The sequence below is a fragment of the Pelophylax lessonae genome (assembly GCF_965119305.1).
Source record: "Pelophylax lessonae genome assembly, chromosome: 8".
NCBI classification, from domain to species: Eukaryota; Metazoa; Chordata; class Amphibia; order Anura; family Ranidae; genus Pelophylax; species Pelophylax lessonae.
Window position 1 is genome coordinate 241,404,334 of NC_138775.1, and position 287,141 is coordinate 241,691,474.

Sequence of the window (287,141 nt, forward strand, 5' to 3'; positions counted from 1 at the left end):
TCGCATGGTGCAAAAGCAGGATGGATTTCAAGGCCACTGAATTTTAAAAAAATGCTGCATGCACCTTTTTTCTGCGGAAAATGAGGGCATAGCAGCCCCTTCAAATCAATGGGCTGCTATGCCTGTGCAAATGTGGGCCGCCAACCCGCATACATGTGAACCGCCAACCCGCATACATGTGAACCGCCAACCCGCATACATGTGAACCACCAACCAGCATACATGTGAACCAGGCCTAAAGCAATAGTAAAGTAATTTATAAACAACACCTCCTTCAGGTTTAACCACTTCTTGACCACAAGGATTTGCCCTCTTAATGACCAGGCCATCGGATCGGAGCCGAGCGCCAGGACCAGTTATCACCAGTTAGGCCAGACACTGCTTGATGACCTATTTTAGGCCTGGTTCACAGAGTCTGTACTGACTGACTATATAATAATGTGCATAAGTGAACCAAAGCCCCTAAATTCAGCAATGAAATTCAAGTGAGGTAGAAATTTAATAATTTAAATTTAATAATAGAATACCGTGATAATACCGTATACCGTGGCAAAACCTTAATCAATTAATCGCAGCATGAAAATCTGATACCGTCACAAGCCTACTTGCGGCCCATGGCAGTTAATGAAAAGCTTGAACCGCCTGTAAACCTATTGTTCCTATGGAGAAGGAACACAGTGTCATTTTGCTACTTCTAAACCTTGTGGGAGTTTTCAGTGTGAATTTGTCCGAACTTCCCCCTTAGGCTCCATGTACACGGGACGCTGGAAATGGCCGTTTAGGAGCAGTTGGGTGTTTTTTTTAGAAGCCCCTGAACCCATCTACATTTTATCTTATCTGTCCATGTACACCAGGTCGTTTGCGGGCAGTTGCGTTCAGGGACTTTTTTTAGAACGCAATTATTTGCGTTCGAACGTGTGTTTCCCGGCGTTTCAAACGCAAAAAGGTGTCCGAACGCGATGACCCGCGTTTGGCGTTCGCGTTTTTCCATTTTAAAGGGGAATAATTTTTTTGACCTCTAGGAACGGTTCTAAATGCAAACGCCCGCTAAACGTGGGTACAAACGCAACCGAACGGACGTTTCAAACGTCCTAAAAATTCCAGCATTCAAAGGGACTTTTAACAACGTCCCGTGTACATGGAGCCTTAGGCAATCTGGAGCTATAATCTTTGTTGTAATTTATTCCCAGTTCCACCTTTTGCTTGAAACAGCTGGGAGCCTCACAAAAAAAAACTGTACTGCCACAGCTAGTAGTAGGAATTCACATTCAACTGAATGTTCTTTAATAATGTTTCTAGACTATAATTGAGAAGTGGCTCTATGCCCACATGCACATGGTTTTCAAACCTGCAAAATTCCTGGAGATCGGTGTGACGTCGGGTTAAGTTTTGCTATCTTTATCTTTGGTTGCACACTTTTTATCCCTTTAAAGTGGTACATATATCCAGACAAGCAACTGACCTCAGGTGATACAGAGATTAAACAAATCCTCCTACATAAGTTCTATCTCCTTCATCTACAGCCCTCTGCAAGCCTTCTGAAGCACACATTTTACATATCTTGTCTGAGCTTCTAGAGTGGGGGGGGGTCCGATGTACAGCTCAGAGAGGAGGGCAGAGAATAATCTGAGACCAGAGTGGAGGGAATAGACACGCCCCCTTTCACACAATCTGATAGAGAAACATACACAGCTAAAATTAGCAATCACAGGCTGTGTGCTGGAGCTCCCTTTTTCCTGTCCCCCTTGATTGCTTGGAGTTGGTACAACCTGTCAAAAATGACTTGTTCAGCAGAAAGCATGGTAACAGACAAATGAGTCTTGCTTTGGATTGAGGAAAATGCACGCTATAGAAAGATATGCTTTGTTGATTTTTCAAGGCAGAGGTTTACAACCACTTTAAACCCAGTGGGAGTTGTAATAAACGAACTTAATCTTATCAGGCCATCTCTGCATGTCATCTGCTCCTGAACATGTTACACCTATAAAACATAAACACCAGTATGACCTGTTCATGCTATCTGCATTTGTTTACAATATTTCTCTAGATTTCGGCAGTAAATGCCAGTTTTTCTATTGCACAAGCTGCCTGCTGAAGCTTCTGCTTTTCCTTCCCTGGTGCAGGAAATGTTTTGGTTGGTAGATGGCAAGGAGTATGTGCAATGCTTATGATGACAAAGAGTCGCTTGATTAAACTGCAAATGCAAACTTTTTTTTTTTTTTAGTTGTAAAAAATTACAGTTAAACCCAAGCACATAAAATTGCCCCTCCCTCCAAAAAAGAAAAACCTTGAGCCCCCCCCCACCACATGTAAACAAACACATTGGTGGGCCTACGCATTTAAACCTTGATGGCGATACATTTTACATATACTGGAATGAGGGCAATAATTCTAGCACTAGTCCTCCTCTGTAACGCTAAATGGATGACCTATAGCGGCGCCTATAGAAAATATAGGGTACTAAAGTTTGTTGCCATCACAGGCACACGCACCTTTAAGGCTTGGGTAAATAATTGTGTTTTTATGCCCTCTAAAGCTTAGTTTAGTATGTGTGTTTTTTGTTTTTCTTTTACTAAAACTTTGCATTTCCTAGACCAGTGATGGTGAACCTTGGCACCTCCGATGTTTTAGAACTACATTTCCCATGATGCTTATGCACTCTGCAGTGAAGTTGAGCATCTTGGGAAATGTAGTTCCAAAACTGGGGTGCCAAGGTTCACCATCACTGTCCTAGACCTTTGCCGTAATATCATGTGCCATAAAAATTGGAACTACCACTATTTTATTATAATGTATAATGTTTTGGGGGTTTTGTGTAATCTTCAGACTTAAAATGCAAAAAATGGCACTGGCAGCAAAAGGGTTAAAGGATAAGTTCACCTTTGGGAACATGTTTCTTGTTCCACCCGTTTTTAGGAGCATGTTCCTGCTCCTGCAGCAGCTCTGCGGTTCGAGCCCTCTGTGTGACAGCAGTACAGGCAGAAGTTCCATCGTACCAGCTGTCACTTTTTGAAAAAGAGCGTGGCTCTGCGGGGCTCCGCCCACACGGCCGTGTCCATTCATTCTTTCATTCATTGAGTTCTGTAAATTAATCGACTACAAGTACCGGCATTCTTTAGGGCTGCCGGCTATTCGTTTTCAATGAACTACCACAACGTTGTTGCTCTTGGTATAAAAGATATTTTTTCTTTTTTAATCAGGATAAGTAGGTTGTCCTGAGGAACAAATAGATTGGGACCCCAGTTTTAGTCCCTTGGACAAGTAGTTTAAACAAAAAATTCCACGCAAAAGTGGAACTTCCGCTTTAAGGCCTCCTGACCCCCTGACGTGCCACATTTGGCATTTCATTTTTTGGGGGTTGAGCAGGTACCTAGATTTAACAGGTAGCCTAGGTGGATGGAGCGGAAGTTCTCTTCTCCCCCTCCCTTCCTGCAATCTTCTGGGACATGTCCGAGGACCCAGAAGATTGCCCGTCCACTCAAGCTGCAGGCTGCCACAGAGGGGTGCCCACACGAGAGATGCCGTCGCCTCTGAGAAAACAAAGGCTCCTGCCGGCTGACGAGGGGGGCCGGTGCAGGCGCATTGAATCCTGGGATGGATGACGTTCAGCTCCCAGGAGTCAATGCAAGCAGGAAGAGACGGTGCGGGCCGCGGCCGCAGAGGGAGGAAGTGGAAGGAAGGTAAGTATATTTTCTTCAAAAACAAGGTAAGTAAAGAAAAAAAAAATCAAAATCATCCAATTCTTTTTTAGGTGATTTTTAGCAAGCGGATGGGCCAAAGTTGTTTTTGAGGCCGGAACTCCGCTTTAACACTGACTGTGCTGATGGAGGAATCGAGTGATTTTCTTTCCTCCAACCCATGGTTGTAGGGAGTAAAATCACATAATCTATGGCCTGCGGAATGCCTGGTAAGACTATGCACCCAAACTAAAAATCAGTATTGGGTGTATTTGCATTTTTTGTTGGATTTCATGCACTAGGAGCCGAAGGCTCGGTTATTTTGGGTACGGTGACAGGACTGGAACTGGCTGCTCAGAATAAGGGAAGATTTCCCAAGCATATAATGTTCTACATCTGCTCCATGTGCACTAGCCTACATTTGCAGCTGCTGCGGGAAAGCGCAGCAAAACTGCAGCAGCAGCGTTTTTTTTTTTTTTTCGGCAGTTTTGCCGCGTTTCGCGATTTCCGGTGGCTGGTGGTCAAAAAGTTTCCTATCCTGAACATGATTCTTCCTCGTTCAGGAGAGGGAGGTTAAAGCTCCCCTAAACACGGCAGCTACAAAAGTATGCTAAAAGCCTCTGTGTACATTGTGTACATTGACATGTTGGCTTTTAGTCTCCATGCACACGGGCTTAAAAATCGCTGCTTCTACAGGAGTTTTGTGTTCTTCCTGTAGAAGCAGGTCAGCGTTAAGCTGGATACACACTATACAATTTCCCTTAGATTTTTTCCTTTAGATTTACCAAAACCATATAATATGGTCAAACCTAAACACATTCAATTTGTATGCAATCAGGCAGGCCCTTGCACTACATAGTTAAAGGTAAATCTAAGACCCCGTTCACACTGGGGCGACGCTACTTGCCGGGGTGACCTCACACGTCGTGGTGCACAGTTCGCACCGTGACCTCGGAGCGGCCGGCACGGACTTCATATCATTGAAGTCAATGCAGGTCGCTCCAGGTCGCCCCAAAGAAGCTCCGGACCCTTTTTCTAAGTCGGAGCGACTTGTGTCGCTCCTCTTAGAACGGGTCCACAGCTACTCTATGGCAGGTGACCAGGTTGCCGGACAGGTCGCCCCAGTGTGAACGGAGTCTTAGGGAAATCAAACAACAAAATTTGTATAGTGTGTCCGATGTCTGCCGGTCACTCGGCGACCGTCGCTGCAGAGGGAGAAAGGCAGGCGGCTGATGTAAACAAGCCGCCTGTCATTCTCCCCTGTGTAGAAACAATGATCATACGGTTTTACTATGTAGGACCATTGATCACTGTTCCTACAGCTCAAGCCACAGCCAATCACAGTTAGAATCACACCCCTAGGGACACACATAACCCCTCCCTCTCAAAAAAAGTTAACCCCTTCTCTGCCAGTGTAATTTTACAGTAACAGTGCATATGTATAGCACTGATTACTGTAGAAATGTCACTGGTAAACCCAAAAGTGTCAAAAATGTCAGTCAAGGGTCCGATCTGTCCGCCGCAATGTCGCAGTACCGCAAAAAAAATCGCAGATCGCCGCCATTACGCATTGAAAAAAAAACAACAAAAATTACAAAAAACTTTACCTTTGTTAGTAAACGCGATAACTTTTGCGCAAACCAATCAAAATACACTTTTTTTACGATTTTTTTTTTTTTTTTTTACAAAACATATGTAGCATAAAACAAATTGGCCGAAAATGTTAAATTTTTATTTTTACATTTTTTTTTTTTGGGGGAATTTTATATAAATGTGAAAAATATTGTCATTTTTGAAAAATTGACACTATTTTTTTGTTTATAGCGCATTATCAAAAAATCGCACAGGTGATCAAATACCACCAAAAGAAAGCTCTGTTTATGGGGAAAAAAAGGAAGTCAAATTCGTTTAGGTACAGCGTCGCACGACCGCACAATTGTCCGTTAAAGTTACGCAGTGCCGAATTGCAAAATAGGCCCTGGTCAGGAAGGGGGTAAAATCTTCCGGGGCTTAAGTGGTTAAGTGTCCTGTGTTTAGCCTGTCACATACAATAGGCTGAGTTTTTGTAGATGTTGTACCCTCTTCTGTTGCTTGATGAGCTGTTGGATAATTTTATATTGGTAAAGTGGTGTTATGTATTTGTCCACAGGCTGCCCAGCAAAGCGGACACGCTGGTGTGTCTAGGGTTACATGTGAGCGGAATGGCTATTGCCGATTCAGCTAATGATGTTTCCAAAGATAACCTGCATTCCAAAGAGTGGAAGGACAAGAATTTCCCTCTATTATGTAGTTTGCTGTGCTGTCAGCCCCCTTTACCACAATGACCTACAAGTTACATGACCTTTCTTCCTTCTATACAGTTCATATTTAATATGGTGTATTTTATACAGGACCTGGCTAAGAGGGTGTTGGGGGATCTTTGACTTTTTAAAAAAAATATGTAATGCCCAATAGGTTTTGGCTTTTTTTCCCATTTTTTTTTTTGGGTAACACCAATAGTTTTATTTGCATTATTGTTTTTGGTTTGTTCTGAAGTGTACCTGTCCACTAGGCACAGAAGACATTTTCATTTTTTTTGTGGGCTGAGAGCTGTTTAAACTGGAACTAACCTGAATAGGAAAGATTTTGCTGTGTTAGTGCCGGTTCACACTACTCCTACTTGTCAGGCGACTTGGTCGCCTGACGAGTCGTGATCCATTCTGTGCTATGGGAACCGTTTTAATAGGAGCGACTCAAGTTTCTCTGACTTAAAAAAAGGTTCCTGCACTACTTTTGTCCGAAGTTGGAGCGACTTGCATTGACTTCCATTATGTGAAGTCGTGGTGCACCGCGACTTGTTCAAGTCGCCCCGAAGTCGTGTCGCCATAGTGTGAACCGACTCTTATAGGCAAGATTCAGAAATGTTTATTGTTCTAAACAGCTCCCTAAACCATGTTCCTCCTAAGATGTGAATGTGCCTAGGCCAGGGGTATTGAATTAAATTCTAGGAGGTCTGGTAATATTTACTATTTCATCAGGTGTCTACATCAATGTTCCCCTTTCCATTATATTTCCCCATCAGAGTGCTCCTTAACATAATAGGTACCCATCAGAGTGCCCCTTAACATATGTGCTCCTCAGAGTGCCCCTTAATGTAAAATGAGCCCCTTAAAGGAGAAGTATAGCCAAAGCTCATTTGGCTGTACTTCTATGGATCACAAGAGTGCAGTTCATTTTGCAATCCTGTGACCTGTTTTCAGCAGAGAGCTGACTGAAGTCCGCTCTCTGCTGACGTCACAGAAGTCGTTCCTGGCACCGCGTCCTCGTGACAATTGAGTCTGGATCCGCCAGGTGCCTGGACCGACACCCGGCTCTGCGAGCCGCTAAGAGGCTGAGCCGGACGATCCCCGCCCCTCAACAGCCAAGCGTGCCAATGAGCGAGGTGGGGGCAGAGCAGAGAACTGTTTACTGACAATCAGCAGCTCTCTGCTGGGGGACTTGTCAGAATTGGCGGTGTTCGATCACTCGGTTCTCAGTGTAGAGGCGCCGAGGGAAAAATGCAGCATCGGACTGATGCTGCATACACCTAGGTAAGTATTAATCTAAAGAAAAGCATAAACATATACTTCTCTTTTAACATATGTGCCCATCAGTGTGCCACCAGGACAGCTGCTGCAACAATCGGTTTGCATAACCAAAGAATTTCTGTACAAACTGTCAGAAACCGTCTCAGGGAAGCTCATCCCTATGCTTGTCGTCCTCTTAGGGGTCTCAACCTGAATGCAGTTTGTCTTCATTACCGACTTGAGTGGGCAAATGCTCACATTCAATGGCATCTGGCACATTGGAGAGGTGTTCTCATTACAGATGTATCCCTGTTTTCACTGTACAGGGCAGATGGCAGACAGCGTGTATGGTGTCGTGTGGGTGAGCGGTTTGGTGATGTCAACATTGTGGATCAAGTTGCCCATGGTGGCAGTGGGGTTATGGTATGGGCAGGCGTGTGGTATGGACAACGAACACAGGTGCATTTTATTGATGGCATTTTGAATGCACAGAGATACCGTGACGAGATCCTGAGGCCCATTGTTGTGCCATTCATCCACGACCATCACCTCATGTTGCAGCATGATAATGCACAGCCCCATGTTGCAAGGATCTGTACACAATTCCTGGAAGCTGAAAACATCCCAGTTCTTGCATGGCCAGCATACTCACTGGACATGTCACCCATTGAGCATGTTTGGGATGCTCTGGATCGGGGTATACGACAGCGTGTTCCAGGTCCTGACCATATCCAGCAACTTCGCACAGCCATTGAAGAGGAGTGGACCAACATTCCACAGACCACAATCAACAACCTGATCAACTCTATGAGAAGGAGATATGTTGCACTGCGTGAGGCAAATGGTGGTCACACCAGATACTGACTGGATTTCTGACCCCCGCAATGCAGTAAAACTGCACATTTTAGAGTGGCTTTTATTGTGGCCAGCCTAAGGCACACCTGTGCAATAATCATACTGTCTAATCAGCATCTTGATATGCCACACCTGTGAGGTGGATGGATTATCTCGGCAAAGGAGAAGTGATCACTAACACAGATTTAGACAGATTTTTTGAACAATATTTGAGAGAAATAGGCTTTTTGTGTACAAAGAAAAAGTCTTAGATCTTTGAATTCAGCTCCTGAAAAATGGGGGCAAAAACAAGTGTTGTGTTTTTTATAATTTTGTTCAGTGTAATATCAATAAACTGTTGAAATTGTCATACAAATATATATTTAAAACGAAATCTTTAATATTTTGTGGTAATAACATGGTGTGGGCCCTTCCAGCTTTTGTCTTAGAATAAGGGGGGGGGGGGTGAAGCCTTCATTAATCTACATGTAATACCCCGCCCCCATAGTGTTTAGCTGGTTGGTTGGCATGGAAGAGGAGGGGGGGGGCGGAGTGGGTTGACATTTACCACTGTGTATACGCTCACATGTGTGACTCTTTATAGTCAGATGGGCTGCTCAGATGTGATAGGGAGGAAATGCTCCGCATAGAAACTCACTTAAACGGAGCATGTGCAGAGTTGCCACCACAGCTGCAAAATGTCTAGCTGAATTGGGAATATGAACAGAAGGTGGAGATGGAGAGCAGCAGGATAAACCAGGTTTTTAAACCAGACACTGTGCCTTCTGATCCATGCAGCCTCTTCTGCCCGTCAGATTTTTGCATTCAACTGTGTCCATGCAGCTGTCCTGTCCGCGTCCATTTTTTGTGATATGTTAGACCAATTTCTAGAACAAGAGTCTTGGGAATTGCTTCAGTGCAGAGCTGTAACCTATACATAGTTCACCATATTTCCCTAATATGCTCCTTTCACACAGGCGTCATCATTTGCTGATGTTCATTTGTGACGCTCGTGTTCAAGGGGCCAAAAACTGACCTGAGTGATGTTGAATGTAGGCGAGTAAAAGTGTGTAAGCGTTGCGATGAATAAAATTATTCTTCATTGTCAGAATTGTAATATAGTCACATTTACCCGCATAAACAAGAAAACAGGCGAGTAAATTACTGCACTCAAATTAAAAAATGTTCTATTTTTGTTTTGCTGCTCTGTACTCAGCGCTGTATTAGCCCCGGTTCACACTAGGGCGACCTGTGAGGCGACCTGGTCGCCTCACAGGTCGCCTCCCATAGGGAAGCTACGGACCCATTCTAATAGGAGCGACACAAGTCGCTCCGACCTAGAAAAAGGGTCCGGAGCTTCTTTGGGGCGACCAGGAGGCGACCGCCATAGACTTCAATGTTATGAAGTCTGTGGCGGCCGCTCCGAGGTCGCGGCGCGCTGCTCGCACCGCGATCTCGGAGGTCGCCCCTGAAAGTAGCGTCGCGCCAGTGTGAACCGGCGCTTAGGCCTCTTGCACACGGTACTGAAGTGTGAGCATCAGCATTTTTGGACGCAATTTCAAATGCTTGTTTTGCGCGTATTTATGTGTTCGCACATTAGCGCACACAATTTATTCCTAGGCAAAATTCATGATTTATGCTCCTATGTGTGTATTTGAACGTACTGGTGCAAAATACTGACCGGGAAGGGGGTGTTTTTTTAAGAATATGTAGAGCTTGCAAACAATGGGCTGCATTTTAGATTAGTAAAAAAATGTTATACTGAGCTTTTTCAAGCTGCGGTGTGCAGCCTAAGGGTCCTTTCACATGGAAGGGAGTCCACTCTGCTCAGCGGGGGATCCATCCGCCGATCCCTGCTGAGCAGGCGGATGACAGCTCCCTCTCTGCTCTGTGTGCGGAGACGGAGCTGTCAGATCTCCGCTGTCCTCTATGGGGAGATCAGATGAAAAAGGACCTCCTGTCCATTCTCATACGATCCCATCCGCCAGACGGATGGAAAATAGGGTTTCCATCAGTCCGGACTTCACGGACAGGATCAGAATCGGATAGCAGCTAGTGTCAGTGGAGATGTCTCCGCTGACATACACAGCCCCATAGGAATGCATGGAGCATCCGATCCGGTCCGCCTGAAAAACTGACAGGTGGATCGGATCTCCCGTGTGAAAGGGGCCTAACTATCTTTACTCACCTGTTTGCAATGTCCCATAGACAATCATGCATCTCATTTCTAATAAGTAAAAAACTCAGCATTTTTCACTCCCATGTGCAGCAGGTCTTAGTCATCCAGGACAGCCCTTGAGAGAATGACTTCATGCACGTGGGTGTAGAGTGTTTATACAGGATCCTTCTGATAACATGATCCTGCGTAAAATGTGGTGTATCTCCATTCATATGGACAGACACACCTAGATCTGTATAGAGTAAAGCCTCGTACACATGCACCGATTGTTGGCCGTAAATTTTCGGGCCAACGTCCGATCAGCCGATTGTCGGCTTGTTAGTATGATGCTTCCGACAACCGACTGCGACTTTTCAGCTGAACAAAATCTGGTGTGCAGGCTATAAAATTTTTGTTGGCCGTCAACACAACGGCCGATTTTCCGTCAGTCAGTACAGATTTCGGCAGACAAAAATCTGATGAGCAAGACTGGGCATGCTCAGAGAAGAAAAAACACACGGAAAGTAAACCATCACATGACATCACTTCTGAAGTTGGTTTTTGTTGGCCGAGAAAATTCGTGTGCAGTCTAGAGCACATTTCAACCAACACAACAACACTGGACAAAAGACGGCCGATCGGTCGGCCGATAATCTTTGCGCGTATACGAGGCTTTAGGATTGTTTACGTCTTCCTCTGGCTGTGAATTCACAAGCTGGCAGTGCCAGCACCTATGCCATGGCCAAGTCCATACTGTATAAGTGTTGTACATTTAAACACTTGCACACACTACATAAATGTGATCAAAATTGTACCTTTAGACGCCAATTTCTCTTGTCTTGGTCTATTCCGCTCAATGCTGTGGGGGAATACTGACCCCCCAAAGCAGGTGTTTGGAGGCCCATAGCATACATTACTGTTGCAGATCCTTGAGAAGCTGCACACAGTACAGATCTGAACACAGACTGTGGCCTGCTTACCTTCAGGACGGGACCATATTTCTTGATCCTATAACTTTCGTCATCTCTCTAACCTTGTAAAGCACAGCCTAGATATTTCCTGTTTTTCCTGAACTGATCAATAGCACAATAACATTCATGTCTGTACAAGAGACGGTTTGACTTGTTAAATACTCACAGCCCTATTTGTGAGACTTTCTTTAGATAACCCCTCACCCTTATCTGCTGGTTGCAGTTGTCTTCATTCTACGCCCATCCCATACCTTTCATAGATGGACTCCATTGAGTTTCTAGGTGGCATATGCTTTCCTTACTTACACTGTAAACCTTAATAAACTCATTTAGTAAGTGCAATGTTTTGTAAACCAAGCAACCTGTCAGATTTCAGTTGATTTTTATAATCTAGTAGAACATATTACTTATTGGTTGCTGTGGGATATTTCACTGTGGACGTAATAAATGCACTTTGTACTACTTTGGATAAGAAGAAGTACAAGTCTGTACTGCAGATTAAGTTCTTGAGTTTCCCTGTTATCTGCAGCTGTCTTTTTGATACATGGTGTAATATTTCTCCCACATGGCTCTTACCGCTAGAGAGAGATGAATATGTAGTGATCGTAACCTCTTACTTGGGCTACATGCACACTGGGCTTAGGGTCCCTTTCACACTTGTGTGACCTAAAAGTTGTGCGATTTTTGTCGCTATTTTGACTGGACTTGAAGCAATGCCTGTCTCATCTTGAGGTCTCTGGAGCTCAAAACTCATCAGTCGCACCAAAGTAGTGCAGGGACTACTTTGAAGTCGTTGTGACTTGAAGTAGCACAGTTTTGAAAGGTACTCATTGGAAAGCACGGGGTATGACTTGTCATACGTCTTTGCAGTCCAAAGTCCCAGTACAAGTCGCACAAGTGTGAAAGGGGCCTAAAAAAAAAAAAAAGCCATTTCCCATGGCAGAAAAAAAAACACTCAGAGTTTAGGAGAGTTTTTTGCATTGCTTTCTGCCAGTCAACTCCAATCAGAAACTCAAACCAGAAGGCTTTTTTTTTTTTTTTTTCTTGCCTCTAAACATTGATCTTAAAATATGCCTGTAATCTTCCGAATGTGTATGGACACATAGGATAACATTGAGCTGCTTATACAGACAAAACTTGACCATTTAGTGCCGGTTCACATTTCTGCGATCACAGAGATGACATGTAATTTGGAGCTCACTGCTCCTAAAATTACATGCGATCTCTGTGTGGTGCAAATTCAGTCTTACAGTTTGTATGGCTGAATTCGCACCGCAATCACACTAAAAGACGCACAGGCCCTTTTTTTGGTCCGCAGCAGAATCGGATCCCATGGTGGTTCACACTAGTGCGATCCGATTCTGTGCGAACTTTCAGATCGCACTGCGATATGCGATCTGATCTGGGGGTGTCGTTAACTTTTAATTGACACCCCCAGCGTATCGCATATGGCAGTGTGAACTGCCAGGGGTGCGGATGCAATGCGGGAACACGCTGTATATTCGCAGCGTTCCCGCATCGCAGAAATGTGAACCGGCACTTAGAAAACTAAAAAATTACTACTGCTTTGTTTTTTATTAAGCGTTCTGTGCTGCTAGCCTTAGTAAGCAGTTAGGAATGTATGTAATTTTTACTTGTTAAACTCAGTTACAGGTTGTGGTTCTTAGATGCTGTTGGGTTCTGCTTTAACCGTTGGTTGAGCATTGCCATTTTTTTTTTAGCATGTCTTAGATGTACTTAGTGTTTTAACCCTTTAAAGCTTGTTAAAAAGCACAGTGCTTGTGCTGTGTAATTTGGCCTTTTCTATCACCTAATTTACCTGGCTGATCCGGCCTGGTTCTGCCCTCCTCTTTGTAAACTGACCACGGTTTATCATGGCTGCTGAGCCCTGACACCGTGGTCAGTTTACGTGTCTCTGTCATCTGCTGTCTCTCCTGTTCTCTTCCCTCTCCCTCCCTGTCTGTCAACTAGTGACAGTGCCCGCCCCTCCCCATCTGCTGCTAAAATTACTGTGTAATGTACATGCAATCTATGCTCTATTGTATTTTCTTTGTAAAAAAATAAATAAATGCTGATTTGTAGCTTATTTCATATCGCTGCTTGACACTCACGCGATTGCCCGCTACTCTCCTCCTCTTGTCCCCACCACCCAACTGATGTCAGCGGGGGTTTCTCAGCCCCTCCCACTGTAGCTGTCACATCGGGAGAAGGAGCAGCGGGCAATCACGTGAGTGCCGAGCAGCGCTATGAAATAAGGTACAAATTGTCATTAACTCTCAATTCTACAAACAATACCCCATATTGACAACCTGAAAGAAGTTTGTTTTGAAATCTTTGCAAATTTATTAAAAATAAAAAACAAATCCTATGTACAAAAGTATTCACAGCCTTTGCCCTGACACTCAAAATTGAGCTCAGGTGCATCCTGTTTCCACTGATAATCCTTGAGAAGTTTCTACAACTTGATTGGAGTCCACCTGTGGTAAATTCCATTGATTGGACATGATTTGGAAAGGCAAACATCTGTTTATAATAGGTCTCACAGTTAAGTGTATGTCAGAGCACAAACCAAGCCATGAAGTCCAAGGTTTTGTCTATAGACCTCCTAGACAGGATTGTTTTGAGGCACAGATCTGGGGAAGGGTACAGAAAAATGTCTGCAGCATTGAAGGTCCCAATGAGCACAGTGGCCTCCATTATCCGTAAATGGAAGAAGTTTGGAACCACCAGGACTCTTCCTAGAGCGGGCCACCCGGCAAAACTGAATGATCGGGGGAGAAGGGTCTTAGTCAGGGAGGTGACGAAGAACCCGATAGTCACTCTATAGAGCTCCAGCATTTCTCTGTGGAGAGAGGAGAACCTTCCAGAAGAACAACCATCTCTGCAACACCCCACCAATTAGGCTTGTATGGTAGAGTAACCAGGCGGAAGCCACTCCCTTGTAAATGGCACATGACAGCCCGCCTGGAGTTTGCCAAAAGGCCCCTAAAGGACTCTCATGAGAAACCAAATTCTCTGATCTGATGAAACAAAGATCCAACTCTTTGGCCTGAATGTCAAGCGTCATGTCTGGAGGAAGCCAGGCACAGCTGGCCAATACCATCCCTACAGTGAAGCATGTTGGTGGCAGTATCATGCTGTGGGGATGTTTATCAGTGGCAGAAACTGGGGGACTAGTCAAGATCGAGGGAAAGATTGAATGCAGCAATGTACAGAGACATCCTTGATGAAAACTTGCTCCACAGCGCTCTGGAACTTTTAGACTGGGGCGAAGGATCATCTTCTAACAGGACAATCGCCCTAAGGACACAGCCACGATAACAAAGTGGTTGCTAAGGGACGACTCTGTCCGCCACAGTGTACTCCCCTTACATCCCTACAGTGTTGCAGATGAACCATCACCATTTGCTGATCAACTATTTCCTCTATGTGAGTTACTACATTGTTTTTATGTAATAAATCACCTTTTAATCTACACTGAGGTGGCGCTGCTTTTCTTCTCCTACCCCTTTTTGTCTGTTCCTCCTAGCTCTGTATGAAGCCTGCAGCCACCTCCACCATCCATCTTCACTAACTCCAGGGATTGAACTATCCTGCATACCTCCTAAAAAGACTACCTACAGCCACAGTTGAAACTTAGTTTTTTCATAAGATCGAATGTAGTTTACTTTTTCACTGGCGCAGGTTGAATGTTGTGTATATGTAAGGGACAACTCTGTGAATGACCTTGAGTGGCCCAGACTTGAACCCGATTGAACATCTCTGAAGATATCCGAAAATGTTGTGCACCGACCCTCCTCATCCAACCTGGTGGAGCTTGAGAGGTCCTGCATAGAAGAATGGGAGAAACTGCCCACAAATAGATTTGCCAAGCTTGTAGTATCATACTCCAAAAGACTTGAGGCTGTAATTGGTGCCAAAGGTGCTTCAACAAAGTATTGAGAATGTGAATATTTATGTCAGAATATAAGAAAAAATAATCAGCGCAAACCAAAATCAAACAAAAAGACAATCTCGTGCACAAGGCTGCAAACAATCAGTGCCAAACACAAAAACACCTGTGAAACCTGAAAATAATAATATTGCTGCGCCAAGTGAACATCAATCAATGAAGATAAATCGGTGTTTAAATATCAAGTGAAAATGAATGTTTATGAATATTTATGTACATGGGATTTTTCTTTTCTTTTCAATTTTAATAAATTTGCAAAGATTTCAAACAAACTTCTTTCACGTTATCATTATGGGGTATTGTTTGTAGAATTTTGAGGAAAATAATGAATTTAATCCATTTTGGAACAAGGCTGTAACATAACAAAATGTGGAAAAAGGGAAGTGTTCTGAATACTTTCCGGATGCACTGTATGTACGTTATCATTTGTGTATTCTTGCTATCTATTAATCTTTTCTCCATTTTCGAGTCCTGGCTTAGAAAACACGCCTGCACTGCATTTGGTTCCCTTTTACTTGTCTTACATGTGTGTTCTGCGGATCCCTGGACTAACATGCATCTGTAGGCCTCACAGCTCTCAGCTTCTTGTACTCTAAATACATGAAATGCCAATGCAAATGACTGCGCATTCCATCCTTGTAATGGCGAGGTCTTTGGTGCTTAGTAACAGTACTTGTTGCACAAGGAGTGTAGATGTAGCATGTGCGTGTATATAGGTGAATCAGATTTTCAGTTCCATCATTGTGTAATCTAGAAAACGTGGCCAAAAGTTTAAGACAATCACAATACCGTTTTCATGCATTACCTATTATTGCTTTGGTTGCTGTATTTATATAGACCCAATGTATATTATGCCCAGGATACACATCATTAATAAGAATACCTATGTCCCAGAAAAGGTAACGGTCTAGCAGAAATTTTATATGTTAAAGTGAAACATTTTAGTAAAGGGTAACTTTACTTTTGTGCAGGGGCGGATCCAGAGTCTAATCTCGGGAGGGGCACTGTCATTTTTATTTTTTATACTAGTAATGGCGGCGATCAGCGATTTTTAGCGGGACTGCGACATTGCAGCAGACAGATCGGACCCTTAACTGACATTTTTGACACTTTTGGGGGAACCAGTAACATTACTACAGCAATCAGTGCTAAAAATATGCACTGTTACTGTAATAATGACACTGGCAGGGAAGGCGTTAACCCAGGGGCGATCAAAGGGTTAAGTGTGAGCCTGGGGGGTGCTTTCTAACTGGGGGGGGGGTGGGCTTGTAATATCAACACAGAGACCTGTGTTCCTAAATAGGAGGAACACAGGAGCTCTGCAGTGATTCCTGAGACAACAACGGTCTGCTGCGTTTCCAACTGCAGACCGTCGTTCTCTCTTCACAGGGAGCGATTGCAGGTGCCTGGCGCCAATTGCGGCTGCTGGCCCTGCGCCTCAGCTTCCCCGCTGGCAAGTGGGCGGGCGCGCCCCCAGGATCGCTCCCGCACACCACCGTACAGGTACGACGATTTGCAAGAACCTGCCGCCATATAACTGTGGCGGCTGGTCGGCAAGTGGTTAAAACAGTGACATTGTTTTAAAGTGTTTCATGCATCCCCATGCCCGCATGCCATTTATTTGTATTCTGACACATGGCTGCACTGTCCTAAAATGACATGCTGGTGCAGGTCCATGAAAGCACCCTGCATGCACACCTGGAAGCATGACCTATTGGGACACAATGGCTGTGTGTCTCAGTAGAAATAAATGGATCCGCCACTGCTTTTGTGGGGGGGGGGGGGGGGGGGGGAGAATTACAAAAGTTTTCGGGTCCTTTACACGGGCTTTCCACCCAGGCGGACTCCGTTTTGCTCAGCGGGGATCGATCCGCTAGGTGGATGACAGGTATGTCCCTGCTTACTTTGCAGAGACGGAGCTATCAGATCCCCACTCTCCTCTATGGGGGAATCAGATGAAAACGTACTGTCTGTTTTCATCCGTTCCGATCCTCCAGACGGATGGAAATTAGGGTTTCCATCCGTCTGGATCAGACAGGATCGGATCAGATAGCAGTGGGTGTCAGCGGACATGTCACCGCTGTCATCTGGTGCTCCATAGGGGTGAATGGAGCATCCGATAAGGTCCGCCTGAAAATACTGAGAGGCGGACCTGATCGGATACCCGTGTAAAAGGGGCCTTATATAGCGTATACAATTGCTTACACAAGTCAAATTGAATACTAAAATTACCTTTCCCTTTCAATCTGCAGCGATTTAATTTTCTGTAAAATGTAATATGGCTGCCTAGCATTTTGTACACAGATGGTGTACAGAACGCCCCCGCCCAGATATGTCATTTCATGCTTGTGTGATTGGGTTACTGGTTTTCCCATAAGTCTACACTAAGATGCAGTTAAGATTTTTGGCATTTCTGCAAGAAAATGTCTTTTTTTGGTGTAAAACTCTCAAAGAGAAATCACGTCTGAAGGGATGCAGACCCTGCAGCTTTCCTCATTAGAGCCCTGTAGGTGCAGCAGCTTTTAAGGCTACATTCGCATGGGCGTTTTTCTGCTCTAGGATCAGCTCAAAAAACGTCCAACAAGACAAATCCTATTCATTTCATTGGCCCCTGTTCACATCTGAGCGTTTTGACGTTTTAAGCAAAACGCCCAACGTTTAAAAAAGTACATGAGCTTCTTTTTCGGCAGATTACAGGCATTTTTATTTTTTTCCATTGGTCACTTGTCAACCTAAAAACGACTGTACAACGCCTGAAAAAACACACATAAAAACGCCTAAAAAAAAGCCTGTAAATAGCAACGCCAAGATGTGAACGTAACCTTAATAATTCTAAAACCACTCTCGTACACATTCACTTGGGACATGGACACAGACAAACGGCTATTCCTTCACAAGCGCCCGCCTCCATTAGGAAGCTGGGAAGCCGATCCATGTTGAGAGAGAACTACGGTCTGCTATAAACACAGCAGACTGTTGTTCTCTCTGGAATGAGCACAGAGAGCCTGTGATCCTTCTATTTAGGATCACAGGTCTCTTTGTTGATTCCAGAAGTACCTCCCCCATACAGTTAGAAAACACACCTATGTTCACACTTAACCCTTTGATCACCCCTTCCCTGCCAGTGTCATTATTACAGTAACAGGGCAAGCACTGATTACTGTAGTAATGTCACTGGTACCCCCTAAAGTGTAAAAAATGTCAGTTAGGGGTCCGATCTGTCCGCCGCAATGTTGCAGTCCCGCTAAAAATCGCAGATCGCGCCATTACTAGTATAAAAAAAAAAAAAAAGAAATGACATAAATCTTTCCCCTAGTTTGTACGCGCTATAACTTTTGCACAAACCAAAATACCCTTTTTTTTTTTTTTACCAAAAAAACTATGTAGCAGAATACAAATTGGCCTAAAAGGATGAAAAAATATTGATTTTTAAAATTTTTATTTTTTGGGAATGTTATATATCAGAAAGTGAAAAATGTTTATAGCGCAAAAAATTAAAATTTGCAGAGGTGATCAAATACCACCAAAAGAAAGCTCTATTTGTGGGAAAAAAAGGACATCAATTTTATTAGGGTACAGGGTCGCACGAGCGCTCATTTGTCAAAGTAACTCGGTGCCAAATTGCAAAAAATAGCCTGGTCATTAAGGGGGCAAAACCTTCCGGTCCAGAAGTGCTAAAGGAGTTGTAAAGTCTCAAGGCTTTTCACCTTAATGCATAGAATGCATAGGTGCTGCAGCTGTTCCCCAGACCCCTCTTATTCTTACCTGAACCTGATCGCTCCAGCAATGCTCATGAGCCCAGCGGCTCCTGCTGCGGTCTTGGGTCCTCATTGGATAGATTGATAGCAGCTGGACCCATTGGATGCCGCTGCTGCCAATCAAATCCAGTGAAATGGGAGCAGGGGGGGGGGGGGCAAGTCCCGCTGTCTGTCAATTTTAGCTGGACTCGTGAACGCGCTTGCACGGTGCTCCCATGGAAAGTGTCTCTCCGTGGGGGCACCCGATAAAGAGGAGGAGCCAGGAGTGCCGTGGGAACACCCCAGAAAAGGAGGATTGGGACTGCTCTGTGCAAAACCCTTGCAGATAAGTATAACATGTTTGTTATTTTGAAAAAAAAAAAGAACTTTTACAATCACTTTTAAGGCGGTTCTGAAGGTAAAAGAAAAGTCCAACCTGGTACTAGATGGTGTACCTAATAAAGTGGCTAGTGAGTGTATAATAAAGTTATGAGTGATGATAAAAATTGTAACCTATCTAGCAATGAAGAAAATGTATGTAATATATTCATTTGTATCACACCTAAAAAATGACCACATGTTTTTTGGAATGTTGGGGGAATCCAGGGCAGTCGGAGGAGAGCCAATCAAACGTAGAGAGAATGTACAGATCTCATGCAAACAATGTCCCTGGAGACGGGAGAATCTGAGACCCCAGCTATGCGAGCATGATTTATGATTTAACCACTGTGAAGGATATCTCTTGCTCCGGGAAATACAGTATATAGTAAATCTCGTCACTGTGCAAGTATGTGTGGTTACAGTATCTCATGAAAGTGAGTACACCCCTCACGGTTTTTGTAAATATTTTATTATCTTTTCATGTGACAACAATGAAGAAATTACACTTTGCTACAATGTAAAGCAGTGAGTGTACAGCTTGTATAACAGTGTGAATTTGCTGTCCCCTCAAAATAACTCAACACACAGCCATTAATGTCTAAATCACTGGCAACGAAAGTGAGTACACCCCTAAGTGAAAATGTCCTAATTGGGCCCAAAGTGTCAATATTTTGTGTGGCCACCATTATTTTCTAGCTCTGCTCTAACCCTCTTGGGCGTGGAGTTCACCAGAGCTTTACAGGTTGCGACTGGAGTCCTCTTCTACTTCTCCATGACGACATCACGGTGCTGGTGGATGTTAGAGACCTTGCGCTTCTCCATCTTCGTTTGAGGATGCCCCACAGATGCTCAATAGGGTTTAGGTCTGGAGACATGCTTGGCCAGTCCATCACCTTTACCCTCAGCTTTTTTAGCAAGGCAGTGTTCCAATACTGCGGCCCAGTCTCCGAAGGGAGGGAGGGGATCATGCTCTGCTTCAGAATGTCACAGTACATGTTGGCATTCATGGTTCCCTCAATGAACTGTAGCTCCCCACTGCCGGCAGCACTCATGCAGCCCCAGACCATGACACTCCCACCACCGTACTTGACTGTAGGTAAGACACACTTGTCTTTGTACTCCTCACCTGGTTGCCGCCAAACGCTTGACACCATCTGAACCAAATAAGTTTATCTTGGTCTCATCAGACCACAGGACATGGTTCCAGTAATCCATGTCCTTAGTCTGCTTGTCTTCAGCAAACTGTTTGCTGACTTTCTTGTGCATCATCTCTAGAAGAGGCTTCCTTCTGGGATGACAGCCATGCTGACCAATTTGTGCGTTTGTTCTTTTTTTTCTTCTTCTAAGTGTGTTAGGCAACTACTCTCCTTTTCCAAGCTCTAGTGCTGTCCTCTGCATCATCCTCGTATGGCTGCCTCTCGTCTTCTGCACTAAATGTCTTCCAGGGTCTGTCAGTCTTCTTCCTGGGCTGTCTTGGACACACCCCAATGTGAACACTGTTCTTTGCAGTGTTGAGGACTGGCCACCAGTGATGCTGGAGAACGGGAAGTCATGTGACTGGCCAGCAGAATCCTCAAATGTAGGTATGCATGCTGAAAATCTTCATATTGGTTGAGAGTAGAGGAGTAAAGCCCTAAGGCCCTGTTCACACTTGAGCATTTTTCAGCTCGTAAAATGCTCATCTCTGAAGTCTCAAAACGCAAAATCCCATTAATTTCTATGGACCCTGTTCACATATGAGCGTTTTGTTGCCTGAACCAAAACGCCTGAAGCTCAAAAAAGTACATGAGCTTCTTTTTTGGCAGATTACAAGCATTTTTTTAGATTTCAATGCCTGCCTCTAAACACCTGCAGAAAACGCCTGAAAAGCGCCCCAAAAATTGCCTGAAAATTATACTCTCAGGTATGAATGGAGCCTTAACCTCAGTTGGGCTTTTTCGGGAGAGCACATCTTCAACAAAAATGCCAGTCCCCTAAAGCTATCTGAGGTCACAGGGATTTGCCCTTCACTTTGTGTGTCTATCGAAATTGTATCCTGAAGATACTTCCTAAAAGTAGTGCTGTGTGGAGCTTAGAGACTTGGCCAATGTTGGCTCATCTGATGTACATGTAGACGAAGCTGTGAAACCAGCTTTGGTGTGTTTTGTATCCTTCTGTTTATTATAAACTCAAACAATGGAAACTCTGTGACAGTCCCTATGGGGAAAAACATCTCTTGGATGTACAGTAATCTAGTATCTGTACTGAATAGTTGCTTTTATTTTCTTTATATGAGAGAGTGATTCATATGAAAACTGTATTGAGATGACCTAATCCTCATTTTTAAAGTGAAAATAAACTGCTATAAAAGAATAAAACAAATTGGACTCCAGGTGCTTTTTGCTATGATGTGTACATAGGCCCAGTCTATTTACACTTTCTCTGTCGCTCATTGACAGACGTAGTCTTCTTGATTCACAAGAACTGGGTTATGTTGTCTCCGCAGGAGCAGGACTAGGCAGAAAGAAAAAACGTTCTGGCTCCACCTTAGGGGCAGTCCCTGAGGGTATATCCTCCCTCTCTCTGCTACAAGGCATCAGTTTTTTTCTGTCTAGTCAGGAGTAAGGACCTAAGTTCCTTGCTGGGATCTTTTTGGTCCTGGCAAGATTTTTTCTTTAGAAAAAATATTTTTTAGGTAGTTTTTCTCCAGTGTTTTTTTTCCTGTGAGATCTTCAAGCAAAAACGCCGGACTGGGCGACACTAGTGGTCACCCCAGCCGGCCTACGAGCGCGCGCAGACCATTGCATTGCGCTTGGTCGGCCGCGACACATTCAAGTAAGTATGCGGGGCCGGGCGACGGGCTGGATGTTGAGATCCAGTGGTCACCCCGGTTTCTGCCTACGAGCGCGTGCAGACCAGAGCTCCGCGCTGGGTCGGCCGCGACGGAGTCCCATTGGAGAGACTGACCTTGCGAGTTAAAAGTCTCGCTTGGACGCCAGGAACCAGAGAGTCGAGGCGTCCGGAGTGGTCCACAACCCCCCACCCCGGTGGAGAGGGTATTGTGAAGAGAGGGTGCCTGTCGGTTCGGTATGGTGAGTAAACGTTCCCTTTTTTTCCTCGTTATGAGGCAGTATGAATTATGGGCCCCTCCATACATGGTCAGTATATATCTGACACTAAAAGTCCCCCTTGTAAATACAGTATGTGTTTGGTGGGAAGTGGACTTGGTTTGAGAGCTAATACTCTACCCAGCAGACTGTAGTATTACAGCAGACATAGGAGGTATAATCCTACCTTAATTGTAGTGTACCTCCTGCAGATCGATAAACCGCCACTTAGCAGAGATGCAGGTGGATGTGCTGGGAAAAACGATTTCGGCGGTCCGCCGCCATTTTGCCGTAGACCGGGTGCATGTATGTCCTCAGGTCACGCCTGCCATGTTTTTGGAGTCTATTGTCTCCTGTATGGGGGCGGCCATGTTTGATGAGCCCAGCTACCTCGTGGAGAGCTGGGAACGCCGGAAGGCGTACACAGGGGGCGGAGCCACGTCCTTCTACCCGGGAAAACGAACACAGCTCTTTCCAGTCTGTAAAAGACAGACGCTGACTGCAGTTGGTTGGAAACTTCTCTGCATCGGGTGGTGAGCCTTGGGGGTCCCTCTCTCTCTCTCTGTGGGGATCGAGAAGCAGGTACTCTGAGGGGCACTATTGCGCTAGGGGGAGACACATAAAAAAAAAAAGAGGTATTTTTTTGATTTAAAAAAAAAAAAAAAGTTTTTTTTGTTTTTTCAGGCAGAGGTGTCCTGAATTAATTAACATGGACCCTGCCACTCATGTATCTCCACCGGATCCCCTCGAGGTGTCTGCAGGATCCTCCAGCACCCCACTGGCGGTTGAATCATTGTCAGCTATTATGGAAACTTTTGTGTCCCGGGTGGAAGTGGCTTGTCAGGGACCGGGCGCAAGAAAGCGACCCCCGCCTAACCCCTTATTATCTGAAACTTCGGATTCAGACTCTGAGCCTATTTCTGCAGTTGCAGGTACTTCATCTGGGATTGGTGTCTCGGGTACTGTCTCTTCAGACAGTGAGGAGGATGTTTCGGCATCAGCCATAGCCCGAGAGGAAGCGTTGGTAAACGCACTCATTGTATCTGTTCAAGAAACCTTAAGATTACAGGGTATTCCGTCGGAAATAGCTGAAACTGAAATCCCTTTTGGGACTAAAAAAACGCATGAAAGTGGCGAAGGTTTTTCCATTGCCCAAATGTTTTGGCAATCCAATCAAGAAGAATGGAGTCTGCCAAAACGCACCTCTGCTATTTCTAAACGCATTAACAGGCGTTATCCGTTTGAGGAAACCCTCATTAAGAAATGGACAGAACCACCTGTGGTGGATTCACCAATTGCTAGATTGAATAAAGCCACGGTTATTCCTTTAGAAGACGCTCCGTCTTTTAAAGATCCAGTGGATCGCAAGATAGAAGCTATGTCTCGCACCATGTTTTCCTTGATTGGATCAGCTTTCAGACCAATAATTGCTATTGGTCTGGTTTCGCAGACTGTAACTGAATGGACCAAGTGGTTACGCCGGGACTTAGAAGAGGTCCCTCAGGCGGTATCAGATTTGTTGGAACAAATGATACAGGGGTTACAGTTTGTGTGTGATGCGGCGTTAGACGCCACTCCATTATTGGCGCGAGCATCAGTTTTAGCAGTGGTTCTCAGGCGTACACTGTGGCTAAAAGCTTGGTTAGCCGACCAAGGTTCCAAAAAAGCATTAGCTAATATCCCCTTTTTAGGAGAGCGTCTATTTGGAGCCAACTTAGATGAGATCATTAAGGATCTCACGGGTGGAAAGAGCACCTTTTTACCGCAAAATGTTAAGGGTAAAGGAACTCGTCAAAGACGAGGGCCTTCTTTCTCTGCTCACAAAGTTTTTTTCGTCCCGCGGATGAAAAAATTAAGTCCTCCAAAGCTCCTTCAGGAAGCTTCAGGGGACGTTGGTCGGGCAAGCAAAAGCCCGCCCCCTCCAGACCTGAAGATAAATCGTCCAAAGCCTGAAGGTGCGCCCCCACCCATAATTGGGGTGGGGGGACGTCTTCGCCGGTTCCCGGATCCATGGCTTTCCAGAATCCCGGACAAGTGGGTTTGCGAAGTCATAAGGTCAGGGTACAAGATCGAGTTTCGATCTCTCCCACCGGCGCGATTCTTCCCTTCCAATATCCGACTATCCCCGGATCGTTTAGAAGATCTGCGGAGAGCAGTCACGGATTTACTACAACAAGGAGTGGTAGTCCACGTTCCTTGGACAGAACGTTTTCAAGGGTTTTATTCAAACCTATTTACAATACCCAGGAAAGAGGGCAAAGTGCGTCCATTTCTGGACTTAAGGGCACTCAATTCCTTTCTCAACATAAGGAAATTCAAGATGGAATCCATTCGCACAGTAGCAGCCTTCCTGCATCCAGGGGATGTCCTAGCGTCCATAGACATCAAGGACGCCTATCTTCACATTCCCATTTTCGCAGGACATCAGCGGTTTCTACGCTTTTCCGTAGAAGAGAACCACTATCAGTTTGTGGCGTTACCTTTCGGTCTTGCCACGGCTCCTCGGGTCTTCACGAAGGTGTTGGCCCCAATGTTGGCACTACTGCGCCAAAGAGGCATATCGATTCTAGGTTACCTAGACGATCTCCTGCTTCATGCAGAGTCTCCTCAGACCCTGCTACAAAACATAGAAATTACTATAATTTCTTTACAGGAATTCGGGTGGCTGGTGAACCAGCAAAAGTCATTTCTGGTTCCCACCCAGAGGCTCGAATATCTGGGTCTAATTCTAGACACAGTCAGGTCAAGAGTTTTCCTTCCGGTAGGGAAACTCCGGAAGATTCAATCAGCAGTCCAGTTGTTACTATCCAACAGCTGGTCTTCTCTTCGAACTTGCATGAGGGTTCTGGGATTGATGGTGGCTTCCTTCGAAGCAGTCCCATTTGCCCAGTCCCATACCCGAATTCTTCAGCAAGAGATTCTTCTCACATAGAATCGGAATCCGGAATCCCTGGACAATCGGATCCGATTGAGCAAACAGACCAGAGAGTCTCTGGTCTGGTGGCTTCGGTCTCCGATGCTCAGCCAGGGAAAGTCATTTCTGCCAATATATTGGACGATAGTGACCACGGATGCCAGTCTATCCGGATGGGGAGGAATTCTCGGTCAGTTATCTGTCCAGGGACTTTGGTCCCTGGAAGAATCCAGGTTGCCGATAAATGTATTGGAACTGAGAGCGATCAAACTTTGTCTGATTCACTGGACCGAGCAGCTCCAGGGCAGCCCGGTTCGGATCCAGTCGGACAACGCCACGGCCGTGGCTTATGTCAATAACCAGGGGGGCACCAAGAGTGTCCGAGCGGCCAAAGAAGTGGCTTGCATTCTTCGCTGGGCGGAACGATTTGTTCCAGCTATCTCTGCGGTGTTTATTCCGGGGGTGGAGAATTGGCAGGCAGATTATCTCAGCCGTCAGACTCTGGATCAAGGGGAATGGTCCCTCCATCCAGAAGTTTTCCACCAGTTGTGCCTACGGTGGGGCACCCCGGATGTGGATCTGTTGGCATCACGATTCAACAGGAAAGTACAGAGATTCGTGGCTCGCTCCCGCGATCCTCTAGCAGAGACCACAGACGCACTGATCGCCCCGTGGGGGCAATACCAGCTAATGTATGCCTTTCCTCCTCTCGGGTTACTGCCAAGACTTCTTCGCAGGATAGAGGAGGAAGGAATTCCAGTAATCCTGGTAGCTCCAGACTGGCCTCGCCGAGCTTGATCGCTGGCTTTAACGGCCTGGCTATTGAGACCCAGGTGCTGAAGGACAAGGGATTGTCAGCTTCAGTTATTCCTACTCTAGTTAAAGCAAGGAAAGCGACTTCCAGAAAGATTTATCATCGTACATGGAAGTCCTACATTGCATGGTGTGAACCTCTGGGGTTCCGTCCACGGTCTTATTCAGTTAGCCGAATATTAGCTTTTCTGCAACAAGGGGTTGAGCAGAAACTGGCCTTGAGCACTATCAAGGGTCAGGTCTCAGCATTAGCTATCTTCTTTCAGAAGCCTTTGGCTACTCATTCCTTGGTGCGGAATTTCATCCAGGGGGTGCGACATCTGGCTCCGCCAGTGCGCGCGCCGTTACCACCCTGGGATCTTAATTTAGTATTGTCGGTTCTTCAGAAACCTCCCTTTGAAGATATTAGGGAGATTCCTCTACCTACGTTGTCCCAGAAGGTGGCCTTCTTGGTGGCTATCACTTCTGCACGCAGGGTGTCAGAACTGGCCGCTTTATCTTGTCGTTCCCCATATCTGGTGGTTCATAGAGATAAGGTGGTTCTTCGTCCGAATCCATCCTTCCTACCAAAAGTGGTTTCAGAATTTCATCTGAAATTGTATTACCTTCCCTGTGTCCTAAGCCCAGTCATCCTCGGGAGTTTGCTTTACACTCCTTGGATGTGGTCCGGGCGATCAGGGTATACTTGAAAACGACAGACTCGTTTCGCAAGACGGATTCACTTTTTGTGGTCCCGGATGGACCCAAAAAGGGGTTGCCTGCATCTGCCGCGACCATTTCCAGATGGATCAGACAGACGGTAGTACAGGCTTATTCTATTAAGGGTTGGGAGCCCCCGTTCCCTGTTAAGGCGCACTCCACTCGGGCACTTAGTGCGTCATGGGCCTTTCGCCATCAGGCGTCAGTGGTCCAGGTGTGCAAGGCGGCTACCTGGTCGTCGGTGCATACCTTTACAAAACATAAAGTTGATGTAATGGCATCGTCTGATGCCTCGTTTGGCCGCAAGGTTTTGCAGGCCGCCATTTGAGGAGACCAGTGGTCTGCCTCGAGGGTTTTTTTCCGTTGGAAATTTTCATTTGAGTCTCATTCTTTGTTTATAATGAGCCTTTAAAACTTCTAGTTTGGCACCGGTTGGGCCTTCTAGATTGGATTTTGATTTCGGTCAATCCCACCCCTCATTTGTGGCACTGCTTCTGGATGTCCCAGTTCTTGTGAATCAAGAAGACTACGTCTGTCAATGAGCGACAGAGAAAATCGGATTTTTGTAAGATCTTACCGTAAAATCCTTTTCTCTTAGCTCATTGACAGACGTAGTACCCGCCCCTCTATCATTGAGTTGGGTTGGGTTAAATTCTCTGTTGCTGCTTTGTGACAGAACTGATGCCTTGTAGCAGAGAGAGGGAGGATATACCCTCAGGGACTGCCCCTAAGGTGGAGCCAGAACGTTTTTTCTTTCTGCCTAGTCCTACTCCTGCGGAGACAACATAACCCAGCTCTTGTGAATCAAGAAGACTACGTCTGTCAATGAGCTAAGAGAAAAGGATTTTACGGTAAGATCTTACAAAAATCCAATTTTATGGCTCACTTACCTAGTAAGGGATTTCCTCCATCACCGACATTTCCATCTTCAGTCTTCTGGGTTTGGAGTCTTTAGCTATCTTGATTGGCTGGCCTGGGATGACTTGACTACCATGAATCTGCTGTGCTTGGGCAGCTCAGTGTGCAAAAATTAAACTTAAGAGTCTCTTCTGTCTTAAAAAAAAAAAAAAAAACCTATTCGCGTTCTTTTTTACGTCCGTTTTAAAGAGTCACTATATGCAAGATAACCTTCAGCCTCTGTTCACACTATGAACCGTATGTGAATTGCACAGGAACCGCACTGCATTTCTGTTTCACATGTGATTCAGGTGCAGTGTGATATGAGCCCATGCATTTTGAATGGGCTCAAATCGCACTGTTTAGCACCAAAGTCGTGCATTCACCAATTTTAAAACCACATTAAATCCGGTTTGTATGGTACAGTACAGCTACACGCAATACGTTTGCACCCTGCATTTGGGCTGTCGTTAAGATTGCGCTGGCACCCACTGCAGATCACAAGGGCAGTGCAATTTAAATGTGGTGCTGGAAAAATGCACAGGTCACAGGATTTCTCGCATTGCATTAGTGTGCACCTAGGCTTGTAGACTCCCTCTGGTGGATTGAACCACTAGCTACTTTAATTAGAAATTTCCTTTTGTAATAGCAACTGCACTGAGTGTGAGACTCCATTCACACTATGTTGGATCCGACTTCGGGGCGACCTGTGAAGTCGCGTGCAGCGCGACTTCGGCACGACTTGCATGGACTTCATAAAATGTCCATGCAAGTCGCTCCAGGTTGCCCCGAAGTAGTACAGGACCCTTTTTCTAAGTCGGAGCGACTTGTGTCGCTCCTATTAGAACGGCTCCTGTAGCATTCAATGGACCGCGATGGTGCACGACTTGTCAGGCTTACCAATTCGCCTGTCAAGTCGTGCTAGTGTGAATGGAGACTTATAAGAAATGTTAATATAAATACCTCCCAGCTTTGTAAAGTTTTGGCTTCCTTGAACACAACCGTTTGTGACTGCTGCTAGGACTACATGTATCTATCTTACATTTTAAAGTAAACAAAGTAAACAAAGTAAATTGTAACACACATATTGTAGCTGCTGACTTTTAATATTTGGACACTTACCTGTCCTGGAGTCCAGCAATGTCGGCACTGTAGCTGATGTTTCCATCGGCTGTCGGGTGCTACCACTGCCGGTAAGGGAAGGCTTCACGCAAGGCTTCACGGCCGGGTCCCTACTGCGAAGCGCGCTGCGCATTTCTATTGGCAGGGGGAAGGAAGAGGGGGCCGAACTTCTGGGATGGATGGCCGCGGTGCCGTGTCCCTGAAGTGGGGAAGGGTACCTGTCAAAAACAGGTACCCCCTCCCCCCTGAAAGGTGCCAAATGTGGCACCGGAGGGGGGGAGGAAGCAAAAGAGCGGAAGTTCCACTTTTGGGTGGGACTCCGCTTTAAGGTGCGGCATACTGTGCCAAACCTTCAGAGCACAGTGCCGTAATTGAGGGTTCCTGCGTGCGTCGGCGGGAGTGACGTGATCGAGGCTACCGCCACTGTCACAGCAATAGTCTGCAAATACGGAAGTAGGACCGGGGGAGATAGAAGCCCTCTCAGCAGTGACAGCACGCCACTGGAAGGCTTCATTTTAAGGTAAGTATTTCATAATGTGCTAATATGCGATGCATACTAGCACATTATGCTATTATTTTGCAAGGGAACATTTTTATAACAAAGCTTACCTGTAGGTAAAATGAATATCTCCTAAACATGATTCATTTAGGAAATATTCTAGCGAGCAGCAGCCGGTGATGTCACAGGCACATGCACTTTGAAGAAACGGCATACCCGTGCTGTTCCTTCAGAGCTGTGTGCCGCGACTCCCGTGTCTAAGCACGGAAGTGATGTCATCGCGGCTCAGCCGAACCTGTAAGGAAGACCGGGTGAAGATGGAAGCCTCTGCTGCGGTGACAGCATGCCACTGGAGGGCTTCATTTTGAGGTAAGTCTTTTGTAATGTGGGAGTATGCAGTGCAAACTCGCACATTATGATTTTGCCTTGCAGGTGGAAACTTATTTTTTTTTTTTAAAGACTTTATTACTGCTTTAGTCCTTAGTAGAATGGGAGATGATTGGGCCGCAGCAGATCTCACTTGATGGAGCGACATTTTGAGTTGACTTAGAGCAGGGGTAGTGAATTAAAATTCAAGGAAGTGCGGTCACTAAGGTTTTTTCCCGGCTGAGGTCCATATCACAAGTCTGTTGCATGAAAGATTGTATGCATCTTCTTTTCTTTTTTTTGGCGGAAAAAAAAAATGCATATATAAGGGTGCTCTTTTACTTGTCTGAGTATTTGCATTTCTGTCCATCCAGTCCTGAGATTTAGACAGCCCTGCCTTGTAGGCCAGGAGACCTGATTTCACTCTGCTGCAGTTCAGTAACAATTACATGTCTTGATGTGGCCTCGCACCTAAGTTTGGTCTAATAACGCCTTTTTGCCTCTCCCTGGCCTGTGGATGAGCTTTCAGTTAATCCCAATACGTACTGCTTGTCTTCTCACTCCACTCTTCCACAGCACTGTTGCAATGCCACATACAAGGAAATAATTCAATAGTGCTTATGCCCTTAAAAGCATATCTTTATTAAGAACAATAGTATGGGTACTCACATTTTTCTGGTGCTTCCAGCGCACCAGTTTAAACATGCAAAATATCCTCCAACAGCAGTTTCATTTGTGCCCGCAAGTCGTCAGTCTACACTCCTGGGCGCTGGTTCTGCCTAGCTGCTGGGTGCTATTATTGTCCTTGCCCCTCCCCTACCCGTATCGACACAGGGTCACGTGTCTTCATCAGGGGGATATGCTATTTTCCGGATTAGAATATCCCCCTGATGAAGACCCGTGACCCAATGTCGATACGCGTATGGGAGGGGCAAGGACAGTGACGGCACCCGGCGGCTAGGCAGAACCAGCGCCCAGGAGTGTAGACTGAGGGCTTGCAGGCACAAATTAAATTGCTGTTGGAGGATATTTTGCATGTTTAGACTGGTGCGCTGAAAGCACCAGCAAAATGTGAGTACCCATACTATTATTTTTAATAAAGATATGTTTTAAGGGAATAAGCACTATTGAATTTTCCTCGTATGTGGCATTGCAACGGTGCTGTGGAGGAGTGGAGTGAGAAGACAAGCAGTACGTATTGGGGCTAACTGGATGCTCATCCACAGGCACGGGGAAAGGCAAAAAGGTGTTCTTAGATGGAGCTTAGGTGCGAGGTCACATCATTTGAGGTGGGAACCCATCTCTAAGGGGGAGCACTCATAGTGGTGGCACATGGATGTGTTCATTTAACTGCACGAAAGGAGAAGGAAGAGTAAGCACCCTGTACAACATGGATGTCGGTGACGGATCGTCACAATATATTTACATAAAATTTGCAGAGTTGTGGACTTTGTTATTAATGAAGCAGCTGATTAGATCACAAGTATTAATAATTCACATGTTCTCTATAGTATAGCACACACTTGTAACAACTGAGGTTTTAGCAGTTGTTGTTGGTCATTAATTTTTCATTTGTTTTATTATGGCACTATACACTTTAGTATGAGATGGTGATCAGTGCTTGCAGCTGGCTTGATTGAAATAGTATTGGTCGTAGTAGCTTGCAGGATCCTTAGGCCCCTTTCACTCATACGGTCCGTTCAGTTCAGTCACGTCAAAATGGATCCGTTTTTTGTGTGTTTTTCGTCTGTTTTTTTCACATCCACTACCACCACGCCGAGTACTCAGAAGTGATGTTAGGACATCACTTCCGGGTTTTTACCTGGAGAACCTGGAAAGCCACATTCGGCTCTGATCGGGTCTTCGGCGGCTGTGCAGGCTGGTTGCCCAGGTCTCCCGGTGGGACGGGAGACCCGGACGAGCCGCGGAAGGCGGCAGGGGGGGCGTCCCCTCCTGCTCCTTGTAATGACAGCTGAGCGGCTTCTCAGCCGCATCGGTTATCATTACAAGACAGCCAACTGTCGGCTATGGACGCCGGTACCGGGGTAATGCCTCTAGCTTTAGGCAACACTCCGGTACAAGCACTTTCCCGAAATATCGGTAACCTCAGGGGCCGATTCCGATATATCGGGGAAAGTGCATATCGGCCCCAATATATCGGCTTTGCCAATAATCGGTCGATCCTTAGTTTGTGCAGCTTGGATTCAACTTTGGATGGGTGCAACTTGGATACAGCTTTGGCTTAGACCAGTGATATTGGACAACTAAAACAGCAGAAAGAAGGCGTCTGGGTCAGTGTGATAGTAAAAACAAGGAACACTTTATTCAGAAACATTTAAATAAAAGCATCTTGCAAGCTGCACCCTGGGTGGATGTGGATCTTCAACCAAGCAGCCAGCCAGTTTTTGTTTGTTTGTGTCTGAAGGAATTCCCATTCCCTGCTGAGTAGCGACTGTGTGTGCTATTCTCTTCCACCTGTAGATCCATCCATCCATCCTGCGGAGCTCTCCTCGATAGTCCTTACCACTATGGACCGTATGGACTAATTCTTGCCTAATTTGTTTTAAATATATATTTTTATCTTTTTGTCTCCATCCCCCCGTTATTGATTGATCCCTTATGGTCCACCTTATAACTGTCAGTGAGCGCTGACTCTGTGGGATCTGTTGCTGATATTGAGCAACTGTTGCACACAAGTTGAATTGTATAACATTCTGGTACGACTTTCATGCAACATCTGAGACTTAAAGTGGAGTTCCACCCTAATTTTATACTTCCATCTTCTCGCTCCGGGTCACCTGAAAAAGAAATGGATAATCTCATTTTTTTTTTTTTTTTTACTTCCCTCGTAGCGAAGAAAATATACTTACCTTACTTCCTTCTTCCTCCTTCCTCGGCCGCGGCCCGTCGTCACTTCCTGGCTCTGCAATGATTCCTGGGAGCTGAACGTCCTCGCTCCCAGGAATCATTGCGCCTGCACCGGCCCCGACGTCGGTTCCGGGGCGCGCGCGTCATCCCCCTTCTAAACAGCATGCCCAGAAGCTGTGAAGGGATGATGCGCGCGACCTGGAAGTGACGCCGGGGCCGGCGCAGGGCAACGTGGGACCGAATAAGGCGGAAGAGGACGCCGAAGAGGATCACGCTGGCTTCAAGCTGCCCACATCTGAGATGGCAGCGCTGGACAAGATGTTTTCAAGGTAAGTATTTGTCCTAACAGGTAAGTGCAACCCGGGACAGATCAGAGGCTAGCCATTGTGGAATGCACTAGCCCTGACTGTCCCGGGAGTATTTAAAAAAAAAAAAAAATTCCAGGGTGGAACTCTGCTTTAACATTGAAGTCTATGGACCTCAGGTTGCATGAAAGTCAGACCAAAGTAGTGCATGAACTACTATGAAGTTGCTGCAACTTTAAGTTGCGTATACATGAATGGGTATCGTTGGAAAACATGGGGAGGACTTGTCATGCAATTTTGATGTCCAAAGTTGCATGTCAAATCGCACAAGTGTGAATAGAGCCTTATAGAGGTGAAACAAGGGCATGCCTGTGAAGTTTGGAGCAGAACATTTACCCCTCTTTACACCCCAGGAAATCAGGAGGAGTTCTGTTGGTCTGCTAATATTTTTGAACGTTGCTCCTGAAACTCTTCACCTACCTGGGTGACTCACAACAATATTGACATTAATGGCGGATTGCATTCTTCACCTGAGTTTTTACTCTGTCCTACTTTCCTCCATTTACCGCCCACATTCCGGGTGTGCCTGCTTGTTAGCAAAAATTTGGCAGCTATGAAAACTGAAAGTTATGTCGTCCTCAGATGTTTCCGTGTGTGAAACCACAAACTCCTCCTTTTTGGAGCTGACAGGAACATCTGTAAGTATAATGTGGAGGTGGAACTGTCATTGAGATGTGTTCTCTATTGATGCGCCTTAAATAGAAATTTTATTTAACCTGGATATGAGATTCTTTGTGAATTAGATCTATTGTAACTCCTCTGTCCCAAGGCTGAATCCCCAGAAGGCTTCCCTGGTCCTTGACTGCTTCATTCTCCTTTTACCAGCTTCCTGGTGGCAGCATTTTTCTTTAGATTTTTACAGGAAATGTGGCATGGGAGCTTTGAGATAACTTCCCCTCCGGCCTTCCCTCTCACCGGCTTCTCTATTGTTTGCATTTTAAAATTCTGCTTTGTTTTTGGTGTAAACATTTTGGCTCCAGGATTAAATAAAAGCTAGTATTAATATTATGTCTGCAGCACAAAGGCTGCATAATATTATATGTGCTTTGTGGTGTATGAGTTTATATAAAATATTAGAAACGTAGAAGAGTTCCTTTTATTCTGCATTAAAGAGGAAGTAAACCCTCCTCTGGAAGTTGTACCTATAGGTAAGCCTATGATAAGGCTTACCTATAGGTACTGTAAATATCTCCTAAACATGCACCGTTTAGGATATATTTACCTTACATTCAGCCAGTGACGTCACTGGCGCATGCGCTCTGAAGGAACGGCCGCTGGTGCCGTTCCTTCAGAGTCCCGTGCCGTGACCGTCAGCTCCCGCACATGCGTGGGAGTGACGTCACCGCGGCTCCGGCCAATCAGATGGCCGGATGCTGCGATCCCGGATGACGGGCGACTGGACAGTTCGCTCATCAGAGGTAAGCGGCGGCACGGCGGGGGCTTGTTCTAAGGTAAGTATTTGATAATGAGCTAGTATGCGATGCATACTAGCTCATTATGTCTTTCTCTTTCAGGGTGAAAAAAAATAAATAAATTTCGGTTTACAACCTCTTTAAGTTTGAAGTAAGACATCTGTGTTGTGTCACAGCAAGCAATCACACTTGTCATTTTGCAGTGCAGTATGTTTCATCTGGTTAGTTTCTTTGAGGTATCTTGGACAGTTCTTCTTTCAGATGCCGTTCTGTAAACTACTCTGTTTGCTGTATGGGTGCTATTATTTGTATTATTGAGAAATGGCGGTCAAACACTTTCAAATGCATTTCCTGTCTGTAATGCGCTTTCCAATAAAAGGGAGCTTATTTGGGAATGGAACGATAATCAAAGAACAGACACTTTCCAGCTGATGAATGAAAATGAAACGTCATATGGTTGGATGCTTTCTAAAAAGCAGGCTGGGTGCTACTAGAGGGACCCAAAAGAAGGATGGCTCTTAAAGAGGAAGTAAAGTCGAAAAAAAAAGCCCTGTAAAGAGAAAGGCATAATGAGCTAGTATGCATCGCATACTAGCTCATTATGTAGTACTTACCTTAAAACGAAGCCCCCGCCGTGCCGCCACCTCCGCGACAGGACGGCGACATGTCCTGCCGTCCTGCTTCCGGGGTTCGCGTCCTCCGGCCATCTGATTGGCCGGAGGCGCGATTACATCACTCCTGCGTGCGGGAGCTGCCGTTCACGGCACTGAGCTCTGAAGGAACGACACGGGTGGCCGTTCCCTCAGAGCGCCTGCGCCGATGATGTCATCGGCAGTTTGCACTGCAAATATCTCCTAAACGGTACATGTTTAGGAGATATTTATAGCACCTATAGGTAAGCCTTAATATAGGCTTACCTATAGGTAAAAGTTATACAAGTGGGTTTACAACCTCTTTAAAGAGGAAGTAAACTCTTCCTTATTTTTTTTTTTCTTTCGTGCAAAGTAAATGCATAATGTGCTAGTATGCAACGCAAAGTAAATGCATAATTTGCTAGTATGCAAAGCATACTAGCATATTATGTGACACCTGCAACGAAGCCCACGTTGTCCCGGCTGCAACCATCTTCATCCGTCTTCCTTCCGGACTCCGGCTGTATTACTATATTACCAGTCACGGCACACGGGCACGGGTGGCCGTTTCTTCAGAGCACATGCGCCAATGACGTCATCAGCTGCATGCAATGTAAATATCTCCTTAACGGTGCAAGTTCAGGAGATATTTACAGCACCTATAGGTAACCCTTATTTTAAGCTTACCTATAGGTAAAAGTCATCAAAGTGGGTTTACAACCACTTTAATGCAAACTGCAACCTGGTCAGTGATTGGCAACTAGTAGATCTTTAGCTATTGCAGCATCGCAAATCACAGCATGCCTTGTGCACTTCCTGGCTTACATTTCCCCATTCGCTCTTTCTTTCATCCACAATGTAGCTTCTTTATAGTTTTGTTCTTTTATTCCGATGTATAAAGCTCTATAGCTAAAAGTACTGAAGTATAAGCCGTTAGCCGCCTGTCACAACAGGGACTGGGGGGAAGTTGGTGTGCTGCTCAGTTAGTAACAAGTTACATGTTATACCCTAAATATGGATATAACATTTTGTTATAGGCGAACTTATCAGTTCAAGTGCACATTTTAGGCCTGAAACATTATATATTTTTTAAAAGCAAAGTCCCTTGAAATAAAATGGATGTTGGTTACAATTTTTTAGGGCGCATAACATTACTGGCACAGTTTATCAAATGCAATATTTCTGGTAAAAAAAAAATACACTAAAGTTATTTTAGTGCAAACAAATACGCACTGTATCGCACTTGTGTTTTTAGCGTTTATGGATCTCATTGGCCAGAATGAATATTCTGGCCATTGGGATGAATGACCATTCCAGCGGTAAACACGTCAGTTTTTCTGGCCAAAAGCTCCTCTCCTGAACGGTGATGTTTCTTTTTTTTTTCCAGCCTGCAAAACAAACGCTCCTCTTCTAATATGTCTTTAAACAACTATGTGTGCATGGACACACAGGCAAACAGAGGTGCTTCTACAGGCTGAAAAAATGGCAAACCCCTCTAAAAGAGGCATTTTATTTATTTATTTTAGCTTGGTGTGCATGAGGCTTAAAGGAAATGTAGTGGTAAAAAAAATGTATAGTTTTTGCATATGAATTATTTATGGTCCTTGTAACTGGTAGGTGTTCCCTGCCTGAATACTTTGTGCCCACAGGTGGCCATACATGCTTAGATTTTTGTTCAAAAACCATTGTTTCTCTAGCGCTCATTGACAGACGTAGTCCTCGGTGATACACCACCTTCGGGTTATGTTGCCTCCACAGGAGCAGGACTAGACAGGAAATTAAAAAGCTCTGGCCACACCCCAGGGGCAGTCCCAGAGGGTATATCCTCTCTCTCTCTGCCTCAGCAAATCAGTTATTTTCTGTCTAGTTAGGAGTAAGGACCTAGATACCTTGCTGGGATCTTAGGTCCTGGCAAGAATTTTTTCTTAAAGGATTTTTTAGACAGCTTTTTTTCTCCAGTGTTCCTGTGAGATCTTCAAGCAAGAAAGCTGAACTGGGCGACGGGCTGGATGTTGAGATCCGGTGGTCACCCCAGTTCAGCCTACGAGCGCGTGCAGGCCATAGCTCCGCGCTGGGTCGGCCGCGACAAAGTCCCATTAAAGGACTGTCCACGCGAGTTAAACGTCTCGCTGAAACGCCAAAGACCATGAGTCACGGCGTCCGTATCGGTCGACAGCCCTCCCGCCCCGGTGGAGAGGGGTACTGTCAGGAGTTGGTGCCCGCCTGGTTCTGGTATTCAGGACATTAGATCGAGCATCAACCACTACTACCGGTGTGATTCTTCCCTTCCAACATTTAAGTTCTACAGGAAGCGGTAGTTACCGTTCCCTGAATAGATCTTTTCCTTTACCTTTTCCCAAGATTAGTCCCGATACCTCACAGGAATCGGATCTGGTTGACCAGATAGGCCAAGTAGCCTCTAGTCGGGTGACTTTGGTCCCTGAGGTTCAACCAGAAAAGATCACCTTTCCTGATAACTATCAGGTATCTGATAAATGTGTGGGAACAGAAAACGACCAGACTTTCTCGGATGGTCGGGGCCAGATACCTCTAGGGACGCCTGGTTCAGATTCAATCAGCGCCATTGGTCCTAGAAATTCTAGGCTGGCCTCCTCAAGCCGGCCTGGCCGACTTGGACATGTTAGTCGTACACGTTCCGTGGGAACTTCGTCTCAGGGAGTGTCTGTGGTCTCAAGGACCAATTTACCATCATGCTTTACAGTCGCTGGGTTTAATGGCCTGGCCATTGAGACCCAAGTACTGAAGGACAGAGGTTTGTCAGCTTCAGTCATTCCTACCCTTATTAAAGCAAGGAAAGCGACTTCCAGCAAAGTCTATTATCACACATGGAAAACTTATATTGCGTGGTGCGAATCTTTAGGATTTCCTCCACGTACCTATTCGGTGTCTCGAATATTGGCCTTTTTGCAACAAGGGGTTGAGCAGAAGCTAGCCTTGAGCACCATCAAGGGTCAAGTTTCAGCATTAGCAATCTTCTTTCAGAAGCCTTTAGCTACCAAATCCTTGGTGCGGAATTTCATCCAGGGGGTGCGGCACCTGGCTCCTCCAGTCCGCGCGCCCTTACCGCCTTGGGATCTTAATTTGGTTTTGTCGGTTCTACAGAAACCTCCCTTTGAAAACATCAGGGAGATTCCCTTGCTTACTTTATCCCAGAAGGTGGCCTTCTTGGTGGCTATTACTTCTGCTCGCAGGGTGTCAGAACTGGCTGCATTATCATGCCAGTCACCATACCTAGTGATTCATAGGGATAAGGTAGTACTTCATCCTAAGCCATCTTTTCTTCCCAAGGTGGTTTCAGATTTTCATCTGAATGAAGATATTGTACTACCTTCCTTGTGTCCTCAGCCCAAGCATCATCGGGAACATGCGTTGCATTCCTTAGATGTGGTTCGGGCAATCCAGGGTATACCTGAAAGCTACGGAATCATTCCGTAAGACGGATTCACTTTTTGTGATCACGGATGGCCCCAGAAAGGGTTTGCCTGCATCTGCCGCGACCATTGCCAAATGGATTAGACAGACGGTGGTACAGGCTTATTCTATTAAGGGTCAGAGTCCTCCGTTCCCTGTTAGGGCGCACTCCACTCGAGCGCTCAGTACTTCCTGGGCCTTTCGCCATCAGGCGTCAGTGGTCCAGGTATGTAAGGCGGCCACCTGGTCGTCGGTACATACCTTTACAAAGTTCTATAAAATTGATGTGACGGCATCGGCGGATGCCTCATTTGGCCGCAAGGTTTTGCAGGCCGCAATTTGAGGAGACCGGTGGTCTACCTCGAGGGTTTTTTTCTGTTTGAAAAAAAAAAAAAAAAAAATTTTTTTTCTCTTTTTTTGTTGAGTCTCATCATTAAGGATGAGCATTGTAAACTTCTAGTTGGCACCGGTTGGGCCTTCTAGATTGGGATTTGATTTCCATTTTCCCACCCCTCAGTTGTGATACTGCTCTGGGACGTCCCGAAGGTGGTGTATCACCGAGGACTACGTCTGTCAATGAGCGCTAGAGAAAAATGGATTTTTGTAAAATCTTACCGTAAAATCCTTTTCTCTTAGCTCATTGACAGACGTAGTCCCCGCCCCTCTGTTTTTTTGAGTTGGGTTAAAATCTCTAAAGACTGCTTTTTCACATAACTGATTTGCTGAGGCAGAGAGAGAGAGGATATACCCTCTGGGACTGCCCCTGGGGTGTGGCCAGAGCTTTTTAATTTCCTGTCTAGTCCTGCTCCTGTGGAGGCAACATAACCCGAAGGTGGTGTATTACCGAGGACTACGTCTGTCAATGAGCTAAGAGAAAAGGATTTTACGGTAAGATTTTACAAAAATCCATTTTTTTGAAAAGTTCAGGTGATTGGGATTAATCGGTAATCATTTTCCCCCATAGTGATCAGGAAAAGGAGAAGGGTGGGAAATGTTTCTAGTTTCTTATCTAACTGGTCAAAATTCTAATATTTTCTGTACTTGCTGAAAATTTGTGTAGCCACTACATCTAAAGCCTGCTTAGTTCCAAGTCCATTATATGTTTGTTCTTAGGTTTAGATATCTTTTTTTAAATAACACTATATTATTTTATTTATATATAAATATATATATTATACTTTTTGAGGCTTTGCAGAGTTTATTACTTTATACCACTGTGGGTGCGGATGTGTTGGAAGCTCGGGACTTAAGTTTTCACTTAATGACTAACATCTATAGCAATCTCCGACAACTGAATATGCAGTATGATTTCTGGTTCATTAGTTTGCTTTTTTGGTTGAGTTTTAGAGTTTTGATAAAGTGCTTAAGCCTGTCATAGACTGTGCAAATCTTGGTAGGTTCAGTCGGAACTGGCTGAGATTCGAACTATATATGGCGAGGCTGCCGGATTTTACATGCTCTTTATCGTTAGCGGCTAGAATGGGAGGACACAATAGCAGGGCAGGAGGGATTCCCCTGTCAACACTATTTGTGTTGCCTGTGGTTGCAGAAAAGAAATGCGTCTGTCTATGGCCGGCCGGTCTTAGTCTTACTGGGGGTGACTTAATAAAACTGGAGAGTGCAAAATCTGGTGCAGCTGTACTTAAAAACCATTCAGCTTATAATAGAGCTGCACGATTCTGGCCAAAATGAGAATCACGATTTTTTAGCTTGGAATAAAGATCACGATTCTCTCACGATTCTCTGTGTAACAAAAAAAATTGGGATAACTTTACTGTTACGTTTTTTTTTTTTTATTCATTAAAGTCTATTAATTGCGTTTGAAAGACTGCTGCGCAAATACAGTGTGACATAAAATATTACAACAATCGCCATTTTATTCTGTAGGGTCTCTGCTAAAAAAATATATAAAATATTTGGGGGTTTTAAGTACTCTTCTAGCAAAAAAAAAAAAAAAAATGATTTTAACTTGCAAGCAACAAGTGTCAGAAAAAGGTCTAGTCTTTAAGAGGTTAAACTTCCTTTCTCCCTGGCAGAGGGAAGGAAAAGATACAATGTAATCATTTTGTTTATAGTTACTGGGAGACTTGTTTGCAGGAGGCTTTTTTTTTTCCACAGCTGTTCTCTCTGCTTCCTATGCAAAGAATCGAGCATGTGCCAGGTTTAGATTGTCAGGGGGGGGGGGGTGAATCGAGATCGCGATTTTCATACGATTAATTGTGCAGCTCTAGCTTATAACTTAAAGCGGTAGTATACTCCGCTATTTGACTTTTACCTACAGGTAAGCCTATAATAAGGCTTACCTGTAGGTACAATTTAATATCTCCTAAACCTGCACAGTTTAGGAGATATTCAACCTGCATGCAGCCGCTGACCTTCAGAGCTCCTTGCCGCCTCTTGCCGGAAAGTGAAACTCAGTGACGTCATCGCGGCTCCGGCCACTCACAGCGCCGGAGCTGCTGAACCAGGAAGAGACGCCAAGGGAGCATGTCTGCGCCCTGAGCGTTGCCCAGACAACCGTGTCGGTGCTTTCTTCTAAGGGAAGTATTTCATAATGAGCTACTATGCGATGCATAGTAGCTCATTATGCCTTTGTCCTGCAGGGTTTGTCTTTTTTTTTCATGAGTATACAACCGCTTTAAGCTTGTTCAGGTAAGCTATGCCGAAAAAAACCTGGAAGCTGATTGGTTTCTTTGCAGAGCTGCACCTGATTTTGCACACTCCAGTTTTAGTAAATAAATCCCAATGCGTAGTCTTCCCTGCAGTCTATGTAAGCTTGAAATCAAAGGCCCGGTGCGATTTTCAGATGCAAATTGAGTCGCACAGACTTCGCATTACAAGGGAAATCACATTGTTTTCAATGATGCCCATTCACATCAATGCGACTCAGCACAGAGTGATTTTGGAAAAGGTTCCTGTTCTACTTTGGTGCAATTCCAGTGCGATTTTCACCTCCTAGAATATACAAATTTTATTAAGTGGCATTCAAGTAGCACTTCATAATCATTTATGGTTATAGGTTGGTAGTGACATCGCATGAGTTGCTGGGTTTTCTATCTTTTAATATTTCTAATGCCAACAAGGGATCCAGGTTGTTGTAATGAACCATATGAAATTCTGACTATTTACCCTGGGTATATATTATTCCTTCAAATAGTACATGAGTCACTGGCTTTCTGAAGGATGTCCTCAATAACTGCCTCCATATTCCTTTAAGTACCGGTGACCTGTAATGTGTCACTTTGCTGTAAAATACCAATTACTCTGCTCTTCAGACTGTTTGCATGGTTTGCTCATAAAATACAGAAGCTGTGCACACAGGTATAGCTTGTATGTCAGATGAGATGCAGTTCCAAAGATCCAAATTGTATCCTTTTTAATACAGATAGTGATAAATGTGTGTTGCTTATACCAATAAAATTGTTCCATTGCATTGTCACTATGCTGCACATAGCCTGGCATGGGGTTGATGTAGAAATCCTCTGACACTCCAGGATGTCCTATCATTTAGATCCCTCACTCAGTCCTTCTCACCACCCGGGTGACTGACCGCAATGTGAACCATGCCAGGAAGGGGATCCCGGCTTACTCATGTCATGTGACTTCCTTTTGCATGGAGTGCAAGGAATGCCGTATCCCAGTGCTTATAGTATAGCTGGTTGCTTGTGATAAGAGGGTTTTATCTGAGGTTGGAGAGTTTTCATTGTTTTTCTATGCCTAGATGGTGTAAGGCTATAGCAGTAATTATTGATAAACTCCAGGCACAAAAATATTAATTTAAATATATTTCTCAATTGTCTCAAAGGTTAGTAATCCATTTGTGTTCACCAAATGCATTTAAAAATCCAGATATGTTTTTGTTGAAGTACCAGTGACCTCACAACTGTGCTGAATATAAACTGTGCAGAGAGCAGAGATGTGGGAGGTGCTCAGCAGGCCCCACCCACTACAGGCTGTCTGTAGGAAACTACAGGAGGGGGCGAAGACCAGACCAGTGACTCTGCACAAGGAGAGAGAACAGCACTGAGCGGTCTTTATTACAGGAAGCTCCTGACCTGCACAGAGGCAAAGCTTTATGCTGGATTACTGCATAGATCTCAAAGTAGACAGAGCACATGAAGATTAAAGTGAGAATACACATGGCTCTTATATTTAGACAATATTTGCTTACCACAGCGTTCAGCCTTCAATCTTATACCACTTACAATGATACTAAGATTTTTACAAAGGTACAAAATATTTAACTGCTATGAGGGGAGGTTTAAACAAAATATCTGAAACACTGCTGTTGGGGGGGCATGTTAAAGGAACTGTTTATATGTCTGCGTTGTGCTAGGGAGGGATTTAATGGGACTGCATATGGCTACTTTAGTGTGGTGGGAGGTTAAAATAATTGAATTTATGCTTACAGTAGGCAGGTTAGGGGTTAAACAGAACAGTAAGGATGGCTGCTGAAGGGTGGTATGGAAAGGAGATGAGATCTGTGTATATGGATATGGATATAAATATACCTGACTTTATAGTATAGAGTATAGTATGGCTGTATTATCTATTGAATTTGCCATTCTCTTGTATCCTGCCTGGCAACCTGTGCTTAATAAATGAACAAATTTTTGATTTCTTTTTCAGATCCCGAGTAACAATGCTGTATATGAGAAGTACTTCCAACAGGTCAGTGTTCTTTTTATGAGAATGAGTGTATATTGATTATTGTGCATTTGTTGAAGTTGGTTTCTCAACCAGTGAGACATAAGTCCTAGGAGTTTCTTATAGGCTTATGTGTTATTTATATATTTTAAAAAGAACTGTAGAAAGTATTAAAAGCTTTTGGAAATCGCATAAAAGAAGGAATTTGAGTAATGTCGCTATTAAAAAACATATGTGGGAGTATTTGAAATAAAGGCCATATCACTCCAATGTAGACATTGTAGTATATTTTCTACATGTTCCCATTTACAAGATTCCTTATAGTAGTTAGAAAAAGTCCGGCATGCTGCATTTTTCGTGCATTGCCCTGCATTTGTCAGTTCAAGAACAATAAAAGATCTTTTAAAAATTCAGTGCATGTGAGTGCAGCTGCACTGAAGACCTGTTTGCTGGTGTAAACTCTCCTAGGCACACTCTGCAAATACTGCCGATAGTATAGCTAAAGCCAACATTTTTTTTAACATTTTGGATTGAGTAGTCAAGGGTAAAACCTGTTGTTTTTTATTCGTTCGCAACTTATGCATCACAAGCATTCACATTAAACGCACCACCCCAATGCCCAAAAAAGTTAGCAAGATCTACAGAAAACCGAATGCAAGTTAAACTTCTCTTGAGGATGAATTTGACCTGGCCTTGGCCTAAGTCACAAGGTTCCTCCTGGCCGACAGCCCCCGCATTCGATGCAGAGGAGTTCTGTCTGGAGTGGTGCCCACCCTGTTCCTTGTATGGTAAGTAGCTGTCCCCCCTCTACCCCTGGACGATTTTGGAGTGGACTTGGGCTCCTTCTTGGGGCTGTGGGACCCCCGGGTTCCCCTCCTTCCCATGCAGCGTCCCCCCCCCCTTTCTTGGTGGTCCTCTGCGTATTTGTTACCCCCTATCTGCACACACCCCCCCTCTCATGGGGTGGCTATACCTTTTAGGTAGGTCTGGGGTGTCGAGCTGGCGGTGGGGGGGGCGCCGCCGGCAACCAGCCGATTGACTTTTGGGAGGGGGCTGTACCTGGTGGGGGGTCCTGCCAGGGCCCCCTTCCTGCTCGGATAAAGTTCGAGTGCTCCTGGGGTCCCACTTGAGCCCCCAGGAGCCACGTGGTGAAACCATTTTCTTGTGGCCTTTTGTAATGTAGATTGGTGGCCATGTTTGTGTAGCCTTGGCGGCCATTTTCTTGTGGACTCCTATCTTAACATTCCGATATGTATCGGTCACCAGCGCTTCCACTGCTTTGCCGTGGGCGAGGAGCATTATCAGTTTGTGGCTTTACCCTTTTGTCTCGCCTCCGCACCTTGGGTCTAAACAAATATTTTGGCACCGGTACTAGCATTGTTGTGCCAGCAGGGGATCGCAGTGCTGTGGTGCCCGGACAATCTTCTTTTGCGAGCGGAGTCTCCGACTGCTCTGATGGACAACTTGGAGATTACTCTGTAAACTCCACAGGAGTTTGGTTGGATTCTGAACCTTCAGAAGTCTGCTCTGCTTCTGTCCCCAAGAGTGGACTATCTGGGTCTGACTCTGGACTCAGCCTCAACCAAAGTGTTTCTTCCTCTGAAAAAGCTCCAGAAATTGCAGGAGGCAATTGAGCTTCTGTTGTCCAGCAGACAGTCATCCCTCCAGGCTTGCATGCGTGTTCTGGGCCTGATGGTGATACCTTCGAGGCGGTTCCGTTTGCGCAGTTCCACATGAGATCTCTGCACAAAGAGATCCTGGTGAAATGGGACAAGGGTCCTCCGTCTCTAGACAATCTGATCCTGTTGAGCCGGGGTACGAGAGGGTCCCTGATCAGGTGGCTTCCTTCTCTGGCTTTTCGACAAGGAAAATCCTTTCTCCCCCTGTACTGGATGGTTGTCACCATGGATGCCAGCCTGTCCGGGTGGGGAGGCATCCTTGGCACAGATTGATAGGTAGCCTGGACTTTCCTGACTCCAGACCCCCTGAGCACAATGTGTTGGAACTCGTCTCAACAGGAAGGTACAGAGGCTTGTGGCACGGTCTCAGGATCCTCTAACCAACGCCACAGATGCATTAGTCGCTCCTTGGAGTCAGTATCATCGGATTTACGCCCCCCCCCCCCCTCTTCTGCCAAGACTCCTGTGCAGGATCGAGGCAAAAGGGATTCTGGTCATTCTAGGGGCTCCAGATTGGCCTCGCCGGTCTTGGTACGCAGATCTGGTACAGCTTGTCGCTGATGCTCCTTGGAGACTTCCTCTCAGGGAAGATCTGCTGTCCCAAGGGCCAATCTTCCATCCTGCTTTACAGTTGCTGGCTTTTACGGCTCCGCTGTGGAAAGCCAGGTGCGGAAGGATAGAGGTTTTTCTGAATCTGTGATTCCTACAATGTTAAAGGCTAGAAAATCTAAATTTAGGAAGATCTACCATTGTACTTGGAAGACTTGCATTGCGTGGTGTGAGTCTCTTGGGGTTCACTCTCACTCCTTTTTGGTAGCTCGGATATTGGCTTTCCTCCAATGGGGGTTGAGCAGCACCTGGTCTTGAGTACCATCAAGGGCCAGATTCCAGCCTTAGTGGTTTTCTTTCAAAGTTCATTGGCCACACATTCCTTGGTGCGTACTTTTATCCAGGGAGTTTGACACTTGGCTCCTCCAGTGCGGTCTCCCATGCCGCCGTGGGACCTCGATTTGGTGCTGTCAGTTCTTCAGAAACCTCCTTTTGAAAGTCTTCAGGAGGTTCCCCTGCTTACTTTGTCCCAGAAGGTGGGCTTTTTGGTGACTATTACTTCTGCGCACAGGGTGTCGGAGCTGGCGGCGTTGTCTTGTCATTTACCTTACACGGTGGTTCACAGAGATAAGGTGGTTCTTTGTCCCTGTCTGTCGTACCTTCCAAAGGTCGTCTCTGATTTCTATTTGAATGAAGACATTGTGTTGCCTTCCCCATGTCCCAGGCCAAAACATCCTTAGGAAATTGCCTTGCATTCCCTGGATGGGGTTCAGGCAATCGGGGTGTACCTGGCGGAGTCTTTTAGGAAGTCAGACTCACTATTTTTACTGAGGGGTGGCCCTCAAAGGGTTGGCTGCTTCTGCTGCGACCATTTCCATATGGATCAGACAGACAGTGGTTCAGGCCTATTCAATTAAGGGTCAGGTTCCTCCTTTCCCTGTTAAGGCGTACTTTACTAAGGCGCTTAGTGCTTCTTGGGCCTTACCTCATCAGGCGTCAGTGCTGCAGGTTTGCAAGGTGGCCACCTGGTCGTCTGTGCACACTTTCACAAAAGTATTATAAGGTGGATGTGTTGGCATCTGCGGATGCTTCCTTTGGCTGCAAGGTTTTGCAGGCTGCTGTGTAAGAGGACCTGATTCTCTTTGAGGGTGTATTTTTGTTTTAAGGTGGGCTCCAATTGTTTTGGTTGAGTTCCTGTTGCCTGGTTGGCTACTGTTTAGCCTTGGGAGTTTTTTTCTTTTCCCTCCCCTCATGTTTAACACTGCTTTGGGACATCCCAATGGTTAAGAATATCAAGAGCTGTGTCCATTAATGAATGAAAGAGAAAATGGGATTTTTGACTTTCCGTAATGTTCATTGACGGACACAGCACCCACCCCTCTATAAAGTTATTATTCTCCTGACACTGCTTTTAGCAAAACCGAGTGACTATAGCAGAGAGGGAATATCAATTCTCGGACTGCCCATGGGTGTAGCCAGAATTTTTTTCTGCCTAGTGTCCTACTCCTGTAGGGGGCAGTATAACCCAATGGTCAAGAATGACAGGAGCTGTGTTAGTCAATGAACATAAGAGAAATAGATATTATGGGAAGTCAAAAATCCAATTTTTTCTATGATATGCATTGATTTCAACCTGGTAGATGATCCAGTACTTCCGGGTAGGGGGCACACTCCGCCGGCGCACGAGCTGTGATTAGTCACAGCATAAGCCAATCGGCAGGTTCCGGCCAATGGATGACCACTGGCACCTGCTGATCGGGAAGGAGTAAGACAGCACAGAGCTCTGTCCTGTCAGTGGGAATGTGGGGGTTTCTGTTTTCTTGCAAAGCAGGGAATAAAAACTGGCACATTCCTTAGTTAAAGCACCTCACAGTACACACAAAAAACACTGGTTAGGCACACATTTAACCCTTAGTTCGCTTTAGATGTTAATGCCTTCCCAGCAGGTGTCATTAGTACAGTGACAGTGCATATTTTTAGATGCATGGGCTTAGGAATACTTCCACAAATCACTGTCTGTAAACACAGTTCACCAAGCCATCCAAACATGCAAGTTAAAGCTCTATCATGCTAAGAAGCATAATCCAGAGGCCCCACCGTCTTCTCTGGGCCAAAGCTTATTTTAGTCAGACAAATTGAAATTTGACATTCTTTTTGGCAACCATGGGTGCCGTGTACTAAAGAGGAGAGGGACCTTTGAGCTTGTTATCAGCGCTTAGTTTAAAAGCCTGCATCTCTGATGGTATGGGGAAGCATTAGTGTGTGTGGAATGGGCAGCTTGCACATCTGAAAAGGCACCATCAATGCTAAAAAGTTAAATCCAGGTTTAAGAGCAGCATATGTTCCCAACCAGATGTCTTTCAGGAAAGGCCTTGCATATTTCAGCAGTACATCGATGACTACAGCATGGATTTGTAGTAAGAGTCCGGGTGCTTAAAGTGTTCCTAAACCCACAACAGTAAAATCAGTCTGTATATGCAGTAAAGCATGCTTGTTATACTCACTGTGGAACCTAAGGGATCATTCCTCTGCATTGTGTAAAAAGGCTGTTTGATCCGTCTGCTCTGTTCCTCCCCTCCTTTTACTGTCCCCCCAATCCGTCTGCTGATAGAACAGAGCCTTGGGGGCACTCTGCAGATGCTTAGTTTAGTTTGTATTCCAATTTTTTTTTTTTTGGAAGGGTGCATGTGATCAGCATTGTCCAGACGGGGTCAGGGGTCATACAGCCTAATATCTATTATGAATAAAATATGGGTTTATGATGTTTGCAAATCATTGCATTCTGTTTTTATTTAGATTTTACACAGAACCCCAGCTTTTTTGGAATTGGGGTTATACTTAATGGTGCAGTGCCTTCCTTTGGGGTGGTAATCCTCCACGTTACAAGTTGTCTGCCTTGATGCACCCAACCACCCAAGGGGGCTTGGCTTTCCCTGATTTGTCACAAGAATTTTTTGGCCACCCAGCTGGTGACAGCAGCTTGGTGGTTCTCCTCCTGAAGGCTCCAATACCTCCACCATGCTAGAAGCTGCAGTGGTCTCATCCTTCGAAGCATTGCAACTTCTTTTGGTCGAAGGCCTTAAAGCTCCATACCCGCTCACTACCATCAGAGCCTGGAAACTTGGCCACCTGTGCGAACACCTTCCCAGAAGGAGCAGTCTGACCTAATAGTCCACTCTGGCTAAACCCGTCTATGCCCCATTTTTATTTGCTGCAAGATTCAATGTAAAGTGTATCTCAAACTTCATCTGCTGCCACGCTAAAGCCCTGGTCGCAATTATCGTCAGATTTCAGTCTTCCTCCTTATTTGTTTAGCAGCTCTCCCATGCCTTTTCCAGCCAATTCCCACAAGCCTCCCTTGTAGTGGTCCAGTCAGCCCTTGAACGACTTTACAGAGAAACCCACTTCCCACCTCTATGTCCAACTACTTTCAATATCTTTTCTTACCTTGTCTGGCCTTAGAGCTAAGTGGTAGCATGATATCCAGCACTTGGACGATGATGACTGGGATGACATTTGGGACCTCCCTTTCCTTACTCTGGTCTCTTCACGGGACAAGCTAGTTCAGTTCAAAATCGTCCACAGGGCATATTATACACCACCTAGTCTACATGTCATGTGTCCCTCTCATCCTCCAGAGTGTTGGAGATGCAGCCATTCCCCGGGTGATTTGTCACATTTTCTGGTCCTGTCTGGTTATTGCCAGGTTTTGGTCACACGTGTATGTCGTAATCAATACGGTGTCAGTAACCAAAGTACCTTCCTCCATGGAAATTTGTATCATGTGTTTTGGAGAAAATTTGGTTCTTACTGTTGCAGAGAAAACGTCGGTTGACCTTCTTTTCTATGCTAGAAAAGCTTTTGCACTCCACTGGAAAAACCCAGTTCCCCCCTCTCTATTCTTTTGGAGAACCTTGGTAAATAACAGCCTTCCACTCTATAAGGACACCTACATATAAATAGGGGTTGCTCTGCAAAATACGACAAAGTATGGTCCGAGTGGTTGGTCGACCCTACCACGGCTACGTCATAATGGCTTATTCGATTGCAATGGGTACATTTCCCTTGAGTTTCTTATACCCCAACTAGGAAGGGACCACTCTTTGAGTGCTTGATCTCGATAAGTGCTGCTGTTATTTTGTTTTATACATCCCTGATTAATGCAACGTTTGTCTAACCACACCTTGTTAATCCAAATGCCATCCATGCAACCAGTGGTTACTCATATGTTGATTTTGCTCCAGCACCCCTGTGTGGGTAGCACACATTTCTCACTTTTTTTGTTTGTTTTTTTGCATGTGAAAACTTCAATAAACAAATTTTCAAAAAAAAAAAAAAAAAGTCCAGTGCCCCATACCCCTTCTGCACTTTGCAATAAAAACCTGACATGAGTACTCCAATATGTTTGTGTTGTTTTTTTTGTTTTTTTTTCTTGTCTACATCCTCTTTGGTCACGTGAGCTTCATTTCTTTGTAGATATTTCACACCTACAGTGAGGGAAAAAAGTATTTGATCCCCTGCTGATTTTGTACATTTGCCCACTGACAAATGATCAGTCTATAATTTTAATGGTAGGTTATTTTAACAGTAAGAGACAGAATAACAAATGTATCAAGAAAAAATTTGTTCAAAAAAAGTTATCAATTGATTTGCATTTTAATGAGCAAAATAAGTATTTGATCCCCTATCAATCAGCAAGATTTCTGGCTCCCAGGTATCTATTTTACAGATAATGAGCTTAGATCAGGAGTACTCTCTTAAAGGGAGTGCTCTTAATCTCTGCTTGTTGCCTGTATAAAAGACACCTGTCCAGAGAAGCAATCAATCAGATTCCAATCTCTCCACGATGGCCAGAACCAAAAAGCTGTCCAAGGATGTTGGGGATAAGATTGCAGACCTACAACAAGGCTAAAATGGGCTACAAGACCATCGCCAAGCAGCTTGGTGAGAGGGTGGCAACAGTTGATGCGAATATTCGCAAAAGGAAGAAAGACAAAAATAACTGTCAATCTCTCTGTCTGGGGCTCCATGCATCCATGGGGCTCGTGGAGTTTCAATGATCATGAGTACAGTGAGAAATTAGCCCAGAACTACACGGGAGAATCTTGGCAATGATCTGAAGGCAGCTGGGACCATAGTCAACAAGAAAACCATTTGTAACACTATGCCGTGAAGGACTGAAATCCTGCAGCTCCCACAAGGTCCCCAAGCTCAAGAAAGCACATGTATTGGCCTGTCTGAAACTTGCTAATGAACATCTGAATGATTCAGAGGAGAACTGGGTGAAAGTGTTGTGGTCAGATGGGGCCAAAATCAAGCTCTTTGGCATCAACTGAACTCTCCCTGTTTGGAGGAGGAGGAATGCTGCCTATTACTTCAAGAACACCATCCCCACCGTCAAACATTGAGGTGATAACGTCATGCTTTGGGGGTGTTTTTCTGCTAATGTTACAGGAAAACTTCACCATATCAAAGGATGATGGTCGGGGCCACGTACCGTTAAATATTGGGTGAGAAGCCCCTTCCTCAGCCAGGGCATTGAACATGGATTGTGGATGGGTATTCCAGCATGAAAATTACCCAAAACACGTGGCCAAGGCAACAAAGAAACACATTGAGGTCCTGGAGTGGCCTATCCAGTCTCCAGACCTTAAAGCGGAAGTATCGTCGCTTTTTTTTACCTTTTTACATACAGGTAAGCCTATAATAAGGCTTACCTGTAGGTAAAATTAATATCTCCTAAACCTGCACGGTTTAGGAGATATTCGTCCTGCATGCAGCTGCTGAAACCAGCGGCGCATGCGCTCTGAAGGTCCGGCGTCCTTCAGAGCTCTTTGCCGGCTCCTTTTTGGAAAGTGACTCCCGCGCGCATGCGCTGGAGTGATGTCATCGCGGCTCCGGCCACTCACAGCGCCGGAGCCGCCGAACCAGGAAGAGACGCCAAGGGAACATGACCGCTCCCTCAGCGGTCCTGCAGGGTTTTTTTTTTTTTTTTCCGGTTAAATCCTGTAGAAAATGTGTGGAGGGAGCTGAAGGTTCAAGTTACCAAACGTCAGCCTCCAAACCTTAAGGACTTGGAGAGGATCTGCAAAGAGGAGAGGGACAAAATCCCTCCTGAGATGTGTGCAAACCTGGTGGCCAACTACAAGAAACGTCTGACCTCTGTGATTTCTAACCAGGGTTTTGCCACCAAGTACTAAGTCATGTTTATATATATATTTATAGTTATTTCACTTATTTCACTCATTAAAATGGGAATCGGTTTATAACTTTTTTTTTTTTTTTATGTTTTTCTGTCTCTCACTGTTAAAATAAACCTACCAGTAAAATTATAGACTGATCATTTTTTTGTCAGTGGGCAAACTTGCAAAATCAGAGGATCAAATACTTTTTTCCTTCACTTTTTTCCTTCACTTTTTTCCTGCCCCCTGTTTCAGCACATCGCACTGTTTGCTTTTTTTTTTTGCTTTAATCGGAGTACTTACCAAAGTACAACGTGCAAAAAAAAAAAAAAGCCTAACTTAACTATTTTTAAAAATGTTCTTCCCCCTCCTCCCACCTACTCCAGTACGGTTACGTAAACCTGCAGCTCACCTTCCTGTGTCGATGAGCAGCTGCTGCAGGGGAGGAAGCGCTGACAACTGCTGAGCCATGGGATCCTATGGGTGAGCTCTCCTATACTAAGGGGAGACGGAGCTGTGAAATCACGTGACTAGATCAGATTTTCAAAAATTAGGTTTACAGATCTTTTATTATAGGGAGTATGGAGGATAAGTAGGAGAAGGGGGAGGGATATTTTAAAAGAATAGTTAGTGTTTGGCTTTACTACCACTTTACACTCCAGTCACTTCTCCTGAGGTGCCGTCCAATGAGCTGTGGAAAAATGCAGCAGATCTGTGTTTTTCCGCGCCACACCATGCACAAAGAAAGCAGTTTTCTATGTGTCCTAGCTCCTTGTGGAGAAAAATGCAGGTCACTACATAATATGAAAGGGCCCTTAAGGTTTCATGCCTGTATTGCTCACTTATGGTCTTTATAAATAATGATTTAATACATTATGTAACAGTATGACACTCCACTGCATCTGTAAAAGACCTTCAATCCTTTTATGTACAATTGTTTTGGTCATTAAACATTTTGAAAACATTTATTGAAAAAAAAAAAAAGCTGACAATTTTTAACCAAAAAAATGCTTTAGATCCCCTTTATTGATGATGAACAACTGTGATTTAAAACCCAATCAATGAACCTAGTTTCTGTAGAATTCAGTTGTGTTCAGTAACTTACCTTATCCATCATGCACATTTCTCTCAGTTGGAGTCGGCCAGCTCTGGGAAAGTATTGGCTGGAGATGCTGCTGTGTTCCTGAAGAAGTCTGGTCTCCCCGATCTGGTTCTGGGCAAGGCAAGTGATAAAAAAAAATAAAATCTGTGCATTAACCTATTCTGTTTTTCTGTATTTCTAATCAGTTTTTGCTGCTCGGCACTAAAGAAACTAATTTTTGGGTTGTATTCCTGTAGACATCAGTCACACAGTTCACAAAGGCCAATTGTTTGTCATTGTATTTGAAATCTAAAACGTTCTGGTGGATCAGTCACTATGAGGCAACATCTCCAAATAGATTTTACTATTGTTAAATATTATCTTGCACCAGCACAGGTAACATCTAAGCTTGTCTCTGGTTTCATGCTCCCTATAAGTCCAGTGTTGTCCTGGTGTGTTTCCCCATAACTGTTTTTCCTGTCTGGTGCCAGATTTGTCTTGTATTTTATACTGGGAACATGGGATTGTCTTGCTTCAGTTACGCTTTTTGTCTTTTTTTTTTTTTTTGCGCTAAAATCTATCTGCGGCACCATTTTTTCTTGATTTAATTACATTTATTTTACCATTGGACTTTTAGCTTGTATTTAAAGCTGCAGCATCCTTGGATTTAAAATGAGGACCCCAGTGCAGACTTGCTAACTTTTAAGACACCGTGCTACAGTAAACTGAACTCCAGGCAAACAACTTAAATACTCATGTGTCATACATTTACAGTACAGTGCAAAAGTTTTAGACAGGCGTGAAGAAATGCTGTAAAGTAAGAATCCTTTCAAAAATATATATTGTATTTTCATCCCTTTTACAAAATGTGTACAAAAAAGTGAGTGAACTGAAGAAAAATCGAAATCCAATCAATATTTTGTGTGACTACCCTTTTGGCTTCAAACCAGCATAGATTCTTACACCATATTTGCCAGGCAGGTGCTAATGATAAGCAATTTCATATGTAGGTTAAAACAGTCAACCTAAACAGAAGCAGCCATGTAGGAGGCTTAAAACTGGAACAGCCAAACTCTGCTAATAAGGTGAGGTTGTAGAAGACCGTTTCATGTCACAGGTCATACACCATGGCAAAGACTGAGCACAGCAACAAGACACAAGGTGGTTATACTGCATCAGCAAGGTATCTCCCAGGCAAAGATTTTAAAGCAGACTAGGGTTTCAAGATCTGCTTTCCAAGCTTTTGAAGAAGCACAAAGTAACGGCAGTGTCGAGGACTGTAAATACAGTGGTCGGGCCAAGGAATGCAGCAGATGAAAGCGACATCATGCTTGGTTCGCTTTGACATCGGAAGATGTCCAGCAGTACCATCAGCACAGAACAGGCAGAAACCAGTGGGACCCAGCTACACCCATCTACCATCTGGAGAAATATGGCCAAATGTGGTCTTCATGGAAGAATTGTGGCCAAAAATCTATACCTTCAATGTGGAAACAAGGCTAAGCTACTTAACTTTACACAAAAACATAGGAACTGGGGTGCAGAAAAATGGCAGCAGGTAGTCTGGACTGATGAGTCAAAATTTGAAATATTGGATTGTAGCAGGAGGCAGTTTGTTTGCTGATGAGGTGGAGAGTGGTAAAATGAGTGTCTGCAGGCAACAGTGAAGTATGATGGGAGTTTCTCACAAGTTTGGGGCTGCATCTCTGCAAATGGAGTTGGAGATTTGGTCAGGATCAATGGTGTTCTCAATGCTGAGAAATACGGGCAGATACTTATCCATCATGCCATACCATCAGGGAGGCGTGTGATTTGCCCCAAATTTTATTCTGCATAAGGACAGCGACCTCAAACATACAGCCAATATCATTAAGAACTTTCTTTGATGTAAAGAGGAACAAGGAGTTCTAGAAGTGATTGTTTGGCCTCCACAGAGACCTGATCTTAACATCAAATCTGTCTGGGATTACATGTAGAGACAGAAAGATATGATGCAGCCTACATCCACAGAAGATGTTTGGAACAACCTACCAGCCAAGCGTCTTCAAAAGCTGTGTACAAGTGTACCTAGAAGAATTATTGCTGGTTTGAAGCCAAAGGGTAGTCACACTAAATATTGCTTTGATTTGGATTTCACTTTGGTTTGCTTTTGCTTTTTTTTTTAATTGATAAAAAAAAAGCTATTAACACTTTTATTTCTGGAAGCATTCTTAATAGGGTTGTAAACCCTTGTTTCTCTTACGTCCTCCGACAGTCGCCGCCGCTAATGGGGTAATTGACCTTTGCTCCGCAGGAGTAGCTAGGCAACAAGATTTGTTAATATCAAAGCTTTTAGCATATCACACCCCTAGGGGGTGGTCCCCTCAGTCAATACCTCCCTGCTTCCAGCATTCTCAACTCAGTTTTCAATTGCCTAGCTTAGGAGTAGCTGGCTGATCCTGTGCTGGGGCTTTCAGTCTCAGCCTTCTATTCTCTTTTTGATTTTATTTTGAGTATTTTTCTCTTTCTTTTACTTAGCTGTTCTTTTCTCAGCATTAGTTTAGTTTCTTCTGATGAAGATGATCATGCGGAGCTGGGTCTCGGACTGGCCACCCTGGATCCCAGGGCTCAGGGCCAGGGGTTCCCCAGCCTGCCATCGAGCGTTCAGCTCAGGTTTCCCTGGCATATTGAACGACCCATCCCTGTTCGCTGCAGGGATGCTGCCTGTGAGGTGGCTACCTCACCGGACGCCGTTTGCGATTTCGCACCGCAGTTCCACTGTGTCCTGGCTGCGACACTCCCTGTCCTCAGTACAGCGGTTTGGTCGCTGGAGAAGGCTCCCCACGCCATCCAGAATGGTAAGTGCACTTCTATGTGGGGACCTGTCTGTTTTGGGTGTCAGTCTGTGACTATGTGACCCGCATGTCTGTGTATGTGCTGAGCTCCCTGTCAGATTCCTGTGTGGAATAGCTGCCTTTCTGTGGGCTGCGGGGGGGGGGGGGGGGGCTTTCCCGCTCTGCTATGTGTACTGTATGGGCAGACTGGGATCAGACATGCTGTGCGGCGACCGCTAATGCGGCCCGCCATTTTTTTCGGCAAACCATGGTGACCGGCCCTGTGTGGTACAGCGCGGTGTTTTGGTGCCAAACGCCGCCATTTTGGCGGCGATCGCTCATACAGCCACATGTCGGCACCATTTTCTCATTGCCTACAATGCCTCAGCCGAGCGGCCATGTTTGTGAAGCCTGCATAGGCTTTATAGGGCGGTCAGTCATTGCATCACTTTCTTTTTGCTCTGGAACAGCGATCGGTGGCAGCAGCCTGTGTGGTCTCTCCAGGTTTTTACTTATCCTTATCCTGTATTTCCTTGCTCAGTGTTCCTTATCCCTGTGGGGGTCGGTACATACAGTAGTGTGCGGTGGGCTGCGCTCACCGCGGTCTTAAAGGGGCAGTCCTTTATTTCAATTATTACTGGGGCATGGATTCTCAGGATTGCAAGTTTCCTCCCACCTTGGTGGGGGGCCAAGGGGCTGCTGCATCCCCCGAGGGGGCTGATCTGGCTGCTATTGTGGCGAACTTGGCTTCTCAGGTGCAGATGCTTATGGCTGATCGATCCGCAAAACGGCCCAGATTGTCTATTTCCTCTGATTCAGAGGGCGATAGGGCTGCTATGGCTGGAGTACCCTTCTCAGGGTCTCGTTCATCTCTGGACCTTGTGGGGTCTGAGGGGGAGGCTGAGGTAGGAGTTGATAATTCTCCCCCTGGCTCGCCTGAAGAGCTTGCACTCATGGATGAGTTGGTTGCTTCTATCAAGGAAACACTGCGTTTGCAGGATGAACCATGTCCTCCTGCTTTGATGTCCTCTTATGGGACGCAAAGGAAGCGCAAAACAGCGCAGGTTTTTCCCTGCCCTGCGGAATTTCAACACGCTGTCGATGAGCAATGGCGCAATTTAAAGAAGCCTTTTACTGTGCCAAGTAAGTTCAAGCTGCGTTATCCATTTACACCCACCACTGATGAGCGTTGGTGTGTGCCGCCTCAGGTGGATCACGCGGTGGCAGTTTTGAATAAATCTACTGCGATTCCTGCTGAGGATACCCCGGTGTTCCGGGACCCTACGGACAGGAGATTGGAGTCTCTTGCCCGTCATGCTTATACGGTTGCTGGTTCTATGCTGAAGCCTATTTTTGCTTCCATTATGGCAGCCCAGGCTATTATGGATTGGACGCAGGTGCTCAGGCGCACCCTGGTGGCTGACTCTGCTCCGCCGACAACGTTGGCTATGGTGGATCAAATTCATCAGGGTGTCATGTATTTGTGTGATGCGGACTTGGATTTAGTACCTTTTGGCTGCACGCCTCTCCAGTGTAGCGGTGTTGAACCGTCGCCTGATATGGCTGAAATGTTGGTCGGTTGACCAATCATCTCGCAAGACTTTAGCTAATCTTCCCTACGCGGGATCTCGCCTTTTTGGTGAATCTTTGGATTCTCTGATAAAGGGAATTTCCGGGGGTAAGAGCACTCTCTTACCCCACTCTCAGAAGTCTGTACGCGGTAAGAAGAAAACCTCGTTTAGGCCCTCTCAGGGGTCCTTTCGTGCCTTTCGGTCGCAATACAAGGGCAAGCCCTTCAAGGGCCAAGGCTCCCAGAAGAAGCAGTGGGCAGGTAAGCAGAAGTCCGGCCAGTCCGGGTCCGCTGCCCATGCCAATTCGGCCTGAAGGGGCGCCCTCACCCGGTTCTGGGGTGGGGGGACGTTTGCTCGGTTTTCTTCAACCCTGGCTGGCCCGCGTTCGGGACAGGTGGGTTCAGGAAATCGCTCGATCTAGATACAAGATCGAGTTTCTCTCTTGGCCGGCGAGCAGATTTTTTCCCCCAAATCTTCAGCTGTCTCCGGAGCGTTTGCAGGATCTGCACCTGGCGGTGCGGGACCTGCGGGCCCAGGGAGTGGTGGTTCCGGTGCCTCATGGGGACAGATTTCGGGGGTTCTATTCCAATCTGTTCACTGTGCCCAGAAAGGAGGACAAGGTACGTCCGATTCTGGACTTGAAAGCTCTGAACCGCTTTGTGTGGGTTCGCAAGTTCCGCATGGAATCCCTACGCTCAGTGGTGGCTGCCCTGGTTCCGGGGGAACTCATGGCCTCCATCGACCTGAAGGATGCGTACTCGCTATTGCGGAGGATCATTACCAATTCGTGGCGTTACCCTTCGGTCTCGCTTCGGCTCCGCGGGTTTTCACCAAGGTGCTTGCGCCGGTCCTGGCTTTATTGAGAGCCCAGGGCGTCTCTGTCTTGGGATATCTGGACGATATCTTACTTCAGGGCCTGGTGAACGACCTGTCCACCACGATGCAGACTCTGCAGGAGTTTGGTTGGACGATAAATTTTCCAAAATCAACGTTGTGTCCGTCGGTTCGTCTTCACTATGTGGGGATGATCCTGGACTCTGCTCTGGCGACGGTCTTCCTGCCGGAAGACAAGCTCCGGACACTTCAGGACGAGGTCAGGTCCCTCAGGGACACTCAGTGCTCGTCCCTCCGGACATGTATGAGATGTCTAGGTCTTATGGTCTCGGCTTTCGAGGCGATTCCCTTCGCCCCGTTTCACACGCGGGGTCTTCAGGCGGAGATCTTGGCCAAGTGGGACGGGCGTCCGCAATCTCTGGATCTGCGGTTCTCGTTGAGCCGTCACACCCGAAGGGGTCTTTTGTGGTGGCTCCAGTCCCCGGCGGTGTCGGGGGGCAAGTCCTTCCGTCCCTTGTCATGGACGGTGCTCACCACGGATGCCAGCCTGTCGGGCTGGGGTGGTGTTCTGGGCGTTCTGTCCGCCCAGGGAACTTGGTCGGAGGAGGAGTAGTCTCTTCCGATAAACATTCTGGAATTGCGAGCGATAAAACTTTGCCTTCTGCATTGGTCGGAACGGCTTCAGGGCCGTCCGGTTCGGGTTCAGACGGACAATGCCACAGCGGTGGCCTACATCAACCATCAAGGGGGCACCAGGAGTGCCCGTGCTGCTCGGGAAGTAAACGACATTCTGTCGTGGGCCGAGACGCACGTCCCAGCGATAACGGCTGTGCACATTCCGGGGGTGGAGAACTGGCAGGCGGACTATCTGAGTTGCCAGACCCTGGACCAGGGAGAATGGTCCCTTCACCCGGATGTCTTCCAGATGTTGTGCGTGAAGTGGGGTCTTCCGGATGTGGACCAGTTCGCGTCTCGTCTGAACAACAAGGTGGAAAGGTTCGTAGCCAGGACGCGCGATCCTCGGGCAGACGCCTCAGACGCGTTAGTGGCGCCCTGGCATCAGTATCGTCTGATGTATGCCTTTCCACTGATTCAGCTGCTGTCCAGGCTGCTTCGCAGGTTGGCCTCGGAACCGCACGCGGTGATTCTGGTGGCACCGGACTGGCCTCGCCGGTCTTGGTACACAGACCTCGTAAATCTGGCAGTCGACGTTCCGTGGCGCCTGCCGCTTCGGGAAGACCTTCTGTCTCAAGGGCCGATATTCCATCCTGCTTTACAGTCGCTGGCTTTAACGGCCTGGCTGTTGAAAGCCAGGTCCTGAAGGATAGGGGTCTCTCCCCTGGGGTCATTCCCACTTTGATCAAGGCTAGAAAGGCCTCTTCGGGAAAAATTTACTACCGCACTTGGAAAGCGTACTTTGCCTGGTGTGAGTCCAGGGGGTATTCCCCTCGCTCATACTCGGTGTCGAGAGTGTTGGCTTTCCTCCAAACGGGAGTGGACCAGTGTTTGGCGCTGGCCACAATTAAGGGTCAGATTTCTGCGCTGGCCGTTCTTTTTCAACGCCCTGTGGCGTCTCATTCATTGGTTAGCACCTTTGTTCAAGGGGTGCGACATTTGGCCCCTCCTAGGAGGGAACCTTTGCCTCCATGGGACTTGAACTTGGTTCTGTCCGTATTACAACAGGCTCCCTTTGAAAAGATCAGGGAGATCTCGTTGTCTCTGTTGTCCAATAAGGTTGCCTTTTTGGTGGCGATCACTTCGGCTCGCAGGGTGTCGGAGCTGGCAGCTTTGTCCTGCAGCTCTCCCTACTTGGTGATTCACTTGGATAAGGTGCTCTTGCGACCTAACCCTTCCTTTCTTCCGAAGAGGATCTCGGAATTTCACCTGAATGAGGACATTGTCTTGCCTTCGCTTTGCGCGAAGCCTAAGCATCCGAAGGAGGTGGCTTCCATGCCTTGGATGTTGTTCGGGCGATCAGGGTTTACCTGTCATCGACTAAGTCCTTTCGCAAGTCGGATTCCCTATTCGTCCTTCCAGAGGGACCTCGGAAGGGCATGGCGGCGTCGGCTGCTACCATCGCCAAATGGATTAGACAGACGATTGTGCAAGCCTATGCTTTGAGGGGGAAGGTTCCTCCTTTCCCTGTGAAGGCGCACTCTACCAGATCTCTGAGTACGTCTTGGGCCTATCGTCATCAGGCTTCTGTGGCCCAGGTGTGTAAGGCGGCGACTTGGTCGTCCGTTCACACCTTCTCAAAATTTTACAAAGTGGATGTTCAGGCATCGGCAGATGCTTCCTTTGGCCGTAAAGTTCTTAGTGCGGCAGTGCCTTAGGGTCCCTTGTTTGGGACCTTGGCTGTTGGGGTGTTTTTACCCCTGGGTTACTTGTTCTTCCTGGGTTGTTGCTCCTGTTGAGCACTTTTTCCTGTTGCAAGGTTGGTTCTCTTACTTTGGTAAGGTTCCTTTCTCTGATGTGGGTACTGCGTTGCTTTAGGCGCGGCTGCGTTTTTTTCCCACCCCTCCATGTCTACACTGCTCTGGGACGTCCCCATTAGTGAAGATTATGAAGTGGCGGCGACTGTCGGAGGACGTAAGAGAAAACTGAATTTTTGTAAAATCTTACCGTAAAATTCCTTTCTCTGAGTCCTCCGACAGTCGCCGCCCCCGCCCCTCTGTTGGGGTTTGTTTATGTACTCTACTGCTATGCTACTGAAACTGAGTTGAGAATGCTGGAAGCAGGGAGGTATTGACTGAGGGGACCACCCCCTAGGGGTGTGATATGCTAAAAGCTTTGATATTAACAAATCTTGTTGCCTAGCTACTCCTGCGGAGAAAAGGTCAATTACCCCATTAGTGAAGATTATGAAGTGGCGGCGACTGTCGGAGGACTCAGAGAAAGGAATTTTACGGTAAGATTTTACAAAAATTCAGTTTTTTTTTTTTTTAAATAAAAATAACAAACTTGCCTATACTTACCTGCTCTGCACAGTTATTTTGCACAGAGCAGCCCCGATCCTCTTCTTCTGTGATGCCCCGCCAGTGATCCAGGCCCCTCCTCTTCATCGAGTGCCCCCATGGAAAGCTGTTTTCCTTAGGGGCACCGGGGTGGTCTTGCTCCCCAATTCCCACTGCTGGGTCTATTGACACATACAGCGGAACTTGGGCCCGCTTCCTGCTCCCGTGTCATTGGATTTGTTTGACGGCAGCGGGAGCCAATTTGTCCAATGTGGAGAGAGAACGGCTGGAGCTGCTGCACGCGTACACATTGCTGGATCAGATCGGGCTCAGGTAAGAAAATGGGGTGGGTCTGGGGGGCATCTGCAGCTCAGGTTTTTCACCTTGAGGCTTTACAACCACTTTACTTTACAGATTTTTTTTGCTCGCCGCCTAAAACTTTTGCACAGTACTGTATATTGACCGCTTTATCTGTCAAGCAATTTGTTTTTTTGTCCATCCAGTGTGGAAAATTACACTGCAATCCAGCACAGCCCTGTCTGGCAGACTAGAAGACATGAAGAATAGTTCATATTACCATCACACACCTTCCTGGATATGGAAACATCAGTTGTGGGTGCTGCAGCGATCACCAGCTTGACACTGGATCTATCACAGATACATACATATTCGTCAGTACACCAAGAATCTTGCACAGCAGTCTAAAGAAACGTTTTTTCTCTTACGTCCTCCGACAGTCGCCGCCACCTCTAAGTCATCACTATTGGGTATTGACTTCCGCTCCGCAGGAGTAGCACAGTCTCAGAAAACAAAAGTCCCCAAAACCACACCGAACCGCAGCGCATGTAACAAGGAGACCCCCGCAGGGATCGCATCAGGGAGCCCCACACAGGCACAGACATGGGGAATACACAGCAACACAGGACTGCCACCCCAGACAGAGGCCCCACACAGAAAGCACTTACCTGTACCTGATAGCGTGGGGTGCCTCTATGAATGGAAAGCCGCTGTCCTCATCTGACAGGGAATGCCATTAGCCAAGGACAGGACACTGCAGCACCGCAGATGTGTCCAGTGAGGTAGCCACCTCACAGGCTGCATCCCTGCTGCGAGCAGGGATGGGTTGTTCATAATGCCAGGACGAACACATGGCTGAACGCTCGATGGCGGGCTGGGAGTCCCTCTGACCCTCTGCCCTGGAGAACCCGGGCGGTCAGTCCGATTCCCAGCTCCGCAAGAATCCGTCTTCATCCCAAGATCCGACTAAGGCTGACAAAATAAACAGCTAGTAAAGAAAAAAGATTAGAAAGGCTGAGTCTTTCTAACTGAGAATTAGAGGTGGCGGCGACTGTCGGAGGACTCGGAGAAAGGAATTTTACAGGTAAGATTTTACAAAAATTCCGTTATTTCAAAAGGATCACATCAGGATAGGTGCAACGTTACGGAGTCACACAGGACCCCTTTGTCACATGCCTGATGAAGGGGTCCTGGGTGACTCTGAAACTTTGCACTTATCCTGACGTGATTCTTTTGAAATAAAACGTTTCTTCGGACTGCTGTACAAGATCCATGGTGTGCTGCCGAATGTATGGATCTGTAGAAGACACGAAGATCCTCTGCAGCAGCGACGTAACACAGGTCCTATCTTTTCCCCCAGTTTGTGACGGGACTGTAAAGGAACAGCAAACTGATAAGCTAATTCAGGGGTCTTCAAACTATGGCCCTCCAGTTATTAAGGAACTAAAATTCCCATCATGCCTAGTCATGTTTGTGAATGTCAGAGTTTTACAATGCCTCATGGGATGTGTAGTTCTGCAACAGCTGGAGGGCCGTCGTTTGAGGATTCATCTGTCACTCTGGCCCTCCTGCTATCAGAATCAAAACTGATGGGCTCTTTGTTCTGTTTCTCCCTTTTTCTATCTGTGTTGCTCTTTACAGTAGACTGCAAGAGACCGATAGTAAATCAAATTCAGGTACTTACACTGCTTGCATTAAAAAAAAAAAAAAAAAAAAAAACTATTTAGTGATCTGTTATGAATACAAAGTTGCATTAATTTGGCTTGTATTTGCCTGGAGTTTTAAGCACTGTCAGCCCATTCAAAATTAATAGGCTTTCCTAATGTAACATTTGAAAAACCATTTAGTGAAATGAGATTATATTTATTTAAAAAAAAAGAAAAGGGGTAGGCTTAGTAACTTTCATTTTCTTTCACTTCTTTATTTTTTTTAAATGGAATAAGAATGACAATGTTGTAATCATTTTTCCGTATAAATTACAGAGAACAACAATGTACTTTACTTGTTCACTGAATTGTGTGGGTGTTTTGTGTGATTTTTTTTTTTTTTCCCTCCCTATTCCCAGTAATAATTTTGATGACAAAGCATGCTTTTTGCTGACTTGGGAAATGTAAATGTCTGTAGAGTATCTGTGCTTTCCTGCGGATGTGTGTATGTAGTAGTCTCTGGAACTGACCCTTTGCCCTGTGTCTCCATACAGGTTTGGGATTTGGCTGACACAGAAAGCAAGGGATACTTAAACAAGCAGGTAATACGCTTTTGGGTACATACTCAAAATATTATTAATGTCAAACAGTATTCTTCTTGGTAAAATCAGTCAATTAGTTAGAGACCTTCTCCCCCCACCATGCAGTAGGCTGTGTAGATACATGCTATAGTGAATAGTCTATATAGCAGATGTATTGGATCTATAATGAGAGAGGAAATCTGAGCAGAGGAAGGAATTGTTTCCAGTTTGGGAATTTCCTGTTAGCTGATAATTGGGAAGTCCAGATCTTTTTTCAATTATTTAAGATCTATCCAGTCCAGTTGTATTTGGCAAACAGGCAGTTCAGCCCATGCTTGGCAGAGTCTACTCGGACTTGTAGTCACTTGGGGGAGGGTTACTCTCTCTCTTTCAAGTTTTTTAAATGTCTCCCCATTGGGTAGATTCACTCCTCTTTTTTTACCCCTTCCCACCGGAGGATTTTGCTGTCTTGCGTCCAGGCCACTTTTTGCGATTCGGCACTGTGCGTCTTTAACTGACAATTGCGTGGTCGTGCGATGCTGTACCCAAACAAAATGACGTCCTTTTTTTCCCACAAACAGAGCTTTCTTTTGGTGGTATTTGATCACCTGTGCGATTTTTACTTTTTGCGCTATAAACAAAAAAAGAGCGTACATTTTGAAAAAATATTTTTCACATTTTTATATGAAATTCCCCCCCCCCCCCCCCCCAAAAAAAAATGTAAAAATCAAATTTTTTTAAAATTTTTGGCCAATTTGTTTTCTGCTACCTATGTTTGGTAAAAAAAAAATCACAATAAGCGTATTTTGATTGGTTTGCGCAAAAGTTATTGCGTTTACTAAGGGAAAGATTTCTGTCATTTTTGGTGTTTTTTTTTTTTACAAGTAATGGCAGCGATCTACGATTTTTTTTTTTTTTTTTTGTGGGACTGCGACCATTGCGGCGGACAGATCGGACCCTTGACTAACATTTTTGATACTTTTGGGGGTACCAGTGACATTACTGCAGTAATCAGTGCTATATATATGCACTGTTACTGTAAAAATGACACTGGCAGGGAACGGGTTAATTTTATTGGAGAGGGAGGGGTTAATGTATGCCTGGTGCTTACTGACGTGTGTGGGGGGAGGTGACTGAGTGACACAGGGACAGATCGCAGATTCAAGTATTATGCTGAACCCTGCAATCTAACCCTGTCTGTCACTTAGGAGATCCGCCCGCTTTGTTTACACAAGCGGGCGGATCTCCAGACTCGATTCCCCGACGATCGGGGAAGAGCAGCGACGATCGCCGCCGCTCCTCCCCTGGCCCGACTCCCACTGTGACTGAATACAGCTGGAGCCAGCCAGGGGGAGGGGTCTACTTCGCTGGACGGTAACGAGCCACTTTGCCGCAGTACGGTCAGTGTGACCGGTCGGCAAGTGGTTAATGATGATAGAGAAAAGAATAAATAAAAAGGTGGGTAAATCCAACATTTTATTGCTGTTCTTTGAACAAGGGGTAAGGGGAAAATTTCCAATAGGGACAATGGCCATTGGCTCCTGCTGCTGTTTTAGCCTGGGAGGAGAGTGAGGGAGCCGGGTGGGGCGAGTCACACTGTGTGTGTCAATGGATGCACACACTGTAGCTCAAGATTGAGCCTGCACGAGTGCACCCCATAGCAGGCAACTTGCTAAGTAAGTAAGACACATTATTTAAAAAAAAAAAAAAATCTACAATCACTTTAGAGTTTATATAAAGCCAAGCGCGATTAGAATCTGTTAGATTTTTTTTTTTGTCTGGTCTGTGTCCCTGCTAGGAAGATTGACTAGCAGTCCCGTTGTCACCGGGACTAAAAATGAGAGAAAATTTATAACATTTTGAGTTTTTAACAGAACAGGATGAGTATAATAATCTTTCAGTTGGGACATTTGTTGCTGTTTAAAAGGGGATTTCCCTTACTTTGAAGAAATTTTCTAATGCTTATTGTGTTTGCAGAACAGGAAGTGAAATGAAATCTCCCAAACAGCTCATAGATGGGGGAAAAAAGACCTGAAAGGGTTTATAACTTCTCCTATTCTATCCAAAACTAATACAAATGATTTTGGCTTTTTGCATGACAATCGCTTAACTTATTTAAGTTTGTTTTTGTGGTTTCCTGTCTTTACTTCTGCTTTATATATAGTGTTGTATTGTCTCCTGCTTTAATCGCTGGATTTCATTGTTTTTCATGTCATTTTTTTTTTTCTTTTATTTAACCCAACAGTGCATTAAATTATAAACTCTGAGGCATGGTATCTTTTCTGTGCAGTTTGTGTTTTTTTTTTTTTCTTTTTGAACAACTATTGCCCTTTTTATGAACACAATGTTAAATGTGTTTTTTTTCCTACAGCTGCTGTATATGTGTGCAGAAATTTTGAATAATAGGTTTAGCTGTCGTTTTGGCTTGTTCCTCTCAGCACTTATAGTTTGCTTAGTGGAAGTAATAAAAAAAAATATTAGGCTATGTTCCCATGATTGAATAAGTGCTTTCTCTGGATTCCCTTTGGCCGCACAAGGCTAACACTTTGGCAAGTTATACAGAAAGATATTGATGTTGTAAAGATCAATGACTGCCCAGAGACACACCAACCTTGGCTTGAAAAACGTTATAGGGTGTATTGGATGACATTAGGGCCATCTCAGTGCAGGCAGTCCCATTGATGTCAATTGGGACACAGCAGCTGCACAGACACAGCTGCTGTTCCCAATATGATATCTACATGGGTGCATATCCCCGAAGTCAGGCAGTGTGAGCTTGGGGACACACACCTGCACCCACACAGATGTCTAATTGGGAACAGCGGCTGTGTATGTGATCCCAGTTACCGTCAGTGGGACTGCCTGCACTGCAATGCATATCCATGTGCGAGAGAACTTGGCTCTGCACGGACATATGCTGAACAACACCCAATGTGAATGAGGCATAAAGATGAACTCTGGCCTTCCCCCTCTGTCTTGCACGGTTGTATAGGCTCTGCTCCTCTACTAAAACCGCTAACTGTGATTTCAATGCACACTCTGAGCTTTTCACAATATACATTCGAGGTTGCAGCGAGTGAGAGTTTCTCATTTCCTGAATGGAAATGCATCATCCAACACCTTCCGCCCCAACCTGACTGTCCCTGGTCCATCCTTTCATTAGTTGTATTTCAGCCATTTTTGTCATGGAGGCACAACGTTCCATGCGGGCGTTACCTAGGGCAGTCTGCATTCTAATTAGGAAAGCCCACTGCTTCACACTTTATCTAACGAGGCTTTTTGATATTTGCATAACGCCTCCCAGGAGCCATGGCCAGCTGTTTGCATCAGTGGGGCAGATTTTTGTGATGTTTCCCTGAAGCTATATACAGTACCCTCTTGGTCCGTCCCACCATCCATGATAAGCTTTCATTGCATAGGGAAGCACAGAGACCCAGTGATGACGTTACTGGAACTAAAATAAGTTATATATTTAAAAAATTATTTTCAATTTAATTGAATTACAATGCCTTGAAAAAGTATTCATACCCCTTTTAATTTTTACATTTTGTCATATGATGGAGTTCGGCTGGATTCTGAATTTTCAGAAGTCTGGTCTGGTTCTGTCCACAAAGCTGGGACTATCTGGGTTTGACTGTGGACTTGGCCTTAGCCAGAGTGCTCCTTCCTCTAGACAAACTCCAGAAATTGCAGGCTGCAATTTGTCTCCTGCTGTCCAGCAGATGGTCATCCCTCCAGACTTGTATGCGGGTGCTGGGCCTGATGGTGTCTACCTTGGAAGTGGTTCCATTTACACAGTTCCATACAAGGTCCCTGCAAGAGAGTTTCTGGCCAAATGGGACATGACTCCGCAGTCTGGACAATCTAAACCGGCTGAGCCGGGGAGCGAAGGAGTCCCTGATATGGTGGCTTCGCTCCCCAGCGCTTCGGCTGGGCAAATCCTTCCTCCCCTTTGACAATGGTCACCATGAATGCCAGCCTGTCCGGCTGCGGAGGCGTCCTCGGCAAACATTCTGCTCAGGGGATCTGGACACTGGAAGAGTCCAGACTACCGATCAGTGTTTTGGAACTCTGAGTGATCAGACTGTGCCTGGACCATTGGATTGATCATCTTCAGGAATGTCCAGGATCGAGGCAGAAGAGATTTTGGTCATCTTAGTGGCTCCGGATTGGCCTTGCTGGACTTGGTACGCTGATTTGGTATGGCTGGTCGCCGATATTCCTTGTAAGCTTCCTCTCAGGGAAAGATCTGCTGTCCCAATGACCAATCTTCCATCCTGCTTTACAGGCGTTAGCTTTGATGGCTTGGCTGTTGAACGCCAGGTGCGGAAGGATAGAGGTTTATCTGAGTCAGTGATTCCAACGCTTTTAAAAACTAGGAAATCTACTTTTTTGAAAGATCTACCATTGTACGTGGAAGACGTACATTGCGTGGTGTGAGTCTCTTGAGGTTCATCCTTGCTCCTTCTTGGTGGCTCGGACCTTCCTTCAATGGGGGATTGAACAGAAATTGGCCTTGTGTACCATCGAGGGCCAGGTGTCAGCTTTGGTGGTCTTCTTTCAACGACCCTTGGCCACACACTCCCTGGTTTCTTCAGGGTGTCCTACATTTGGTTCCTCCAGTGCAGTCTCCATTGCACCCTTGGGACCTCAATTTGGTGCTATTGCTCCTCCGGAAGCCTCCCTTAGAGAATCTTCGAGGAATTCCCTTGCTTATGCTTTCTCAGGTGGCTTTTTTGGTGGCTATCACCTTTGCGTGTGGGGTTTCGGGACTGGCGGTGGTAGTCTGTTGTTCACCTTACTTGGTTCACAGAGATAAGGTGGTTCTTCGCCCCTGTCCATCGTTCCTCCCAAGGGTTGTCCCTGATTTTCACTTGAATTAAGACATTGTGTTGCCTTTCCTGTGTCTCAGGCCAAAACATCTGAAGGAAATTGCCTTGCTTGCCTTGGATGTGGTCCAGGCAATTGGGGTGTATCTGGCAGCTACGGAGTCTTTTAGGAAATCCGATTTTACTATTTGTGCCCACGAATGGGTCCTGGAAAGGGTTGTCCACTTTCTCTGCGACCATTTACAGGTGGTTCAGACAGACGATTGTTCAGGCCTATTCCATCAGGGGTCAGGTTCCTCCTTTACCTTTCAAGGAGCACTCTACTCGGGCGCTTAGTGCCTCCTGGGCCTTCCGTCATCAGGCATCAGTGATGCAGGTTTGCGAGACAGCCACTTGGTCGTTGGTGCACACTTTTACAAAGCTCTATAAAGTGGATGTGTTTGCATCTGCGGATGCTTCTTTTGGCCGCAAGGTTTTGCAGGCTGCTGTTTAGAGCTTGCATGATCTATATGGTTTTTTCAATTTCCTTATACACAAACTGGCCAGTTATTATGATTCCTTTCATCAGTGATTTCCATTAGCAGCTCAGTACCTTGATTGCATGAATACATCTAATTGCTTTCTAATGACCCATACACTTGACCATTGCTGATTAGATTGGATGTTTGCTCTGTGAATTTAGCTGAAAGTGTTTCCACAGACGTTCATGATGCCACCTAGTGGCCAGTAAAGCACTTTAGTTCACTGTTTCTTCCATATCACATCCAACCTAACCAGCGCAGCATGGCATCATCAGGTCTATGAAATGTCTATTGTTCAGTTTGCTTTTGTCATTTAACCTGCTACACCGCTTGGTTCATTTTAGTAAATGTATGTATGTCCTTGTTGTGACTTATTGCCGATAGATGTTACATTTTGTATATATTTTTTCAATAAAGATATTTTATAGCCTATCCTGCTTGGGTTTCCTTCCCAATTTTTTTCTAGCTTTCTTGCTACCATTCCTTTTGTTGCTGTTTATAGGACCTGATCCTCTGTGAGGGTGTATTGTTTTTTTTTTTTTTTTTTTTTCAGGTGGGCTCCAGTTATTTTGGTTGAGCTGCTGTTGCCTGGTTGGCTACTGTTTAGCCTTGGGAAGTTCTTTGCTGTTTCCCACCCCTCATGTTTAACACTCTTATCTCTGCTTTGGGACGTCCCAATGGTTAAGAAGATCAGAAGGTGTGTCCGTCAATGAACAAAAGAGAAAATGGGATTTTTGACTTACTGTAAAAAATCAATTTTTCTGGTGTTCATTGACGGACACAGCACCCACCCCTCTGGAGTTGTAATTCTTCTGACACGGCTTGTAACAAAACTGAGTAACTATAGCAGAGAGAAGGAGTATACCCCCTGGGACCGCCCATAGGCGTAGTCATATTCTTTTTCTGCCTAGTGTCCTACTCCTGTAGGGGGCAGTATAACCCATTGGTTAAGAAGATCAGGAGCTGCGTTTGTCAATGAACATCCGAGAAATGGATTTTATGGTAAGTCAAAAATTCAATTTTTTGGGGATTTTATGTGATGGACCAACACAAAATGGCACATAATTGTGAAGTGGAAGTAAAATAATAAATGGTTTTCAGAATGTGTTTTTTTTACAAATATCTGAAAAGTGTAGCATGCATTTGTATTCAGCCCCCCTGAGTCTATACTTTGTAGAACCACCTTTTGCTGCAACTACAGCTGCAATTCTTTTTGGGTATGTCTCTACCAGCTTTGCACATCTAGAGCAGGGGATGGTGTGTTCAGGGTGATGTGCAGTGTTAGTTTTCTGCCACACATAGCGTTTTGCTTTTAGGCCAAAAAGTTATATTTTGGTCTTCTCTGATCAGATCACCTTCTTGCTCTGTCCCCCACATGGCTTCTCGCAAACTGCAAACGTGACTTCTTATGGATTTTTTTCAACAATAGCTTTCTTCCTGCCACTTCTCCATAAAGGCCAGATATGTGGAGTGCACTACTAATGGTTGTCCTGTGGACAGATTTTCCCACCTGAGCTGTGGATCTCTGCAGCTCCTTCATAGTTACCATTGGCCTCTTGGCGGCTTCTCTGATTAATGCTCTCCTTGCCTGGCCTGTCAGTTTAGGTGGACAGCCATGTTTTGGTAGGTTTGCAGTTGTGCCGTACTCTTTCCAATTTCGGATGACGGATTGAACAGTCCTTCGTGTGATGTTCAAAGCTTGGAATATTTTTTATAACCTAACCTTGCTTTAAACTTCTCCAACTTTATCCCGGACCTGTCTGGTGTGTTCCTTTGGCCTTCCTGATGCCGTTTGTTCACTAAGGTTCTCTAACAAACCTCTGAGGGCTTCACAGGACAGCTGTATTTATACTGAGATTAAATGACACACAGGTGGACACTCTTTACTAATTAGGTGAATTCTGAAGTCAATTGGTTCAAGTAGATTTTAGTTAGGGGTATCAGAGTAAAGGAGCGGACTACAAATGCACGCTAAACTTTTCAGATTTATTTGTACAAAAATTTTGAAAACCATTTTTAATTTTACTTTCACTTTGTGTTGGTCTATCACCTAAAATCCCAATAAAATACATACATTTTCAGTGGTAACATGACAATTTCAAGGGGTATAAACACTTTTTCAAGGCACTGTATCAACAAAGTGTCTAGCCAGTGGCTCCACTGCTGGTGATTGCACACTGTTAATGTTTACCTCTCCTCCTAAATGAGTCTTTAGGGTGGCAGCAGCCCATGCATGGATTGACCTCCAGCCATGTGTGAATGACCGAAGGTCAAGGCTATACTGTGTAAGTGCTTCCACTGCATGGCTTGTTAAGGGGGAGAACAATCATGTGTAATCAGTGGCAGTGCTGGCAACATAATATAGATATTTACATGCTGTTCTGGAGCAACTATGGCCAGTAGAGTCAATGTATGCTAGTGCTAATGCTTGCAATGTAAAAAAAAGGTCCATACGCCAGGCCATGAATGCAGTTGTTTCTAGTTTATATTATGCACCTGAACGCTGTGGACTTAAATGTAGCATTTTCCATGGGGCCATAGCATACAGTACTGTTATGTTCACATCGTATAAATTCCAATCTGTGCTCAGCAAATTGTATGCAGGAGCTCTAAATGTGATGCAGATAGCAAAGAGAGAAAGGAAGCGCACAGGCTCCAGAAAATGCACCCCCAGAAATGTTGTAAGAAGCTGTCTGGCTTCTGACTGCAGTTGATAAGCTAAATCAGGTTTACATAATTGTCTGAATTTAGCGCAGCTTCAGTGTTTGTATACTGATTGTTCTACTTTTCGCTGGGGGTTTCTCTTTAAAGCTTTTACCAGTGTCACTCGGCTAAATAAAAAGTGCAATAAAAATGCCGTAACGCCTTTTCATGAGAAAATGTTTCTTCTGGCTCATTCCAATGCTGGTCATGTGACCAAAAGCCAGAGCATTTTTCTGCATGATCTTTGCTGAATGGAATGATTCCTCTTCTGATCTTGAATCCTCCTTATCAATATCCGATATCGTGACCAAATGCTTAGGACTTAAGTCATGTGATCAGCCTTAGAGGGTTTCTGGCACAGATTTCCTTCAGTTTGTTCTTGTTTGTTACTCTCTACCTCAGGGATCTTCAAATTACGGCCCTCCAGCTGTTGCGCAACTACACATCCCATGAGGCATTATAAAAAATACCTTTGCAATAACCCCCCCCTAGCACTGCATTAGTTACCTGCTCATTAACTCCAGGAGGTAGAAGAATACTAAATACCTTATTCCTCCCTCTGTCAGTTTCTGGCATTGTCCTCCTTTCTCCGATGCACAGGTTTGTAGGTGGGCCCTTGCTGTCCTCGCGTGCATGTTGGACTGCTGGTCCCCCACTGTACGCGATGATGAAAGGGTGTTGACTGACTGCTGGGGCACCTTTGAGAAGAGGCTTTGGACTTGGGTCACACGTTGTGGAAGAAGCTTGCCTGTGTAAGGAATAAGGAATTTCTCCTTAAGGCCTGTTTCACACGGGCTTCAGTTTGTGTAAGAGCAGTATGAATAGCAAACTTTTATGAAACTTACATTAAACTTTTACAAAGCTTTCAGCTAATTTCTAGCAACTTTCTCTAAGCCTCATAAGCTCCCTTCAGCTTCTGTTTGGAAATGCTATACACCAAGGATGCTCAAATTTTTGGAGATAGAGGGCCACTAAAGTGATTTGATAACAGGTCGCGGGCCACAATGAACTATGGGGTTTTTCCACCCCCAAACTAAATGAACCCTTGCTGTCCTGAGACCTTTCACACTAATGCGTACCTGTGGCTTTCCTGTGGGTTAGATGCGGTAATCCATAGACTTCTATTACATCCTGTAGGTGTGGTGCACATTCGGAAAGTGCACCAAAACTCGTGCATTCAAGAGTTTTGGTGCGGTTTCACAAAGTCTGTCTCCGTTCAGGTAGATAGGTGTCAAAGCCCCCCTAATAACCCTTCTTTAAGTGCTAAAATGCCTATTGCAAAAGTGAAGTGCATGTGATGTTTAATACACTGACCTTTTCCTCTTCCAGCTTCTGCTGGCATTGCTGTCAAGGCTGCTAGAAAAGTCCCAGCACTATCGGCTTATGTGGCTTCTGCTACCTCTGTGGCAGCTTGCTTCCCAGCTGCAGGCTCCATGCACTCTGCTGCTCTGAGATTGGGGGGTCAGCAACCTGTTGATCCCAATCTTGGCTTGCCAAACCACCATCCCGGAGCATGGGCATGTGCTTCCCTGGTTAGAGGTTGCTGACCTTATCCAAGGCTCCATGGGCCACGGGTTGAGCTCCACGGGCCATGGGTTGAGCACCCCTGTTTTACACAGATCTTAATAGGAGTGCTGATTGTCACTTTAAACATTGCTTCAGCAGGCTTTTATTGGCTAAATTCCATGTGAAACAGGCCTATACCAGTGTTTCCCTCTTTCTGTGTAGGGGTTCTACTGCAGGATAAGTGCATTATGTTTTCTCACGTTCCCTCTGAAAATTTAGCCAAGGCTGATGTGTGGTAACTCCAGCCAGATCCACAAAGAAAAACCGTCAGGCCTCATGTGCACTGCTGCTGATAAACGGACGTTTAGGAGCAGTTGGGCGTTTTTTCAGCAGCTCCTGAACTCTCTTATCTGTCCATGTACACTCAGACGTTTAAAGTAGTTTAGAGGCAGTTGAGTTAAGTGGCATTTTTTTTTTAACCACTTGTCGACCGTCGGACGACTAGATACTGCGGCAGTCAGCCTCTCCTGGGCAAAGCGATGTAGACCTAGGTTGCTCGCCCACGAGCCTGTAGGGGGCAAGAGAACGCCGGCGCGCTCCCGCCCCTGCTCGTTCCCTGCCTAGCCAGCGCGTGTGACCGTCGGCTTCGATGTCCGCCGGCCACTCTCGATCTTCCACAGGAGAGAGAGAAAGACAGACGGCTGATATAAACACAGCCGTCTGTCATTCTCCCTGAAGTAATGACAGTCTATGCGATCCTGCTATGTAGGATCGTACGTCTCTATGATTACTTCACTAGCCACGCCCCCTAGCAGTTAAAATCACTCCCCTAGGGACATACTTAACCACTTGATCACCAATAAAGTTAACCCCTTCCCTGCCAGTGTAATTTTTTCAGTAACGGTGCATATTTATAGCACTGATTACTATAGTAATGTCACTGGTTCCCCCAAAAGTGTCAAAAATGTCAGTCAAGGGTCCGATCTGTCCTCCACAATGTTGCAATCCCGCTAAAAAAATCGCAGATCGCTGCCATTACTAGTTAAAAAAAAAAAAAAAAATTACATCTTTCCCGTAGTTAGTAAACACAATAACTTTTGCACAAACCAATCAAAATACGCTTACTGCGATTTTTTTTTTTTTTTTTTTAAACAAAAATATGTAGCAGAAAACAAATTGGCCTAAAATTTTTAAAAAATCTAGATTTTTACATTTTTTTTGAGAATTTCATATAAAAACGTGAACAATATTATTTTTTCAAAATTGTCGCTCTTTTTTGTTTATAGCGCAAAAAATAAAAATCGCACAGGTGATCAAATACCACCTAAAGAAAGCTCTGTTTGTGAGAAAAAAGGACGTCAATTTCATGTGGGTACAGCGTTGCACGACCGCGCAATTGTCCGTTAAAGTCACGCAGTGCCGAATCGCAAAATAGGGCCTGGTCTTTTGAGCAGCCAAATCCTCCGGGGCTAAAGTGGTTAAAACAAAAAAATGCATTTAGACGGAAGTTTATTGCCATTTCGAAACGCCAAATGCTTGTAACAGCATGTAAACGCATCTAAACGTGGTAAGTCACGTTTATAAATGTTTAGTTTATATGTGTTTTCAATGGGGATACATTTCTGACCATTTTACAATGTAAAAACGCTTCTAAAAGCAAAGCCCGCTAAACGCGGCACAACGGATGTTTTTAAATGTCGGTTACTAGCTGTCAAGTTCCAGCGTTCAGGAGAGGTTTTCAAACGTCCGGTGTACATGAAGCCTTAGTGTTAAAATTTCTTTGGACCATAAACCAAGGCTTTTGATTGGCTGCTATAAACAACTTCTTCCCTTTATTTATAGGCGTATTTGCTTCTGTATCAGCCCCTTTATGAGATTTATTATCTCTAATGAACTTGTAAAAGCTTGAAAGGCTTGTTACTGTGGAATGGCTGTTTTATCTTCACCTTGTCACTTTAATTTTATTCCTGAAAGTCAGGAATTTCTGCATTTTACTCATTATGCTTGATTGCTTTACCCGGATCCACAATAATTCTTCCTTGTAGACTTTTGTTTAAGTTTCTGGGTCTACAGAGTGTCACGCATGTGACTGTAAGACTGTGGTGCTTGTCTCTATATCATGTTAAGAAAGCATTGAACTAATGGCTTATTTTATTTTGTTAAGGAATTTTTTGTAGCCTTGCAGCTGGTCGCCTGTGCGCAAAATGGCATGGAGGTGTCACTCGGCAGTATCAAGAAGGTGGTGCCTCCTCCCAGATTTGTAAGTTTTATGTATTTTTTTTTTTTTTCCCCTAAGAAGCCACTTGAAAAGGTCGAAGCCATTAAAAGCTAATTGAAGTAACAGAAACAGATATTCAGATAGCCGCTTTTGCTGCAAAACTGTCCTTTTCAGTGCCTCTTCTTTACTGCTAGATTACCATCTAGGTTAAGTGGAGGACCATCATTATTTAACCTACTTTCTCTGAGCCCAGCATCGTGAACCAGCTTTGTCACTAGAAAGTGAAGGAGAAGCTGTACAGTGATGAGCCCCTTTTTCCTCCAGTCAGAATGCTTCTAGTTAGCACATGAACTGATTGGCTCCTTGTGCTGCTTTTTCCTCTGCCCCAGTCTAAGCTCGTCTGTACACTGACATCAAGAGGCATATATCAAAGTCTGATTCTGTTACTTAAACTGAATTCATTTAAACAAATACATGTATTGATGTATGTAATGATTATAGATCTGCATCTCTTTAATATCTGCCTAGATTTCAGCTTTAGCAGAAGTTGTGGAGTTAGTCTATAGGCTTATTTACCCCTGCGACTGGGGGGCGATGACTTGAAAACAAATGGTTGAGCTGAATTCTTATCGCCCACTCCCTAAGCTGCAAAGGCAGCCGGATAAGGGGGGAACATCGCAGCTTTGCTTTCTGGGTGTGGCAGAATTATCCCCTGTAGCATTCAGCTGGCAGTACTGCCACCAAATGCAACTTATTTAAGTTATTGGGACAGCGCCACCACCGTGTGTATTGCAAAGACAGGTGAAGAGGTGACATAGCCTAGTGCTTGCTGCATCTGTCAGAAAGACAAAGGGCCAGTGTCAATGGGCTTGTGTCAGTGGCACAAGTTAGGCATCATTTGAGATTTCTCTGAGATCATTCTAAATTATTTTTGGGGTTGCATTTGAATACCACCTGACCCTCATTTGACTTGCTTCAATCAGGGTTTGCAATGCATACCCATAAAATCATATTGGAATGCAAATAAAACCCTTTGACATGAGCCCCTAGTATGATTGGGTAGCCCAACAGGCACAAGAGCTTGGCCTCTCTGCCCAGTGCACACTAATCTAATAGACCTGCTTAGGTGCACCCTTCGCTGTCCAGCACCTATTGCTTCTTTCCCACTCATTTCTATGGTGCTTGTAGTCGCACGTGCACACGAACAACATTCACGGTAAACACTGCCTGACACAGTGGACATCTCTTGATATTTATTATAATACACTATATTACCAAAAGTATTGAGACACTTGCCTTTACGCACCTGAACTTAAATGGCATCCCAGTCTTATAGTTCAATATTGAGTTGGCCCACCCTTTGCAGCTATAACAGCCTCAACTCTTCTGGGAAGGCTGTCCACAAGGTTTAGGAGTGGGTCTTTGGGAATGTTTGACCATTCTTCCAGAAGCGCACTGCTGTTGGACGAGAAGACTTGGCTCTTAGTCTCTGCTAGACGTCTCTGCTCTCATTCATCCCAAAGGTGTTCTATCGAGTTGAGGTCAGGACTCTGTGCAGGCCAGTCAAGTTCCTCCTGCCCAAACTCGCTCGTCCATGTCTTTATGGATCTTGCTTTGTGCACTGGTCATGTTAGAACAGTAAGGGGCCATCCCCAAACTTTTCCCACAAAGTTGGGAGCATGAAATTGTCCAAAATGTCTTGGTATGCTGACGCCTTAAGAGTTCCCCTCACTAGAACTAAGGGGCCACACACCATAATCCCCCCTCCATCAAATGATTTAAACCAGTGCACAAAGCAAGGTCCAGTAAGACATGGATGAACAAGTTTGCGGTGGAGGAACTTGACTGCCCTGCACACAGTCTTGACCTCAACTTGATAGGATAGAACTGATATTGGACCCTAGGGCTTAAGACTAGGATGCCGTTAAAGTTCATGGGCGTCCCAATACTTTTGGTAATATAGTGTATCTGGTAGGTTAGGGTAGGGTAGACTTCAGGGTTTCAGTATGAGTGCAGAGTGAAAATTAGGACAGATTATGCTGATCTTCCCTTAAATTGATAAGATGGGTATGGCACGGGTTTCCTTTGCCACAATGTTCCTTACGGAACTTATACTGTGTACAGTCTGTAAGATTTTGCAGTTAGTTGCTTATGTGTTTCACCACAAGAGACCTCTTTAGACTACAGTGTAGTTTATTGGCAGATTTTTAAACTTTATTTTTATGGTATTGATAGCAACAGCGACATTGAGCTAGCTAGGACAAAATTGACTAGTGTTTCTGGTATACTATCCATCATTTTTGCAAGTACTATAATGGAAAAAAGCTTTTCTAAAGTGCCCACTGTTTGTGTTAATAAACAAAATGGTTTGTTCTTCCTTAGCATGACACTGCAAGCCCTTCTTTGGTGGCTGCTCCCATCTCTGTGGACCTGCCATGGGCTGTCAAGGTGAGTGTTAACAGCCTTTGCATCAGTGTTCAATATCACTGGTTATGTAGATGATTACTCTTTATTGCTAAAGAGATTGCCATGAATGTTCTTCTGTGTTACAATACCTCACTCACATTTTTTAGGTAATTTTGGAGGCAAAAGCTATTTTTTTTTTTAAATGATAAAGGGTAATTTCTTAAAACATTCAAATCATAAACATTTAAAAAAATGTAGAATTTAAATTGTTCCTTTAAAGCACAACTAAACTCCTAAAAGGAATTTAGTTCCGCTTTATCACTCCCCCCTCGACCACCCCCCCCCAAGCAAAATTGCGGGCCAACTAAAATTGTATTTATTGTTTTTTTGTTTTGAACCCCGCTCTGCCGCAACTTCAGTCTAGGCCAGAAAGACCTGTACATGGTCCTGCAGCCCTCCAGGATATTTGCATTGCATCTCCCAGGAGGCTGTAGCATTTTCCTACAGAGTTATTGGGGGGTGGGTGTAGTACATCATGAAACTGGCTGCCCACATCCCGGGGAGGCAGCCAGCTGAAGAGAACCAAGAAGGCAAGGCAGGACCCACATTGTGGCATCTGAACAGTGAATCTTAATGGGACAACATTGACTTCACTGTGCAAGTGAGTAGGTGCTTTACTCGGCACTACAGGTAATGTGAGGGGGGGGGGGGGTAATGGAAAGGGAGTTGAGAACTGTTTTAATGCTAAAAAATAGCCAGGAGTCTTTGCATGTCTCATCTTTCCCGTCTCCTAGCATATTTTTATTTTTTTAATAGTGCACACTGCCAGGGGGATATGTGCAATGCAGTGTACACCCCGGCTCATTTCTGATATCTGTATGATGCTTTGAATGCAGACAGGTGTCGGGGACAGTTAAACTCCAGTGTGCATGTGTTCTAAAAGTTTGTCAAATATTTTTTCTTCTTAATAAAATATAAATTAATTTCATTTTGATTGGTTTATAGGCAGACGAAAAGGCCAAATACGATGCAATATTTGACAGTTTAAACCCTTTGAATGGATTCCTGTCAGGGGACAAGGTCAAACCTGTGCTGCTCAATTCCAAGTTGCCTGTGGAAGTGCTTGGAAGGGTAGGTGTAACCATCAGGGGTTTGCCCTTCCTACTGCCTGGCTGGTGCTTGCATTACTTCTTATTCTGTAATTTTCTTTTCTAATTACTAAATCACTTTTTTTTTTTTTTTTAAGGTCTGGGAGTTAAGTGACATTGACCACGATGGACTTTTAGACCGAGATGAGTTTGCAGTTGTGAGTATTTAGTTTAATAATGTTTTGGTCATCCCCACACCCTCCATAAAGTGTATATGCCTGTTACAAACACTCACCAGCCACTTTATTAGGTACATCTTTCTAGTACCGGGTTGGACCCATTTTTGCCTTCAGAACGGCCTTGATTCTTCGTGGCATAGATGCAACAAGGTGTTGGAGACATTCCTCAGATTTTAGTCCATATTGACATGATGGCATCATGCAGTTGCTGCAGATTTGTCGGCTGTGAATTTCCTGTTCCACCACATCCCAAAGGTAATCTATTGGATTGAGATCTGGTGACTGTGAAGGCCATTGGAGTACAGTAACCTCATTGTCATATTCAGGAAACCAGTGGTGAGATGATTGGAGCTTTGTGACATGGTGCATTATCCTGCTGGAAGGAGCCATCAAAAGATGGGTACACTTTAGTCATAAACGGATGGACATGGTCAGCAACAATACTCAGGTAGTAAATACAAATGAGGATCAATGCGCTACCCAGAGGAGTATGATAGGAGCAAGCCAATAATCAAAAATAAAATGAGAAAAAGCTGCCAATTTTAAACGGTGTCCCCACCGTGAATAGTGATGTCATGTTTACACCATATACAATACTCAGGTAGGCCGTGGTCCAAAGTGTGCCAAGAAAATATCCACCACACCATTACACCACCACCAGCCTGAATCATTGATACAAGGTAGGATGAATCCATGCTTTTATGTTTATGCCAAATTCTGACCCTACCCTCTGAATGTCGCAGCTGAAATCAAGACTCCTCAGACTAGGCAACACTTTTCAAATCTTCTATTGTCCAAGTTTGGTGAGCCTGTGTGAATTGTAGCTTCAGTTTTTACAGTTTTTAGTTTCCTGTTCTTACCTGACAAGAGCTCGATGTGTTGTGCATTGAGAGGTGGTATTCTGCATACCTTGGTTCGTAATGAGATGCTATTTTAGTTACTGTTGCCTTTTTCTATCATCTCGAACCAGTCTGCCCATTCTCCTCTGACATCAACAAGGCATCTTCATCCACACAACTGCCACTCACTGAATATATTCTCTTTTTTTGGACCATTCCCTGTAAACCCTAGAGATGTTTGTGCGTGAATATCCCAGTAGATCAGTCGTTTTTGAAATACTCAGGCCAGCCTGTCTGGCCCCAACAACCATGCTGCATTCAAAGTCGCTTAAATCCCCTTTCTTCCCCATTCTGATGTTCAGTTTGTACTTCAGCAAGTCGTCTTCACCACGTGTAGATGGCTAATTGCATTGAGTTGCTGCCATGTCATTGGCTGATTAGCAATTTGTGTTACCAAGCAATTGAACAGGTTTACCTAATCAAGTGGCCGGTGAGTGTATGTGTGCCATCCCTATATTGAGATCTAAGTAAAACCGTGCTTCTAGAAAACCTCCTTTTCAGAAAATGCCTGCAGCCTTCATGCTGGTTCAATGGCTTCAGTAGCCTTTGCATCCCTAATCTGGAAATTGTGTGCAGATCATGTGCTGCTTACTTACTGTGAGTCAGAGATTTATAAAGTTCTGAATGCCACAGGGTCAACATGCAGCCTGTCAGCTGCCGTTGTCAGAGTGAGCGCCTTTGTGGCAGCCTTCACTTTTTTTGTCAATGCTTTTTTTTTTTTTTAAATTGCTCCTGAAGAACTTAATGTCTCAGTTAAAACAACCCTCCCCTGCACCTAACCTATCCATTACCTTGACTGTAAGTAGACTCCTGCATCTATACTTAACTATCCTATTCACTGCTATGATCCCCATCAGTGTTGTGGTTAAATTTCTGTTAATGAGAGAAACCCATATATTCTCCTACCCTATCAATATGCCAAGCTCGGTGTCTAAGCAGCTACCTGCCAGGCCTGAGCTTGAGTGCAGGAACTGACTTTATGGGCAAATTCTTGCATAGATCTTTGATGGAGCTCCAACCTCCAACCTCCAATGGCTATCAAATTGATTGATATAAAGTATGGACTTAGTAGCGTGTCTACTTTACAGTGGATTTTCTTGTGGATTTTATATAACTAAAGGTCCACTTTAACAGTGCTTTATAATATGCCCTGTGGCCCTCAAGCTCTTGCGGAACTACTTTACAAGGCTGACAGTTATAAACCTGATTCCCACAGTCGGAGACATTATGGGACTTGTAGTTTTTCAACAGCTGGAGGGCCACAGGTTGAGAACCCCTGCATGGTAAAACATTCTTCTAAAAATGTGGTACAGAAAACAAGTAAAAAAATAAAAAGGAAAAGTTACATAGAAATATTGAAACCGGCTGCTAACGTGTCTGATTTGTTTGTACAGGCAATGTTTTTAGTGTACTCTGCTCTGGAGAAAGAGCCTGTTCCTATGATATTACCTCCTGCATTGGTGCCACCATCCAAGAGGAAATCCTCTGGTCCTGCCTCATCCTTGCCAATCATACCACCACTGCCCATGCCACCATCTAAAGAGCCACGACATTCTCTGCCACCTGTAGGAATACTCCCCACTAAAGCGCCTGTTGCACAGGTAAGAGCATGAAAGCTACTAAGCAATAGAATTTGTTATTCTGCACATACATATGTCTGAATTTATTTGCTTTCTGAAATAGCTGCAGTCATAAATTCCTTAATTGCTAAATACACACATTTGATATCAGTAATAAAGGTTTTGATGGCTTAGAAATGCGTTTCTTTTAACTGGAGTCCTAATAATTTTTCTGTATATCAGTGCTTGTCGCATAAACAGTGCCATAGCATTTCTGCAGATAGGGAGTGTTTGTGTTTTAGCGGCTGAATGACTCAGCTTCCATATCACTCCCTTAGGCTGAGACCATGTGACCAATCCCACAGCATTATCATGTGTTTGAAACTTGAGCAATGAAAAGTTTCAGTTGCACTGACCAGGGGGAAATTACCTTCTTGAAGTGAACATGTACTTCAGTAATAAGTACAACTGTGAAAGGAGCAAGGTGTAATGGAGTTTTTTTCAAATTGATGATAGATTGTGTAGATAGGATTTTGTCATGTTTAACCATTTAAAGCTGAACTCCAGGCTAATGGGTAACCCCCCCATCTCTCTGTTCTATCCTCCTGCGAGCATGCTTTTTGGACTGCAACACACCTAATTGACTCCATGTACTGCTTTCCTGCCCCCTTTCTGAGCTCTGCTTTACAACCCAAAAACTCCTGTATGACAGTATAAAGAGGTCCCAAATCCAGTTAATGTAAAATAAACAGGCCTCATAATGTAAATTTCCCTGGCTTAGCCAAATCCTTCTTTGTGTCTTTTATGTATTCCCTTTTAGACACTGAAGTTATGGTGGGAGGGTTTCAGCCACAGAGACTGGGCTTTCAATCCAGAAATGAGTGAATAAGTGCGGCTAGATGCTGATTGACAAGGTAAAGGCTTATGATCAGCACAGACCATGCTGATGGCTCCCTGCAATATTGTTATCTTGATAAATACAGTAAAAGACAGGCTGGTACGTCCCCTGCAGTATTTATTTTTTTTTTCCCCTAATGGATTGCAGGTATAGCCTATGTGGGAGTGGCAACTCAGCTTAAAGCAGTGTTCCAGCCTTCCCCTCCAAAAATTAAAAGTCAGCAGCTAAACATACTGTAGCTGCTGACTTTTAATATTAGGACACTTACCTGTCCTGTCCAGTCCAGCGATGTCGGCACCGCAGCCTATGTTTCCATCGGCTGTCGGGTGCTGCCATTGCCGGTAAGGGAACCCGGCAGTGAAGCCTTGCTGGTCCCTACTGCGAATGCGCGAAGTGCACTGCACATTCGGATTGGCTCGGCAGCGGGGAAAGGAAGAGGGGGCCAAACTTCCGAGTGACGGCGCCGCAGCACCGTCTCCTGGAAGTGGGGAAGGATACCTGTTAAAAACAGTTACCCATTTCCCCCTGAAAGGTGCCATATGTGGCACCAGAGGGGGGGAGGAAACAAATGAGCGGAAGTTCCACTTTGAGTGGAACTCCGCTTAAATTTAGGAGCCATGTACTGGCGGTCCCTGGGTTACAAACATCCGGCTTACAAACGACTCCTACTTTCAAACTGAGGGAGACAACAGGAAGTGAGGAGAAATCTACCCCTAGGAAGGGAAATTCACTTATGTAAGAGTTCTCATGGGAAAAAGGGGTCTCTACTGAAGCTTTCTCACCAATCCTTGTTTCCACAAAAACCCAACATTTTCAAAATCTAGTTTGTCATAGGGACTGAAAACGAGGTAAAATCTTCTGAACAGGGGTACAGACCGCAAAAAAAATGGTACAGGGTGTGTTAACCCTTCCCTATGCTATCCAAAAAACTTAAACATGATTCTTTTGGTTGGGGCTACACTTAAAAAATGTACCTATTCCGACCTACAAACAAATGCGACTTGTGAACAAACCTACAGTCCCTATCTTGTTTGTAACCCAGGGACCACCTGTAGTGTTGTTGGCACTCCATCATAGGATGGTGGATTGCACTGGAGGGTTTAACAGGTGTTAGTGAGGCTTTGAAGGGGGAAGGGGGGCTCAGAGAAAACTGCACAGACTTCTAAACATACAGCTAGCCAGTAGTGTATTTACATATGTGAATCAGACTGTCTGCTTTTTGTTGACCTCTCCTGCCCCTTTTATGGACATTACAGGTGTTGGTGGACAGAGCAGAGGGGGATCAGCAAACATGCATTTGCTGATCTCTCATCTGGTGAATGAACAGTGTCCCTAGTTTTAAAAACAACAATTGCGCTACACATATTAGCTGTATTGCTGCGCACACTGGAGTGAGAGTAATAGTTCTAGGGTCATCATTCACAGTTCTCTTTAAACTGATAACCTGTAAAGGCTTTTAAACTGTCGCCTATGGACAATTTTCAGTATTCGTCTTTGTTCCTGTTTCATGAGCGTGTGCAGTTTTAACTCTTGATATGTATCTTTTTACTTGATGCAACCTTATCTTTTACCTTTTACCAATCAATCGGGTAATATATTGAATTTGTCTGCACTAGAATTAACTTACTATCGCCGCTAGATTCTGAAACCTGTGCCAAGCAGCTGCCCTGCTACTTGATGAACACGGGAGGTCTTTCGTTCTCTCAACATGTACACCATTCAGAGAACACTTAGAATTTCCTCAATGAATGCAAAGCATTCTTTCATTGGATGAGGTGAAGATTGTGATTTCACCACTTTTCTCTCCATCTCATCCAATCCGAGAAAACTTTGCTTTGCATTTTATGAATTGAGTCTTTATTTAGTGAGCAACCTCCTTTATTCACTTTGCAGCAGGGGACCCTGAAACTAATGGTGATCACTGAGACAGAGGTGCTGACAAAAGTGTTTTCCAGTTTCCAAAGGCATCACGAAGTTATGGCACATACATACTTACGTCAGTCCAAGCTGGGCTAATGTAAGTATGCAAAATAGTCCATATCTAAACTTCACATTTAAGCTTTAGGGCTCTTTTCTTATTTCTGCAATAGAGGGCTCTTTAAGGTACTAAGTACAAATTCTGCTATTTGCTGTTGAAAGTTAGGTTTCTGGTACAAAGCACAGGAAAAGGTATTGAAATTAAAGTTGCCTTATATGTTGCTTGTTAAAGCTTACACTACAGAAAATGAACAAGAACAAAAGCAAAACCTACAAATTGTAGTAGAAACTGAAAAAAAGAGAAATAAAACTATAAAGAAAACTCAGAGGGAGGATTTTATTAGGCCTAGCTGAGGAGAACAAAGGCCTAATTGGAGGTAAATAAGACACTATTCAAAGAAAAATCAGGTCTTATGACCTGCCAGACAGAACTCTAGAAGTCTCAGACCTGGATGGACAGAAATATAAAATTGTTTGGCAGGTAGCACTGCACCCATTTAGGCATTTATAGGTATGCGTATTAATGCCGTTCTCCATGTTTCTTGTCACTTTAAATAGTTAGTTTGGACCAAGCTGGTCCAAACAAACTTTTCTCTTTTGTTCATCGACGGACACAGAGCTCCATAAATCAATACTACTGGGTTATGTTGCCTCCTCCAGGAGTAGGACTAGTCAAAACAAAAAAAACACCTGGTTACGCACATGGGCCATCCTCAGCCTGGTATATAATCCCCCTTTCCGCTCTAGGTAATCATTTTTATCCTGTCTAGTCAGGAGTAAGGACCTAGGCTCCTGGCTGGATGCGGGTAACCTCCAGGGACAGTCGGACCTGCCTGCAGGTTCCCTCCTCCCATCCTTCAAAATCCCTCATGAGCTGGGCTTCCCCCATTCCCTTTCCCCCTTGTCTGGACCTGGAGTCTGGTGGGGGTCCCAGGGTGGAGGATGCAAGGGAGACCCCTGGGATATCCCCCACAATCCCCACTCTGTAAGGGTCCTGAGATAGTGTGTCCTGCCCTGGTAGTCTGTAGGGGTCCCAGTGTAGAAGACATCCACGTGCATGCCCCACTATTTGCAGTGTGGGTTTAGTGCAAGGGGGTCCTAGTTCAGAGACTGGTGCAGAGTGCACAGCGGAGTCTCCCCTAACGTGCGCCCTACCTTCAGGAGGGGGTCCCCTTGCAGAGGGTGTGGCGTTGTAAATGGCACAGAGAAGATCCTGGCAGCATGCTGTAGCTGATGGCGGCCATTTTCCCTTAGTCTGGCTGGTCTCTGGTTGGCGACCATGTTTGTGTAGCCCGATGATGTCACGGGGCCGTTTTCTATTAGTCCTGGAGATGACCGAAGCCTTGTGGGGATGCCGAAGCTCCCCCTCTTCTTCTTCCTGTGCCCGTGACATATGAACAGGGATGGCATCCATGGTGATGCTGGGCCTGAATACTCGGTGCTCCTCCGATCAGTAGGGTGAGTCCTTGGGGGTCCCGGGTATCTCTCTCTCTGCTGATAGGTACCCTGTGCTTTGGGGGGATCCTTTAGTGGTGCCAAAATACAGTTTTTGTACTGCTTTCCTTATGGAGCCTCAGGGTCACATCTCCCCCACTGACCCCCTCATGGAGGTAGCAGGTCCCTAGGAACCCCAGCTTCCCATGGTTGCACTGACGGTGGTCCTGCATTTCTTACTGTCCTGGGTTGATGTGGCTTGTGGGCAAAGGCCGAGGAGGAAGCGTCTCCCGCCTTTCCCTGCTCAGTCTGTCTCACCTGATTCTGAGCCTGATGCCACTGTGGACACGGTCCGTCTGGGGGGGCTTAATATCATACCCCCAGATCTATCCGATAGTGAGGATGATTCCTCCATGGTTGCAGCAGCGAATGAAAAAGCGGGTCCACGCCTCACGTGGCCGGATTCGGCCCGAAATTTAGCCAGTGGCTTTGCGGCCTACTGGCCAGGAGCTATGTGGGGCGGCCCCAGTGAGGGTGGCTGAAGCCACTACAGTAAACCCCCGCTCCATCGCGGTTCAGTTTTTGCGGTCCCGGTATATTGCGGTTTTTTTTGTAATGTTATTTTACTATATAAATCATTAAAAATGAAATATTTTTGTGTTTTCCATAGCTCTTGCTATGTCTCTCAGTATCTTTTATGTGTTTAAATGAGTTTCTATTGTTTTAAAAGTGTGTTTAAAGACCTTAAAATGCTTTTACACGTACAGTGACAGTAAAAAAAAACATGCCTACAATGCATTTTAATAGGGTTTTTCTATTTCGCGGATTTTCACTTTTCGCGGCTAGGTCCGGAACGTAACCCCCGCAATGGAGGGGGCTTTATTGTACTCTCCTTTTGGGCAACTGCCGCTGGGTGGTTGGCTCCGCTGAGGTTCGCGCCCAGGCGGCTGGGCATCCAAAAAAATTTAGGCCACAGCTTGTTGCCTACTAAGCCATGAGGCCTAGTCGGCCTCTGTTGGGGGAGGCGGCCCCAGTGAGCCTGGCAGGGTTGAGTGCACTTGCGGCTGGACCTCCACACAAATTGAGTCCGCGGCTTGCGGCCTACTAGGCCAGGTGACCAGCTTGGCATCTCCCTTGGAAAGGGGGGGCGCTGTGGGGACGGTTTCATTTTTGATGGCTACCATGCCACCATTATTGTGGAGGGCGCCTATCCCTTTTAGCACTGCAGGACCATCAGGATACCCTGCATGCGCGTCCGCATCATGGCTATTTCCTACTGTGTGGGCTTCTATGGAGGGGCTCGGAGGGTGACCCCCTTGTTTTTGTGGGGTCCAGTAGGTGGTCTATTCGTGGACCCTGGGTCAGTGTCCTCTTTGCGGGATCGCAGTCAGCGGCCCTCCCCTGATATGTTTTTTGGGTGAGCTTAGTATATAGCATCCACCGCCCTCCCCTGCCTCATCTGTCCATCAAATCCTTTTCGGCTGCCGCGGACACAAGTTTCCCTACTGAGTCTGCGTCCATGCACCCTGAGTGCTCAGACAGTGAGAATGTTTCCTCTGCTCCTCTGAAAAGGCACTGGTGGATGCACTGATTGTGTCAGAGCGTGAAATTTTAAACATCGCAGAGATGCTGCGTCGGAGGCGCCGGTCCCTTTTGGCACCATAGGTCCTCCACTGTGGCCGGGTTGTTCCCCTTTCCCGCTTACTTTGACAACATTGTCACATAACAGTGGGGTTGTCCAAAACGCACTCTTGTGGTCCCTTAGTGTTTTACTATGCGGTATCCTTATAAGGATTCCCTGCTTAAAAAGTGGACGGTCCCACCTGTAGTGGACCTGTAGTGGACTGGTTGAGGAGTCCTTGGCCTTTAAAGCATCGGGTTGATAGGAGAGCGGAGGCTCTGGCCCGCCATATGTTTTACTATGGCTGGTTCGGCTTAGACCAGTATTTACTATTGCCCTGGTGTCGCAAACTCTGACGAGTGGGCTAAACTTTTATGCCGTGACCTGGAAAGGAAACGGCTTTCCCCTGCCTTTGCAGAGCTGGCGGGTCAGTTGATCCAGGAGCTACAGTTTATCTCTGGTGCCTCTTGGGTTTTGTAATTTTTAGGCTGTCTGTATCGGCAGTGGTCCTTCTGCGTATTATCAGGATGAAATACTGGTCTGCAGACCAGACTTCTAAGGCCTTAGCTGATCTCCCTTGTGAGAGATCGCCTGTTTGGAGACTCCTTGGATGACATTAAGGGTCTCACAGGGGGGAAGAGTACTCTTCTTCTGCAGGCTACCAAGGGCAAGGAGCCCCGTCGTAGAAGTGGGCCATTCTCTTTGGCTCATTAGAGGTTTTTTCATCCCTCAGGGTCTCAAGACAAGGGATCAAAAGCCAGGGCCTCCACTGGAGGTTCCAACTGGACCTGGACTTGGCAAGCCCCGAGCGGGCTCTTCCAGACCTGCGGACAAGGCTGCCTCTGCATTAAGGGGTGCCCTCATCCATATCTGCGATGGGGGGGATGTCTTTGCTTGTTTCCGGACCCATGGACCTCCCTGGTATTAAAAAACATCTACAAAGTTATTTGGTCAGGCTACAAGATTGAGTTCGGTCTTATCCTCCGGAAAGGTTCTTCCCTTCCAACCTGCACTTGTCCCCAGATCACTTATGGGTCTCTTTGGGGAAGTGCAAGACTTGTTCCTTCAAGGGGTGATGGTTTCAATTCAAACGTTTTCAGGTTTTTTTCAGGGGTTTTTACTCAAACCTCTTTACAGTTCCCAGGAAGAAAGGCAAGTTACATCCAATTCTGGACCTCAAGGCGCTAAACTGCTTGTGCGAGTACAGAAGTTCTGCGTGGAATCCATTCAAAGGGTAGTTGCGTCCCTACGTCAGGGGGATTTTTTCTCGCTTCTATCGACATCAAGGACACCTACCTGCACATTCTAATATGTGTCGGTCACCAACGCTTCCTCTGTTTTGCTATGGGTGAGGAGCATTATTGGTTTGTGGCGTGGACCTTTTGGTCTCGCCTCCGCTCCTCAGGTCTTCACAAAAGTTTTGGCCCCGGTGCTGGCATTGTTTGGGTCAGCGGGAGATTGCGGTACTGGGGTACCTGGATAATCATCTTTATGATCAACTGGAGTTTTCGCTGCGAACTCTGAGGGAGTTTGGTTGGATTCTGAACCTTCAGGAATCTGCTTTGGTTCTGTCTACCAAAACTGAACTATCTGGGTCTGACTGGATTTGGCCTCAACCAGCGTTTCTTCCTCCGGAAAAACTCCAGGCATGGCAGGAGGCAATTCAGCTTCTGTTTTTTAGCAGACTGTTATCCCTCCTGGGCTTACATGCGGGTGCTTGGGCCCTGATGATGTTCACCTACGTGGCTGTATGTTTGCACAGTTCCACACAAGATCTCTGCTAAAGAGATTCTGGTGAATTGGGACAAGGATTTCACGGTCTCTAGAGGTGGCTTTGTTCTCTGGCACTTCGACAGGTTAAATCCTTTCTCCCCTGTACTGGACGGTTGACACCTCGGATGCCAGCCTGTCCGGGTGGGGAGGCATCCTCAGCAAGGACGTGCTCAATGGGTCTGGACTCTGGCAGAGTCCAGACTGGAGATTAATGTTCTGGAAATCTTAGCGATCAGCCTTTGTCTGGCTCATTGGACAACTCCTCTTCAGGGGTGTCTGGTACCAATTAATTTTGACAATGCCACGGCCAGGGTCTGTCAGTCACCAAGGAGGCACAAGTAGTGTCCTAGCGGCTCAGTAAGTAGTCAGCATTCTAAGGTGGACTGACCAGTTCGTTCCAGCCCTCTCAAATTTCTGCCACGACTCCTGTTCAGAATCAAAGTAGAAGAGATTCTGTGCTGACTGACCTCGCCGGTCTTGGTACGCCGATTTGGGTACGGCTGGTCGCCGATGCTCCTTGGGGGTCTTCCTCTCAGGGAGGATCTGCTGTCCGAAGGACCGATCTTCCACCCTGCTTTACATTTGCTGGCTTTAACTGGTATGGCTACTGAATGCCACGTGCTGAAGGATGGAGGTTTGTCTGAGTTGGTGATTTCTACGCTGTTGAAAGCTAGGAAATGTACTTCTAGGAAGATCTATCATCGTACTTGGAAGATGTACATTGCGTGGTGCGAGTCTCTCTCGCTCCTTGGTGGCTCGGATCTTAACCTTCAACAGGGGGTTGAACAGAAATTGGCCTCGAGTACCATCAAGGGCCAGGTATCGGTTTTGGCGGTCTTTTTCCAACAACCTTTGGCTTCACACTCCCTGGTGTGTACCTTTTCTTCAGGGTGTCCAACATTTGGTTCCTTCAGTGCGTGCTCCGTTGCCGCCCTGGGATCTTAATGTGGTGCTTTCTGCTCTACAGAAGCCTATCTTTGAAAATATTCGGGAGGTTTCCCTACTTGCACTGCCCCAGAAGGTGGCCTTTTTTTTTTGGGTGGTTATCACCTCTGCGCGCAGGGTGTCTATGGTTAGCCTTGGGAATTTTTTTCTTCTTTTTTCCCACCTCTCATGTTTAACACTGCTTAGGGATGTCCCAATGGTTAACAAGAATCAGGAGCTGTATCTGTCAATGAACAAAAGAGAAAATGGGATTTTTGACTTACCGTAAAATCCATTTCTCTGATGATCATTGACGGACACCGCACCCACCCCTCTGTGGAGTTTGCTTTCTTCTGGCACTGCTTGTAGCAAAACTGAGTGCCTATAGCTGAGAGTGGGTGTATACCCCCTGGGACTGCCCCATAGGCATAGTCAAGCTTTTTCCTGCCTAGTGTCCTACTCCCTTAGAGGAGCAGTATAACCCAATGGTTAAGAAGAATAAGGAGCTGTGTCAGTCAATGAATGTTCTTTAGGTTAGAGTTTTGTAAAATATTGCCTCTGATGGTCTTTATTTTTATTTACAGTGGGTTGTGTCACATATAGAGAAAACAAAATATGAAGATATTTTTGTGAAACTTGACAGCGACCAGGACGGTCTGGTGTCTGGTCTGGAGGTCAGAGAGATCTTCCTTAAGACTGGATTGCCCTCTGGACTTCTTGCCCACATTTGGTAAGCGCAGCAGGGTAACTGCCATTTAAAAATGATCGGTATAGATAAGCATAATCCATAGAAATGTCTGTTTTGGCTGCACCGCTTCAAAAGAAAATTGTATTGTTCCTTGATTTTTTTATTTATTTTTTTATTTTTGCATCAGTAGCTGTATATGTAGTCCTGTTTAGGCAATGTCTTGCTTCTGGACAATTAAAAACTAGATTGTATATAATTGCATTCTGTGGTTAACTCATTCTACTGTTTGTACGTTTGCCCACTGACAAAGAAATGATCAGTCTATAATTTCAATGGTAGGTTTATTTTACAAGGTGAGAGACAGAATAACTAAATATAAATAATTACTGTGCCAATGACATCTAAATGAGTTGCAGACACAGCAACACAACCATGTTGTATAGAATAGAGAAATAGAAAAAAGTGCTGCGTTAAATCAAACTAAATGTTGAGAATGCCTACTAAAGGGCTACACTAAACATACAATATACAGTCTAAAAATATAAAGTAACTTTCAGTGTAATAAATATGAAAGTGCAATGTAGCAAATGTGCAAGTAATCAACAAAGATGCAACCATATAATGTGCAAAAAACCAAAGTGGTTAAAGTGCAAAAACATTTGTGCAAAAATATGCATGTGCAAACTGGCAACAATAAACACACTTCATAAATAAGTTATAAAAGGCAAGTGGGTAAGTTCATCAATCGGCAACAGAAGTGCTCTGAATAAAAGTCCGTATCCAATGGAAGCCCGTGTTCTGAAACTGTAAACTTGACACCCTGAGAGCAACCGGCGCCAAAGAGAGTCAGGACGCTTACCAAAGCAAATGGACTCTACTACCAGCGGTGAAGAGTCATACAGGCAGAGAAGTAATAACCATAAGGAATCTCCCGATAGTTGTCATCATCTCGTCTGAATCTCAATTGGGCCAATACGTAGGTGCCCAAGAAAACAAAACTCCTCATAGCGTAAAACCATCACTGGTACAATTTATTAAACAGTAGAACACTTGCATGCTTCCACTAATTTACAAGTGGTTTGACTAGACAATGTTGTGATCACAAAAGGCTCCTAGTGGCGCAAGAAAACAAAAACAAGAAAACAAAGAACGCCTCATAGCGTAAAACCATCACTGGTACAATTTATTAAAAAGTAGAACACTTACATGCTTCCAGGAATTTACAAGAGGTTTGAATAGACAATGTTGTGATCACAAAAGGTTCCTAGTGGCGCAATGTGTTGGAGTAGACTCACTGGACCCGACATGTTTCATCTGAAGAGACTTCAACTGGGGTATGAGAATACCACCCTCCATTGTGTTTATAAATAATCCTTATAACTAATTCTAAATTGAATGATTAGCATGTCTTACCATACACAGGAAGCGCCGGCAATGTGGCCGGCCGCGTACGTTCCAAGCCTCGTTTCCTCATTGCCAGCGCTTCCTGTGTATGGTAAGACGTGCTGATCATTCAATTTAGAATTAATTATAAGGATTATTTTTAAGTGCAATGGAGGGTGGTATTCTCGTACCTCTGTTGAAGTCTCTTCAGACGAAACGCGTTGAGTCCTGTGAGTCTACTCCAACACATTGCGCCACTAGGAACCTTTTGTGATCACAACATTGTCTATTCAAACCTCTTGTAAATTCCTGGAAGCATGTAAGTGTTCTACTTTTTAATAAATTGTACCAGTGATGGTTTTACGCTATGAGGCGTTCTTTGTTTTCTTGAGCACCTTTGTATTGGCCTAATTGAGATTCAGATGATATAACTATCGGGAGATTCCTTATGGTTTTTACTTCTCTGCCTGTATGACTCTTCACCGCTGGTGGTAGAGTCCATTTGCTTTGGTAAGCGCTCCTGACTCTTTGGTGATGGTTGCACTCAGGGTGTCAAGTTTCCAGTTTCCGAACACGAGCTTGCTTTGGATACAGACTTTAATTCAGAGCATTTCTGTTGCTCATTGATGAACTTACCCACTTGCCTTTTATAATTTATTTATGAAGTGTGTTCATTATTGCCAGTTTGCACATGCATTTTTTTGCACTTTGGTTTTTTTGCACATGTGGTTGCATCTTTGTTAATTACTTGCACATTTGCTACATTGCACTTTTGTATTTATTACACTGACAGTTACTATATATATATATATATATTAATATATATATTTTTTTAAATTGTATATTGTATGTTTAGTGTAGCCCTTTAGTGGGTATTCTCAACATTTAGTTTGATTAGCACAGAGACAGAATAACAAAATCTAGAAACGCATTTAAAAAAAATTATAAATTGATTTGCATTTTAACGAGTGAAATAAGTATTTGACCCCTTCGCAAAACATGTCTTAGTACTTAGTGGCAAAACCCTTGTTGGCAATCAGAGGTCAGACTTTCTTGGAGTTGGCCACCTGGTTTGCACACATCTCAGGAGGTATTTTGTCCCACTCCTCTTTGCAGATCCTCTCCAAGTCCTTAAGGTTTGGAGGCTGACATTTGGTAACTTGAGCCTTCAGCTCCCTCCACATATTTTCTATGGGATTAAGGTCTTGAGAACTGGCTAGGCCACTCCGGGACCTTAATATGCTTCTTTAGCCACACCTTTGTTGCCTTGGCCATGTGTTTTGGGTCATTGTCATGCTGGAATACCCATCCAGGACCCATTCTTCAATGCCCTGGCTGAGGGAAGGAGGTTCTCACCCAAGATTTGACGCAGTGAAGTTGTTCCTGAAAAACCAAATCCATGTTTTATGGTGAGAATAGTGTTCTTGGGGTCATATGCAGCATTCCTCCTCCTCCAAACATAGCAGTTTGAGTTGATGCCAAAGAGCTCAATTTTGGTCTCATCTGACCACAACACTTTCACCCAGTTCTCCTCCTAATCATTCAGATGTTCATTAGCAAACTTGAGGGCCTGTACATGTGCTTTCTTAAGCTGGGGGACCTTGTGAGCACTGCAGGATTTCATTGCTTCACGGCATAGTGTGTTACCAATTGTTTCCTTGGTGACTATGGTCCCAGCTGCCTTGAGATAATTGAAAAGATCCTCCCGTGTAGTTCTGGGCTGATTCCTCACCGTTCCCACGATCCTATTGAAACTCCATGAGATGACAACTTGCATGGAGCCCCAGACCAAGGACGATTGACAGTTATTTTGTCTTTCTTCCATTTGCAAATAAATTGCACCAACTATTGTCACCCTTCCACCAAGCTGCTTGGCGATGATCTTGTAACCCATTCCAACCTTGTGTAGGTCTACAATCTTGTCCCTGACATCCTTGGACAGCACTTTGGTCTTGGCCATGGTGGAAAGATTGGAATCTGGTTGATTGATTGCTTCTGTGGACAGGTGTCTTTTATACAGGTAACAAATTGAGATTAAGAGCACTCCCTTTAAGAGAGTGTTCCTAATTGCAGCTGGTTATCTGTATAGAAGACACCTGGGAGCCAGAAATCTTGCTTATTGATAGGGGATCAAATACTTATTTCACTCATTAAAATGCAAATCAATTTATAACTTTTTAAAATGCGTTTTTCTGGATATTTTTGTTCTGTCTCTCACCGTTAAAATAAACCTACCATTAAAATTATAGACTGATCATTTTTGACAGTGGTCAAACATACAAAATCGGCAGGGGATCAAATACTTTTTTCCCTCACTGTACCAATACCCATTCGTTTAGCTCAGAGAGGTTTGTTTATAAATCGCAGGTTTGATGCTGCAGCAGCTCATATGGAAAGTCTACTGGTGATATGTATTCTGTGCTTTGTTTTCCTTAAAAGGATGTTCCCACCTTCTTTAAAAATGCATTTGTAAAGCTGCTACACAATCCATTATGTAATGTTATTAAAAATGAGCACACAGTTGTAATCTGCAACTCTTTTGGATAAAACTGGCAAAAAGTCAGATGTTGCTTCTTTGTATACTCTCCATATTGTGGGCATTCTGCTAGAAGATGCTTTTAGACACAAGGACTTTTTATAAAAATTAACGCATTTTATTGATAAACTTTTTGAAACCTTATTAAAAAAAAATGAAGACCTAGAGAATATTAGGACCGCACTTCTTAGATTTGGGCATTCTTTCAACTGTTCGTGTACAGAAATGTAATTTCCTGCACTGTAATTGGCACAGCACACTTAATAGTTTTTCACTATCTGTTATAATTACTGGGACTGATCTTGTTATTATAGCAGGCAGACCCACCTACTCTAGGGTTCCTCCAGAAGTAGCTAGGGGTTACTTGACCAATGAGCAATTGCTGACATCATTGAGCTTTTTGTTATCTGTTAGGGGGTAATTCTTCCTGATAACCCCAAGCAAAAGGTGCATTTGCCCCACTGACCATCACCATAATGTATCATGAGTTGCAGTTCTAGTCATTTTTAACAGAGGTTCCCTAAAACAGAAAAGTTATTTGACGGTTTCCTCTGTGTTGATAAGGTTGAGAGAGGCTGTATTAAACACTCAAGAAGTGACTGCAATGCATGTTTCTGATTTAACAGAACCTAAGCATGTAAAACTGTGCAAGGAGTATAAAAATCCTTTCAACTTTTTTTAAAGCTCCTCTCTGGGCAGCTTTCAATTGGTTTGTTGGCAGTTGTTAACCTTTGTTCTTTTTATCCTCCTCCTTTTAATGATTATCATTAGTGCTACTGTGCATTCCTCTCCAAACATCACACTTGAGTCTCTTTGTGTGGCAATTCCTCTGTAGGCGAACCAACATTTGTGAATGCTCTATGTGAACATTTTGACCAGTTCCTTCAACGACCCTGTGTAGTTCTGTGAGAATACACACACTCACTCCCACACTGTATGTGTATGTATGTAAGAATATATATATATATATATATATATATATATATATATATATATATATATATATATATATATATATATAATATATATATAGAGAGAGAGAGAATGAAAGTTCAGTGATAGCAAGCAATTAGAAAAGAATGCGGCCATGCCGGGCTCCGGCCACTAGGACGCTTTATTAATTCAAAGAGTTCGGTGAAGGAATGAACTACAAGTACCGACAGCCTTTGTGGCTGACTGCTTGTAGGTTTTTAGTGAATGACCAGGGCACTAATAAGAACTCCTGGTAGTCCATTGATGCTTCCTGTCTTTTAGTAACTCCCTGCCTGTATGAGCTATGGGCAAACTGCTACACACAGTGTGCAGGAGCCTGGGATTGCACCTGCAATCTGCAGATTGTGGGTGCAATGCTTTACAGGCTTCTAAATAAAAAAAAAAAAATGCATATTTTTTTACCTCCAAAAAGATTTGCAGTTATACATTTTTTAGAAAGGTGAACTTACTGTACAGGCATTACTGTTCTATACACTTTTTTAACAGTAAGGCTTTTTGATTGCTTTAATTTCTATCCACCATAGTCTGTATGGTTATTCTGTCAAATTTTGGTTATTGAATGAAACACATTTTCTGTTTTATTGTTCGATTGCAGGTCTTTGTGTGATACAAAAGATTGTGGAAAACTTACCAAAGAACAGTTTGCCTTGGCCTTTCACTTTATCAACCTGAAGTTGCTGAAAGGTACTGATCCTCCTCAAGTCCTCACCCCTGAAATGATCCCACCGTCAGAAAGATCTGCAACACCTAAGGTATGGCTCATAGAAATTCTTGTGTATCATTCCACTTTATCACCAATGTTCAGAGCAGTTCAAAAAAACAGATGTAACTGCAGGCTTAACAAGTTTTGCATTGTAAGACTAGGTTCACATGTGAGCAGGTACAGGATTGTGTGTAGATTGCATGTTTTTCTGCACCTGTAACAAAAACGTGCTGCTATCAGATGCGTGGGGGGGCGGGCACTTCCATTAATTTTGAATGGCACCCCAACCCCAAGAACTGGAAACTGCATCTTGTTTTCCTATGCTGGGAACTACATATCAGTATGCAGTTTCCCCACAGCGGCAATTTTTGAAAAGGTGCAGGACCATTTTCCTTGCATTTTTCATAGGTACAGCAGCCCATGCAAATAAATGGGCTGCTGTGCCCATGCAATTGTGGTTGCAGGAAAACCCACCTAGCCTAAAGCAGTATTGTAAGTACTATTCCTTACCAATGTTTTTTATTTTATGCTTGTACAGGCTTTTGAGTTACGCACTGTGTACTATGGGAACTGTTAATGTCTTAATCATTAGCAAAGGGATCTATTTACAGCTGCCTGCTATTATCTACAGCTGCATGTGGAATGCACTAAATATACAGAAATCTGTATGTCTGTATATGATCCTTGTATGGGCAGGCTGATTGTACCCAAATCAGTCCATCGATCGGCGGGTGCAAACCAGCATGTTTGATTCGTAGCATGATATTATTGCCAGCGGCTAAGGTCACTAACCATAATCACTCTGTTCTCCCAGCAGGGATGGCTCCCCTGCCAGGAGAACACAATTGAGGGAATCAAACAATTTCTTTCCTGCAACCCATGGTTGCAGGAAAGAAAGTCGCATCACCTATGGCCTGCCCTAAGGTGCTGTTGATAGACATGTACTGTATGTACAGTATATGTATATAGATAGATATCATTATTTTTTTTTTTTATAGGAAAGAGGTTGTTAGCCATATACATTCAGTTTTATGATTACCTGTAGCAGTCGTATACCAGATTGTGTTATCTGAGATTCTGGTGGAAATTGGGTCTCTGGTATCTGAAACATACAATGAGCTATCACTGCACTTATAAGTACAGTAATAAAAAAACACTTACAAGATGGAAGTGAAAAACAGGCATATCAATAAATCCATAACGTCCAGTGGGATGCCTCCTGGGAGTAAAGACAGCTGCGGGTGAATATTCCAGCCGACCAGCGGTGGGAAACTCTGTGTCTCTGATCCAGGAGGGAGAGCGGTGCTGTCAGGATCAGCATGGAAAACAGACAGCCGGAAGTGACGTCAGAGTAAGCTGGACATGCTTCAGTGCATACCCAGTTGCTCCTTCTTCAAACCAAACTTTCTTCGGCTAGTCATGTATTTTTAAAGTCTCCTTGTTATCCAGAGTGCCCTATTCTCCACACTCCTTGAACATCACACCCTGTCATGTGGAGGACAGTACTATGACAAGTATTTAGCCTGAATTTCTCTTTCGTTCATTGACGGACACAGCTCCTGGTCATCTTAAACATTGGGTTATACTGCCCCATATAGGAGTAGGATACTAGGCAGAAAAATTCTGGCTACGCCTATGGGCAGTCCCAGGGGGGTATACTCTCTCTCTGCTATAGGTACTCAGTTTTTTTTTTCTGCCTAGTCAGGAGTAAGGACTTAGTTCCTTGCTGGTATCTCTGGTCCTGGCAAGTTTTTCTTTTTAGATTTTTCCTGTGAGATCTACAATCAACTGCTGGACTGGGCGATGGGCTGGATAATTTAGATACAGTGGTCACCTTAGTCTAGTCTAGCCTGCGTGTGCCCGCAGACCTTAGCTTTGCGCTAGGTTGGATGCGACATAGCCCCACCGAACAGGGGCTGGCCTGTGAGTTAAACGCCTCGCGAGGTCGCATACGACTGGGTCTCGGCCTTAGTCGCAGCGTTCCTCCTGGACGTCAGCCCCCCCATTTTATCGGCGAGGGTTTCTGTCTAGAGCGGTGCCTGCCTGGTTCCTGGTATAGTGAGTAGCTGTCCCCTCCTTTTCTCCTGGAGGGTTTTGGGGTGGACATGGGCCCCTACTTGGGACGGTCGAACCCCTGGGTTCCCCTCCTTCTCGTCAGGCACCCCCCTTCATCTAGAGAAAGCTGGACAACATTAAAACAATAGCCACCCAGGTGAAAATAATAAGAGCCTTGGAGTCGGGTGCACGTCCAGTCCTCAGTCCGAGACACGAGCACAAGAAAAATGTCGACTGCATTCCGGCATAGAAGGCAATCAAAGGACTTTATTAACAATAAAGGAACAGTTGCCGCATTTCACAAATAAATTTGCTTAGTCATAACCTGGAGGTGGGGGATCGTACCTGGTGGGGGCTCCTGCCAGAGCCCCCAGGCCCTGCCTGTGATTCCTCCTGGGATCCGCGTGGGGCCATTTTGTTGTAGCCTGTGTGCTCAAATGCACGGTGGCCATGTTTGTGTAGTTCGACGGCCATTGTACGGTAGTTTGCCATTGAAAATAGCGGCGGGCGTGACTGTGGAGCCCTGAGGGTGGCGATTTCGGAGGTGGGAACCTCTCCTCATCCCCTTGTGCTGACTCCTGGATCTTTACACTTCCTGATCGCCGCACGTGTAGTGCAGATTATCTTGGTGCTCAGAGTGCCTGTTTCTGCTGGCTGGTGAGTCTGGTGGGGTCCTCTCCCTTTCTGCTGAGGATCGATTGGTGCTTTGTGCCTAGCGACTGGGTCGTGCTGCCAGTGCAGTGGTGGTTGTCCCTTTGCAGTGCTTAACACTTTTTGTTGGGTACCCCTCGTGACTCATGGAGTCTTTGGCGCACGTCTCCCCACCTGATCTCCTCTCTGAGGCTGCGGGCCCTCTGGGTCCCAACCATCCATTGATGCACTAACAGTGGTCCTGGAGTCCTTTGTGTCCCGGGTGAAGTCAGTTTTTGGGCGACGGGCTAGCAAAAAGCATACCCCACGTTCCCCTGCCACATTTGTCTCATCAGAACTGGAATCTGCAGACGTTGGTCTCCCCTCAGGGTCTGTGACCACGCGCCCTGAATCCTCAGATAGTGAGGTTGATTCCCTCGACATCAACCGCGCACAAAAAGGCGCTGGATGAAGCGCTGATTGCATCTGTGCGTGAGACCTTAAGGATGGAGGACTGCGACGGAGGCGCAGGTTTCCTTTGGCACTTACAAGCCATCCAGAGTGAGAAAAGCGATTCCTTTACCCGCCTATTTTGACAGAATTGTCGCTAAAGAGTGCAGACGCCCAAAGCAATTTGCTAGGCAATACCTCAATGAGGAGTCTCTTCTTAAGAAGTGGACTGTTCCACTGGTGGTGGACCCTCCGGCTTCCAGATTGAACAAGGTGACCATTATTCTGGTTAAAGAGTCCCTGGCCTTTAAGGATCCGGCTGACAGGAAGGCAGAGGCTGTGGCCTGCAATATGTACACACACTCTGGCTGGTTCGGCACTGAGGCCAGTATTCACCATTGCCCGGGTGTTTCAAATTCTGGCTGAGTGGACTAAGCTTTTACGCCGTGATCTGGAGAGAGAACAGCTCCCCCCCTCGCTTTGCTGAGCTGGTGTACCAGTTGGTCCAGGGGCTGCAGTTTATCTCTGATGCCTCTTTAGATACGGCTCCCCTAGGGGCTCGACTCTGTGTTTCAGCAGTGGTCCTTCGACATGTCTTCCTACTCAAATGCAGGTCTGCGGAGCAGACTTCTAAAAAGGCCTTGACTGATCTCCCCTTTCAAGGAGATTGCCTTTTTGGAGCTACACTGGATGACATCATTAAGGGTCTCACAGGGGGGGCAAGAATACCTTTATTCCGCAGGCTACTAAGGGCAAGGACCCTCTTCGTAGACGTTGGCCCTCCTTCTCTGCTCTTAAGAAGTTTTTTCGTCCCTCAGGGTCAACTGACAAGGGCTTGAAGCCTTTTAGGGCCGCCTCTGGAGGACCCAAACTAACCTAGCCTGACAAGCCGAGAGAGGGCTTCTCCAGACCTGAGGGCAAGGCTCCTTCAGCATGAAGGTGCGCCCTCACCCGTATCAGGGTTGGGGGGACGTCATTGTTGGTTTCCGGACCCGTTGACTTCCCTTGTACAAGACAAGTGGGTCCACAAAGTCATTCGGTTCGGCTACAAGATCGAATTTCGCTCTTGTCCCCCGGCAAGGTTCTTTCCTTCCAACTTGCGCCTGTTCCCGGACCGCTTACAGGGTCTGTTTGGGGCGGTACAAGACCTGTTGCTTCAAGGGGTGATTGTCCCGGTTCCAACTTCAGGATGTTTTCAGGGTTTTTACTCAAACCTGTTTACAGTTACCAGGAAGTTCAGGATGGAGTCCATTCGAACGGTGGTGGCATCCCTGCATCAGGGGGATTTTCTTGCCTCTATTAACAGCTAGGATGCTTACCTTCATATTCCAATATGTGCCGTTCACTAGCGCTTCCTCCTTTTTGCTGTGGGAAAGGAGCATTATCAGTTTGTGGCGTTACCCTTCGGTCTCGCCTCTGCTCCTTGGGTCTTCACACAAGTGTTAGCCCCAGTGCTAGCTTTGTTACGCCAATGGGGGATCGCAGTACTGGGCTACTTGGACGACCTCTTTCTGCGAGCAGTGTTTCCTACTGCTCTGGTGGAAAACCTGGAAATCACCATATGAGCTCTGAGGGAGCTTGGCTGGATTTAGAGATTTCATAAGTCTGCTCTGGTTCCGTCTTCAAAGCTGGACTATCTGGGTCTGACTCTGGACTTGGCTTTAGCCAGAGTTCTCCTTCCTTTGGACAAACTCCAGAAATTGCAGGCTGCGATTTGTCTTCTGCTGTCGAGCAGATGGTCATCCCTCTGAACTTGCATGAGGGTGCTGGGCCTGATGGTGTCTACCTTTTGAGGCGGTTCTGTTTGCACAGTTCCATACGAGGTCCCTGCAAAGAGAGATTCTGCCCAATTGGGACAAGACTCGGAAGTCTCTGGACAATTTGATTGGGCTGAGCCGAAGATCGAAGGAATCCCAAAAATGGTGGCTTTGTTCTCCAGCGCTACGGCTGGGCAAATCCTTCCTCCCCTTGTATTGGACAGTGGTCACCACGGATGCCAGCCCGTCCGGCTGGGGAGGCGTCCTCAGCAGAAATTCTGCTCAGGGGCTGTGGACTCTAGACGAGTCCAGACCACCGATCAATGTCTTGGAACTCCGAGCGGTCAGACTTTGCCTTGACCATTGGACAGATTGTCTTCAGGGATGTCCAGTGCGCATTCAGTCGGACAATGCCACAGCCATGGCTTGTGTCAATCACCAGGGGGGAAAGCAACAAATTATTCAGCGCTAAATCAAAACAGAACCTAACATAAAAGCCGCTGAACACTGGAAAAAGGTCAAACCAACCAAACCTTAAAAATTAACATAAAAGAAACAATAGTGCAGCTCTAGAAATTGACAATTTTAAGCATAACACACAGTGGTATGAGAGTCCATAAACACCAGGGGGGCACAAGAAGTGTCCTGGTGGCTCTGTAGGTAGCCAGCATTCTAAGGTGGGCAAAACAGTTCATTCCAGCCCTTTCCGCCATACTCATTCCCATCGTGGAAAACGGGCAGGCGGATTGTCGCAGTCGTCAGGTGTTGGACCAAGGGGAGTGGCCCCTTCATCCAGAGGGGTTTTATCAGTTGTCTCCAGTGGGGTGTCCCCGAGGTGGTTCTGTTGGTGTTTTGACTCAACAGGAAGGTGCAGAGTTTTTTGGCTTGGTCAAGGGATCCTCTGGCGGATGTTACAGACGCGCTGGTGGCCCTGTGGGGTCAGTATGGTTTGATTTACGCCTTCCCTCCTCTCAAGCTTCTGCCAAGACTTCTGCACATGATCGAGGCAGAAGGGATTCCGGTCAGCTTAGTGGCTCCGGCCTGGCCCCGCCGGGCTTGGTAGGCCGATCTGGTGCGGCTGGTCGCAGACGTTCCTTGGAGGCTGCCTCTCAGAGAGGATCTGCTTTCTTTAGGACCAATATTCCATCCTGCTTTACATTCGCTGGCTTTGACAGCCTGGGTGTTAAACGCCAGGTCCTGATGGATAGAGGTTTGTCTGCGTCAGTGATTCCAACGCTGTTAAAAGCTAGGAAATCTACCATCGTACGTTCCTTCAACGGGTGGTTGAGCAGACACTGGCCTTGAGTTCTATCAAAGGTCAGGTGTCGGCCCTAGTTGTCTTCTTTCAATGGCCCTTGGCCACACCCTCCCTGGTGTGTACTTTTCTTTAGCGAGTTAGGCACTTAGCCCCTCCAGTGTGGTCTCCTTTGCTGCCTTGGGACCTCAATTTGGTGCTCTCAGCCCTTCAGAAGCCTCCTTTTGAGAATCTTCAGGAGATTCCCCTGCTTACGCTGTCCCAGAAGGTGGCTGCCTTGGTGACTATCACTTCTGCACGCAGGCTGTCGGAATTGGCAGTGTTATCTTGTCCACCTTACTTGGTGGTTCACAGAAATAAGGTGGTTCTTCTTCCCTGTCCGTCGTTCCTTCCAAAGGTTGTCTCTAATTTTCATTTGAATGAAGACATTGTGTTGCCTTCCCTGTGCCCCAAGCCAAAACATCCAAAGGAAATTGCGTTGCATGCCTTGGATGTGGACCGAGTGATTAGGGTGTACTGGCAGGTATGGAGTCTTTTAGGGAGTCAGGCTCACTATTTGTGCTTACGGATGGGCCTCGGAAATGGTTGTCCTCTGTGACCATTTCCAGATGGATCAGACAGATGGTGGTTGAGGCCTATTCCATGAAGGTCAGGTTCCTCCTTTCCCTGTCAAGGCGCACTCTACTGGGGCGCTGCGTGCCTCCTGGGCCTTCCATCATCAGGCGTCAGTGACGCAGGATTGCAAGGCGGCCACCTGGTCGTCGGTGCACACTTTCACAAAGTTCTATAAAGTAGATGTGTTGGCATCTGCGGATGCTTCCTTGCAGGCTGCTGTTTAGGGGACCTGGTCCTCTTTAGGGTGTATTGTATTTTTCAGGTGAACTCCAGTTGTTTTGGTTGAGCTCCAGTTTACCTGGTTGACTATACTTAGCCTTGGGAATTAATTTTTCTTTGTTCCCACCCCTCATGTTTAACACTGCTTTGGTACATCCCAATGGGTAAGACAATCAGGAGCTGTGTATGTCAATGAACGAAAGAATCCATTTCTCTCATGTTCATTGACATAGCACCCACCCCTCTGTGGAGTTGTAATTCTTCTGACACTGCTTGTAACAAAATTGAGTACTTATAGCAGTGAGGAGGAGTATACCCCCTGGGACTGCCCATAGGTGTAGCCAGACTTTTTTTCTGCCTAGTGTCCTACTCCTGTAGGGGGCAGTGTAATCCAATGGTTAGGAAGATCAGGAGCTGTGTCTGTCAATGAACATCAGAGAAATGGATTTTATGGTAAGTAAAAAATCCAGTTTTTTGGAAATAACCAGCGATTATATACATGTGGAGAGGGCCCAGACATTATACGCAGACCTTGCGTGATAATACAAACTCCACTTTTCTGGTTTCAAGCATGCATTATTGAGAAGTATGTAATTAGTGAGCTTGTGTACTTAAACTTATTTTTTTTCTTAAGACCCTTTTTTTTTTTTCATATAAACAAAATAAAATTTCTTATCGTTTATACTTCAAATTGCCTTAGAGAGCTGATCGTTTCCCGGTATGGAATGTACCTTATTCCTTTTCTCCAGGTCCTCACTGTGTAAATCAAGAGGGAGTTTGCATTCAATAACAGGCTTACTGATTAACTTTGTTATGCTTTGGATAAGGATTCTGCTTTGTAACAGAATTTACAAAGTATATTAACATCCTACTTTCCTCTTTTGCTGTGATTATTTTTATTGGAAAGTGTTTTAACACTTAAAGTACAACTAAAGGCTCCTGTTTGACTGTCTAAATACGTACCAAATGCAGTTACTATGTGGTGCACAGATCTCATAAAACAAAAGTCAAATTTCTTTACTTTCCCGACTGAGTGAAATCCGCCCTCATTTGATTCTCACATACTCCCCCTCTGAGACACTGCAGCTCACCTTGGGAGGGTTTCAGCAACGGGCAGTGCTGTTAATCCAGAAGCAGTTGGTAGGACTATGTGGGGCCAGGTGCTGACTGACTAGCTACAGGCTATGGACCAGCAGTGGACTACGTTGACAGGCTCAGCAGGTATTTGCGCAACTTTTATAAGAGGACTAAGAGAAATCTGTCAGTGTAGATGTGCTTATAATAAAGTGTACAGCATATATTTGTATTTTAATAGGAGACCTTAGTTCTACTTTAATATAGTGTGTGTATGCTCATCATATATTTGGTTTATCTTTGCTTGTTCAATTTCTATTAAAAACGTGTAAAAAAAAAAAAAAATCCCAGACCACTCTTGGGTGAATATAAAGTCATAAATGTGTCAGTTCTTTTACTCTGTCATCCTGTTAGACATTGATTTTGCTCCATCTTCCCTAGAATGATAATTGGAGGCACCTTGTATACATTATTTGGCTAAAAGTCTGCAGACATCTGAGCATCACTTGTTCACACCTAAGTACAGGGACGAAAGTATGTACACATTGTTTCAGTGACCAGTACTGTTAATACTACAACATACAAAAACATTTTAGATAATTGTGTGCTTATAATCTTGTAGTAGCAGTTTGGGGAAGGACTTTTCTGTTCCAGAATGACTGTGTTCCTGAGTACGAAGCCAGGTCAATAAAGATATGGCTTGATAACATTGGTGCAATGGTTTGGCCTGCATAGGGCTCTGATCTCAACCCTATAGAGCACCTTCTGGATGAGTGGAACAAAGACTTATCTTCCAATATCCTCACTTGACCTCACTAAATACTCTTTTGGCCTAATGGGCACAAATATCCACAGACACAATCAAAATCTTGTGGAAAGTCTTCCCAGAAAAGTGGAGGTTGTTAAACTTGCAAAGTGGCTTGTCACTCCATATGGTTTTGGAATGGGATGTCTAACAAGCTCATATTGGTTTGTAGTAGGAAGGGTCACCGCTCCAAAGCTTCTTCATATGCCAGTGTAGCACCCTCCTAGGTAGGTGCTAGAAGAGAGTATTGTTTTTGGGTCTTTCTGCTTACCAGAGAGAGTGCCAGGTAAATTTAGATTGCTCTCTGCCTACCAGAGAGCAAGATCCATTTGTAGGGTCTGCTCATTGTGGTCAGGTGCAGCTCAGCTTGTCTGAAATGTTTCACACTGGTCCGATAGGGAGGCGTATTGGACAGTGGGAGGAAACCTGACAAGTGGACGCACAGGCATGATTAAAGAGCTGGTGATTGGCAGTGGAAAGTGCCTTGGTACATGTTGTATAAATGGCAAGGGCACATATGCTTGGGGTCTTCGGCTGAGTAGCGGGGTGCCCCTCCTTTGTATAGGCTGCCATGCGGCCTTGGGTAGACGACCTGAGGGCCTGAAAGTCAGGAGCATAACCCAGATGTCTGGCAGAGCTGACTGGAAGAGAGACACTGGAAAGGATCAGATTCTGCCTACGGTGAGTACAGATCTGTCATGTAGCCTGTCCTGTGAGGGCCATCCCTTCAGTGGAAGAGTCAGTGGACGGGTGTCAGTGATGGGGATGCTAGAGAGTGTCCTGAAGATAAAGAAGTTGCATCAAGTCTGCTGCTATAGAGAGGGCAAGAAGATTTAATCTTGCATACATACAAGTGGCAGTATGGTTAAAGCAGTGTGTCCTCTTCCACAAAAAACCTGGTGAGGACAAGTGAGAGCTGTTCTTATCTACTGTGAATAGTTCCGTTAGAGTATCCCTCTATTCCCTTCTCCCATCTAAGTTCCACAATAAATAGAAAACGCAATTCCCTGGACTGTATGAGTAACGAGCAAACGGAAGTAAAGAGGGATGTGTGAAAAATCTGCTAGTGACTGTCTGCAGGTAATCAGAGGGAGGCCCAAGAAGTCAAAACACAGCAAGCCCAATGGGGACAGTGCTACACCAGTGTCTGGAAACTTGGGTGCAAGCGGAATGGAACTTGTCCACATTCACATACAAACTCCACTGCAAAAAAAAAATGGCTGCACAATGATGACTTCTGTGTTTCTGTGAAACGTTATTGTTCCAGATGTGCATAAAGAATGGACTTAGTCATGGTGCAGAAAAATAAAGTTTTTGTGAAGCGGCTAGTCTTTTCCAGACAAGCTGCTAAAAAAGTCATGGTCAGGAGCCTGCAACCTTTTGGCCAAATATTTTGTGTAAATCCATCATGTCCCTCCTATTACCCTGGCCAGCGACACCCAAAAAAAAAGATGATTATTTTTGTTTTGGTGTTGCTGGTACTCTACCAGGAATTGCTGCTTTGACTCAACGGAGTACCATTCCTTGTGGATGTGGCTGGACTGCCTTCCAGGAAGTACACCGGACTGCAATTAGAAGGTGATCACATGTTAGAAGCCAATACTGGAAGGGTGAGAATTTACAAATGTTATGGAAATAATTTCCTGGTGGAACTTGAACTCGGGACCAAAAGACAAATTGTGCAATAACTGTACCAGAGAACACAGAAGCATACGCATTTCCCTGCAAAATACTCCAAACTTCACTATCCTCTGCATGGAGTTTTGGCCTTTGTGTCACTTTGGAATGCTTGTAAGTAGGGATGCATTGACACCACTTTTTCTTTTTTTTTCTTTTTTAACTCAAAGTATGAGTACTGGTACTTTTTCTTATTATACCAATTACCGATACCTATTGCTTAGGAAGAGTAGGGTAGTGGGTTGGTTTAGGGAGGGGAAGGGGTTTGCAGGGAGTTAGGTGGGGGGGGGGGCAGTTGAGGGCTGGGGTGGTTTTGAATGCAGCTTCTCATGCAGGCGGATCTTCTAGAGCTGGGAGCCTGGGACCGGCTGAGTACTGCTAATGTATCTGTTCCTGCCCCTTCCTCCTGGGCAACTGGGGCTAAGGGGGACTCAGGGGTGAACCACAGGTAGACTGGGCGGGAACTCAAAATATTCTGTGCATCAGTGAGCTAACCCCCTGCTGTGCAACTTATTTATTTATTTTTTTTTAAACTGTGGGTGCCAGGGAACAGAATGTGGACTATTAAACCACTTTTAGTAAATAGGTTTAGTAAATAGTTCACTGTCTGTCCCCCAGGACCCACTGAACAATAGGGGTCCCAGGGAAGTTTTATTTTAAAAAATAGTGCCAAATAACTGCACAGTGGGGGATTAGATCATTGGTACACAGAATTTTGGAGTCCCCGTCTGCTCTACCTCCAGCCCCCCCACTGAGTTTGCAGAATCATGCCAATAATTGCAGGCATTCTTTTCTTTACATTTTAGCTGTTAGCGGGGGTAATCCCGCTGTCAGCTAAAAGAACCGAGGCCGAAGGTATCATTTTTGGGTATCGGATAATTTGCATAAGTACGAGTGCAAATGCTTAGTATCGGCACCGGTGCAACCCTACTTGTAAGTCTTGCCCTTAGTTTGGAGAGTAAATTTGGAGAACTCCAAGAACATATGGAATTCAGAAATTGGACAAATTGTATGAACTAATACTTTTGTCTGTAATGTTTGACAAAGAAAGTACTGAACCAAATTTGGCCTACTATTTTCCTCAAAGCCCTACTATACAGACATTTCTGGGACATATTAGAGAAACAATTGTTCCACGAAAATTGGTGAATTTACCCAAAGTGACTTATCGAGTTTAATCTTTTTTGAACTAGGAAAAAAAAAAACAAGACATCTGGTTGGTTGTTGTATGTCCATGCAAGTTATTGCACAATGTGTTGTCTAAGCCCAAGTTATATAGCAGCTAGGCACTGCAGGGACTTTTGGGGTTTGTTTTAAAACCATAAATGCTAATCGGATATAACCTGGTTTAATGCGAGTTCACTGATTTTATTTTTGTTTTGACTGTACTTCTCCTTTTGCAGTGAATTGGCTCGTCTGAAGGCTCGTTTGCTCCTTGCACTAACCAACTATCCTGGTTTGCTTTCTTTGCTTCGTTCTAGCTTGCTGGACTGTTTATTTCCATCTGCCTCAATCTGCTTTCAGCCTCGCTCTAATATTCCTAACTCTCGCCTCTCCTCTTCTGGCTTTGCAAGGTTAGACCATCTCTTACACTCTTTTGTCAGACTCATGTTTACCTAGCTTTATAGACATCCAAATAATGAAATGTCTAGGACAACCCAGTTTTAATTGGCTTGGAAGTCAGATGCAGAGCTCTCATGTCTGGAGCCCCAACCTTACATTTTTCATTTAGAGTTGGTTGGAGTGGCCTTTTAAAGTGACCATGCTGTATCCTTTTGTGTTTGTGACTGAGAATTATGTCTGGGAATGTCCATGTCCTCGCAGTACAGTATGGTAAAGAGTATCTAAATCTAAGAACTATCAATATACTGTAGTTTACCAATCCTTAGATGTGGCTGCATTTATTTATTTTTTAGTTGCTTTTAGTTTTTCATCTGGTGATCCTGCCAGCAACACATGTCCTGTCCTAGGGTGACAATTCTGACTTGTTGTTTTGTATGTGTGGAAGAGCAGCACCTCCCTCTCTTCTCAAATAACTTAGGGGAAAGGTGTCCTGTAGTTCAGGCATAGAACAGGCAGGGCTAAAAAGGCTGCTTAAAGTGTTTGTTACTCTAAAAAAAAAAAGAAAAAAATCCTGCTTCCATATAGCGGGTTAACCACTTCCGAACCACCCGCCGCAGTTTTACATCGCTACATTGATGTTAAATATAGAGGTTATGGCAGCAGATAGCTGCCATAACGCTGGTATTTTTTTTACAGGGCGGGCGGTTCTCTTTCACATTAAAGTGGTCCCAGCAGCTGATTCGACACGGGATCATTTTTAATGGCGGCGGGAGAGGTGCCCCCCCTGCCGCTTCCCAGTCATTTTCCCCGCTTACTGGAGCTGTCGGTAGCAGGGGGAAACGATTCAGTCCTTTCACCTCCTAGGCAGGAAGTCGAAAGAGGGCAAGCTGGCCCCCACTTTACTCTTTGGCCTTGGAGGACTGGAGACACGTCATACGCCGCTTCCTTCCAACGGCCTTAAAGGACCCATTTTTTTTCATAATGAAGAAAAATTACTTTTTTTTTTTTTTTTTTGCTTTTTAGCATAGATGTGAGATCTGAGGTCTCTTTGGCCCCAGATCTCACATTAAAAAGGACCTGTCCTGCTTATTTCTATTACAAGGGATGTTCGCAGAAGCGAACGCATATGCAAATCGCGCCCACATATGTAACCAGTGTTCAAACCACACATGTGAGGTATAGCCGCGATTGTTAGAGCAAGAGCAATACTTCTAGCCCTAGACCTCCTCTGTAACTCTAAACTGGTAACCTGTAGAAATTTTTAAGGCGTCACCTATGGAGATATTTAGTACCCATGTTTGTCGCCATTCCACGAGCGTGCTCAATTTTCAAGCATGACATGTTGAATATTTATTTACTTGGCGTAACATTATCTTTAAAATTATAGAAAAAAATTAGGCTAACTTTACTGTTTTTCTTATTTTTTAATTTAAAAAAAGTGTATTTAAAAAAAAAAAAAATAGCTTTTATCAAGACCGCTGCGCAAATACTATGTGACATAAAGTATTGCAGTGAGCTCCATTTTATTCTCTAGGGTCTCTGCTTAAAAAAAAAAATATATAATGTTTGGAGGTTCTAAGTAATTTTTTAGCAAAAAATACTGGTTTTAACTTGTAAACAACAAGTGTCAGAAATAAGCCTGGTCCTTAAATGGTTAAACAGCACAGTGCTTGTGCTGTCTAGCCTTCCCCTCTGGAAGCTGTAAAAAACCTGGCTGATCCTGTCCTTTCCTGTGTCCCCCCTCTCTGTGCTGACCATGATAATCACGGCTAATGTGCCCTGACCACCATGGTCTGCCTGTGTGCCTCCATCATCCGTAGCTCTCCTCTCTGCTCACCCCCTCCCTGCCTGTCAGATACGTGTGTCTGTGTCTCTGTCTCTGCCCCCTCCCTCCCCTCGCTGCTTATGATAAACCAGTTAAATATCACTGCCAGCACCTCTCCGTTAAGCTCCTATCCTGCATTGTATAACTGCTAAGAAATTATGCCTCTAAATACCTTTTTGTGAAGGGTCTTTAGGTCTGTCACGTGACTCCCGGCCGCTCTGATAAGTCAATCCAGGGCTACAGCAGGAGGAGCCGAGTGGCCAGCTCGGCGGTCACGTGACTCCCGGCTGACATCAGAGGGAGAGCTCGGCTCCTCCTGCTGTAGCCCTGAATTGTGTTATCAGGGCAGCCAGGAGTCACTTAACAGACCTAAAGACACCTCTCAAAAAGGTATTTACAGGCATCGTTTCATACAAATAGTTAAACAATGCAGGATAGGAGATTAAAAGAGACGGGATGGCAGCAAGGCAATGGTTTAGGGTTACAAATCCTTTTAGATAACACTGCAGAGTACACAGGACAGCACTGGATTTCTGGCAGGACCAACAGGTATCTTTAGCACTTATTGAACAGATTAGGCAAACCACTTTCAATTGTATTTTTAACAGGTTAAAAGGGAGAAAATTAAATAAGCCAATTGTTGGGGTTTGCATTTCCTTTTACTGGTCTCAAACCTTTGGGCACAAGCATTTAAGGTCCCTATGACTGCTAAATTGGCCTAAAATTTGAGCCATGTGTGACTCTGTAAGCAACACCTGGCTTGTCAAAAAGATTAATTAAATTTACTTAAATTGAGGTTTAGAAATTAGCATCTGAACAGATGCAGTCACTGTTTGCTAGTACCAGCATATGCCCAGGGCTGCCTAACCATACAATAGAGATTCCTTCTTCCACGCTGTTAGCAGAGGGCAATTATATATTTTTTCTCCCACGCAAGCTGGGCACCCCAAAATTTAGCCATATATTGGAGATCTTGAGAGAAACTCCACCCAGATCATATTTTTGGGGTGGGATAAGGTACTGGTTATGTGTAAATAAGTAGACAGGCTTCTTTGTACAGTAGATTCCCATCCCATGTAAGGATTTGCATACAATTTAAGGTATTATTTATAAGGACCAGTGACCTCAAACTGCTTTGTAGTTGTGTTTATTTTTTCTAAAGTATAGTTTATACTCAGTTTTAAAGGACTTTGCCAATTGGCAGTAACCTGAGGGGAGCCAAACCCCCTACCGTACTTGCTTTCCACCTTTGGACTGATAGATATTGGTTCCTAATAAAAAGTTTAAATAATGCAATAACTAGTTCTCTTTTAGTGAAGAACAAAGAGTGTAATAGCTTGCATGAATGCGGAGTGACTGCTGCATGTTAAACTGCTTATGTCATGGCTTTTGCTGTTTATTCTTCCAGCTAATTCCTTTCAGACCAGCTTGTAATATGGTAATGACTTTTGCAACTATCTGCATGTCCTAGCCTCTCCAATGTATAGATAATTGGTTCATAGAAAAAAGATTTTTAAATAAATATTTTGTTAAATAGACAGCTGTGATAATACCTGTAAAAGGCACTCAAGTAGTTATGACTTTGCAAAAGTGCAAATATTCTGTTCAATACACTTCAAGTGTGTATTCCATGCAAGACTCGTCTCTGCATGCAGAAGGGAACAAAAATGAATTTGGCACAAAAAATAAAAAACAAAATTCCAGCATATATAGTGGTCTTTTCCTCTATCATTCTGCAAACATCTGGTCCTTTATGTTGCTTGCAGTGTATCCACAATCTATATTCTTAGTCCAGAATGAACAAGGTAATACAATGTGTGAGTTTGGTGAAGCTGGAGTCACCTGCCCTTAGATAATCACTGGCTTTAGTAGAAATATGTCTAATATTGCTTCATTTGTCGTCTTTGTGCTTTTACATTGGACAATGCCATGGAAACAGGAACTCTCTGATGAAGCCTTTAAAAGTTAAAGGGCAAATGTGGACAATGTCTTGCGTTGACGCAAGTGCATTAGCACAATGCTTTATCGTTCATTAAAGTAATGAATGCTCACAACTTTTTTTTTTTTTTTTAGTAAATCCATTCTAATCAAGCAGTAAAACATTCCTCCGCACATTATGTGCAGCATATTTGTGCCCAACAGTGTTCTCACTGTACACCGCTTCCCCCGAACATCCAGAATCACGTGCACTGAATACATCACAGGGAGCAAGTCACTTGGACAGCGCAGGCTCCAGCTGCTGTCAGTCAACTTGCTAGAAGAAGCTTGTTGTTGCTGTATGCCTCTGGGCTATCTATGGGTGTGTGGACTCAAGCAGCACAGGGACACTCAGCTGCAATTCCATCCCAGAGCGCTTATGCAGAAGTGGCTTCATTGGATGGAGCCAACCTAAAGCAGGAGCTAGTAAACAGTCACTTTTCACACATGGAATGCAAAGCAGTCACAGGATTTTAAAATAAACAAGGAGCAAACTTGGTAAATGCTGAGGTCTACAGCACCGGAGGCTTTTTATATTTCAGGGCTTTCTAACACTTTAGAAGCCTTTTTATTTGAATAAGATTGCAGTGCACTTTGAAGAGACCCTGGTAATTAAAAAAAAAAAAAAAAGCAAGTAATAACCGACAAATCAAGTATTTTAATTCATTTTTTTAATTCCATAAGTGACTTTTACTTGCAAAGACTTCAGTCAGTTCCTTAGCCCCCTCCTCTTCTGGGAATATGTAATTACTCTGTACTGGCCCAGCTCCGCTGCCCACATGTGTGAAAGGGGCCCTAAAGAGTTCATGCAACACAGCAATTTTCCCATTTTGGGTCAAGAATATTGTCATGGAGCTAATATGTGATCTGTGAATTGTTCAACCCAGCTTATATTTGAGGCTCCTGAGACAAGTATGAAATTGGATCTGTTTTCATATTCAAATGCTTTGTACTTCTGTGCAGTTATTCTTGTGATCCAACCCCTGCCAGACAGCACAATCAGATCCTTAACTGTAGATGCCCAACCTCCACTGTCTTAGTTTAAACCCCCAGTCAGGTTTGTTTGCTGTCTGTTGTGGGAAAATGTACAGTGGATGCAGCAGAATGTGAGAGGAAATTTTTCCAAAGTAAAGGAAATCCACTTTTAGGGCCCATTTATACCATTGCAGTGCGTCAGCGCATGGACATTAATGCAGCCTTTTTATGTAAATGGTCTACCTAATACACTAAAGGTTTTACCTGCAAAGTAAAGGCCTAATGTGCCAGTATGCATCGCATACTAGCAAATTATGTGACAATCAGTCAGGTCCATAAATATTGGGACATCGACACAATTCTAATCTTTTTGGCTCTATACACCACCACAATGGATTTGAACTGAAACAAACAAGATGTGTAGGAATTACAACAGTTTATATATGTGCCTCCCACTTTTTAAGGGACCAAAAGTAATGGGACAATTGGCTGCTCAGCTGTGCCATGGCCAGGTGTGTGTTATTCCCTCATTATCCCCTTTACAAGGAGCAGATAAAAGGTCAAGAGTTCATTTGAAGTGTGCTATTTGCATTTGGCATCTGTTGCTGTCAACTCTCAATATGAGATCCAGAGAGCTGTCACTATCAGTGGAGCAAGCAATCATTAGGCTGAAAAAAAACAAAACAAACCCATCAGAGAGATAGCAAAAACATTTGTCCACACCTAATCAACTGTTTGGAACATCCTTAAAAAGAAAGCATGCACCGGTGAGCTCAGCAACACCAAAAGACCCGGAAGACCACGGAAAACAACTGTGGTGGATGACCGAAGAATTCTTTCCCTGGCAAAGAAAACACCCTTCACAAGAGTTGGCCAGATCAAAAACACTCTCCAGGAGGTAGGTGTATGTGTGTCAAAAATCAATAGAAGACTTCACCAGAGTGAATACAGAGGGTTCACCACAAGATGTAAACCATTGGTGAGCCTCAAAAACAGGAAGGCCATATTAGAGTTTGCCAAACAACATCTAAAAAAGCCTCCACAGTTCTGGAACAACATCCTATGGACAGATGAGACCAAGATCAATTTGTACCAGAGTCATGGGAAGAGTATGGAGAAGGAAACAACTGCTCATGATCCAAAGCATACTACCTCATCAGTGAAGCATGGTAGTGTCATGGCGTGGGCATATATGGCTGCCAATGGAACTGGTTCTCTTGTATTTATTTATTGATGATGTGACTGCTGACAAAAGCAGCAGGATGAATTCTGAAGTGTTTCGGGCAATATTATCTGCTCATATTCAGCCAAATGCTTCAGAACTCATTGGACAACGCTTCACAGTGCAGATGGACAATGACCCGAAGCATACTGTGAAAGCAACCAAAGAGTTTTTTAAGGGAAAGAAGTGGAATGTTATGCAATGGCCAAGTCAATCACCTGACCTTAATCCGGTTGAGCATGCATTTCACTTGCTGAAGACAAAACTGAAGGGAAAATGCCCCAAGAACAAGCAGGAACTGAAGACAGTTGCAGTAGAGGCCTGGCAGAGCATCACCAGGGATGAAACCCAGCGTCTGGTGATGTCTATGCATTCCAGACTTTAGGCTGTAATTGACTGCAAAGGATATGCAACCAAGTATTAAAAAGTGAAAGTTTGATTTATGATTGTTAATCTGTCCCATTACTTTTGGTCCCTTAAAAAGTGGGAGGCACATATACAAACTGTTGTAGTTCTTACACCGTTCACCTGATTTGGATGTAAATACCCTCAAATTAAAGCTGAAAGTCTGAAATTAAAGCACATCTTGTTTCATTTCAAATCTATTGTGGTGGTGTAAAGAGCCAAAAAGATTAGAATTGTGTCGATGTCCCAATATTTATGGACCACACTGTATATGCAAATGAAGCCCATGTTGTCCTCGCTGGAGGCCACTTCCCTCTTCATTCAGGGTCTGCAGACTCAGGCTGTGCTACTGGCCAGAGCCGCGTGATGTAAGCCGCTGGTCACGGCACAGGGCTCTGAAGAAACGGCACGGGCAACCGGTCCTTCAGAGCAACATGCACCGATGATGTCATCGGCCCAGCATACAGTAAATATCTCCTAAACAGTGAAAGTTTAGGAAATATTTGCAGTACCTATAGGGAAGCCTTATTATAGGCTTACCTATAATGACAAACAGTAGAAGGCAGTTTACAACCATTTTAAGGCATTTACGCTTACTGCGCTGCAACACATCCGTCAACAATCTGTGCATTGCACCAACATGTATAACACATCATACTAAAGTGCAGTAGTGTGACTGGGCTCTTGGATAATCCTAACCGCAATAAGTCTTCCCATTGGAAGATTTCTACTCTATTCCTTTTCTGGCAGCTACTCAAAATTGGATTTTCCTTCCGTTTCATTCTCTGTCTCTGTGGTCACCAGGTCTCATAAAGAGGGTGAGTCTTCCCAGAAAGGGTACAGAAAGCAATAAAAATGATTTCCCTCCCCCTACAGGAGTAGGACACTAGGCAGAAAAAAGACTTGGCTTTGTCTATGGGCAGTCCCAGGTGGTATACTCTCCCTCTCTGCTATAGGTCTTCAGTTTTTTTCTGCTTAGTCAGGAGTAAGGACCTAGTTCCCTGCTGGGATTTCTGGTCCTAGCAATTTTTTTCCTCTTTTAAATGGCTGTTTTTTTTTACTGCAAGATCTACAATCAACTGCTGGACTGGGCGACGGGCTGGATAATTTATGTCCAGTGGTCACCCCAATCTGGCCAGCGAGCGCGTGCAGACCACAGCTCCATGCTCGGTTAGCTGCGATGTAGCCCCACTGGCCAGGACTGGCCTGCGAGTTAAATGCCTAGTGAGGTCGCATACAACCGGGCCTCGGCTTGAGTCTCATCGTTTCTCCTGACGACAGCCCCCCCATTTCAATAGCGAGGAGGTTCGGGCCCTGCCTGTCTGGTTCCTGGTATGGTGAGTAGCTATCCCCCCTCTCCCCCTGGAGGGTTTTGGGGTGGATGGGGGCCCCTCCTTGGGACGGTCGGACCCGTGGGTTCCCTTCCTTCCCGTCAGACCCCCCCTGGTCGTTGGTGGTCCCCGTAGGCCATCTGGTACATCCTAGCTTCCACCCCCCATCTGGGGTAGTGTGGTAGGTTGAGACATAGCCTGGGCCTGGTGTGCTTGCTGCACTGTACTGATTGTGGGGGAGGGGGGGGGCAGCAGCTGGGCTTCTCAATTGGGGGGGGGGGAACTGGCTGTCACTGGGGTGTTGTACCCGGTCCCCCCTCTCCTTGCTGAGCCCCGTGGAGCCACATGCGGCAGCCATTTTGTCGTAACCTATGTCTTTCTATTGCCGGCCATGTTTGTGTACTCCGTCTGGCATTTTTTGTTGGTCCAGCATGCTAATGGAGTAGCGGCCATGACAGGGGAGCCTCTGACAGGCAGACTATTTCAGTCGGCAGGCGTCGAACCAGGTGCCAAGGTTTGTGGCAAGGTCACAGGATCCTCTAGCGGACGCCCCAGACGCTCTTGTGGATCCATGGGGCCAGTATCTTCTGATCTATGCTTTTTCCTCCTCTCAAGCTCCTGCCGTGGCTTTTGCACAGAATTAAGGTCCAGGGGATTCCAGTCATTCTAGTGGCCCCGAATTGGCCTCGTCGGTCTTGGTACGCCGACCTGGTGTGGCTGGTCGCCGACGTCCCTTGGAGACTGCCTCTCAGGGAGGATCTACTGTCCCAAGGGCTGATCATCCATCCTGCTTTACAGTAGCTGACTTTGACGGCCTGGCTGTTAAAAGCGAGGTGCTAAAGGACAGAGGTTTGCCTGGGTTGTTGATTCTGATGCTGCTGCAGGCTAGGAAGTCTACCTCCTGGAAAGATCTACCATAGTACGTGGAAAAAGCACATTTTGTGGTGTGAGTTCATGCTGCTTTTTTGGTGGCTCAGTTTTTTACTTTTCTTCAACGAGGTGTTGAGAGAAAATTGGCCTTGAGTACCATCAAGGGCCAGGTGTCGGCCTTGGCGGTCTTCTTTCAGTGACCCCTGGCCACGCTTTCCCTTGTGTGTACCTTTTATTCAAGGGGTTCAAAATCTGACTCCAGCGGTGCGGTCTCCTCTACCACCCTAGGATCTGAACTTTAGTGCTTTATTTCCTCCGGAAGCCTCCCTTTGAGAATATTGGGAGATTCCCCTTTTTGGTGGCTATCACTTCTGCTCGCAGGGTGTCTGGGCTGGCAGTGTTATCTTGTTGTGCCCCCTATTGGTGGTCCACAAAGATAAGGTGGTTCTTCGCCCATGTCCATCGATCCTTCGTAAGGTAGTCTTTTTTTTTTTCCATTTCCCTGTGTCCTAGGCTTAAACATCCTAAGGAATTTGCTTTTGCATGCCTTTGATTTGGTTCGGGCGATTTGGGTGTATTTGGCTGCCACAGAGTGTTTTCGGAGCTCAGGCTGACTAATTGTGTTTTCAGACGGGCCAAGAAAAGGGCTGTGTCTGCTCCTTTTGCAATCATTTTAAGATGCATCAGACAGGCGGTGACTCAGGCAGGTGATATCAGGGGTCAGGTTCCTCCTTTCCCTGTAACGGCACACTCTTGTCGGGCACTTAGTGCTTCTTGGGTCATCGGGCGTCAGTGGCGCAGGTTTGCAAGGCGGCCACTTGATCGTCGGTGTACACTTTCACAAATTTCTACAAAGTGGATGGGTTGGCATCTCTGGATGCTTCCTATGGCCGCAAAGTTTTGAAGGCTGCTGTTAGGAAGGTCTGTTCCCTCTTTTTCCCCACCCTTCATGATTGGCACTGCTTGGGGACGTCCCTGTGGTTCTGAATAATAGAGAAACTGTGAACGAAAGGGAAAATGGGAATTTTGAATTACCGTAAAATCCATTTCTCTGACTTTAATGGACACAGCACCCAGTCCTCCTATGGAGTTGTAATACTTCTGACACTGCTTGTTAATAAACTGAGTATCTATAGCAGAGAGGGGAGTATACCACCTGGGACTTCCAATAGGCGTAGCCAAGTCTCTTTTCTGCCTAGTGTCCTACTCCTTTATGGGGCAGTATAACCCTGTGGTTCTGAATAATGGAGAAGATGTGTCCATCAATGAACTCAGAGAAATGGATTTTACGTTAAGTCAGAAATCACTTTTTTTTTTTTTTTTACTCACTGTATAATCAATTTCTCAGATTTCAACGGACACAGCACCTACCCCTCTAAGGAGTTTTTGATACTTCTAATACTGCTTGCTACTAAACTGAATACCTATAGCAGAGGCCAGGGGAGATTATTTACCAGCTGAGGGCGGCCCATGGGCGTAGCCAAGTTTTTTGTTCGGTCTAGTCCTACTCCTGAAGGAGCCGATATAAACATATAGTTGTGATTAATGGAGCGCTGTGTTCGCCGAACCGTGAGTAAAAAAAATCCTAATCTTTTACTTTCTGCTATAAAACATATCCAAATGAAAGAAAAATCTAATTTCTTATAATGTATTCTGCTACATATTTTTGGTAAAAAAAAAAATCCCAATAAGCGTATATTGATTGGATTGCGCAAAAGTTATTCTGTTTACAAACTGGGATATATTTGTTTAATTTTATTTATTTAGTTTTTACTAGTAATGGCGGCAAATAGCAACTTATAGCAGGACTGTGATATTGGGGCAGACAAATCGGACACTAATTGACACTTTTTTTTTTGGGAACCAGGGACAATAATAATGTTCAGTGCTAAAATATGCACTGTACTAATGACACTGGCTGGGAAGGGGCTACTATCAGGGGCGATCAAAGGGTTAACTGTGTGCCTAGCCAGTGTTTATGTACTGTGTGGGAGGTGCTTTTACTAGGGAAGACATAAATCCTTGTCCCTGCTTTGCAGGAAGACAGGATCCATGCCTTCCCTACTGACAGAACAGCAATCTGCCTTGTTTCCATAGACGGACTGCCGTTCTGCCTCTGTACCAAATGATCGGTGGCTGACGGTGGACATAAAGTCCACATCACCCGCTGTGTATAATCACAGCGGGAGTGAGCCGCCCCCCTGCCCGGAAGTGCAGATATCATGTGTTTATATATGTTAACAGGCACACAGTGTGTGTGTGTAGTGTGTAACTCCCCACTACACACACACACACACACACACACACACACACAATTAAGCATCCCAGCACTGCGATTCTCTGTCTATGCCACACACCATCCCTTCCTATGCAAAAATACCAGTATGAGAGTTCTGGCTCTGGAATGTGCTGTTTGTCCAGAATGTTAAGACTTTGCTAGCCGTTTAGTCATTTCTGGCAGGTAAATCAGACAGACCACCAGTTCTCTTTGTGCAGCAGAAAGGGTTTCATGCCTTTTACAAACATCTGCTATGATCAACATCAGCAAAAAGTTAATACACATTGTGTATTTTTTTTTTTTTTTTTTTTTTTTTTTTTTTTTTTACTTAGTTTTGCTGGCTGTAGCAACTACATTGCATCATGTCTCTGGAGTCCTGAAAACTATTTATTGGTTTCTAGTCACTGCTTTTCACTTTCACAATAATACGCAACAACACATTTCAGGACAGCATTACAAAGTTGCGTGTTATTTTGAGTAAGTACAACCATACAGGTTAAGGTGAGAAGGGACTAAAGCAATCAGAAATTCCTTTTATTTTGCGTAAAACCACTTTCTTGCCATAAATGCTAAAACACTAACTTGACCTAACATCTCAAAAAAAAAAAAAAAAAAAGGTCTCTGGCTTCTGGGAACAATGTTGCATTTTTATATTGAAGTTAATTTTTTTTATTTATAATTTTTACTTTTTTTTTATATATAATTTGAATGGAGTAAGAAAGGGTTAAACCCCTTGTTGTTTTTTTTGCCATCTGCATCCCCTTGTGGAGATTTCCCTTTACTTTCTGACCTTTTATCTAAAATAACAGTTTTTTGGTTTTTTTTTATATTTATTAATTTAATTTTAATTTTTTACTTTTAAATTGTTATCGTGAATTTAAATAAATATTAGTTTTTTGCCCATTATTGGCACCTTAAGTGCTAGAAAAATGTATCCCTTTAAATTCTACGTATGTCTTCACACTGGTCTGTTACGCTTCCATTGAGGTGTTAAAAATCCTGCTTGCATTTTTGGTAAAAAAAAACAGACCAAAAACGTACCTCCCCATTGAAATGCATTGAAAATGCAGAAAAAAAACACATCAATAAAACACCTGTGTTAAATTTTTGAGCCTCATGACCTATGAAAAACAAGACCTAAGCACAGCAAAATTGTGGTAAAATCGTATGTGTTTTTTGGTGCCGTTATCGGCACCTTTTTCTCTTCTAGGCAAAATGCCAATTCCCTCTTCACTCTATCCAAAACTGAAAGAACTTGTTATATTTAGTCATCAATGTGTTTTAACGTGATAAAGGCCATCAGCAAAATACAAACATTGTGTAGCACTACTAGCCAGGAAGCAAGGCTTGTATATGTATGGCTCCCCCATACACGCATACTGGTAATATTTGTAGTTCCTCTTAAGAAGCAAAATAATCACTTGATAGCCAAATAGTGTATTTATTCCAATCTATATGCCATCTTTAAAATAGGGACAGTTGGAAGCAAAAAGTCAAATGCAGAAAATATTACAGGTGTTATATAAGCCGAAAAAAAAACCCTGCATCTGATATTTTTCACAGGAAAAAAAAATGTAAAATGAGTAATAAATGTAACACTGCTACCCTGCTGGTTGGAATGTACTGAGCTATCACCACCAGGGGGTGCTCTGTCACTTCTGATATCACAGTCTCCATCCAGTTACTTCTCTAAAGATTGTACAGGGAAGTGATGTAAATTGATTAATCTCACATTTGGCTATCAATTGTCATTTATGAAAGCTTCATTGAGGGATGTGAACTGTAGGGTATTACTAATAATAGGTTTTGCTTAGTTGATGATTTTGCTACAGAAGATATAATTTTTTGGGTGGGGAGTGCTTGAGACCATTTTAAAGCTACCCATAAACAAGGGAATCAGATCAGTTGAAATTAAACTTTAAGGGCTGTACACATAGGCTGAATATTGCAGGGGCGGACTGAGAACCCTCAGGGCCCCCGGGCAAAATAAATCAAGGGCCCCTTCCCAGGCCCCATCCATTTCCCACCTCCAGCCACACCCTTGTCCCGCCTCCAGCCGCACTCTACACAATCTTTAGACACAAGGAACAAAATTGCAATCATTTATAAACAAGTGCAATATAAATAACGAATGCCAAAACCAAACTGTCCAAAATAAATCACAAACCAAGACAAGTACATTACCAATAATAAACAGACAAACCAAGACCAGTGCATTACAAAATCATAAATAGATAAAACCGGATCATTACAATGGTAAATTGCCAGGTCTAGCTGGACTAAGGTTGCCACCTCATCCCTTTAATCCAGGACACACATGAATTACACAGGTTCTGAGGCTGATATAATGTCACATAAGGCACCAAATGAGTTGAATTACAACCGTAATCAGCCACAGAACCTATGTAATTAATATGTGTCCTGGTTTAACCACTTGCCGACTGCCCGCCGCAGATGTACTGTGGCAGGTAGCCGCTCCCAGGCAAATTGCCGTACATGTGCGGTGGTCGCTCTGGGGAGTCTAGGGGGCGAGCACGTGCCGCTGCCAGCGCACTCCCGTCCCCGCTCGTCAGCGGAGAAGCCAGCACGTGTGTCAGGCGGCTCCGATTGCCGCCTGACACCTGCAATCTCTCCCCGCTGAGAGAAAAGGGCGGTCGGATGTTGCAAACACAACTGACCGTTCTTCTCCCTGGAATGATCACAGAGACCATGTGATCCTTCTATATAGGATCGTATGTCTCTGTGATCATTTCACAAGCCCAACCCCCCCCAGTTAGAATCACTCCCCTAGGCTTACATTTAACCCCTTGATCACCAACAGTAATAACTCCTTCCCTGCCAATGGCATTATTACAGTAACAGTGCATATTTTTAGCACTGATTACTATAGTAATATCACTGGTCCCCCCAAAAGTGTCAAAAATGTCAGTTAGGGGTCCGATCTGTTCGTCGCAATCCCGCAAAAAAAAAAAAAAAAAAAATCGCAGATCGCCGCCATTACTAGTAAAAAATAAAAAAAAAAAAAAAAATTACATAAATCTTTCCCGTAGTTAGTAGACGGGATAACTTTTGCTCAAACCAATCAAAATACGCTTATTGCGATTTCTTTTTTTTTTTTTTTTCTTATACCAAAAATATGTAGCAGAAAACAAATTGGCCTAAAATGTTAAAAAAATTTAGATTTTTTTAAAAAAAATTTTTATAGAATGTCATATAGCAGAATGTGAAAAATATATATATTTTTTTTTTTTTTCAGAATTGTCGCTTTTTTGTTTATAGCTCAAAAAATTTAAATCGCAGAGGTGATCAAATACCACCAAAAGAAAGCTCTGTTTGTGGGGGAAAAAAAAGGACGTACATTTTGTTTTGGTACAGTGTCACATGACTGCGCAATTGTCCGTAAAAGTAACGCAGTGCCGAATTGCAAATAGGGCCTGGTCAGAAAGGGGGCAAAATCTTCCGGGGCTTAAGTGGTTAAAGGGATGAGGGGGGAATTAACCACTTTAGCTCTGGCCACTGTGCTGCTACTGCGGCACAGTGGCTCGTTATCGTCCAGCGACGTAGACCTACATTGCTGGACTCCTCCCCCTGTAGGCGGCGCTCGCGCGCCGCCGGAGGCGCGCTCCCGCTGTTTTCATTCACAGCGGGAGTCGGGCCAGGGGAGGAGCGGTGGCGATCGCCGCCGCTCTTCCCCGATCGTTGGGGAATCTAGTTTGGAGATCCGCCCGCCTGTGTAAACAGAGCGGGCGGATCTCCTAAGTGACAGGGAGTGACAGATCGGAGTGTTCAGCATAGCTGGACATCCGATCTGTCCCTGGCTCACTCAATCACCCCCCCCCCCCCCCACACGTTAGTAAGCACCAGGCATACATTAACCCCTCCCTCTCCAATAAAATGAACCCCTTCCCTGCCAGTGTCATTTTTACAGTAACAGTGCATATATATAGCACTGATTACTGCAGTAATGTCACTGGTACCCCCAAAAGTGTCAAAAATGTCAGTCAAGGATCCGATCTGTCCGCCGCAATGTCGCAGTCCCGCAAAAAAAATCGCAGATCGCCGCCATTACTCGTTAAAAAAAAAAACCACCAAAAATGACAGAAATCTTTCCCTTAGTTAGTAAACGCAATAACTTTTGCGCAAACCAATCAAAATATGCTTATTGTGATTTTTTTTTCTACCAAACATATGTAGCAGAAAACAAATTGGCCAAAAATTTAAAAAAAAATTGATTTTTACATATTTTTTGGGAGGAATTTCATATAAAAAAAAAATGTTAAAAATATTGTTATTTTTTCAAAATAAACGCTCTTTTTTTGTTTATAGCGCAAAAAGTAAAAATCGCACAGGTGATCAAATACCACCAAAAGAAAGCTCTATTTGTGGGAAACAAAGGACGTAAATTTTGTTTGGGTATGGTGTCGCACGACCGCGCAATTGTCAGTTAAAGTTGCACAGCGCCGAATCGCAAAAAGTGGCTTGGACGTAAGACCGCAAAATCCTCCGGTGGTAAAGTGGTTAAATAGTGGCAATGGGGGTGAGGTGCAATAGTGAATTGTTAGGTCAGGGGGAGAATCACATTGTAGCAGTGGGGGGGGGGTTTAGGCAGTGGAGAATTACCAGGTCTGGGGGGGGGTCGGTCACATATGCAGGTTTGTGCAGACACCTATAAGTGGTATTTGCAGTAGGACAGATGGTGTTGCATTTAAAGGGACTGATGGAATAGGATGTTATGGATACACCAATATAAAGTCAGGTAGTATCAGTGGAGGTTGGGAATGGGGTGACAGAGAATTGGCAGGGAAAGGGGGGGGGAATAGGTAGTAGTGAATGATTAGATCTGAAGGGAATCACATATTGGGGGTGGGGGTAGTAGTGAATGATCAGGTCTGGGGGATCACAGTGTGGTGCTGAATTTGGGGGGAGATCATATATTGGTGTGGGGGAGGGGGACAGTGCTGAATCATCAGCCCCGAGTGTCAGTGGTGAATTGTGTGGTGGGGAATGAGAGCGGTTGTGAATTTGGGGGGAGATCACATATTGGTGGGGGTGTCAGTGGTGAATTGTGTGGGGGGGTATGACACAGTGGTGAATTTAGGGGGAGATCACATATTGGTGGGGGTGTCAGTGGTGTGTCAAACCCCCCCCCCCCCCCCACACAACCACTGACATCCCCACCAATATGGGATCTCCCCCCAAATTCACCGCTGTGTCATACCCCCCCCCCCACAACCACTGACATCCCCACCAATATGTGATCTCCCCCCCAAATTCACCGCTGTGTCATACCCCCCCCCCCCACACCACACAATTCACCACTGACACCCCCACCAATATGTGATTGCCCCCAAATTCACAGCTGTGTCATACCCCACCACTCAATTCACCACTGACACCCCCACCAATATGTGATTGCCCCCAAATTCACCGCTGTGTCATGCCCCCCACTCAATTCACCACTGAACCCCCCCCCCCAATATGTGATCTCCCCCAAATTCACCACTGCTGTACCATGGTGAATTTGGGGGGGATCACATATTGGTGAGGGTGTCAGTGGATCTGGCATTTAGTTGGGGGCTTGCTACTTAGAGAAATTACCTACTTGTGGTGTGGACATCGTGAGATCGATGCAGACGCGCCCCAGCTCACTGAGGACACCATGGGAACCCCAGCTGGGCCCCTCCTCCCATGGAAGCAGCGCCGGTGTACACCTGATGCCGAGCCCCTCTCCTCCTCTCACTTCCACAGCGCCGGCCGCAGGGCTCCTCCCACTTCCAAAGCGACAGTGTACACCTGATGCCGGGCCCCTCCCCTCCTCTCACGACCACAGCTCCGGCCGCAGGGCTCCTCCCACTTCCAAAGTGCCGGTGTACACCTGATGCCGGGCCCCTCCCCTCCTCTCACGTCCACAGCGCTGGCCACAGGGCTCCTCCCACTTCCAAAGCGCCGGTGTACACCTGATTCCGGGCCCCTCCCCTCCTCTCACTTCCACTGCGTCGGCCGCAGGGCCCCTCCCCTCCTCCCACTTCCATAACGCCGGGCCCCGATAGCCCGATGTTGTCTCTGAGACAACATCGGGTGAATTAATGCTGTAGTGGGCGGCGGGTCGCTTTCTCGACCGGGCCCTCCTTCCCGGCCGGGCTCTCGGACCACGTCCGAAGTGCCCGACCGCTCAGTCTGCCCCTGTTGGGCGGCATTTCTATTGAACCTGCTGACATTCGGCCTGTGTGTACGGCAGCCGGACTGACAGAAGCCGGCTAATGTCCGACCTCTGTTAAAGGGGCATGACCGAAAAAGGTCTTCTGATTGGCATCCGACCAGTGCTCTCAGCCACAATTGCTAAGCAGTGGAGATTGCTGTACTAACATCTGATAGTTGATACAGTGGCTGCTCCCGAGCCTCTCCGTTCTTTATTTTTTTTTTGTTTAGCCCATTTGGTTGAACGGAAAAAAAAAAAAGTTTGTACCAGGCTTAAGGGTCACCATACGTATGGCATTCGGGTTGTACAATCTTCTTCAGATCTACCTACAACTATTGGTTTATTGTATACAAATTGATTGGATTGAATAAATGGGTCCTCATATTACATAGTTAAAGTTGAATATACAAAAATTGCATGGCCAGTTTGTAAATTGTGTGGTAACCCTTAAACTCCAAGAGTTATGTTTTTTGCATACTTACATGTCTTGGCTCTATATTAGTATTATCTGGGCTGCTGGGAATGCTGTAAATCACTGTATTAGCCCAAGCTACATACAGTGAGAGCCGCGATCTTTTGGATGCTGTATGAAAGGTTTCCCCTTCTGCCATTTAGAGAACGGCTTTTTTTTTTTTTTTTCCATTGAATGCAAGGCCTTCTTTGATTGGAACAGGTAAAGAATGTGGCATCACCATCTCTCTTCTCCACATAAACCAACCAAAGAACATCTTGTATTCATAAAAAAAAAAAAAAACCCCCGTGGTCAGTATATAGAGGGAAAGCCACTTGCACAGAAGCTCTCTGAATATCAGATATGCATACTTGCATCGAGCCAAGCTGGCCCAATGTAAATATGCAGTAAATATAATTCCTGGAGTTCAGCTTTAGGACCCCCCTGAAAGATCCTATACTCACCCAAGATATACCCACACTGTTCTGTATTATAAATTGGCAGTAATGAGGGGAGCTGGGTTATCTCAGGAGAGAAATAATGGAAGAACTGATGAACAATTCCAACCCACATAGTCTGTAGCAGTGCCAGGTTCCTATACAATTGTTGGTTCACCATATATTGATATTATACGATGTGCAGTATTTTATTACCGCCTTAAAAGCAACTGATTGTGAAAGAGATATAGGTTGCCGTTGATGTTCTCCCTCTCTGAAAAAGCAATTTATCTTTTATGCCAGCTTGCTCACCTCCATTCACTGACTGCAGGATTATTCCAGGTCAGCTACTCAGAAAATACTGAAGCCAGACAAAGGCAGGCATGTAGTTTGCTTTATGTATACACTGCTAAAAAAATTAAGGAACACTTTTTAATCAGAGGATAGCCTCAAGTCAAGTGAACTCCTAGAATATTTATCAGGTCAGTTAAGTAGCAAGGGGGGATTGTTAATCAGTTTCAGCAGCTTTGGTGATAATGAATTTAACAATGAGATGACCTCCAAAACAGGAATGGTTTTACAGGTGGAACCCAATACATTTTTTTCCCTACTCATATTTTCTGACTGTTTTTCACTAGTTTTGCATTTGGCTAGGGTCAGTGTCACTACTGGTGGTAGCGTGAGGCCATACCTTGACCCTATAGCAGTTATACAGGCAGTCCAACTCCTCCAGGATGGTACATCAATACGTGCCATTGCCAGAAGGTTTTCTGTGTCTCCTAGCACAGTCTCAAGAGCATTGAGGAGATTCCAGAAGACAGACCATTACTTTAGGAGAGCTGGACAGGGCCGTAGAAGGTCCTTAACCCAACAGCAGAATTATCTGCTCCTTTGTGCAAGAAGGAACAGGCCCGGCATCATGGAACTTGATTTGCATTTGCCATTGAACACCAGAATTGGAAGGTCCGCCACTGGCGTCCTGTGCTTTTCACAGATGAGAGCAGGTTCACCCTGAGCACATGTGACAGGCGTGAAAGGGTCTAGAGAAGCTGTAGAGAACGTTATGCTGCCTGTAACATTGTACAGCATGACTGGTTGGTGGTGAGTCAGTGATGGTCTGAGGAGGCATTTCCATGGAGGGACACGCATACCTCTACAGGCTTGACAATGGCACCCTGACTGCCATTAGGTATCGGGAAGAAATACTTGGCCCCATTGTCAGATCCTACACTGGTGCAGTGGGTTCTGGGTTCCTCCTGGTGCACAAAAATGCCAAGGCCTCATGTGAAGAGAAAATCCAGCCAAGTCCTGGGGAATGAAGGAATTGATACCATTGAATGGCCCCCACACTTGCCTTACCTAAATCCATTGGAACATCTCTGGGACATTATGTTTTGGTCTATCCAACGCTGCCAAGGTTGCACCTGAGTCTTTTCAGGAGCTCAGAGTACCATTTTGAATTGCTGCAATAAAATGTCAGCAAAATGTACTTGCTTACTGCATCATTTTTTCACTTTGATTTTTGGGTTTTTTTTTTATTCCGCCCTCTGTAAGTGATCATTTTTAACTTATTTTTAATGATGTGCCATCCTTTCCTTCCTAACACATTACCCAGTCCTTAGGAGTATAGATATACAGCATATTTTTCCCCATTGAGATCTGATGTGTTTCAAAGTGTTCCTTTAATTCTTTTGAGCAGTGTGTACTGTGTATGTGTGTATATATATATATATATATATATATATATATATATATATATATATATGTGTGTGTGTGTGTATATATAAAATATAGCAGTCAGCTTTGGGGCCCTACAGTTCCCTTATGACAGGGGTCCTTTTAAAGAGAGACTGTAATGGGGAGAAAAACTGCAGTAGGTTTAAAGTCCAGACCCCTAAGGGCTCTTTCACACGGGCGGTCCGATCAGATCCGCCTGTCAGTTTTTTAGGCGGATCTGATCGGATCCTCCATGCAGCTCTATGGGGCAGCGGGTGTCAGCGGAGACACCTCATCCAGCATCCCCGCATCCGATCCTGTGCGTGAAATCTGGACGGATGGAAACCCTATTTTTCCATCCGTTCAGTAATCGGAGCGGATCTGATGAGAGCGGACAAGCGTTCCGCTCTCATCCGATCCCCCATAGAGGGCAGCGGGTGCTGAGACACCTCCCTCTCCGCTCTGCAAGCGGAGACGGAGCTGTCATCCGCCCGGCTCAGCGGGGATCGCGGATCGATCCCCGCTGAGCAACACGGATCCGCCTACGGAGCGGACCGTGTGAAAGAGCCCTTAAGGAGCTTGGCATACCTGCAGTTGCTTCCCATACCCTTCTGAATCCCAGACAATTCTGACATACAAAGCTTCAGGACTTCCTGATAGTTAAAAAGCTGGCTCGCCTCTTCTTGCCTCCATCAAATATATATTGGTCGGTGACGCTGCCCATCAGTGATAGGCCAAAAAGGTTGGTTGGGGGAGGGGTTAAAAGCAGTTTCTGACAATACTTGGAAATGTCTGAGCTTCACAAAACAGCCCCGACATGTACCCATAAGAGAGCGATTTTGGAGGCTGCTGCAGGAATTTTTCACCTCTGGGTTCCTGCAACCAATTTTTCCTGATGTCATCTCCATGTTTATTTTAAATTGTATTTTAGATCTGTTGTGCTTTATAAGATCTCCGTAATGAGTGGAAGCAAACAGCTTCTGTAAGAAACTATTCACCTGCATGTGGTGCCAATAAAATCAGATATCAAATGCAGATATTTTCCAAGTTTTTTATTTTTTAATCTTTTTCTTACATCCACATAGAAAAATGATGCTGATTAAATCCAGAGAACAAATGTATTCCTGCACTGGACCTTTGCAGAGTTTAATTAGGCCTAACCATTAAAGCTACACTTGCCTGAAGCCAACAGGGTGTGTGTCAGCATTACTTAATTATTTTTATATGAAAAATGTTTCTTGCCAGTAATATTTCTTCCAAATTCCTTCATGTATCCTAAAGCCTGGGCAAAGATCACATGATTCCCTATTTCCATGTGCTTAGTGGGTGTTTCACATAATTAAAGACTGCAAATTATAGTCATGAAGACCTTGTTAGGTGGACTTGGCAGCAAGATTATAATATCTGCAGGACACCACTAGGAAGCAAAATGTATGTGTGTAATAAGTACATGTACCTACAGTATATAAACTATGCATGCAAGTAAGTTTTATTTAAGCATTAACACATTGATAAATAACATTAAAGTGATCCTATTTATACAGTTTGGTAATAAAAAAAAAAATGAAAATGGTTTAAAAGATTATAGTTTTCCTTTTATAATACAATGCTCTTTTCCTATAGGTCCCATCAGCTCCTAGTCCTGTTGCAGATTTTTCCGCCATCAAAGAGCTGGACTCCTTAAATAATGAAATTGTTGAATTGCAAAGGTGAGTGCAAGTAATATATTATTTATATGGAACAGCACTATTTGTTGCTAAGTTATGCTCAACTTAGAGCTACTACTTTATTTTGGCTTTGGAGATGCATTTTCCTACAGTTCGGCATACACCGATCAGCCATAACGTTATGACCATGGACAAGTTACAGTGGTTGTAAAGACTGAAGGTTTTTTACCTTCATGCATTCTATGCATGAAGGTAAAAGCCCTTCAGTATGCAGCTCCCCCTGCAGCCCCCCTAATACTTGCCTGATCGTGATCCAGCATTTGCACTGAGTGCAGCTGCTGTCCTGGGTCTCTGCCTCATTGGCACAGAGACAGCAGTGGGAAGCATTGGCTCCCACTGCTTTCAATCACAGACAGTGAGGAGGGGGCAGAGTATGGGGCTGAGCTCCATTCTGTGTGTCCTTTGGACACCAAGAGTTGGGTTTGCTATGGGGGCATTAAGAAAAGGGAGACGAGGAGGAGCCAGGAGCGCCGGTGGGGGGACCAGAGAAGAGGGGGATCAGGGCTTCTCTGTGCAATACCATTGCACAGAGCAGGTAAGTATAACATGTTTGTTATGTTCTTTTTTTAGAAATGTACCTTTTTTAATATCCGTTTAAGCAAATAACATTTTGTTACGATGGCATCAGAAAGTCAGTGGGTTATATTGGGCAGCAAGTTGATTTGTTGAAAGCAGAAAATATGGGCATCACAGTTTGTTTGTATATGGGTCTGTGTAGTCGCCGACCAGTCAGGGTGTCCATGCTGACTCGTGTGTGCTGCCAAAAGCACCTACAATGGGTATGTGAGCATCAGAACCGGACTACGGAGCAATGGAAGGAAGTGTCCTGGTCTGATGAATCACGTTTTCTTTTACATCATGTGGATGGCTGGTGTGTCTACGTCCTTTACCTGGGGAGTTAATGGCACCAGGAAGCAGTATGAGAAGAAAGCAACCAAGCGGAGGTAGTTTGATGCTTTGGGCAATGTTTTGCTGGGAAACTTGGTCCTGCATGTGGGTGTGGTCCAGACTGGCTCTGAAGAGGAGGGGATCCCCCTTTGAAACGTGTCAGACCTTTTGAAGGTCCTCCGGCGTGCTGGACACTATTCTGATTACCTGGTCACTTTGGGTCCATTGTGGATCGATATGCTTTTAACATTTTTATGTTTGTGGGTATATTTCTTCTCATTTCATTTAAATAAACTCTATTTGGGTAAAGCACAAGGTCGGTGCGCCATCTTCTTGTTCTTTATACAGTGCTCAATCCTGCTTGATGATAGAATCAAAGCAGAGTGGTTACCAATCATGCAATTACGATTAAAGTTTTGATCACATGCAGCCTAGAGGTTTCACTGAAAATAGGCTTCAACCTAGAGATAAATACTGCCACCTTCAGGCAACAGTGACTTCTGCAGTGGCATCTATTGATTGATTGTTTTAGATAAATTGGGGAAGGATAAAGCTAGCCATAGATGAACCAGCAAAATTTCAATACATGTGTAGTAAAGTTGCACGATTGAACATTAAAAGATTGTGATCTCTATTCAACCCCCCACGATCTTAATCCAGCATTTCCACAATTAATGTAACAAGTGCAGAGCAGTTCCCTGCTCACAGCTGTCAAAAAAAAAAAAAAAGCAGTAGTCAATATTTATCAACAACATTGGTCAGTGCTGAAAACGAGATAAAAAGAAACATTGTATCTTTTTTTTCATTTACAGATCAAAGATATTAACTCAGGTCTGTAAATGAAGTCAGTTTAAAGCAACCTTGTAGAGTAAAAATAAAAACGTATTTTCTCTATCGTTCATTGACAGATGCAGCGTCATATCTTCTTTACCATTGGGTTATGCTGCCCCCTACAGGAGTAGGACACTAGGCAGGAAAAACAACTTCACCACGCCAATGGGGCAGTCCCTGCAGGCATAAACCCACACACTCTGCTACAGCCCTCACTTTTATTCTGCCTAGTTTAGGAGTAGGACCTAGTTCCCTGCTGGGACTTGGGTCTTAGCTATTTAATTAATTTTTTTTTAAGAACATTAAGGAGATTCCCCTGCTCATGTTATCGCAGAAGGTTGCCTTTTTGGTGACTATCACTTCTGTCCGCAGGGTGTCTGAATTGGCGGTGTTGTCCCGCCATTCCCATTATCTGGTAGTCCACAGAGATAAGGTGGTACTTCGACCTAATCAGTCGTTCCTAAGGGGGTTTCTGATTTCCATTTGAATGAAGACATTGTGCTGCCTTCACTCTGTCCTAAGCCCAAGCATCCCAAGGAAATTGCTTTGCATTCTCTGGATGTGGTTCGGTCAATTAGAGTTTACCTGGCGGCTACTGAATCTTTCAGGAAATCTGACTTTTTTTTTTTTTTTTTTGTCCTTACCGAAGGACCTCGTAAAGGATTGGCTGTGTCTGCTGTGACCATATCCAGATGGCTCATACAGACGGTTGTTCAGGCTTATTCACTGAAGGGTCAGGTTCCTCCTTTCCCAGTGAAGGCGCATTCTACTAGAGCGCGGAGTGCCTCTTGGGCTTTTTGCCATCAGGCGTCAGTGATGCAAGTTTGCAAGGCGGCAACGTGGTCGTCGGTGCGCACGTTCACAAAATTCTACAAGGTAGATGTGTTGGCATCTTCGGATGCCTTTTTTGGCCGCAAGGTTTTGCAGGCTGCTGTCTAAAAGAGAACTTTTTTCTCTTTGACGGTGTATGTTTTTTCTAGGTGAGCTCCAGTTTTTCCTGGTTGAGCTCCTTGTTACCTGGTTGGCTATGTTAGGCTTGGGAAATTACGTTGTTCTTTGCGTTGTTTTTTCCCACCCCTTAATGCAAATACTGCTTTGGGACATCCCAATGGTCAAGAAGATATGAAGCTTCTTCTGTCAATGAACGATACAGAAAACTGGATTTTTGACTTACCATAAAATCCTTTTCTCTGAAGTTCATTGACAGACGCAGCACCCGCCCCTCTAATTATGAGTGGAATGGGGGTGTGTTTTTAAACACTGCTTGCAACGAAACTGAGGGCTGTAGCAGTGTGTGTGGGGTTATGCCTGCAGGGACTGCCCCATAGTTGTGGTGACGTTTTTTTCCCTGCCTAGTGTCATACTCCTGTAGGGGGCAGCATAACCCAATGGTCAATAAGATATGAAGCTGTGTCTGTTAATGAACTTCAGAGAAAAGGATTTTACGGTAAGTCAAAGATCCAGTTTTTGGGGGGGGGGGGGTTATTGTTCCTCTGTTTAACCCCTATTAACCCTTTACTCTAATCAGCCTTATTAACTCCTTATTCTCCTTCTCCATTTAATTTTCCTGCTTTTTTATTTGTATTTTATAAACTATTAATAATTAAAACTTTTTATTTGTTTTCATTGTTCATTAAAATTTTTATGCCTTTAACATATATTTACACGTTTCACATTGAAAAAAGCTCAAAATGTAAACAAAATACATTTATTTCATTTGTAAAATAACACTTCAATGTTTGAAATATTGCTGACAGCTGAAGTGTAACAAAAAAGTTGCGGTAAACGAAAAAAAAAAAAAAAAAGACCCTAATATAACTTAATGGTAATTTTTTTATTTCTTTACATTTTTCATTGCATTTCTTTAAATTTTAATGAAGCAAAGAGTATTATGTCTTATTTTATTGCCATCTTGTTTGATAACCTAATGTTCAGGGGTTGTAAATCTTTAAAATATGAAAGTCCTTCAGAATAGTGAGAGAATCGTGATCTTTATTCTAAGCAAAAAAATTGTTCTCATTTTATCCAGAATCGTGCAGCTCTGTGTATCTGTTCCTGTTCAACAGAAGTCAATTGTTAAGCAGACCTTTTAAAATGGTAGTATTGTGACTCCAAGCTAAGCTTATGACAAAGCTTACCTGTGGCTATAAAGAATATCTCCTAACATGCACTGTTTAGGAGATATTCACTGTTTCTGCAGCCCGTGATGTCACATGTCATGTGTTATGAAGGGACGGCATACTCATTGCATTCCTTCAGAGCTCTGTGCCGCTGCTGTGACGTCATCGTGGCTCGGTCATTCAATTGGATTAAATAATTGAAGAGGCAAGTTTCCCATGTGTTTGTATTGAATTTCACTGAAGGCGTAGTTTAAATGAACATCTAATGTATATCTGTTCAAATAGGACTTAAAAAGCAAATAATTTCCATGGGGTGTACTTGCGTTCTCCAATGTCTCTCTCAGAGAAAACAGTGGCTTATCTCTCCTATGCTTGGTCAGTACAGGGTATTTATAACCAATGCTGTAGCAATTACCAGAGTTAAAAAAAAAAAAAAGCCCCAGGTATAGTTCTATATATGCAGCCTGGCTGCATTTCAGAAATAAATGAGTGTTTAGTTGGACTTCAACACGGTTCTTTTGTCAGAATAACTCAAAAATGAATGAGGGAAGAAATTGTTATATTTCTCCAGATTTTAAATGCACTATACATGTAACATAAATGTTCTCGATTTATAGTGTGTGTGTGTGTATATCATATAATATATATATATATATATATATATATATATATATATATATATATATATATATATATATATAATATATAAAATTTCCTACCGGCTTCACTATTCTGCCAACAGAAGGTCATATCTGTCCAACAAAGAACGTAGGTAAATATACTTTGATAAGGATAAGCAGCAACTTTCTCAGGTCAAAACGATGAAAAGCGTTTTGGTCACAAAGGTATAGATAGCCCCCAGACTTGAAAGGGTTAATATTCTTTACCTACACCAGGCCTATCCAGCCAGGGAATAGGAGGATCTGCCTGGATATACGTGTGTTGAGCTCAGTCGCAGATGCCCATTATGGCAAGGCCTGGGGAAAACTGAAAACGATGCTTTGGCTGCCGGAGGGAAAAACCTGTGATGGCCCCTGGTGTGTCAACCAGTGTTAACTATATTTTTTGACGCCAGGTCTAAATTTTTTGGCACTTAAAGGTGCCAGAACACCAGTTAATGACTACAATTCATTCATATCCTTAGCCATATTATTGTAATGAAAACAGATTGTTGACTATAACTGCTCTCAGCACAGTGACTTAATGGTTTATCTCCCTGGTTACAGTGTACCCCAGGGATTTCCCTTTCTAACAAGTGCATGGTGATGTCTTTAAGTTAGTGTTCCAGGATTTGAACAGAAAATAATAATATAGAAATACAATTCTTCCTTGGAATTAAAAGGAAAGATTCACTGAGAGCCATATTTAGCGCACGAGTCAGTCATTGACTTCCTTTTGATAATGCTAGTTTGCTTGTCAACATCACTAGAACAAGTATGCAGCCAGTTCAGTCATTTGTGAACTCAGCACACCTGATCTGCATATTGGTTTCTGGTCATTACTGAAGTGATGTAACATTTACCTGCCTTTTGCCTACTTGTTCCTGACCCAGAATAACCTGTCCACTCTCTTGCTTGATGTCCACCAGGAACCCTGCTTAGGCCTTACTACCCCCTTGCCTACCACCTGCCAAAACCTTTGTCCGAACCTGATTACGGTCATGTCTGCAACCTGCCATGACCTCTGCCTGGACCCAACTGCTTTTTTCTACCACCTAGTGAACTGTCTCTACACAAAAGCCCTTGTACTCCAAAAATCCCATGGTGGGGTAATCCTGGGGGCTGTGACCTGGTACCAGTTTACAGCAAGGAAAGTTAGGGTCCAATAGGGTTTCCTGCCTATCTCCACCGTGGTAAGCTTTGGTGAACACCAACTGGTATTTAGATTCTATACAAAAACTGCAAAGAGCGTGGGACTTCGTATATACCTCCTTAGGTATGATATAGACAGGCAATGTAATGGTGTATAAAATTAGTGATCGACTGATATCGGTTTTTCGTTGCCGATACTGATATTTTGGCCAATGCATATCGGTATGGGCCGATATTTTTTACATTTAAAAAAAACATTTTTTTTTTTTTTGACAGGTATTTTTGTACAGGGATCTGGGGGTCTAAAAGACCCCAAACCCCTCCTCTGCACTTAAAATCATTCAAAACGCCAAGTTTGGCTCTTTTGAATGCTGTAACTTTTTTGAAACTGGCGCCAGACAGTACCCGGAAGTGATGTCACTCATGACATCACTTCCGGGGTTTTTGCATGGAGACCCGATCAGAGCTGAATGCGGCTTTGATTGGGTCTTCGGCAGCCGTGCAGGCTGGTTGCCCGGGTCTTCCGGTGGGACGGGAGACCCGGGCGAGCCGCTGAAGGCGACGGGGGGGGGGGGAGGGACCCGCTCCCTGTAATGACAACCGAGCTTCTCAGTTTCTCAGTGCTGTGTTATCAGAACCTCTGATCTCAATACAAGGATACTATGACAATACATAATCATTAAATAATTTCTAAAAAAGACATCTCCTTTATCACAAATCCAGTATCGAACTACTATAAAACAATTTCATATGTATTCTACCCTACCCTGAATATAGAAGAGGATGAAATATGACACAGATAAACTAAGATATCACATCTATACATTGCATAGTAGGGTCAAAAAATATATCTATTTGTCACCTTTAGCTGTACTCATGAGGAAATTGGTGGTATTTAGAATCTTCGCTTTGGGTGACCGCTGTCAGTGGGAACGAGAACCAGAACATCAACAATGGCACCCTTTAGTTTCAATACTTTTTCACTGATATAGAATAATTCAGTACAGTCTTTATCTTTAAACTCACTCTCTTGGTGTACTTGTTCCATGTCAAGTCCTAGAAAGTATTGAAACCAGTGAATTCGATAAAGAACCAAGCAGCTAGCATTTCAGAATGGAGTCGGCAATAGCAGCCTGTTTTTCTCTCCTGATGAGTTTACTTGTGGATGTTGATTGTTTAGGGTTGCAGAGTCTTTTTTTTTTTCCTGTCTTTTTTTTTCTAATGATTTTCAGCACAGATACACATTAGCATTTTGTCACCCATCTGTCCTTTGTTTCCTTTCTTACGCAGAAACAAAGGAGGGATGAAGTCTTTTGTAGAGAAAATGGAAATCTATTTTGATACTCCCCATGCTTGCTGCTGGAAAAAAAGATTGTTGTAATCAGTGCATACCCTAGTACAAGCTCATTTCACAAAAAAAAACCCTCAAAAAGTCAATTACCTAGCTGTTTTAATTTAGGACGACGATGATAAAAACCCTATAGAACAAAAATGGAGGAAAATACATTGTTGTCTACAGGTAACACTCCTATTCATTTCTTTTTTCTTCACTTTCCCAGTTAGTAAAAAATGAAATTTGACTGGTTATTCCAGGAAAAATTTCAGATTATTTCTTGTTTTTTTTTTTTTTTGTTCATAAATAGTCCTAATTGTTCTTCATTAGTGATGAAAGTTGCCTATTTGCTTCTATAGCCCCTTTGTGAGTTTCTTATAGGCCTTTGGCTCTCCCATATAATAGAATGCATGCAGACTGAAACTAATAAAACTACTTCTGCTTAATTAAAGCTACAAGTCCCATTCTGAAATGCTTGCACCAGAAACTACAGATAAGACCCGTCCAATTCATCCTAAAAGGGAAGTTCTGCTTTAACACCTCCTCCCCCCTGCTCTCCCACTTTCGGCAATTTTTTTATTTTTTATTTTTTTGAGGGGGAGCGGGTACCTTTTCCCTCTTCCGCTGCAACCGCCTAGACGATCTGAGCGAAATTTCTAACGCATGCACAGTTGGAAGCCGGCTGCAAAGCCGCAAGGAGTCGGATGGCCTCCCTTTGTAAACATGCCGATCCAGCCCAGGTGAGGACAGTGCAGGATTCTTAGATAAGCAAGTGTCGGAAACTAGTGTTTTTTGGCTTTAATTTATTTTTTGTTTAAGACTGAAAACCCTCTAAGCACATTTTTCAGACATTACTCAAACTTAAAGTGATAAAGGCAAACCTCTGCCGATCCTCCTGCACCCCGCCCCCCTCTTGCCGAGTTCCCCAGAGCAAGCAGCTTGCTTTGGGCGCACTCAAGCAGGCCCCCTCCCAAACTGCTGCTCTGTATGTCCATTCACGTACACACATCCGTGACTCGGGACTGCCCCCTCTCCTCATTGGCTCACTGCCTGTGATTAACAGCACTGGGAGCCAATGGCTCCTACTGCTGTCTCAGTCAATGAGGAGGGAGAGCCGAGGCTCTTGTGCACATCGCTGCATCGCGATGGGGCTCAGGCAAGGGGGGGGGGTCGGCTCTAGGGGGCATGCATAGAATGCATGAAGGTAAAAAACCTTGAGCCTTTAGAACCACTTTACCCCAAACCTACCTTCCCTCCTCTAGAGCATGTCCCAGCATTATCATTTTTTTACCTTGCTCTTGCAGCAAGAAACTGCTTATTTTGCAAGGGCAGCTGCTGGGGACTCCGTTCCTATGTAGACACACCCTCAGAAATACATCACCTAAGAGCCTTTTAACCTACACAGATTGTAAGTCAAGGTAGCAGAATCTTTTTGCTTGGAAAGAAATCGAATTCTGAAGCTCAGTAGACAGAGCTGCCAACAATGCTTAAGATTTCATTTAGACACCGTTTTCAGTTGACTACAGGAAGTTAAGAGTTTATTGAATTTTAGACAGACAAACCGGTATCCACCATCTTGTATAGTTTTAGCCCCTTATTACCTTGAGAGCCAGGTCTTAAAGGACATTGCTGGAGGTATTTTCATGTGCTTCCTGATCACTGACTGTATGTGACAGTAGTAACGTGATCAGAAGCCCATGCCCTTGGTTCCTGTAAACTGTAAAAGGGAGCTGTTGGTGAGAGCTTGATCATTATGCTAGGGATGCACAATGGAGTTTGTTCCCAGCACAAAACAGCGATGCTAGCTGTACTTTTATATGTGACAGCTTGACTTTAAAGCCCACCAGCATTCTGCCAATTATATGTGTACCCCTGACGGAATGGAGGGAATAACCATGGAAAGTTATGCATGTATTGGACAGATTGTACTTCATATGTTTTTATTTTTTGCTTAGATATACAATTAACCATTTTGTTGGTTAGATTCAAGCAACTGGTAATGAGAGTTGACAAATAAATGCTTGGATCTGGCCCATAACAAAATACAGACCTACCTTGTATGGTACATGTTTATACGTTTCACATCTCTCTCTTCATTATGATACAATCAACTTCGATCAGTGTTATTAGGATAAAACCGCAGTACCGCTGTTCTTTGCTAAGTTAAGCTCAAGTTGTCACAGAAAATTGCAGGGTTGGTGAGCAGTAAACCCGTTCTTACTGTTAATCTGACAATTGCTATGGGATTCCATGCTTACTAGACACTTGTGACTTCTGTCACACATCCCCTGGGTGCGATGCAGTCATTAACTGCTTTTGAGCTGCACTTCTATGTTGCCAGTTTCATTACCTTCCGATAAATATTGACAATAGCATCTTTCTGACCTTCTGATGTTGGACATTTCTGGGATCCCGGGATTCGTTAAACCTTTGATCTCCTGCCATTAGTCTGCAACATTTTTGCTGTGGTTTGTACCCAGCCCTGGGACCAGGTCTCTCAAGGATTATGAGCCTTCAAAGAAACCGCCTTCCAGCATTTTGTTTCATGTCTGCAGTTCATAGCCTACATTACCTCGGTCTTTATCTGTTTTTACATTATTTAGGCATTCTTCTCTCTTAAATTACAATGGAGCGTGAGTAATGATCAATTAAAATGTTACGCGCTGTGCGCGATTGCTTGAAATCTCCACGCCATCGCTCTTCAGACTTTCAAGGGTGAGTGTGCAGAGATGGGGTAATGTGTGCAGAAGACTTGAATGTTTTGTCTGTACGACTCTGGCAATTTAAAGGCTTAAAGTATATATGTAGCCCAAACTTTGTTTTTAGTTCTGAAGTGTGGAAGGATTCAAAACCCTATTTGTTTTTTATTTTTTTTAAAGTGTGTCCCTGCTGCGAACATTCACTTTCTCTATTATTCCTGTGACCATAGTCAAAAGGAGTTATGGGGAATCCAACATTTTTCACAGAAACAGAAGGTGACGGTAAATCGAACAATGGTGACACTCATTGGCAAATGCCTTAGAGGGGGCATCCCAATAGTTTAGAAAGATTTCCACTCACTTCCTTTTGTTTGTCTGCTACCCAGGCCAGTATCATGAGAGTATGGTGGGAGAAGGAGCAGGATGCCACCCATCACAGCCGAGGCACAGTAGGGGGACGTTGTGACAGGACAGCCCAAGGCTGACCGGACATATGCTTCTCCAGTAGTGAAACTTAACAGGCTTCTCTAGCCATGGCTGTCACGGCCAAACCCTCACAAAACATAAGAATGCATGCGCTTGATGCCTTAAGCTTAGGAGACTGCCAGGATCTTTATTATCAATCTGGCCTGTCATCCAGCCAGTGATTTGCTTGAAGTAAAACCAAAGAAACTGAGATTTCAGGAGAAATATTCTATGTTCTAACTCTGAGATGCTATGATGGTAACTCAGCTTGCTCCACAGGTTGGAGTGATTGAATACCGGCAGGGGCCGCCCCCAGACTGTATGTTGTTCTTTAATAATACTTAGTGTTGTTCTCCTGCGTGTGGCACTATCCTCAGTAGTTGATGAAGCAGAGCCCCTCCAATGAATGCATAGAAAAGGATTTTACAGTGAGCCCAAAAGATCCTACTTGTATCATCTGTAGTCTGAATTTTTTTCAGTCCCCTCAATTCTTTTTGGTGAAACCCATTGTATCTTGTTTACTGTAGAGTGTTCTTCTAGACTATGCTTAATTGCTAATAACAATTACTTTTTTCTCTTTCGTTCATTGACGGACACAGCTCCATATCTTCTTGACCCTTTGGTTTATGCTGCCCCCTACAGGAGTAAGACACTAGGCGGAAAAAAAGTTTGACCACACCTATAGGACAGTCCCAGGGGATATACTCCCACTTCCTGCTATAGGTCTTCAGTTTTTTTTCTGCCTAGTCAGGACCTAGTTCCTTGCTGGGATCTCTCTGGTCCTAGCATTCTTTCCTTTTTTAAATGTAATATTTTTGCTTCTTTTATTATTTTCTGTTCCTGCGAGAACTACATTCAATTGTGTCCCTTTTGAGAACTATTATCAACAGCGAGCACGACCCGACCTCAGCTCCGCATTAGGTTGGCCGCAACCTAGCCCCACTGGATGAGGTAGGAACTGGCTTTGCCACATGCTCCAGAAGGGGGGGTTGGATGTTGTTGCTGCTGACCTGGTTGCAAAACGGGGAGTTTGAGCGGATGTTTTATCATCCGCGGGTACGCGCCTTAAGCTGTCGGATCGTGCCAAAAATTTAGGCCGCGACTTTGCGGCCTACTTGCGGCTGACGAACCGAGCTGCTGACCAAGCTATCCGAACTGCTCAAGCGGACAGAGCTGCTGACGGACGGGCATCCGCCTTCTGGCCTGGTAAGCTAAGAGCGGGTCCTTCTGGACCCGTGGACCTCCCTGATTCAAGACAGGTGGGTCCATGAGCTGCTTCTGTCCGGCCACAAGATCGAGTTTCGGTCTTATCCTCTAGAAACGTTCTTTCCTTCCTACCTGCGTTTATCCCCAGACCGCCTGTAAGGTCTCTTCGGAGCAATGCAAGACTTGCTACTACTAGGGGTGATTTGTTCCGGTCTCAGAATTGGAACTTTTTTGGGGGTTTTATTCACCAACTTTACCCTCAGCTTCTTTAGCAAGGCAGTGGTCATCTTAGAGGTGTGTTTGGGGTCGTTATGTTGGAATACTGCCCTGCGGCCCAGTCTCAAAAGGGAGGGGATCATGCTCTGCTTCAGTATGTCACAGTACATGTTGGCATTCATGGATCCCTCAATGAACTGTAGCTCCCCAGTGCCAGCAGCACTCATGCAGCCCCAGGCCATGACGCTCCCACCACAATGCTTGACTGTAGGCAAGACGCACTTGTCTTTGTACTCCTCACCTGGTTGCCGCCACACAGGCTTGACACCATCTGAACCAAATAAGTTTATCTTGGTCTCATCAGACCACAGGACATGGCTCCAGTAATCCATGTCCTTAGTCTACTTGTCTTCAGCAAATTGCAGGCTTTCTTGTGCATCATCTTTTGAAGAGGCTTCCTTCTGAGACGACAGCCACGCAGACCAATTTGATGCGGTGTGCGGCATATGATCTGAGCACTGACAGGCTGACCCCCTACCCTTCAACCTCTGCAGCAATGCTGACAGCACTTGTATGTCTTTTTCCCAAAGACAACCTTTGGATATGACTCTCAGCTTTTTTGGTCGACCATGGCGAGGCCTGTCCTGAGTGGAACCTGTCCTGTTAAACCACTGTATGATCTTGGCCAACGTGCTGCAGCTCAGTTTCAGGGTCTTGGCAATCTTCTGATCGCCTAGGCCATCTTTATGTTGAGCAACAATTCTTTTTTTCAGATCCTCAGAGAGTTCTTTGCCATGAGGTGCCATGTTGAACTTTCAGTGACCAGTATGAGAGTGAGAGTTCTAACTCCAAATTTAACACAACCTGCTCCCCATTAACACCTAAGACTTTGTAACACTAACAAGTCTCATGACACTGGGGAAGAAAAATGCCTAATTGGGTCCAATTTCAACATTGTCACTTGGGGGATGTACTCACTTTTGTTGCCAGCGGTTTAAACCTTAATGGCTGTGTTTTGAGTTATTTTGAGGGGACAGCAAATGTACACTGTTATACAAGCTGTGCACTCACTACTTTACATTGCAGCAAAGTGTAATTTCTTCAGTGTTGTCACATAAGATATAAAATATTTACAAAAATGTGAGGGGTGTACTCACTTTTGTGAGATACTGTATGTTGGTCATCCGCGCCTCCTCCGCTTGCCGTGGGTGAGGAGCTGCAGGAGTTTGGTTGGAAATTAATTTTCCAGGTATTGGCTCTGGTTCCATCCACTTCGTTGGACTATCTGGGTCTGCTCTGGACTTGGCCTCAGCCAAGGGTATTCCTCGCATGGGGAAAGCTCCAAGATCTGCAGGATGAATTTGGCTCCTGTGGTCAAGCAGTCGGTCGTCTTTCAGGACTGGCATGCGGGTGCTGGGTCTGATGGGGTCTATATTCGAGGCGGTTCCGATTGCACAGCTCCTCACAAAACCTCTGCAAAGAGATATTCTTGCCATGTGGGGCAAGAATCCACAGTCTCTTCATAAATCTGATCCTGTTGAGCCGGGATACGAGAGGGTCTTTGATTCAGTGCCTTCGCTCTCCGGTGCTTCAACAGGGAAAATCTTCCTTCCCCTGTACTGGACGGTGGTCACCACGGATTCCAGCCTGTCCGAGTGGGGTGGCGTTTTTTGGCACTGATTTTGCTCAGGGGGTCTGGTCTGGATCGATATACTGGAGGTTTCCTCCGGAGGTGTTTCATCAGTTGTGTCTCCGGTAGGGAACTCCCGAGGTGGTTCTGTTGGTCTCTCGTCTAAACAGGAAGGTGCCTAGGTTTGTGGCACGGTCTCGGGATCCTCTGGCTGACATAAGACGCACTGGTGGCCCCTTTGGGGCCAGTATCCTCATCTATGTCTTTTTTCTCTTCTAGAACTTCTGCCCAGATTCCTTCATAGGTTTGAGGAAGAAAGGATATGGACATCCTAGTGGCTCCAGACTGGCCTTGGTGCGCAATCTGATACGGTTGGCCGCCAATTCTCCTTGGAGACTTCCTCTTAGAGGAGATATGTTGGCCCATGCGCCAATTTTCCATCTTGCCTTACAGTCGCTGTCTTAATGCCTTGGCTGTCGGAAGCCTGGTGCTGAAGGATAGAGGGCTGTCTGAATACGTGATTCCCACGCTGCTGCAAGCTAGTAAATCTACTTTTAGGACCATTTACCATCCTGTTGGAGGAGCGTACTTTGCGGGTGTGAATCTCTTGGGGTTCACCTTCGCTGCTTTTCGGTGACTGAGTTTGGCTTTCCTCTAATAAAGGTGTTGAGCAGCGTCTGGCCTTGGGTACCATTAAGGGCCAGGTTTGGCCTTGGCGGTTTTCTTTCAACGTCTTTTGGCTACGCATTCTTTGGTTCGCACCTTTGTTCAGGGGGGTTGCCACTTGGCTCCCCCATTGTGGTCTCCATTGCCCTTGTGGGATCTCAACTTGGAGCTATTGGTTCTTCAGTAACCGCCGTTGGTAAATATTCACGAGATTCCTCTGTTTACAGTGTTCCAGAAGGTAGCCGTCTTGGTGGCTTTTTTTTCTTCTGCACGTAGGGTGTCGGAGCTGGCAGCTTTGTCTTGTCGTTCACCTTACTTGGTGGTTCACGGAGCTAGCTGTGCTTCGTCCCTGCCAGTCGTTCCTTCCTAAGGTTGTCTCTGGTTTCCTTTTAAGTGAAGACATTGTGTTGCCTACCTTGTGTCCTAAGCCTAAGCACCCTAACGAAATTGCCTAACATTCTTTGGATGTGGTTCGGGCAATCGGGGTGTACTTGGCGGTGACCGAGTCCTTTCGAAAATCGGTTTCCCTGTCTGTCCTTACAGTTGAACCCTGTAAGAGGCTGGCCACATCTGCTGCAACCATTTCAAGATGGATCAGGCAGGTGGGGTTGCAGGTCTATTCCATTAAGAGTCAGGTTCCTCCATTCCCTGTTAAGACGCATTCTACGAGGGCACTTAGTGCCTCTTGGACCTTCAGTCATCAGGCGTCAGTGGTGCAGGTTGCAGTGTTGGCCACCTGGTCGTCCGTGCACACTTTCACTAAATTTTATATGGTGGATGTGTTGGCATCTGCGGATGCTGCCTTTGGCCGCAAGGTTTTGCGGGCCGCGGTTGGAGAGGATTAGTCTTCTTTGAGGGTGTAGTTTTTAGTCAGGTGAGCTCTAGTTGTTTCCTGTTTGAGCTCCTGTTTTACCTGGTTGGCTATGTTTAGCCTTTGGGGATTATGTTTATAGCTGTGTTCTTCCCACCCCTCATGTTGACACTGCTTCGGGATGTCCCAAGGGTCAAGAAGATATGGAGCTGTGTCCGTCAATGAATGAAAGAGAAAACTGGATTTTTGTCTTACTGTAAAATCCTTTTCTCTGATGTTCATTGACGGACACAGCACCCACCCCTCCATTGAGTTGGGTTATATGTTCTTCTGACACTGCTTGTTACAAAACTGAAGATCTATAGCAGGAAGTGGGAGTATACCCTCTGGGACTGCCCTATAGGCGTAGTCAAACTTTTTTCTGCCTAGTGTCCTACTCCTGTAGGGGGCAGCATAAACTCAAGTGTCAAGAAGATATGGAGCTGTGTCCGTCAATGAACATCAGAGAAAAGGATTTTACAGTAAGACAAAAATCTATTTTTTTCCCCCTAAAAAATGAAAATCCTTAAATGTATTTAGGGACTTCTTCCTTTTAATATCAGAGCTATCTCCTTCCACAGTCTTCTGTTCTAATGTTTGGTGGATGGAAGTCAGACTATAAAAATAAAACGGTTTCATCAGAGAATTGTTTTGTACTTTCTTAACAATCTCCGATATCACCGGCAGTTTGCAATGCAAGTAACATTTTAAATTTGGATTAGAGTTCTGGTAAAATCCTGGGATCCTTCTAAGGAGTTCATACTTCCCCTAATATGGTAAATTCTACCCTATTAACTTTGAAGAATTACTAAGGGATCCCCAGGGTGCCTTTTAATCCTTTTAACTTTGTCCAGTCATGCAATAGCTGTCTTTTGAAAAAGTTGAGATTTTAAGAACGTAGATTGTGGGAGCATTTCTGCACCCAAAATTCACAGCTGCTGCAAACAGCCGCCCAGAGTAATGAATGGCTGTCCCTGGGTTCTTGGGTAAACCTGCCCATGTATATGGATTTACAACCCTGGATGGGCATAGTCTCTGTCCAAGATGGTACATTGTTACGCCTGCACGGGTTTACTCAAGTAGTGGCATAAACCTACATACAGTCATGCACATATTTTCAGTACTAGGAGTACTCAGTACTATTCAGAACACAGCAGCTGTGTATCTCAGGCAAAGAAATACATCCTTACATTACAATGTATGCCCAAGTGTATTTGGCCCAAGGCAGTATAGTTAGAAAGTATTCATTTTTTATTTTATTTTTAGTTTGTAGACCTTTATTTCCCTCAACGACATGCCTTTGTATATAGTTATTGCTTTATATAAATTATAGACACAGTCATCATTCATTTCTGAAGAATGTTGGCATAGACCCAGAGTTCACCGTGGTGTACAGTTCCCCCATGTCAACAAGCAGTATTTGAACATTTCCCGTTCTACGCAATGCATAGGTCACGATCCTGTATATCCATATGGGAATAAGCTAAGTAATAAATACTGTTTGTGCGGAGGTTCATCTCTTTAATGCTGTCCATTTTGAGATGTACATTGCTGTAGTTGCAGAATTGTGTTTCAATTGAATTGCAGGTGCTGTTACAGCTTAGTGGAGATCATGCTTTTGTTTGTCTGGGTTTCTATTTCTGGTATAATTGGCTTGATGGAAGAAGTCCCATGAATTTGCAGATGTATTCAATTTCCAAAGCTTTTGCTGCAGTTTGGTTTGTGCAATAGACCATTGCATATAACAGGAATACATTATTGCTGGCTTATATTTTGATTGAGATCTTATGATAGCCTCAGCTTTGTTTCTGTACATAGTGCCCTTTGATTTCAGGGTCAATGTAAAGGGCCTGCTATGTTGGACACATTTAATTCATATTTCATCATTTTGATGAAGGTTCTAAAACGAGCTAGTATTCTTTATTGGACAAAAATATCTGCATTCATAACTACACCTCTCTAAAACATATAGAAATTGCTTCAGCATGGTCTGAAATCTTAAATAAAAAATTTCTTATAAATTGTATTCTACTCACAAAAGTGCTTGACAAACATGCCTATAATATAAAAGACGAGACCAGTTGTATACAATGGATACCGAGAGTGTCCAGCTGTTGAATCCTTCACAACCCATAGTTATATATTTTTATTATTTTTATTTATTTCAGGTGCTTATATAGAGCTGTCAATTTACGCAGCGATTTACATATACATTGCACATTCACATCAGTCCCTACCCTCAAGGAGCTTACAACCTAAGGTCCCTAACTCACATTCATACATACATAGTAGGACCAATTTTTTTTTTTTTTATATGCAGGATCCAATTAACCTACCAGCATGTCTTTGGAGCGTGGGAGCAAACCGGAGTACCCGGAGGAAACCCACGCAGGCACAGGGAGAACATGCAAACTCCAGGCAGGTAGTGTCATGGTTGGGATTCGAACCAGCGACCCTCTTGCTGCTAGGTGAAAGTGCTAACCACTACACCACTGTGCCCGTATTCCCTGTAATTACATATTCCCCGTGTTGCGTATTCCCGTATTATATATTGCCCATGCGCTTTCTATCTGGCTTATAGTATCTACAAGGATTCCCCAATCTGGAGAGAGCTGCAAGGCCTTGGACGGCACAGTGACTTAGTGGTTAGCATTTCTGGCTGCAGCACTGGTGTTTACAGTCCAATCCCAGTTAGGACACTATCTTCATGGATTTTCAGCATGCTTTTCCTGTACATTTATGTATGTTTTCATAGTTTGTTTTTATCCAACACGCCAAAGACATGCAGGTATGTTAATTGGCTCCTAACAAGGGTTAATTGACCTGTGTTTGTATGTGAGATCGCACCCTTGGAGTGTAATCTGAGGACAGGGATTAATGTGTATGTACACTATGCATAGCAATGCACAGACCACAGAATCCAAAACCAAAAATGTAATATATTGCCATTTACCAATCCTTAGATGTGGTGGCTGCATTGATTTTCTTTTTTACCTCTGTTTTCACCTGGTGAACTGGCTAGTAACGCACCTCCTGTATTAGAGTGCCGCCCCCACTCTGGATGACGAAGCACAGGGTCACAACAAACAGCAGCGCTGTTGGTCTGGGTGAAGGGGAGTGTTAGATGTACTAGCAGATTTAGGTACACTAACAAATTGAAGTCAAACTCCAGCTCACACTGCAGTTACACAAACCGTAACGGCAACATTTTTTTTTTCTTTTGGGATAAAGGTTTTACATGAATAATTAAAAGCCGTTTATTGTAAGCACCCCTTTCAGTGGTAAATGGTTTGTCTCGACACTCCTAATTGCTGCATCTGCAGGAGAGCTTGTTCTGTTGAAAAACAACTTACTGGCTGGAATACCAGGTGAAAAGAGAGCCTAAAAAGAAAACGAATGCAGTTCTCACATCTAAGAATTAGTGAGGAGCTGCAATATAATGATTTACTTTTGAATTTAATACCCCTATAAGTTGTGGATGGAATGGGGAAGATGTGGAACCACTGTCAGGTTTTTATTGTCTCTGGCCTTGCTGGGGAGATTGTACCTGGGGCAGAAAGTGAGGGGAAATCCAACATTGTACAGCTGTGACTGAAGCAGGAAGTGAAGTAAACTCCTCCTATGGGGTACACCTATCAAAGATTAAATTCACCTTACTTTGAATCATTTTCCTCCCACTTCCTGTTATGTCTACAGGGCAGGGGAAATCTTAGACCACACAAATATGACAGGGTTTTTATTCCCCTTTTTATCCAAAATTAAAGAAAAAGCTTCTTGGTCTTGATATACTTTAAGCCTTGAGATGCCTGCAGGAAGCATAGCCTAACTGCTAGGTAATTTAGTTTGTAAGTCACTTATTGGTGCAAATTAACAGTCCGGTCCTCCCCAACACTTCCCACCCCCAATTGCATTTCATCATTCCCCAATCTGGTGGTTTTGGAACCCCATTTTATGATATAGGAAAGGAATTCCAAAAACACCTACTGCTGTGTCTGGCATGTTGGTGTTTGTTTTCCCATTCATTTTAAATGGCATCCAACACACCTCCATAATGCACCTGCACTGCAATGCACCACACAGTATTTCTTCGGGTGTATTGGCATGTAAGCAATGCAAGTATTCTACGTACTTGAATGTAAAGTAGACCGTCACCCAGTAAAAACAAGTTTTTCCTCTCCCACATTTGAATAATAGTTCCTTTTTTTTTTTAAAAGGTTTCTGACCTTTTTGTTGCTGCAGCACTAAAGCATGCCTAGGCGAGAATGATGTAGTGGTTCTCAGTGCCAAGGATATCCCAGAAGGCAGTGTTGCTGATGGGTGCACACGTGTGATTCAACTTGTGCGTAGTTGTGCTGCAGTTTTTTCTGGGATCCAGCAGAAGCTTGTGCACATGTGCGGGGGGTTCCTGTGCATGTGCACAGAAGCTGCAGGTATCGAGGTCCCAAATACCCAGAGTTATGTGCACATGAGCAGGAAATCTGTGTGCGTGCACGCATTCATATATGCTGCTGGTCTCTGCCTGGTCCAGAATACCTGGCAGAGGCCTTTGGCACATCGGTGCACCCTCGAGGTAATCAAACATGATGGCACAAGAGAGGTGGGGTTGGGGCAAACATATCAAGGATCTAAAGTTCTTTAACTTGGTATGAGCCTCTTGTGATCCCTGTACAGCAGATCTCAGAGTGGAAGAGGAAGAAGCAGTACAAGAAGCTCATCAATTTGTATAAACATTTTTAGGAAATTAGAAAACTGTTTTAGAACTGCAGCATAATAAAGACTGCCAATTCATTCACAAGAAAGCTAGGAAATGAGCTAATCAATGTGCTGCTTTTATTTTCACTGTCCAGTCACAGGCTGGGGTGAGTCCTGGGCAACTTGGGTTCAGAGGAATTGAGTTAAATGATGCTGGCCATAGACGGTTTGAATCTTGACCAGTCCCTGATGAACCTTGTATGGGCAGGCTGATTGTACCCAAATTGATCCATTGAGAAAACAACTTAGTGGAAGGGATTCCCCCATGGTTGCAGAAAAGAAAATTGTATCTATTGCCTTGAAGGTGAGTATTGCAGTTTTTTTTTTTGTAGCACCCTCCTAGGTAGGTGCTAGGAAAAGCATATATGTGGCCCTGTCTTCTTGATCAGGGGCCTGATCAGTCAGTTAAGCTGTCATGTGTTCCCAGGTGTGGTCTGTTGAATCTGGGGAGTCTCCCCACTGTATCCAATGAGGGCTCTTGTTGGACAGTGGAGGAAGCCTGGCCAATAGCGCACCAGGGCTTATATCTGTCTCAGTGGGCGGAGTTTGCACCCTAGGACTGGGTATAAGCCTGAGGGGAGCACATGACAGCGTGTCTTTGGCGGGAAACAGAGTCCCAGGAGGAGGCTGACGGCTGTCTCTCCTCCTGTCAGAGCAAGTGAGGGTGTCCTGGGCGGTCGGCCTAGAGGGCCGGAGGCTGAGCTGGGCTACAGAAAAGATCCAGAGTGCTGTGGACCGAGTGGAGCTGCTGGGCAGAAGTTTCCTGGAAAACAGTGTTGTAAGTACTCAAAACTGCCCATGGGTCTGCCTGAGAGAGGGGACCACTCCATAAGGTCAAAGTGATCCGTGAGCCAGCTAGCCAGTAGTGGTGGCTTAGAAAGGGGGTGCCTGTGTCTAAGCCCTGAAGATAATTGAGAGAAAGGGGGCGCCGGTGCGGGCCCTGAAGTGTTCAGCAGTGCTGCAGTATATTCAAGTAGCTACCTCAGCAGGAGTGCTTAGGGGAGCTTGAAGAGGACTCTTTTAGTCAGAAAGCAGTCCCAAGTCATTTCAGCGTTTAACAGGCATCCAGCCAGCGTTAACCAGCGTCAAGTCAGCATTGATAGGCATTCGGCCAGTGTCAAGTCAGCGCCAATTAGCAGTATTCAAGTGTCTCCGCCAAACGAGCCTAGCTTAGTTCCAGGAGTATCCCACTCATCCCTTCTCCCTTCCAAGTTACCAAATAAATACAAAAAACCCAAAGATACTGGACTGGTCATTGTCTCTCAGTGCTCACACTTGGAGAAACATGCTTAAATATGCGGTTACTAGCGGTAACCCAGGGGGACCCATATCCAGCAAAACGGTTGGGAATTGTTGCATTTTTTTTTTTTCTCCTTTCATTTCATTTTTTAATTTGCTATTCATTTTTGTATGATTATTTATGACTGGAGTTTTGCTTTAAAGAGGCTAGGCGTGGGTCTTTGAACATTAATGAGATATTCACATAAATCATGTTCTTACAAAGGGAATGCTTAAAAGATCTACGTATTTCTCTGGACTTGCCTAGGGATTTACTTCCAGCCAAACAGCTAATGATTAGACTTAGATGACGTGTCCCCCTTGGCAGGATTTTGGCAAAATTTGTTAGGACTGTGTAGGCTTCTGCAGTTTTGTGATGTTCGCAGTGATGTCAGTGGGAGCTGACATAAATCCTCTCTGTACCACTGTAGCCAAGTTAAAATAAAATAAAAAAATTATTCTTGGTTTTAGGAAATTAGAAAACTGTTTAATTTAAAACCGCAGCATTAAAACCAGTTATTACATTTTTGGTCACTTTAGAAATCTCGCAAGGAATACTTTTTGTGTATTGCTTTACGAAGAAGGTTTTTTTTTTCTGCTTGAGGATGGAGTGGGGAAAGGTCAGAACCTGTCGGTTATCTGTGTTGCTGTTGGTGAGTTTTCCCCATTTCCTGTTTGATAAAACTGTGTCACCAGAACAGGAAATGAGGGGACATGTTTCTAATGGGGGCCATACATGTAACACACTGACTGAACCTTCACAGAATCTGATAATATGATCCAGTCCATGAATTATGGAAAAGACGCACACTGTGTCGGTGATAAATTTTATGTAAAACAGATTGATTTCATTGAAGGTATTATGATTGGTCCTTGTATGGTCAGCATAGCAGTAAAACCTGACAGGGATTCTAATTCTTCCCTGCTGTATCTAAAACTAGAAAGGAAATGTGGGTATAGATACACGTTATATATAAATAACTTGTGTTGATAAGTTAATGTGCAAACAATTAAGTGTCACAATTGAAAGTATGAATAAATGAATAAAAAAAGTTGCATAAATGTATGCAATATACAGGTGAGTATTCCAGTGTTAAACCATACAATAGTGAAATGATCAATAAATATGACAATAGTAAAAATAAATGGTTAATTAGAGTGCAATAGATTGAAAGTCCATCAAAATAGTGACAATGGTTAGTAGAGTCCAAATGATTTTATTATAAAAATCTTCCATTTCCTAAATCAAAGTGCAGGTGCTCTGTGCTCAATTTATCCAATATGGCTCGTGACTTTTGGTGGCATGGGTTCCTTTTTCCAGTGATATTATAAAGATGGATCTTTTACCTGAAGTAGTGAGTCTTATGTGCCATATAGCACTTAGACCAATCACGCTTGCAGGCCTTCCGGGCCAAGATGGATTCCCTTGTGCTGCTCCTGCAATGGGGTATTTGCACTATTGTCATATTTATTGATCATTTCACTATTGTATGGTTAAACACTGGAATACTCACCTGTATATTGCATACATTTATGTGACCTTTTTTATTCATTTATTCATACTTTAAATTGTGACACTTAATTGTTTGCACATTAACTTATCAACACAAGTTATTTATATATAAATAATTTATTTATTTGAATATTGCACATAGTACCAATAGCAAGCGCTGTAGATCGTCTTGCCTCACAAGACTATTTGTGACACATTAACCCTACCCCTATAGCTGCTGCTCACATCTTCATCTACGTTCGAATAAATTTATTCCATTAGGCGCGGGGGATACACCATAAGTGCTATCTTTTTCATAGATACACTTTAGTTGCAATAGCAAAGATATCATAAGTGTGTTGTTGCTGATGTCTAATTGGTCAATGCCTATGACTACTTTTACACAGTGTTATGGAATTGCCATATTCTATTAACAGTAAAATAATGTACTTGGCTTGTAGCTGCCATAATTGTGTACGTGTTCCTGTTTAGAATTGATAACTGCACATAGAATATTCATTGCTGGTCAGAAACAATTGTAGCGTGATTGAAAGCCAAATTCACACTGGGGAGGTTTTATCCAGTCACAACGGGGAAGTTCAGCGTCTATGGCGTGGAGTAATTCAAATGCTCCATTCAATACCTGCCAACACATTTTATTATTTTATTTTTTCATAATCCTGCAAATCAATGAGCATCACTGTGTTTCCGGTCTGATTTAAGCTCCCCCTGTCTGATGCTATGTGTTCTGAGCTGACAGCTAGGCTTGTGCAGAGTTAAGTGCACAGCTTGCTGTCCGCTGCCTCCCCTCCCACCTGACTCCTCAGCACTGTGCATTTGCCCATTCCTCCTTAGCAACAGTGAGATCATCACAGACTCTTTCATTGATTTCTCGCTCTCCTCCTCCAGCTTTTCCCATTTTACCCTGGCCGTTCTCCCACGATGAGGTGCTGGTTTTAGTGCTACCTAGGCCGGTGTCTCTCCCAGGCTTTCTAACGGCGTGTTAAAAAAAAAAAAAGAAGCAATGTATTTAAAGTGGGACTCCGGCCTGGGTGGCTGGATAAGCATGCCTGCTGTGACTGATGTCTTCAGATATTCCTGTATGGTTTGCTGGTCTTCTAGGGAGAAGACGAACGTGGAGCAAGAACTGAACGAGAAGGAGGAAACGGTGAAGAAGAGGACCAGCGAGATTCAGGTAAGGCCAAGTGTTGCTTCTATGTGACATTCGCAGCTGTCTGCTGCTGTTATTATTGGAATGTACACTGTAGGAATGTAGGGGAGGTATATGTCCAAAACATAGCAAGTATTTGGTTTTTGGTAAAGGCTAGTGAGTTGAATTGCCAGCTGATTATCTTTTGTCTCCCAAGCATATTCCAGTAAGATTTTAGTTTGATTTTTTAAGTCCTCTTAACTGGTCTACAGCAATTATGAGGAGGTCTCATGCTCCCTATTGTCATTTTAATTTCTTATAATATGTGGGTTAAGGCAGCAAGAAGAAAGAGGCATTCTGCTGCACCAGCAGTAGTAAGACCATCTCCATTGCAGCAGAAGACTTGAGACTGCTTCTTCCACAAAAGAAAAAGTAGCATTTGTTTGGCCACTGTGGACAACATGGGAATTCTCTCTGCCTTGGCTGCATGTTTGAGACCTCCCCTGCCTGTAAAAGAGAGAAGACTGAATCTCCTTGTTGCAGCAGGAGAAGCAAGACTTCCATTGATGCAACAGGAAAACTGATATTGAAAGGTAGTGAGAACCGAGGTAGAAGCTCCAGCAGGAAGACCGGGATGAGGGATAAAAGAACAAGATGAGTAATTCCATACTAAAAATCAGGAAAGGAGTTTTGTCTGGGCTGAGCTCCTAAAATATACAGTATGTTAACGCAATCCATAAAGTCATTGTTAAATTTGTATTAATATAACTGGTGATTCTGCCATGAAGATTCTTGTGCAGGCACTTCCTGTTCTAGGGTGACAGTGCTCTGTCCGTGTCTACCAGCTTTTCTCCTGCTTTGTCAACCTGTCTCTTCATCAACCAAAGGAAACTTCCATCTTCCAATGAACACTACAAGCGTCTGTGCTGGTGAATATTGTAAAGGAGCACCAGACCAAAAGATAGAAGAGTCCGATAAAATGTATTGGTTTGTACCAAAGAACATAGCTTTGTGTAGGGGCCAGAGAGACTCCCCTTTCACCAGGGCTTCAGTTATAATAGGAACCTTGAACTCAATATAGAGCTTTCCTGTGTTAACCTGTGCAGGGCAGCTAATTGCTGGATCAAGAGAGTTACTAACCAGCAGTATACATGTGAGCAATCAAGATAGCACTTATCTTGATTTCTCACACAGATATTGCTGGCCGGTAAGGCTGGGTAAACATGTAAAGTTTTTATTTTGTTCAACCGTTCAACCCAGTGGGCTCAACGAAAAAAAAAACGAGTTTGCCGTATTTACTAAGCGATGTTAGTGTAGCGATCTGGTTTGTCAGAACACGCCTTATTAGCGCTGGCAGCTATTGTCTGCTAGTGCTATTCGGATGCTGGTTTTCCAGCATGTCCCTTCAACAAAAGCTGGACGTTAGACCGCCTTCTGTCAGGACAGCTGTACACACTGACCGAATGTCGGACAGTTGCTGTTGAACCAGCCAATATTTGGTTCGTGTGTACTTTACTCTTCTGATCCAGAATTTAGCTTCCCTGCTCAGAAAGGACACAGGAAAGCTCTATTTTGAGTCCATTTAGGGTTCTTATTTTAACTAAGGCCCTGATGAACGGGGAGTGTCTCTGACCCCTGAAACACCACGGTGGAGTACAGTAAACCCCCCTCCATTGCGGGGGTTACGTTCCGGACCCAGCCGCGAAAAGTGAAAATCCGCAAAATAGAAAAACCCACTGTACGTGTAAAAGCATTTTAAGGTCTTTAAACACACTTTTAAAACAATAGAAATTCATTTAAACACATAAAAGATACTGAGAGACATAGCAAGAGCTATGGAAAACACAAAAATATTTCATTTTTAATGATTTATATAGTAAAATAACATTACAAAAAAAAACGCAATATACCGGGACCGCAAAAACTGAACCGCGATGGAGCGGGGGTTTACTGTATTTAAGTACAGACTAACAAATTATTTTGGACTCGCTTATCCTTTGGTTTGGTGCTCCTCCCATTTCTGCATGTTTTTTTTTTTTCTTGTAACCTTCTGGGGTACCCACTAGAGCAGGGATCCTCAAACTAAGGCCCTCCAGCTGTTGCGGAACTACACATCCCATGAGGCATTGTAAGACTCTGACATTCACAGACATGACTAGGCATGATGGGAATTGTAGTTCCTGAACAACTGGAGGGCCATAGTTTGAAGACCCCTGCACTAGAGGGTAGCCTTGTCTGTTTTCATCAGCCTAACCTGATCCAGTAAACTCATCAAATGTTTTTGCCATCTCACTACTTTAGATGAACTCACATCAAAGTCCCAGCATCTCTTGGATGATTTTTTGGAGCATATTGTAAAGGTCCACTGTTATAAACCATAGGGTATAAAAACAAATGTTGAGTGGCGCTATCATTAGTTCATAAGATCATTGTAATAATCATACAATTAAGTAAAAAATAAACATTATGTGATTCAAAACATGTGCAAGTAATAAAAAGATCCATAAACAATCTGTAAAGTCCAGGAAATAAAGTGCTTAAGTACAAACAAAGTTCATATAAACATTTAAGTGGTAGCAAAAGCCACTGCTCCAAAAGTGAATGAAGAAGGGTTCTTCACACCCAGACAGTGCGCACCCCACTCACTAGCCATTTACCAGCTATTAGGACACCATGAAGGAGGTCAGGCTGCGCCTTATTCCAATAAACCATTGGGATGGATGAATACCAGGAGCCAGGATTCCAAAATGGAGAAAACCAAGCAAACAGGATGATCGACAATCAACTGCTGGGACCAAAGGTGGAAGTATAACTGCACCTAAACCCAATATCCCTATGGGATGGATGGCAAGGGTAAGGGTTCCAAGATGGGTAGACCATGCAGTTAAAATGGTCCAGCAGTGCATTCAGTGAGAAGGGGAAACACAGGAGAAACTCAAGTTTTTAATAAAGGTTAAACTTGCTTCCAACAAGCAGGAGTAAACTCGAATAAAATACAAGAGTGTGTGTGTGTCTGTCTATATATATATATATATATATATATATATATATATATATATATACACATATATATATATATATATATATATATATATATATATATATATGTATATCTAAAAAAATTAAAGGAACACTTTTTAATCCGAGTATAACCTCAAGTCAATTCAACACCTGGGATATTGATCTGGTAAGTTAAGTAGCAGAGGGAGGGTTAATCAGTTTCAGCTGCTTTGGTGTTAATGAAATAGGTGCACTAGATGGATAACTATCTAGTTACCCCCTTCCCCAAAGCACCCACACCCCCCATATTGAGGGCATATGGCCTGGTATGGTCCAGGGTGGGTGGGGCCGCTCGCTCATCCCCTCCCCTTTCCTGGCCTGCCGGGCTGCATGCTCGGATAAGGGTCTGGTATGGACTTTGAGGGGGACCCCAGACCCATTTTTTTTCCTATTTTGGCCTGGAGTTCCCCCTCAAGATTATCAGAGCGCAAGTCGGATCAGCCTTTAGCAGCGTCAGATGTTTATACAGCTTGATGCTGCAGCTTCAGAATGCACTGGTCCTGGGTTTATTTTTTTTTTTTTTGTATTTTTTTTTTGCAGCTTAAAAATACCTATGCCACTTGGAGCTCCTAAAAGCCCTGTGTGTGCATGAGGCCATAGAATAACATGAAGGGGCGTTTTTAAGCTGCAAAACAAAAACTCTGACACTCCTAACAGCAGCTGCAAAAACGCCCTGTGTGCATGGGGCCTAAAAATGGCTGAAATTTTTTTTTTTTTTATTGTTCTTTAAGTCCCCATTCACACTAGTGCGACTTGTCAGGCGACTTGGTGGCCTGACAAGTCGCGGTGGGTCGCCTGCCATTGATTAGCACAGGACCCGTTCTAATAGGAGCGACACAAGTCGCTCCAACTTAGAAAAAGCGTCCTGTACTACTTTGGTGCGACCTGAAGGCGACTTGCATTGACTTCAATGATATGAAGTCCGTGCATGTCACAGGTCGCCCCGGCAAGTCGTATCGCCCCTGTGTGAATGGGCTCTTAAGGTTTTTAATGGTGGTTGTTTATACACAATGATTTAGCAAACTAAGGCACCTATTTACACCAGAGCATATAGCACTCTTTGCTGGACACCACAATGTCCAGCAGTTTCACACTGCTGCCTATACTTTACACTTCATTTAAAAATACTGGCTGCAGTGTGGAGTTTGTAGTGTCCCATGGATTTTTTTTCTACTTTACGCTGCAGAGAGAATTCTGTGATAAAAGGCAAGGCTGGTCACTTGACCTTGAGGACCTATTCACAGTATTGCATTGCAGAAACACATTTTAAATGGCACCGCACATTGCAGCACAGCTCAAAATGCGTTCCACTGGAGTGTGGTGCCAGAAATTGTGCTAATAATCTGCCTCCAATCAGCGCATGTTATTGCACTCGTTACCGCCCATGTACTATACACTGCAATAGTATGAATGGGCCTTTACAGGTCACATAACTATACTTCTTTTTTTTCCTTTCATGTCAATATCACTCTTTTGCTTTGGCATTTTAAAGCAAGTGGAGCACAATGCACATTTTTTTAAAGTACACTGCTGTTCCTTATAATTGTGCAGTATGTATTTTTTATTTTAATGCAGTGGTATTTCTGCCATAAGGCCATTCCATTGCTTTATACATAGAGGCATAAATGTCATTCAGTTAAGGTTTTTATCTAATTTAGTAAACAGTGCATAGAACAGTTCTGTACAAGAACCCACACCAGTCAATGGAAATCATGTTTTGCTAATCTTGTTACCAAACAATGCCCCAAGGGAAGGGATTCTGTTAATTTGCAAGGATCTCCTCTCGCTTTCTTTTGGTTATGGGACAGGAAGTGAAAGAAAATCTCTGCAATAAGACACGGATGGTGAAAAAAAAAAGTCTGACGGGTTATCACCCTCCTTTTGCTCTGTCAAAAATGAAAAAAAAAAAAAAAGTTTTGCCTATATTTCTACTTTTAACTTGTCCTTTTGGTCCTGAGTTTCTTATCCATTACAAACGGATAAGCATTTTCTCTGCAGTGGCTTGCTTAAGAAGTGGTTTGTAATCTCCATCTGCAGGTTATAGCCTCTTTTCTCATAGATTAACACTAAATGGTAATTTTGATGGTTTAGGCCATGAGAACGTTCAGTTGCCCCTAGCAATGATTCAGGTATGGATGACGGAACTATACATTTTTGGGTACAAGAATGTTGAATTGCTAACTGGCTCCCATGAGAAAGGACTTATTGTTCAAGGTGGATTGTGCAGTCTTTGCAACTAGATCCCAAACTAGGTCCTACAATTAATAAAGCCTAACCTCTTGTTTTTAAATTAAATACCCAGTAATAGAAATAGAAAAGGTTTTTGCTTTAATATTCACCTTCAGTCTTTTGCTTTCCATACAATTTCTTGCTGCCACTAGATATCATCAGCCTTAAGGGTTAATGACTTCCAGTGTCATTCAGCCCACATCTGCTGAGCTCAGGCAGCATTGCACCCATCTTCTGGGGCTTTGTTGTCAGACTGTACCCCAGAGTGTAACTGCACTTGCATGTCATTAGGTGTGTGTCATTCAGTGCAGCAGAAAAAAACTCCCTGCACTACTGGCGGAAAGGAAGAGGTAGGACCTGTGATGTCCTCAAACCAGCCAGAAGGCCTGTGGGGAAAGTTATATGGTGCATTTTATTTTTAAAAAATATATATTAAGATTTTGTAAAAGAAAAACAGACAGCAAAAAAAAGCAGTTGCAACTGCAATCAAAACTCAACAGTGCCTCCCAGGTCCCATTCACAAATTATATACATTAAATGGAATACATTTTTAGCATTGAAGTCTGATTTTGACATTTGGTAAAGGCATATCAACATACAGCAGATCACTCAGCCATGTGAAAAGATGGGTAATAGTGACATTATAGACTATCCTCCCGAGCCCGGAGGCGACAAGGTAAGGGGGCTGGACACCCATCTGTTCCATATTTTGTCAAAAAGAGGGCATTTTTGTAGTTTAAGGTGAGTTTAAATAGAGGTAGGCTATTGTTGACCAATTGAAGCCAGGTGGCTTTAGTAGGTCCTGAGGTTCTCTTCCAGCTCAGGAGGACAGCCTTTTTAGCAAAAAAGTACAGAATACGTAACAATCGTTTAGTGTATTTGGAGACCATTAGTTTGCCAAAGATACCCAGTAGACAATTTTTAGGATGTAAGATATTGGGGACACCAAGGACAGTAGATAAAAAGGAGTCGACTGCGGATCAGAATGAGAAGACCAGTGGGCAGGACTAGAAACAATGGACAAAAACCCGCCTCAGCTCTAAAACCTCTGAAGCACTAAAAGGTGGATCTTAATCCCATTTTACACATTCAATAGGGGGTGAGATGACTGTGATGGAATATTTTTATCTGTATAACTCTCTAGAGGCTATAACTGAGCTTTTATAAGTATCTGCAAATTCGGTCCAGTCATCCTCAGTGAGCTGAATGCCCAGAGCAGCCCATCGAGGTTGTGCCATTACAAACCTAGGATTAGAGTCAGCCATCAATGTGGAATAAAATTGAGGGATCAGTTTAGTGGTGTTTGAGTTCCTAAGTAACTTTTCAAAGGGGGCCATCCGTAGTGGGAGTGGGAGTAAACCAAATTGTACTTGTAGTGCATGTCGAAGTTGAAAATAAAATAAAGACGGGGATGAGGCCTAAATCTTCCTGTAATTCATTAAAGGACTTCAGACCTTGTGCCATGTCAAATTTTCAAAGATATTTTAACGCCCTTGACAATCCAGTATTGTAGATGAATGGTCTTTAAAAATTAGTTCAGCATGGGATTATGCCAGAGTGGATCATTGGGAGAGGAGAGCCACGTTTCCTTAGAAAAGCGGGTCACCACTATTTTAAAGAGGGATAACGTGGTTTGTAACATTGTTGTACCCGCACCACCCGGGGGTTGCCTACAGTAGATGATGATGTGTAAAGATTCGAGTGAGGAAGCTAAAGCAGCTTCTGTAGTATTACAAGCGTTGTGTGGAGAGGGATTCAGCCAGTCATGCACCACCACCAGTTGGGATGCTAGATAATAGGGATAAATATTTGGAAAGGCTAAGCCGGCTAGTTGAGAGGGCAGCTTTAGAACTTCCAGGCTATCTTGGAGGCCTGTCAATTCCAGAGGAAAGTTGTACAGAGGGAATCATTTAGCTTAAAGTCTTCGGGAATTTACAGGGGGCATTAGCTATTGCATATAAGAGCTTTGGGAGGAAAATCATTTTTAGTATATTGACTCTACCCATGAGATCTAGTGGGAGATTCATCCATTGATTTGTGCAGTGCTTAAGTTGTGTGATGAGAGGGCATAAATTGTTAGTCACATAAGCGTATAAAGGTAGTTGCACCATCACACCTAAGTAAAAAAATGTGTGGGCCGCTTGGAGTTGGGAGCCCAGATGAATCACTTGCTCTGCCCCTGGAAAGAGACTGGACTTGGGCCAATTGATCCGGAAGCCCGAGAATCCACCGAAAACCTCCATCTCCTGCAAAAGGGCACACAAGGATTCAGAGGGGTCAGCCAAGTATATGAGGGTATCGTCGGCATTCAGTGAAATTCGCTCCTCTATGGTACCAATAATGAGACCCCGTATACCAGATGCAGAGCAATGCAAAAAGGAGTGGAAATGGTGCATCCCTGTCTCGTTCTCCTGGAGATGGAGAATGCCGGGGAGACCGAGGCATTAATATGAACCATGGCCATGGGGTTAGTGTATTGGAGACGGATCCAGGCAGTCAGCCGAGGTCCGAATCCATAAAGTTGTAAGACCCTAAACGGGTAGGGCTATTCCACACTGTTGAATGTTTTACAAGTGTCTAAAGACACAATCACCCGGGTGAAGGAGTCAGTGTGGGGATATTGTATGTTCTGAAAGAGTGTTCATTCATGTAGCGTGGCCAGGGATAAAACCTCCCTGGTCATTCTGTACCAGGGAAGGAATTCTATTTAATCGGTTAGCAACCACCTTCGCCAATATATTCACCTCCACATTAATTAAAGTGATGGGTCTGTAAGAGTCACAGTCCAAAGGGTCCTTATGTGGTTTAAGAATTAGGACAATTACAGCCTCTCGCATGGAGGGGGGGGGGGGGGCACTCCTGCCTCTAAAGCTGCCTCGAAGGTGCTGAAGAGGTATGGACTCAGTGTGTGTTTAAATGTACTGTAACATTTAGTAGGAAAGCCACCAGGGGTTTTATGTGGTGGCAGTTGCCCGAGGGTGAACTGTATCTCCCCCCTGGTGAGAGGCGCATCCAGCTCCCTACTACATTTCTCATCAATGAAGGAAGGGAGATATCAGCTAAATATGCAGTTAATGAATGGTCGTCATATTGAACAGCTGTCGAGTATAGAAGCATGTGAAGGCATCCAGAATGGCTTGAGGAGTGTTAACAATGTAGTCTGCAGATGCACAAATTCTTGGGATTGAGGTAGGAGAGAAATCCGGACGTGCCAGATAAGCAATCGTCCCGCCTTATTACCATGCTCAAATAATTTTTGAGAGAAAACTAAAGGAAAAACAGGCGCCACTCTAAGTGCAGTAGGAAGGCTTTGATATAAAATGGCAATTAAACACCAATGTACTCACAAACGAGTATGTACAAGGAGCATCATATAATTAGTGTCAATGGTCCATCTGTGGGAGCAGTGATTCAGGATGGCTCCGGCGGTCTCAGACGCTCGGTAACAGCTGATGGATGTCGGCGCTTCCTAGTAGCTGGAACGCAGGGGCACTCTGCGTTCCAAAAAAAAAAAAAAGGGAGAGTGCCCCTTCGTTCCAGCTACCAGGAAGCGCCGACATCCATCGGCTGTTACCAAGCGTCTGAGACCGCTGGAGCCATCCTGAATCACTGCTCCCACGGACAGACCATTGACACTACTATATGATGCTCCTTGGTGGATTTTTTTATTCTGCATTGGGGGGACTTCAGCGACATAAATTTCAACTTTAAATCAAACCTTTCAGGGACTACAGTGGTGAATTGTTTCCACTATATTTTGCACTTCTGCTCAGCTGCCATAGCCATTACAATGTCAGTATTCCTATTCAAAATAATAAATTGCTGAAGAATCCTTAGTCTCATCTCCATTTTTATTAATGTGCTCTGTTTCCCAAGGCTAGCTGTGAGGTTGAACAGGACACCCCTCCCCTCTCCACGGCTGTTCAACATTACAGCTATCAAAGATGAAATGTTCCAGGGAAATGCCATCTGTCAAGGTAGTCATCATCTTGATAGCTATGCTGTCGGTCGTCTGTGGAGGGAGGAGGGGTGCTTTGTCCAAACTCACAGCTAACCTTGCAGAGCACATATGAAGATGGGGCAAAGTACTACATGTACTCTTATCCCCTGGAGACTAAGAGCACATTAATAAAAATGGAAGTGAGACTTTCTATAACCACTAAAGGAAGTATGTGTCCATTGAATCTTACCAGTAAGACCTGTAAAAGTCACAGATGTAACTTAATTTTAGCATAGCATTGATTCTTACCTCAGTAAGAATCCTAATGTGTAGTTCACCCTTAGCCTCAAGTGTCATTGCTAATGAATCTCATATTATTTTTGGAAAGTGTTATGTAGAGTTAGCATGTCCTTTCTGAGTGCTCTGCTAGTTGCTCCATCTCCCCTAGTAAACTGCATCTTAGGATACATACAGCAGATGGACCAGGCTTAGGCATGACTTTTACAATGACTGACAAGCACACATTAATGAGCCCCGATATCAAGGGTGACAGTGCAGCCATTTAGTTGGGGGTGAAGCTGCATCATCACCTTGTATAAGGAAATAGAGCTGCAAGCAATCAAATACTGGGTACAGAACAGACTACTTGCCACATTTATACAAACAATAACAATAAGCTTTGTTTAAAAAGTGTTTATTGCATTTTTTTTTTTTTTTTTTCATTTTTGGGGAGGCTGCTGCATAGAATGCATGAAGGTAAAAAACCTTGAGCCTTTACAACCACTTTAACAGACCAAAAGTAAGAAAATAAACGTTAATTTCTCTTTTATTCATTGACGGACACCTGATCTTCATAACCATTGGGTTATACTGCCCCCTACAGGAGTAGGACATTGGGCAGAAAAAGAATCTGGCTACGCCTATGGGCAGTCCCAGGGGGGTAAACTCTCTCTCTCTCTGCTATAGGTACTCAGCTTTTTTGCCTAGTCAGGAGTAATGACCTAGTTCCTTGCTGGGATCTCTGGTCCTGGCAAATTTTTTCCTTTTTAAGATGGTTTTTCTCCTGTTTCTTTTCCTGTGAGATCTACAATCAACTGCTGGACTGGGCGATGGGCTGGATAATCTAGATCCAGTGGTCACCCCAGTCTGGCCAGCTCCACACTAGGTCGGCCACGACATAGCCCCACCGGACGGGGGCTGGCCTGCAAGATAAACGCCTTGCGGGGTTGCATACGACCTAGTCTCGGCCTGAGTCACAGCGTTCCTCCTGGCAGACAGCCCCCCCATTGCGATGGCGAGGGCTTCTGTCTGGAGAGGTGCCCGCCTAGTTCCTAGTATGGCGAGTAGCTGTCCCCCCTCTCCCTTGGGTGGAAGTGGGCCATTCCTTGGGATGGTCTAACCCCCTCCTTCCCATCAGGCACCGCCTTTCTTCTGTCCCCCATCCTACCCCCCCCCCCTACACTTATGCTTGGGCTGTGTGGGTGGTCTGATCCATTTCCTGGGGTGGGGACAGGTGCGCCGCCGGCGACTGGACGATCGGCTGTGCGAGAGGGGGGGTTGTACCTGGTGGGGGGGGCTCCTGCCAGGGCCCCCCATCCTGCTTGGGCCTGTCCTCGAGGCCTAGGGATCCCCCCGGGTCCCTGGGGACCTTGTGGTGTCGCCATTTTGCTCTATCCTGTGTGTTTCTACACAGTGGCCATGTTTGTCTAGTCCAGCGGCCATTTTGCGGTGGTTTCCTATTGAAAATGGCAGCAGCCATGACAGTGAAGCCCTGTGGGTGGCGATTTCGGTGGTAGGAGCCCCTCTCCATCCCCTGGCTACTTGGACGACGACCTTCTACGAGCAGTCCCCTACTGCTTTGGTTGAAACCTGAAAGTCACCATATGAACCCTGAGGAGTTTGCCTGGATTCTGAATTTTCACAAGTCTGCTCTGGTTCCGCCCACAAAGCTGGACTATCTAGGTCTGACTCTGGACTCGGCCTTAGCCAGAGTGCTCCTTCCTCTGGTCGAACTCCAGAATTTGCAGGCTGCAATTAATTTCCTGCTGTCCAGCAGATGGTCATCCCTCTGGATTTGCATGCAGGTGCTGGGCCTGATGGTTTCTACCTTCAAGGCGGCTCGGTTTATACAGTTCCATACAAGGTCCTGACTCTGCAGACTCTCTGCTCAGGGGATCTGAACACTGGAAGAGTCCAGACTACTGATCAATGTCTTGGAACTCAGAGCGATCAGGTGGAGGTGGATCTTTTGATGTCTTGGCTCAACAGAAAGGTGATGAGGTTTGTGGCTCAGTCATGGGATCCTCTAGCGGACACCACAGACGCGCTGGTGGCTTCATGGGGGTCAGTATTGTCTTATTTATGACTTCCCTCCTCTCCTGTCTGCCAAGACTTCTACGCAGGATTGAGGCAGAAGAGATTCCGGTCACCTTAGTGACTTCGGACTGGCCTCGCTGGACTTGGTACTTCAATCTGGTGCAGCTGGTCACTGACCTTCCTTGGAAGCTTCCTCTCAGGGAGGATATACTGTCTCAAGGACCAATCTTCCATCCTGCTTTACAGTCACTTGCTTTGACGGCTTGGCTGTTGCACGCCAGGTGCTGATGGATATTGGTTTATCTGAGTCGGTGATTCCAAAGCTGTTAAAAGCTAGTAAATCTACTTCTAGGAAGATCTATAATTGTACGTGAAAGACGTACATTGCGTGGTGTGAGTCTCTTGAGGTTCATCCTCGCTTCTTCTCGGTTGCTCGGATCTTGACCTGCCTTCAATGGGGGGTTGAACAGAAATTGGCCTTGAGTACCATCAAGGGCCAGGTGTCAGCTTTGGCGGTCTTCTTCCAACAAACCTTCCTTTCTTCAGGGTGTCCGACATTTGGTTCTCCCAGTGCGATCTCTGTTGCCGCCTTGGGACCTCAATTTGTTGCTTTCGGTCCTCCAGAAGCCTCTCTTTGAGAATCTTCAAGAGATTCCCTTGCTTACCCTGTCTCAGAAGGTGGCTTTTTTGGTGGCTATTACCTCTGCATGCAGGGTGTCAGAACTGGTGGCGTTATCCTGTTGTTCACCTTACTTGGTGGTTCACAGAGATAAGATGGTTCTTCGCCCCTGTCCGTCGTTCCTTCCAAAGGTTGTCTCTGATTTTCATTTGAATGAAGACATTGTGTTTCCTTCCCTGTGTCCCAAGCCTAAACATCTGAAGGAAATGACCTTGAATGCCTTGGATGTGGTCCGGGCAATTGGGGTGTACCTGGCAGCTACGGAGTCTTTTAGGTAGTCAGACTCACTATTTGTGCTTGCGGATGGGCTTCGGAAAGGGTTGTCTGCTTCCTCTGCAACCATTTCCAGATGGCCTTCCATCATTAGGCTTCAGTGAAGCAGGTTTGCAAGGCGTGCACCGATGGCCTGGTCGTCGGTGCACACTTTTCACAAAGTTCTATAAAGTGGATGTGTTGGCATCTGCGGATGCTTCTTTTGGCCGCAAGGTTTTGTAGGCTGCTGTTTAGAGGACTCTTTGAGGGTGTATTGTTTTTTTTTTTCAGGTGAGCTCCAGTTGTTTATATTTCCTGTTGCCTGGTTGGCTACTGTTTAGCCTTGGGAATTTTTTTGCTGTTCCCATCCCTCATGTTTAACACTGCCATGGGACGTCCTAATGGTTATGAAGATCAGGAGCTCTGTCTGTCAATGAACAAAAGAGAAAATGTGATTTTTGACTTACCATTAAATCCATTTCTCTGATGTTCATTGACAGACACAGTACCCACCCCTCTGTGGAGTTGTAATTCTTCTGACACTGCTTGTAACAAAACTGAGTACCTATAGCAGAGAGAGGGAGTTATATCCCCTTGGACTTCCAATAGGCGTAGCCAGATTCTTTTTCTGCCTCATGTCTTACTCTTATAGGGGGCAGTATAACCCAATGGTTATGAAGATCAGGAGCTGTGTCCGTCAATGAACATCAGAAAAATTGATTTTACGGTAAGTCAAAAATCGCATTTTTTGAGGTTTACGTAAATCTTAAAGCAGCATTAACCCCTAAAACCAAAAATGTATTATATTGCAGCTTATCAATCATTAGATGTGGTGGCTGCATTTTTTTCTTTTTGTTTTCTTCCCCACTGTTTTCATCTGGTTATCTGATTGGGAACCCACCATCGGTATTAGTGAGACACAACTTTGAAGGAATGAACACAGGATGCACAGCAGTCAGTATGGTGTGGGGTAAGGGACTGTTAAATGTATTAGCAGATTTAGATACACTAACATGTTGAAGCCAAACTCCAGCTCACACTTTATTAGCAGTTACAGCTAACCGTTGTTTTCCTTTTGGGATAAAGGTTTTGCAGGAATAAATGAGTGGATCATTTTAATCACCCCGGCCAGTGTTAAATATTTTCTCTTATCTATGTAAACTGATATATTCTGCTGGAGAGCTTGCGCTTTTAAAAACAACAGATTTGCTGGCTCGATCACCAGATGAAAAAAGAAAGAAAGAAAGATCCTTAAAAAGAGAACTAATTTAGCCAATCGCATCTAAGGCCCCTTTCACACGGGATTGATCGATTCCGCCTGTCAGTTTTTTTAGGCGGACACGATCGGACTATACATTGCCCTCTATGGAGCGACGGATATGTAAACGGACGTGTCTGTTTACACCCGCAGATATCTGACCCTATCCGCTAAAAATGGACAGAAGGGGGATCTAATCGAATAACAGTCAGATGGAAGCGAAGAGGCGGTCCGTTTACATCCAACCGCCCATAGAGGAAAGGGGACGGGCTTTGTGTGCTCTGCATCAGCGAAGCGGGCACAGACCTGTATGCCGCCTGCTTAGCGGGGATCAGAGTAGAGATCCCCCCACTGAGCAGGCGTGTAAAAGAGCCCTAAGAATTGGTAAGCTGCAAAATTAATGTTAGCTTTTGGGTTTATTACTGCTTTAAATACTTTTAACTGGTTCTGGACCGCCCACCGTCAATTTACTGCGGCAGGGCAGCCCTCCTGCGCAAAACAACATAGGTCTATGTCGGTCGCGCATCTGCAGCTAGGGGGTGGCAGCGGGGACTCCGATGCACGGGGCAGGTGGCTCCGATTGACACCTGCGATCGTTCCCCGCTGGGAGAGAACGGTCAGCTGTTGTAAACACAGCCGACCGTTGTTCTCTCTGGAATGATCACAGAGCCCCTGTGATCCTTCTATGTAGGATCACAGGTCTTTATGGTCATTCCATACGCCCTGCCCCCATACAGTTAGAAACACGCCCCTAAGTACACATTTAACCCACTGTGTTAACCCCTTCCCTGCCAGTGTCGTTATTACAGTAACGGTGCATATTTTTAGAACTGATTACTGTAGTAATGTCACTGGTCCCCCCAAAAGTGTCAAAAATGTCAGTTAGGGGTCCGATCTGTCCGCAGCAATGTCGCAGCCCTGCTAAAAATCGCTGATCGCCGCCATTGCTAGTAAAAATTACATAAATATTTCCCGTAGTTTGTAGACGCGATAACTTTTGCGCAAACCAATCAAACTACGCTTATTGCTTTTTTTTTTTTTACCAAAAATATGTAGCCAAAAACAAATTGGCCTAAAATGTTAAAAATATATATAAAATATATATATATATTTTTTTGGAATGTCATATAGCATGTGAAAATGTTTTTTTTTTTTTTTTTTCAGAATTGTTGCTATATTTTTGTTTAGAACGCAAAAAATAAAAATTGCAGAGGTGATTAAATACCACAAAAAGAAAGCTCTATTTGTGGGAAATAAAGCACATCAATTTTATTTAGGTACAGTGTCGCACGACCGCGCAATTGTCCGTTAAAGTAACGCAGTGCCAAATTGCAAAAAATGGCCTGGTCATTAACTACCTCAATACTGGGCACTTAAACCCCCTTCCTTCCCAGACCAATTTTCAGCTTTTAGTGCTGTTGCATTTTGAATGACAATTGCGCGGTCATGCAACACTGTACCTAAACCAAATTTATGCCATTTTTTCCCCACAAATAGAGCTTTCTTTTGGTGGTATTTGATCACCGCCAGGTTTTTTCTTTTTTGGTGCACAAATAAAAAAAGACCGAAAAGTTTGAAAAAAAAATAAAAAATTTTTTGTTTAGGTTATAAAATTTTGTAAATAGATACGTTTTTTCCTGCACTGATGACGCCGCACTGACAAGCACTGATGAGGAGACACTGATGGGGTGGCACTGATGGGGTGGCACTGATATGCAGCACTGATGGGCACTGATAGGTAGCACTGATATGCAGCACTGATGGGCACTGATAGATAGCACTGATATGCAGCATTGGTGGGCACTGATAGGCAGCGCTGATGGGCACTGATAGGCAGCACTGATGGGCGGCACTGATCGGCACTGATGGGGTGCACTGGTGGGCAATAATGGGCACTGGTGGGCGGCACTGATAGATGGCAATAACGGGCACTGGTGGGCAGCACTGATAGATGGCATTGGTCGGCAGCACTGATAGGGGGGCACCACTGGCAGGCTCTCTGAGCCCTGTTTGCCATCCCTGGTGGCCATGGTGGGCATCCCTGGTGGTCATGGGTGGGCATCCCTGGTGGCTCTAGTGGCATCCCCTCCCCCCAGGGCTGCACTGGTAATCAATCATCTGATTACCAGCACAGACCCCCCCCTGTGATCAGTGAGTAATTAGAAATACTCACTGATCACCCCGGCTGCAGAATCGATCCTCTGATCTTCTCCTCACTGACAGGATCTGTCAGGAGGAGAAGAGATCGAAGCCGTTACAACGGCTGTATTGACATTACATGACGGCTGTGATTGGTCACAGCCGTCATGTGATCAGGAGGGCCAATCACAGGGCCCTCCTGCCGAGTCTTGTTGCTCTGTGTCCTAGGGACACAGGCACATCGAGATCGCGCCGCTGCGCGTGCCCGCGGCGGCGTGATCTCTCTCCTTCTGAAGGACGTTCCGGAACGTCCATTCAGAAGGACGAGACTCCCACCCGGCCGTATATCTACAATGGCCCGGGTGGGAGGTGGTTAAGGGGGAAAATCTTCCGGTCCAGAAGTGGTAACCCACCTAGATTATCCTGAAATATAATTTTTTTGGTAGAAATGGTCTTTATTTTTTCTTTCCTTATTTTTCCATGCAGTTTCCTTATCCTGTTTTTTTTATTCTTTTAAAAAACAGACAGTTGGGGCCTCACAGAAATGAAATGTAGTTGATGTGAGGCCTGTCTAAAATCTGGTTCACTGCTTGTCAAAAAGAAATACATTGAATAATTTTTATAAATATAATTAAATTTTCCACATGACTGTTGATGTTTATGGCCTCCTTTCTCCACATTCTTAAATGTCATTTCTTTCTGTCATGATTCAGTGAATTGCTCAGCACTCGTGCAGTCCGTGTTGTTCCTTTTTTACCGTTAATTTTGTTTTGCCTCTTATGTGCTGCTGGTTCCTTAACCTTCATCTGACCTATATCTGTCATGCTGCTCTGCTTCCATCACTGCTCAAGCCGCCCGCTTTTGCTCAGTTTGGGAAGAATGGCCAATCCTTCATACCTTCATCTCACCACATTAAAGCTCCAGCATTCATACTTCATATGTCTCTGACCCCTGTTCATCTCTCTGTACATCTTAGAATTATATGCAGATGTAAAATAAATAATCCTCCCACCTACAGCATGTTATTGTCCTAGATATTTTCTGTAGTCACTAAGCTTGTGGCTGTGACATATGAATATTCATTATGTTAAAATATATGCTGCAGTGCTAAATTACATAGATGCCTGTATGCATCGAGCTGCCTCGGCTGTGTCATGCTTAATACTGGAATGTCAGTATGGGAAACTGCTGTGCTATGAAAGAAAATGTTTCCCCGGGGCTCATTGCTGCCTGCACATACTCTTACAACAGTTGCCATCTGTTTCAGTACATAGGGGTGCTTGGACTACCTGACTGGGCAAATAGCCATTGTTTTATCTGTCAGAACTGAGCAAAGTACCACCTTTGAAATATGAAATGCATGTTTCTCCTTGGATTATCTTGCAGATTTTTCCCTTTTTCTTATAGTTAACATAAATAAGAGAACTGACTCAGTACTTTGGGTAACACTGCTCTATTAGAACTAGTGATCGACCGATATCAGTTTTTCGTTGGCAATATCGATATTTTGGCCAATGCATATCGGTAACGGCTGATATTTTCGTACAAAAAAAAAAATATATATATATATTTTTTTGACAGCTACTCTTGTGGAGGTATCTTGGGGTCTAAAAGACGCCAACCCCCTCCTCTGCACTTAAAGTGGTTGTAAACCCAAAAAGTAAAAAAAAAAAAAAAAACCTGCAAGACAAAGGCATAATGAGCTAGTATGCATCGCATACTAGCTCATTATGTATTACTTACCTTAGAACGAAGCCCCGACACGGACCCCCGGACATTGCTGCGGGTGCCGCCACGATCCCTCGCCGTCTCTTCCGGATTCGGCGGCTCCGGCGCTGTGATTGGCCGGAGCCGCGATGACGTCACTCCCGCACATGCGTGCGGGAGTGACTTTCCGGCGAGCTCCCGGCAAGCAAAACTGAAGGTCCCCCCGGACCTTCAGAGCGCATACGCCGCTCGCTTGAACAGCTGCATGCACTGCAAATATCTCCTAAACCGGCATGGTTTAGGAGATATTAATTATACCTACAGGTAAGCCTTATTATAGGCTTACCTGTAGGTAAAAGTGTAAAAAAAACACGATACTACCGCTTTAAAAGCATTCAAAATTTCAAGTTTGGCTGTTTTTGAATGCTGTCATTTTTTTAAATCTGCCACCAGACAGTACCTGGAAGTGATGTCACTCATGATATCACTTCCGGGTTTTTGCACGGAGACCCGATCAGAGCAGAATGCGGCTTTGATCGGGCCTTCGGCGGCTGTGCAGCCTGGTTCCCCCGGGTCTCCTGGTGGGATGGGAGACCCGGGCGAGCCGCGAAAGGTGGCAGAAGGCATCGGTTGTCATTACAAGACAGCAGACCGTCGCCTATGGACGCCGGTACCGGGTTGATGCCTCTAGCTCCAGGCATCACTCGGGTACAAGCATTTTCCCGAAATATCGGTCACCTTGGTGGCCAATTCCGATATATCAGGGATAATGCATATCGGCCCTAATATATCGGCTTTGCCGATAATCGGTCGATCTCTAATTAGAACTTTGTTTTTTTCTTATAAAATTGACTAACAAATTTTGCTTGATGCTAAACTCGTTTGGTGTAGGTCAGGAGTCTCCAAACCTTTTATACAAAGGGCCAGTTTACTGTCCTTTAAGCTTTAGGGGGGCAGGACTGTGACCAGTGTGAGTATAAAATGTCCTAGGGTCAGTGGGAGTAAACCCGGCCCATTATTGGTTTTAGCAGGAGGAATAGTGCCCAATGGTTGCTATCAATTAGAGGAGTAGTGCCCTATTATTGGTCTTAGCAGAAGGAATAGTGCCCCATCGATGGTGTTTGTGGCCCAATTAATGGTATTAGTGAGAGAAATGGTGCCTCATCATTGGTATTAATCAAAGGAATAGTGTCCCAAGGGCTGTACACAGTGTCACATCTGGCCCCAGGCTGCAGTTTGGAGACCACTGATGTAGACCCTGAAAGGCTTAACGTGGTTGTAAAGTCACCAGGTTTTTTATCTTAAAGCATTCTATGTATTAGGATAAAAATCCTTCTGTGTGCAGCAGCGCCCCCAAATACTTACATGAGCCCATCTTTACCCAGCGATGTTGTAGGAGTGTCTCAGCTGCCCGAGAGTCTCCCTCCTGATTGGCTAAGATGGCAGCGCGGTACCATTAGCTCCCGCTGCTGTCAATCAAATTTAGTGAGCCAAGCAGTAGAGAGAGGGGCTGGGCCGCGGCTCTGTGTCTGAATGGACACTGGAAGCTGTGACTCGGCTCTGGTGCCCCTATAGCAAGCTGATGTCTCAGTGCAGACCTCACAATATGTCTGCTCCGACCTTTGTCTGAAAAGCCTCTGCTGTGTGCTCATCTGTAACAAGTTTCAACTTTTTTTTTTTTTTTTTTTCCCTAAGGCTTTGACCTTGAATGTTCCTTGCCTTGGCATTAAGGGCTGGTTCACACTAGATGCAGCCCAGTTTGTTTTTGATCTGCATCAAAAATGCATGCACAGTGTTTTTCTATAGATTTCAGTGGCTCTAGCTCGCACCAGTGCAAGTGTGTTCTAGTGTAGGCAATAAAAGTAGAATATGCTGCATTGTTCCGGTATGGAATGCATTTGGAATGTGGCAAAATGCACCAAAAACATACGGGAACGCACATTTCCTGATTTGAGATGAAGAAAAAGGGGGAAATGCATCAGAAAGCAGGTTTTTTTCTGACAGCTCAGACAAGATTTATAAATTCTGGACTTTGATCAAATGTAGAGGAAAAACTGCAGATAAACAGGTACAACTTATGTAGGACGACTGGTTTCATCTCTGTCTATCACTTGCATGCAGAATATATCACATGTATGCAGAAATGCATCTGGAAAGCAGAAATTGTGGAGTGAATCGCTGAAGTCCCTGCAATGTTAAAGTGATTGTAAACCCTTCCATATACTCAGTGAAGTGACTGGTCTCAGGAGATACACAGGGATGAAACTAGGCCTCCTACATAAGTTGTACCTGATTATCTGCAGTTTCTCTTCTCTACATTTGTTCAAAGTCCAGAATCTATAAATCTTGTCTGAGCTGTCAGAAATAAGGTGGCAGAGAGAAGAAATTACACTCTGTAGAGCTCAGTGAGGACACCTCCCACCTTCACTCGGGAACAGAGTTGAGGCTGCCACAGGCTGTTTAAGATCCCTCCTCGTCACCTTTTTTCTCTTGGTGTCAGGAAAACTTGTCAGAAGTGACTCGCACAGTTAACAGAGGAACTAGACTGCAGGGACACAATGGGATTGTTTTACTAAAACTGCAAAGTGCAAATTCTGGTGCAGCTCTGCACAAAAACCAATCCACTTCCATTTTTTTTTTTTTGTCAAAGGTTAACGACTTCAGCTCCGGAATAATTTTCCCCCTTAATGACCAGGCTATTTTTTGCAATACGGCACTGCGTTGATTTAACTGGCAATTAGGCGGTTGTGCAATGCTTTACCCAAATAAATTTGATGCCCCCCCCCCTCAAACAGAGCTTTCTTTTGGTAGCATTTAATCACCTCTGCAGGGTTTTTTTTTTGTACTATAAACAAAAAAGCCACAATTTTGGGGGGAAAAGAAAAAAACAATATTTTTCTTTTCTGCTTGAAAACATACCCAATAAAAAAAATAAAAAAAATAAATGTTTTCATCAATTAGGCCAATATGTATTCTGCTACATATTTTTGATAAAAAAAAAAAATCCTGATAAGTGTAAATTGATTAGTTTGCACAAAAGTTATAGCATTTAAAAACTATGGGATACGTTTATGGACTTTTTATTTCTTCTATTATATTCACTAGTAATGGCGATCAGCGATTTTTTATTTTTTTTTGTCTGATTTTTTTAATCTGGCACTTAAGTGACACTTTTTGGGGACCAGTGACACCAATTCAATGATTAGTGCTAAAAAAAAAATGCACATTTACTGTATTAAGGATACTGGCAGGAAAGGGGTTAACACCAGGAACAATCAAGGGGTTAAGTGTGCTCCTAGGGAGTGCTTAGCTGAAACACAAGATCTCTCTTTTCCTCCCTGACAGAACAGCAGTCTGCCTTGTTTACATAGTCAGACCACCGTTCGCAGCAGCCACACCCGCTGATTGGCTCCTGCTGTGTCCAGTCACAGCAGGAGCTTCGCTCCGGCGGCGCATGTGCGCACCCAACATCTCCTGCACAAAATCACATACATATACATGATTTTGCGCAGCCAGGCCGCCCTGCCACAGTGTGTATGTATGTATGTGTATATATATATATATATATATATATATACACGCGGCAGGCGGCCCGGAAGTGGTTAATTGAACAAGCTGAAGTTGGAAGCCGATTGGCTACCATGCACAGCTACACCAGAGTTTGCGCACTCCAATTTTAGGAATGAATGCTAAGTGCTTTGGAGAAAGACAAGTAAGCACTATAGAAAGACATTCTATTGTCAAAAGTATTGGGACACTTGCCTTCACACACACATGAACTTTATTGGCGTCTTAGTCCATATGCTTCAGTATTGAGTTGGCCCACCCTTTGCAGCTTTAACAGCTTCAACTCTTCTGGGATGGTTTTCTACAAGGTCTAATTCATCCCAAACATGTTTGTTTGGCTTGAGGTCAGGACTCTGTGCAGGCCAGTCAAGTTCCTCCACCCCAAACTCGCCCATCCATGTCTTTATGGACCTTGCTTTGTGCACTGGTCCAAATATTGGGTGGAAGGGGGGGGGGGGTTATGGTGTGAGTTTGTTCTTCAGAAGTTGGGATTGGCCCCTTAGTTCCAGTGAAGGGAACTCTTAGGGCATCAGCATACCAAGACATTTTGGACAATTTCATGCTCCCAACTTTGTGGGAACAGTTTGGGGATGGCCCCTTCCTGTTCCAACATGACTGTGCACCAGTGCACAAACAAGGTCCATAAAGACATGGATGAGCGATCTTGGGGTCGAGAAACTTGACTGGCCTGCACAGAGTCCTGACCTCAACCCGATAGAACACCTTTGGGATGAATTAGAGTGGAGATTGCGAGCCAGGCCTTCTCTCCAACATCAGTGCCTGATCTCACAAATGTGCTTCTGGAAGAATGGTCAAACATTCCCATAGACACACTCCTAAACCTTGTGGACAGGCTTCCCAAAGGAGTTGAAGCTGTTATAGCTGCAAAGGGTGGGTTAACTCAATATTGAACCCTACAGACTAAGACTGGGAGGCCATTAAAGTTCATACGTGTGTGAAAAGGCAGGTGCCCCAATACTTTTGGTAATACAGTGTATGTGCTTTATTCAGATTTCACGTCTGAGGTTTGCAACCACTTTAATTGACAGGCACTCTTCACCAGCACTGGGATCATGACCCAGAAGAGTGCTCATGGTTTGTTGAAAATCTGCCATCACAATTTCCCTTCTGCAAGAGCATTGTGTGCTAACTTAATGCAATATAGTCCTTTTTATATTTTTAAAAAGGAAAACAATTTCCTTTTTTTATCAGATTATTATATAAAGTATTTTCTGCAAGAATATAATTTCCTTTCATCAGATAATTTATTATATATTCAATTTATAAATGACATAAGACTAATTTGAAAAGGAACTACATTATTAATAAGAATAAAATGCTGAATTGTAGCATTTAGAAACTTCTGGCCAGTTTATTTTTTATTTTATTCATTTATATAAGGTCAGGATGACCTGGAGCAATGAGCACAAGGCTGAATCTCACCTATGTGTTCCCCCAAGGCATTTTTATTAAGCAACCCTGTGATGTCATATGTTTTTGACTGCTCAATTCCCTTTATATTGTACATAGAATGGGTTGTTCATTTTCCAGTGCTTTTCCCTGAATTCCTACATATGACAACAGCTCCAGGCAGACTTAGGTTTGGCTAAAGCAGGCAGGTGTTAGAAATTCGTTTTTTTTTTTTTTTATTGCGGTCTGTGGCGCTGTTGGAACAGATTTTCCTTACTTCCTGTTTCTGTTAGACTGCTACAGGAAATGAGGGGAATGGTTGCCAATGGAGTAGCAATATAGGCTGATGGAGGTTATAACCTTCTGAACTGTACTATAAATCTTGTCTATTGAAGACATTTTACATTATTTTCAGACACTAGGACAAGAAACCAGCTAGGTGTAATCTCACCAAGTGACATCTCTATTAAGTGACATTTCATCAAGTGACATCTCACCAAGTGACATGTTGGGAGAGATCTAAAAACCAGGCAAAAATTTGAAACCACCTCCACTCGATCCAAAGCTAAAAAATGCTTTGGCTGGATCTTGCCTTTAATGAAATAATGGGCTTTCAGTCATTCATTCTAAAGTTTTACTGCCCTATTTTTTGCCTTTTTTTAAATATTTTTTTATTTTTGTTATACAAATCTAGGTCTAATTACATAGGTCCATTCATATCACTGGTAATTGGTTATGGAATACCCGTTCTATAGTTACAATTATAAGCGCTCAGTGATGTGAAATGAAGCTGCTGCTATAGTGAAAGGCACTAAACCTCAAGATGCTAAACCAAAATAAGAAAATCATACAGCGCTGCTTCTAAATTGCAACAATCCCAGTAAAAAAAAAATCATAATATAAAAATCAATAAACACCATAGTGCAATCTGGAATGCATAAATAATTAGAATTCCCCTCCTTCTCCAAACATAAGGTGTTGATTGTGGAGTTCCTGAAGTTGGTACAGATTCTCCAAAATCCCTCCAATCCTGAGGCTCTCATCCAGCAAATGTAAATAAGAAAAAGAAAATATTAAAGGCAGATTGATACACCTACAATTTAGTGCATAAATTCAAGCATTAAGATGTTAGTGAGGTTCGCCTCTCAGCGTGCGTTCCAACCACCAGACGTAATAGCCTGCCGTCCCCGCTTGACGCGTTTCGCCCCTCCTACTGGGCTCTTCAGAAGTACCAACACCTTATGTTGAAAGAGAAACCCCCTTAGGTTTGTGGGACTTTAAGGGTAACAGTAAAGGCTCTCATAAGAGAAGTTTTAACGTGAAGTAATTATAAAATTATTTATTTTGTAAGGTTGTGGTTGTAACAGACAATCATCATAAACTGTACATGTTTAGGTCATAGAATTGAAAAAGCATGAATGATACAATACAGTTGTAGGTACATAGCAGAGTCCAACGCGTTTCAAACTGTTTGTTTTAGTACATAAATCTTCCTCAGGGAGTCTGCATATGTTCCTGAAATACATGGTCAAATGTAAGTTCCAAGAAACAGAATATATATAAACATTTTACAGTGAAAAGTTTTTTACATGTAAAAAGTATTATTAGCATCTGCGACCACATGTTGCCCTTAAAGAGGTCCTGGAAAGCCTCTTGCTAGTCCAGGATACTCCTAGAGAGGAAACCTACTCCCAAAGATTGAAAAGGAAAGAGGAAAAAGGGGGGAAGGGGGAAGAAGAGGAAAGGGGAGGGGACAGAAAGAAAGGGGAGGGAAAGGGGGGGAAAAAGGAAAAGAAAAAGAAAAGAAAAAGGGGAAGGATGAAAGGACCCCTTGTGTTAAAAAGACATACCTGCAAAACAGTAGAGCCCAAAAGAAGGTTCCCCTTCGGGGGGATTGAAACTCCCATGCGTTGAGAGCTAGAGTCAGGTATAAAGATTTATTTTGTATCTGAAACAGTGAGTATATTTACAGCTGTCAGAGATCCAGGGTTAATGTAAGTATGTATATAAACATTATTACAGAAAATATTCATGTAAAATTCACCTGTTATGATGATTTTCATGTAGACATATAAAGAGGGGAAAAAAGAGAAAACGAAACCAGGAAAAATAGGGAAAAAAGGAAAAAAGGCTAATTTTTCCCAGGAAAATATTATCTTCCGATGTATATATCTCTTGGATTTATTGAAGTGGGACCCTATCAGGGGAAAAGGAGATATATCTTTTCAGCTTTGGTAGATCAAGAAAATGTATATATTATATTAAGTAATGTGATTAAAATAGCTCTTACCTCACTAATTTATTGGAGGGTGTGGGGTATCCCATCAGTTTCCAGGGGTTTTGGGGAGACCTATATCTTCCCACTGGGAATATAAGTCCTTGCCTGAAAGGTATAGGACAGGGATAATATGCCTATATAGGTATACATTTTGCATATCTTATTATTGGTTAAAAGTAGGTATTCCACCTGAAACGATCATACCGTTCTGATTGAAGCCAGTCGTCACCGTATCCAATGAGGACAGCAACATATCATCCTATGAGATATAGGATGTGATCTAAAATTACTCGTCCTATGGATCCTGATAGTCACATAGAGAGAAAAATAAGATAAAACCCTCTTGTAATAAGTTGCCATCATAATTAAGAAAAGAGTTTTTAGTTATATAGGTCTCCTCCAGAGTACTCACTGTTATGTATAGATATCGGAGCGATAGGCGTTCGGTGTTGCATCGGAGAGATAGCTCTCCGTTCTGGCTCTCGGCGTCCCCTTAAGTACCCAAGTGTCCAGAGTCTCGTGGTGATTCCCGCGGGAGCTTTGTAAATAGTTACGTCATATCCGTCTTTTACCACCGGAAGTTCCCCGGACTGGCGGTGACATCACATCCGCCCAAATCAAAGGCTCCGACGTGTGTCATTTCCGCCTGAAATGCCCGGAGATTATTCCGCTGGACTGGCGGTGACGTCATATCCGCCCTTTTCTCTAATAGACTCCGCTAATATGTCCGCCTAAGTTGTAGCGGTAAAGTCATGCGGTAGATACATAGAGGGGGGATAATTTTAATTAAATTTAATTTTTAATTGAAAGTGAAATAGACTTATGAATGGGATAAATAATACCTATCTATATTGTATATAGAGACTGCTAGTGGACACTTGTTTTAAAGAAAGGGGAAATCTGTAGAAGATAACGCCCCAGGCACGGGTGATGCGTATATCCCCTGGAAAAGATTGACCAGGGGTTTCAGGATGAAACATATGGAGCATAGCAACCAAATGTTAACATCCCGGAAACGCTCGTTTCTCCAGATGTTTGAGGGGCCTATTGATGGTCCCCATAGGAGATGTCTCACCCGTGCCGGGCTCTCATTTGCAGGGGAGCCCCCCGAGGGGAAAGAAAAAAAGGATGATATAAATGCCATGTTGGTGTCAATTACATGGACAGGGATATACGTTGGCTGGTAGGCCTACACAATGGGAAGAAAAAAAGAGATAACAGAATCTAGGAAAGGGGGGGTTTTTCAAAAAGAGGGAAAGGAAAAACCTCTGGTGCACAGGAGAGGGGGGGCAGGAGGGGCAAAAATTCCCCAATCAGGGGATATTTGCACAGAGAAGACCCAGAACCGGTCTGTAGTTGTAAATCCACCCACCCAGAGTTGACCTATGACCAAAGGAAAAGATGTTAGTCGCAGAATGCATCACATATTTATTTTGGACAGTTTAAATGTATATCCAATTTAGGATATATTAGTATATTATAATGTTGATGATTTTGTGACCCACTTAGAGATCTGATATCTCATAAAGTTTGGTATCTTAGTACTATCACATAATCACGATGGGGGGAGGGGGGGGAAAAAGAGGGGGAGGGTTTTACAATGTAGTAATGGTCCTAGTTTGAATAAGGAAAAGGTATTTGAGATCTAAGTGAGAAATTTATCCACATTTATATGAAGTGTGGAGTATATTTCCCAAGGGAAAAGGGACATAGAGAGTGAAGACCCTCAGTCTGTTTTCCCCGAGGAAAATCCCTCTAGAAAAGGCCTATAACTTTCCGCCTCATTTAGGCCAGGGGGGGTGGTTGCCGCAAGCCTAGCAATCCAGCGCATTTCCCGCTGGAGTAGCTGCTTGTTCCAATCACCCCCCCTGGCCGGTATATGTACCCTTTCAAGGGCATAAAAAGTTACCTTGGGGGTCCTGTATTTGTGCGTAATTGCCATATGCCTACCGAGTGGTAGATAGAGGTCTCCAATATTGAGACTCTGCATATGCTTATTGATGCGTTTTCCTAGTTCTTGCTTGGTCTTCCCGACATAGAAGGCCTTACATTCGCAGCGCATCAAATACACGACCCCCTTAGTTTTACAATTTACAAAATGTCTGGGTTGAAAAATTTCACCATTGGGCAGTGTGGTTGTTTTGCATCTGACTATCACTTTGCATTGATCACATCTACCACAGGGGAATGTGCCTTTTTGTTGACATGGGTCCTCTCTATTGGGGCCTTTGTACTCACTTTGTACTAGAGTATCTTTTATAGAGGTGGCTCTTCTGTATGTGATGGCTGGGGCTGGTGTCACTATATGTTGGAGGATAGGATCCTCCCTGAGTATAGCCCAGTGTTTTTTTATAATTCCATAAATATTCTCATGTTCAGTTGAATAATTTAAAATTATTCTTGGTGGATTCCTGGAGGGTATTTCTTCCTGTTTCTGAGGTTTGAACAGTAAGTCCTGTCTTTTTAGGATTTGTACTTTGTTGTAATTTTTCCTGAGACATGATCTGGAATATCCCCTTTCTAAGAGTCTCTGTGTCAATTTATTTGCCTTTTCTTTGAAGTTTTTCTCAGAGGAACAATTTCTTTTAATTCTTAAATATTGTGAGTATGGAATAGATCTCTTAAGGGGTTGAGGATGAAAACTTTCTGCATGAAGCAGTGTATTGCCAGCTGTGGCTTTTCTGAATAAAGTGGTTGATAGTTGACCATCATCCTCTTTGATGATGGTAATATCAAGGAAGTCCACAGATTTAAAGTCATACTTCATAGTGAAAAATAAGTTCATATTATTCTCATTCAGTTTAGTAAGACACTCTTTAAGTAAATCCACCGGGCCATCCCATACCATGAAGATGTCGTCGATGTATCTCTGCCACAAAAGAAAGTGGCAAGAGTACATCGACAAGTCTTCATTGGTAATGATTTTATGCTCCCACTCCCCCAGGTACAGGTTCGCGTAGGATGGGGCACAGCAAGTCCCCATTGCTACTCCCTGTACCTGGAGGTAGTGGGAGCCTTGAAAAGAGAACACATTGTGTTCTAAGATAAATTTCAACAAATCCACAATAAATTTATTGTAGTTTGGTTCTTGTTGTCCCCTTTGTAGCAGAATATTTTTGATGGCCAAAAGGCCTTTGTCATGTGGTATAGAATTATAGAGGCATTCTGCATCTATGGTTACTAGAATAGCGTTCAACGGAATGGTAACATTTTCTATAATTTGAAGCATATGAATAGTGTCTTTAGTGTAGGATGTTAAGCCAATTACATGGGGTTTGAGGTGGGCGTCCACAACACGGCTGGCAGTTTCTGTTATACTACCGTTACCCGATATTATGGGGCGGCCGGGTGGATCTCTCAGGTTTTTATGGACTTTAGGTAAACAGTAGAATGTGGGAGTACGTGGATGTGATATCCTCATGTACTCCCACATCTCTGTAGTAATGGTGCCAGTAGTTCTGGCTTCATCAATGATAGCATAGTATTCTTTATTGAATTGTTGGACTATAGAGGCAGAAATTTTTTGATAACACGTTGTGTTGTTTAGAAGTTTATAACACATCTTCTCATAATCCACATTGTTCATTAGAACAATGTTCCCCCCCTTATCACTTGGTTTTAAGGTGATGTTATTATCTTTTTGGAGGGTTTTAAGGGCTTTACGTTGGTTTGGGAGGAGGTTATCTATAGTAGGGTTGACGTTTAGTTTGTTGATATCTTTTGAGACTTGTCTCACAAACAAAGCTATTGTGGGATTTTGATTTAATTGAGGAAATTTTGGAGATTTTTTCTTGAATTTTTTAGTTGGAGCTGGATCCTTTTTTTGTGTTTGTATGGATTCCTCATCAGAAGAACACACCACGAGGACAAGCATCACAATCTAGAAATAACGACGCTACAACTAGTGAAAATATGAGTGGCCCTAACGAGAATCAAGATCCTAGCGGATCACAACTTGAAGGGACGACAGGCAATAAAACTCAAGGCACGGTAAATAAGGGGATTTTTTTAGGGAAGCCTCACACGCGACTGGCAGTCAAAACACAAGCCAGCATGGACTCCTTTGCAGTAAAGATAACCGACAAAATCGATTAACCATTATAAACCTCTCTTCTCATATTTTAACCCAGGAGGAGGAGGATTTACTTAATTTAGGATTATCTTTCTGCCCAAGTCAGAAAACAGATAAATTTAGTGTCATTAAAGACATTAATCTTTTTGCAAGGGATATTTTTTTCAAAAGCAAATTTTTCAAACAAGCGGATAAAATGCAGAGACCTGACTCCAAATTAAAAGCGGCAGAATATCGAGCCCTCAGGGACTTAAATATATTGTTACAGGAGAGTGGTTACGATGACCAAGAAATTTGGGAAAACCTCAGCAGTTCTTCTGATGAGGAATCCATACAAACACAAAAAAAGGATCCAGCTCCAACTAAAAAATTCAAGAAAAAATCTCCAAAATTTCCTCAATTAAATCAAAATCCCACAATAGCTTTGTTTGTGAGACAAGTCTCAAAAGATATCAACAAACTAAACGTCAACCCTACTATAGATAACCTCCTCCCAAACCAACGTAAAGCCCTTAAAACCCTCCAAAAAGATAATAACATCACCTTAAAACCAAGTGATAAGGGGGGGAACATTGTTCTAATGAACAATGTGGATTATGAGAAGATGTGTTATAAACTTCTAAACAACACAACGTGTTATCAAAAAATTTCTGCCTCTATAGTCCAACAATTCAATAAAGAATACTATGCTATCATTGATGAAGCCAGAACTACTGGCACCATTACTACAGAGATGTGGGAGTACATGAGGATATCACATCCACGTACTCCCACATTCTACTGTTTACCTAAAGTCCATAAAAACCTGAGAGATCCACCCGGCCGCCCCATAATATCGGGTAACGGTAGTATAACAGAAACTGCCAGCCGTGTTGTGGACGCCCACCTCAAACCCCATGTAATTGGCTTAACATCCTACACTAAAGACACTATTCATATGCTTCAAATTATAGAAAATGTTACCATTCCGTTGAACGCTATTCTAGTAACCATAGATGCAGAATGCCTCTATAATTCTATACCACATGACAAAGGCCTTTTGGCCATCAAAAATATTCTGCTACAAAGGGGACAACAAGAACCAAACTACAATAAATTTATTGTGGATTTGTTGAAATTTATCTTAGAACACAATGTGTTCTCTTTTCAAGGCTCCCACTACCTCCAGGTACAGGGAGTAGCAATGGGGACTTGCTGTGCCCCATCCTACGCGAACCTGTACCTGGGGGAGTGGGAGCATAAAATCATTACCAATGAAGACTTGTCGATGTACTCTTGCCACTTTCTTTTGTGGCAGAGATACATCGACGACATCTTCATGGTATGGGATGGCCCGGTGGATTTACTTAAAGAGTGTCTTACTAAACTGAATGAGAATAATATGAACTTATTTTTCACTATGAAGTATGACTTTAAATCTGTGGACTTCCTTGATATTACCATCATCAAAGAGGATGATGGTCAACTATCAACCACTTTATTCAGAAAAGCCACAGCTGGCAATACACTGCTTCATGCAGAAAGTTTTCATCCTCAACCCCTTAAGAGATCTATTCCATACTCACAATATTTAAGAATTAAAAGAAATTGTTCCTCTGAGAAAAACTTCAAAGAAAAGGCAAATAAATTGACACAGAGACTCTTAGAAAGGGGATATTCCAGATCATGTCTCAGGAAAAATTACAACAAAGTACAAATCCTAAAAAGACAGGACTTACTGTTCAAACCTCAGAAACAGGAAGAAATACCCTCCAGGAATCCACCAAGAATAATTTTAAATTATTCAACTGAACATGAGAATATTTATGGAATTATAAAAAAACACTGGGCTATACTCAGGGAGGATCCTATCCTCCAACATATAGTGACACCAGCCCCAGCCATCACATACAGAAGAGCCACCTCTATAAAAGATACTCTAGTACAAAGTGAGTACAAAGGCCCCAATAGAGAGGACCCATGTCAACAAAAAGGCACATTCCCCTGTGGTAGATGTGATCAATGCAAAGTGATAGTCAGATGCAAAACAACCACACTGCCCAATGGTGAAATTTTTCAACCCAGACATTTTGTAAATTGTAAAACTAAGGGGGTCGTGTATTTGATGCGCTGCGAATGTAAGGCCTTCTATGTCGGGAAGACCAAGCAAGAACTAGGAAAACGCATCAATAAGCATATGCAGAGTCTCAATATTGGAGACCTCTATCTACCACTCGGTAGGCATATGGCAATTACGCACAAATACAGGACCCCCAAGGTAACTTTTTATGCCCTTGAAAGGGTACATATACCGGCCAGGGGGGGTGATTGGAACAAGCAGCTACTCCAGCGGGAAATGCGCTGGATTGCTAGGCTTGCGGCAACCACCCCCCCTGGCCTAAATGAGGCGGAAAGTTATAGGCCTTTTCTAGAGGGATTTTCCTCGGGGAAAACAGACTGAGGGTCTTCACTCTCTATGTCCCTTTTCCCTTGGGAAATATACTCCACACTTCATATAAATGTGGATAAATTTCTCACTTAGATCTCAAATACCTTTTCCTTATTCAAACTAGGACCATTACTACATTGTAAAACCCTCCCCCTCTTTTTCCCCCCCCTCCCCCCATCGTGATTATGTGATAGTACTAAGATACCAAACTTTATGAGATATCAGATCTCTAAGTGGGTCACAAAATCATCAACATTATAATATACTAATATATCCTAAATTGGATATACATTTAAACTGTCCAAAATAAATATGTGATGCATTCTGCGACTAACATCTTTTCCTTTGGTCATAGGTCAACTCTGGGTGGGTGGATTTACAACTACAGACCGGTTCTGGGTCTTCTCTGTGCAAATATCCCCTGATTGGGGAATTTTTGCCCCTCCTGCCCCCCCTCTCCTGTGCACCAGAGGTTTTTCCTTTCCCTCTTTTTGAAAAACCCCCCCTTTCCTAGATTCTGTTATCTCTTTTTTTCTTCCCATTGTGTAGGCCTACCAGCCAACGTATATCCCTGTCCATGTAATTGACACCAACATGGCATTTATATCATCCTTTTTTTCTTTCCCCTCGGGGGGCTCCCCTGCAAATGAGAGCCCGGCACGGGTGAGACATCTCCTATGGGGACCATCAATAGGCCCCTCAAACATCTGGAGAAACGAGCGTTTCCGGGATGTTAACATTTGGTTGCTATGCTCCATATGTTTCATCCTGAAACCCCTGGTCAATCTTTTCCAGGGGATATACGCATCACCCGTGCCTGGGGCGTTATCTTCTACAGATTTCCCCTTTCTTTAAAACAAGTGTCCACTAGCAGTCTCTATATACAATATAGATAGGTATTATTTATCCCATTCATAAGTCTATTTCACTTTCAATTAAAAATTAAATTTAATTAAAATTATCCCCCCTCTATGTATCTACCGCATGACTTTACCGCTACAACTTAGGCGGACATATTAGCGGAGTCTATTAGAGAAAAGGGCGGATATGACGTCACCGCCAGTCCAGCGGAATAATCTCCGGGCATTTCAGGCGGAAATGACACACGTCGGAGCCTTTGATTTGGGCGGATGTGATGTCACCGCCAGTCCGGGGAACTTCCGGTGGTAAAAGACGGATATGACGTAACTATTTACAAAGCTCCCGCGGGAATCACCACGAGACTCTGGACACTTGGGTACTTAAGGGGACGCCGAGAGCCAGAACGGAGAGCTATCTCTCCGATGCAACACCGAACGCCTATCGCTCCGATATCTATACATAACAGTGAGTACTCTGGAGGAGACCTATATAACTAAAAACTCTTTTCTTAATTATGATGGCAACTTATTACAAGAGGGTTTTATCTTATTTTTCTCTCTATGTGACTATCAGGATCCATAGGACGAGTAATTTTAGATCACATCCTATATCTCATAGGATGATATGTTGCTGTCCTCATTGGATACGGTGACGACTGGCTTCAATCAGAACGGTATGATCGTTTCAGGTGGAATACCTACTTTTAACCAATAATAAGATATGCAAAATGTATACCTATATAGGCATATTATCCCTGTCCTATACCTTTCAGGCAAGGACTTATATTCCCAGTGGGAAGATATAGGTCTCCCCAAAACCCCTGGAAACTGATGGGATACCCCACACCCTCCAATAAATTAGTGAGGTAAGAGCTATTTTAATCACATTACTTAATATAATATATACATTTTCTTGATCTACCAAAGCTGAAAAGATATATCTCCTTTTCCCCTGATAGGGTCCCACTTCAATAAATCCAAGAGATATATACATCGGAAGATAATATTTTCCTGGGAAAAATTAGCCTTTTTTCCTTTTTTCCCTATTTTTCCTGGTTTCGTTTTCTCTTTTTTCCCCTCTTTATATGTCTACATGAAAATCATCATAACAGGTGAATTTTACATGAATATTTTCTGTAATAATGTTTATATACATACTTACATTAACCCTGGATCTCTGACAGCTGTAAATATACTCACTGTTTCAGATACAAAATAAATCTTTATACCTGACTCTAGCTCTCAACGCATGGGAGTTTCAATCCCCCCGAAGGGGAACCTTCTTTTGGGCTCTACTGTTTTGCAGGTATGTCTTTTTAACACAAGGGGTCCTTTCATCCTTCCCCTTTTTCTTTTCTTTTTCTTTTCCTTTTTCCCCCCCTTTCCCTCCCCTTTCTTTCTGTCCCCTCCCCTTTCCTCTTCTTCCCCCTTCCCCCCTTTTTCCTCTTTCCTTTTCAATCTTTGGGAGTAGGTTTCCTCTCTAGGAGTATCCTGGACTAGCAAGAGGCTTTCCAGGACCTCTTTAAGGGCAACATGTGGTCGCAGATGCTAATAATACTTTTTACATGTAAAAAACTTTTCACTGTAAAATGTTTATATATATTCTGTTTCTTGGAACTTACATTTGACCATGTATTTCAGGAACATATGCAGACTCCCTGAGGAAGATTTATGTACTAAAACAAACAGTTTGAAACGCGTTGGACTCTGCTATGTACCTACAACTGTATTGTATCATTCATGCTTTTTCAATTCTATGACCTAAACATGTACAGTTTATGATGATTGTCTGTTACAACCACAACCTTACAAAATAAATAATTTTATAATTACTTCACGTTAAAACTTCTCTTATGAGAGCCTTTACTGTTACCCTTAAAGTCCCACAAACCTAAGGGGGTTTCTCTTTCAATTTATGACGGGATTATGGTAACCAATTACCTGGTAGCTATCTATACTATTTTACCCAACACCTTATGTTTGGAGAAGGAGGGGAATTCCCATTATTTGTGTGTTGTGCCTGAGAGCACTATATGCCTACTTGATGCATATCTCTGGTGAGTGGGGATTACAGGAGGGGAGCACGGAGTGGCACCTTGTAAAACACCAGAAGAATAAACCAGCACAGACACAAATGGACTTTAAATATTATGCATTTGCAATTTTATTTATTGTGATTTTGCATTCCAAATTGCACTTCATCTAATGGTGTTCATTGATTTTATATTGTGAATTTCTTTACTGGGATTGTTGCAATTTAGAAGCAGCACTGTATGGTTTTCTTATTTTGGTTTAGCAGTCCCTTCACTGCCTGCTCTAAAGTGATATTAAACCGAAAGGCAACCATCTAATATATCGCAGTTTACCAATTTTTCATAGATGTGATGGCTACCTGGTGATCTGGCTAGTAAATATGTTGTTTTTCAACAGAACAAGCTCTCCTTTACATGTACCAGTTAAGAGTTTGGCTTCAATTTGTTAAATCTAATAGTACATCCAACACTCCCCTCCCCCAGACTGAAAAGGCTGCTCTCCAATGGTGCCTCCTGTTCTCCTTTATTCAGAGTATAGGGGCACTCTAATACAGGAGGTGTGTTACTGGCTAGATCACAGGTGAAAAAAGAGGGAAAAACGCCAGAAAAAAGAAAACTAATGCAGCCACCACAGTTAATGATTGGTAAACTGCCAAATATTACAGTTTGGGTTTTGCATTTAATACCACTTCAGCTTATTTTATGTGTTTAGCTTAATAGTTTAATCAGCGGAACACACAAACACACACCTACTTAGAGGGTTAGTTGAGCTTACTTTGTGTTTTTTTGGTTGGAAACCACAGCACTTATAAAAAGACCATGCCTCAACTGACTACTTTATGTAGACAATAGCTCTAGAAAAATTAGTTCCAGTGAAGGGAACTCTGAAGGCATCAGCATACAAAGACATTTTGGACATTATCATGCTCCAAACTTAGTAGGAACAGTTTGGGGATGGCCCATTCTTGTTCCAACATGACTGCGCACCATTGCACAAAGCAAGATCCATAAAGACATGGATGACTGAGTTTGGGGTGGAGGAATCTGACTGGCCTGCACAGAGTCCTGACCCCCGATAGAACATCTTTGGGATGAATTAGAGCAGAGACTGCGAGCCAGACCCTCTCCCGAACATCAGTGCCTGACCTCACATATGCGATTTGGAAGAAAGGTCAAACACTCCCATAGACACACTACTGTGTATGTGTATGTATATGTGTGTGTATATATATGTATATATATATATATATATATATATATATATATATATATAATACAGCATAATTGGGTGATGTTTTTTCAGGGTGTGTTTTTTTTTTTTTTAACAAAGGTAATGACCTTTTCAGTTTTTTGCTTCCAGGAATGTCTAACCCTTCAATACAATATCAGAACAGTTTTATTTCTTTGTGGCACTTTACAACAATAGCAAGCTTTACAGATTTTGTCAAATGAGCCTGCTTTTCTTGGTTGAGAAGTATTATTAGTGGTAAAAGGTCTAGCATTCCTTTTCAACAAGTAAAATGAAAAAATTAATATAGCGCAAGTGTAGTGAATCCCCAGAAGCAGATTAGACAGGAATATATGTACATTACAGCACATATCCATTTATATCGGTCAAAAAAGAACTGTGTGTACTCCTTTCTGCTTAACAGAAGGTGTTCTAGCAACCGGCTTCTTTTGAATGGTTATGCTGGAAAATCAGTATTTGATCAATGTATGCCGCCTGGTTGGGAGGAGGGGAGTCAGAATACAATAGCGCAGCAGATGACATCCCTGCACCTACATGAATGAAAAAACTACATGTATACCCAGCTTTAATATAAGACTTGGGCAGTTGCTGGGGGAGAGGGGCAAATAAAAGTTAAAGATAATAAAAGTGCATTTATCCTTCAATTTAACTTTAGGATAACATTTTAGAGTAGGTATGCTTTAAATATTTTCAACTGTGATAACCCTGGTGGATATGTTAAAGAAGAACAACAAGAGAACACCTAAGCAACAGAGGCAAATAGAAAACATTTTTTTTTTTTTTTCATTTTGGATGAAGTAAGGTTATAATTTTTTTGCCATATGTGTCCCATTGTGGAGATTTCCCTTCACTTCCTGTCCAATAACCAAAACAGGAAGTGAGAGGAAATCCCTCCAAAGTTAGGGAATCCTGGGGTGTCACCAGTGTCCCCATTGGAATATTTCCTCTTTATTCCTGTTCCATGTCAACCCAAAATGTGGGATTTTCTTTTACCTTCAAAGATAATGGTGAACAAGACAAATAGAGAGGGTGCATCTCCCTAATAGGGACACAGGCAGCAATTAAACCTGACCAGAGGTCTAACCCCTCCAACACAAAACAAAAAATGCCTTTAGTGAAACACTATAATAAACTTCTTTATTACCCGCTTAGTCTCTTATGAACTGGTTTGTTGTGTTCTTTAGGATCTTCAAGATGAGGTGGAGAAAGAGAGTGCTAATTTGAAGAAGCTCCAAGCCCAGAGGCTGGAGGTAGAGGAGGTGCTGGCAGGTCTGGATGAGCAGAAAGCTAAACTGGAGAAAGAGTTACAGGAGCTGAGACTGCAATGTGAGGAGGAGGCACGACAGGTAAAGTTATTTTGGATACAATCTACAGTTACATTTTCATTGTGGGTTATTTCTGCCATTTGTTGATTCACTTATGGCACTTTTCCACTGCAAGTACCGGCTCGGCACTACTCGGCCCTGCTTGGCCCTGCCTAGCCCGGTTTACTTTTCCACTGCTGGTACCGCATGGTCCGGTGTTGGAACGATTCGGTACGGTTTGGTATGGTTTGCTTTTCCACTAAAGTAGTACTAAAGTTAAGTGGGTGGGATAACAACTATTCTCTGACCAATCAGTGGCTAGTAGAGACTGCATGCAAAGGATTGTGGGATATGGTACCGGGTATGGTACCTCTTGGAACCACAATCGAGGTGGTACTGTTTTAGAGAGCCGTACCGTTCGGTTCCATGCAGTGGAAAAGCGCTGCCGTACCGAACCGTTCATACACCGTACCATGCGGTACCAGCAGTGGAAAAGCACAAAAGCGAGCCGAACAGTTCGCTTCCATGCAGTGGAAAAGCGCGATTAGAGACTTGATAAACAAATCTCACTTTCATTTTTCATTATTGTGTTCTGTTCCCCAGTGGACAAATTACGCAGAGTACTTTGTCCTATTTTCCTAAGTGCTGTCTAAAGTTAGCGGTAAGGTTAGACAGGGCACACCCTCCATGGCCGTCCAACAATTCAGCTAGCAAGGAGATGGCTGCTTTGACAGATGGCACTTTTCTTTGTCTTCAAGCATTTGCCCAAGATAAGCATCTCAGAAACGCAGGGGAGGGAGTCCTGTCAGCTAACATATTCCAGGCAAGTGCTTGAAGACAGAGAAAAGTGAAATCTGTCAGAGCGGTCCTCTCCTTGCTAGCTGTGTTGTAGTTGACCCGTGAAGAGGGGGGGGGGGGGTACCCTGTCCGACTTCACAGCTAACTTTAGTCAGCACATAGGAAGATTGGATAAAGTACTATATGTACTTTGTGCGCTATGCACTTTGTCAACTTGTGAACAGAACACATTATTAGAAATTGAAGTGATACTCCTTTAGGCCAGGTTCACACATATGCTGCCACAGGTTCGTGCTTGGGGGCCAGTGCGTCACTGTTCATTTGTTCAGGTGCCAATAAGGTCCGAATTTTTGGCTGAATTTGCACCTGAATCAGAGCCAAAAACGCACAGGACCCTTTTTTATTACGACCAGTGGCCACCCCGGACCTGTGTGAACCAACTCCATTGAGAGCCGGTCACACTCGCTTGTCAAGCGAATTGAATGCATGGAAACCTGAATCCAATTCGGATATGTGTGAACCCAGCCTTAAAGTGAACCTGGCCCAACCAGAAAAGTTCCTAACATAAGATTGCTAGAAGGAGCCAAGAAGAGAAACCTTGCGATGTCTACAAACACTTGCTAATAATTTTTAATCCAGTCTCTGTACCCCTTTACTGCTTTTTGGATTTTTGTCCTGTTATCTTTGTACCCCTTGGATCCCTGTCACAGACTGTATGCATGTTTTAGGCCTGTTCATACTATTGTGGGTGGGGCATGGCAGCCCATTCATTTCAGTTTCATTTTTATCTCCACAGAAAAAAGGTACATGCACCGTTTTGGAAACGCAGCAGCCAGGAAATTGCAGGGTGCTTTTACACCATGCAATTTCCCTGCATTTCCCACACCTGCAAACACACTGCGTTTAGGATGCGTAGGGGTGCCATTAAGAATGAATGGCAGCCACGTGTTTTTTTTAAACAGCAGCACGTTTTCACTGCAGGTGTTTGCAGATGTGAGTATTGCTGCGATACCCGCAATAGTGTGAACCAGGCCTCAAAGTTTAGTCAGCATCTCCTTATTCTTGGACCCCCTTCTGTTTGCCAAGGTCTCGGCTTTACAAAACGAGGTATCAGGTCAAGAGAGGCAGATCTCTAACTATGAGGAGGAAGTCATCAAAGCTAAGGAGGAGCTGATCCGACTGCAGGAGGAGACTGTGCAGCTGGAGGAGAACCTGGCACAGGGAAAGGAACAACTTCTGCCATTGGAGAAACAACTGCTGGAATGTCAGGAAGAGCTGCAATTAGTAAGTTTTACTTTCCCTATTTACTGGAAGAAAAAAAAAAACAGCAACATATCATACTTTATTTTCTGAGCTACAAATTATTACAGTCAGGCCAAGGATATATGTGTGGAAGCAGGCAGATGAAAAGCGGATCATTAATCTGGTTGCAGGATAAGAGCACCTTAACTGATATTGTAGGCTTAAAGTAGAGCTCGACCCAAAAGAAAGTTCGACTTTAAGCCCCGGTTCACTTTAGTGCTATCACAGAGATTGCATGTAATTCGGAGCGCACTGCTCCTAAATTACATGCGATCTCATGTGCGGTGCAAATTTCAGCCATACAGTTTGTATGGTTGAATTCGCACCGCATCCGCACTAAACACGCACATGACCTTTTTTTTTTATCCGCAGCAGAATCGGATCGCATAGTGGTTCACACTAGTGCGATCCGATTCTGTGCGAACTTGCAGATCGCACTGCGATATGCGGTCGCAACTGGGGGTGTCGTTAACTTTTAATTGACACCCCCTGCGTAATCGCATATGGCAGTGTGAACTGCCAGGGGTGCTGATGTGATGCGGGATCACGCTGCATATTCGCAGCGTTCCCGCATCGCACAAATGTGAACCGGGACTAAGGCCTCCTCTCCTGCTCCTGTTTGTGAATTAAAGCTTTTGGCGAGGGGGGGGTACCTGATTTTGACAGGTACTCGCTCCTACTTCCGCTCTGATCTCCTAGGCGATCGAAAGTGGAAGTCGTCCCCCCCCCCCCCCCCCAAAGTTTTCTGGGACACATGACCAGTCCCAAAAGACAGCGGGTCCAGTCAGGTGTTCAGCGCCATTAGCGCATGCGCAGTGGGCACCTGGCTGTGAAGGCCGCAAGCTGTCACTGCAAGGTTCCCATAGTAAAGATGCTGGCAAGTGATCACACAGGGAGAAAAACGCTGGGGTGAGCACACTGCTAGGATCTTGGGTCAGGTGAGTGGCTGTTTATTTGTAGTCAGCAGCTACAGTTTTTGTAGTTTCTGACTTTTAATTTTCACTTAATAGACTGAAGCTCTGCTTTAAATCACAAAGCTTTAACACCAGAAAAATAATCTTTATTTACCCATGTATCTGTAACTTTTGAAAATAAATATCCCTATCCTGGTGTGTTAGCTCAGTGAATTGTCTGAAAAATTCCAGTTTGATGTGTGCAGTATGGAGTATCTGCTAATATTTACCCTTAAAGAACACGTTTAGTGTGAAAGTTCCATAGTAAACTCCTCAGCACCACCCTTGGCTCCTTAAACTCCCTAGCGGTCTGATTATGTCAGGATTTCTGTGCTAAAAGTGGTACATTGTTTATGCATGGAAATCTGTTGTTTTATATTTTAAAACTCCCCTTCCAGTGCGATACCCCGCCATCCTCCAGTCATCCTCCCGCTGTCCTCTCGCTCTGTGCTCAGCCGATGCCGGCACCTGTCTTCCGGTTCTCTTCCCTGAGAGCGTTGCGACACAGGGGGGTGGAACCGGCGGCAATTTCAAAAATGGAAATCAAATGACATGATACAAAGTTGTGATCCTAATGGATTACACTGTGTCATGCCATTTCACCACAGGATTTCACCTGGTAGCTTTTCTAGTTCCCTGCCTGTGCTTTTCCAGTTCTTTCTGCCTGGATAATTGAGAACGCCCATGGCGTCCAAAAAGCGTTCTTTTTGCGCAAAAGCACGTTTAGATGAACTGGAAAACTGCGACAGCAAAACTGAGTTACTTGAAGAACTGAGTGATAGCGATTCCTGGGAAAATTCGTCATCAGGTACGGAAAGTGACGACAGCGACGATTCTGATGTCTCTTTCTGGCACATAGCTCCATTGGAAATTCTGAAGAATCATTTTATATAGTTCCCAAATTCCGCAAGCTATGTGTATTGTAACAATGAGTACCCCCAACCCCCCAGCCAAAAAAAAACAGATCAGCACTGCAGCCTTGAGCAGCAAACTGATCAAATGCTTTTTTTTTTTTTTCCAGCAGGACTGCTTATCAGAAGGCTTCTGTCGAACAGACAGACAGCAGTACACATAGACTAAAAGTTGGCTGGTTCTGTCTGAACCAGACGATTTTTGGTCTGTGTATACCCTTCTTTAAAGGCTGCAAACACGGGCCGAATATCGGGTGGCATCAGCCGGTTTAGTAGAAACTGGCCAACATTCGGGGGGGGGGGGGTGTGTACGGCAGTCGGTCTGACAGAAGCCAGCCATTCAGCTGGCTTCTGTTGAAGGGGCATGATGAAAAAAGACTGCCGACCGGCTTCTGATCAGCGCTCTCAGCCATTGGCTTCTGTTGAACAGACAGCAGTACACATAGACTGAAAGTCTGCTGGATTCGGCTGAACCAGGCGACTTTTGATCTGTGTATACCTTGCTTTAAGGGATGTATACACGGGCCGAATATTGGGGTGGCATTGGGGGGAGGGGGGGGGGGTTTGATTGGGTTGTACAGCAGCCGATCCAGCCGAATGGGCATGACCGAAAAAAACCAGATCAACGCTCTGTGAGTTCTGGCAGGGGGACATCATATAGCTCAGTGGGGGAGACCGTAGAATAACCACTACTAACTATACAGTGGTTCCCCCTGATCTCTTCAGTTTATTTTCGTTTGGCCCGCTGGGTTGAACGAAAAAGAAAAGAATAGTGTGTTCCAGGCTTTAGGCGGTTCTTGGACCTCTGCAGACAGTAATGATGTCAAATAATACAGTCTAGGCAAAGACCTGCCTAAGTTTGTGATTTGAAGATGAGGGAGCAGCACACTGCTGAGGTTGTCTCTGTCCGCTCCTCTTACTGTAAACCTGTTCACTTTCTGACTGACATCATTCTACAAAGAAATGATTATAACCCTTTCAGGTCTGAGTGTTACCGTACAGAGGATTAGTAGAGGTTGATAACAATACAGATTCAGGAACTGTTTTTATGAAAAAATATATTTAACACTGGATTTCAGACCGATTTTTTAATTTTTTTATAAAATTGAATGTTCAGAAAAAAAAGTTACTTTTAAATGCAACCAGTATATTTGCATAATTCTGTTCTATGAACCCGTGTGCAGTGCACTCAGACTGGGAGAGGAATCAGACTTTGCTAAATGCACATGTACTGAAAGAAGAATAAAGACAGTAGGGGAGAGGGTGACCTCATCATTCTGCTGCTGCTTAATCATCATCCAGTTACAACTTGGGGGCAGGGAGGTGATGATCAGCCTGTATTTCTTAACTCCAGTAAAGAAAGGTGAGTTCACCAGCTGTGTAAATCTCGGGACTGGTTTTATAAAGTTTAAACCCCTTAGGAATCACAGCTCCTGTGTAATTTAAAGTGGGACTTTACCCATAACGATTTGATAACACATAATGTCCTTTTAACATAAGAACATACATTCCACATAAAAAATAATGCTACTAAAATATGTGTGGGCTGTAACTCGCTTCCAGCATTGTTTCTGTTTCTTCTTGCTGGGAGCTGCCATTTTGTTGAAGCCCAGAGCAGTCACCGCCTTATTGAAAACTCTCTCCCTCCCCTTCACTTTCTGTAATTAAACAAATGTACATTCCAGTCTTGATTGTATGTCTTGGCTCAGCTAGATGGAAAGGTTGCAGAAGATTTAAGCCAGTCATAGATGGATTGAAATTTAGCCAGTTCAACCGGGACCAGCTGAATTTCCATCCATGTATGGGCAGGCTGGTTGTACAGAAGTCAATCTACTGATTGTAAAACCAGCCTGTCGGGTTTTCCCCACTCGATTAGCGCCGCTGGCTATAGCCGGCAGCACTTATCAGTGTATTTTGACAGCGAAAAAGTCTCCCTGCTGTCGAAATACAATAGCTCAGCGGGCGGGATTCCCCCATCCGCTGGTTGAATGAAAAAAATTACTCCTCTATGAACTGCTTAAAGCTGGCCAGTCATTTTTCTGTATGACCATTGGTTGAAAGAAAGAAAAGGACTTGAATCTCCCATCCACACATTTGATGTGGATGGGGGAATCTTTCCTATTGATCTATTGTGTTCTGCCATCGAGGATACTTATACCCCCCATCAGAATATACTGATCAGCTACAGCCAGCTGTACTGATAGATACTGATGGATAGGAAATATTCCAACAAGCTGGTTGTACCCAAGTGGATTTATAGATTTTTCTTGTGTACAATCAGCGTACCACATACATGGACCGAAAATTCAGCTGATTCTTTCTCAATCTGTTTGGCCAGCTTTACATTGCTATGGCTCAGAAGGCTGCTGCTACCCAGGGAGAAAGGAGGAAAGTTTACCTCTTTTGTATCTCCCTGGAAGCAGAGTTTGTCACCTCTCCTGCTTTTTTCTTTTCCTAATCTGTCTTTCCTTGGCTTAGTCTGTGACCGCCCCCCATCGCAGTAAATTTTGAGATTGGCCTCTAGTGACTCATTGATTTTAGGCACAGTTCCGAGAACACAGGACAACTGAGCATGGGACCTTGCTGGATTTTAAACAGCATAGGCATTTATTTTTAATGTTTTACATAGCAATACGTGCAAAAGCAGCCAACATGAAGTCATCTATTCCGGACTTCATTTTCTGACTAAAGTTCCACTTTAACTTAGTCTTTAGCCCTCAGTCTAAAGTTCTGTTTTTATGTTTAACCAGTGTTGTGTGGGTTTTTTTTTTTTTTTTATTAAATATCTCCCTTAAGTTCATCTTTAATCCTTTTAACTTGATTATATTGTCATTTTTGTATCCAAACGGTCTCATTTAACTTTTATTTTATTTTAATAGGTGAAGCTACAAAATTTAAAGACTGCAGAGAATCACATAAATGATCCAATTCAGCTCAGCTGGCGCCCTCATTTAGATCTGGTCATGGTCAATGGTACTGGAGAGCACTCAAGCCTAAGTAATAGTAGCAGTGAGCCTGCCAATCTTCATGAAAACCCAGAGTATGAGACCCTGGCTCAAGCAGAAGATCAGAACCAAAGCTCCTCAGTAAGTATATCCATTTAGTACATCAATGGCCCGTTTCTTTAAAGCATGATCATTAGCATAGTGTTGTTGCATTGTCATTTGTCCTTTTTTTAAATCTAAAATACCTAGTTGATCATGCCAGTTCCTGTGTCCTCCTCTGTGTGCTGACCAAGGTAATCGTGGCTGCTGAGCCCTCACCACTGTAGTCAGTTTACATGCCTCTGTCATGCTGCAGTATTTTCAGTGTCTCTTCCTCTCCCCTCTCGCCCTCCCTCCTTGCCTGTCAGCTCCAGTCTGTCTGCAGAGCCCATCTCCACCGAGCCCCTCCACTCTCCTCCTGCATCAATTTCAATGCATTACATAACACAGTGACTTGTATCTTCTCTGTTTCAGCAAGATATTCACTGCAGTATGTCAGTTTTTTTTTTAAATGATAATCCTAATCATCTTTTTGCACAACTCCTCTGTCGGGTCACATGATCTGCCTCTCCAGGCTGGCTGACGTGCCTGGGGAATCTCAGCCCCTCCCACTGCTGTCCTTAGATTGAGGAAGCAGAGCAGAGTGAGACTGCACAGAGGAGGTGTGAAAAAAGGTATTTAGGATTATAATTTAAAAGAAAGCACAGACTATATATCCTGAAAAAACAAAGATAATACAAGTAATTGTTTTATGTGACTTTACAACCTCCTTAAGACCCTTTTCACATGCGGCAGACCTGTTTAGATCAGCAGGAGCTCTTCCCACCAATCCCCTGCTGAGCAGAGCGGGTAGATGACAGGTCAATGTCCGCTCAGTTTTTGCAGAACAGACATGGACAGAGCCTGCTCTGGTCTATAGGAAGCTAGGTGTAAACGGACTTTGCCTGTCCGCGTCCATCCAACTGCCCCCTGATCCAATCCACCAAGACAGAGGGGGATGGATACCCTTCCATTTCTTTTTAGCAGAACTGATTAGAGGTGGGTGGGTGTAAACTGACACAACTCTTTTTACACCCACTGGTCCATTGGAGTGAATGTAGGATCTAATCAGGTCCACCTGAGAAATTGATAGGTGGTCCTGATAGTACCCATCATGTGAAAGGGGCCTCAGAGGGTGAACTGATACTGCTATATCTGTGCCTTTTGAGACATCAGCTTCTTGAACAGGACTCAGGGTGTTTACTATTACATCACCCTTTTGGTTTCAGTATCTGGGAATCACTCCCTTGGTATATGGAATGTGTTTTGGCTGCGCACTTATTGCACTCATTTAGTGTCCATTCACACTACCCCGACTTGTCAGGCGACTTGTCAGCCTGACAAGTCGCGGTCCATGCAGTGCTACAGGACCCGTTCTAATAGGAGCGACACAAGTCGCTCCGACTTAGAAAAAAGGGTCCTGTACTACTTCGGGGCGACCTCGGAGCGACTTGCATCGACATTCATTATATGAAGTCCGTGCAAGTCGCGCAGAAGTTGGAGCGACCTAGTGTGAACTGAGACTTACAGGCTTGTTTATTCTGTGAATGTAATTATTATACGTTGTTTCTTTGGGGTAACAATATTAAATTTGCTAGATATGTCAACATATAAACATTGAATGTGTTATCAGTTTTACAAACTAAATTCAAACTGGTTTCCTTTTTTTTTTTTTTTTTTCTAGGTAAGGAGCAGTCCTGATATTGCTCATACCTCAGGGAGTGATGCAGAGGACAAAGATGAACACAATAATGTGCCTGTTACTACTGACCAGGTAATACTGCCCCTTCCAAAAAATAGTGTTAAACCTGCACTAGGGTGAATATTAAAAAAAAAATGGCAGCTGTACACAGTGTCCTGATACCCAAAACTTAATAGCCTAGAAAATAATAGTGCAGTGCTCTAGTGCATAAACAGCAATTATAAATACACATCAATATTCAAAAGTTTTTAAAGATCAACTTTGTGATTAAAAAAAAAAAATACCTTAAGTCCAGATAAAGAAGAAAAATGAAATGGAATTTAGTAGTTCCACAAACCGTGATGGAAACAAGAATCTTCAAAGTAGCCAAGGTGACACAATCCACTCATGCTCTGCTTACCAGAATGACTGTGAACCCTGATAAGATTATTTTCTATATAATACTGCACCTTTAAATCCCTCTTTCTTCTCCTCTTCTAATTCCGTCCTTCCTCCCCTTCTTCCTCCCTCCACTGCCCTTCATGCCTCTCTTCTCAACACTTGTCTTACCTCCTCAATTCCTCCTCCCTTTCCTGCTCTCTTCTCAGCTCATCTTCCCTTCCCTCTTCTCCTCTCCTCTTTGCTTCCCTATTTTTTTTCTTCCCTCCTCCTTGCTTTCCCCTCCCTTCTCTCATATTTTTTCTTTTCACTTACCTTCTCTATTCCTTCCTACACCTTTCTTTATTCCTCCCCTCTCCCATTTCTTTACCATTGCTTTCCCTCTGTATTCTCTCCTTCCCTTCTTTCTGGGTCATGACACACAACTAATGTTTATACGAACAGGCAGCTGTACTGTCAGGGTGTCAGGAGCTTTTTAGATGATGTGAAAAACTAAAGAATTAAAGCGTGAATAGAGGTTTAGTTATGATATTTTTTTGGCTGCAGGAGGTCACTTTCCAAGTAGATCCTTTTGAGACGAAACAAAGTGCACCATCTGCACAGTCTGTGCCAGAGTCGGGACTGGACTTCTTCCAGAATGATCCTTTTGTGGGCAGTAAGTTTTTTTTTTTTTTTTTTTTTTTTTTCCTTGTAAGTCTGCTCCCCTACCCCTGTGTGCTGCCCAGCTGGATAAATAACCTACTTTCCTCCTTTATCCAGCAATCTTCTCTTGTTGGCCCTACCAGGCACCATGCTGCTATTCCAGCAAAAAAATCCCTGCCAGGTCTTCATCTGTGTGCTCTGTCTCCTCACTCATTCCTTTGTGTAGGCTGTATCCATTGCAGCCATTGGTGGTTTATCAGAGTACCTCTTACCCCTATAAATAATATCGAAAAACTGGACAGGAACAGGATGTTTACGATCTATGGAGGATGAAGGGAAATATTTATTGCAAACGTACTCTAATTGGTGTCCAGCCTTGGCAGGTCATGCATTTTTGCTTCTTTGACAGCAGAGGATGGAAGCACACTGATCTGTAGCCTTCATGGGTTACCATCATCCGCTTAATAAACTGGTTCTTTAAAGCAAGCCATGCATGAAAATGCAAGCTTGATTTATGGCACAGCCCCATGTAGAAATGCTAAGTAAAAACAGTAACAAAAAAAAAAAAAAACCCTTGCGCTTCGGTCTCACCTACCTAGACAAGGGCAACTTCTCCTCGCAGGATCCTAGGAAAGTTGAAAAATTTGTTCCTGCTCATTTCCAGTGCACTGCGAGGTTTGGGATTCTCAGTGCTTCCAGAAAGTCAGGTGACCTCACTGACACCTATAGAAAGCAGCTGGAAGCTGGGGAGAAAAGCGAGTGTTCATTTTTCTGAGTGTGTTTTTCTTAGTTACGACTTTGGCTTTGACCAATGTGATTGTTTTGTTTGTGCTCTACAAAGTCGTTAGACATGTGCAGAGCAGAAACATTTGTTTATTTTTGTTTGGTTTATTTTCTAACAAATTTAAAATTTTCAAAACGATTTGAGTTTGCATCGGTTGAAAATTGATCGACTGGTTCGAATTTTGAAGAATGGCTGGTTGTTAAGGAGCGGACCAGGAAGCTAGTCGCCATGTCCTTACCCAACCGATGACTCCTCAGCTGTCAGTGGGTTTCCCCACTGACCTCTGAATGTAAACAAAAAGCATGCCGGCAAAGAAAAAAAATAAATTAAAAGAAAATGGTTTCCCCCCTCCCCCCAATGCCTACCAAACCCTTTACCCCAAGCCAAAATGTTTAATAAAAAAAAGGGATGGGGTCCCCCTCAGAATCCTTATCTGAGCATGCAGGTCAGGAAAAAGAGGGGGGGGGGGACAGATAAGCAAATGCACCCCCCCCCTCCCTTCCTGAACCATACCAGGCCAAATGCCCCCAACATGGGGGTTGCTTCTTTGGGGCAAGGTGGGACAAGGAATTCTTTCCCCAAAATCCTGTCTGATGGTATGAGGGAGCCCCCATATTCCCCCTCTATGAAAATGAGTAGCAGTATCCCTACTCATTCACTAAAAAAGTGTAAACTTTTAAACTCTCTTTTTAAAAAAATCAAAAAACAATGTCAGTCCCGATGCCCGCTGCCACTGCTGACCCAAAAAAAAAAAAAAAAAAAAAAAACACTGTGTTTTTGATCCGTTTTACCGCGTTCCAGCACAGTCCACTGCAGAAAAAATGAAGCATGTTCTACTTTTATTACCGAAACTCACTGGTGTGAACCATGCCATTGAAAACCATATGACCTATTATCGAAGCGTTTTTGAAGTAGAAAAAAAAAAACTCACTGGACTGCATGTGGTGTCAACTGGCTCTAATGGGATAACGTTAATGATAATATAAAAGTATAGTTATCCTTCACTCATGCGCTCTCAGCAGTGCACTGTGCACCAGTACAATTGCTTACTGTGTGCTTACTGCATATTGGGGGATTGGTTGTTTTAGTATTTCGTGGTTGACTTTTTTTTTTTTCTTAATACCTTTTCTTCCTTTTTTTTTTTCAAGGTGATCCATTTAAAGATGATCCTTTTGGTAAAATAGGTAAGTTGTGTATGATAATATGCAGCATTTATTTCTTTCTCAGCTCAGCAACTTTTTCAAAATGATACCTTACTTTTTACAAAGAACAAAGATCTAGATTTTTTAAATGTAAGGCTCCATTTACACCTAGGTGATTTGAGCCGCGGGCACAATTACCGTAATTGTGCCCCTGATTCCAAATCGTGACAGAATGCAAGCAGCAATACTACTTAAAGGCACCCCAATTGCGTGGCGATTTTGTCACGATTGTCGCACGATAAATTGCGCTTCAATCACGGCACACCGCAACACTGTCACCCAAAAAAAGTTTCTGCTCCTTTTTGAGTGACAAGCTTGGAGCTCTGATTTATTGTGGCAAAATTGCACAGTGATAGGGGTTCCATAAAGAAGTAATGTCCTCACAAACGTGTTCTGTGTTTTGCCTCGATTTGGAATCACAGTCAGAATCGCGGTGATTCTGCCCGTGATTCAAATTGCCTAGGTATGAATGGAGCCTAAGGAGCCACACTTATAGAATAACAAAATTTCTCTGTCGCTCATTGACAGACGTAGTCCTCGTTGATTAATAACAACTCGGGTTATACTGCCCTCTACAGGAATAGGACTAGACAGGAAAGAAAACGTTCTGGCCACACCCTAGGGGCAGTCCCAGAGGGTATATCCTCTCACTTCCTGCTACAGCAAATCAGTTTTTTTTCTGTCTAGTTAGGAGTAAGGACCTAGATGCCTTGCTAGGATCTTCGGTCCTGGCAGGATTTTTTTCTTAGAAAGATTTTTTAGACAGCTCTTTTTTCCAGTTTCCTGTGAGATCTTCAAGCAAGTAAGCTGGAACTGGGCGACGGGCTGGATGTTGAGATCCAGTGGTCACCCCAGTTCAGCCTACGAGCGCGTGCAGGCCATAGCTCCGTGCTGGGTCGGCCGCAACATAGTCCCACTGGACAGGGACTGACCCTGCGAGTTAAACGTCTCGCCTGGACGCCAATGACCAACAGAGTCACGGCATCCATATTGGTCGACAGCCCCCCCACCCCGGTGGAGAGGGGTTCTGTCAGGAGTTGGCGCCCGCCTGGTTCTGGTATGGTGAGTAGTATGTTCCCCCTCTCCCCTTGTCGGGTTTGTGGTGGACGCGGGCCCCTCTCTGGGATGGTAGGATGGATCTCCCCTCTATCCTATAATAAGTCACAGATCCCCCAATTTGAGTGTGATTTTTGTGTAAAATAACCAGGAGGCTTGGTTTGGGAGCTGACGATCTAAAGTCATTGTAAAACTGTAAGGATGACTGAAGTCAGTGGCAGCACTAAAAGGGCGTTACTATTGAAGTATAAGGTATCCTACCTGTCAGAGGCACACAGGCTGATGCCTATGCCTGAGTACTGCAGTCCAGATCGCCATTCCTCCAGCTTCCACGGGCTGTACAGCACTGTTTTGTGGCACGGACCGCATGCGGCCCACCAGGGTCCTGTACCGCAGGCCAGGCTTATCACCATCCAGGGTGAAGTTTGTGGGGCCGATGCACTCCCGCAGGCTGCTAGGCCGAATACAGCATCCCGCAGGCCGCTGCTAGCCGCCGCTATCCTAACAGGCCGCCGCCATTGTCTTGCAGATCACACGAGGCCGCCATATTGGCGTAGCCTCGTGTCTCTTATGGTGGCGGCCATGTTTGAGGTGACCAAACACCTCGTGGAGCCAGGGGGAGGCGCCGGAAGGCGTGTTAAGGGGCGGAGCCGCCTCCTTTACCCAGGAAAAAGGGCCAAAGACTTCCTGTCTGTAACAGGACAGCACTGAGCAAGCTGATAGAAAACTTCTGTGCATCAGGGATGAGCCTTGGGGTCTCTCTCTCTCTGTGGGGTCCAAAAAGGCAGGTAACACTGAGGGGCGCTGTTGGTGGATGCACTAGTTGTGTTCGTCCGGGAAACCTTTAGTCTTGAGGTTACAACGGCAGAGGTAGCTGAGACTGAGATTCCTTTTTGGTACTTGTTAGCCTACCAAAAGGGAGAAGGATTTTCCTTTACCCAAATGGGGTCGTTTTGAAACGAACCCCTGCTATTTCCAAACGCATGGCTAGGCGCTATCCGTTTGCGGAATCCCTCTTTAAAGGATAGACGGTACCACCTGTAGTGGACTCACCAATTTCCAAATAAAGCCACCGTTATCCCGTTGGAGGACGCTGCGTCCTTTAGGGATCCGGTGGATCGAAAAAGTGGAAGCGGAATCCCGCGTCATTTTTTCCCTGATAGGGTCAACCCTTAGGTCAGTGGTTGCCATTTAGTTTGGTTGAGATTATAAAGGATCTCACTGGGGGCAAGAGCACTGTCTTGCCACAGACTGTTAGGAAAGAGGACCTCGTAACTAACGAGGACCTTCCTTTTCTGCTCATGAAGAGTTTGTTCGTTCCACGAGGGCGGGCGATAAGGCGAAACCCTCCAAAGCCCCTTCAGAGGGTTTTCAAAGGGCGCTGGTCGGCTAAACAAAAAGTCCGGCTCAGCCAAGCCTGAAGAATACAGCCTGATGCGCCCCTACCCATCTCTGGGGTGGGGGGATGTCTTCACCGGTTTCCGGATCCATGGCTTGCCAGAACCCCGGACTAAGGGGTTCGCGAGGTCATACGGTCAGGATACAGGATCGAGTTTCGATCACTTCCACCGGTGTGATTCTTCCCTTCTAACATTGAACGGTTTCAGGGGTTCTATTCGAACCTGTTCACAATGCCCAAGAAAGAGGGCAAGGTGCATCCAATTTCTGGACTTGGGGAAAAATGGAGTCCATCCGAACAGTGGTGGCCTCCCTGCATCAGGGGGATTTCCTGGTGTCCATAGACATTTAGGATGCCTATCTTTAGATCCCCTTCATCGCAGGACATCAGCGTTTTCTTCGCTTTCCCAAAGATCATCCCTGGTTCCCACCAGGAGACTGAACTATCTGGGCCTAATGTTGGATACATCCTGGGCAAGAGAGTTTCTCCTTGCGGAGAAACTCCAGAAAGGTTCAGTCAACGATTCGGATGTTGCTGTCCGTCAATTGGCTGGGACTGATGGTGGCCTTCTTAGAGGCAGTACCGTATACCCAGTCTCATACCCGAATTCTCCTGAAGGAGATTCTTTTCTAATGGAATCAGAATTCCGATTCCCTGGACAATCGGATCCGGTTGAGCGAGCGGACCAGGGAGTCTCCGATGCTCAACCAGGGGAAGTCATTCCTTCCGATAGTATCTAGGTTACCAATAAGGGTATCGGAACTGAGAGCGATCAGATTTTGTCTGATTTACTGGACCGAGCAGCTCTAGAGCAGCCCGATTCGGATCCAATCGCACAATGCCACGGTCGTGACTTATGTCAAGAAAAGGGCACTTAGAGTGTCCTGGTGGCCATCGAAACGACTAGCATCTTTCGTTGGACGGAACGGGTTGTTCCGGATCTCCCCGCAGTGTTCACTCCGGGTGTGGGAAATCGGCAGGCAGATTATTTCAGCCATCAGATTCTGGATCAAGGGGTATGGCCTCTTCATCCAGAGGTTTTTCACTAACTGTCCCTTCATTGGGGCACCCCGGATGTGGATCTGTTGGCACCTTGGCTCAACAGGAAGGTGTGGAGGTTTGTAGCTCGCACCCGCGATCCTCTAGCGGACGCAGCAGAAACGCTGATCGCCCCGTGGGGGCAGTATCCGCTACGGCATGCCTTCCATCCTCTCAAGTTACTGCGGGAACTTCTTCGCAGTATAGAGGTGGAGGGAATTCCAGTTATTCTGGAAATTCCGGACTGACCTCGTCGAGCCTGGTATGCCGACTTGGTGAGGCTAGTCGCGGACGCTCCTTGGAGACTTCCTCTCAGGGAGGATCTGCGGTCTCAGGGACCGATCTTCCATCTTGCTTTACAATCGCTGGCTTAATGGCCTGGCCATTGAGACCCAGGTACTGAAGGGCAAGGGAGTGTCAGCTTCAGTTATTCCTACCTCTAGTTAAAGCAAGGAAAGCGACTTCCAGCACATGGAAGTCTTATATTGCGTGGTGTGAATCTCTTGGATTTCCCCCACATACCTATTCGGTGACCCGAATCTTGGTCTGTCTGCAACAAGGGGTTGAGCAGAAACTGTCCTTGAGCACGATCAAGGGTCAGGTTTCAGCGTTAGCAATCTTCTTTCAGAAACCTTTGGCTAATCATTCCTTGGTGCGGAATTTCATCCAGGGGGTGCGACATCTGGCTCCGCCAGTGCGTGCACCCTTACCGCCTGGGATCTTAATTTAGTGTGGTCGGTTCTTCAGAAACTTCTCTTTGAAGATATTAGGGAGATTCCCTTGCTTACATTATCCCAGAAGGTGGCCTTCTTGGTGGCCATTACTTCTGCACGCAGGGTGTCAGAACTGGCCGCATTATCTTGTCGTTCCCCATATCTGGTGGTTCATAGGGATAAGGTGGTTCTTCTTCCGAATCCATCCTTCCTTCCTAAAGTGGTTTTCAGAGTTTTCATCTGAATAAAAATATTGTGTTACCTTCCCCGTGTCCTAAGACTAGCCATCCTTGGGAGTTTGCATTACACTCCTTGGATGGGGTTCAGACAATCAGGGTACACTTGACTACTACGAACTTGTTTCGCAAGACGGACTCACTTTTTGTGATCACGGATAGCCCTAGAAGGGGGTTGCCTGTGTCTGCCGCGACCATATCTAGATGGACCAGTCAGACGGTGGTACAGGCTTATTCTATTAAGGGTCGGAATCCTCCGTTCCCTGTTAAGGCGCACTCTACTCGGGCGCCTAGTGTTTCCTGGGTCTTCCGCCATCAGGCGTCAGCGATCCAGGTTTTCAAGGCGATGACTTGATCGTCGGTTCATACCTTTACATCATTTTATAAAGTTGATGTGATGGCATTGTCAGATGCCTCTTTTGGCCGCAAGGTTCTGCAGGCCGCAATCTGAGGAGACTGTTGGTCTACCTCAAGGGTTTGTTGGGTTTTTCACTTAGGTCTCATCTTTTTGCTCGATAAGTCCTTGATGCTTCTGGTTGGCTCCGGTTGGGCCTTCTGGATTTTGATTTCTGTTATCCCACCCCTCATTTGTGGTACTGCTTTGGGACGTCCCGAGTTGTTATTAATCAACGAGGACTACGTCTGTCAATGAGCGACAGAGAAAAATGGATTTTTGTAAAATCTTACCGTAAAATCCTTTTCTCTTAAGCTCATTGACAGACGTAGTACCTGCCCCTCTGTTTTTGAGTTGGGTTGGGTTAAATTCTCTAAACACTGCTTTGTGACATAACTGATTTGCTGTAGCAGGAAGTGAGAGGATATACCCTCTGGGACTGCCCCTAGGGTGTGGCCAGAACGTTTTCTTTCCTGTCTAGTCCTACTCCTGTAGAGGGCAGTATAACCCGAGTTGTTATTAATCAACGAGGACTACGTCTGTCAATGAGCTTAAGAGAAAAGGATTTTACGGTAAGATTTTACAAAAATCCACTTATTTGTACATCTAAAATATATAAAATTGGTTAAATTGTATGTCAAGGCAAAATAGAAGAAAAAAGCATGTCTTATCTATTTAAGGAAGTACAAAAGAATACCTGATTTGGCTCCTGTAACTTGTGTGCTGACAACATAAAGATTTTTTTGTGAACGGAGTGTTGCTAGCCTTGCCTTTTTTCTCTTGCCAAACTACTCATACCTACCAGCTCCTCTCAGATGCAGTGTTTGGGGTACTCAGGAAGCTGTGGGTACTGTGGCTGCCTGAATACAGTAGCAGCAAGGCATATTCAATGCTGTTTGTTGTGGATGGTGGAATTAAAGTAGATGTGACCCATTGCCTTGTAAAACAACCCATTCAGTTTAAAATAAAAATATAGGGCAAACAAAATATAAATCCCTTTTTTTTTTTTTTTTTTTTTTGTGTGTTCTGTTCTTGACTGAATAAGGAGCTTACAGAGGTGGGGGTGGAGACTGCAGGGAGTGTGTGAGCAGGAGGCAGAAAAATAGCAGTAAACTGGTCCTCTCGGTGAAGAGCTGTGCAGGGGGTTGTCAGTGCAAGTCTTGGCCATCGGAGAACAGACAGACTGGGCTTCCTGCACAGCCAGAAAACTGACCACGCTGGAGTGGATGTGCTTCTATGCCTAGCCAGTCAATTTTAAAAAGAAAAGCAAGTGGACTGGCAGGATCAAAAGGTGTTTTACACAAAGAAAGCAATATAAACAGAACAGTATACTATTTAATACAAGTACATGGTAACACAAACACTTATCCGAAATATGAGATGTTGGGGTAACATACACTTTATTTGATGTCTCTTGTTCTGCTCCACGGGGCTGAACGGGGGGAAAGCTACATCTGCATGGCTATCCTGTTCACTGTTTGGGGTTTGCATGCACCTAGTGGCGGTATTAAACTCAAAAGCAAATATTTAATATATACTGTATATACAGTATATATATATAATATATATTCAGATGAATAAAATTAGATTAACTTAGTTAGAATCAGCGGGCAGCGGTGCTTTCACGTTAGTCACGTGGTGGTTTGAAGATTTACTAGGTGGATACGTTAAAGTAGAACTCTGGTCCTGGCAATGTTTTCCTTTTTAAATGGAACTTTTTCCTATCTTTATTATTTTGTTCCTGTGAGAATCTACAATCAACTGCCAGACTAGGCGATGGACTGGATAATCCAGATCCAGAGGGTCCCCCCCAGTCTGGCCAGCGAGCGCACACAGTCCTCAGCTCTGCGATCGGTTGGCCGCAATATAGCCCCACTTGACGGGGGCTGGCCTGCGAGTTAAACGTCTTGCGAGGGTGCATACGACCTGGCCTCGGCCTGAGTCACAGTGTTCCTCCTGGCCAACAGCCCCCCATTCCGATTTAGCCATCGATGGTCTGTCTGGAGCTGAGCCTACCCTGGTCCCGGTATGGCAAGTAGCTGTCCCCCCCCTCTTCCCCTGGAGAGTTTTAGGGTGGACATGGCCCCCTCCCTGGGACTGTGGGACCCTCGAGTTCTCCTCCTTCCCCCAGCCCCTTCAAAATTTTGGTGGTCACTGTGGGTCTTCGGCTTTGCGGCCTACTGGTTGGGAGCTATGTGGGGCGGCCCCAGTGAGGGTGGCTGAAGCCCCTGCTCTTTCTTTTGGGCATCTGCCTGGCTGGGATCCGTGCTCTTGCGGCTGGGCCTCCACAAAAATTTAGGCTGCGGCATGCAGCCTACTAGGCCATGCGGCCAGCTTGGCTCAACCCTTGGATGGGGTGGCTCTGTGGGGTCGGTTTATTTTGTGAGGGCAGCAATGCCGCCATTATTGTGCAGGGCACCTGCCCCTTTTTAGCGTTGCAGGACCATCAGGTTACTCAGCCTGCGCGTCCAAGTCACAGTGCGAGCCTCTATGGAGGGGCCCAGAGGGCGACCCCCTTGTTTTTTTTGTTTTTTTTGCGGGGACCATTAGGTGGTCCATTCGTGGGCCCTTGGTCGGCGTCCCCTTTGCAGGATCGCAGTCGGCGGCCCTCCCCTAATTGTTATGTTTTCCGGGTGAGCTTCGTATATAGCGCCCCCGCCCTCCCCTGCCTCATCTGTCTCATCAGATCCCAAATCTGTTTCGGCCGCCGCGGACGTGAATCACCCTACTGGGTCTGCGTCCATGCACCCTGAGTGCTCAGATAGTTAGGATGATTCCTCTGCTCCTCTAGCGTGCATAAAAAGGCCCTGGTGGATGCACTGATTGTGTCAGTGTGTAAAACTTTTAAAATGGAGGATGTGGCTGATGCTGCGTCCGAGGCGCCGGTCCCTTTTGGCACCCACAGGCCCTCCAAAGCAGCAAGGGTGTTCCCCTTTCCCGCTTACATTGACAACATTGTCACAAAATAGTGGGGTTGTCCGTAACGCACTCTTGTGGTCCCGAAGATTTTTACTATGCGGTATCCTTATGAGGATTCCCTGCTTAAAAAGTGGATGGTCCCACCTGTAGTGGACTCGCAGGTTTTCAGGTTAAATAAAGCTACATTAATTCCGGTTGAGTCCCCAGCCTTTAAAGATCTGGCTGATAGGAGGACGGAGGCTCTTGCCCGCCATATGTTCACTGTGGCTAGTTAGGCACTTAAGCCGGTATTTACTATTGCCCTGGTGTCGCAAACTCTGACTGAGCGGGCTAAACTTTTACGCCGTGACCTGGAGGGGAAACTGCTCCCCCCTGCCTTTGTGGAGCTGACGGATCAGTTGGTCCAGGGGCTACAGTTTACCTGTAATGCCTCTTTGGATGCGGCTCCTTTGATTTCTAGGCTGTCTGCATCAGCAGTGGTCCTTTGTCGTATTATCTGGCTGAAATGCTGGTTTGCGGACCAGACCTCTAAGAAGGCTTTATCTGATCTCCCCTTTGTAGGGGATCACCTATTTGGAGCTTCCTTGGATGACCTCATTGAGGGTCTCACAGGGGGGGAAGAGTACTCTTCTTTTGCAGGCTACCAAGGGCAAGAAGCCCCTTTGTGGACGTTGGCCATTGTTTTTGGGTCATAAGAGGCCTTTTAGTCCCTCAGGGTCTCCGTCATTTGGCCCGGCTACAAGATCAAGTTTCGGACTCATCCTCCAGAAGGTTTCTTTCCTTCCAACCTGCACTTGTCCCCAGATCACTTATGGGGTCTCCTTGGGGCAGTGCAAGACTTGTTACTTCAAGGGGTGATTGTCCCGGTTTCTACTTCGGAACATTTTCAGGGGTTTTACTCAACCCTCTTTACAGTTCTCACAAAGGAAGGCAAGGTACGTCCACTTTTGGACCTCAAGGCGCTAAACTGATTTGTGCGGGTACAAAAGTTCTGAATGGAGTCCTCCAGCACTTCGACAGGGAAAATTCTTCTTCCCCTGTACTGGACGGTTGTCACCACAGATGCCAGCCTGTCCGGGTGGGGAGGCGTCCTCTGCACAGATTGTGCTCAGGGGGTCTGGACTCTTCTAGAGTCCAGATTGCCGATCAATGTACTCAAACTCCGAGCGATCAGACTTTGTCTGGATCATTGGACAATTCATCTTCAGGGGTGTCTGGTACGAATTCAATGGAATAATACCACGGTCGTGGCCTATGTTACTTACCAAGGGAAGTGTCTTGGAAAGAAGCAAGCGTTCTAAAGTGGGCAGAATGATTCGTTCTAGTCCTCTCATCTGTACACATTCCAGGGGTGGAAAATTGAAAAGTGGATTACCTCAGTCGACAGGCGTTGGACCAGGGGGAATGGTCACTTCATCTGAAGGTGTTTTCATCAGTTGTCTCAGGTGGGGTACTCCCGAGGTGGACCTGTTGGCCTGTCGTCTCAACAGGAAGGTACAGAGATTTGTGGCCCGGTCTCAAGATCCTCTGGCTGACACCACAGACGCATTAGTAGCTTCTTGCAGTCGGTATCGTCTGATTAACGCCTTCCCCGCTCGCAAACTTCTGCCAAGATGCCTGTGCAGGATCGAGGCTACAGACTGGCCTCGTCGTTCTTGGTACGGCTGGTTGCTGATGCTCCTTGGAGACTTCTTCTCAGGGAATATCTGCTGTCCCAAGGGCAACTCTTCCATCCTGCTTTTATAGTCGCTGGCTTTAACAGCTTGGCTGTTAAAAGCCAAGTGCTGAAGGATAGAGGTTTGTCTGATTCGGTGATTCCTACGCTGTGAGCGGCTAGAAAATGTACTTCTAGGAAGATCTACCATCGTACTAGGAAGACGTACATTGCATGGTGTGAGTCTCATGGGGTTCTCCCTCGCTCATTTTCGTTGGCTCGGATCTTGACTTTCCTCCAATGAGGGGTTGAGCAGCGCCTGGCCTTGAGCACCATCAAGGGCCAGGTTTTGGCCTTGGCGGTTTTCTTTCAACGTCCTTTGGCCACACATTCCTTGGTGCGTACCTTTATCCAGGGAATTCGACACTCCTCTGGTGGGGTCTCCATTGCTGCCGTGGGACCTTAATTTGGTGTTAAGTTGATGTCAGTTCTCCAGAAACCTCCCTTTGAAAATTTTCGGGAGGTTCTCCTGCTTACGTTGTCCCAGAAGGTGGCCTTTTTGGTGGCTATTACTTCTGGGCACAGGGTGTCGGACCTGGCAGGGTTGTCTTGCCTTTCACCTTACCTGGTAGTTTACAGAGTTAAGTTGGTTTTTCATTCCTGTCTGTCGTTCCTTCCAAAGGTCGACTCTGATTTGCATTTAAACGACGACATTGTGTTGCCTTCCCTATTTCCCTGACCTAAACATCCTAAGGAAAATGCCTTGCATTCCCTGGATGTGGGTAAAGGGAAATCAGGGTGTATCTGACAGCTACAGAGTCTTTTAGGAAGTCAGACTCACTATTTGAATTCACGGATGGACCTCAGAAAGGGTTGGCCATTTCTGCTGCGGTTATTTCTATATGGCTCACACAGACATTGATTCAGGCCTATTTAATTAGGGGTCAGGTTCCTCCCTTCCCTGTTAAAGTGCACTCTACTCGGGCGCTTAGTGCCTCCTGGGCCTTCCAGCATCAGGCTTCAGTGATGCAGGTTTGCAAGGCGGCGACCTGGTCATCTGTGCAGACTTTAACAAAGTTTTATAAAGTGGATGGGTTGACTTTCCATAAAATCCATTTCTCTGATGTTCATTGACGGACACAGCACCCGCCCCTCTGTAGAGTTGGCTTTCTTCTGACAATTCGCGCTGAAGTCGCGCTAAAAGTCGCGCTAGAAGTCGCCCCTTATGAGGCGACTTAGAGGTCGCGGCAGTGTGAACCGGCACTTACAGTATCTCACAAAAGTGATTACACCTCACATTTTTGTAAATATTTTATTATATCTTTTCAGGTGACAACTCTGAAGAAATGACACTTTGCTACAATGTAAAGTAGTGAGTGTACAGCTTGTATAACAGTGTAAATTTGCTGTCCCTTTAAAACAACACAACACAGCCATTAATGTCTAAACTGCTGGGAACAAAAGTGAGTACACCCCTAAGTGGAAATGTCCAAATTTGGCCCAAAGTGTCAATATTTGTGTGGCCACCGTCATTTTCCAGCACTGCCTTAACCCTCTTGGGCATTGAGATCACCGGAGCTTCACAGGTTGCCACTGGAGTCCTCTTCCACTCCTCTGTGAGGACATCACAGAGCTGGTGGATGTTAGAGACCTTGCGCTCCTCTACCTTCCATTTGAGGATGCCCCACAGATGCTCAATATGATTTAGGTCTGGAGACATGCTTTGCCAGCTTTTTTAGCAAGGCAGTGGTCATCTTGGAGGTGTTTGGGGTCGTTATCATGTTGGAATACTGCTCTGCGGCCCAGTCTCCAAATGGAGAGGATCATACTCTGCTTCAGTATGTCACAGTACATGTTGGCATTCATGGTTCCCTCAATGAATTGTAGCTCCCCAGTGCTGAAGGCACTTATGCAGCCCCAGACCATGACACTTCCGCCACCATCTTTGACTGTAGGCAAGACACACTTGTCTTTGTACTCTTCACCTGGTTGCCGCCACACACGCTTGACACCATCTGAACCACATACGTTTATCTTGGTCTCATCACATCATAGGAAATGGTTCAAGCAATCCATGTCCTTAGTCTGCTTGTCTTCAGCAAACTGCGGGCTTTCTTGTGCATCATCTTTAGAAGAGGCTTCCTTCTGGGACGACAGCCATGCAGACCAATTTCATGCAGTGTGTGGCGTATGGTCTGAGCACTGACAGGCTGACCCCCCATCCCCTCAACCTCTGCAGCAATGCTGGCAGCACTCATACGTCTATTTCCCAAAGACAACCTCTGGATATGACGCTGAGCACGTGCACTCAACTTCTTTGGTCGACCATGGCGAGGCCTGTTCTGAGTGGAGCCTATCCTGTTAAACCGCTGTATGGTCTTGGCCACCATTCAGCAGCTCCGTTTCAGGGTCTTGTCAATCTTCTTATAGCCCAGGGATAGGCCATCTTTATGTAGAGCAACAATTCTTTTTTTCAGATCCTCAGAGTTCTTTGCCATAAGGGGCCATGTTGAACTTCCAGTGACCAGTATGAGAGAGTGAGATTGAGAACACCAAATTTAACACACCTGCTTTTCATTCACACCTGAGACCTTGTAACACTAACGAGTCACAAGACACTGGGGAGGGAAAAGGGCTAATTGGGCCCAATGTGGACATTTTCACTTGGGGATGTACTCTTTTTTTGTTACCAATGGTTTAGACATTAATGGCTGTGTGTTGAGTTATTTTGAGGGGACAGCAAATTTACACTGTTATACAAGCTGTACACTCACTACTTTACATTGTTGCAAAGTCTAATTTCTTCAGTGTTGTCACATGAAATGATAGAATAAAATATTTACAAAAATGTGAGGGGTGTACTCACTTTTGTGAGATACCGTAAGTTATATACATAGTGGGAAGTTTTGTTTCTGTGGCACAGAGCATATTGACGGTTTCAGCCTAAATTTAGCTGTTTTGTGCTTTATTCCATAGCCTGACAGCTGTTACATGTACAATGTTATTACTATTTATGGGAAACCTTCTGTTACTGCATGATGACTAAAGATTCAGCAAGGTTGTCAATGCTAATTTTTACTACTTTACTTACAGATCCTTTTGGCGGAGATCCTTTTAAAGATTCTGACCCATTTGCTGCTGATGTGTTTTTCAAGCAGCCTACAACAGATCCATTCTCATCCTCCAAAGCAGATCCTTTCCCAACCACAAAAGAAGATAAAGTAGATCCTTTTCTGTCCTCTAAAACAGATCCCTTCTCATCATCTAAAGCTGATCCTTTCACATCCTCAAATGAGGATCCTTTCATGTCATCAAAAACAGATCCTTTCTCAGTTGCAGCATCAGAAAGCAGCGTTGCCTCGATATTTGGTGAAGTATGTGTTTTTAATATGAGCTTAAAATGTTTACTTAGATTTGGTTTAACCCTTTGGCTACCTGCAGTGTTTCTAAATGGTGGCTAGCTGAACAGGATTTTAAACACACTCCTTGCTTTTATATCAGCCGGGAATGTGTTTAAATTGGTTTAGCTGGTAAAAAGCTTTCTAGTGGAAGTGATTTTGGCCATTTCTAAGCCTTTAAGCCTTTTTCACATGGGTGTCCGAGTGGGTATTAAAACAGGCAAGCTGAGCTGTGGTTTTACTGACCCCCCGAGTGTTTGCCTGTATACCTGAAAGCTAAACAACTGCCGGATCAGGCTGTTCAAATGCAGCAGCTGAGATATTTTGTGTTGCAACTTCAGCAAATTTAACACAACATGCCGAGTTTACAGGCACTGTTAGGCCTATTTGGCCCTTTCTGTCAATGGGGCTGCAGCACATTTTAGCCCTATTATACACAGCTGTTCAGAAGAAAAATAAAAAGCAGATCGCTGGATCGCTTTTCAGAACATTGACTAGTGTGTACCTAGCCTAGAGCTGCCAGATTGCCTCCAGAGCTTGCTGAAGGAACAATCTGTGATCCAATAGCTTCAGTGGAGGGCAGGGGGAGACATCATAGGTCCACAAAGTTTGCCACCTTTTTATGGACGCATGCAGTTTTAAGGCTAGACATGCTTGGCATCTATGTACTCGGCACTAACTCTATATTTTTCAAAGAATTTGTGTAATATATTGTGTGTACGAAAACTAACGTTAGTGTATTTTTTAGCGATAAAAATGCACAAATACCATGTGACATAAAAATTGCAACTACCACTATTTTATTCTCCAGGTTGTTGCTTTCAGAAAATGTTTGGGGGTTTTAATGAATTCTTAGGACTAAAAGGTGCTTTTCAAAGTGTGCAAAACCTGAAAAAATGGCTCTGGTATAAAATTGTTAAAGAGAAAAACCCCAAGAACAGCTTACAAATTTTTTGTGCAGGATAGTGACACAGGAAGCTGCAAAGTTGAAGCAGAAAGAGCAGCTGAGAATAACAAAAATTCCCCAATTAAAGCATTTCTATGTATTAGCTGTGTATTTCATTGGTTGCCTGGAGCTCTGTCATTAGTAAATGTTATTTTGCTTTTATTTCCACACACTAAACTCAAGAATCATCAGTCATCCTTCCTAAAAGTTACAACTTATCGTTACTCTTCATGCATTTCAGAATTTGTATGAACCATTTTTGCTATTCACACTTGGAATCCTATCTGCCCATGTATGTGGTAGTGGTGAAGCTTTTTTCACTCGCTCAGCACAGCAGAGATTAGGAATGTGCTTAGTGTAAGAGACCAGACCTTTCATATTATATTCAGCAGTGTTGCTCCACTACAGTAGCTCCAAATTGGATGGTGGAACCAAATTTGACAGGACACTATTGAAGCTTCCAAATTGCGATCCATCTATGGCCACCTTTAGTTTACAGAGTAGACCCATATACTTGTGATCCTGAGTAGTGATGCAGCCAATTCTTTGGTGCCTGCAGCTTAAATGACCTAACAAACTTTTCACCACAATATCTTAATCTTCAAGTTATTAGAGCAAATTTTCAGCTGATATACTCTTTGCAGCTCTTGAATTACACAAGAAAATTTGCCCACATGGCACTCATGGTCTGCTGATTGTGAGTGCAAAGCTTTACGGGCTCCAAGTAAATGATGGATGTGCATTTATTATTTCTCTTTCCTTCATCGACGGACACAGCGTTCCATAGATCATAACTACTGGATTATATTGCCTCCTCCAGGAGTAGGTTTAGGCAGAACAAAAAATACCTGGCCTCGCCCATGGGCCATCCTCAGCTGGTATATAACCCCCCCTCTCTGCTCTAGGTAATCTGTGTCTAGTCAGGAGTAAGGACCTAGGCTCCCGGCTGGCATCTCTGGTCCTAGCAATTTTTTTCTCCTTCCTTACATGTTTTTTGTTTTTTCCCTTCGAAGATCTACAATCAACTGCCGGGCTGGATGACAGGCTGGATAATCTAGATCCAGTGGTCCCCCCCCAGCCCAGCTAGCGAGTGCAGACCACAGCTATGGGCCAAGTCAGCTGCGACATATGCTGGCCCATGAGTTAAACGTCTCACAGGGTCGCATACAACCGGGCGTGGGTCTGAGTCGCAGCGGTCTCTTGGTCAACAGCTCCCCTACTTTGGTGGCAAGGAGTTCTGTCTGGAGCGTTACCCGCACCACGCAAGTGTAAGTACAGTCTCCCCTCTCCCCTTTTGGCGGTTTTGGGAGGGACGCGGGTGACCTCCAGGGAAGGTCGTACCTGCCTGCAGGTTCCCTCCTCCCATCCTAAAATCCCTCAGTGAGCTGGGCTTCCTCCACTCCCTTACCCCCCTGTCCGGACCTGGAGTCTGTTGTGGGTACGAGGGCAGAGGATGCAGCGGAGACCTCTGGGGTCTCCCCCTGCTATCCCCACTTTGTAAAAGTCCTGGGATAGTGTGTGTCCTGCCCGGGTAGTCTGGAGGGGTCCCAGTGTGGGAGACCCCTAGATGCATGCCCTAACTGGTCCAAGTCAGGGTGTAGTGCAGGGGGGTCCCAGTACAGAGACCGGTGCAGAGTGCGCAGCGGAGTCTCCCCTAATGTGTGTCATATCTGGAGTACAGTACCTTCAGGGTGGGTCCCCTTGCAGAGGGTGCAGCGTTGCAGAGGGCGCAGGGAAGATTCTGGCAGCATACTTCAGCATCTGTAGCTGCTGGCGGCCATGTTTGTGTAGCCCGATAATGTCAATGCAGCCCTTTTTCCCTTAGTCCGGGAGTCGCTGGAGACGACCTGAAGCCTCGTGGGGATGCCGAAGCTCTTTCTCATCATCTTGTGCCCGGGACACATGAAAAGGGATGGCGTCCATCTTGTTGCTGGGTCCGAATTCTTGGCGTTCCGGTTATCTCTCTCTCTCTATTGATAGGTACCCTGACCTTTGAGGGGATGCTTTAGGGGTGCCCAAAGATCGTTTTTATTTCAAGGTCTTCCTTTCCTTATGGAGCCTCAGGGTCATATCTCCCCCACTGATCCCCTCATAGAGGTTGCAGGTTCCTCGGAAACCCAGTTTCCCATGGTTGCACTGATAACCGTCCTGCAGTCCTTAGTGTCCCCGGTGGAAGTGGCGTATGGACAAAGGCCCAGGTGGAAGTGTCCCCCACCTTCCCCTGCTTATTCTGTCTCGTCTGATTCTGAGCCTGATGGTGCCGTGGATGCGGCCCATCCACAGGGGCTTAATATCACATTCCCAGATCCATCTGATAGGGAGGTTGATTCCTTCATGTTCGCAGCAGCGAATGAAAAATCGCTGTTAGACGCACTTATCACTGCAGTGCATGAGACTTTAAAAATGGAGGATATGGCTGACGTGGCCACGGACGTGGCTGTGTTTTTTGGTACATATAAGTCTCCTCACACTCCAAAGGTGTTTCCTTATGTGTCTTATTTTGCAATTGGAACACCAAAATTACCCTTTTGTGGTTCCCAAATGTTTTGCTGTACGTTACCCCTTTGAGGAGTCACTTTTAAAAAAGTGGACTAGTCCACCAGTGGGTGGTGCCTCCTGTTTCCAGGTTGTATAAAGAAACCATGATCCCAGTGGAGGAATCCCCTTCCTTTAAAGACCCGGCTAACAGAAAAGCAGAGGCTGTGGTACGCAGCATGTTTGCTATGGCTGGTTCCGCATTGCGACCAGCCTTTGCCTCAGCCCTCGTGTCTCATACCCTACCTGAATGGGCCAAGCTATTGCGGCATGGTCTGGGGAGTGAGCAGGTTCCTGCTACTTATGTTGGTTTAGCGGACCAGTTGGTCCAGTGGCTGCAGTTTATTTGTGATGTAGCTTTGGATACAGCTCCTGTGCTGTCCAAACTTTGTTTCAGCGGTGGTGATTAGGCAGGTGCTGTGGCTTAAGAATTTGTCCGCAGACCAAGCATCGAAGAAAGCTCTCATTGATCTGCCCTTTAAGGGCGATCGACTGTTTGGGGCTACTCTGGATGACATCATTAAGGTATCGCAGCGGGGAAGAGTACTGTTAGCTCAATTCTCGTCAGGAGGCAATCACGATGATATTACAGCCCTTCAGTTGCTAACCTCCCCCAATAGATAATGGATTCACCCTCCAACCAGCTGGGAGTTATGACGACACACAGCACTCAAACTTAGTGCAGTCACAACTGATTTTATTGAATGTGAAGCTCATATTTAAAGCATATTTGTTGAGCAGGAAAAGACTGCTCCAAACCGGTTTTACAGTTCATCAGTCGAATTACATATCAGACAGAACAATACATGAAAGGGCCTTGCATTTGTGTCAATGTGAGGTGTTCCCGTATAATAATTTGTGTCTGAGATGGTGTTTGTGGACAAGGGCTGTTCCTCCTCTACTCAGCTGTCAAGTGTTAATGCAAGCAATTGTCAAATGTGTTTAGGTGGTGTCCGTAATTTCCATGCGCAGACTTAACTTTGTCAAGTGTCCCAATGAATGAATGAACAGGTGTTTACATGTCGTCTAAATGCAAAACATAGCTGTCTGCTGACCAAGGTGGATGAATGGCTGTCAGTGCCAGCTCGTTAATATGTAAATGCAAGGGCCTACACTTCATCACAGAATGGGCACAAACCGAAATATATATCTGAAAAATCATAAGGCATATTAATACAACCTTTCAAGTACCATCCTACCACAGTCAAGGAAAGGAAAGAAGCCTCATTGCAGACAGGGGTCCTCCTTCTCAGCCCATAGAAAATTGTTTTCTGTTTCTGCGACTATAGAATGGACTAGAGAATAAGGGAAATAGATCTTTCAAATCTTCCCTGGATGGTTCCAAGCAATCTTTGTCAGGTAAGCCTAGCACTAGCTTCTCCGGACCCACAGATAAGACCCCTTCAGCATGAAGGTCTGCCCTCACCCTTTATTGGGGTTGGGGGACATCTTTGCTGGTTTCTGGCCCCGTGAACTTCCTTTTGTGAGCATCAAGGAGGTCCACGAAATGTTTTTATTGGGGGTACCAAAAAATGGGGGCAAAGTTTGTCCATTTCAGGTTTTTTAGGTCCTGAGTCTCCTTGTGCTGATTATAATTCCTGCAAAGGTTCTGGTGATGTCCGAACTACCTAAGGTCCCAACTGTCCCTTTCCAGGGAATTGAATTACCTAGGTCAGATCAGGGTGGTACTTCCTCTGGACAATTTTCAGCAACCACCGGCCGTGATTCACCGCCTACTGTCACGCAGACAGTTCTCTCTCGACTTGCATGCAGGTTCTGAGTCTGGTGGTATCCACCTTCAAGACAGTTCTGTTTGCATAGTCCTATTGCAGCTCCTTTAGCAGGTTTAGCTCCACTGGAGGTTTGTGGCGAGGTCATGGGTTAATCTGGTAGATGCCGCAGACATCCAAGTGTCACAGTAAGTCCAGTATTCTCCTCGGCTCAGGCTTCCTCTGCGGTTTCTGCAAGGAATTAAGGGTGAGGATCTTCCAATTATTCTGGTGGACGTAAACGCCCCTTCGGGGCTTCCTTTCAGAGAAGACCAGTTGTCCCAAGGGCTGATCTACCATCCTGCTGGTTTTAATGGGTTAGCTATCGAAAGCCAGGTACTGAGGGATAGAGGTTTGTCTGGATCAGTGATCCCTATTATGTTGAAGGCGAAGGAAGTCGTCTTCCAGCAAGATATACCATCCTTTGTGGAAAGCATACATTTCTTTGTGTGAGTCAATTGGCGCTCATCCTCGATCCTTTTCTGTGGCATGCAGCATGTTTACTCAGATCTTAACCTTTCTTCAACGAGGCGTTGATCAAAAGTTGGCCTTGAGTGCCATAAAGGGCCAGGTGTCTGCCTTGGCAATCTTCTTTCAGCAATTCCTAGCCACGCACTCTTTAGTTCGTACCTTCATTCAGAGGGTTTGACATGTGGCTCCACCTGTACGATCTCTCTTGCCACCATGGGATTTAAATTTAGTGCTTTCAGTTTTTCAGAAACCTCCATTTGAGAATATTCGGGGGATTCCCTTGCCTATGTTGTCCCAGAAGGTGGTATTCTTGGTGGCTATTACCTCAGCCCAAAGGGTTTCAGAGTTAGTGGCATTATTCTGTCGCTGTCCCTATTTGGTGGTCCATATGGATAAAGTGGTTCTTCGTCCCTGTCCATTATTTCTGCCCAAAGTTGTCTCTGACTTCCATTTGATGAGGACATTGTGTTGCCTTCCCTGTGCCCCAAGTTGGCTCATCCCAAGGAATTTGCTTTGCATACCTTGGATGTTGTTCAAGCGATTCGGGTGTATATGGCAGCTACAGAGTCCTTTTGGAGGTCAGACTCGCTTTTTGTGGTTACGGACGGACCGAGGAAAGGGTTTGCCGTTTCTTCAGCTACCATTTCCAGATAGATCAGACAGACGGTAACTCAGGCTTATTCTATTAAAGGTCAGGTTCCTCCTTTCCCTGTCACAGGGCATTCTACTCAGGTGCTGAGTACTTCTTTGGCCTTCCGTCATCATGCGTCAGTTCTCATGTTTGTAAGGCGACCACTTGGTCGTTGGTGCATTAGTTCACAAAATTCTTCAAAGTAGGTAATTTGGCATCTGCGGGTGCTTCTTTTGGCTTCAAAGTTTGCAAGCTGCTGTCTAAGAGGGGTTGTTTCCTCTCGAGGGGTGTTTTTTTTTAAACTTTTATTTTTCAGACAGGGCTCCTGTGACCAGTTTAAGGCTCTTGTGTCCTGGTTAAGGGCACTTATGTTTAGCCTTTGGTTATTTTCCCCACCCCTTATTATCCTTTAGGCACTGCTTTTAGACGTGCCAGAAGTTATGATTTATGGAGCGCTGTGTCCATCGATGAACAAAAGAGAAAATGGGATTTTTGTACTTACCGTAGAATGCATTTCTCTGAGTTCGACGGACACAGCACCCACCCCTATATGGAGTTTTGATACTTCTAATACTGCTTACTACTAAACTGATTACCTAGCGCAGGTAGGGGGGTTATATACCAGCTGAGGACGGCCCATGGGCATAGCCAGGTGTTTTTTGTTCTGCCTAGCCCTACTCCTGAAGGAGGCAATATAACCCAGTAGGTATGATCTATGGAGTGCTGTGTACAAAAATTCCATTTTAAAAGATGACCTTCTCCTTTATTCCTAAAAATGTTCCCACTCCCTTCCTCCTACACACATGAATGGACTGGAGCAAATTGAAAATAGGTCAAGTACACAGATCTTTTTTTTATACAGGTTAGGCAGGATAGTTAGGGAACATTTTTAAAAATATTTATAGTTAGGTTTTTCCTACATTTTGACATTCATACCCCTATGTCACTGGTTGCCCTCCCAGTATACTGTTTAAGCACAAGTGGAATAGAGGTCTTACTGTTTGTTACTGTGGTAACTGTGGGTGTCAGAGAATCCTCCACATTGTTACATCCTCGATCAAAAGATTGTGTTAATATCTTTTTTTCCTTTTATTTTTTTAATTTTTACGAACGTCTTGACATTCATTTACATTCTTCTTCTTCTTTTTTTTTTTTGTCCCAGACAGAGGCTCTGAAGAGCAATGACCCGTTTGCTCCCGGAGGAACTTTTGTCCAAGCAGCCAGTCAGTCTGGTAAGTGATATATTTTTTTTCAAAATTATTTTTAATGGCTGTTAAGTGATATTTGAAGGTCTTTATTACTGGTTGTGTCGGTCTCATAATCCTGTAGTTTGTATTGTAACACCAGTGTAACCTCCTCTATCTGCTTTTCTAGGGAGTGATGACCCATTTGCCTCATTTTTTGGAAATGAGTCTTTTGGCAGCGGATTTGCTGATTTCAGCACACTTTCTAAGGTAGCGTACCTGGAAACATATTTTGTGTGTGTGTGTTTATATTTGGTCAAAATTATGGGGACATCATTCCGGGGGGGCTTTTAAATAGTAATGTCCATGGTTTTGGGATGGGATATCCAACAAGCTCTTATGGGTGTGATAATTTGGTGTCCACAAAATTTGGGCCATATAGCGTATTAAAAAATAAACGTGTGAGTGAAAAGATAATTTACCATAATAGCATAATTTCTCACCTCATAAATGATGTAAAGTGACCCTGTATTAGAGAGAAAACAGTGACACTAAATGCAGGCACAATAAAATGCCTGCTACTTTATACATTTTAATACCACCCCCTGCTCCCGAAATTCGTATGTAAATGCTGACGACCTGTAGTCTGTATTTGCATAAGATTGGCATAACCCTAGTATGACCATGTTCAAGCCTAGCAACTGGCCTCCCAGGCACAAAACACTGCATTTTGGGAGCTAGGGAGGAGTTGCACGCCTGCTCCAGTACTTAAGTCCTTTTTTTTTTCCCTCAGGATACCAGATTGGGGAATTTTTATTTTCTTCTATATAGCATATTGTTTCTCTGGGACTACATGTGCACTTTAACCATGTTTTGGACTTTTTTGTTTTTAAGCAGAACAATGACTCAGACTCTGCAGATGGCACCTTACCCCTTAAAGAAAAAGAGACCCTAAACAACAAGAGCACTTTGGAATCAGAATCTCTACAGACAGAGACCCCTCCTGCACTGCCACCGAAGACTGGAACTCCCACTCGGCCATGCCCCCCTCCTCCAGGTACATGACCCACATCCTACACATGATTGTCAGCATTGTTCTAATAGGAACCTAGGTAGATGGCCACTCTGATATTGTGATTAGCCGGGTCCAACTCCGCACATATGTACTTCGTTATGGCAGACATATATATGTGCGTTTATTGTACCCCGTACATAGCCTAAAAATAGTCTAAAATGATCTGCCCAGTTCTGTGCTCAGGCACTCTAAGGCTCCATGCACACAGGGCGTCATAAAAACGTGCTCCAAAGCTGTTTACATAACGCCGGGAAACAGCAGCTGTAAAAACGTGCTTTCAGTAGCTTTTTCTACTAACGTTATTGCACGTTTGGCCACAGTAGCTGTTAGCAGCATTTTTCTTCCTCCATTCAAAATCAATGGTTCCCTACGGGAGCCTATTGATTTGAATGGAAGTCACACCGCAGGTCGGATCAGGGTGATCCGACTTGCAGTGCGACCTGCACTGTGAGAATCTTGAGGGGGAACTCCACGCCAAAATGGGGGAAAAAACGGCGTGGGGTTCCCCCCCAGGGTTCCAAACCAGGCCCTTCGGGTCTGGTATGGAATTTGAGGGTAGCCCCACGCCGAAAAAACGGCGTGGGGTCCCCCCCAAAATCCATACCAAACCCTTATCCGAGCATGCAGTCCGGCATGCCAGGAAAGGGGAGGGGACGAGCGAGCGGCCCCACCCCCCCTGGATCATACCTGGCCACACGCCCTCAACATGGGGGGGTGTGGGTGCTTTGGGGCAGGGGGGGCTCTGCACCCCGCACCTCAAAGCACCTTGCCCCCATGTTGATGAGGACAAGGGCCTCATCCCCACAACCCTGGCCGGTGGTTGTGGAGGTCTGCGGGCAGGGGGCTCATCGGAATCTGGAAGCCCCCTTTAACAAGGGGGCCCCCCAGATCCCGGACCCCCTCCCTATGGGTATGGGGTACACTGTACCCCTACTCATTCACCCCATTAAATGCAGTGTATGGAAATAACGACAGGAGACGTTTTGGAAAATTTATTAAAAATCTTCATCCGGCTCTTGTCCTCTCCGGGGGTCTTCTGCTGTCTTCTCCTCTCCGAGGGTCTTCTGCTCTTTTGCTGTCCGCCCTTCTTGTCTTCTCCTCTCCGGGGGTCTTCTGCTGTCTTCTCTCCGAGGATCTTCTGCTCTTTTGCTGTCCGCCCTTCTTGTCTTCTCCTCTCCGGGGGTCTTCTGCTGTCTTCTCCTCTCCGAGGGTCTTCTGCTGTCCGCCCTTCTGCTGTCAAATCTTCTTGTCTTCTCCTCTCCGGTCTTCTGCTCTTTTGCTGTCGGCTGTCGGCTGTTCTTCTTCCTCCGGTCCTCCTCCGACGACGTCTCCAGCGATTATGCCGGCCTCTGGTCTCTGCAGCTTATTATATAGCCATTAGGGGCGTGGCCGCCAGATGACGTCATCGGGAGAACACGCCCCCTTGTGTCACAGATGACGTGCACCCTTGTTAAATGACCATAATCTGTTTGCAGATTACCGTAAGTCTTTTGAAAGGTCCATGGTTTCAATATCCTGTAATGGTCCGCATTTAATATATATTATATTTACTACTAGTGAACCTGAACTTTATGACCATGTACAGGTTAAGTGAATAGCGCTGATTATCTTGTCACAATGACATCGGAAAGTCAGTGGGATATATTAGGCAGCAAATAAGCATGTTGTCTCTAAAGTTGAGGTGTTGAAAGCAGAAATATGGGCATCGCAGTTTGCTGTGTGTGAAGCTGCATAGCTGCAGACCGGTCACGGTGCCTATGCTGTCCTGTGTCCACAGCCAAAGGCGCCTACAATGGGTACATGAGCATCAGAACTGGTCCACGGAACAATGGAAGAAGAGGGCCTGGTATGATGCATCATGTTTTCTTTTACATCATGTGGATGGCTGGGTGCTTGTGCCTCACTTACCTAGGGAAGAGATGGCACCAGGATGCAGTATGGTCAGAAGACAAGCCAAAGAAGGCATTGTGATGCTTTGGGCAATGTTCTGCCAGGAAACCTTTGGTCCTGCCATTCATGTGGATGTTACTTGACATATACCACATATACCTCCATGGAAATGCTGACTGTATAAGCAAGTGGCAGAAATTAAAAGTAAAAATTTCGCACTTACTCTCTTTAGTTGTAAGAAGTGTGCATGTCTTCATTAAGCAGCCTCTTGTAGGACTGTAGAGATTGGCAGGCAGGAGGCCAGTCACGGGCAGAGTAACACTGGGAAGTGGCTGGATGTCAGCAGTGATGGGAGCTGGATCATAGGCTGATCGGCTATGCAGCAGCTTCCGGGTCCACTCGGCAGTGAGCAGCTTAGCGCAGCTTTCCTTGTTGAAGAAATCCCTACGTAGCTGGAACCAGTCAATGATGGGGGAATCCCTCCTGCAGCACTATTGTGCTCTGCCGGTGGGGAGCGTGGGAAGCCTTCCCAGCCAGCAGAATACAATGATCACTGTTGGTGGCTATAGCCACTGGCAGTTATCGGGCAAAATTAAACAATAGGCTGGTTGTACTGAAGTCGATCAATGGATCCACTTCCGTACAATCAGCGGATCGAAATTCGGCCGGTTCCTGCTGAACTGGATGATTTTCGATCCCTCTCTGGTCGGCTTAAAGTTGCTCAAAAATGTCTTTGGTTTCAGTGTGTAAGTTGTGTAGAGCCTGATGGAAGAGGATAGTCTGCATGGATCTTGCAAAGTTTATTTTATGTAACATTTCCTCTGTAACATTGGGACAACACTGCCACCTGTAGGTGTATGTGCTGTATTAAAATCTATGCATTTTATTTTCAGTTCATGTATTTTAAGTCATAGTTGTTCCCTTGCAGCTTTTTTTGATAGACATCTTAGAAACATTTGGTATTTGTCCAGGTGTTCGATATTGATATTTTTAGTTTAAGACTTGGTTACCAATAAGCTGTAATGTTAAGAATTTGTGTGATATTCTTTATTTCAGGCCAGCGGCCTCCCTCCAGGCCAGAGGACTTGTTCAAGCATGGAGATCCCTTTCAGCAGTTCAATCTCAGCTTCCCCAAACAGGTGGAATCTGATCCGTTCACTGCTTGCAAAGTGGGAGACGATTCCAGCAGCCTCAGTAGCTTTAACACTGTAAGTACAAACTGAGCCAAGAGGCAGGCATGAACCTCTCATCCCGAAACCGCCCAGTGAGGGCCGGCATTATGTGGCTCCCCTGTATTATAAATCCTGTGCTGTTTTTATTGTGCCTTGGACACTACTTGTACCGTTCTTTTAACTGATTTGAAGTAAAACATGTCAATTATTTCTTTTTGTTGATGATTGCTTCTTTTTTTCATATCTTTTGAGTGATTATTAACCTTTCACTGAATAGCAATGCTCCAGGCGAGCTATCTTGTATGTCACTTTGTGCTGCACAATATTTACTATGCTCCAAACATGCTATCGTAATCATTGCTCAAGTCACATGAACACTTTTTTGGGGAATTTTGATTACATTTCTTTGATTGCCTAAAACTAGATTCCAGGCAGACTGGAAAATACACTTATAAAAAACATATATGGTATCCGTATTACCAGCAAAATTAGTTCTCTTTTTGTCTATCCAGTCCTGAAATTTTACCAGCTCTGCCACTCAGCTTAAAGACCTGTTTTTTCTTTGCTGCACTTACATAACACTTACAGGTCTTATTCCTCTCCCACCCTCTGACTGGGCAGGGAAAGCAGGAAACTAATTTACTTATCCTTGCTTTCTCTTCCTATCAGTTTGCTCTTTGTTAGCACATGAGCACTGTAGTACAACTGATTGGCGATTTGTGCTGTGATACCATTGCCATTATGAGCTCTGCAGCACAAGGACTGCAAGAGACTTAATACCAAATCGCATTTAGGTGCTTTTACACTGTTTTCATTTAACAAAAAATAATGTATTATTGAAGAAAGAGATGAATAATTATATCTGCCTGGAATTAAGCTGTAATCAAGAACTTAAGATGTTAAAGGAACATTTTGATGATTTTTCCTTTTCAAATACCAGGTGTACTTCCTGCTGGCTCAATATAAATTAGATTGGGACTGCCACCAGAAGCGTGGGATAGAAGTCACCTTTTGCTAAACAGACCATTGTGATTTTTGTTTAGATCAGTCTCTTTCTGCTTTTGTGCAAAAAAGAACAAGCATTACCGATATTAAAGTAGAACTACAGTCAAATTATTTTTTTTTTTTCATTTTTGATAGAAAAAGGGAGAGTTATAACACCTGTCAGATATTTTCTCACCATCTGTGTCCCATTGCAGAGATTTCCCTTCAATTCCTGTCCCATAGCCAAACAGGAAATGAGAGGAAATTCCTACAAATTAAGGGAATTCCTTCGGGGTCCCCAGAACTAGCGTCCCCAATCAAAGATTTCCCCTCCATTACATTTCTGGGGACAACCCAAAAATTGAGATTTTTTTTTTACTTTCCCTTCCAATGATAATGGTAAACAGGACAAAGAGAGGGTGAATCTCCAAAACTCACAGGGGTTCTAATCTCACTCTACTCTTTCCAAAACTGAAAAAAAAGTTTTTTCGTCTAGTTATACTTTAGGTCTGTTCTGTGATGTTACAACTCAACACAGTGCAGAAACTTTTGATTTTGTGCAGCAAAATATGTGGTTTGTTGGAAGCTTGTCTGATTTTTGTCCTGATGCTTACAGTGTACATGTACCTTTTTATAAGAACAAATCATTGCTCCGAACATCTGTCCTAGGTCCTGATTCAGTCCTAGGAGCCATAAATTATTGATTTGTATACAGCACTTGCCTTTAGTCCAGTGCCAAAAAATTGTACAAAAATCCAAATGCATTGAAAGCAATGGGTGGGGAGAAGCTGCGGAAGGAAGACCGCTTCAATTTTTAACTTTAGCGTTGAAATCTTCAGAGGATCATTAGCAGCCAATCAAGAGGTAGCTTCAAAGAAGAGGTTTTTCTTTAATAAATTTAAGCACATAAAAACCTAAATAAATATATATATATATATATAATCATTACTATATTACAGCTTAGCAGTCCTTGGTTGTGGTAGATGCATTTGTTTTATTTTCATTTATTTTCCCATGACGACTCTGCCAGTAACACACTTCAAGACCTTCTGTAAAGAAACAGCACATGACTTTATGGAACTGCATCTGTCTCTTTGTACATAATATAGATGGGTGCAGTCCTGTACTGTTCAGAACTATACATCTGATAACCATGCAGCACAGGCAGAGAGCACAGAATATTATCGTGTCACAAGATTTTTTGGCAGGATCGGCAGATATTTTTTCCAAATATCAAACAGATGTAACAAAATGCTTTCAATTGTATACTTGGCAACTAAAAGGAGGCAATAAGAAAAGCTTGTTTACATACAGTTTAATAAAACTACAAACCCACTCGCAAAGATCCATTTCATGATGGCCTTACAGATTTTAAAGTGATTGTAAAGGATTATTATTATTTTTTTTTAAATAACAAACATGTCATTCTTACCTGCTCTGTGCAATGGTTGTGCACAGAGCAGCCCCGAACCTCCTATTCCTGGGTCCCCACTGCCATTGTCCATTCCATCTGCACAGACTGGCTGTGTGTGTCTAAAGACAATGCATGGCTTGGCCCTGCCCCCCCCCCCCCCACTTCCTCCTCACAGGATTTGATTGACAGCAGCAGGAGACAATGGCTGCTGAGTTTCCTGTGAGAAAGAGAGGGGAGAAGAGCTGCTGCAGACGAGCACAGTGTTGGATCGAGAAAAGAGACAATGGCTCCTGCTGCTGCTGAGTATCTTGTGGGAAGAGAGAGAGGGGAGAACAGTGGCTGCAGACAAGCACATCGTTGGATCGAGATCAAGCTTGGGTAATTGGGGGGGGGGGGGTGGTGGTGGAGGAACGCTTTGAAAGGTTTTTTTTTTTTACCTAAATGCGGAGAATGCCTTTAGAACCACTTTAAAGCTGTACTATAGGTTACCAGAATGCAAAGTGTTCTGTGATCGGAGGGACGGACCTTTCATTTATCCACCTGTCGTCCAGTCACGGATTGCTTTGCACTCTTAAAGCCTATAGTACAGGTGCTATTAACAGAGCATTAGGGGGAAACGGGTGGGCGTGATCGGCCTTTTTGATGAGTCACAGGCACAGTTGCTGATAGTCCCTGATGCGGCAGAGGATGGAAGATTTCTCTTATAAGGACCAGTTTACACCAGGATCGCATGGATTCCCGTGCAATGTATCTGGCAGTGTGTTTTGACAGCCCATTCATTTTAATAGGCTGCAAAATGCTGGATCATGGAAAAGTAATGTTTGCGAAATACAGAGCAGAGAGCTGGTGTTTGATCGCTCCGTTTTCAGTCTTCTAGTTGGCGGGGGACAGATGCAGCATCAAACCGATGCTGCATTCCTGCTTGGTTAGTATTAATCTGCAAAAATCCAGATTTCCATACTTTTAAAGTTTGTCAAGCCAAAAACGATTTTCCAGTTTTGAATCCTATGGGGAAGGATTAGAACTACTGATGGGCACTTACTGATTTTTAATTGCCTTACACTGGAGCCAAATAGAGATTAGTATGCCCGCATCCCAGAATCAATACATACAACAGGAAAACCCTCTGGAGGGGACTTTTAAGGGCAATGAGTAGACAAAATAAAAATTTCAAAAAAGTATAAAAAAATAAAGGGGAAGAGGAAAAAAAGGGGAAACCTTTCTCAAAAATATTAAGTTTAATGCATGAAACATGTAAAAGAGATCACATGGATACAGAGGAACCATCATTATATCAGAATGATCATAACTATAAATCACAACAAGTTAACATAATAGACTACAGAAAGAAAATGAATATCATTTCTTACACACCTACAATCACAGATGCCCTGGTGTTTTGGAATGACAAGCTTGTGACAAGTGGAGGTCTCTTACTCATGCCCCTTGTGGACGCTGGGGGTGCTCAGGATCTTGGCCAGTGGCCCGCTCTGGTACTAACTGTTTTCAGCCCTATATGAAATAGTCTGGCTTGATTCTTTTAAACATGTGGTTGCTTCATTCCAAAACACCAGAGCATCTGTGATTGTAGGTGTGTAAGAAACTATATTAATTTTCTTTCTGTAGTCGATTATGTTAACTTGCTGTGATATACAGTGCCTTGTGAAAGTATTCGGCCCCCTTGAACTTTGCAACCTTTTGCCACATTTCAGGCTTCAAACATATAGCTATAAAACTGTATTTTTTTGTGAAGAATCAACAATAAGTGGGACACAATCATGAAGTGGAACGAAATTTATTGGATATTTCAAACTTTAACAAATAAAAAACTGAAAAATTGGGCGTGCAAAATTATTCAGCCCCTTTACTTTCAGTGCAGCAAACTCTCCAGAAGTTCAGTGAGGATCTCTGAATGATCCAATGTTGACCTAAATGACTAATGATGATAAATAGAATCCACCTGTGTGTAATCAAGTCTCCGTATAAATGCACCAGCACTGTGATAGTCTCAGAGGTCCGTTTAAAGCGTAGAGAGCACCATGAAGAACAAGGAACACACCAGGCAGGTCCGAGATACTGTTGTGGAGAAGTTTAAAGCCGGATTTGGATACAAAAAGATTTCCCAAGCTTTAAACATCCCAAGGAGCACTGTGCAAGCGATAATATTGAAATGGAAGGAGTATCGGACCACTACAAATCTATGAAGACCTGGCCGTCCCTCTAAACTTTCAGCTCACACAAGGAGAAGACTGAACAGAGATGCAGCCAAGAGGCCCATGATCACTCTGGATGAACTGCAGAGATCTACAGCTGAGGTTGGAGACTCTGTCCATAGGACAACAATCAGTCGTATACTGCACAAATCTGGCCTTTATGGAAGAGTGGCAAGAAGAAAGCCATTTCTTAAAGATATCCATAAAAAGTATCGTTTAAAGTTTGCCACAAGCCACCTGGGAGACACACCAAACGTGGAAGAAGGTACTCTGGTCAGATGAAACCAAAATCAAACTTTTTGGCAACAATGCAAATGTTATGTTTGGCATAAAAGCAACACAGCTCATCACCCTGAACACACCATCTCCACTGTCAAACATGGTGGTGGCAGCATCATGGTTTGGGCCTGCTTTTCTTCAGCAGGGACAGGGAGGATGGTTAAAATTGATGGGAAGATGGATGGAGCCAAATACAGGACCATTCTGGAAGAAAACCTGATGGAGTCTGCAAAAGACCTGAGACTGGGATGGAGATTTGTCTTCCAACAAGACAATGATCCAAAACATAAAGCAAAATCTACAATAGAATGGTTCACAAATAAACATATCCAGGTGTTAGAATGGCCAAGTCAAAGTCCAGACCTGAATCCAATCGAGAATCTGTGGAAAGAACTGAAAACTGCTGTTCACAAACGCTCTCCATCCAACCTCACTGAGCTCGAGCTGTTTTGCAAGGAGGAATGGGCAAAAATTTCAGTCTCTCGATGTGCAAAACTGATAGAGACATACCCCAAGCGACTTACAGCTGTAATCGCAGCAAAAGGTGGCGCTACAAAGTATTAACTTAAGGGGGCTGAATAATTTTGCTTGCCCAATTTTTCAGTTTTTTATTTGTTAAAAAGGTTTGAAATATCCAATAAATTTCATTCCACTTCATGATTGTGTCCCACTTGTTGATTCTTCACAAAAAATTACAGTTTTATATCTTTTTGTTTGAAGCCTGAAATGTGGCAAAAGGTCGCAAAGTTCAAGGGGGCCAAATACTTTCGCAAGGCACTGTATATTTATGATCATTCTGATATAATGATATTATTTCATCATTCTTTTTCTAGACATCTGTACATAGCCATGCTCATGTAAGACCCCTGAGGAAGAATTTGACCTCACCATTTTCAAAACGCGTTAGGTCTTAGCTATCTATGTTTTTCACAATATGCTCTTTTCTTTTGTCAGGTGTTGTGTATGACATTGTGTAACCGCATCATTTTGTTTTAACCAATCCGGAGGTTCCTCTGGATCCATGTGATCTCTTTTACATGTTTCATGCATTAAACTTCATATTTTTGAGAAATTGTTCCCTTTTTTTTTTTTCTCTTTCCCTATATTTTCTTATACTTTTTTGAAATTTATATTTTTGTCTACTCATTGCCCTTAAAAGTCCCCTCCAGAGGGTTTTTCCTGTTGTATGTACTTACTTATTTTTGGGGCTCCGTCAGAGTGATTTAGGCCTCTTGCACACAGTGCTGACGATTGAGCTTTTTTAAACATCATTTCAGGCATTTGTTTCACGTTTATTCACACGCACAATACATTCCTAGGCAAAAATCAATAATTTTTGTGTTCATATGCGCGTACCAGCGCAAAATGCTGACCGGGAAAGCATATTTTTTTTTTTTTTTTTTACTTAAAAATACGCAACACTTGTTTACATGCCTGTGTGTTCAGACACATTCTGAGCAGTGGGTTGCACTTTAGATTAGTAAAAACAAACCGTGTACTGAGCTTTTTCAAGCTGTGGTGTGTAATAGGCCGAACTCTCACTTCCAGCCGTGCTGGCAGCAGTTTCCCAAGCCAGGAAGTGATGCAAAATCTGCAACAGGTACATAGATATAAAAATCTGATTACTACCCATAAGAGCAAAACACTTTAATTCTTGTGTTGCTGTTGGAGAGGGTAAATCTCTTTAACAGAGCCCTGGACAGCAATACAAATCTAGCAGGGTTTCTAATCCTTCCCTACTCTATTCATACTTTTTAAAAACTATTAACCACTTCAATACTGGCCGATTTTATCCCCTTCCTACCCAGGCCAACTTTCAGCTTTCTGTGTTGTCACACTTTGTATAACAATTGCACAGTCATGCAACAATGTACCCATATGAAATTTTGTCTTTTTTTTTTTTTACACAAATAGCTCTCTTTCAGTGGTAATAATTTACGGCTGGGTTTTACATTTTTTTTTTTTTTTTTCAAAATAAGACTCAAAAATAAAAAAAAAAGTTTGTTACAAAATTTGCAAATGTTTCTTCATCAAGAAAGAACGTATACTGCTACATTTCGTTGGTGAAAATAACCCAAATCAATGTTTATTTAGTCTGTAGGAAAGTTCTAGAATCCACCAACTATTGTATATATCTGAAAATCAATCAATCCTTATGAATGGACAACTTATCTCAATTCTTGAGGCCCAAAAATGCCAAGACAGTACAAATATTCCCTCAAATTACCCCTTTTTGGAAAGTATAAAGTCAGAGGAATTTAGTAAGGGGTATGGCAAGTTTTTTTTAAGTTTTAATTTTTTTGTCACAATTTTTTGGAAAAGGAAAAAATTCAAAAAGGTCTTTTCGCTATTTTTTTACATACTGTCACCAGTGCAGTACAGCGTCATCATGCGACTGGTGTGGCGGTGATCAGGCACACTGGCTGGTATCGGTATGTTTAAAAATTTAATAATTTAAATTTTTAATTGTTACATTTTTTTTTTTTTGCAATTTTTTTTTTTTTACATACAGCGACCAGAGTATTACAGAGTTACCACCCTAACACTGTACTACACTAGGGAGGTGCTAAGGATTTTTTTTATTTTATTTTTTTTAGCAGACTGATTGCATATTTACAGTTTTGAGCAACCATTTTTTCTGAATGACAACTACTCTTTCAGTGTTTACTATTGTGAAGAGCTGTGATTGGCCCTGTCTACTATGTGATGACTGTGACCAATCACAGAGCTCATCACAATTGTGCACAATGAAAGGCATGTAACAAAGACTTTCATCGTGTACAACTGTAATGTGAGCGAGCCGGTACAGTGATCTGTCAAAGGTAGTGTCCGGTGCACATGGCAGGTGACAGATCGCGCAGGTGCACGGTCCGATTTTGGGAGGACGTAATATGATGTCCTCCCAGAACAACAGTGCTCCTGTCCAGCCATCATTTTACAATAGGCTGGGCAGGAAGGGGTTAAAACATACAGTATGTCCACCTCCAATTTTTTTTTTTTTTTTACCGACCCAATCCCAAAGAAATAACATTTTCGTTTTAGGTTATTATTGTAGAAAAACCTAAATGTACTTCTTGACCTACTTAATTTACCATTGAATCAAAAACATTATCAGTGTCTGTCATATTACTGCAGTAGAGGACCAAAAGAAAAGACACAGGAGTTTTGTTTTTTACATACCCTATTGTGGACCACGTAACACATACAGTGCTCAGCATAAATGAGTACACCCCTTTTGAAAAGTAAGATTTGAATCACTCTCCCAATGAATACAAGAAACATTTCCAATATTTTGACAAAACTGTGTTTTATAGAACATTTGTTTAGCTCATTACATGAAAGTAAGGTTAATAATATAACTTGGATTACAAAATCTTCAGTTTTACCCAAATTGATGCAAAAATGAATACACCCCACAACAAAAACTACTACATCTGGTATTTTGTATGACCTCTATGATTTGTAAGGACAGCACCAAGTCTTCTAGGCATGGAATGAACAAGTTGGCTACATATTGCAACATCTATCTTTTTCCATTCTTCAAGAACGACCTTTTTAAGCATGGATGCTGGCTGGAGAATGATGCTCAACTTCTATCTTCATAATTCATAATGAGTTTTGAAGCCATCAATTCCATAAACATTTATCTTGGTCTAATTACTCCAGAGTCCTGGTAGTCTACTTCTTTTTCAGCATGGGCCCTGGCAAATTCTAGGCTGGCTTTTTTGTGCACGGTCTTTAGAAGAGGCTTCCTTTGTGGACAAAACCCATGCATGCCATTCCTCTGCAGCCGTTTTATGTCACGGGAAACAATCACCCCAGTTTGGCTTTCTACTTCTTTAGCTAACTGTAGTGAACTTGCATGGAGATTTTCTACAACCTTTCTCATCAGAAGATGCTCCTGTCGAGGTGTTAACGTCCGTGGATGGACTGGACATCTCTGTGAGATGGTTGCAGTTCCATCTTTGTTAAATGTTTGTATCACACTTGCTTCACTATTCTGACTGATAAGTAAAGCTTTGCTGATCTTCTTGTAGCCGTCATCTTGTGTAAATACATTTTCTTTCTCAGACATTTCTCTTCCATGTGGTGCCATTGCTGACAGCATGAAATGGGCTACTGGACACCTGTTTAATGAATAATTAGACTCACTTGTAGTTTAATTCTTGTTATTTTGGATTTTGTTGTCTAAAATTTAGCTTTGCTCCGAAGACATTCATTGGGGTGTATTCATTTTTGCAACGTGTCTTGAATGAATTTGTTAGGAAAAATACTTTTTTGTGTGTGCAAATTAATATATCTTGGTATCAATCAATGGCCTGCATTTGTGGGAGTATTTTGTAGTCTAGTGTCCCATAGAAAATGTTGATTTTAAAAGGAAAGTACGTTTTCTGACAACTGTTAGGTTGTACTCATTTATGCTGTGCACTGTATGTGCATCACCAAAGAGGGTGAGCTTTAACGCCCACAAGCCACACAAATGTCCATAGCAACCAAGGCTTCTGTGCAGAGAGTGCGCTCCCAGCACAGTGATCGAACTGTCAGACAGCTCAGTTTTTAGTTGTGATTGGGAGCTGGCAGGAGGTTCTTCCTGGTCATGTTACCATAGTGACAGCCAATCACAATGCTCATTTTATTGGGAAGTGTATCCTGCACTCTGGCGTAAAGATCCAGTTAAAGGTCTGCTTGGACTGGACTGGTTCAAATGATGACAACTTCTTTTTTTTTTTCCTAATAAAACTTTATTTAAACTGTGAAGCATAGGAGTTGGGTGGATTAAAGGTCCTTTTTAGCAACAGCTTGTCTGTGCCACCTGTGTGTGTAGGGAAACAAAGCAGCTGGAGCTCTCACTCAGTGGTGGCTGCTTAGAAACAATGCTAGTAATAGGAGGCACTGCAAAAACGTGTGGCAATATGATGATAGTTTTTTAGCATGTGAGTTTATTAACACTTTACCTGTTTGAAACCTGGTAGTCCAAAACTACTTCCAGGATAGGGATCGCTAGTAAATTTACATTGTACCATTTGGATTTATTTTTTCTTCTTTTACTTATGGGAGCTGAAGGTTCCACAAAGCTGAGGACTTGTTATAACAACATTTGAAAGAAGCCGTTTTCACCGGTGTAACTGAATTGTTTCTAGAACCTAAGCATTGTCACAATTTTTACTATCGGCTTAATTTCCTGTTACAGGCCCACACTGTTTGTTCTGTAAAATGAGGGCTTTAAAACACAGAGAAGATAAAAGTAAAAGGCATTTGCTTAATATATTTATGATGGATTTTTAAAGTCGAAGTTAAAGAAGTCACTAAAGAAGTCAGTAGTGCGGTATGCTAGTCAGGGTAAGACCAAAGAAACCCTTACAATAATTTACCAGTCTCAGGAAACCCCTGCTAAATAATTATACACAATATTACCAAAAATATTGATAGATAAGATGGTTAAATACATACTTTGTCATTGCAACAAGTCACAATGAAAGTGCTTCAATAAAACTACTCCCATTTTAAGAAAAACATAATTAACAGTAAAACTGCACACAAAATGAGTCCTTTTCCACCCCCAACATAAAAGGAACAGTAGGAACAGTGTCACAATAGGTAACTAGTCACCAATACTGACTACCTCCCTTTCCCTAAGAACTTTATGGACCTAAATGCACAAAACAAAGTCCATAAAGACATGATTGAGCAAGTTTGGGGTGGAGAAACTTGACTGGCCTGCCCAGAGACCTGACCTCAACCCGATATAACACCGATGGAATGAATTAGAGCAGAGACTGCGAGCCAGGCCCTCTCTCCATCAGTGCCTGACCTCACAAATTTGCTTCTGGAAAAATAGTCAAACATTCCCGTAGACACACTTCTAAACCTTGTAGACAGCCTTCACAGAAGAGTTGAAGCGGTTATAGCTGCAAAGGGTGGGCCAACTCAATATTGAACCACGCAGACTAAGACTGGGAGGCCATTAAAATGAATGTGCATGGAAAGGCAGGCGGCCCCAATACCTTTGGTAATATAGTGTATATAGATCTTATGGTATGTTAACAATATCAATAAGTTCTACATATAATAAATTAATATGGCTTGCCTAAGTATGGTGGTTCTCTTTTAACACTAGCGTTCCAAATTGAAAAAAATGTTATGACCACAAAATTCATATCAGAAAAAATCATAAAATTAAAATCTGTCATCAGTGGAGTAATGCCTTCTTTACACTGTGAAAAAACTGCCACCCTACAGACATCTAAAACGATCATTGTGGCATGCCACTGACTCCACCAAGTGAAGATTGATGCAGAATGTTAACCATGGGAGGTCAGTCTTCCACGGCTCTAACAACTTCTGGAGGAAGCCTAGTTTGGAATGGCTGCTCTAGACCCTTCGTAGACTGGAGTTTGTTGGCTATTTGCGTACTTAATGAAGCCTGGCCAGAATACTCCCAGGATATAACTAGGATGTTGCTTGCCTAGTTGTTACTACTCCCCACCATCACAACAGTGAGCTCTTTCTCTGATTTAGACCCCCCTCACATGTTCTTTCTCTCCCCTAATGCAGTAGCTCTGAGCTCATTATTTGAGGCTCCTAAGATGAACGTCCTGGCGACGTCCTGGGAGTATTCTAGTAAGGCTTCATGAAGTACGTAAATGGCCTACACCCATAACAAGAGCATTATTCAACTTTAGTTACAGCTGCATTGTTTGTTCTTATCTACAGACGACCCTTATCTTCATATACAGTTTTTTGGTGAAGATGAACTAATCCTTTAATGGCTCATGGAACCAGGATGAACCAAACAAAAGTTGCAATTGCACTGAAGGTTTGGTCTCTAACAAGCAATCAGTTTAAAGCTGAACGCCAAGCAATCCAAAAATTCAATTCATAGATGAAATACATGTATGGGAGCTGTTTTAGCCTCCAAATGATTTGCATTTCTGTCCATCTAGTCTTGAGATTTACACAGCTCTTCCACAGAGCAAGCTCCTGTCTGGTATAGCAGTTTTGTTTACAAGTCTCCTTCCTGCCCTAAACTGAAAGAAGTAGTAGCAGCCTGATTAGCTGATCTCTCGGCTTTCTTCTGCTCTCAACATGCTAGATCCCTCCCCCTGCCTAAGTTCTGCTGTACAATGATCACAATAAGCTGATACTAAGTCAAGTTAAACTAATTACTTTAAGAAAAACAGTAATTTATTAATATATACAGAGCTGTATTAAGCCTAGGTTCACACATGTGGCGCGGGGAAACGCAGTGATCCCTCCTCATGTCCCGCATCACATTGCAATCGCACTGTGTTTGTGATCTGCTGCGGGTGTCAATACAAAGTTAACGATACTCCAAAAGGATCACAAATGCAGTGCAGTTTGGCTGCATCGGATCACAGAGTACAAAACAACCATACAATGCAATTGCGGTGCTACTCCTAAAAAGGTGCCTGCCCTTCTTTGGTGTGATTTGAGCCCATTCAGAATGAATGGCTCAAGTCGCACTGCACTGAACCACCTGTGAATTGCACAGGATTGCGGTGTGGTTCCTGTGTGATTCACTTGTGGGTTTTAGTGTGAATCTGAGCTTAGTTGTGATATTTATTTATTTTTTAATATCCGCCTGGAGTTCAGCTTTAAGGTACCTATTGAAAGTGGTTGGGCATTGTAATACACAGAGGTCGAGCATCTGCATGTTTGATTCACAAATGTGAAATGGATGACCACTGCTATTAAGCAATATCTGAAAAATCAGACACAGGGGGCAGGAATTTTGTATCCCTTTTTTTATTTTGTCAGGTCCTAATTTCTTATGTCATTTTATTGTGATGGTCTCTTGGCATTCTTAAAAGACACTTCTTCTGGAACTGTTTTGGAGCCGTCCAAACCTCTCTAGTAAGACAATTATGGAAACAAACTTGAAGGATTGTACACTTGCGTACGCCGCCTTCAAGGTAACCTACAGTAAAAGAAATATGGAAGCTGCCATTGCTAACCTTTCCTGTAGAAAATGTGAACTGCTTGGCTATCCGGTTTTAGTAGTTCAGCACTTTGAGGGATTGTCTAGGCCAGGGACAATGAAGCAGTTTAGCTGTTCTGACTTTGTAATCTGTGTGCTTGTTCCAGGTCTGTGAGTCAGAAAATATAGAGGCCATATAGAAGCCAGAGACCACCCTCCCACTGGTATTCTTAGAAAGACGTAAAAAAATTGAAGCCTTTATAGATCTTAGTACAGGTTTTCTTAAAAAAAAAAACCCATAGGAGCTGCCAATAATGGCCTTTTACAAATACCTGGACACTAAAGTTCTAGTGCTTTCAGTTACTAATCTGGACCAGGTGTGTAGTATGTAAAGTCTGATTGAAGTTATAACTCCTTTGTCATGGTTGGCACAAGCCATTGGCTAAAAATATGGAAGTTATTGAATGAGATTGACAGCCAGGAACTTAACATTTTCATAAGGATAAGTCATTATTAGCCTACAATATTTATTCAATACAGGTATCCTTTAAAGAATAATTCATAGTATGGCATTTTTTTTACATAGTTACATTGGTCCACCTTGGACCAATGTAACTATGCATATATGATACCTGTTGGCTCCCTCTAGAAGCTGGAAATCACTGTAATAGGCACAGCTACTCCAGCGATCTCCAATAGCTTCCAGGTCTCTTCCCAAGCCCTGCTGCATTGTGAATATTAGGAGTTTGGCCACTTGGCACAGGCACCATTCAGAGAATGCTTTACATTTTCTCAATAAATGCAAAGCATTCTCTGATTAGGCGAAGTGGAGAGAGGTGACATTATGCTCTCCTCCTTGTCCAAGTAGAGAATGCTTATGCTGCACTACCAACCTCCTGTGTTCATAATGCAGCAGGGTAGACGCTCGGCACAGGGCCCAGAAGCAAGTGGAGATCCCTGAAGTAGCAATTTCTACTACAGTGATTTCCAGCTTCTAGAGGCCTCTCACAGGTATGGTATATGCTATTTACATTGGTCCAAACTAGACTAATGTAACTATGTAAACAATGCCCGGAATTCTTCTTCAAGACTAATTTTATTAGAGCAGCATAGAGAATGCAAGAAACCACAACTGCTATGTCGAACATTTTTTTTTTTTTTTTTTTTACTTCGTTATTTTTTTTTTTTTTTTGTATTTGTGTTAGTTTGCATATAGGAAGCATGGCGCTCCTGAAGGAAAACCATTTTCTGCTGTTAGGTGGATGTTTCCTCAATTCTCTGTTTCATGTTTTTGTGACTTGCTTAGCCAGTGCATGTCTTTCTTGAAATCTGCAGTACCAGTCTGAGGACGATATGATCGAATGGGCGAAGAGGGAAAGCCAGCGGGAGGAGCAAGAGCGGCTGCAGAGACTAAAGCAGCAGGAGCAGGAAGACCTGGAGCTCGCCATTGCGCTCAGCAAGTCTGAGATCTCCGAGGCTTGAAACATGCCGACCGCAGGGTGTACAATAAAACTGTGTAGTTCCTAGGAATATTTAAATAGTTTTTTGATTCTTTACCCATGAAGTATTTAAACATCTCTTCAACTCCTGCTTGGCTAGGGGCATCTCTAGCAGTGAACAGGTAATGTTATAAACTGTGTGTGTGTTTTTAAACTTGGCTGAGCAGTGATACTATGTATTTCTGTATACTAGTCTGTGACCTATGCCTCTGCTTTAAGAGTGTCTCCTCCCAGTTTCAGACAGTTTACTAAATGGGGCTTTCTGTTTCTTATTATATGTATATATAATCCACCCACTCCATTCATCTATATATCAGCACAGCCCCAGTTTCTCTGGGACCACAAGCCATAAATCTATTTTTCACCTAGCATCTCCACCTGCTGGAAAACAAAAAAAGTTGCATCAAACTTGGATACAATAAAGCTTTTGAGGGTTCCATCAAATAGGGATTTAACAAGAACCTGTCACAGGCAAACACATGTACGTATTCATAAGGTGCCTATTCACATGAAAATTATCTCCAAAATGTTTGACAGTTCCAATAAGCCAAATCCTATGCTTTTTCCCTATTCACATTTAAATGTTCAGGATCCCGCTGAATGCCTAAAGCCCTGAAAGGTAAATGAGCTACTTTTGAAACAGAATGAGTTGTTTTTGGCCCATTAACTTCAATAAGAGTGTGAAAATGTGCAAAATTGTAGATTATGTGCATTTTTCAGGTGCTCTCATAAGTCTATGGGGCCACAAAGGCACAATTCTGCATTGCAGAAGCTCCTGTATGGCACTTTGTTCTTAGGGCAAAAAAAAGCTTAAAAAATCGAACATTTGCTATGCTCAAGTGTGAATGAGGAATATTAAAATAGGCCACCTGTATCTTAGAAAGGCCAAAACTGTTGCAGAGTGTGCCATCATCCATTGCAAAACTTTGGATGTCTGGTTAAAAGTGAGGACAGCCATAGCATAATACACAGTCCAATCGTGTGCTCAACAGTCCAATCGTGTGCTCAACAATGTGCTTTGTTCACTTTAGTGTTTATAAAAAAAACAAATGGTCTGCAACATCCTTGATGTCAAGTAAAATCTATTCTTCTTAGCACTATAGTAAAAGCAGTAGAAAGTCTCTTATCCATGTGGGTCTTGTTCACATTTGTACAGAATGTGCTGACCCCTTGTGCTACTTTTAGACTGTAAGTGCCATTCTTCCTCTTAGGCATTATATTCACTCCAGGACTGCTGAACTTATTTTAAAACACCACTCCTCTGGAGCAAAAATTCAATCCGGGAGTTAGATAATGGCAGCTTGCATCCAAGGCCTCTCATACATGTAATTTGCTTTGTGACAGATTCGATTAAAATTAAACTTTTCATAATGAAACTAAACCCATCCCTGCACTATAAATGCACACCATGTGTCCCTTTACTTGCCTTTATTACTGCTGCTGCCACCAGTTGCTGAAAATGCCTGGGATAATTGCACACTCTAGCACACCTATCACCGTGTGATAAAGTTGAGGCCTATTGATTGACTATTTAGGCCCCAAGTGCTGAATTAGCAAGGCTTTTTACTGAGCAGCAGAAGAATGAGGTGGGTTTCATTTTTTTTTTTTTTTCCCCTTTATGACCCAGATTACTTTAAATATGCGGATTAGATTTAAAATCATTGACATAAGGGCACAGCTTTTGTGTCAGCGTGGTTGCAGAAAGGTGATCTTTCTGTGTTATTAAAAAGAGTGGGTTCCAAAGTTTTGGGTAAGTTTTACAAGATCCTGGAGATCCCCATTAAGGTTACATTGTCTCTGGAAACAGTATCCATTTCTGGCAACCTCTTCTATGGTGCAGCTGTCAAAGCTTACCTTTTCTTAGGAGCCCTTTTAACACTTGTCAGTTTTAATGCAGCAAGACCCATGCAAGTAGAAATGCCATTCTTCCCTAAGGGGCTGGCTCACATCTATGGACTGTTTAGTATGAAAGAAACTATATAGACCTTTCATACCTATGAGTGTGCGTTACCTTATGTACTCCGAATAGTGTGAGTCTAGACTATATGCAATGATTGGCTGCTTTATTTCATAGGGATTCACACTCTAAAAAAATGGAAGGAATTCAGCATGAGACTCTATTGCTTGAACCTGTTTGCAGAGATAATTTAACTGAAAGCAAATTGATTCTGTATATGGGTGAGGAAACCCTTGTAATGTAGTATTCCAGTTAAATGCATGGTAAAGCAGGTAGATGCCATCTTAAGTTCAGTGACACCCTACATTATTGTTTGACTCCTCTTCTTCTGTTATAGAAACTCACCTGCTTTTCCAATGCACATCTATGTGTGTCTGTCTGCAACTAGACTCTGGAACACACACTGTAGAATTAATTACTTTACAGAAGGAGCCAACACTACTAAGCAAGTTAATTCAATGCATTTGAATGGAATTTGTAGCTAAAGCATTTTAAACTTTTGTGCAGTGCCTGATGACTTCCATATTCGAGGCTAAGGACATCTTATATCAATAGACATTTTTGCTTTGCTGTATGTAGCACAGTAATTTCCTGGCGAAATGTAATGGTGCTGAATATTGTCCAGTATTCGATGCCTTGTTTCTCAATCTGCACTTGAGAAACGTAAAAAAAAAAATTCTCCTTGACAGGTGCCTTTATTTTTTATCATTCTTTTATTTTTTATACGTGAACTATACCTCCTTGAGACAGGTTTGCCTTTAGGTCCTCCGTGCCAAAATCACTATGCCAGGATATATATTAGGAATATTTTTTTTTTTTTAATAATGTATGACAAGCTATAAAGACTTTCTTTGCTCTGTGTTCACACTGTGTACATTATGCAGTAAATTCAGATGTCCTGTTACTATGACTACATTAAACGGCTAAATGCCAGGCGGAGGACCCTGGCGAGCACCCAGGGAGTTAGCACTCCAGGTTAGTCACTTATTACTCCTTGATCTAGAGTTATTTATCAGAAATGTGGGGAGCAAACCAGATCGTAAATTAATTTATCCTCCATAGTCATGGATTAAACCCTGTTAAATCAGATAAACATATACAAGGTCATTTATTAAACATGCACAAGGAGCAAGGGTGATGCGCAAAGGACAGTAGCCAGTGGCAACTAATCAACTTTCACTTAATGAGAATAGGAGAAGTAAACAGTGCCTTTTGATTGGTTGCTACTGCTTATTGCATGTTGTGCTTTGCTTTATTTTAAAGTCTGGTAAAATGAAGCTAAAATATTTTAAATACATATAATAGGGCACTTTTAGGAGGGGGTTGCCTTTTTTTTTTCCTCAGGTGTTACATTACCAGGAGATCCTGACTTGGCTCTCCACCATAGCCTTGCCGAACAGTGTGGCCCTTGTGGTTAAGGCTCCATTGTTCATTTATTCTAACAGAAGTGACCGCAGCAAGTGGTGCAGGGAGGTAGAGCCATTTTCCTAGACCAGACTAACTGTCTGGGTCAAAGGAAGGCCAGGTAGCGTTATTTGGCTAGACATTTTTTTGGAGTCAGTGACTCATATCCCATTATACTGTATGTTCAATTGATACACTCTGGCATTTTTTTTTTCAGTTCCTCTGCACAGATTTAGATGACTGAGGTGAAACACAGCTACATTATAATAAATGATGCCCCTTGATTTGCTGAGAAGAATAGACACTACAATGCAGTGTTTTTTTGTATTTTAAATGTTTGTTTTCTTACCAAAAATGTCTACCTGGCTACAGTAAATTCTCACCAAAATTGTTGCACTGCCCTCTTCTGCCTAATCACCTTGCTGTGCTTTACTACCATGAATTTTGCAGTACCCAACACTATTTTGGTTTAATGACAACAGATTCTATTAGGGCTTACTTTTATAAACCCTTGAGACCCAAAATGCAGGACAGCCCTAGAAAAATGTAAATTATTGGCAATGGGTTAGTATGTAAAACAATCAGTCCAAATAAATTTTCAGTTTAAGTCCGCTAAATACATTCCAGATGCAGTAAAATTAAAAAGTGTACAAAGTCTTCCAGTTTATTTCCCTTAGAAACAGACACAGTCTGAGTGGAAAAGCCTGTTCCTGCCAGCATGCTGTAGAGAAGGATCCTTGCTCTGTGTTAAAGCAGTGGTCACTTTGCAGAGAATCCGACAAAGGTCCTTCTTCTGAGTCGGAGTTAAGCTGGCTATACATTTTATAGTTTTCTTGTTCAGTTTTCTTTTGATTTATCTTCAACTATGTAGTGCAAGTGCCTGCCTGATTGGATACAAATTTGAAGTGTTTGGGTTTCATCTCATATTATATGGTTTTGGTAATCTAAAGGAAAATTGTATAATGTATGGCCAGCCTTAAAGCCTTCCAGTTAGTAGGTAGTGTGAGCATTGCTAATTGCACAGCTATAGGTCTTGCCCAATGGTGGGTTTGGTGTATCTGCAGAGAGACCAAGGACCAATCTCTGCAGCATGCTGACGGGGCACAGGTTTTAATTCTAAACATAAAATTAACTGTTTGATTTTGCAAACCTTTCTTTTGATGAACCTGGAATGATTCAAACTGAAGCTTCAGTTGGTCTTTAATCGGGGGCTTGGATAATTTAGACCAATGATATATATTAAAACTGAAATATGTTTTGAGTGGATTGGCCCTTTATTTAACCCTTTCACATGACAACCATTTAGCCTTCCACGGAATCAGTTTACTAATGTTTTTTTTTATATACATCCCTGGTCTTATTTCTTGCACTGAGTAGTTAAAAAACAATGTTTTCATGACGTCCTAACCAGCCTATCAGAAGATTCTCAGATATAAGGACAGATGGATGGATTTCCATCTGTGATAATGTACCACTATGTGTAGTTACTTATATGATAATGTGGTCACAAAGAGTTGATACATGCGTATAGACTCAAACCTGTGTTGCACAAAATGTTGGTTAGCTCAGCGACCATTTTGTTTTTATTCTCTGTTGACTGATCAAATGTGGAATAATATTTGTTATTATTTGATGAAGCATGTTCATATTACTGTGTTGATGAGATTCTTTCCCCCTTTGATCCTCAAAAATGCTATTTTATGTGTACACTGTTTTACAGAGATGCAGAATTTATTCGCTATTAAGGAATACTCTGTGGACCAATATTATTATTATTATTATTATTGCTATTATTAAATATGTATATATCAATTAATGTATGTTCATTCTACTGACGTACAGCTGTTCTGTGCTGGAATTTTAAATATAACCACTAAAAAGAAAAATAAAGGTGTACTATATCTTTGGGTCTTATAATTAAAAGTGCCTGAAGGAACAAATTAAATACCACATAAGCCACTGGTGGCTTGATAGTTACAGGTACCTCCTGATTTTCCCTTAAAATCCAGGGTGCTGGAGAAAAGGTGACTTTGGCCCTCTTCCTGTTCTCCTTTGACTTTCAGTTGGCCAATGTGAAGCCCATCACACTTTGTAGCCCATAGAAGATGAGTAGATCCAGGAAGAACGGAGTACAGCGCACCCATGAGAAACCTGGTCACGTTTTCTCTGATACACTAACCTAGAATTAATTTGTGAGAAATTTGCAGAATAATTAGGTGTGCATGCAGGCATTAGGTGCCATCATGCCACCAACAGCTAATGCCAAAGGTTCACTTTTTACGTTTTTAAAGTTGGAGTTCTCTTTCAGAGATCTTGCACAGAATGGAGAAAATAATTGGTTGCTAATGTGATAAAATAGGGTTGTTCTTTCAGACATTTTTGATAAGGCCCATTGCTTGCAAGGGTCTTTGACTTCTTACACTTATTGGTAAGGCAATGAGAGGTATGCAGAATGTGGGAGCGCCTCAAAACTGATGTCAGATCAGTGAAAGTTGGCTGCAGTAAAATCTTGTTATAAGATTTATTATGCCTTATGCTGCCTTACTGAACAGGCTCCCTTGTGGTAAAGTATTGTTATAGTTCTAAAGTAAAAGGCAGAGCATCTCTTACATGACTCCATATTTTCCTGTTGGTTTTCTATATTTTATTGGAGCTAGATGTTGTAATTATGAACATAATATGTAAGTACTTAATAAAGTGTAAATTAATAGAGAATTCTTGACCACTCTTTGGAATCTTGTTGTTTGTCATATTTTGTGTTCAATTTTTTTAGTTTAATATCTGACATTTTACACGTTTTAAACTGTAAGGTATTGATTAGTGATTGGGCCTCAGTAAAAACGGGCTTTTAGTCACGTCAGAATTGTTTTTCTTTCCATTCTAGTCAATAAAAATGTCAAAGCAAGTTCAGATGTCAATTCAAGTCAGGAGGCAGTCAACTGTAAGTCACAAGCCCTTGTAGTGGAACTTAGAAGTGTCTTAAACTGATCTAAAATCAGGCTGGATGCATCTGAAAGCATTCTTCGTTTGCCCATCTACATAAGCCCTTAGATATCATTATTTTATTATATACAAAAATCAGCATAAGAAACCTTACTTCCAGTCAGTAGGATGTGTCCTTTGTGCTGATTCCTCTTCTGTTTCTAAATTTGCATTCCTCTGAATTTCCTATTCGGTCATATGTGGTCCCGAGCCTCTGCTAAGAGAGAAGGTAGGGTATGGTGCTGAACTAGCAACCTAGCTCTGCAAAAACCTGCAACTGAAAATTTGACCAGCACTATGTAAAGGATATGGTGCTTGTTATATATACAGCTAGGTTTCTAGCAATCGCAGTTGATTCTGATACCAGTACAATATGAAACACAACTTCAGGGTGCTTAAGAAAAGTCATATTTGCAGAGCTAAAACAATGGTTTATAGTATGCGTCCATAAAAGCTTCCTATGTTTGGTTCCAATCTGATGGTCAAATGGGCATCATACATTAAAATATGGAGAAGTCACAAAGTGTAGGAGAAATGAAAAGGGGAAGACGAGTTACAAGAAGAGAGAAAACCAGAATGAAAATGGAAAGGAAAAACAAAACCGATCAAGGTAACCTGCCATCAACAGTTTTGATCAAAGTTAATAATTAAATCCTCTGCTAGGATTCTCCATTTATTTATTGGTATTTTTTGTGATTTAAACTTGAGCTGAGTGTGGGGAATATTGCTAGAAACATTTCTTGTTGGTCTTTGCATTTTAGCTATGCTGGTTATCATTTGGCAGTCGTGCCTTGGGACATTATACAGATCAGCTGATTTGAGCAGCGGCACAGGTGATAAGACACAATATTAGTACATGATAATAGACATGACTAAAACAGCAAACAGTGTTACAGGGAGTTTACATGGTGATATATTTACAGACTGAATCAGAAAAGCTGTGCATAGCTCAGGGAGGATGTGCATAGTGTAGGAGTCCCGGAAGGTTTATCCCCTTTCATGACCAGGCCATTTTTTGTGATATGGCACTGTATTACTTTAACTGACAATTGCGCGGTTGTGCAACGCTGTACCCAGTTTAAATGGATGTCCTTTTTTTCCCCACAAATAGAGCTTTCTTTCGGTGGTATCTGATCACCTCTGCGATTTTTAATTTTTTTTGCGCTAAAAACAAAAAAAGACAGACAATTATGCTATAAAACATATCCAATAAAATCGAAATTCTTTATCAATTTCCTTAAAAACCTTCATAGGTGATGCTTTAAACATCCTTTACAGGTTACCATTGAACCACTTACGGACTACCCTATAGCAGTTTTACTGCTACAGGGCAGCAGCTCTGCACAAGATCGCGTGTGTGTGTGTATATGTGTGTGTATATATATATATATATATATATATATATATATATATATCATTTTTTTTTTTTTTCTCAAAACAGAATAAAAAGGAACACTTTGAAAACACATCAAATCTCAATGCAGAAAATATCATGCTGGATATCTATACTGATATGAACTGGGTAATGTGTCAGGAACGAAAGGATGCCACATCCTTTGATGAAAATTATCAACCAACAGAGGGCTGAATTCAAAGAGACACCGAAAATCAAAGTGAAAAAAATGATGCAGGCTAGTGCATTTTGCTGAAATTTCATTGCAGCAACTCAAAATGGTACTCAGTAGTTTTTATGGCCCCCATGTGCTTGTATGCATGCCAGACAACATCTGGGCATTCTCCTAATGAGATGACGGATGGTGTCCTGGGATATTTCCCCTACCGAGGAAGTCAAAGGAGCATTACGCTCGACGTAACGCGTATAGGGGGACGGAGCGTGCGTGGCCGACGCAGAGTCCCTCTCTGGTAACAGATCGCTGACATCGCTTATACAGCAGGCACGGCTGAGTGCCCAACAAATGTGAGTTGATCTGCCTTTCTCTAATAAAGCACACCCTTATTAGTAAGCAGAGAGCACTAGATTTCTTCATCTGTTTTTTATATGTCCCGGGATCCCTCGAGGTGCAATACAGTGTGGCTCTTTCCTGGAAGTCTGATCCATGATACATGTGATTGCTGGCCCGTTTGGGTCCTTTAGGAAGGTGAGAGGCTAATTCACCTGGTGGAGGGATTCACTAATTGGTGTTTACAACTTGTTTTCATCACTGGATTTTCTTCAATTGGATACGGGGACACTCTTCATATAACTTTATTGGAAGCACACACATTGCTATGTGCCTTATGAACTGGATATGATTTATTGTATTTAAAGTCATCACTTTTTTATTATATTTCTGGCGCATCACATTTTGGTAGGATTTATATTTCCTCCCAGATCTGGACCAGGACATCACTGAGCTCCTGAACAGACTGAGGTTCAACCTGGCGGCGTCGGATGGACCGAAACATAATGTCCCAGAGGTGTTTTATTGGATTTAGGTCAGGCAAGCGTGGGAGCCATTCAATGGTATCAATTCCTTCATCCTCCATGAACTGGCTGCATACTCTCACCACATGAGGCCGGGCATTGTCGTGCACCAGGAGGAACCCAGGACCCAGTGCACCAGCATAGAGTCTGACAATGGGTCCAAGGATTTCATCCTGATGCCTAATGTCAGTCAGGGTGCTATTGTCTAGCCTGAAGAAGTCTGTGCGTTCCTTCATGGATATTCCTCACCCAGACCATTAGTGACTCACCACCAAACCGGTCATGCTGAACAATGTTACAGGCAGCATAACATTCTCCACAGCTTCTCCAGACCCTTTCACGTCTGTCGCGTGCTCAGGCTGAACCTGCTCTCATCTGTGAAAAGCACAGGGCGCCAGTGGCGGACCTGTCAATTCTGGTGTTCAATGGCAAATGGGAATCAAGCTCCCCGGTGCCAGGCAGTGAGCACAGAGCCCACTAGAGGATGTCGGGCCCTCAAACCACCCTCATGAAGTCGATTTCTGATTGTTTGGTCAGAGACATTCACACCAGTGGCCTGCTGGAGGTCATTTTGTAGGGCTCTGGCAGTGCTCATCCTGTTCCTCTGTGCGCAAAGGAGCAGATATCAGTCCTGCTAAAAGGTTAAGGGCCTTCTACAGCCCTGTCCATCTCTCCTAGAGTAACTGCCTGTCTCATGGAATCTCCTGCATGTTCTTGAGACTGTGCTGGGAGACACAGCAAACCTAGGAATGGCACGTATTAATGTGCCATCCTGGAGGAGTTGGACTGACTCTGCAACCTCTAGGTTCCAGGTATCGCCTCGTGCTACCAGTAGGGACACTGACCCTAGCCAAATGCAAAACTAGTGAAAAACTCAGAAATGATGGGAAGGGGAAAATATTTTTTGTGGCATCCACCTGTTAAAGCATTCCTGTTATGGAGGTAGCCTCATTGTTGCCCATCTAGTGCACCTGTTAATTTCATTAACGCCAAAGCAGCTAAAACTGATCAACAACCCCCTCTGCTACTTAACTGACCAGATCAATATCCCAGGAGTTTAAATGACTTGATGCTATACTCTGACTAAAAAGTGTTCCTTTAATTTTTTTAGCAGTGTGTATGTATATGTGTATAAGTGATTACATTCTTGTCACTTCTGGCTTCATTCATCACTGAAGAGGGGGGAGTTAAAGATGTTCCTCCTCCTCTGTACTTAGCCAACTAACCCACTTCCAGTTGGGATGGGAAAGCCCCCTTTTGAGCCCTATAAAAGTAATCTGATGGCTGTAGAGCCACTCAGCTCACATTTAAACTAAAGCTTATCGCTACTTGAAAATCTTGATTCAAGGATCTATATATATGTATCCTGGATGGGAAGTGGTTAATAAAAATGTGCATTTATAATTCTTTCACATTGGAGCCTGCAAAGCTGTGTTGAATGTACAAAAATTAGAATATGGTGGAGGAGAGCCCCTAGATTTAGTAGGAAGAGGGGGGCTGCAAACTGTGACCATGTTGCACTCTTAACATAGGTGTAACATTAAACATGGTCAGAAAGGTAGAATTTTTTGTGAAGGCCTTTAAATAAACAATGTTTGATAGTGATAACAGTTCTTAACTAATTCAATACGGTGCACTTTCACCCCCTTCCTGCCCAGGCCAATTTTCAGCTTTCAGCGCTGTCACACTTTGAGTGACAATTGCATGGTCATGCTACACTGTACCCATATGAAATTTTTATCATTTTTTTCACACAAAAATAGCTTTCTTTTGGTGGTATTTAATCACTGCTGGGTTTTTTATTTCTTACAAAAAAAGAAAAAAGACAGAAAATTTTGAAAAAAAAAAAATGCCCACCATCAGTGCCCATAGTGCTGCCAGTCAGTGCCTAGATGAGCAGGCACTGACTGGCAACACTGTGGGCACTGATGGTGGGCACTGATTGGCACTCTTTCACCTTTCTGTAATAAGGGCACTGAAGATCAGTGCCCTCATTACCTGTCCTGGTCTCCCCTGTGAGGAGGAGACGCTGATCGGCTCTCCTCGCCTCACACTCTGACAGTGTGAGGCGAGGAGAGCCAATAAACGGCACTTCCTCATTTACATGTAACCAGCTGTTGCTCCGTGTCCTAGCAACACGGCGCGGCCACGATTGCCACACTGCACGCCCGAGAGGCCGTTCTGGTGCGCCGTCATATGATGGCGTCCTAGAACAACAGCTGCACTGCTCCGCCGTCACTTGATGGTGGGCAGGCAGTATGTGGTTAAAGATATACACATCTGTAAATTTGCTTGGGTGATATTAATCTACTGCAGTGATGGTTGGAGGGTTTTGCTTCTAAACATAGTGCTATGAGGAAAGATTAGAGGAACTGAATGTATTCTTTCTTGATGGAGATTGAGGAAGGATATGTTTAACATGTATAAATACAGAAGTAGTCCATATAGTGGTTGTATACTCCATGGTGAGTTCTTCACTTTAAAGTGGTTGTAAAGGCACAAGTTTTTTTTTTTTACCTTTGTGCATTCTATACATAAATGTAAAACCCTTTTGTGTGCAGCCCCCTCTCAATGTAGCCATGTCAGGGAGAGCCTTGCCTCTCCGGGAGCTCGCACTCCTGATTGACTGAGCCTGCTGCCAAAAGCCAATCAGGAGACGCGGCTCCATGTGTGAATGGACACCCAGAGGCCGTGGGTTGGTAGTGCGCCAGCTTGTGTGCCCCTAGAGCAAGCTGCTTTCTGTGGGGGCACCTGGCAGGAGGGAGGAGCCAGGAGTGCCGGCGGGGACCTGAAAAGAGGAGGATCTGGGCTACTCTGTTCAAAACCGCTGCACAGAGTAGGTAAATATAACATGTTTGTTTTTAAAAAAAAAATACTTTATTATCGCTTCAAGGTCATCAGAGGACAAGAGGGCACTCTTTGTCTGGAGGAAATCAGATTTAATCTTTCAATATGAAAACGTTTATTCACAGTAAGAGCTGTGAAAATGTGGAAAAGTCTCCCTCATGAGCTGGTTCTGTCCAGTTCGGTAGATTGCTTTAAAAAAGGCCTGGATTCCTTCCTAAATGTACATAATATAACTGGATACTAATATTTATAGGTAAAGTGGATCTAGGAAATATCCAATCATCTCTTGGGGGATCTGGGAGGATTTTTTTCCTTGCTGGAGCAAATTGGAAGGGTTGTGTATATAGGATTGTTCTTTATCAGCCTGTGCATACTGTACACTGGCATGTAGAAAGGAGTCAATAATAGGCTAAGCTTATAGTGTCATTAGACTGCACTGTGCCTATCAGTGGCACACCTCGTGTGCACACAGTACCCAGATCTGTACACCCAGGATTATACACACAACCTGTCACCTGCCTGTATCCAGGAGATTCTTTCATTTCTAGGTTTCCAGAACCTTCTGCACTCCATGGATATGGGGGGATGTGAGGGGGGGGGGGGATGTGAAGGGCGTCAAGCAGCTGCACACAAAATGAGGTACCATTGGCTCTTAAAACGCACTGAAATACAAGGTGCGGTTTCCCGCACATGGAAAATTGCATGGTACAAATGCACCATGGAGTTTCTATGCGTCTTCATTTTTAAAAAGGTGCCGCTGCCTTTTCCCAGCAGAAAACGCAGGCACAGCAGCCCATTCAAATGAATGGGCTGTCATGCTTGGGCACAGGCCTGATGTAAAGAATCTGAGTCATAGAACAAAAATGTGATTTGGACCTCTGCTGGAAAAATTGTTTACTATTCCGAGCTCCATGAATTTTAATTCAATATCCCTGCCATATGGTAACACAGGGGTTTTAGCTGGCCTGAGGTGTATAATGTATTAATGATGTTAGAGGATTCTTTTATTTTTTTTATTTTTTTTCACCTCACCTGTCAAATTTATCCATAGACTGAATATATGTAAAAGAACAATGAGAGTCCAGGCAATGGAAGTGGATTTTTTTTACATATGAAAGTGGGCTCCCTTGGTGTTTCATTAAGAAGCTGCACATGCTCTGAAGGCCTCATGGAACAATACAGAGGCGACACTTTTAGTAAATGGGAATCTAGTAGGTCTTAACAGTATAGCTTCCCCTCAGTGCATGTCAACTGCAAATGACAGAAAACAAGGTGAGGCATCAACATTTATCTCTTTTTACCATATCTTATAAAGCACATACAGTCAGGTCCATAAATATTGGAACATCGACACAATTCTAATCTTTTTGGCTCTATAATGGATTTGAAATGAAACAAACAAGATGCGCTTTAACTGCAGGCTTTCAGCTTTAATTTGAGGGTATTTACATCCAAATCAGGTGAAAGGTGTAGGGATTACAACAGTTTGTGTATGTGCCTCCCACTTTTTAAGGGACCTAAAGTAATGGGACAATTGGCTGCTCAGCTGTTCAATGGCCAGGTGTGTGTTATTCCCTCATTATCCCATTTACAAGGATCAGATAAAAGGTCCAGAGTTCATTTCAAGTGTGCTATTTGCATTTGGAATCTGTTGCTGTCAACTCTCAATATGAGATCCAAAGAGCTGTCACTATCAGTGAAGCAAGCCATCATTAGGCTGAAAAAACAAAACAAACCCATCAGAGAGATGGCAAAAACATTGTGTGGCCAAATCAACTGTTTGGAACATCCTTAAAAAGAAAGAACGAACCGGAGAGCTCAGCAACACCAAAAGACCCAGAAGACCACGGAAAACAACTGTGGTGGATGACCGAAGAATTCTTTCCCTGGTGAAGAAAACACCCTTCACAATAATTGGCCAGATCAAGAACAGTCTCCAGGAGGTAGGTGTATGTGTGTCAAAGTCAACAATTAAGAGAAGACTTCACCTGAGCGAATACAGAGGGTTCACTACAAGATGTAAGCCATTGGTGAGCCTCAAAAACAGGAAGCCCAGATTAGAGTTTGCCAAACAACATCTAAAGAAGCCTTCACAGTTCTGGAACAACATCCTATGGACAGATGAGTCCAAGATCAACTTGTACCAGAGTGATGGGAAGAGAAGAGTATGGAGAAAGGAACTGCTGATGATCCAAACCATACCACCTCATCAGTGAAGCATGGTGGTGGTAGTGTCATGGCGTGGGCATGTATGGCTGCCAATGGAACTGGTTCTCTTGTATTTACTGATGATGTGACTGCTGACAAAATCAGCAGGATGAATTCTGAAGTGTTTTGGGCAATATTATCTGCACATATTCAGCCAAATGCTTCAGAACTCATTGGACGGCACTTCACAGTGCAGATGGACAATGACCCGAAGCATACTGCAAAAGCAACCAAATAGTTTTTTAAGGAAAAGAAGTGGAATGTTATGCAATGGCCATGTCAATTACCTGACCTGAATCTGTTTGCGCATGCATTTCACTTGCTGAAGAAAAAACTGATGGGAAAATGCCCCAAGAACAAGCAGGAACTGAAGACAGTTGCAGTAGAGGCGATGGTGATGTCTATGCGTTCCAGACTTCAGGCTGTAATTAACTGCAAAGGATTTGCAACCAAGTATTAAAAAGTTTGATTTATGATTGTTAATTTGTCCCATTACTTTTGGTCCCTTAAAAAGTGGGAGGCACATATACAAACTGTTGTAATTCCTACAGCGTTCACCTGATTTGGAAGTAAATACCCTCAAATTAAAGCTGAAAGTCTGCAGTTAAAGCACATCTTGTTTGTTTCATTTCAAATCCGTTGTGGTGGTGTATAGAGCCAAAAAGGTAAGAATTGTACCAATATTTATGGACCTGACTGTAAGTACCAACAAGAGTAAACATTTTGAAATTTGCCACTTAGCATGCTGCTTCTGATTTCCCGTACTGCCCTATACCTCAAAAATATGGTAATGCTCTGACCCACCTTCTTTTTCTCTAGTACGACTAGTTCCTGTTTGCAATATACAGTTTTCTGGGGTACAGGGACACTTTACTGGTGTTTTAGTGATGACCGAAAACACTTCAAGAAGCTGGCTACTTAAGCCAGGCAATCTTCTGGTTTCAAAACTTTCCACCTTTAGGTTTGCATTAATCTCCATAAACCAATAACATAACTCCATAGCAGGTAGCGCAATGTATCTACATGTACCTACGTACCTGCAGCTGTTTACATGACCCCCCCCCCCCCCCCAAAAAAAAAAAAAAAAGCCCCATTACCTTGACTTTTCTCAGAAAGCAAAGGTCTTTCATGGTCCTGATCCAACTCCTCCATATCTCTGTTGGATTACCTTACTTCGCAGGGGTTCTCACTTCCAATGGAATACAGATTTTAAAAAAACTCCCTTACTCTATACAGAATGAGAAAAAAAGTTTTGTCTTTGGTTCTAATTTAGGCTTACATGAATTTAAAATGTGATCTTCAATATTTTAAACCTGCTCTAATTAAAATAGATAATGATCCCACCATCAAAGTTCTGGTTAGGACAGTCCCCCAACAATGTGTGTTCCTGTGCATTGTCAACCTTCTACTTGGACTTCCAATGGAAATATGCAGGCATGGTCAGCTGCTATCGCAAGAACTAAATCCACAATGAGACATTCCATGCAGCCATAATTTGAGATAAAGAGGCTGCCAGACACATTAGCAGCATTGAGATGAAGCAAAGGATGAAAAAAAAAAGAAGGTAAAACTAGGTATTTTATTTGAAAAAAAGGCAAATGCTTACAGTAGTTTAGCAAGCTAAATGTCATTCAGTTACAGTTTAGGCAGCACAGGGGCAACTAGCACCAATGCGAATGACAGTGGCTGGAGTTGGATGATTCCTGCTGCTGTTTGTCACCTGTGAGCGGCCGGCTTCAGCCACTGGGCTTTGTACGTGTCAATGCTAGGTCAGCGGCCACCGCAGTTATCTTTGGCTCAGCCAGTGATTACCTGTGGTGGTTGCTGCTGAATGCACACAAAGTGCATCCAGCAGGTAATCACTGGCTGTGCAGACAGCCAAAGATAACTGCCGCTGGCCTAGCATTGACGTGTGCAAGGCTCGGTGGCTGAAGCCAGCTGCTTACAGGTGCCAGAAACAGCAGCAGCAATGTGCAGTTTCCTACCAGTAACCAGGCTCAAACTGAACTTGTTAGTTATAGACACTGCAATTGCCAAACTAATTTTTAAAGATGCAGTCTCCAGGCTTGTCATACTAATCCGGTCTTCACTACTCAGAGAAGCTTTTCTCAAACTTTTAACTATGGAGGAACCCTTGAAATACATTTCAGATCTCGGTAACCCCCTGGTGATAAATACTTTATCTACAGATCATGATACCTTTACCATAAAAATTAAGTTGTAGATGTAAGAGTAAATAAAAGAATAAGAAACAATGATGCACTGAGCATATTTGGCTGGTCTGCTCTTTAAAACTAAATTATTTTCGGAGATAATGAAATGAAACAATAATGACCAGAAGGTAAATGTAAACAGTGAAAACTGATTTCTCTTGCGTCCTCTGACAGTCACAGCCCGTTCAGTATTCCTTCAACATTGGGTCTGCAGGAGCAGGCTAGGGAACCTTCTTGTATAGGTGGTCAGTAAAGAAGGACCTTCTTGTATAGGTGGTCAGTGAAGAAAGATCTTCTTGTATGGGTGGTCAGTGCAGAAGGAACTTCTTGTATAGGTGGTCAGTAGAGAAGGGTCTTTCTGTCGAGGTGGTCAACAGAAAAGGGTCTTCTTATAAAGGTGCTCAGTGAAGGCTTTTTTGTTTAAGGGATCAGTGGAATGTTCTCTTACAATGAAGTTGGTGGGGAAGGACCTGCTTATATAGGTGGCCAGTGGAGAAGGGCTTTCTAATGGGCCATACACACTATACAATTGTCTTTAGATTTTTTCCTTTAGATTTACCAAAACCATATAATATGAGGTCAAATCTAAACACTTTTAATTTATTTGCAATCAGGCATGCCCTTCATAGTAAAGGTAAATCTAAATGAAATCTAACAACAAAAGTTGTATAGTGTGTATCCAGCTTTAGATTGCTGGTCAACAGGACAAATATCTGTTACAGATTGCTAAAACAGTGAGCTTTTTCTCTGAATTCATTTCTATAAATGTCAAATATGCTTTTTGGCTTTGGTGCAAGGATATAATTTTAAATTATTAAAATAATAGGCAGCAAAAATACATGTCTGACCTGAAGAAGTAACACACATTTGTGCTTGAATAACCAGTGCTGTCTATCTCTCAAGGAGATCTGCAAGCCATAATTGGAAAAAATTCTAAAGTTTTCTGTCCTTGTCAAGAAATGTCAAGGGCTTTGAAAAACAGCACTTTCATTTATTTTCACAGCAGTTACTCGTTTGGTTAAGGAGGTTACAACTGAAGTGTAGCCAAAACTATATAAAAAAAGCACAGTTTTAGTTGGTTGCAAATTTGTTAAAGAAATTATTTTTACATTCTGCTGGTAACAGTAGCTAAACCTATCTTTATATCGCTTTCCTGAAATCCCCTATACAGCAGCACTTAGACTTGAAGAGGCAGCACTGCAAGCCTATCATGTTCTGCTGCATTGTGAAGTACTTTGCATACAATACCTGAAACCTTCTAGCATAAGGGGAGAACACAGAGATGACATCAACCGTGCTATACTGCCCTTTAATTGTGAAATCACAGGCTGTGGCAGGTACTAGATCAGAGCAATCACTCTCCTCCAAGCCCCAAACTTGCTTTCTCCTCTCACCTTCTAGGATGGCAACACCTGACAGATGAGAAGCTCCAACCTACAAGAAACACAATCAGTTCACAGCTGCTTAAAAGGCCCCACCCTTCCACTTGTTCCTCAGTATTGATTGTTTCCCCACAGCTAAATGTTTTTTTTTTTTTTTCTCTGACCAGAAGACCTAGGGAGTCGGCTGGTATCCCTGTAAAGCAGGTTTAGGAACGCTGGTGAGGGCTGCACTAACCTGCGTGACTCGAGCTTCTCACAAGTCCCCTCATTTTGTTGTACAGGCGGTTCAGGCACAGTGTGGTGTTTCCCCGCCTTTGAACTGGGCTCAGCAGCTCGGGTCTTCTCCTGCCTTCCCCTGTATGCAACAGGCGCCATGCGGCAAGGGCCGGCCGAACTTGTTAAGCAACTATGGGGAGGACTCGTGCGCTTCAAACCTCGGTCTGAAACTGGAACTTCCGTTCTGAACAGGGAAGGAGTAAAGCACGGAGGAGACGCCAGACCCACGTTACAGTGGGAAGGTGGCAGGCTCTACAGCTGGAATCCAACACAGGTGGACCGCTCAAGGTGGGGTATGATTCAGGTGCAGGTCGGATCCGCCATCCAGACAGGCAATTAAACATCAAGATATGGTGACCGCACACCGAAAGTTGAAATCAACTATAGGAGTAATTTTATTCTTCATCACAGGCATCAATACAGGACTGATAAGACATGGGACAGGTAAAAGGTTGACGCGTTTCACGACACAAGAAGTCGCTTACTCATAACCATACCAGAGCAGAGCCAGAGAGCTGCAAAGAGTGCGAAGCCTGTCTGAATCCACCTCATGGAGGATTGAAAGACAGCAAAGGTGGCTGCAGGCAAGAGCAAGTTGTGGCCCGGTAAGTGCCTCTCCTTGTTTGGGGGTAATACCAGAGTCCAGCTTTAGTCCCTGGTAGACCCCATGCTCTCCCCTCCTGGGGGGGGGGGGGAGAGTGGCGTTTACTTTTCCTCTTCTCTTGAAGAATCCCCAAGTAGAACCCAGGAGGCCTCTAACAAACCACGCACGCGACCCCCCAAAACGCAATGTGACAGATGCTGGCGCCAAATGGACTATTTAAACTCAGCCCTTGCTCAGCTCCAATGCTGCTTTGTCTTCAGCCTTGTTGACCTGAACCTGCTACCCGTATCCTGTTTACCAGTACCAGACCCGGCTTGTCCTGACTATCCTCTGTTCTCCGCCTGCACCGACCTCGGCTTGTCCCTTGACCTCCGCTCCAGTCTGCTCCTTCTGGCTCCTGTATGACCGTTTGGCTTCTGACCCGGCTTGTCTCACTACGCTCCTGCCACCAGCACCAGCTGCCTGCATACCTGCTCTGGACCTACCCGGCTATCCCTGTCTGTGGACATCAGCCTGCTTCCAGCTACATCAGGCACTCTTGCTACTCTATACTCGGCACCTCCTGTCTGCACTATCAGGGGTCCCGAGTCGGAGGCGTAAGAGAGGCCTTCCTCACCGTTCAGGCTCACCTCCAGGTACGTGATAGTACAAAGCAGCCAATGTCAGAGCCCGATCGAGGAACCTCTCCAATGGACGAATTATGCCATCACCTGGCAGCACTTACACAGTCTGTCAAGGACCTGCAAGAGGGTTATAACCGACTTGAGGGACGTGTCCAGTCATTAACCTTGTCATCTCCTGCAGCTCCTGCATCTCCTGCTCCTGGAGGATCTTCTGCCTCACCGGCTGTAATGTTTTTGCCACCAGAACCCCGGGTACCAACCCCGGAAAGGTTTTCAGGCGATCGCAGCAAATTTAGATCCTTCCATAACGCCTGTGAGCTATACTTTGCCCTACAGCCCCGTACCTTCTCCCTGGAAGGCTACCAAAGTAGGCTATGTTATTTCTCTTCTGCAAGGAGAACCCCAGTCCTGGGCCCACCGTCTACTTGAACATAAGGATCCTTGTCTATCAAATCTGAACTTATTCTTCGGAGCTATGGCTGAGTTGTATGAGGACCCTCAGAAGACCAATACTGCCGAAGCGGCCCTTCATACCCTTCAGCAAGGCCGCAGAATGGCAGAAGATTATGCGTCAGACTTCAGACGCTGGAGTGCTGACACCGATTGAAATGCCGCTGCCCTCCGCTATCAATTCCGATTGGGACTTTCCGATCCTCTAAAGGACGAATTGGCCCGTGTGGGGGTGCTGGGTTCTCTGGAAGCTCTAATTAATCTGGCTATCCAGATCGATCGGCGCCTAAGAGAACGCCGTTCAGAAAGGGCTGGTGAGCAACTTCGACCTATGTGGATGATGCCGCGAGTCTTCCTCCCTTCAGGGCCTACACCCTCAGTCTCTGCCACACCTGCTACTGACACTTCAGAGCCGATGCAGCTCGGCATGCTTCGGCCTTCTCTCTCTCCAGAAGAACGCCAACGCTGTCGGTTGAACGATCTATGCCTGTACTGCGGAGAGAGTGGACACTATGTGAGATCCTTCCCCGCCAAGAGCCGTAAGTGCTTAACTCTCTCTTTTATCAACCAGGAATCAAGTTCCCACAACTCCTCTCACCTGACTGTCCTTGTATCCTTACAGCTTCCAGAAGGGGCTATCCGGGTACCCGCCATTATTGACTCTGGAGCCTGTAGCTGCTTCATCTACCAAGAATTTGCTAACCAATTCAAGGTCCCTTCAAAGCTGAGATCTAATGGAATGGCAATCCATTTGGCAGATGGGTCACATATAAAATCTGGGCCTGTCACTCAAGAGACTCTTCCCTTACCTGCTACCATATCTAGCAACCACAAGGAACTTCTACGCCTGGATGTTATCACTTCCCCCTTATTTCCTATCATTTTGGGAATGCCATGGCTACAGGCGCACAACCCCTGTATCAACTGGAAAACAGGAGAAATTGAGTTCCTATCCCCTTACTGTCGATAGCTTTGCTTCTTCCAACAACCTCTTCAACCACCTTCACTGCTATGCATGGAGTCTGATGATGAAGTTCGTTCCTCTGTTCCTGTGGTCTATCATGACTTTCTAGACGTCTTCAGTAAAAAAGGAGCAGAGACTCTTCCTCCCCACAGACCATACGACTGTCCAATCGAGCTCCTCCCTGGAGCCGAAATACCTTTTGGACCAATTTTTACCCTCAGAGCTTGAACTCACAGCTTTAAAGGAGTACATCGATGACGGCCTAAGGAAAGGTTTTATTTGCCCTTTCACGTCCCCGGCAGGAGCAGGGATTTTCTTTGTAGAGAAGAAAGACCACTCTCTCCGACCCTGTGTGGATTATCGGGACTTAAATAAGATCACAATCAAAAACCGTTTCCCCTTACCCCTGGTACCAGAACTATTCCAGAGACTTCGTTCTGCTACCGTGTTTACCAAGTTGGATCTACGTGGAGCATATAATCTGGTGCGAAGCCAGGAAGGGGACAAGTGGAAGACTGCATTTCGCACTCGTTTTGGGCACTTTGAGTACCTTGTAATGCCCTTCGGACTCTGTAATGCCCCGGCCACCTTCCAGCATTTCATAAATGAAATTTTTCGAGACTTTCTGGACTTATTTGTCATTGTATATCTTGATGATATCCTGATCTTTTCGGTTACCTTGGAGGATCATCATGGGCATGTAAAGAGTGTTTTGGCCCGACCTGGGTGATCGTGAACTCTTGGCAATTAAAGCAGCTGTAGAAGAATGGAGGTATCTTCTAGAAGGAGCAGCTCATCCAATCCTGGTATACACAGACCATAAAAATCTGGAATACCTGCGAGCTGCGAAACGTTTAAGACCACGTCAGGCCAGGTGGTATCTTTTTTTTTTTCAAGATTTTCTTTCCACGTTACCTATAGGCCGGGATCAAAGAACACCAAACCCGATGCGCTCTCCCGCATGTTCTGTGAGGCGGAAGAATCTGTGATTCCAGATACAATCTGGTCTTCGGGGAACTTCCTGTTGCTACAAGAAGACTTACTATCCCAAATCAAACAGGCGTCTAGAGCAATGCCACCTCTTCCCGGAGTTACTCTACAAATTAAGGATGGACTTCTTTGGCACAACAATAAAATCTTTATTCCCGAAAGATTCCGGGTCAATATTCTGGGCCTCTGCCACGATCACACACTCGCTGGTCACTTTGGTATCCGCAAGACTACTGAACTGCTCCAGCGTACCTTCTGGTGGCCTAGCCTGGAGAAGGACTGTAGGAAATATGTTGAGACCTGTGTCACCTGCATTCGGAACAAGACAATCAGAACTAAGTCTTGGGGTCTACTCAGACCTTTGCCAATTCCAGACAGGGCCTGGAAAATGATATCCATGGATTTCATTGTGGAACTGCCCCCATCCGAGGGTCACACTACCATCTTTGTAGTCGTGGATCGACTTCCTGCCAATGAAGGGTACACCATCAGCCGCAGATACTGCCAAAATGTTCATCAAGGAGATTGTAAGATTGCATGGAGTTCCTACTAACATAGTGTCTGATCGTGGGGTCCAATTTACCTCCAAGTTTTGGAAATCCCTTTGTGAAAAATTGAGAATTCAACTATCCTTTTCTTCAGCTTACCACCCACAGACCAATGGCCAGACAGAAAGGACTAATCAGACCTTGGAGCAGTATTTACGCTGTTTTTACTCTTATTCACAGGATGATTGGGTAACGCTGTTACCACTGGCCGAGTTTGCCTACAATAATTCTGAACATTATGCTATTAAGCAAACCCCGTTCTTTGCCAATTATGGCTACCATCCTTCCTTCCTGGTCACCACAGTTCCCGAAGGCCCTGTTCCTGCTGTCCAGGACACGGTTAATTTTTTTACTTCCAATAACAGATTACTACAGGAAACGATGGCCAAAGCTCAAGAATGTAACAAGAGGTTCTATGACAGAAAGAGAAGAGGAGAACTGATCTTGGAACCTGGTGACAAGGAATGGCTGGTCACAATCAACCTAAAACTAACCTACCCGTCAAGAAAACTTGGGCCCAGGTTTATAGGCCCCTTTCCAGTTAAAAGGAAAATTAATTTTCCGGGCTCGGACCCCCATTGTTGGAGGGGCTGCGGTCAGGTGGGCACTTTCCTCCACATTTGGTGGGAGTGTCCCCTGCTGCAGCCCTTCTGGGACGCTGTACATCTTTGGGTATCCAAACTGTCGCTCACCCCTCCTTCCCGTGCTCCCCTTCAATACCTGTTCCATGATACACACTCCTCGATTAAACGCTACAAACGTAGTATAGTTCCTTTCCTGCTGAACGCCGCCAAGTGCCTCATACCGAGGCATTGGCGGAGTTCCGCCTGCCCCACGCTCTCTGAGTGGAAAAAGGAGGTCAACCTAGTGATGGAAGCCGAAAGACGTGTTCTCACGTCACAGGGTAGGGAGGAACGCTTTAAGGACACTTGGACGGGGTGGATGTATTACTCTGATGAGATCTCGGATGAACACACTTCTAATATTAGCGGCTGAACTCTAGGACTCCTACCTGGTCTTCTCCAGCCTGGGGCCCGCGCCCCCTGCCCGGACCTCCCTTTCCCTCTCTGTTTTATCCTTCATGTTTGTCTTTTCCTCTATACTATCTCTCCCCCCCCCCCTTTTTCTTTTTTCCCTTTTCTTTTCTTTTCTTGTCTCTCTGAGGCCAGTAGTCGATTCTGCGGCTGTATAAACTGTAACACGGACGTTAATGTGTACAGATGCTGGAATTGTGTGTGGTGTCTGTCGGGCCCTCCGGCCTCCTCTGCGGGGATCCCTTTTTTTGGGTGGCACTGACAGACACAGCGCATCCTGGGGGTCCATAATTGTATTTGCTGTTTGGCCGATATTGGCACACGCTTTCACAATGACTGATTAATTGATCCCTATGGACTTTTTCTTTTTGTTTCACTAATGATGTCCGGACTGAACATAATGCCGATTGTGCCTTTTCTGTGTTCTTTTTTTTCTACATGCACTTATGCACTTCTTTGCTATTTTATATTTCTGTATGTTGTTTTGAATTTGTTAAATAAAGATTATTTAAAAAAAAAAAAGGAAAATTAATGATGTGACCTATGAATTACTGTTACCTGAGTCTTTTAAAATCCACCCTGTCTTCCACGTATCATTGCTGAAATCTACATTTCCGGACCCTTTCCCTGGACGGATCAATGGGCCTCCTTAACCCGTGCTAATCGATGGAGAAGAGGAATTCGAAGTAGAATCCATTATTGATTGCAGGAAAAGAGGCAACCTAGTCCAATACTTAATTAAATAGAAAGGTTATGGACCTGAAGATAATTCCTGGGAGCCAGTAACCAATATTCATGCAAAGGACCTAATCCAAGCATTCAAACGTAATCACCCTGAGAAACTAGCCCGTTTGGGCATCCGGAGGCTGCCCATTGGGAGGGGGCAATATAAGAAGAGGTTTTCTGTTCAGAGTGGTGTTTCTGTTCAATCCCGCCGGGACTTGGCGCATGCGCGAACGCCAGCACGCAAACACGCAATGTGACAGATGCTGGCGCCAAATGGACTATTTAAACTCGGCCCTTGCTCAGCTCCAGTGCTGCTTTGTCTTCAGCCTTGTTGACCTGAACCTGCTACCTGTATCCTGTTTACCAGTACCAGACCCGGCTTGTCCTGACTATCCTCTGTTCTCCGCCTGCACCGACCTCGGCTTGTCCCTTGACCTCTGCTCCAGTCTGCTCTTCTGGCTCCTGTATGACCGTTTGGCTTTTGACCCGGCTTGTCTCACTACGCTCCTGCCACCAGCACCAGTTGCCTGCATACCTGCTCTGGACATAACCGGCTATCCCTGTCTGTGGACATCAGCCTGCTTCCAGCTACATCAGGCACTCATGCTACTCTATACTCTGCACCTCCTGTCTGCACTATCAGGGTCCCGAGTCGGAGGCGTAAGAGAGGCCTTCCTCACCGTTCAGGCTCACCTCCAGGTACGTGATAGCTGGTAAGGAGACCTCAGGGTTAATGAAGGATTTCCTTAAGTCTGTTCAGGAGGACACGCTAGCCACTATCCAGTCCTTTCGCACCTCTGTAGCTTCATCCTTGGTAGCAGACCCGGAAGAGCTAACCCCTAAGGAGGGCCCTTCTTCTCAGGAGAGTTTACTTTCCAAGACAGGACTGAGTGCCTTTCTGTACAAAAAATAAAGGAACAGAGCGCACACCGCCCTAGTGTAACACCATTTATTTGAAGTTAATAGAAGCCATAAAAACAGGTACTCACAAACAGATAGGAAGTCATGCATGGAAATAAATATCCCCCGATGATGTTTGCAGGGCTCTCTCCTCCTAGCCTCGGCGGCTCAGCTGTTCGTCCTACACTGATCAGTATCGTACGGCTAAGCCAACCGCCTCGGATTACTCAAGGAGACTCGATGTGGTGCGCCTGCGCACGGTCCAGCCGCCGCCGCACACTCTCCAAGAGCCGGATGCTGTAGCCACTCAGAGAAATTGACAATGCGGTTAAGCAAAGGGAGACTCCCCGATCGGGACCCAGAGCATGACTTTCATGGGGTTGCTAAGGACAACGTTTCGGAGGCGTGGCCTCCTTCTTCAGGTCTCAACACCCTTTGCCCTCATTTATACAACAATATAGCGGCTCCTTCCCTCACTAAAATCTATCTAGTTCAGAGAAGAGTGCTTTGAATCTTTTAAAGGAAAATCATGACATTGTTATACGTTTAGCAGATAAGGGTGGAGGATTGGTGATTCAAGATAGGATGGACTATCTTGCTGAAGCCCACAGACTGTTATCTGATGAAAATACGTTTGAGCGCTTAAGTGAGGATCCATTACCAGGGTATAAATTGGAATTGCAACAATTGGTGAATCAGGCGGGATATTATTTCCATGCATGACTTCCTATCTGTTTGTGAGTACCTGTTTTTATGGCTTCTATTAACTTCAAATAAATGGTGTTACACTAGGGCGGTGTGCGCTCTGTTCCTTTATTTTTTGTACAGCTTCTTTGCCTCATATCCCATGGAGGGTTAGAAGAGCTGCCACGCTTCATTTATGTGTTTCACCACAGGCCATATTACAAGATTCCCCAGCTTGAGAATCAATCTCCAGGATCTGCGCAGGGACTGGTAATGTGTGTTTTCTCTGTGCTTTTTGTTTATGGGTACTAGCCTGCAGCATTCCGGATTGCTTTTTTTAAGATTGGACTGGTGGACTCTGATATAGACTCTGTTTCAATTGATATTATTATTTTTGATTCAGTGTGACACTCAACATTTTTTATCTGGAATTGTCTACTAATCACACTCTTTTTGTGTGGTCTTTTATTGTGTTAGATATAGTTATATAAGTAATAGTATATGCTTGCCTACCCTATTCGCTCAGGTTTGCAAGTTATCTGGGTTAATTGAGCCATATGTGGAACACTGTGGATAATTGTTTGCATGTGTGTGTATTGGTGTGCACCTGTTTGCATATATAGGGGACATATCAGTATACACTATACATTTTGTGTTTATTTAGGTGTTTTTTGTTTTTTTTGTTTGTTTTTTTTGCCATTATGTCTGTACCGTCCATTTATACTGTAGAAGAAATTGATAGTAGGAGACAAAAATCCTTGCAGATTTCTGAAGGATTATTTCCCAAAAACACCAATGATTCAGGTGATAAGGGGATTAATGGTGGTTTACCCCAATCCACTACTGGGGACACCATGAATAATGCTGCTATATGTGATAGAGAAAGAGTTTTTTGGACTCTTTGTAAAAAGACCGAAAATGCATATAATTATAATGCCACCCAATGGTGGGACATCACGTTTCTTAAGCAATATCTGGGTGAAGGTTTGGCACCAAGGGGGTTGAGGAATAAGAAGAGGTGTAACTTCCTGGACCCTGATCTACAAAAAACTTGGGATAAGGTTTCATCACTGTGCACCGCACAATGGATGGAAATTATAGTTATGCAGAGGGAGAGGATGTTGGCCTCAAATACCACCAAATTGGAACAGCTAGTTTCTGAATTAAATACATATATAGAAGTTCAGAGCTATAATAGCTGTAGGGATTTGCTAGAGAAAAAGAGGGTGGAATTTGAGAAACACCTTATCCGAGGAAAGCGTAATCAGTAGGGTTGAGCGGACACCTAGATGTCCGTGTTCGACGGGTTCGGCCGAACTTTAAAAAAAAGTCCGGGTCCGTGTCCCGGACTTTTACCGAACTTTTCCCGGACACCGAACCCCATTGAAGTCAATGGGGACCCGAACTTTAAGGCACTAAAATGGCTCTAAAACACCAAAGGAAAGGGCTAGAGTGCTGCAAATGGCAGCAAAACGTAATTAAGAGCATGGCAAGTGCTCTGCAAACAAATGTGGATAGGGAAATAACTTAAAACAACAAAAAAAAACAGAAAAATAAAACAATGTTCTTCTTCATCTCTGAAGGACGAGGCCCATATGGAGTAGGAGGGAGGTTGAGGTGGTGGTGGATGTGGCGGTGACATAGGCGTGCGCACAGGGTGTGCTGGGTGTGCCTGGGCACACCCTAATCACCTAGGGCACATAGCATTGCCAGTGAGGAGATGGGAAAGATCTCCCTGGGACCTGCTCTGCTCTATTTCTCCTTGCCTACAGGTACATGGCCCCGATACATTACTCTCCCTGCTGGCAAACACATGCATGTGTATTTCAACTTTGGGGTGCACACCTTAATGCAATAGGCTGCGCACACCTATGGGCGGTGTAGGTGGAAGCGGCGGTGGAGGAGGACCAGGGCCGGATTAACAGCATCATGGGCTTGGTGCTGAGGATTTTGAAGGGCCTTAAGGGCCGTGCCTTGCCATGCACCCAGAGGAGGAAGGGTGCAGCCATGCATGCCTAATTCAACATGGGATGCTGTCTCTGAAGCCCATAAACACATCCATGCATCGCCAACTGTCCCTCCTTGTCCGGCCTTCACGCTGTGTGGGGAGGTTCTGAGGGTGCTGCCTGGGGAAGCGAGCATAGAAGCCAGACTTCTGTGTTTACAAGTGACAGAAGAGCGGTAACAGTGAATATGGCCAACCCGGGGCCTATATAAAAGGTAGGGGCCTGGAGCTGCAGCTCCAATAGCCCCTACATTAATCTGGCCCTGAGGAGGAGGACGAGGTAGCCAACACTGCTTCTTTTCAAAAATTTTAAATGAGGGTACACCCCAAAAGAGTGAGAAAGAGCAAAAATGGAACAATGGGTGGGTAAGGTCGGTATCCATTGCTATTCTGCATAAGGTACGGAAAAGTCCCGTGGGATCCATGCCTGGTTCATTTTAATGAACGTGAGCTTGTCCACATTGTCTCTGGACAGGCGGCTGCGCTTGTCTGTTATAACGCCCCCAGCCGTGCTAAATACCCGTTCAGATAATACACTGGCTGCAGGGCACGCCAGCACCTCCAAGGCGTAAAGGGCAAGCTCAGGCCATGTGCCCAATTTGGAGACCCAGAAGTTGAAGGGGGCAGACCCGTCATTCACTACATGTAGGCGTGTGCACACATACTGCTCCACCATGTTGGTAAAATGCTGCCTCCTGCTAAGACGTTCCATCTGAGCTGCTGGTGCTGCTGTTTGTTGTGGCGTGCTGACAAAGCTTTTCCACATTTCGGCCATGCTAACCCTGCCTTCTGAGGTGCTGGCGGTGCCCTGGTTGCGTTGGCGACCTCCTCCTCCGCCTTGTGCTTCCACTGTGGCCCCGCTGTCAGATGGGAATGCCAGCAGCATGGCGTCTACCAGCGTGCGCTTGTACTCGCGCATCTTGCGATCGCGCTCCAGTGAGTGAATTAAGGACGGTACGTTGTCCTTGTAACGGGGATCCAGCAGCGTGGCCACCCAGTAATCAGCACAAGTTAGAATGTGGGCAACTCGGCGGTCGTTGTGGAGACACTGCAGCATGTAATCGCTCATGTGTGCCAGGCTGCCCAGAGGCGACGAAAGGCTGTCCTCTGTGGGAGGTGTATCGTCCGTGTCCTCTGTATCCCCCCAGCCACGCACCAGTGATGGCCATGAGCTGGCCTGGGTGCCACCCTGCTGTGAACATGGTTCCATCTCCTCCTCCAGCTCCTCCTCCTCCTCATCCTCCTCATCCTCCAGAACTGTGCCCCTGCTGGACAATTGTGTCCCTGGCGTTTGTGTGTGCAGGAACCCACCCTCGGAGCCCCTTGCGAATGACTGCCCTGAAAGCCTTTGAAATGTTACCTCTTCATCCTCCTCCTCCTCCTCCTCATCCTGTGCCACATCCTCTTCCATCATCGCCCAAATTGTTTTTTCAAGGAGGCATAGAAGTGGGATAGTTAAGCTGAGAATGGCGTCATTGCCACTGGCCATGTTGGTGGAGTACCCAAAACAGCGCAACAAGGCACAATATATGCAAATGTCAAATATGCAAACTATGCCGCAATTTAATGTTTTTTACACCAAAAGGGTGTGTATTGAATAGCGGAATAGGATAAAAAACTGTGTATCTCACACGTACAAACACAGACTAGGCCCGATTAAATTTTTTCCTACCCTAAAGGGAGGATGAGGAAGAGGAGTATGGAACATGCAGCACCCTCAAATCTTCAGAAGTATGAGATGAACCCCAAAAACTTGGAAAGGTGGATCTCTCTCACACGTACCAACACAGACTATCCCCCAATTTAACTGATCCCCAAAGGTTTTTGATTAAATAGCGGAATAGAAAATATGATCCAAAAAAAGTGTATGTATATCACACGTACACAACCACACTAGGCCCCAATTACTATTGTTTGTACCCCTAAAAGGCTAGATGAGGAGTAGGGGGGGTATGGAACAGGCAGCACCCTCAAACCTTCAGAAGTATGAGATGAACCCCAACAACTTGGAAAGGTGGATCTCTCTCACACGTACCAACACAGACTATCCCCCAATTTAACTGATCCCCAAAGGTTTTTGATTAAATAGCGTAATAGAAAATATGATCCAAAAAAAGTGTATGTATATCACACGTACACAACCACACTAGGCCCCAATTACTATTGTTTGTACCCCTAAAAGGCTAGATGAGGAGTAGGGGGGGTATGGAACAGGCAGCACCCTCAAACCTTCAGAAGTATGAGATGAACCCCAACAACTTGGAAAGGTGGATCTCTCTCACACGTACCAACACAGACTATCCCCCAATTTAACTGATCCCCAAAGGTTTTTGATTAAATAGCGGAATAGAAAATATGATCCAAAAAAAGTGTATGTATATCACACGTACACAACCACACTGGGCCCCAATTACTATTGTTTGTACCCCTAAAAGGCTAGATGAGGAGTAGGGGGAGTATGGAACAGGCAGCACCCTCAAACCTTCAGAAGTATGAGATGAACCCCAACAACTTGGAAAGGTGGATCTCTCTCACACGTACCGACACAGACTATCCCCCAATTTAACTGATCCCCAAAGGTTTTTGATTAAATAGCGGAATAGAAAATATGATCCAAAAAAAGTGTATGTATATCACACGTACACAACCACACTAGGCCCCAATTACTATTGTTTGTACCCCTAAAAGGCTAGGAGTAGGGGGAGTATGGAACAGGCAGCACCCTCAAACCTTCAGAAGTATGAGATGAACCCCAACAACTTGGAAAGGTGGATCTCTCTCACACGTACCAACACAGACTATCCCCCAATTTAACTGATCCCCAAAGGTTTTTGATTAAATAGCGGAATAGAAAATATGATCCAAAAAAAGTGTATGTATATCACACGTACACAACCACACTAGGCCCCAATTACTATTGTTTGTACCCCTAAAAGGCTAGATGAGGAGTAGGGGGGGGTATGGAACAGGCAGCACCCTCAAACCTTCAGAAGTATGAGATGAACCCCAACAACTTGGAAAGGTGGATCTCTCTCACACGTACCAACACAGACTATCCCCCAATTTAACTGATCCCCAAAGGTTTTTGATTAAATAGCGGAATAGAAAATATGATCCAAAAAAAGTGTATGTATATCACACGTACACAACCACACTAGGCCCCAATTACTATTGTTTGTACCCCTAAAAGGCTAGGAGTAGGGGGAGTATGGAACAGGCAGCACCCTCAAACCTTCAGAAGTATGAGATGAACCCCAACAACTTGGAAAGGTGGATCTCTCTCACACGTACCAACACAGACTATCCCCCAATTTAACTGATCCCCAAAGGTTTTTGATTAAATAGCGGAATAGAAAATATGATCCAAAAAAAGTGTATGTATATCACACGTACACAACCACACTAGGCCCCAATTACTATTGTTTGTACCCCTAAAAGGCTAGATGAGGAGTAGGGGGAGTATGGAACAGGCAGCACCCTCAAACCTTCAGAAGTATGAGATGAACCCCAACAACTTGGAAAGGTGGATCTCTCTCACACGTACCAACACAGACTATCCCCCAATTTAACTGATCCCCAAAGGTTTTTGATTAAATAGCGGAATAGAAAATATGATCCAAAAAAAGTGTATGTATATCACACGTACACAACCACACTAGGCCCCAATTACTATTGTTTGTACCCCTAAAAGGCTAGATGAGGAGTAGGGGGGGTATGGAACAGGCAGCACCCTCAAACCTTCAGAAGTATGAGATGAACCCCAACAACTTGGAAAGGTGGATCTCTCTCACACGTACCAACACAGACTATCCCCCAATTTAACTGATCCCCAAAGGTTTTTGATTAAATAGCGGAATAGAAAATATGATCCAAAAAAAGTGTATGTATATCACACGTACACAACCACACTAGGCCCCAATTACTATTGTTTGTACCCCTAAAAGGCTAGATGAGGAGTAGGGGGGGTATGGAACAGGCAGCACCCTCAAATCTTCAGAAGTATGAGATGAACCCCAAAAACTTGGAAAGGTGGATCTCTCTCACACGTACCAACACAGACTATCCCCCAATTTAACTGATCCCCAAAGGTTTTTGATTAAATAGCGGAATAGAAAATATGATCCAAAAAAAGTGTATGTATATCACACGTACACAACCACACTAGGCCCCAATTACTATTGTTTGTACCCCTAAAAGGCTAGATGAGGAGTAGGGGGGGTATGGAACAGGCAGCACCCTCAAACCTTCAGAAGTATGAGATGAACCCCAACAACTTGGAAAGGTGGATCTCTCTCACACGTACCAACACAGACTATCCCCCAATTTAACTGATCCCCAAAGGTTTTTGATTAAATAGCGGAATAGAAAATATGATCCAAAAAAAGTGTATGTATATCACACGTACACAACCACACTAGGCCCCAATTACTATTGTTTGTACCCCTAAAAGGCTAGATGAGGAGTAGGGGGGGTATGGAACAGGCAGCACCCTCAAACCTTCAGAAGTATGAGATGAACCCCAACAACTTGGAAAGGTGGATCTCTCTCACACGTACCAACACAGACTATCCCCCAATTTAACTGATCCCCAAAGGTTTTTGATTAAATAGCGGAATAGAAAATATGATCCAAAAAAAGTGTATGTATATCACACGTACACAACCACACTGGGCCCCAATTACTATTGTTTGTACCCCTAAAAGGCTAGATGAGGAGTAGGGGGAGTATGGAACAGGCAGCACCCTCAAACCTTCAGAAGTATGAGATGAACCCCAACAACTTGGAAAGGTGGATCTCTCTCACACGTACCAACACAGACTATCCCCCAATTTAACTGATCCCCAAAGGTTTTTGATTAAATAGCGGAATAGAAAATATGATCCAAAAAAAGTGTATGTATATCACACGTACACAACCACACTAGGCCCCAATTACTATTGTTTGTACCCCTAAAAGGCTAGATGAGGAGTAGGGGGGGTATGGAACAGGCAGCACCCTCAAACCTTCAGAAGTATGAGATGAACCCCAACAACTTGGAAAGGTGGATCTCTCTCACACGTACCAACACAGACTATCCCCCAATTTAACTGATCCCCAAAGGTTTTTGATTAAATAGCGGAATAGAAAATATGATCCAAAAAAAGTGTATGTATATCACACGTACACAACCACACTAGGCCCCAATTACTATTGTTTGTACCCCTAAAAGGCTAGGAGTAGGGGGAGTATGGAACAGGCAGCACCCTCAAACCTTCAGAAGTATGAGATGAACCCCAACAACTTGGAAAGGTGGATCTCTCTCACACGTACCAACACAGACTATCCCCCAATTTAACTGATCCCCAAAGGTTTTTGATTAAATAGCGGAATAGAAAATATGATCCAAAAAAAGTGTATGTATATCACACGTACACAACCACACTAGGCCCCAATTACTATTGTTTGTACCCCTAAAAGGCTAGATGAGGAGTAGGGGGGGTATGGAACAGGCAGCACCCTCAAATCTTCAGAAGTATGAGATGAACCCCAAAAACTTGGAAAGGTGGATCTCTCTCACACGTACCAACACAGACTATCCCCCAATTTAACTGATCCCCAAAGGTTTTTGATTAAATAGCGGAATAGAAAATATGATCCAAAAAAAGTGTATGTATATCACACGTACACAACCACACTAGGCCCCAATTACTATTGTTTGTACCCCTAAAAGGCTAGATGAGGAGTAGGGGGGGTATGGAACAGGCAGCACCCTCAAACCTTCAGAAGTATGAGATGAACCCCAACAACTTGGAAAGGTGGATCTCTCTCACACATACCAACACAGACTATCCCCCAATTTAACTGATCCCCAAAGGTTTTTGATTAAATAGCGGAATAGAAAATATGATCCAAAAAAAGTGTATGTATATCACACGTACACAACCACACTAGGCCCCAATTACTATTGTTTGTACCCCTAAAAGGCTAGGAGTAGGGGGAGTATGGAACAGGCAGCACCCTCAAACCTTCAGAAGTATGAGATGAACCCCAACAACTTGGAAAGGTGGATCTCTCTCACACGTACCAACACAGACTATCCCCCAATTTAACTGATCCCCAAAGGTTTTTGATTAAATAGCGGAATAGAAAATATGATCCAAAAAAAGTGTATGTATATCACACGTACACAACCACACTAGGCCCCAATTACTATTGTTTGTACCCCTAAAAGGCTAGATGAGGAGTAGGGGGAGTATGGAACAGGCAGCACCCTCAAATCTTCAGAAGTATGAGATTGTGTTCACTGTACCCCACAAAGATTGAGTTCACTGCACCCCACAATGATTGTGTTCACTGCACCCCACAAAGATTGTGTTCACTGCACCTCACAAAGATTGTGTTCACTGTACCCCCCAAAGATTGTGTTCACTGCACCCCACAAAGATTCTGTTCACTGTACCCCACAAAGATTGTGTTCACTGCACCCTAAAAGGATGTTGTTCACTGCACCCCACAAAGATTGTGTTCACTGCACCCTAAAAGGATGTTGTTCACTGCACCCCAAAAAGATTGTGTTCACTGTACCCCCCCAAAGATTGTGTTCACTGCACCCCACAAAGATTGTGTTCACTGCACCCCAAAAAGATTGTGTTCACTGTACCCCCCAAAGATTGTGTTCACTGCACCCCAAAAAGATTGTGTTCACTGTACCCCCCAAAGATTGTGTTCACTGCACCCCACAAAGATTCTGTTCACTGTACCCCACAAAGATTGTGTTCACTGCACCCCAAAAAGATTGTGTTCACTGTACCCCCCCAAAGATTGTGTTCACTGCACCCCACAAAGATTCTGTTCACTGCACCCCACAAAGGATTTTGTTCACTGCAACCCAAAAAGATTGTGTTCACTGCACCCCAAAAAGGATTTTGATCACTGCACCCCAAAAAGGATGTTGTTCACTGCACCCCAAAAATGATTTTGTTCACTCCACCCCAAAAAGATTGTGTTCACTGCACCCCACAAAGATTGTGTTCACTGCACCCCAAAAAGATTGTGTTCACTGTACCCCCCAAAGATTGTGTTCACTGCACCCCACAAAGATTCTGTTCACTGTACCCCACAAAGATTGTGTTCACTGCACCCCAAAAAGATTGTGTTCACTGCACCCCAAAAAGGATGTTGTTCACTGCACCCCAAAAAGGATGTTGTTCACTCCACCCCAAAAAGATTGTGTTCACTGCACCCCACAAAGATTGTGTTCACTGCACCCCAAAAAGATTGTGTTCACTGCACCCCAAAAATGATTTTGTTCACTGCACCCCAAAAAGGATTTTGTTCACTGCACCCCAAAAAGGATGTTGTTCACTCCACCCCAAAAAGATTGTGTTCACTGCACCCCAAAAAGATTGTGTTCACTGCACCCCACAAAGGATTTTGTTCACTGCACCCCAAAAAGATTGTGTTCACTGCACCCCAAAAAGGATGTTGTTCACTGCACCCCAAAAAGGATTTTGTTCACTGCACCCCAAAAAGATTGTGTTCACTGCACCCCACAAAGGATTTTGTTCACTGCACCCCACAAAGATTGTGTTCACTGCACACCAAAAAGGATTGTGTTCACTGCACCCCAAAAAGATTTTGTTCACTGCACCCCAAAAAGATTGTGTTCACTGCAGCCCAAAAAGATTGTGTTCACTGCAGCCCAAAAAGATTGTGTTCACTGCAGCTCACACACAGAAAAATGGATGTGGATCACTGACACCTGCCTATCTCCAATCCCACACCACACAGCAATATCGATTGTAGTTTGTAGAACACAGTTTCCCTAAAATTCAGCAGACTCTGTCCCTAACAGGATTGAGAAGAGATCGTAGATCAGGATTGAGTGCAGATTCACCCCACCCCCCACACAGCAATATCGATTGTAGTTTGTAGAAGACACTGACCCTATAATTCAGCAGACTCTATCCCTAAAATGCCTACAACTCGCCCTGCCTAAACACTCCGACCTGTCCCTCAAATCTATCCGGACACAAATGGTTTTTTCCTGCCTATCTTTCCCTAATCAGCAGCCAGCACATTGATGTGTGCTCTGTCCCTTAGCTAAGCAGCAGAATGACGCTGCTGCGGCGGCTGCCTCGAACTTATAAAGACTTGGTCACATGCTTCAGACGGCCAATCACAGCTACTAAGACATTTGCAGGCATGGCTGGGATGGCTTAAGGCACACCAGTTAAACGATTGTTGATTGGCTGTTGAAAGCCCGCCATGAAAAGAGCGCCAAAGCATGCAAAACCCGGAAATAAAACGACCGAACACGGATTTTTACCCGAACATACAGTAAAGTGTCCGTGTCCGTGTTCGGGTAAAAAAAATCCAATTATTCGGTACGAACACGAATAATACAGTCCGTGTTCGCTCAACACTAGTAATCAGTTTTCCAGGGATATAGCAGATTACGCAAGAGGTACCATCTTCAATTGGAAACAGAAAGGACCCATCTGAAGGTAGTAGTGGAATAGCCGATAGCGATGATAACAATTGCCATGGGACCCCAATTCAGGGCCATGATACCGTGCGATCCCAGCATCGGAATCCTAATAGGGAAGGTACTGGTGCTAATGATGCGCGATCTATCCACCATCATGAATTTACCAATGTTAACACTAATAAGAATAAGAAGAGCCAGTTTAATAAAAATATAAAAATAATACTAATAATAAAAATAAAGGATATAGGGAATATCCCAATCCCCATCAAAATCAATCTGGAAATACTAATTACAATCATGGTACATATGGGCAGACTTTCAAGAAGCCACCTTACCAATCCCAAGCTGGGGGAGGGGTGTATACTGGGGCTGACCGTCGTGAGACCCACCCTTCAGGTAAAGGGATTAGATCCACACAGAAGCATCAGGAGTGGAATTCCAATAATGACCCTAAGGGTAAAAAGGATATAAGGAGTATGGTATAGATACAGGAGGGCACTCCGTCCCCAATAGAAACAGGGATGGTAATAAGGAGACCACTGATATATATAGGAGATACAACCTTCCATGTCAAGGGGAGGATCCCCCTATCAGGTCATCCTCCTCATTAGAGACTAATAAGGTAGATCCCCAGGGAGGGATTAGTGATATCACTCGTGTTGGGCCTCTACCGGTATATAATATACCAGTATCCAACTCATTTGACGCCCTAGATGGACACATCGGTCAAGCTGAGGGGGCTATATTGGATATACGGACACCTGAGGATCGTCCGGGTGTGGTGTCTACAGACACACTAGATGCCCCAGCCGTTATTGTCTTGCCAAATTTGTCATCCAATGCATGTATGGGTGTGAATGGGAATTTTTTTGTCTTACCCCCTCCAGTAGAAAAAAGAAAAATAGGAGACCCAGAGGAGGAAAGGGGAAGCGAGGCAAAAAGAGGAAAATTGGAAGTCTAGATTCCACTGTAAAGATATTTAATTTATCCACCCATATACTCAATGAAGGGGAATTGAGTCTCTTGCATAAAGGACTCAATTTTGCCCTGAGTTGTAATGCAAACCTTTTTGAATTGTTTAGGGATCTGCATAGGTATATACGTAATATTACAGTTAAACGGTATTACAGTCTGCAGTCTCTGAAAGGTGAGGGTGACTGTGGGGCTGTAGAGGTGGGATCAAATGTTAGATATAACCTTTTGAGGCATAGACAAAACATGAACTCACAAATGTAACACTGCCATCTAGTGGTCATACAATGTAATAGGCACACAGCAATGACATACAGTGGTTGTTGCTGATTAAATACAAACCTTGTATGCTAACACCCCCACTCAACAACTACTATCTATGTCAATCCCATTTCTGATCTAAGATCCACAAATCTGGTTCTAGCTAGTGGCTTTGTCAAAGCATCAGCAATCATTTTTTACGACTCACAATACACAAGTACAATCACTTTCTGATCAACTAAGTCATGAATGTAATGTCTGACATCGATGTGCTTGGTTCTTCCATAAATTTTCTCACTTGTTGCAAGCTTAATGCAAGCCTGATTATGCTCAAATAAGACGGTAGGTTCTGACGTTGCTTCTCCAAGATCCTTGAGTAATTGCTGTAACCACACAACTTCTTGACTGGCATAAGCTGCAGATATGTATTCAGCTTCTGTAGAGGACAATGCCACTGACATCTGTTTCTTGCTGGACCATGATATAGGACTGTCTCCCAATTTTAATAAGTAACCACTTGTGGATTTGCGTGTGCTGTGATCACCTGCCCAATCGGAGTCCACATATCCCACGAGGTTTAAACCACCACTTGCTGATAGTTTCAAATTTAAGTCTTTTGTCTGTTTCAGATATCTCATAACTCTTTTGATCGCATTCCAGTCTCTTTGACGTGGTTTATCAACTCGCCTGCAAAGAAGAGACATGCTGGCTGCAATGTCTGGACGTGTAGTGGTTGCAATGTAGAGAAGTGCCCCCACTGCTTGTCTGTATTGTTCATTGGATGTGAGAAGATCATCTTCTCCTTCTAACTTTGGATAGACTGTATCCATAGGTGTGCTTTCTCCTTTCGCCTCTGTCATGTTGAATTGCTGAAGAATAGATTCCATTTTTGCACTCTGATTCAACAGGAAACTTCCATCTTTCTCACGCTGGATGTCAATTCTAAGATAATATGTCACTTCACCTAGGTCTTTAGTTTCAAAAGTGCTTGTTGAGTACTCCTGTTAACTTTGCAATTTCATTGTCGTTTTTGTGAACAATGATCAGGTCATCTACATAAATTAGCAGATACATCCACTCAGTGTCTACTTGTTTAGCATATAGGCACGGATCAGCTTTGCTTCTTGTAAATCCTTCATTTAGTAGAACTTGATTAATCTTCAGGTTCCATGCTCGTGCTAATTGTTTAAGGCCATAAAGAGATTTATTCAACTTGCAGACAAGATGCTCTTGTCCCTTTTTCAAATATCCTTCTGGCTGTGACATGTAAATTTCTTCTTCAATATCACCATTAAGAAAAGCTGTCTTAATATCGTGATGTTTCACAATCATTGTACGCATGGCAGCCACTGTCATTAGTGTTCTGAAAGTACTTTGTTTAGCAACTGGAGCAAAAGTAGCATCATAGTCCTCACCAAACTTCTGTGAGTAACCTTTAGCAACCAGCCTTGCCTTGTACCGACAGACTTTCCCTTCAGAGTTACATTTGGTTTTAAAAACCCATTTGCATCCTATGGCATGTTTACCTTGAGGTAGCTCTGAAAGTGTCCATGTCTGGAGATCTTTGAGTGATGTCATTTCTTCATCAGTGGCTTTATACCATACTTGTTTCTCATGCATTGGCAGTTTCTGCATCTCTTTCCATGAACCTGGTTCAGTTTGAACAGCTCTGCGAGCTATGTAAGATAAACGTTCAGCTGGAACACCTTTATTGATTCTGGTTGATTTTCTGACTGAAGGTATTTCTGGTTCAGTTTCAGGTTTTGATTCTTCTGCAGTTATTTCTATTTCTGTATCACTTTCCTTATTTTCTTGAGTGACTGATGTTGATTCTTTCTCAGTTTGAAAAGTTTGAGTCTGGAGTTTAAACTTTGAGCACACAGAACTTTCATCAATAATCACACTTCTGCTGACTGTTATTTTGTTCGTGTCTTGATGTAAAATCCTGTATCCTTTTTGAGATTCACTGTACCCCACAAGCACACCTTCTTTTGCACATGCATCCCATTTTGTGCGTTTTTCTTTTGGAATGTGTACATAGGCTTTACTTCCAAAAATTCTGATGTGTCTTAAATCTGGTTTCCTTTTGTTCCACAGTTCATATGGAGTTTTTGTTGTTGCTTTTCCCGGCAAACGATTTTGAAGATGACATGCAGTTGTGATAGCTTCTCCCCAGTATGTAGTTGGCATATCAGCATCAAATAGCATGCTCCTCCCACTTTCACACAGTGTGCGGTTCATTCTCTCTGCAACTCCATTTTGCTCTGGGTTATATGGAACTGTTGTCTGGAACATAATTCCATGCTTCCTGAGAATGGCTTGTGTTTTACCACTTGTATATTCTGAGCCATTATCTGTTCGTAGTACTCTGGGCATTCCGCCAAAAATATTATTTACTTGAGCGAGATACTCTTCTAATTTCTCTGGCACTTCATCTTTATTGTGAAGTAGAAATACTGTGGTATACCTGGAGTAATCATCAATGAAGGTCAGGAAGTATTTTTTCTTTCCTGGAGTCATAGTTTTCATTGGACCACAAAGATCTGAATGTATTAAGTCCAGAGGTTTTTGGGATTTGCTGTTGGTCTGCTTGGGAAAAGGTGTCCTTGCCATTTTTCCTTTAATACAGCTGGTACAAATCATTATGTGATCACATGGATTAATCTTAATACCACTTGCATAGTTATTCTCAACTATTTTCTTTATTGTATCAGAATTTCTGTGCCCCAATCGTCTGTGCCAAGTGTGGATGCAGTTTGAATGTTTATCCTCTTTGGCTATTTTAACCATTTCACTGCAGTTCAGCTGATACAGTTCATCTATGATTTTAGCCTTTGCAAGCAAGCAATCCCCTTTTGTTATGATACAACTGTCACCCTGAAATGTGACTACATTGCCTTGGTTAGTGAGTTTCTTTACTGACAAAAGGTTGCTTTCAAGATCTGGCACATACAGAACATTCCTCATATGGATCCTTTTAGTGATATCTGGAGAGATAGGACAGTATAGAAAGCCATCTCCTATTCCCACTGATTTCATAAATTGTCCATTAGCTGTAGTTATCCCTTCTGTTTTGCTTTCATCAAGCTGAGTGAAGAAACTTCGGTCATTTGTCATGTGACTTGTAGCACCTGAGTTCACACACCATGCTTGCACAGAGGTGACACCATTTTTGGATCCGAATGCATACTCCTTTTTCTATGACATTCTTAGCTTGTTGTAATGCACTTTGTTTTTGCATTCTAGCTTTCCAGATTCTACAATCTGCTTTTAGGTGTCCTGGTTTCTTGCACACAAAGCATTCCCGCTTTTCTAGCTGCACGTTACTGTGTTTATTTTTGAATTTTGTCTTTAAAGCTGTCTCTGAACACACACTCACATTACTCATGCTTTCAGTTTTGCGCTTGTATTCATCCACAAGCTTGCCTTTAACATATTCCAGTGTCAGATCATCATCTGGACGTCCATCTAGTGCTGTGACAAGTGTCTCATAACTTTCAGGAAGTCCACTTAATAACAGCGCTGCAACATGGAAATCTTTTATCTCTTCTCCAATCCCTCTGTCTCTCGACCATCTCTAAGGTCTGTCTTATATAGTCCTGCATGTCCTGGTCTTTCTGTAGCTTAGTTTGATAGAGCTTTCTGATTAAATACAGTTTATTGCTGAGATTAACTCTTTCATGTGCTTTCTGTAACTCTTCCCACATGTCTTTAGCAGTCTGACAGTTACATATATGTATTATATATATGATTTGATCATCATCTATGCACAGGGAGATTGTGCTCTGTGCTTTCTGATCTCTGTCTAACCACTCCTCTGTGGGCTGTGCAGGTCTTGATTCATTTATACATTTCCACGTACCTTCTCTTATAAGCAGCATTTTCATCTTGAATTTCCAAGATTGGTAGTTCTGATTTGTCAGATTTGCAATGGAGAACTTTGCTGAGGGGATGGCAGCAGCCATTTCTGCTGTTTGTCTTTCTGTTGCTGTCTCCTGTACTCACTTGCTTTAGCTCACTGTATCTGGCTATATCCAGCGGTAATCTGTATTATATCCTGGGCTTCTGTAACATGTCCTGGGCCCATAACCTGTTAGATATAACCTTTTGGGGCTAAACAAAGTATAGGCAGACAGTCTGTTGTTTCACTGAACACTGCTTTTCTTTCGGATCAGGAACTATTCTTATTACTCTTTTGAGGCATAGACAAAACATGAACTCACAAATGTAACACTGCCATCTAGTGGTCATACAATGTAATAGGCACACAGCAATGACATACAGTGGTTGTTGCTGATTAAATACAAACCTTGTATGCTAACATCAAATCCCACAGATATTATTGGTGGGGATATTGTAAACTCTTGATGGACGTTGAAATACTCAATGTGTTGGAGGAATTGCTCTTCGAGAGATGTGTGGAACCAGTGGATTTGGTTTCCACCCCGTTTGTCAATGACTTCATTCACACGAGTTTTCGTCCTAAATCTACCTTCTATCCACACCATGTGAAGAATGAGTATATTAAGACCTATTACTCCATGGTTTATGCCGATTTTAAGAAAATATGTATGCAGCCCAAGGGGAAGATTAGTGCCCAAAATCTATCTAGTTCAGAGAAGAGTGCTTTGAATATTTTAAAGGAAAATCATGACATTGTTATACGTTTAGCAGATAAGGGTGGAGGATTGGTGATTCAAGATAGGATGGACTATCTTGCTGAAGCCCACAGACTGTTATCTGATGAAAATACGTTTGAGCGCTTAAGTGAGGATCCATTACCAGGGTATAAATTGGAATTACAACAATTGGTGAATCAGGCGTGTGGTATTGGAATCATCAGTAAGGCAGAAAAATCTTTTTTCCTTAATAATTGTTTCAAGACGCCCTATTTTTACCACATCCCTAAGGTCCACAAGGACCCCAGGTGTCCACCTGGGAGACCTATTGTGGCTGGTATGGAAGGCATCACCAGCAAAATATCCCAATATGTGGATATATTCTTACAACCACTGGTGACGTCCCTGCCGGCCTACATTAGGGATTCCTCCCAGGTTTTGGACACCCTGGTAAAATATAAATGGGAAGCCAACTATCTGTGGTTATCCCTAGATGTGTGTTCTCTCTACACATCTATTCTGCATGAGGGTGGGTTAAGAGCAGTGGAGTATTTTCTTTCTGAGGCGCAATACATGCATCCGCTTCAGTCTGAATTTATATGCTCATGCACAAAATTTGCACTGGAAAGAAACTACTTCCAGTTTGATGGCTTATTTTATAGACAAGTCGCTGGCACAGCTATGGGTGCACATTTTGCGCCGAGCTATGCTAACCTGTTTATGGGTTTCTGGGAGAAAAATCATATTTGGACCCGGAACCCATTTGCCAAGCATCTTGTCATATGGCATGGTGACCTCAATTCAGTTTCGGAATTTGTGGCCTACTGCAATTCCAATCCCTATGGTATCAGCTTCACACATGTAGTCGATGCGCAAACTTTGGTGTTTCTGGATTTAGAGCTATCCTGGGATGCTGATGAAAACATCACCTCTAGGACGCATTTTAAGGAGACTGCAGGCAACTCATACTTACATCGTACAAGTTGCCATTTACCCAAGTGGAAGGAGAATATACCCCACAGCCAATTTTGTAGGTTGCGTAGGAACTGTACAGAAGTCTCAGTGTACCTGGTGCAGGCTGATATATTAAAGAGAAGATTTCTAGAAAAAGGGTACCGTGAGGAGCACATTGAGGAGGCCATTGATAGGTATACTATGGGTGGCGAGAGTAGAAGGATTGAAGGTAAAAGTGAGGAACCCTCTAATACCCTCTTTATTACCAAGTTTACCAATCAACATTGGGCTGTCAAAAGGGCAATTAAAAAACATTGGCCCATCCTTATGCAAGACTCCGCCCTATGTAGAGTACTTCCCACTAAACCTAAGGTAGTCTTTAAACGGGCTAGAAGTGTCCGGAATATTGTGGCACCTAGGCAAATTAAAAACAAGAAACAACGGTCAGTAAATAACATCCCTTTATTCCTAAATATGGTGGGCTCTTCTAGATGTAAACTCAGAAGGTGCATGGCCTGTAATTTTATGCACCATGGGGAAAAAGCATTTTGTTGGAAAAGATGGGTGGACATTTAATATTCAACAGTTTGTCTGCTGTGGCACACAATTTGTTGTATATGGTCTAATCCCTTGAATCATACAGAAACTCAGTCGTTCCTCAGGCCTCTGCCTCCTCCTGATTGCATCTTGGTGGCCAAGGAGGGTGTGGTTTGCGACCTTGAAGGCACTATTAGTGGCGCCTCCTTGGAAGCTTCCAAAGCTTCCAGACCTACTCTCTCAGGGTCCAGTATTGCACCCCAGGCCGGAGTTCTTCCAGCTGATGACCTAGTTAGTGAGCGCCAGATCCTTAGAATAAAGGGCTGCTCAGACAGAGTGATACACACTCCTCCTGAGCAGGGAACCAGTAAGGAGGAAGATATACTCTAATTGTTTAAAAGAATGGGTAGTGTCGCGCTCAAACATAAAGTGCTTGTGCAGATATTTAAACCTTAATTCAAAAATTAAAAATACATGATAGGTGACAATCTAAAAAATCAATCAATCTGTGCTCAATATTGTAAAGTGCAAACAGTCCATATGCAGCATCAAACAATCCACATCTCTTTGGTGTCACACAAATTAGCAGAGACTTGATGTTAGTGCAGATTATCCTTCACCTCCACACTTCACCCAGTGATCTAGTAAGGTACTCCTTACCGGAAATATATGACCCCTTAATTATAGGGGGTCACATAGGCAATATCTCCACTCAGTACACACGATCCTCAGCTCCTCTGTTACACAGTGGGTAATCCAGCATCAAGCCCTTATAGTGTAGCTCGGATCAGGTGGCAAACATGGGTGGGACAAAAAGGAGACTCTCATGGTGCAGTACATCTAAACATATCGCTTTATTAAAAAGTATTGCACTTACTCGAATCACCATAAAACAATCGCCTTTCTCATAAAAACATCCAGCGAGGGTTGTGAGCACTGCCGATCGCACAGCGCTCCTCTAACCCGGAAATGGCTACGGTCTCACGTTTCCCTTCCCTGGGGAAGGGAAACGTGAGACCGTAGCCATTTCCGGGTTAGAGGAGCGCTGTGCGATCGGCAGTGCTCACAACCCTCGCTGGATGTTTTTATGAGAAAGGCGATTGTTTTATGGTGATTCGAGTAAGTGCAATACTTTTTAATAAAGCGATATGTTTAGATGTACTGCACCATGAGAGTCTCCTTTTTGTCCCACCCATGTTTGCCACCTGATCCGAGCTACACTATAAGGGCTTGATGCTGGATTACCCACTGTGTAACAGAGGAGCTGAGGATCGTGTGTACTGAGTGGAGATATTGCCTATGTGACCCCCTATAATTAAGGGGTCATATATTTCCGGTAAGGAGTACCTTACTAGATCACTGGGTGAAGTGTGGAGGTGAAGGATAATCTGCACTAACATCAAGTCTCTGCTAATTTGTGTGACACCAAAGAGATGTGGATTGTTTGATGCTGCATATGGACTGTTTGCACTTTACAATATTGAGCACAGATTGATTGATTTTTTAGATTGTCACCTATCATGTATTTTTAATTTTTGAATTAAGGTTTAAATATCTGCACAAGCACTTTATGTTTGAGCGCGACACTACCCATTCTTTTAAACAATTGTTCAGCACCTTGCCTTTTTTTGTTGCCGCTCACTACAAGGAAGCAATTCCTGTAAATAATTAATATTTATTAATTATTAATATTTATATTCACATATAATTTGTATTTATTGATAATATATTTACATATTTATACATATATACACGGTTGAACCACTTGCGCGGTTTTTGGTTTACACCAAACCCCCCTTTTTTTCTGAAGATATACTCTAAGGTTTGGAAAACATTTTGTACTTGGCGTAGGCAGAAGCAGGTTTCTTCCACCTCCTATCCCTGTAATCTTAGATTTCCTAAAAGATTGGATAGAGAAGGGAGTGGCGGTCAACACTCTTTGGGTACAAATAGCAGCTCTCTGTTTTTTTTTTTTACACGCAAGCCTACCGAAAGAACCTTTAGTTAAAATATTTTTGACGGGTAGGGATAGAGCTTCCCCGTCACAAGAAATAGGTTCCCACCTTGGGATCTGACTAGGGTTCCTAGAGGCATTATCTAGAAACCCCTTTGAACCTATTAAAGAGGTTTCCTTTAAGTATTTTTACCCTATAACTAGCCTTCCTATTAGCTATCACAACAGTTAGAAGAGTAGGGGACTTACAAGGTCTCTCTATTAAAGAACCATTTTTTGTTGATCCTCCCAGATAGGATTTTCCTCAGCCCAGATCTTCTATATCTGCCCAAAGTAGCATCCTCCTTTCATAGGACACAAGAGATAACCTTACCATCCTTTTGTGATAACCCTAAGAATCAGGGGGAAAAGAAACTTCATTGCTTAGATGTGGGGAGATGCCTCCTTACTTTTTTACGGAGGACCAAAGAGTTTAGGAGATCCAATCATCTTTTGATCCTCTACTCTGGACCAAGCAAGGGACTTCAAGAATCTAAGCCTTCAGTCTCTAGATGGATCAGACAAGCCATTACCGTGTCGTATGAGATTTAAGGTCTTCCTGCACCAGCAAAGCTGAAAGCACACTCAACCTCCTGGGCTGAGAAAGCAGGAGCCTTCTGGGGACAGATTTGCAGTGCAGCCACCTGGTCCAGCCAAGACACCTTCCTGAAGCACTACCGAGTTGAAGTGCTGTCTCGGCAAGACCTAGCCTCTGGCCGAAAGGTGCTACAGGCGGTGATCCCACCCTAATGTAGGCCTGCGGTTACTTGATTATCCTCTCAGGTGTTGCCGTCCTGGAAGGTGAGAGGAGAAAACTGACGGTTAGACTTACCGGTAACGACGTTTCTACAAACCTTCCAGGATGGCAGGCCTACTTCCTGCCCAGTTAAGGGGGGAGGAAAGAATTTAAGCAATAGGTGGTGAGTACCTAAGTGAATTTATATACCCTTTGTGGATTGGTTGGGAGAATTACTTTTTTACAACTTAGTGACAAGGGGAAGGGTTGGGCCTTTTAAGCAGTTGTGAACTGATTGTGTTTCTTGTAGCGTGGAGCCTCTCATCTCTTAGGTATTGCCGTTCTGAAAGATTAGTAGAAACACCGTTACCGGTAAGTCTAACCATTGTTTTTTTGGGTCCTCCACAGCTATGGGTGCCAATTAACAAAGAGCTTAGCAAGGATAAAGTACAAAACTACACTCCTTGAATGTCGTCTTTTTGGGATTTTGGTTTAATCAGTGCAGCCAGCTTCTAACACAGCCACTTCACACTGATGCTATTCACCCAAAATTAGCTTATTATTTGGTATCTGGTTACTTTGCACCTATGCACAACTATTAGTAGCCAATGTGATTTCCAGAGTGCTGCACAGTCACAGGGATCAATTTAGGGTCTTTTCTCCGCGACAGCTGCCACCTCCCAGCTTCTGCTGGACATGGTCCAGTGAGTGAGACAGTCCTTCTCCAGACCATTTCCCTTGTGGTGAGGTCCTACAGTCAGCTTCTAGCTTCAGCCCTGATTCCTCCGAGGCCTCAAGAATAGCTTCAAAGTCCATGGGCTACCTAATAGCAGTAGCCCCTCAGGTTTGGAACTTTTCTGGGGAAAGAGAGCCTAGCTCTTCAGTGCTTCAGACTATCATCTTCCCAGCCCCCTACTGGACACTCCTCTCTAGGGATTGGCTGGAATTTAACAATTGTTCAGGCTGGTTATTTGCATAGCCCTCCCTAAGCTCTGGAGGTTTCTTTCAGAGGCAGGGGAAAGCAATGAAACTCCTGGCCTTTGAAACCCTGAACGGACAAAGATCACAGAAGGAACTAAAAACGAAAATGTATCTAGCATC

General features: G+C 44.0%; 1 protein-coding gene across 1 annotated transcript; it reads left to right on the forward strand.

Moving 5' to 3' along the window:
• The first annotated feature begins 33,379 nt into the window (after positions 1-33,379).
• On the forward strand, positions 33,380-240,544 carry EPS15 (epidermal growth factor receptor pathway substrate 15). Its single transcript, XM_082265510.1, has 26 exons — positions 33,380-33,522; positions 42,990-43,031; positions 52,550-52,639; positions 63,168-63,215; positions 74,918-75,013; positions 77,354-77,419; positions 78,383-78,508; positions 78,624-78,683; positions 80,998-81,204; positions 90,374-90,519; positions 95,985-96,141; positions 103,774-103,833; positions 129,502-129,587; positions 152,965-153,037; positions 189,654-189,815; positions 191,658-191,855; positions 196,617-196,823; positions 198,445-198,534; positions 199,387-199,495; positions 201,415-201,450; positions 213,971-214,246; positions 221,794-221,859; positions 222,002-222,081; positions 222,706-222,868; positions 225,833-225,984; positions 240,113-240,544. Exons 1-26 carry the CDS (start codon positions 33,454-33,456, stop codon positions 240,257-240,259), a joined length of 3,012 nt encoding a protein of 1,003 aa, XP_082121636.1. The 5' UTR covers positions 33,380-33,453; the 3' UTR covers positions 240,260-240,544.
• Positions 240,545-287,141: the final 46,597 nt, after the last annotated feature.

Excerpts from the sequence above, each read along its gene's own strand:
- EPS15 (XM_082265510.1), top strand. The coding sequence starts at position 33,454 with ATGTCGTCCTCAGATGTTTCCGTGTGTGAAACCACAAACTCCTCCTTT. Across the intron at positions 33,523-42,989 it reads TGGAGCTGACAGGAACATCT|ATCCCGAGTAACAATGCTGT; the intron begins GTAAGTATAATG and ends TTTCTTTTTCAG. Across the intron at positions 78,509-78,623 it reads CTGTGGAAGTGCTTGGAAGG|GTCTGGGAGTTAAGTGACAT; the intron begins GTAGGTGTAACC and ends TTTTTTTTTAAG.